The sequence below is a fragment of the Tenrec ecaudatus genome, chromosome 12 (genome assembly GCF_050624435.1).
Source record: "Tenrec ecaudatus isolate mTenEca1 chromosome 12, mTenEca1.hap1, whole genome shotgun sequence".
Lineage (NCBI taxonomy): Eukaryota > Metazoa > Chordata > Mammalia > Afrosoricida > Tenrecidae > Tenrec > Tenrec ecaudatus.
The window spans coordinates 36,483,461-36,771,818 of NC_134541.1; the positions used below are offsets into that span (position 1 = coordinate 36,483,461).

The following is a 288,358-nucleotide window of genomic DNA, read 5'->3' on the forward strand; positions in this document are numbered from 1 at the left end:
AAGTCAGTCACTTTCAGGAACTATATTCTGAAGCCTGAGCGGAAGCTAGGTTTTAGGGTAAATCAATAATTAGTTTAGCCATCTTCAAGACGATGCTGTATGAAGTTCTCCCCGGCCACACGCCGATCAGCCTGTTCTGACTCCCCCGTGGTATAAGAGTGCTCTGAGGCTCTCTCGCCATCAGAGCATTTTCGCTCTCTAGTTGAAAGGTCCTGATTTGGAATTCATCTTTTCAATAAAATCCAATCCATTTCTATGATTGGCTTAATGTGAATTTTGTTTTTAACACTTGACTCAAGACACGAGAGCTGGACCTTTCTACTCCTCTATTGCCCTTCGGGGTGATGACTCGGGAGCCTTAAACCTGGGGGGCAGCATCGTAATGTAACTATTGGTCTCTCCACGTCCGGAGGAAAGAAGCAGGAGGAAAGTCAAAGATACGTGCAACACTGAGTTCAGTCGACTCATGGACCACGTGAACATTCGTCTCCATGGCCCCGAGACCAGAAAAACTAGATGGTGCCTGGCTACGATCACCAACTGCTCTGAACCCTGAATCACTTAGAACAGTGGTTCTCAACCTTCCTGATGCCGCGACCCTTTCATACAGTTCCTCATGTTGTGGTGACCCTCCAACCATAGAATTATTTTAGTTGCTACTTCATAGCTATAATTTTACTACTGTTATGAATTGGGCAACCCCTGTGAAAGGGTCATTAGACCCCCCCCAAAGGGGGTCTCGACCCACGGGTTGAGAACAGATGATTTAGAAGGTCTCAGAGACAGTGGGAGAAAAATGTAAAGCGAAACTCAAAATCCTAAACAAGACCAGGCTTAGTGGTTAGTGGTGGAACCCCTGAGGCTATGACCTTGGTCAGCGACCACTTAGGCCTAGAAATGAATTCAAGCCTAAGGCTCAATTCTCAGTCTAACAATGGACAGGTCTATAAGGAGAAAAATAACACCAGAGAAGCATGCACACCTCAGAATAATGAATCACTTGAGATCAAAAGGGTCACATTTACAAAATCAAAAACAATCCCACTACCATCAAGTCAATTCTGATTCACGCAACCCTATAGGACAGAGTAGAATTGCCTTCTTGGTGTCAAATCTTTACAGGAGGATCAGGGAGTCTCATCTTTCTCCCATGGACCAGCTGGTGGGCTCGAGCTACTGACTTTGTAGCCCGATGGGTAACCCACGGCCACACCAGGGCTCCTGAGTAGTGGCCACCCAAGGACAGCATGCAGAAAGGCTAGGAAAGAAGGCGGCATGGAAACAGAAAACACAGGGCGGAAGTGGGGTAACATGTGAGGCCACATTGTGGGGATCGCAATCAATGACACGAAACAAAACATGAATGGGTTGTTGAATGGAAAACTGACCTGATCTAGAAACCTTCATCCAATTCACCATGCAAAGGAAAAAGCAGGATGTGGGTCTAAAGCAGAGTCACCGTCCCTTAAAGAGAAGCAGAGAGCCCGGCAGCCTGCAGCACTGGGTCTGTGACCCTGGGAAGGTGACTAGTAGTAGACTGAGTCACACTGTTCTGTCCTTGGCCAGCGCCCAGGCAGGGCTCAGAGTCGGTGCTAGAGAGGCAGAGCTGGAGCAGCGTCCGATGAGGTCTGCAGGCAGCAGTGGGCTGGAGACTGGCACCCCGGAGCCGTGCACAGCTGTCAGCTCGGCTCAGAGTGGGCGAGTCTAGGTGGGGAAGACGGGGACTGCAAAAGGACCCCCGCTGTTTCCCTAACCCTTGGCTGCCACCGTCAGTAGCACACTGTGTTCTGCTTCCAGGCTGGGGGTGGATGTTCCCTGTGTCATACCTGCAGCTTCCTTCGTGCAGGGGAGCTTCTGGCAGCTTCTCTCTTCAAGTGCCACTGGGCCTGCCCTTGCCAGATGGTCTCGGTATTGGGTCTCCAGCGGACCCGTGGAAGGCTCACCTTTGACTTAACTGTGTGCACCCATCTCCTGGGAGCACATTGCCACCTTCAGAGGACTGCCCTTGCGTTCAGGAGCCTCAGAGACTGTCTGGAGAACTGGTAAAGTCTGGGAATTTAAAGTTCCTTCTTTGGGGCCAGTAGCCAAAGACTGTGGGAGTACAGCAGCCGGTTCCTTTGTCTGCAGGTATAAATCACAGTCCAGAGCTGCCAGCCACCCATCGGGCTTCACCTAAAGATCCCAGGTACGGCGTCTTTCACTTCCAAAGGGACTTCAAAAAAGCGCATGGGAAAATCCCATCATCTTTTCTAGGGATTTTGCTGTCTTTCTGAAGCCCCATGGATATCACGTGTGCCTGAATCCCTGATCCCACATCCCCCAAAGCCCATCCAGTTGCTTACTTTATAATTAATGTGCATGGAATCCTGGGTGATTGGCAAATCAAAAAGAACCAAACCTAAACAAACAAACAAACAAACAAACAAACAAACAAACCTCACAGCCGTCGAAAAGAAGCTGACTCATAGTGACCCAACAGAACAGGATAGAACTGTCCCTGTGAGTTGCTGAGACCGCAACACTTTAGGACGGTAGACCCTCACCTCTTACCTGTGCAGTTGGCCGGTGGCTTCGGGCAGTTCACAGTCCCAAGTGTAACCACAACGCCCCCAAGGCTGCTGACTGACGGACAGCATCGCATGTAACACACATTGTTGTGGTTTGTTAGTAGCTGCCCAGTCAGCTCCGATTCTTGGCAACTCTGTATAACAGCAAATGTTCACTCAGCCCTGCGCTACCATCACCCTTGTGGGAAGGCTAGAGTCTCCCCATGCCTTCCAATGCTCCAGCACTATGGCAAACTATGTTTTCCTTGGCTCGTCTTCAGAAGATCAAAGAGATCGCCAAGCTTTTCCTCCTGCTCTTCGTCTAGAAGCTCCTCTGAAACCCACCCACCCTGAGTAGCCCTGCTGGTGTTTGAAACACCTGTGGCCGAGCTCCGGCAGCGCAGCAACTCAAAAGGCGCCCGGTGCAATGCACTGAGCAATGAGCCGTGGTATAAAACACACACACAGTTGCCATTGAGTTGGTTCCGACGTAGGGTGAAGCTTGTGTGGGCCAGAGTGTAACCTCGCTCCACAGGGTTTCCAACGTTGATTTTTCAGATTTGCCAAATCTCTCTTCCTGTGGGAAACAAAAATATTTCTCCCAAGTCGTCTCCCCCAAATATATATTAGACCTGGGACATTGCTTGCAGCTAATTGTAAATGATTGCCAAGCTGCCTCCCTGAAGGCAGTCAGTTTCCAGACAACTGTCTGGTCCCACCACAGGTAAGCTCTGCTAGCTGCTGTTCAGGACAGTGGGCTACTTCTCCCTAAAGGCTTGCGGCCATTAGTTTGATCCCTGTAGGTGGGGTTTACACCCTACTGATAATAGTTTCTATGGAGATCCAGAGAACAGATCAAACCTTCTCAGTGACATTCAAAGTTAAGCTGCCATCCTGATTCTAGGATCTGCCTTTCTTGTCACATGTATACCCCCAATCCCTCTTCTTCCTATTGCATATATATCCCTAGATTGTCCCCCTCCCATTGCCGTATAACCTAAAATGCAACCCCTTCCTGTGACGTATGTCTTTACCTGTAATTAGGAGGCTTGCACTCCCCCCAAAGTTATATAGGCCTGGGTTAGCAATAAAGAGCTCTCTCGGGCTCCCCTCTTGGCCTCTCATCGGTTCCCCGTCTCTTCTCCCGTCCTCACTCCCCTGTTTCCTTTCCACTTGACCTTCTTCCCCTACTCCTCTCTCCACTTAGACCACCAAGCGGGGCTGAGGTGAGCATGCTACCATGAAATGTGTCTAACTCCATTATTTCAATTTCTCTTTTATTTCTCATGCTCTCTAGGACTTTACTATAATCTTTATATATGTTAACCATACAATTGTGCCTATCCAACCCGTGATTAATTGTGGGGGCTGGCCTTCCCCCCACATCTTCCCAGGTACCTGTAGGCAACCTGGGAACTATAACCTTTGGGCTGGCACCACCCAGGGACGTATAAGATAGATTGTAATGGAACAATCACAAGATGCCCTCTTTCCTCCTCTACCTCTGTGTGATGGGCAGGGATTATGTCAACTAGACACTCCTGGGTAAGGGTAGGGATGGAGCTCAGCCTATCAACCAAATTGCAGCCTGATGACCTCTTCTTGGAGGTGTGGCCTTTTTTTTTATTTTAACAATTTATTGGGGCTCATACAATTCTTATCACAGTTCATACATATACATACATCAATTGTATAAAGCACATCCATACATTCCCTGCCCCAATCATTCTCAAGGCATTTGCTCTCCACTTAAACCCCTTGCATCAGGTCCTCTTTCCCCCCCCCCCCCCTCCCCTTTCCCCCCTCCCTCCTGTGCCCTTGGTAATTTATACATCGTTATTTTGTCATATCTTGCCCTATCCGGAGTCTCCCTTCCCCCCTTCTCTGCTGTCCCTCTCCCAGGGAAGAGGTCACATGTGGATCCTTGTAATCAGTTCCCCCTTTCCAACCCACTCACCCTCCACTCTCCCAGCATCGTCCCTCACACCCTTGGTCCTGAAGGTATCATCCACCCTGGATTCCCTGTACCTCCAGCCCTCATATGTATCAGTGTACAGCCTCTGCCCTATCCAGCCCTGCAAGGTAGAATTCGGATCATGGTAGTTGGGGGGAGGAAGCATCCAGGATCTGGGGGAAAGCTGTGTTCTTCATCGGTACTACCTCGCACCCTAATTAACCCATCTCCTCTCCTAAACCCCTCTATGAGGGGATCTCCATTGGCCGACACTTGGGCCTTGGGTCTCCACTCTGCACTTCCCCCTTCATTTAATATGGTATATATATACATATACATATACACATATATACACATACATACACACACTTATATCGTTGTTGTTTGTTTTTTTTTTTGCATGATGCCTTATACCTGGTCCCTTGGCACCTCGTGATCGCACTGGCCGGTGTGCTTCTTCCATGTGGGCTTTTTTGCTTCTGAGCTAGATGGCCGCTTGTTCACCTTCAAGCCTTTAAGACCCCAGACACTATCTCTTTTGATAGCCGGGCACCATCAGCTTTCTTCACCACATTTGCTTATGCACCCATTTGTCTTCAGCGATCCTATCATGGAGGTGTGCAGTCAATGATATGATTTTTTGTTCTTTGATGCCTGGTAACTGATCCCTTCGGGACCACTCGATCACACAGGCTGGTGTGTTCTTCCATGTGGCTTTGTTGCTTCTGAGCTAGATGGCCGCTTCTTTATGTTCAAGCCTTTAAGACCCCAGTCACTATCTCTTTTGATAGCCGGGCACCATCAGCTTTCTTCACCACATTTACTTGTTCACCCACTTTGGCTCCAGCCGTTGTGTTGGGAGAGTGAGCATCATAGAGTTCCAATTTAATAAAAGAAGGTATTCATGCATTGAGGGAGTGTTTGAGTAGAGGCCCAAGGTCCTTCCACCACCTTAATACTTGACCTATAAATATAGACACATAGATCTATTTCCCCATCCTCCTATATATATTTGCATGTACATGTCTTTGTCTAGACCTCCATGAATGCCCTTTGACTCCTAGCTCTTTCCTCCATCTCCCTTGACTTTCCTCCTGTCCTACTACCATGCTTCATCGCCACCTGGGCTAGTGTATACCTCTTCTCTAAGCAACCTTACCCTTGATCATTTCCCACCAGGCCTGCCACTCCCCCTTCTCTACCATTTGGGGTCCCATGTTTTTCCCTTGTCCCTGGGTTTGTTAACACCACTTCCTTACCCCCACTACCCCACCCCCACCCCAAGTCCCCCCGGAACTGTCGGTCCCATTGTTTTTCCTCCAGATAGTTCATCCAGCCTGTCCTATTGAGACAGACCTGTGGAGTCACTAACATGCACGAAAACAAGACAGAGGAAAACAAAGCAACAGTATACAACCAGACAACAAAACAACAAAAACAAACCACTGACAAAGAACAGAACAAAACAGTTCACAAGAGAAAAGCTTGTAGTTAGTTCAGGGATCGTTTGCTGGCCCTTAGGAGTGTTTTCCAGTCCAGTCTCTTGGGGCACCACGCCCTGGCCCCAAAGTCCACTTTGAGCATTCCCTGGGGACCTTGCCACTCCATTCCCTTGCTGTTCCGCTGCACTCCCCCAGTGATTTGCCTCGGTGTGGTGGGATCAGGTCAGGTGCAATTCCCACACTGTGTCTCCGGTGCTGTCCCCTGTATCGCCCTTAGTCACTGAGGGGCATCATTTCTCATAGTGGGACCAGCCATGTTGTTCTCTCTGTGGGCTGGCTGCTCTACTCAGGAACATCATCATCACGGCCTGGTGGGCCAGGCTGTGCTCCACTCTCTCCTCCTGCCCCTTCATCTTCTCCTGTGTGCTCTGATCAGATATGTTCATCTCCCGGAGCTGCAGAGTCAATGTCGTCCTTTGGAACAAATTCTTTTCGGGGGAGGGGGAGGTGTGGCCTTTTTATAAGAAAAAGACAGCAGAGTTGAATCCTCTTCTATCCTTGGCCTTCTGCTACAGCTGGCTCTTGTGTCTGATTCCTCAGTCTCCCGTGGTGACGGTTGCCAATTCCAGGAGCTGTCAGCAGACTACCAATAGTGGATTCCTTCAGCCAGTTTGGGATCCATTGATCTCTGCTTCCACCAGCCCCACTGCCACTTCTGCTTGCTTATTCTGCTTCCTCTTCATCAGCTTCCGTGAGTCAGGAGAAGCCTGACTTGAACCAGACTGGACTTACCTACTTCTACAACTGCATCAAGTTGCTTCTTGATATAAGTCTCTATCTATATACAAACACACACACACACACACAAATGCCACTGATTTTGCTTCTCTAGAGAACCCTGCATCACACACTCTGCAAGTAAGTTCCTTTGCTCAATTCACTGCTTTCTCAGTGTGAAGAGGCTCAACCCTGCCCAAGCTTCCCCTGCTGGTTTCCGACCACCAATGGACTTCATTTTCCCAGCTCTAGGGATTAGTTATGAAGCCCTGGAAATGCTGTGGATTAAGCCGTGAACTGCTAACCTCAAGGTCAGTAGTTCTAACCCACCAGCTGCTCCATAGGAGAAAGGTGAAGTTTTGTGCTCCCGTAAAGATGAATATACTCGGAAACCCTATGGAACAATTCTACTCTATCCCACTGGGTTGCTTTGAGTTGTAACTGACTTGATGACAATGGTTCTGGAGCTGTTCGTGATGAGTTGAAGTGCCTGTTGGCACAGTGGGTTAAGCATTGGGTTGCTAACTGCAAGGCTCTCAGTTCAAACCCACTAGCCCCTTGGTAGGAGAAAGATGAGGCTGTCTGCTTCCGTAAAGATGTACAGTCTCTGTGAGCTGGGATTGAGTCAATGGTTGGGTGTAATGATTCCCTTCATTCAGGGCAGAAAGCCAAACAGATCCAGCAAAACCCATTTGCTTGGGTTTCCAGGAAGGAAAAACCTGAATTGCCCTCTGCTCAAGGTGTCGCCCCCAGCCTGCCTGCATCCTGAGACAGGAAGCAAATAAGACAGGGCCAGTGCATAGCTCCAGCCCTGAGTCATACAACTGATTTCCTTTGAGTGGGATTTTTGTTTCCCAGCCTGAAGAATATGGAATGACCTGGTGTCCTTTCCGAAATGCTCTGTGTTGACCTTATTTAAGGAGTTCTTTAAACATCCTGACTGTTCCACTTACAAGGGTGAATCAGAAAGCTGCTTTCCCTACCCTGTCCAGACTCGGGACATCCTGTGATGTCTTATGCTCCTGTGAGAGCATATATTTCACAATCACTGCAGGGATTGCAAGAAATGGCCCATCCACTCACCCTTTCCCTTGGAAAGGCAGTATCCTGGGCTGTGCACTGTGGTCCTGCCCTGCAAACCCTCAGGGGATCACAGGCTGCAGTGACTTCAAAACCAGCTGCCAAACCCATGCCATCAAGACAATGGACTCTTAACTCCCCTAGAGGATGGAGTAGAACTCCCCGTTGGGTTTCGAAGGCTTTAATCTATGGGAGCAGGAAGTCTCCTGAGGAGCCACCGGATTCGACCTGCTGATCTTGTGCTCAACAGTGCACCGCGTAGCTCTGTTAAATACTGTTCAGTGGCTGGACCCCTCCTTCAACACTTAGATGTCTGTTACACTGAAAATGACCCCACTTGGGGTCTAGGGCATTAAACTCTAGGCCACTACACGCTCGATTAGGACATGGTGTAAATTGAAGAGGCAGAAGGGTAGAGAGATGGACACACTGTCTTCAGACGTGTAAAGACCTCAATGAAAATGATGTCGGGAAAGAGCTCCACGTTTTGATCTTTGTGTTTAATAAAAGTTTCTGTGACTTTGTAGCAAGAATTTTTGGCATGCCCTCTTAAAAAGCCATTTAACATCAAAAGCGGTAAGTACTCTCTCCTTTAATTAATTACTTGATTGTCTTGCCAGTTCGTTTGGTAGCTGTCGAGTCAGCGGCAACTGCGGTAGCCCGAGGCATGATGGAGCAAAAGGGTGCCCATCCTGAGCCATAGTCACTATCTTTGCTTAGCTGGAGTCCCTTCCCATCACCACTGGTATGACCAAGGAGTCTTGGCGGCATTGCACACCCAGCAGCTACTCCGAGGGACGAGGTTATCTGCTCCCCTAAAGATCTACATTCTTAACATAGGGACCCTATGCATAGGGTCTGTATAGTATCTCTCTGAGTCACAACCAATTCCATGGCGGTGGGTGGGTGTATTTGAAGTGCTTCCAACCTGGGGGCTCATCTTCTAGGACTCCAGTGGGCGATGTTCTTGTGTTGTCTATCGGGTTGTCACTGGCTGATTTTTAAAAGTAGATTGCCAGGCTTTTCGTCCTAGTCTGTGTCCATCTGGAAACTCCTCTGAAACCTGTCCACCATGGGCGACTCTGCTTGCGTTTGCAATTCCCGCGCAGTAGCTTCCAGCGTCATAGCAACATGCCGGACCACAAGCTGGCAGAGGGGTCGTGGTTTCTGAATATTATCACACTATTATTTTCTAGGGAGATTTGAGAATCACCTTGCAAAGTCCCCATGCTCCCTGGGAATTTGATTAGAATAGGATTTCGTTTGTAAATGGGTTTATATCTTTGTAACATCGAGTACTTAATAAAGTCTTTGTTAAGTGTCTCAATATGGTTTTGTAATGGTCTTCAAATTTACCCGGTCGCTTCCTAGTAATTTGATCCCCAGATAGCTCATTTAGGGTTCTGGTGAATGAGCCCTTTATTTCATTATGTTTTTAACATGGCATTCTAGTGCAGTAGAAGAGCCTTTGATTTTTATATTCTTTGTAACCATCCACTTTATCAGATCTTTTCATTAATGTTAATGGCTTTTCATTAAATCCCCTAGGTTTTTGTAAGTTGCAATCAATTTATTTACAAAATGTGAGTTGTTTATCCTTCTTTCTGTCTTTTAAGTGAATGTTACACTTCTCGTTCCTGCATCCAGAGTAGCACTTGGAGAGTTAACCAGATGCAGTTTTCATTTCCACCGGTTTCTGGGACCCCGTGTCCACTCCTCCCCTGTGCTACTGGCTTCGGGAAGATACAGTGGAATGGCGGACAAGGAAGTGACGTTCTTGGGATTTTCAGGGTAGAGAGGATAGATTGGGAACCGCAGATGAAGAAGCCACACGACTTCTCGTCTATACCCTTACTCCGAGTCCATGACCTGTTACTGTCTGGGATGTGCTAAGCCCAGAATCAGGAAGCAAGCATTTGGACACGGGAAAGCCATGTGAAGGAGTCTTGGTCGGGCAGTGGTTAAGTGATTGGCTGTTAACTGAAACGTCAGTGGGTTTGAACTCTCCAGGTGCTCCACGAAAGGAAGATGGGGCTGTCTGCAGCCACGAAGGTTTACGCCTAGCAAATCCTCAGGGACAATCCTACTCCATCCATGGGGGGCAGGGGGGGGGAGCACTAGGAGTTGAAGTTGACTCGAAGACCATGGCTTTAGGGTTGGCATGGCCATTTGTTGCCACAACAAGCCAAGTGCCTCGTCTGCAGACTCAGCTCATTGACTAAGTGTGTTGTTGTTCAGTGCAGGTCCGTGAGTCATGCTTGACTCGTCATACTCCTGCGTAGAGCAGGGCTGAACCACCTGGTCCTGCTCCGTCTTCACAATTAGCCTTCTGTTGGAGCCCACTGTTTTGGTCATTATGTCAATCCATCTCGTCAAGGATGGATTCCCTCCTCTTTTTTGCTGCCCCTCAACTTTTAGCAAACATGATGTCCTTCTCTCAGGACTGGTCTCTCCTGGTAACATGTCCAAAGTACTCGAGACAAGTCAAGCCATCCCTGCCTCTAGGGACCATTCTGCTGTACTTCTTCCAAGACAGAGTTGTTTGTTCCTTTGGCAGGTCCCTGGTACTGTCAGGATTCTTCACCGACACCATGATTCAAGTGCATCCATTCTTCTTTGGTCTTCCTTATTCAGTGTCCAACTTGTACACGCATATGAGATGATTGAAAATATCAGGATGCCCCAGTCACTGAGTAGCCAGGGAGGACTCAGCAGCCTCCCTCTCAAGCCCCCTCGCCTCGCGACGCTCCATGCCCCCTGCCCGCCTTCTCCAGCCACCGCCTTCCGTAGGCTGTTTCCACCAAGGACAAGGAATCGTATCGTATGTCCACTATCCAGACCTTTACTCTTTCGACCCCTTTGCTGATGCAAGTCAGGGTGATGACCGGCTGCCTGTGGGGACAGAGGATTATATCCTTGTAAGAATTCAACAGCACAATAGCAGGAAGACCCTGACCACTCTCCAAGGAATCACTGATGATGACGACAAAAAGAAACTAGTGACAGCATTTAAGAAGAAATTTGCCTGCAATGGTCCTGTGATGGAGCATCCAGAATATGGAGAAAGGATTCAGCTCAAGGGTGACCAGCGCAAGAACATATGTCAGTTCCTTGTAGAGATTGGACTGGCTAAGGACGACCAGCTGAAGGGCCATGGTTTTAAGTGCTTGTGGCTCACAGAAGCTTAGGTGAGGATTTCCTGGCAATGAGTAGAAAAATTCCCTCTGTCCCTTGTCACAAGTTCAAAACCTCACAGCTTGTATGATGGATCCACTTGGGGTCCACTTGTAACTTGGACTAGTGTAACTCCTTCATGCAATCAACTGAAAAGAGCCATTGGAAAAAAAGAAAATATCAGGGATTCCCCTCAGGACCAATAGTGAGACTAGAGATGCCAGGAGGGTGAGAGGAAAGTAGGGGGAGGAAGGGGGAATGGATCACAAGGATTGACATACAACTCCCTCCCAGGGGACAGACAACAGAAAAGTGGGTGAAGGGAGACATTGGTCAGAGTAAGACATGAAAAAAAAAATATATATATATATATATAAATTATCAGTGATTCAGGAGGAAGGGAGGGTGAGGGAGAGGAAAATGAGGAACTGATATCAAGGGCTCAAGTAGAAAGAAAATGCTTCAAAATGATGATGGCACCGATGTACAAAGGTGCTCGATGCAATGATGGATGGATGGATTGTGATAAGAGCTATATGAGCCCCCAATAAAATGATTTAAATAAATAAATAAATAAGAGAGGCACCTGAGAAGCTTAAGGCTTTAAAAAAAAAAGAAGACGACGAAGAAGAAGAAAGTGTCACGGGGAGGAGACGAGCCAGTCAGTGTGCAGTGCAGCAATGATGAAACATACAACTTTCCTCTAGTTCCTAAATGCTTCCTCCCCACCTCCACTATCATGACCCCAAGTCTACCTTACAAATCTGGCTGGACTGGGGGACGTACACTGGTACAGATAGGGGAACACAGGGATCCAGGACAGATGATCCCTTTAGGACCAGTGCTGAGAGTGATGATACTGGGAGAGTGGAGAGAAGGTGGGGAACAGAGAGGGAACCAATTACAAGGAACTACATATAACCTCCTCCCTGAAGGACGGACAACAGAAAAGTGGGTGAAGGGAGATGTCAGACAGTGTAAGACATGAAAAATAATCATTTATAAGTTATCAAGGGTTCATGAGGGATGGGAATGTGGGGAGGGGGTGGGAACGAGGAGCTGATACCAAGGGCTCGAGTAGAAAGCAAATGTTTTGAGAACGATGATGGCAACAAATGTACAAATGTGCCTGACATACAATGGATGGATGGATGGCTTGTGATTAGAATTGTACGGGTCCCCAATAAGATTATTTTTAAAATAAATTTTAAAAAGAGAAGAAGGATGAAAAAAAATATCAGGACTTGGGTCAGACGCATCTTACGCCTCAAAGTAACACCCTTGCTTTTCGGTACTTTAAAGAGGTCTCGTGCTCCCGATTTGCTCAATGCCATGAACAAGGCAGAGACCCAAACAATTAGTCCTTGATAACTGGAAACCAGACAAAACGGGTCCATCGCAAGGGGAGCTGCGGTGGATTGTGCTTTCACCGTGGGCTGTAGTTTGAAAGGTCTGAAGTTCACAACAGCCAGCAGCTCCTCCAAGGGAGAGAAAGATGGGCCTTTCCCCTCCCGTAAGAGTGACAGGCTCTGACACCCACAGGAGCAGTATTACCCCCGCCTGCAGGGACACTGTGGTCCAGAATAGACTCAGTGACAGTGGGGTTTGGGGGTGAGTCTTGTCCATCCGGATAGTTTGAACACGTCTGTGGGTTCAGGGAGAAGAGGAGAGTACACTGTGAGAAACTGTCCTGTGGTCCTGGCCCTCCTGCAGGAGCCCGAGCACTGCCCAGGGCCGGTGGAAGACGACAAAGAGAGTAAGAACAAGAAACATTTGGAATCTGAAGGGTCCTTTGTCCTCATTTAAAAAACAACAACTTTGTATTATGATTTGGGTCCAAAACTACAAAGTAAATTGGTTCTCTACAAGAGAATTCATACACACTGTTTCAGGTCATTGAATGCACTGCCCACATGGTAGCACCTTCTCCCCTCTTCCTCCCTGAGAGTCTCATTGCCATCTGTCCTTCTTACTGACCACCCGCCTTCTGAGCTTGGTCACTGGGCTCCTGCAGTCCTTTTGACCTTATTGGTTGATAGTTCTGTGGGGTACATACCTTCCTGAGATTGCTGTTCACCATCATGCCCTCCTTCCCGGGAGAGCCTGGCAAGTGGCAAGTCCCTGTCATTTGTTCGTGAAGGGAAAAGGCTGTGGGCAGAGCTGAGCAGCTGGGTCTGAGACAGCCCTCATGGCTCCCACGCATGGCACCACGGGGCTGGGAGCCACAGTAGAATTTGGCAGGTGCCCAGCAAGAGCCTGAGTGCAGAGCAGCAACTTAGATTCGCCCACCAGTGGGCACACACGTCTCCGTATGCTCCCACCAGCCCAGAGAGCTGCAGTCACTAAGTGAAAGACTGGAGGGACCTCAGAGCTGAGGTTTAGGGATGACGCAGAGCCACCGGGGTGGACCAACAGCCAGGGGTCAGGCTGAACAAAGGACATCTCAGAGAATACTGGTGTGGGCCCAGGACACCAGGAGAACCCGTCATTTCTCACACCGGAGATTGCAAACGTGGCAGAGATGCCATGTCTAACACTTGGCGAAGGATAACTCGGGATGGAAATAAGGAAATCTTATTTCTTGCAGATCTCGGCCTTTTGCTTGGTTCAACAGAAGGACGTTTCTGGTTTTAGTTGGAACGCCCCTGGCATGTGACTGCTGTGAATGGCATCTGCGATTGGTATTTCGAAGTCTTTACCAGGTTTTCATCACCATTATGATGTTTTTGGAAAGGAATAGCCAGGCCTTTCTTCTGAGGTGCCTTTGGGTAGATTCAAACTTCCAACCTTCCAACCTTTCAGTTAGCTGTGGAGCATGCTTAATGAGTTAGGAGTTAGGACTCTACCACATATGTTGGGGGAGATACAATTTAACCCAGAATGTATATTAAGAACTCTGTTGTGTATTTCAATAGCTTCATAAATGTAAGGCAAACAACCATGCAGTACAGCCCTCTTGGTAGAGGTCAAGAAGGCATTAGAACAAAAATCAACACCTTTCCTTGATTTAATAACAAGACAAACATTGCAAATAAGCATCAGCCTTTTGATTCTCCATGACACTAAAAGTCTTCCCTGCTCCCACTAAGAAGTGGCCCCAGGAATTAAGATAAAATATTGTGATTAAATCAAGAATAGATGCTGCTTTTTTGCCTAATGCTTTCTTGACATCTATCAAGAGGGTTATATGGTTCTTCTCCATAAATTTATTAAGCTATTGAAGTTCACATCAGAGTTCTTAATATCTGCCAAGGATTAAATTGTATCTCCCACAAAATACATATTAGAGTCCTAACCCCTGTTCCCGTGGGTGTAATTCTGTTTGGAAAGAGAGTTTTCTTCCTTATGTTAATTAGATCATATGTGAGTAGGATGCATTTTAAATCAAATCACCTCTGAGTTATAAAAAGAATAGAACACATACACACACACACACACACACACACGACAGATGTCCTGTGAAGATGGTCTACAAGCAAAGACCATCCAAGGCTCACTGGGAGACCTCCAACCCCAGGAGAGAGGCTCAGAGAAGAACCGGATTCTGATTCAGACTCTCAGCCAGAATTGTGAGGAAAAATAAAATGCTGTCATCGACAGCGACCCGTTTGCGATATGTGCGCCATGGCGGCGCTGGGAATTAAGGCTTTGCCTCTTTCTTTGAGTCCAGGGCTGCATTTCACAATCATATAATCCACTGACCATTTTTGATAAAATAATTTTGGCGTGAACTTTTAAAACAATTCATTTGGACCAGCTTTGGAGTGGGAAGTATACTAGACGTGTAAGATGAACGGTGATCCTTCTGAACGTCTATGCTCTAGATTCCAGAATGTTAACAACTACTGTCTTTCTTGGAAGTTTGAGTTTTCAAGTGAAAGTGTCCATTACGGTCTGAAAGTTTGAGGGAATAGGCCTCTGGTGACCTCCCTTTTACCCCCCTCTGGCACGGTGGCTCCCAGACTGGGCAACCTTGCCCCCAAGTAGAGAGGAGCTATCAAGGGGCTGAGGGGATCGGCCTGAAATGCTGAGTAATTTTTTTTTTCCTGAAAAGGGGCTGTTGGCCAAATAAATATAGGAACCTATGCTCTAGAATTAATTGTCCTATTTAGGCTTTCCATCTCTCCTCAATTCAGTTTTCATCATTTCTTATTTTAAAAATCCACTCAATTATCCTTTTCATACATGCACGTGAAATTGTACGCGATATTCTCTTATGCGACTGTCCACCCTCCATTCTCAAGTGCCATCCAGTGTCCTCCCTAACTTCTCCACAAATCTCTCCTTTTCATTTCTTTCCTTGGGACAAGTTCCCATTACCGGCAGCAATTCTCTCCCAGTGCTCCGGCTCCATTCTCTTTTGTGCGCTGAGGTCTTTTCAGGAGCCACGTTGCTGTTCTCCTCATTACCCACGGGAGCCTAGCGCTGTTCAGGCTCTGGCGCTGGGAGGGGCTCAGTCACAGACAGGTTTCCCGTCCTAGCCTTCCAGCCCCCACACAGAGGAAAAGCCGTACTTGCCCTGGGCTTATTGCCTAGGTTAGAGGACAAACTGAAAGTCAGAGAAGGGTTGAATGAAGTTCCAGGGGAGGTAGGGGGCAGCAGGACCTTCCCCATGGCGGATAGACCTCAGCTGCCTGCACCCTCTCCCAAGGCCCCTCCTCTGGCAGCCAGACAGAAATCAGGTGGTGTTCAGGCCATGTGCCCTGTGTTGCCTCTCACCCCGCTGCCTGCAGTGTTGTGTTTTCTGACTGGGATGTGCTTACGTTTTGACTTTTCACTCTGATTGTCATAATTATTTTAGCTGTACATTTTGACTTTTGTGAACTGCTATCAAAAATCATGGAAACCTTTATTCCATGGAAATATCAAAGTGTGAAGCGATTGTTTCTCCCTGTGAGCTCCATCTGGGTCTGTCTGCCTCTGAAGGCAAGGTTCTCATCTCTCTACTCTTTCTCCAAAGAATTCTGCACTCTGCTGCAGCCACATCAAAGTGGTGGCCGTAGGGGCAGCCTCGGGGGATTCACATTGCGTTCCTTATCAATGTCCTTCGAACTGTGTGAGCAAAAACAGGTCTGAAGGGGCAAGAGCGGGGCTCCCAGGTGGATGGAGTAAGGCTTCCCAGTGAACTGCCCCTCAGCAGCCCTGGCTACCCACTAACGATGAGCAGGTGCAGGTGCAAATTCCTCGTGGCAAATTTCCTGGACTTTTCCCCACCAAGGAGATTTTCGGTGTTGGGAAAACGTCCTCCTAATAAGCCCCCGTGGTCCTCCAGTATCCTTGGAGAAAATATATCAAGATTATTTGCCTGTTTAGGCCCCCAGACCAGTGTCCACAACTGTCTGAACTGACTGAGCTGCCTTGACTGTCACTGGTCCAGAAGATCCCCGCAGAAGCCAGGGTTCTGATTGGACCTTGTTTTTGTTTTGTTTTTTTTTTGGTTTTGTGTGTGTGTGTGTGTGTGTGTGTGGTGAAGGCACCCAATGGCACTAAGCCAAGGGTGTTACTGAGAGAACTTGTCTGCTGTCATGCCCTGCTCTGAGAGGCATTTCCTTTGGGATAAATCCATGGCTACATGAACAGGAACTCTGGTCGCACCCTGCTATGCGAGGGGGCTCCAAAAGCTTATGGGAAAACTCCATTGAAAAAGATCCATCTTTTAACTTCATTTCCCCACCAACTTTGAAGTCCCCTCACATATAAATAAGTCAGACTATTCAGAACATATATATGTATGTATATATTCTGGAAATCCCCATTGAGTTAGTTTATTGTGCTAACCTGGTCGGTAAACACACGTGGAGTTAATTGAAGGACCGAGGGATAAATGGCTCAGTGAGCCTCGTCTTTCGAGTTCTCGGGTCTCTTGCTTTGTGATGGTCGGACCAGGGTGCAGCTGCCTTAGCCAGTTCCCTGCTTCAGCTGGCAAGGCTCACTTCCTGCGAGACATCCCCAAGGAAAAGTCACATGGACCTACCCCAATGCAGTCCTGGGTGCTGGAGCAGCTGCGTGGAGACCCCTGCCAGCACTGAGATGCTTACATGCTCACTGACTCGGTTTTCCTTCTGCAGTTGGCATCATAGTGTGTGTTTTGTGAGATGAAAAAGGACTTTGCGGATTGGTGTCGGACATATGGGTTAATGTTGGACTTGTGGTCTTGGGCAGCATTGGGTTGGGATGTTTTCTTGATGCGCACTTAACTGTTATATAAAACTCTCTCTTATACATGAGTTTCTGTGGATCCGTTTCTCTAAAATACCCAGACTAACACACCCATCATCTGCATTATTTCTGGAGAAGGATAGAGGGAGAAGAGAACACAGTCCCCTGATTTTGAGGGGCAGCTAACCAGGAAGCAGTGGTAACAACAACTCCAGGCCCCTGAGTCTCCTCTGTACCAGAAAGGAATGCTGTCTGCAGAACACAATGGCAAACCCTTAGTGGGAGGCCGTTAAGCTTTTACTTAATACAGTTCTATATTTAAATGTTATTTTTGAAAGTCTGGGTAATGGTACAGGCTTCAGGAAAGCCTGGGGCTGACCCCAGATGACCAGAGGCACCCCCACAGCCTTGAGTGTGTCCAGAGAGGTTGATACCCAGAGCCGTCTCCTTCCTGGGTAACAGACACCCACGCCATTGAGCTGCTGCCTTCTCCCCTCCCTCCAGACTTTCCATTGCACTTCAGGAGCTCGTCTTTAGCAGGCTGGCTTTGCACATGCCAGGGCTTTCTAAGGACCTCAGGGAGGGCTAGGAACATCTTGCAAAAAATGCTCCAAGCACAATGATTTCTAAAGTAATTTCCCTGAAAGCAAGAGAGTGGCCGGTATGTACAGTTGTTAAAAGAAGGAAGCTGCTCCTGGTTGAAAGGACCATAAACATTTAGGGAGCCACTGTGGTGCACAGGGCACTGGGAGAAGCAGCGCCGTCCCTAGCAGGGCTAGCAGCAAGGTGCGCTAAGGACCAACTAGCACCGCCCAAGTGGGTACCAGTGATCTGAGGCCTGCGCAGAATAAAGCTGTCTCATCTGGACGGGGTGGGTGGGTGGAGCCAGCGGGACTCCAGGTCCTGGGAGGATTTGTGGGGAGAAGGGAGCTTGAGTGGCATTCCAGAGAGGATGGCGGCTCTCCTACAGGAAAGGGGTTGGGGGGGGCAAGAAACTGAGACGGAAAGACAAGAACTGGCAAGTGAGGAATAAGACCAGGGCTCAGATACGGAATGACAGCTTGCTTTTCCTCCCCTTCCTGACAGAGAAACCAGTGACACTGACAGGTGGGATCCTTTAGTTCAGGGGCATTCAATACATCGATTGCGATCTACTAGTCGATCACAAATATAGTGTGGGTAGATTGCATGGCATTAAAAAAATAGACGTAAGCCTATCATCAGTCCTGTCACTTACCTGATACACAGCACAGCCAATCAGATGCAATCTTAGGTGTCAAACGCATGTGCAAACCACTGCGCTAAGTGCAGCAAAACTGACAAGCTAAGTTATCGCCAATTTTTAGACCTTGTTGTTTTTTTCTCTTAAACGTAAGAAAGGATATTAAGATGAGTGGGGGAGCTGGACCAAGTAAGAAGACAAAAACGTATCGCTTTCATACTGAATGGAAGATTTTGACCCTACAAGCCGACATTCAGCTGAAGTCCAGAGCGCAGGAACAGTTCTGGAACGTACTCGCAGAGGGAAAGTACCCAAACACGAGACAATGCGCTACCTCCTGGACTGCGCTATTCGGCTCTACTTGTTCATGTGAGTCAGCCTTTTCCCACATAAAGCTCATGAAGTCCCAGCACCGTTCCACCATGCCGGATGAGCATTTGGAAGTGTGCTTGAGGCTGGCTGTCAGCAGCTACTGTCCGACTGTGCATCCCTGACTCATTCCATTCAGTGCAAGTCATCAGTCAACTCAGGTCATGACACAAAATGTACATAATTCATTGTGTTTTATTGTGCCATATGGACTCATGCAGTCATGCAAGGTACATAAATATACATTGTACATATAAACAATTCTCAATGCATTTATGAATAAATGCAATAAATTAAAAAATATTTTGCATCTTTGTAGTTGGTAGATCATTTTGACTTGATCATTTTATAAGTAGTTCCCATGCTGAAAAAGTGTGAGCACCCCTGCTTTAGTCCCGGCCAGAACTGCTCTTCCAGGGGACCTTGAACAGTCCTTGGAGAAAGTGAACCTGCTGGGAAGGGCCTCCCACTCTGACCGGACTCCCCAGCTCCTGGAGTGGCATGAATTCTAGGGCAGCGAGGAAGAGAGCAGAGAAGCCAAACAATTTTATAAAAGAGAAAGTCCTCAACTTCAGGAAGGGGGCCGGGAGCCATCTCTAAAAGGGGGTTGTGGGGATGGGTAAAGCTGAGCCTATATGCTGGCAGACTGACAAAAAGGCTACTTAAGACTTAGACCTTCTGTATTTGCTTTATGAAAATGCAAACTTTGGATTTGTGCTCCCCCCTGTATGTATAATATTCTTAAATAAACAATAAAGAGAAAAAAGAGAGCAATTAGACCCTTCCTTCCCCCAACTCGCAGCTCAGCAGCGCAGGGATCTCCTTCCCTGACCTAGGCAGAAGTCTAGGAGCTTCGCCAGACCCCACCTTTCATTGAGTCACTGGAGAGAGTGAAACGGAAGGGTTCATTTATAATCTTTATTATTTGAGAGTTAATATATCTGTCATATCATTCCCTAGGTCAATCACATCAAGCAGAATTGTCCAATTGCTACCACAATCAGTTTCCAAACACACGTTTTCTTCCTGGACTCCTTGACATCGTCTGCCTTTTACCCCACCCCTGGGCCTCCCCCACCCTGAAACCCTTGTGCTCCATGCTGTCCCTATAGATTCATCAATCCTGGGTTTCATGTAGCAAAACATAGAAAAACACTTAACATAATTTCATGAGAGTGACCACCAATGATGTAATATCTCTGAGATACACTCTCATATGAACACACAAAACAAAAATACAGAAAATGTGGAAAACCAGATCAGGTCCAGGGTGCCTCAGACGGGGGATCAACCGACAAAGTTTGAACTGTTCAAGTCAGGTTATCCTTTTGATCTGCTATACTCATCTCTCCAAAGCTCTCTCTTCAGTGACCACTTTCCTCCCGGCCCTCAGCTGTGGACGGAGGGAGTGCACTGGAGGCTTATTTCCCACAAATGAATCTCGGGCTCCCGCTGTCATCCACAGCCTTCTGCAAACCGGATTGTCACCATTTAGGCCCTGCCACTCACCCCTCCTTCAACTTCGGATGCTGCGATTCACAAGCCTTCGATAATGCTATGTGCTTCTTCCCTGTGGACTTAGTTGACATCTCACTTAGATGGGAGACTGGGAGGTTTTGAGCTAAGTAAATGTCTGAGAATAATGGGCCATTGCTTCCTGATGCCTGGCCAAATGCTGTGTCCGCAGTAGGGACCCAAGAATTATTTCTGAAATAAAGGTAGAATTCAAGGTGAATTGGGGCGAATAGAAATCACAGGTCTGTAGATAAGACCAAGGTTAGATTACAGCTGTGCTCATATAATGAAGAGCAGGACCTAACTGGGTCAAGATAGAGCTATTTGCAAAGGTCTGTGGTCTACACTTTGTTAATGTTTAAATTGAGTTGTTTTAATAGAGATAAGTTTGCCCCCCCCCAAACACTTTCAAGTTTCATTGACTCAGATCTTGGGAAGGAGGGCCCACCTTGCCAACATTCTTCATGACTTGATAAGCTGTGCCTGCCCCTTTTGAGTTCCTAGATCGCAAAACCCTAATCTCTACCGTGGTTCTTTTTTGAGGTTCAGACGCCCTTTAGTTCACAAGGTGACATCTTTGCTTTTTAAGACCTTAAAGAGACCTTTTGCAGCAGATTTGCCCACTGTAATATGTAACTGCTGCTTCCACGCGCATTGATCGTGGGTCCAAGTAATTGGAAGTCCTGGACAACATCAGTCTTTTCTGGCTACTGGTCCATCGTCAGGATTTCTGTTTCCTTTGTGTTAAGGTACACTCCTCACTGAAAGCCTTCATCTCGGCTCGGCGCGCAGGCCCACCTGACCTCCTGGGACTGCACAAAACAGGAAGAGGACTCACCAGGCCAAGGCTGATGTCCATGAGGCCGGGCTCAGGCCCGCTGCTGCTTCTCCAACCCTTTCTCACGTCTTCTGACACCCACTCTCCCTCCCACATTATTTCTCTGCTGCGTTCCGGTATCCATAGAAATGGCCAAGGAGAACTCACAGCTACCACTCACGATTGTGGGGGTGATTAGGGAAGCTAACAGGTCACAAATCAGGATCAGAAATGTTACAGAGTTCGTTTTGTCTGCAGCCTCTTCTCCGCCATGTTGTCGCTATTGTTAAGTGCCACCGAGTCATTTCGAACCCATAGTGACCTTCTGTACAAGGAAACCCAACACGGCCCGTCCTGCCCCATCCCCACAGTGGAGCCTATGCCGAGGCCATGGCACAGCCACTGTACCTGTCCGTCTTCTCGAGGGCCTTCCTCTACTTTAAGTACTTGCAAGTGTGTCTCTCTCTCGGGTCCTCAGCCTCCGCCACATGACCCCTCTGCCTCTGCCTCCTCGGACAAGTGTTACAAAGCTCCTTTCACCCCGATGAGTGTCCAAAGCTCCCTGCTCCCTTTCCGCTCCCCACCCACAAGCCAGCCTCTTGTCTGAAAGGCACTTGGATTTTCTCATTCTGTGGCCTGTGAAGCCCACCACGCTGTCTGGTGGTCTTAATGCTGTTCCTTTGCTGCCACCGTCAGTATTTGGGGACACAAAGGGCCTCTAGTGTTTGTGGCTCATCTCTCTTGATGGTCAGGGGATGCTTGGTTCCTACTTCTGAGGTGATTCACTTTATACCCAACAGAATGGCAAAATGGCCTGATCCCTTTATTACAGAAAACACTCTACTGCAGTGGTTCTCAACCTGTGGGTCACGACCCCTTGGGGGGTTGAATGACCCTTTCACAGTGGTCACCTAAGACCATCGGAAAACACATATTTCCCATGGTCTTAGGAACCCAGACACCGCTCCTCTATCCACCTCCTGGCGGGTCTGGCCACATGCAGACACGCCCACATGGGAGTACCAGGTGTGAAGACTGTGACCCAGGCTACACTATGCTTCAAGACAAAATGTCATTGATTTGTCATTAGAAATAAATATTTCACAATATCTAATTACATATTGTTTTTGTGATGAATCACTATGCTTTAATTATGTTCAATTTGAAACAATGAAAATACATCCTGCATATCAGATATTCACATTATGATTCAGAGCAGTCTCAAAATGTCAGTGATGAAGTAGCAACAAGATGATGTCATGGTGGGGGGGTCCCCGCACCATGAGGAGCTGTATGGAAGGCTGAGAGCCACTGCTCTGCCGGCATGCTTTAGCAGTCCTGGTGGCATCGTGACCATGCAAGGCCTGCGATTAGAAACCTCCAGCTGCTCCTTGAGAGGAAGATGAGCCTTTCTACTCCATGAAGATGTCCAATCTCAAAAACTCACATTTACCTCCTCAGTCTGTTCTGTGCCATCAGTTGCTATGACTTGGTGTAGACTTGATGGCAGCGACTTCGCCCAGTCACTTGGTGGGCTTTACAAGACTCTAATAGAAGAGCCATATCCAGTAATTCGACTATATTGTAGCTCTTCATTAGTAACTGCCTCCGTATTTCTTCACTTTTAGCAGGCAAGGTTATGTTATTCACATATGAAGCAGGAGGACCAAAGAACTGATGTGCTTGAATTATAGTGTTGACAATGCTCGGGAGATGGGGCAGCTTGCTTCCATACAAGCTGGGCGAGAACTCCTGGGCAGGTCTACAGTGTCCTCTGGGGCCATTATGAGTTAGACTCCACTCAATGGCCATGGACTGACACCAAAACGAACGTGTGTCTGGGAAGTACAGCATGCTGCTTAGAAGTGAGAATGCTAAGACTTCTTCTCAGATACACCGGGTATCTTATCCAGAGGGCCAGTTCCTGGAGAAGGACATCGTGCTTGGTGGGGGGTCAGTGAAAAGGAGGAAGACCCTTGCTGAGGTGGAGCGGGGGCGGCTGCAATGAGCTCGAATACGGATGGCAGATGAGGGAGTCACAAGGGCCAGGCTGTTTCATTCTGTTGTGCTTTGGGCAGCTGGGTCGGGACAGGCTTGAAAGCACCTAACCCTGATCTCTGCCGATTGAGACGTTCACTTCTCACATCACTAACCTGGTGGGACGGGAAGAAATGGTTCCTCAGCCGGAGCAAAGCACAGAGTGGGAGAGCGTCTTCAGGCCGTGCTCAGAATGCGCAGGTGTTCTTGATCTCGGATCGGCATTATCCCATGGATCTTTCGGTCAATGCTGCCGTTTCACTCCCCACTAAAGGTGGCAAGTATCTGGCATTTTAAAATATCTCATTGGTTTCTGTTAGCAGCTGTCCTCAACGCCCTGACGCAACAGAACAAAAGGCCCCCTGGTCCTGGGCCGTACTCATGACCAGCTGGATGGATGGATGGGATTTTCACGGGATGATTTGCAGTAGCAGCTCGCCAGTCTTCTCCTCCTAGTCTAGTCCGGAAGCTTCACTGAAATCTGGTCAGCATCACAGCAACATGCAAGCCTCCACCGATGGATGGGTGGAGCCGGAGCTGTGCCGGAGCTTCACGGACCAGGTCTCCTGCATGCAGTGAGAATTCTATCTCTGTCCCTGCCGACAGCCCTTGGAAGGGGCAAGGCCCTGGGAGTTAGCATCGAAGTCTGACCATTTTCAGGGCACAGGCACAGATGGCCTGAGTCCCCTCTCCTAATCCAGGTCATCTCCATGCCCCTGCCTCCCAGGCCACAACCTCATGCTAGGCTGTCAGTGGGCTGCTGCTGTTTTAGTTGGGGCTCATCTGTGGTGGGAAATTGCCCTATGGGTAGGTGGCGGGCTCAGGGCAACCTTGGGTATTAATGATCCTAGAAAAACTCTCCCGAAGGATTGGCATCTTGGATAAAAACTACCTGACACTAGAATTTTCCATTTGACTCAAGTTAGAGAACAATGAAGCAGGGTGGTATCAGAGGCCCTTCTCTCGCTGGGCCGCAGCGCCTGTCTCTCTCGCCAAAGACTCCCGCTTTCTCGTTGCTCACAATGTGGACCTTTGGAGACGTGCTGCTGCCACCCGAGTGACTGTTTGCCCAGAGAATCCCGATGCACCAAGGAGGGGCCCATCTCCTAGTGGTTCCCTAGTTATACGTCTTGATGTTATCCTGTCTCTGCCTAGGACATCCTGTGAGGTGCACCCCAAACTACGGCTTTTCCCACATTAAAGTGTACCACCCACGCAGGGTGGCCTTTGAAATGTATGTTCGCATTGAGGTGGGCCCAAGAGTCTACAGTTCTGACAAGGTTCTAGTCCATGCTGCTCCTCCAGACTACCCTTTGCGTGGCCTGGCCGGGGTGCACATAGGGAGATGGGAATGCGGGGACTTTGGGAAAAGACAAAGATCAAGCTTGAGTGACGCCGATGCTCCAGCTGCAACCCCTTCAGGGACGTCTGGGGTAGAGCCTCTCTGCTAGACCCTCCCCCAACTATCTTCTTTCCATTGTCTGGAGAACCGGGGCACAGGCTTCTCCAGTAGCGGGGTCGAGCCCCACCCACAGAGCAGGAGGTTAACAGATGGCTTCTTTCTTCTCCTCCCACTTCACCCAGGAACTGCTCCCTGAAGCCCAGCGGGGGACCTTCGCGTTCTCACAGTCACCTCCATTCCCTGGGTGCTCTGTGCCAAAGCCCCTATGAAGCAGAAGCGGGTTAATGTCCACTTTACATATAAGGCCAGGCTTCCAAAGCCCTGCTTCCACCGAGTTCATTTGAACTCCTGAGAACTGGTCTTTCCACGCCAGCAATTGTGGTACAAAAGTATACATTTTTAGCAAGATTCCCAAGTGATCTGTCAGAATCCCACCTAAGGGGACCTTGTTAAAATGAAGGTTTGGATCTAGTATCTGCTGAGTGGAGACAAACTGGTTGGAAACCAGGAAATAATCTGCCTGGTTATCTTGGAGCCAATCAACCCATGCCCTTCTCTTTCTCCTCAGGCCCTAAACCTTGACTGTGAGGGTGACCTTGGCAGCCAGCAATAGGATGGAATCTTGGAGGGAAGGTAAGTCAGGTGGGTGGATTTGGCATATGCCCCTTCAGCAAAAGTCAGCAGTCAAGGCTGAGTTCTGGTCCCACCCTAGGTTCCCTCACCACTTAGTGGTACCAGGTGGCCCTTGTGCCAGCTGGCAGGGATAATGTATGAACCTCAAGGAGAGGCGTGCTCACTGCCTGGAACCGAGAGGATGCTAGGCAGGAGCCTGACTCACCAATCAGCACCTGCCTGGCAAGCCACCTAGTGTCCTGCATCAGAAAGCTACTCTAGCCTGGGGTTCAGGCAACCAAAATCAAGTGCCCCAAGCAGTGTGTGGCTTTGTGGCACTTTACTTTGACAGAAAATAGCAAGTTGGGTGTGAAAGCCAGGCAGCAGTGCCTGTGGCCAGCTGGAGACTCATGCTCAGCTAAAGTAGCTGCCAGCCATGCTGCGGTTGGTTGCAGCTTCTCAGCCACAAACCATTAGAAAATAAGACTGAAGATCATGTGACCCTTTCCACTGTTTACAAACCAAACCCAGGCCAACACCTGGTGACGTTTGTAATTTCTGCTCCTTACCAACCAAGCCATTTCTTTTCTGGTGTAACCATTGGACCTCCTGTGGGTCCTGCCGGAAGGTAAGAGGCTGGTGTACTTCTGGTATATCGCACAGGTGAAGAGACTGCCTATCTCCATCGCAGGAACAGCTGAAGCACCAGGGGAGCATCTTGAGCTTTGGAAACTTCCAAAGGGAGACATGGAATCTCAAGTAAAATGGTTCTTACAAACCTGTGGTGCATGGTTTGGCCAGCATGTTAAAAGAAAGAAGGGGGTGGGGCACCACTTTTAGTTTAAAATATTTGCTTCAAAATTTCCCATACTGTCCCACTCTACTTTTCAAGACCCTAAAGGCATTCACACCTGGTGAAATTCAAAGATTTGCCTAAATTTGAATCCCAAATATGAGGTTGCTTCAAAAAGTTCATGGGAAAACTTCAGTTATCTTTTAATCCCATTTCTCCAGAAACTTTTTGAAGCACTCCCATCCCCAATTCTAATTCTGAGATAAGAAGCTTACCTAATCAGGATCGTCCCAAGGAGCCCCAAGAACTAGGTAGTGAAACCCCTTGGAGCACTGTCTTGGCAAAGACCTCCAAACCACTCACCAGTATGAAGAGTGGGGGTGGGGTCTTTATACATAGCACCACCTAAAGCCAAATCCAACCCACTGCCATCCATCAATTCTGACTTGTGGCAACTCAGAACTGCTTCCCAAGACAATCAGGGTCCTCCATTCACAAAGGAGTCCAGTTTGGGCTCAATGAAAGATGTTCTCAGGATCCCAAGTAGAATGAGATCTGATCACTGAATGTTCCAACAGGTAGTAAGCTAGCTGGAATCGGATTTCTGGGTACTGCTCTCGTCTCTTAAGACCCCAAGGTTGCGTGCATAGCTGGACAACTAAAACTATGTATGAACAAAGTAGAATGAATGGCAAAGACATGCTATCTATGTTAATGTGCTCAGCACATTTCTGGAAGCCTACGTAAAAAATCTAACTGGACAACGTCGAGGAATGGACTGGGGAAGCGCACCTTCTCACATTACTGCCTTCTGTTTTCCCTTTTTCTTACATCTTTACAATTGGGCTTGGCCCAAACCTTTCAGTGAGAGTTATGCTGTGCAGACAATGCCCTCGTTTGTACTTCCTCACATGTTAAGAGACTGGACCCCCATTACCAAATGTGCCCAGCCCTGCGGCCACCCTTCCCTAGTGTCTCCTCATCTGAGTCTGCAATGTCTGCCCAAGGCTTTTAAGTACTCTCTAAAACCAACTCCCAAATGCCCATCTCCAGCCCAGCATCCTTCCTGAACTCCTACTGCACACATCAGAACTGCTTACTCGACAGAGAGCATCAAATACACTTCTCATTGAATGCACCTAAGACTTGATCCATGTCCCCTCTACACCGTACCCCCGGCCTGCGACATCTCAGCTGCTGTCACTGCCAATCTTGTAGCCGTCCAGGCCCCAAACATCAGAGCCAATGAACGACAGCGCACAGGAATCCCACGGATTGGATCATAGATACTACACCATCCTTGTATCTGAAATATGTTGACACTGAACTCATTTTAAGTTTGAGACGTGGATTCTGGCATTTTAATTTTTTTTCATTTATGTCATTTTTGCAAGTTGGGAAGCAATCAAACAGCCGTCTACTTGTCTCGCTCCAGGTTGTCTTCTGGCCTTCAGCAGTATGATGTCATACAAGATGCTAAGTGTAAGGGCTCTAAATAACCTCTAGCATTTTCATTAGGAAGCAGCCTAAACTCCAGTCCTTGAGGGCATGCTGTAAGAAGCATCTGCTCTACAAAGGGCAGAGAGCCCCAGTTACATGCTGGCTGGCATTTTGGTGACACAGATCAGGACTGAGTACGGGCTGGTCAGCAAAGACAATATTTTCAAGGTGGCTTCAAAAAGCTTGTGGGAAAATCACACCTTTCAAAGATAATGGAATTTTTCAATGAACTTTTTGAAGCCCCCTCTGAAAATCTGAGGTTTAAAACTCCCTGGATACTGTCACTAAGCAAGTAAAAATGTTGATCATATTGATAACTTGCTTTTTACCAGTCTAGTGTCCCACTAGATTATTCGTGTCCCACAGAACACACAATCAGAGAGCAGGGTCGGGCTGAGACCTGGAGGGCTATTTCAAAATAAATGACTCCGGTTTGTTTTTAACAGACAGACTGCATCTTTCCATTTGCCACAGGAGCAAACTGACAGACTACTTAAAGAGGGGCGTTCAGCTCTAGGGGGGGCGGCACAGATCGCTTCCACTGCAGCGGGAGCCCCTGCTTCTCCACACAATGACCATCACTCTTCTTTCATGACGGTCATGTGGAAAACCGGGCGGAAGCCTGGGCCAGGGAAACAAAGCATGTGCTACAACCTTACTTTCCTGTCGCTCCGTTAGCATCTCTGAGACAGACCCATAGAACCCAGCCACAGGTGGGAGCCATCTGCAGACTCCTGAATTCCTGAGCCCTCGGCTCCAGTTCCAGCCCAGTGTCGCAAACTGGGCTCAGTCCCCTCTGGCCCTCCTCGGGCACGGGGTGGGTGCTAGTCATCAAAGTCGGGGATGTCATCATAGGAGTAGCCCCGGTAGCCTTTGGATGCATAGTAGGCGATGCGCAGGTGGTAGAATCCTGGCAGGAACACCAGGATACCGATGATAAGGACAGGAACGGCCCGGTCTGCCCCCTGGTGGCAAAAGGAAGCAAACACATTAGTTCCACACAAAATAAAGGGGCCAGCAAAGTACACTGATTGCTTCACGGTGTCAGCCTAGAACTGTTCCAGTGTTTTTAATGGCTGATTTTTAACAAACAGATCACCAAGCCTTCTTCCAATGTACCTCTGAGCCAATTTAAATCTCCAACCGTTCAGTTGGGGGCCTCACCCAGGGACACTGCACATATTTTACATTTTAAAACAAAGCCATTGGTCCTCAAAGCTTTTCAGAACACTTTCTTTGGGTAGTACGTACATTACCAAGAGAAAAGGTCTTCATTCCCCCCCTCACTATAATTGTAGAAACCCAACTAAGTACTAAAAGCGTTAAGGAATAAAAATCATCTATGCATATTCTTGTCCACTTATTTCTGCTTATTTCCTTTGCTCCTTTTTCTTCAATTGTTTTCAGTTGTGAACACCAACTCTGTAGCCTTTCGTCTCTTATTAAAACAAGCAATTGCTAATGCTATTAATATTTAAAGTGGTTCAGTTGCAAGCAGGCAAAGCAATGTAATCAAAACAGATCCAAATTTGTCAACCTTGGATATTAGCAGCTGACAAGGGGACAATAACCAGAACATTAAGAATGACAGGCCAGAGCCGGGGCGGCTGGGAAGTGTAGAGCCCTCTCAGCAGTCTGATGTAGACCGATGGCTGCCACGCCCGACACACACTGGAGAAAAACAGCCAAGCAGTTGGCCATGAACTTTGAACCAGGTCATCACATCTGGTTGCTATGTCCATTTTCTAGGGCAGAGATTATGTTTCTTACAGGGTGTTGGCTGTGGGGGGGGGGGGCGCAGGGGGAGGGGGCGCATTTTATTGTGCTTTAGGTGAAAATTTGCATAAACATAAACAATGTAATGTGCCAGTACTTTCTTCCTCCCTGGGGTTCCTGTCCATTGGTCCTGTTTGCCTGGCCCTTCCTGTCTCCTACCTGTGGTCTTGGGAAAATGTTGCCTTTTGACTGTTCTTAGAAGTACATTGGTCATGAGTGTGATTTTATAAGCCCAGCCATCATGTGGTGGAAAAGTGGCCTCTTGGAGTGTCTTCCGTTTCAAATTGAGAAGGTTCAGCCTCAGGATGCCTCCGGTCTCTGTTAGTCCAGTGTGCCTGGACATTTATTTTAAATTTGAATTTTGTTCTGCATTTTTTTTAACCTAACAGAGACCTTCTGTTGTGCTCCAGGTAGGAAGATACAAATAGTGGCTTCTTAGGCAGCCATGAACAAGCTTTTAAGATGCCAAAGGCTAATCCCGACTAGGACGTTGTGTACGATCTTTATGAACTGTGTTTGCTAATGGACTGTAATGTTCTCAAAGACTAAGGCCCTTAGCCTTTAAGATCAGTGGTTCAGTCCAGCTGTCGAAGTAGTTTCTATTACTGTGGCCAGGAGTCCTACACATATGTGAATACATATAGCAGTTACCAATTTGTATGGAGAAACATACGTAACAATCATTACCTGTATCTGTATGCAGCTATACTCCCACATAACTTCTCTCACCTGTCTAGTAGACACCATTACCTATGTATCTATTTAATAAATTATGACTTGTTGAATGCTTGCCTATGTTTAGTACTTCTCCTATAGGGCCAGTGTTGAGTCAGAATTGGTTTGGTTTTGGGTTATCTCCATGTCTTCTACGTACCTTGGTCACATCTGTGGACGTTCCCTCTAGTTTGTAGTGTTCCCCTACTCTAGAATGCACACTTGTATCCTACCCAGTGATTTCCTCTTCCTCCTCCATCCATAACCATCAAACAATCTGCGTGTAAACTTTGAATTCCAGTCTCCCCAAAGCCTCCTTTTTCTTGCTATTTCATTTAGTTTTTGATTTGCAGCTCTAATAACTAATGACTGCAAACACCTGTTCAGGTGCGTCAGCTGTCTGAATGTCTTCTTTGTTCAAGTGTCTGTTCATGTTCTTTGTCTACTTTTTAATTGGATTGCCTTTTTGTTGTTGAAGTCTTTTAAGTTTTCTATAAATTTTAGATTTAGGCCCTTGTCAGATGTCATTACCAAAGGTGCTTTCCCAGTTTGTAAGTTTTTTGTTTTTAAAAATCATTTTATTGGGGGCTCGTACAACTCATCACAACCCATACATACATCCATTGTGTCAAGCACATTTGTACGTTTGTTGCCATCATTCTCAAAACATTTGCTTTTTACTTGAGCCCTTGATATCCGCTCATTTTTCCCCTTCCCTCACCTTCCCCCTTCCTCATGAACCCTTGATAATTTATAATTATTTAGTGTCTTAACACTGTCCGACGTCTCCTTTCACCCACTTTTCTGTTGTCCATCCCAGTTTGTAAGTTCTTACCTACTCTTTCAGTGAATCTTGTTTTGAGCTTAAGTATTGAGTTTTTATGAGATTCATTTGTCTAGTTTATCTTCTGTTGTTCATGCATTTTCAGTTATGTTTGACAGCATATGTCAAAGTCAGGGTACTTTTTTTTTTAAACCTATGGTTTTAGGTTGCATATTTAGGTATTTGATCTGTTTTAAGTTTTTGTGTATGGTGTGAACTCTTCATTTTTCTGTAAATGGATATCCAGTATTGCCAGAACCATGTTAGTATTCTTCCCCATTGAATGGATTTTGACCAGTGGATCAGCTCTCTAGGTAGATGGCTTTACTTCTGGATTCTCCATAACTGAACTATGTCCATGTCACTGTTTTTGTTTTTCTGACTATGGCTATACAACAGGCTCTAAGATCAGAGATGTGAGGCTTCCAATACTTTTTCATCAATAATGCTCTGGCTATCAGTTTTTCCAAAAGAATGCTACATTTTATCTCTAGAAGACCACATGGAGTAGTACTAACATTTTCAGTGTTAAGTCTTCCTATCCAGGAGCACAGTGTTTTCTCATTTATGTAGGTTTCTTGGTTTCTTGCAGTTGTGTTTCATAGTTTTCTACATAAGTCTTTCATGTACCTAGTTAAGCATTCTGATGGTTTTTCTTGTTTGGCTGTAATTCTAATACACTCACATTATACAAATTCAAGTCCATTTTGATTGTGCTTTGTCATCTATGATGAAACCAGTAAGATCAGATTCAAGGCCCTGATTTTAACACTTTTATTAATAGTTTGAAATTTTTTTAGTCATAGGGGCTTTGTTTTATTTCTATAGTCCCTGTTGAGCCCATCGTGAGGGGATGTCAAACAATTTGTGGGGGATAAAATGAAATATCCTTTTCTTTCTTTTTTTATAAATTGCTTTATTAGGGGCTCATACAACTCTTATCACAATCCACACATACATCAATTGTGAAAAGCACATTTGTACATTCATTGCCCTCATTGTTCTCAAAACATTTGCCTTCTAATTGAGCCCTTGACATCAGCTCCTATTCTTTCTTTTTTTAAAGAGATCAATAGCTGTTTATTTTTTCAGATGACTATTTTTTTAAAAACATTTTATCAGGGGCTCATACAACTCTATCACAATCCATACATACATACATCAAATGTGTTAAGCACATTTGTACATTTGTTGTCATCATCATTCTCAAAACATTTTGTTTTATGTATGTTTTAATCATTTTATTGGGCGTTCATACAACTCTTATCACAATCCATCCATCTATCCATTGTGTCAAGCTTATTTGTAGTCATCATCATTCTCACCTTTTCTTTTTATAGATCAAGTCTCTTATTCAATTTTAACAAAGATGCATATATTTTATTTTCTACTGCAACTCTTCATGTATTCACTTAAAAATAACAATTAAAGTGCTGTTCTGGAATTTTATAAACTATTACTAACATCCATCCAAATGTCAGCAGTTAAAGAAATTTAAGATAAAATTTGATGCAAGATGAAGCTTCTTTAATCGGGATTTCTTGATATCTTATTTTCCCTCCTCTGTCCGTCAATTAATTCAGTACCCTAGAAACATTTAACTTCAGTTAGAAGTTTGCCCAGTAGCACCCTCTACACCCACTCCAGCAAAGAATGCTACTTGTGCCAGTCAGAATCTGATACCAACTGTATAGTGACAATCTGCCAATAAACAAGAACATACTCTTCCATGGCAAGAAAGGGAGACTGTCATAACCAACAGGTCTCAAAGATACATGAACTAAAGTGCCATTTAATTCCATCCACTATCCCCACCTTTTTGAAACCCCCTTGTAATAACAGAGGCTCAATAAATATATGCTAAATGGATTTACCTTTATAAAATTACTTTATCTTTGCATTTTAGGTGCTGTAATAAATGTGAACACAGCTAAGTTTATTTCTTTTTATTTTTAATGTATTTTTAAATTGATTTTCTATTATGATTTTCTTTTCTCCACTGTTTTAAAAGTAAGGAATATTTACCTCCTCTAAAGAGCTAGACCTAATATAAAATTTACCCTCTAGCAGGAATATTTAAATAACACATAATAATTAGGTTATCAATATAGTTTTGAAAAATCTCATCCACAAATAGAAATAACAGTATTTGCTTGACTTGGTTACTGTGAAAAGTGAGGTAAAACGTGTAAAGCAAGGGGTCCCACTGGGCACAAAACAACTCAGTCAATGTACCATTCTTAGTACCACTGAAAATTAGGGCAAACATTTGTGTCTCTAAATATGATGGGAGACTCTGGGTGAGAACAGTTAATGTGCTCTGCTAAATCAAGACTAGAGTTCAAGACTAGCCAGCGGTGCTGAGTTAGGGTCGATTAACATGGCCCTTCTAGGCACAGTTGCTGATAAAATACGGTTCTGAACGTTACATCTTGGCTATGGTCTCATTTTGGAGGGCATTCTCTATATGCTGATGCACAGGAGTGGGGTGGGACTCAGACCTGGATGTGGGCCAAGCCGCACCCTTTGTTGCTAACCGCAACGTCCAAAGTTCAAAACCACCAGGCACTCTGAGGAAGAGAGATGGAGCTTTCTACTCCCGTGAAGAGTTAGTCTTAGAAATTCAAAGGGGCAGTTCTACCCTGTCCTAAACATTCACTATATGAGTTGGTATGGACTTATGGCAGTGAGTTAGCAGAGGGTAGGACCGAAGCCGCACCCTTTGTTTCTTTTGGGGCACTTTTAAAACTACTTTAGTAGAGGGCATGTCTTAAAAGACAGCATCCTTTAGTTTCCTTGATCTAAAAGACTCCTTCATCAAGCCCATTCCTCAGTGCAGATTCCTCCGCCATTTGGGACACAGGGACAGTCAAGACCATTCAGAAGAGGGCACCGCGATCTGTCTGAAGGAGTGGAGGCCAAGGCCCAGTGCACCAGATTATGGCACGGAGACTCAAGAACAGCGTCGAGACTAGGGCTTACCTTACCTTCTCCTCGCCTGGCCTGAGGCTATGGAACTGTGGGGCAGAGTGCCAGGCAGACTGGCTTCCCGGTGCATGAAGGCAAAGGCCAAGGGACCACATGGCTGAGAGACTGAGGGCTAGAGAGACACTTGGCTTCAGGCTGAGGACCAATGACTATATCCATACTGCTTGCTGACCCTACCTAACTGAATTAAATTCCATAATATACCCTTTGAATTATGAGCATTATCTGTCAGTTCTGGGTGGCCATGATGATGAATTATCGAACCCAGCCCAGAAGCAGAGTGGTGTGGGAGGGCTGGCTGGAGTCAGAGTGGTAAAGAAGGAGTGAGCATGGGGGCTTGGCTTACTCCCACCTCATGGGAATAGAAGCCAGACGAGGGTAGATATGTCTATCTCCATGCTGTTTACTGCACGTGCCTTGGAGGAAAGGCCTGGCAACCTAGTTTGAAGCGATCAACCACTGAAACCCCCATGGAGCACGGCTCAGCTCTAGCGCACATAGGGTCTCCATGGGTCAACCCACTTGCAGGCAACTGCTTCAATGTGCTGGGAAACAATGGTTCTTAGAATGTGAAGCTTGGAGCAAGAGTATCATCCAGGAGCTTGGTAGAAAAAATGCACATGCTCTAGCCCCCATTCTAGACCTATGGAATTGGAATCTCTGGGGCTGAGGTCGAGGCAACTTCAGTTTTAACCAGTTCCCTGGGTAATTCTGATTAGCACTGACACGCTGTATGAACTAGAGCTGACCCTTGAACAATATGTACTAAAAAGTGGAACCACTAATATTTAATTTTTTTAAATGCTAGGTGACACTGTAGTCCATCATATTTGCTCTACTTCTTATGTATTTAAAATTTCTGTGAAAAGATCTTTAATAGCAATTGTATTAACTTCCTAAGTATCTTTTTTTGTTGTGTGTAAAGTACCTAGCCACTGTCCTAGAGACCATATGCAGGGCTCCCCGACTTCAAATTCTTGGCAAGAGCGTTTGGCCTCATCCTTCTGACGAAGCTACTGGTATTAGCAGTATGCGGCACCACCACACACGGTGAGGTGGCATTTGTTTCATTTGGATCTCACCTCCTCTTTCAATTTTGACAGTATCATTAGTAGACGCCTTACTATACTCTCCTGGGGTTAATGTACTGTATGCTGCAAGCAAAAGCGAACGGACAACACAGTTCTGAGGTTATGTGTTCAAATTCTGAATGTACCAAGGAAGATGCTGTTAGCCACACCATCATTTAAATTATCTAAGAACCTAAAACCAATAGATACTGAACTGGAGTCAACTCTTTCCCGTTCCAATGCTATTACCCAGTTTCAGCTCTTAGCTGTATATGTATACCACTTGACTGTGTAATGTGGAGACAGCACAGAGAAAGAACTACGGAGCACCTTTATCTCTAAGGTATCACACGGACGTTGAACGGGAACTCAACTGAACTCAATGGAAGGAAGAGCTGATTGAACTCGGGAAAGGTATGTGGATTCTAAAAGGAAGAAACGAGGTGATGAGAGAAATCCTCTATTTTTGCTGGAATCTGCCATACCATTTATGTTAAAAAACAAACAAACAAAAACACTGTACCCTGGCTCACGTTTTAAAAATTTCACGGCCCATGGCCACACACTTACCCCTTTGCTGAGGTAGCCGGCTAGCAGGAGGGAGCCTATGATGATGAGCAAGGTGCCGATCAAGAACAGCACGGTGGCAAGGGCAATGGCCTTATAAGGGATCTTAGGAGGGCTTTTCTTAAACTGGAAAGAAAATGGAAGAAGCAAAGGGATTATAAAAAATACCAGGATCCAGACATTGAAAGTAGGCAGGTTAATAAGATGCAAACTAGATGCTTCCCGTGTCTTGAAGCATATCCTACCACACAGGTGCAGCTCCAGAGAGAAAGGGCAGGCAGGTGAGCTGACGCTCCATCACCACTCTGACAGTCCCTCAACGCAGGCCCCGTGGAATGCCTCCTTTCCAGTTCTAGTCTCATCTCACATACCACCCACCAGGCCATATGCTACGGCTGTCTTCAAACACAGAAACCACTTTATGGTCATTCATTCACTGTTACTGCTGTGGAATCAATTAATTGTTTTATTTATCATTTTATTGGGAGCTCTTACAGATTTCATAATATTCCATAGTTCAATCACATCAGTGTTGTATTATTGCTAAGTTTCAAAACATTTTCTTTCTTCTTGAACTCCTTGATATCAGCTCTCCTTTATGCCCTCCCTTTTCCCCCAATAGGTTTTTTTGCCATCCTACACAACCCAGTACACCCATTCACATACAATTGTTGTGCGGTCCCATCAAGCAAGCGCGGCTTACAGTCATCACTGCAATCAGCTCCCCGTTTCCTTTCCCCTCCACCCGTACTCTCAGAGAACAATGGCCTCGTTTACTGTTTCTGAAGGGTTATCTAGCTTGGCTTTCATGTACCAAATGATCTTAAATATACAAATGAATCTACTTAAATCTAACATGATTAATGAGGTAAAACAAATAAAAGGCATAATAGTAAGGGGAGGAAATATTAATGAACTAGAGGATAGTTATATGGTTTATCAGTGCTATACCACACCCTGAATTTATCACCCCTTCCATGTGGCCCTTCTGAGAGGGACTGTCCAATTATCTTACAGGTGGGTTTGGGGTCTCCACTACATCCACCCCTTCACATAGATTTGATTGCTTGTTTTTGAACTTCTGATACCTCTTCCTATTGAAACTTCATGATCACACAGGCTGGTGTGCTTCTTCCACATGGGCTTTATTGCTTCCCTGCTAGATGGCCAATTGTTTAACTACAAGCCTTTAGAACCCCAGATGCTATATCTTTTAATAACTGGACACCATCAACTTTCTTCACATTTGCTTATGCACCGATTTTGTCTTTAGCGATTGTGTCAGGGAGGTGAGTATCATACCATGCCACATTAGAACAAACCATTCTTGTATTGAGGTAAGATTTAAGTATAGAGGCCCAACGTCCATCTGCTTGTGGAATCAATTTTTGACTCACAGTGACCCGTGTGACAGAGCACACTACCTGGAGGATTTTCTAGGTTCCAATCTTTATGGGAACATATAGTCAGTTAATCTATTCAGCTAATCTATGGCATCACGAGAGCATTCACCTTGCTATGGAGTGGGATGGTGGCATGGAAAGGTAGGGAGAAGGGTTTCAGAGAAATATTTTATGTAAAGTATTTGTGGTCTGCCCCACAGGACAAGAATTCTAGTTTGTGAACAAGTTCCACTTGCAGTTAACATCTAGAGATAAATGTTAAGGTGCCAGCTCCTGCTCCTATCTGATCTAATGAGCCTGCAGTCTCCCAGATCTACATTAAAAACACTCTCTCCTTCAAGTGCTGGTAGAAAAAACACAAAGAAAAGCATTTGTTAATATTTAAAAGATGAGCTCCAATTATTTCCTACTTGGCCGTATGTCCACTTGACTTACTCTATTCTAGGGGAAGTGGGCAAAAGGGCACGTTACAGTATAAAAACGATCAAAGTAGGGCATAAACTTAATAAATATTCTCTGCTTTACTTACTATTTCCATACAAAAAAAATACCTGTAATAAATTGGATCTCATGACATCAGGAAAGAAGGAAGTTCCTCACAATCTGCTGGCTTCAGTAGCTAGTTTCTCCCTTTAAAAACGAACTGGCTTTGACTAAAGTGGACACAAATCAATAACACAAACTATACAATTCTATTTCACAAATATAATCTGATCATTTTTCCAAAAATATTACCCCCCCAAAAAAACCCCCCCAAAATTTGCAATTAATGACAAGTGAGACTAATTCTGTGAGAGACAGCTGGAAATTGTTTGACATGAAGAGTGTTTATAGGAAAATGTTTGAGAATGATGGCAACAAATGTGGATATGTTCTTGACACAATGTATGTATGTATGGATTGTGATAAGAATTGTATGAGCCCCCAATAAAACGATTTTTTTTAAAAAGCGTTGATACTGGTTGGAAACTGTTCTGTGGCCTTACCTTCTTTCCTTCCGCAGGCTACACCTGAAAGGGTCCCTGCTGAGTTTCCTTCCTGTCCTTTCCCATCCCCAGGAACAGTTAGCAAAACCTCCATTTGGAAGGCTGTCCTGCCAACTCAGTGGGAACACAGCCAGTCAGCCCGCCAACCAGCCAGCCACGCAGGCTCCCTTCCGCATTACCTGAAGGTCAATGTAGCCATCATCTGTACTGGCAAGTCTGGAGTACTTCACTTTACTGCTGGGGAGCCCCGCTGCCAGGTTGGTACGAGAAGGCATCATAACACGCTGACACTGCTACAGTCTGAAAACAAAGAAAATCATCTCTTGTCTCAGAGACACCTTGAGAATGCTGTGATACTGCACGCAGGAGTTCTGGGCTGCAAGGTCATACTTGCAACCAGCAAGTTAAGGTCCAAGACTCTGAAAACCTGAGGTTCCTTTGGCAAAGTGAAAAGAATCTCACGGTGCATCCACTTCAGTTTGTCTTGCTGAAATAACACCCGGCACTTGTCGAGACCCAGGCATGACTCGCTACAATGCTCCCTGGCACCCAAGGTTTGCAAAATCACAGTGAGAATAGGCGGAGGCTTGGTGGCGCTACGGCAGGCTCAAGGACTGCAAAGTCCACGCTTTCAAGCCCAGCCTTAAAGGTAAAGAAGAAAGGCAGCCTATGCTCATTGGCATTTATTTGCCTGAAAAGACGAGCAGGAATGAGCAATGATTTGACTATTTTCCCTAATGGATGGCTGTTTATATCGTAGTGAAGGATCTGAAAAACTGCAAGTGGTAAATCTGGAAAAGCTACTATACCATGCAGTATCAACCCTATGCCACTCCTTTCTGATATGCTTGCCCAGCGAACCCTTCTCAAGCACTAGACAAGTGACTTCATTTTCTGGATTACTTCATCTATAGCTACATAAGAAATCAGAATAAAAGTATGATTTGTTGTTCAAAATCATCAAAGCAGACACTTCTGTAACAAACCCTGGCAACTGGGTCAATAGTTTAGGATCTAGAATATTAAGCATATATAAAACAGTGACATTTAAATCAAATAAACATGTAATGTGCTTATTTTTCCTCCTCTATAAACAAAATTATGCTAACAAAACTAGAAAATCTATATTGACTGCAAAGCCACCTGAATTCTAACCGTGAGCCAGACCTTTGAAAAGAGGAAATCAGTGCACATTGTTAGAGCTTGGAGTTGAGGCCACTGCCTGGCCGATGAACTCGCAAGTGTAGGTAGTGTGCTACATGATGGGCAAGGTTTTTGCTAACACCACAAGGGTCTCTGGCCCAATGAGTGGAGTTTGATAGTAATCCTTGCTACAAGTATAAAAAAAGAAAAAGAGGAAATCAAGTATGTGGAGGTCTCTGGCTCCAGGGCCCTGGTGGGGCAGTGGGATACACGCTGGGCTAGTAAAGACAAGGTCAGCGGTTTGAAACCACATAGAAGCGAGGCTTTCCACTCGCATCAAGATTTAGTCTTGGCGCTGTCCTGTAAGGTCCCTGATTGGGGAGGGCTCGATGGCAGCCAGAGTCTCCAACTCAAATTACTAGCGTCTAGTTAGGACCCGTGGCACTTCCTGTTTTTCGTATATCATACAAAGTTGCTGCACATGTTATGGTTGAGGCCATAACATCTAGACTTAGAAAACAAACAGATTGGAAAAAAAAATTTTTTATAAACAGATTGGATTCAAAAGAATACTGCAAATAAAACAATAATAAAGCTATAAAAACGGGAGCCGAGGTCAACTCATGATCAGGCCGGAATCCCAACGTCTGTCAGTGACTACTTGCATTTCAATAAGCGCAACTCTGCCACGACATCAGTTGCAACTCTGAGGGGCGCTGTAGGTAACTGAAATCTTTAGGGGTACAGACAGCCTCATCTTCCTTCCCTGACGTGTCTTTGAACCCGTTCACCTCGCAGTTCAACATTTACTAGCAGCGCCGTCAGGGTTCCTTGGATGTAATAAAAGGTGACATGAAGAACCTTGAAACTATACTCAGCCTGGCTTTTTTGGGTAATCACCGCCCTAATGGCAGTGAATACCTATCTAGCATTTTGCTAGGTGCCCAACGATGCTCTGAGTACTACAAGAACAACACTAAATCTACCCGCTGCCATCAATTCCAACTCACAGATGCCCTGGAAGATAACGAACAGCTCCCTAGGGAAATCTTTATGGCAGTTGACAGGCCTATCTTTCAGGCATTGCCAGCAGTTATCTGCCCAAAGCTTAACTGGCTGCGTCTCTGCCATCAGGGATCCTAACTGCATTGAATACGCCTATGAGGCACATGAAGGTGTTTTCAGTAAGCTAACACTACGAGGGAAGCCAAGCTAAACTTTCACGCCCCTTTGTGAGATCCTTGCGGCCTGATTCAGTATTGAAAGAACGACAGGAATGCTAATCCTGTTCCTGCCTTTCTGGAAAGGTTGTTCAAACTGCGTCAAACAGCGCGTTGCCTCCCCGATTACACGATACTGATACTGGGTACTACAAAACTTGAAAAAGTCCTACAAAACTTTTTAGAGTTCCAACTCCAGGCACTGTGGTGTTGTAGAGGGCATTTAACCACATCTGATGAATCCATTTTCAAAATGTCGCAGTCCAATTAATTATGCATATTCTACACCTGCAGCAAACCCAAATCGGAGGCGGGGCGGGGGAGGCGAATGCCGGCGAGTGAAAGTCGTGAGGAGAAAACAACGTAAACCAAGACAGCACTGTAAAAGTTCCGGGCCGAGTGCCCCAAGGCTTTTGACCAGCTTCGTCGCAACGCCCCAAGTTTCTCAGCACCCAAACGATGCAAGGCGGGTAAAGAAGGGTGCTGCCCTTCGCAGAGCCCGGCCGGCACGACACACCGGCACACCCGAGGTTGCTGCCTGGCGGGGCAGGAGGATGAACCAGCCTGCAGCCGGGGGCCGGCAAACAAACCCGCTTCCCGCGCCGGCCCGGCCGCGCCCCCGGCGAGACCGCCGCCCCCGGAAGCCTCGGCGTGAGTGCGGGAGCGCCCCCGCGCCTTACCGGAGCGCCGCGCCGCCCGCGCCCGCTGCTCGCCCACCGTCGGCAGCTTTGGGGTCGCAGGCTGCAGGGCACGCCCCCTCCAACGGCCGCCCGCCCGCCCCTCGCCGGCTCCCCCACCAACGCGGCGCCGGAAATGGCGTGCCAACGGCGGCGCACAGGAAGCGACGTCACCGGAAGCGACTCCTAGTCACCCAGCTGCCGGATGGGATGAGCCAAGGCAGCGCTGTCGATCTGCCCCGCGGCGCCATGCGGCCGGCGCAGCGGAGAACTGCTGGGGCCGGCGCTTACTTAGGGCCCCCGCCCGCCTGGGTCAGTCAAAGCGAGACCAGCTAGCTACGCAGCCCCTCCCAGCCGTCGGAGCCCGGGCAGGGGAAACAGACACGCCCCCGGCCACTGAACAGTGCCTCCCTCTCCTAGGCATAGCCTTGCCCAGGCATGCCGCCCATACGCGGAATTCACCGTGCCAGGAATGAAAGTGGAGCTTAAAAATCTCACTCTTTTAAGTCAGGTTTATTAAGGTGTAACTTACATACAATTACATACAGTTGGCTGTTTTAACAAATGCATCGTCCAGGACCCTCACTGGATGTTTCCATGTCTTTACAACTCAGTCCAGGCACAAGAAAGGAACAGTCACTTAAGCTACTTAACACAAAACTCACTGGGGAAAAAAGGAGAGGCGCTAGAATACACAGCATGCTGTGCTTATGACTGCAGCATCGCATTTTAAAAATTTTACTAATCCTTTACAACTGTTTCCACATTCTTGGTTGGATCAAACCACAGAATTTAAGTCATCATCGTTATCCCTCAGTGAATGAGTCCCAAAGCTGACAAAAATAAATTAAGTCCTATCACAGATTTCCCCCAAAATTATAAAACTCAAGCTTTGCCAAGTTGAAGACATTGCCTTGTGGACAATTGTAAAACCCACACAACTTAAGAGTACAAATAAGCTTCTAAAGTGTTTTCTCAACTAAAATAAAATATACATTTGTTCTCCCTTCTATTCATTCTTACTCATTAGAATGTAAAATTAAGTTTGGTGTATAAATCCGATGTACTATAGGTTTAAACTATTAGTTTTTTATTGCTATCTCCATCATTTTTATTAAGCTGCTCTAGACAAAAACATTTACAGCAAAGAATTGTAGCTTCAGCTAAAACAGTCTCTAGGGTACTTATGTAACAGTGGTGTGGTCCAAATGAAGGCACTGTTTTATGCTATTTGAAATTCAGATAACTTTATTTGAACTGAAAAAAACATTCTTGGACCGTGTTATAAAAAAGTATAACAGTACTTTTAGGTAGGATAGAAAGTATTATTTCTAGGTTAATAGATGACTTTGGAAATTTCCAACAAACTTTAGAAGAGTGGTGAAAAAATAGAGTATTTACAGAAAACACTATCTACACATGCACTCAGTGGTACAGATTTGGTGACAGACTTCAGTGCATGCTGGCATCTCAGAAGTTCTCAAAGAGCTTCATTTTCTTGGATTTTGGATTTTAAGTGGGTCTAAGATCCTTCTTCATCCTCAATCTTGGGAGCCAAATAGTACTTTAAGTGTCCCATATCAGCAATTTTGTATTCTACAACTGAAGGAAAACAGGAATATAGTTAATTGAGGAGCATCACAAACATGATCAAAAACCAGGACAGGACAAATTTATTATCTTACCAAGGGGTACATCTGCAGACATACTCAGTGTTACTGTAGACGAGAGAGGAGTGGCTTTGGTGAAGAAGTTCAGGTATCTAAGTGCAAAAGTTAGCTGAACTGGCTCGTTCATCTCTATGGTAACCTAAGGAAGGAAAAAAACAACAACCATAAATCAGAAATGTTGAAATTCACTAGTTTATAATATACCTTTTGAACCTTTGAAGGGCGATATGTAACTAACAGTGGATCCAGATAGACAATCATGGTTATCACAAAAAGACACAGGGCATCATGGCCTCCTGGAGGCACACATCCTCCTCTCCCCCAATTCTCAACTAGATCTGTTAACCACCAGTTTATAAGAAATCTGGATAGGCAAATTTCACCAAAGTTCAGAGGTTAGGAAATGAAAGACTGACATAAGAAAAGTGTGCTAAGTGATGTTACACTGAAGATTGTAATGAATGAGATGAAACAAATGTGTGAGTCATTGAATGTAAAACTGACAGACTCTAAATCTTCACCCAATGCACAAAAACGTGAAATAATAGAGGTAGACAAACTTTTAATGAACACAGGACAGGGATGCAATAGACCAAGGCCATCTCTGAAGTTTACATCCCAGAAAGACGTTTAACACCAGGCAGGATTCAGCTTCAATTAGAGGAAAGAACTAGAGACCAATGGAATGAAAGAAATTCAAGGGGTTCAACCATCTGCAATGTATAATCTAATAAAACCCTGATTCAAACTGCTTTTAATCAACCAGAGAATTTGAACAGTGAAAAATGTCTTAATGTCAAGTAACTTAGCTATTACACCTGGTAGGCCACAACAGATTTAATACTAAATGTTTTGGTATTTATTTATGGATGAGTAGGGGTGGTAAATAAACAAAGTTGACATGAAGTCTCAATTTTATTAACCATGCTTATAAAAATGTGGTTTCAAAGTTATAGTAAACACGCACACACCATTAACACCTGCTTTTTCTTATTAATGGAGCCTCGGTAGTGTAGTGGGTTACAAGTTGGGTGGCCAATGTCAAAGGTAACAGTGCAAATCCATCAGCAGCTCTATTAGAATAAGATATGTTCAAGTCTAGAAAGCCCAGAGGGGCAGTTCTAATCATAAAGTATGACTATGGGACCTGATGATGGTGGATTTGGGGCTGTTTTGAGGTATTATTAGTGAAACAAATTTTAAACGGTCATTTAAACTAAAATCATCCATTTAAAAGGCTGACTACTTACTTAAAAGTAGTACACTAATCCTCCAACCTCTACAAGTTTAGGACCTTAATTGTTCTCAACCAACAAGCATTACCTGAAGTTCCAAGGAAAGCAGGTGGTTTACTTGAAGGGTCGTTAGCCTTGCCAGGAGCCCTGGTGGCATCGTGGTTCCCCCACAGGGCTCTGACCACACAACCACCAGACCCTCCGCAGGACAAAGACTCAGCTTTCTACTTTCATCAAGTGTCAGGAACCTACAGGGGCAGAGTTCTACCCCGTCATTAGTGTTGGTATAAATCAAAATCAACTCCATGGTTTGGCTTAGACTCTTTTAAATTCAAAGACAGGCAGACAGAGATATTTAACACCTGGTAAAAGTCATTGCACGCCCCAGTCCCCACCTCCATCTAAGTTTTTGACTTCTAAATTGGTTAGGCCAGTTACTTAACCTTGCTCAATGTGCTTCCCCAAGTTTAAAATGGGTAACTGGACCTACCATGTAAGACTATACAGAGCCCAATAGTTAGGTTACTGATAAGATGATAAAGTTTTACCCATAGCCACAACCTTCTTTTAAGGTGCTATCCCATTGCTCATTATTTGGCAAAAGGCAAAACCAAAAAACTCAGAAAGCTAAAGGTCAGATACCTAGCTTCCAAGTCCCACAAGTGCAACAGGCTTGATTTAAAAACCCACCGTTCCGTGATTCAGAGCACTCAATTTGTATGCCCCTCCTCAGAAATTTAACTATAATCAATTGAGTGACATTGACAAATCATCCACAGCTTTCCATAATACCTCTCAAGGCTCACAAATTACTTGGAAATGCAATGCTGTAGTTTCCTTTAACTTCAGCCCCTACCTAATGTAAAGTAGTACTATGAATTTTCTTTCAATTTTTGGTATTTACTTATTAACTACTTACTGCCTCCTCCTCTTTATCAACGTTACTTGTTTGTGACAGCTTAATATTCCCATTTCCGAGTTCTCCACTTGCAGAAAATTTCACTCCATCTTTCGCACAAGAAATGACAACAGCATCTCCAATATGACTGAGGTCTCGGCAGATACGTGCGAATTCACCAGAAGGCATCTTTACTACACAGCTATACTCCTGCTCCTAAAAACAAACAATTCTATAGGTGAATTGCTAGGAATGAAAAAGTTGACATTTTCACTTCCTTAAGAGGCAAACATTGACACAAATTCTATTTCCTTCAATAAGATAGCTATTACTTTGTAATTCCTTCATAGAATCCAACCACTAAGAAATAAATGAAGATGTAAAACAAGTATGCAGAGACATAAAGCACTAAAGCTGAAATCTAACAATACCCAATACTTTTCCCACTCGTATATCAGAGATAAATCAAGAGGATATTGTATGCTACAGAAGCCTGGGCTAATTGCCTTCTAAAAAAAAATATAGAAGAAAAAAATATGGCTTATAAGGATTTTAAACTTATTCTCTCCCTTGTTGAAAAATCCTGCAATTTGTTAACATTGCTTTAAAATCTACTCAGACTATTATGGCTTAAGTGAGAAACGTCATTCCAAATACTAAGCCCACGTTGGAACAAACAGAACTAACTAAATAGGCTTGAATTGTCCAAGTTTAAAACGAATGTTGGCTACACTAGCATCAATACCACTAGGATCTATACAATATTCAAGTCAGAAACTTTGATACTTACTGGAATTCCAAGTTGTTCAACATCTAAATCCATCAACTTCATTTCATAGTCTGAAACTTTTTCTTGGTCTACCAAAAAAAAAAACAAAACCCAACATTGTTCAAGAAAAACATGCAAGTTGATGAGACCTATCATTTACAACTGTCCACACTTTGAGAACTATGGGTACCTTTTCATTTTCGCCAGCACAAGCCAGTAAAGGGTATGACTTACTTGGTGCTTCAAATACTAGTGCCAATGTGTCTGCGTTGTCTTCTGCCCTTAGCGTGATGATGTCTTCATTGCCAGCACACTTTAGTATTTTGGACATGCTAGAACACAAGACACAGGGTCTAAAATCAACACCATCTTTCACACGCATGGGTATGATTTCTAATGTCATTACAATAATGAATTATGGATTGCTCCCATGAATCTGGAGGAGGAAATACATTCATCTGGAGAATGTGGAAACTGGTTGAGCCATCTTGGGATGCAACCTGGCAGTGTCTCCATGTAGCTAAACTAAAACCACCCCATACCCTATGTCCAACAATTTCACTTCTGCATATTAATTTTTTTTACAAGTGTTACTTTCTAATTATAAATTCCTCTAGAGCAAGTATATAAATACATTACTGGGTCGTAAGGCTCATGACCTAATAAACTTTTAGAACTACACTTCGCTTCTAGTATGCCTAAATATTTACCACAAGCTTTTCTTTTATTTGTGGGTGTATTTAATACTAGATGCCCACTATTGTCCAGTCAAAGTCGACTCACAGGGAGTTCAAAGGACAAGAGGAGAAGTGCCCCATGGGATTTCCGAAGCTGTAAACCCTAACGGGAGCAGACACCTTCATCTTTCCACCCCTCTGAAGAGTTAGTCTCGGAAACCCAGAGGCAGTTCCATTCCGCCCTACAGGATCTACGCAGCAAAACAAAATGTCTTCCGGTGGGTAACGTTCAATAGAGCTGAAAGTCCTTGCCTTGGAGAAATTTTGACCCAAGCCAGACCCTTAGGGTGCTGCTTGGTCCCTTACTAAGCAATAAAATATTTGGAACAATCTGTCTTAACAGTGATACGTTTTCTTCATTGGGGGCACACAAAATGAACCTCGACCCATTTCCCCTATACAAAGATTTTATAACGCCGACATTTAATAACCAAGGAACTGAGGAAAAGCCTTTCCGTGGCAAGGCGGAGTAGCGGGTCATTTTCCCGCCACCCCCAGCGCTTTGTGACTTTGGCGCGGAAAGAGCCGGCCTCCCGCGGCCGCCAGCGCGGGCTTTCTCCAAACGAGCACCCGTTGGGTCCCGCCCCCAGGCCCTGTAAGCCAATGAGAAGGCGAGGATGGCCCATAACAGCCAATGAGGGCCAGGCTTAGAGTCTCCCGCCAAAGGACCGGGGGAGGTGGCGTGTCAGCTCCCGGTTCCGGGCCTCTCGGGGCTCACCTGGTGAGGTTCACGCCCATGGCCAGGTTGCGGTCGCAGCGGTAGGTATCGAAGCCCTCGGAGCGCAGAGTGAGCTGCACCAGGGAGACGTGGGACGAATCCATGCTCTGCAGGTTCACGCCACTCGAGCTGATGTCCCAGCAGGCCTCGTTGATGAGATCCTTGAGAGCCTCCAGCACTTTCTTCAGGATGGAACCCTGGACCAGGCGCGCCTCGAACATGGTGGCGAAGTCGCAGCGACGCGGCTACAGAGGGTGGAAAGTGTGATGCGCTAGCTAGCAGAGGCCCCTCAAGGATCAGAGAGCCAGAAGTGAGAGACGACCAAGGAGCACTACCAGCCTCCAGCGCCTGCAGCCGTTAAATGCCGCCGCGTCTGCGAGCGCGCACTCCGCTCTAGCGCCAAGTGCCGAGACGTCACCACGCTGCCCCGCCCTCCGGGGGCGGAGACACCTTAGGGCCAATCGTGTCCCTGCTCGCTGAAACGTCTTCCTACCTGGATACCCATTGGCGGACGTTGGTCGGGGGTGGGGCGAACGTGCCGCGTCTTGGTTGGCGGGCTGGCCTGTGTTCCCTCCCCTCAGATCTCCCGCCTCTTTTTACCAGTGTTTCTGACCCTATAGACCTTCATAGGCATCTAGGCTCGAGTGGCATCGGAGGTGTTGGAGGGTCCCCGTGTTCCTCAGCTTCCTGCTTCGGAAATAGAAAGTTCCTAGCTCTGAAAGTGAAGCGCAAGTCATGCCTACAAAGGCTGGAAAAGCTTTCCCGTAGCCTGGAAAGTATGGCTTCTTTATGCGTTTTATTAGAAGTTATGTACTCCGGAGAGTCAAGTAGTAGAAGTGTACGCACTTAGGTGGGAAGAACAAATTATTTCAGTTCTCCAGCTCGTAACTTGCCTTCTCTACATTCTGACTCCGCAACCCTATAGTAAAGTCAAATAACTTCTCAGCCCTCTACAGCAGCGTTCTGGGCTTTTCAAATACAAACATACCTCCCTTTCCTGGTTTGTTGCTTTGTTTATGGCCTTTCTCTTGAGTTGCTTTTAAGAATTTATCTCAGCCGCTAGCGTTCATTTTCCATCCCTGGGTGTAAGTGTGGGATATGTTTTATCTCATTAAGGGTATTTGGAAAAATAAAGGGTATTTGGTCCTTCTGAAGTGGAAGATTAACCGTTATCAAGTCTAAAATATTCTTATCCATAATGGCTTCAAACATTGCCACTCTGTTCTCCTCGGACATTTCTACTAGACATTCTTGTTTTATTACATTAAATACAATATTGACCTGTCACGAGTATACTTGTATTCTCCCTGCCCGAATGTTGCTGACTGGTCAAGAGTTTGCACTTAGATTCGCTTATGCAGTTTTAAGCCTGCAAACAATATAGATCTTTATATGAGCCTGCTGCCCAGCATGGATTTGGTTTGAAATAGCTGATCAGCAAAGTGTTATCCTCCATTGGTTAGATGCACCATTGTTTTATGCCGCACAAGAGGAGGAGGAAATGCTGTCAAACTATCATAGAATGCTTTAACCCTGAAAAGTTCATTCTACTTATTGAAAGAGCTTTTAAATTTTCAAAAAACATACCAGGTTTGTGCATAGATAGCAAATTACAAGCAAAATAAATTGGTTAAAGTATTTCTAACATTCTTCCGACACCCAAGTTTTCCATTTCATTGCTGATATTGGTGTTTTGCCACAGAGTTCGCTCTGTTTTCAAGGGTGTTGAAGAAAAAGCTTTTTTGGAAGAGGGCGCCTCCTAGGGAAGACTTTGCCTAGTGTTTAAAGCATAAGACTGTCAAATTCCAGATGAAAGAAACGGGAATGGGGTGGAGGGTGATGGTGGTGGTGGTGGACAGGGAATTAGGAGCTGTATTTGTAGAATGGGAAGCAAAGTCTAGTATGACAAGATTGGAGAGCCTCTATGGTGCTCAGTGAATAATTACTCAGCTTACGCCATGTGTTCAAGAGTACTTGTCTTATATGCATTCACTCTGAGGTAAAGAATATCTTTACACAATGCCTTGCAGCTGCACAGCAGAAGCTCTGCCCCATCAAGTATCAAGGGACATCTACTACAGATGTTCTGAAACCCTGGACCTCTTCCTACTAATGAAAAGTTGGTTTGTAAAACAGGGAAAGCTACCATATTTCCCAACAGGTGCTGCTAATTCCAATCTGTTCTTGAGGTTGGCTCTACCACGAGAGATCCTTATTAAACCTTTGCTTAACGAGATTATTTGTACATAGATGCAACTTCTTTCTGGAAAGTTATTTCATTAGAAGAAATCCCATGTTCTTTGCAAGGAAGTGAGTTTCATTAAATAAAACTATTAAAATCATTTATTTTGAAAGCATGCCCTTCAACAGGCACCAACGTTCATTGTAGCCTATTTACAATAGTAGCCTGAGTGTCCATTGACAGATGAATGGATAACAAATCATCGTATACAATGGAATATTATGTAACTCAAGAATAATGTGGAGACCAGGAAACATTACACGATGAATCTGGAGAACATTAGGAGTGAATTAAGTCAACTTCACAAAAGGACAAATGTTAAATAACCCCCACATCGCCAAGGGTCAAAAAAAGATCTTTAAAAAGAAAAGATGAATGCACAGAAAGTAATGTTCTCTGATGGTTACAGGGATGGGAGGGGAGAGAGGATCACTCTCTAGAGCATTGTTTTGCAACCTTCCTAATGCTGCGACCCTTTAATACATTTCCTCATGTTGTGACCCCCCCAAAACAAAATTATTGTCATTTCTACTTCACAACTGTAATTTTGATACTGTTATGAATCGGGCAACCCCTGTGAAAGGGTCATTCAACCCCCAAACGGGTCATGATCCACAGGTTGAGAATCGCTGCTCTAGATAGAAATAACACTTGCTGTTTTGGGTGATGGAAAGGCAATACGAACACTAAGAAAAAAGGGCAATTTCAGTCAATGCTATGTAGCATATATAATTTTGCAACAATGGTAATAACCAAAAGTATGTGTTTGGTTGCATAAGTAGACACTTGTACATCAAGGCATCTGTGTGTACTGTGAGTGCATGTATAGGCGTATGTAGGCAAAAGCATGTTTGTGTGTGCTGCACGTATATCCATACATATAATAAAGCACATAGAGGCATAGTTAGGAAGACTGGCTAGATATACCCAAACAACTCAGAGGATTGGTTTCTAGAGATTCAGCAGTAGGACCATTGCATTTTGAAACAACTTAGTCAATTGGCATAACAGAGTTCACAATATGCCACACCTGACTTTGGTGAGTAGCATCTGGGTTTGGAAAAGCTTTATGGGGCCACCTAGGCTAGAACTCTTAGTCTTCACTTCTGGAACAAAAGAGAATGGGGGAAGCCAACAACAAACAAATTAGCACATGGGACCCATAGCCCAGACAAACCGCAGCTCATCCAACCCGAGACTGGAAGAATTCGATGATGTCCAGCTACTGTTAGCCCATCACTGGCCAGGGCACAATGGAAGTTCTCAGATGGAATGGGAGAAAACGTAGAGGCAAATTCAAGTTCCTAAAATGATCTGAAGTACTACACCAATAGAAACCAAAAACCCCTGGGGACTTAGAGCCCTTTGTACTTGACATTGAAGCTAATCCAAGAAGTTGTAGATTGACTTCTACAATAAAAAGTACCACCTGTGAGTAGTTTGCTCCTTTAAACAATCAATTATATGAGACCAAGCTATCAACAATTGCCTGAAAAGGAAGATGAGAAGGTGCGGAGAAGGAAAGGAGATGGATGGAAACAGAACTGGCAGAAGGGAAGCAATGAGAATGTTGGGCAGGACTTTGAACTGGTTCGTTTCCATTGGAGCCAGTCTGAGAATTTGCATTTTCATTCCAGATACACTGGAAATAGAATCAACATTTTAACACGATCCCAGTGTGCGCCTTTGGCATACAGTTGACCCTTGAACAACTTGGATTAAACAGCAAGGGCCTGCTGATGGGAAGAATTGTTCCCCCTGTTGCAATGAGTCCGAACTGCCTCCTTGGCAGTGAGTTTGGGTTTTGAGTTTTGCTTTTGCAGTTGGTCTCTCCAGTGATGGGGGGTGGTGAGAAGATTGGAGGGGTGAGGGGAAGCAGTTACAAGCAAGGAACTTCCCCAGTGGGGATGATTAGCATCAGCAGATACTGGTAACACTTGAGCTGACTGCAATAGCAGCAGCAGGAGAAAAAAATCCTCCCTAAAAATACTTCAACCTGTGTTGTTCAAGGGCCAGCTGTGTCCATAGGAATCACCTGGGGATGTAGTTAACGTGTAGATTTTCATGTAATATATTGGGTGGAAATGCAAATTCTTAGTAGAGGGTGGAAAAGCACTGATGCTGACATATTTCCAAAGTTTTACCACTGTCAAGGAACAATTTGCATGAAAATTATTAAGTAAGAGGTGAATTTGCTGTGCATTTTCACCTGGGAGAGAGAGAGAAGAGTGTCCCTCTATTATCTGGGACCTCCCTTAGTGGGTACAGTTAACTCACTCACTTGCAAATCCATGGGTGGGAGGATTGAATTCACCCAGAGAAGTCTCTGAAGACGGGCCTGGTGATGTGCTGAGAACCAGTCGTTGAAAACCCTGGGAGCCTGGTTGTACTCTGACATGGGTAGAGTCACCATCAACTGGAGGGCAACTGGACTTTCTTCCAAATCTCTGCTAATCTCTGTTTTAAGGTAGGCACTTTTTTGCTTGATGTTGAGAAACTATCGTTTGTTTTTTCAACATAAACTTCAATATCAATATGCAGCACCTCTTCATCTACTTGTGAGTATTTTCCTTTCTCTGGTCCCTTAAAATCTCAGCTGTTGCTTTGCTAAATGTGGAATGCATTCCTTTGTCCAATGAGGAACACTTGCTTCACAAATAACAATTATAGGCTCTGCCATTCTGTGTTAATGATTTCTGCTTACGTAACTGCATTTCAACACTCAATTACAGTGTAAATACCAACTAAGGGAGGCTCATAGGCCACGAATGACAAAGCCCCGTGGTCAGAGGAGGCTTCTCCAAAGAGCTTTTAACCCCAAGAGGCTGTTTGGAGAGTGGAAGGAAGAACATTCTAGGTGGCAGGGGTAGTAGCATGTTTTAAAAGAATAGCACGCTAGTGCTCAAGACCGGAAGGCATTTGTCGTGGAGCTCTCCCATCCAAGGACTAACCAGGCCTGATCCCACTTAGCTTCTGAGATCAGAAGAGATGGGGTGCATTCAGAGCTGTATGGCTGCAGACTGTGTGAAAGTCAAAGACTCGTGTATCCGGAGTACACTGAACAATGAAGAATTGTGCAAGGTGAGGTTTCCAGGAGAGGCAGGGACAAGATCATATAGAACTTGATAGGACTCCAATAAGGACAGGCCAGCACGCATCTTTCAGTTTGACTTACTGTGTACAGGCAGTATACTGATTAACATAGTGTAGTTTCTCATTTTGTTGTACTTTGGAATGCGACTGGTCTTTTAGATACCAGTAGGGGTACCCATGGTGGACATGTGTGAGCAGAACTCAGCACTAAGATAGACAAGGAAGAAAGTGTTGATGACCTATGTGTTAGCCTGGGTTGACAAGAGAAACAAACTCCTAGACACTCATATGTGTGTAAGAGAGAACTTTATATCAAAGAGCAATTGTACATTAAGAAAACATCCTATTCCAGTCCAGTCCAGGTTAAGTCCATAAATCTGATACTAGCCCATATGTTCATTAACAGTCTATAAATTCTTCAGTCTCACACAGCACATACAATGATGCAGAATGCAAGAAGAAAGATTACAGGCCAGTGGGTGGAAAGTCTTGTGGATCCAGTGGTGGTGGAAGCATCTCAGTGCTGGCAGGGGTCCTCACATGGCTCCTCCAGCTCCATGGCTCTGGCTCTGTCAGCCATGTATCTTGTCAGGAGAAAGAATAAACAGAGAATCTGTGTGTATCTGACCTCCAGTGAGCTATGTATCTCTGCGGCGCCTCCAGATGAGGTCATCAAGCTGAGATCTGATTGACAGACTACACTTCACCTCTCTGCAAGTTGACACCAGATTATGTAACTATTATAACCTACTTCTAAAAGGTAGCCAATGAAATTAGCCAATGAAGATGCTAGACAAGTTGTATGAGCCCCTAATAAAATGATTTTTTTAATGCTAGAGAAACACAACAGAAAATTGTCTGATACACAACCCCTTACAGAAGGGTCACAAGGAAGAGACAACCCAGTCAGGGTTCAGTATAGCACTGTTGAAACATGACTTTCCTCTAGTTCTCTAATGATTCCTCCTCCCCACTATCATGACTCCAGTTCAACCTTACAAATCTAGCTAGACCAGAGCATGTACATGGGAACAGATAGAGATTGGAAACACAGGGAATCCAGGACAGCTAAACCTCTCAGGACCAATAATGAGAGTAGCGATACTAGGAGGGGAAGGGATGGTAAGGGGAGAAGGGGAACTGATCACAAAGATGTATGTATAATCCCTTCCCAGGGGACAGGCAACAAAGTGAGTGAGGGGAGACATCAGCCAGTGTAAGACATGAAATATAATAATTTATAAAATATCAAGGGTTCATGAGGAAGGGAGGGTGAGGGAAAAAATGAGGCGCTGATACCAAGGGCTCAAGTAGAAAGCAAATGTTTTGAAAATGATGATGGCAACAAATGTACAAATGTGCTTGACACAATGGGTGAATGTATGGATTGTGATAAGAACTGTATGAGCCCCCAATAAAATGAGTAAAAAGAAATAAAATTGGCTGACACAGACAGACCTGGAAGATGAACTGCCTAGCTTAGAAGACACCCAAAGACACAGTGGCAATAAGGATTGGTTCCAGCGTAACGAGGCCTGTGGAGAAGAGGCAGGGCCCGGCAACTGGAGCAATGTAGTGGTGTACGGTTCATGGGATCATTGTGCGTCAAAGCTGACATGATGGCCACTACAGACAACAGATTCGCTGTAAGTGCAAAGGTCTTTGACATCCGTTTACATTTTAACATGCTAATTGAACTGGCTGATTTTCATTGGCTGATTTAAGATCTCATAGAGGCACTGTAAAACAGTACAGTAGAGGCAGGCACTAAGCATGGCTCCAGTGGCAAACCTGTGAAATGTGTAAAGCCCCTGGTGGCCTTCAAGCCCCCTCCCCCACCACCACCCACATTCTGCTTCTATAACTCTCTCGTCATCTGCTGGCCAGCTCTCTCCTTCCACAGCCCTGTGTAACTGCTTAATTCTGTATATAAAGTTCTTCCTTTCATCATAACCTGCTTGGTGTGGGCAACCCCTTCAGGGAAACTCTGGTAATACAACCACAGTGGAGAGTGGTGTGTTTCTCCCTGAAACAGCTGGGACTAGCAGTACACATCACCTGGTACATACCCTACAGAAATAAAGAGCACAGCACAAACAGATACATGCATAACCATGTTCACTTCAGTACTAGTCACAATAGTAAAATGGAATCAAATTACATGCCATCAGTGGGAGAATGTAGACACAAACTTTGCTATATACCCAGAATGGAAGCCTGCACATTGTTAAAGGACAATAATGGAACTGTGAAGCACCTCATGCACCCAGAAGCATGTAGGGACATTGTGCTGAATGAAGGAAGTCAAGCATAAAAGGACAAGCATTGTATGAGACCACTCACGTGTGTGTGTGTGTGTGTGTGTGTGTGTGTACTGGAAAAGAGTTTCATACCACAAGAAACAGACTTGGATGTTACCAGGGATGGGAAGGGAAGGAGTTGCCCTGAAGGGGAATGACTGAAAGCAATAGGCTAGAGCAGCAATTCTCAACCTGTGGGTCGAGACCCCTTTGGGAGTCAAACGACACTCTCACAGGGGTTGCCTAAGACCATCGGAAAACACATAAATATTTCACAATATATAGTTACCTATTGTTTTGTGAATAATCACTATGCTTTCATTATGTTTAAATATGTTCATTTTGTAACAATGAAAATCTATCCTGCATATCAGATATTTACATTATGATTCATAACAGTAGCAAAATTACAGTGATGAAGTAGCAATGAAAATAACGTTATGGTTGGGGGTCACCACCACATGAGGAACTGTATGAAAGGGTCGCGGCAGTAAGAAGGTGGAGAAGCCCTGGGCTAGAGGGTAGACAGGTGTTAAGGTGGCAGAAAGGGAAGATAAGCTTCTACGAGAAGGAGATGGAACAAAGGGAGGGTGCAGGTAGCAAGGCAAGCCACCGGGGAGGTTGGAAAAGTTACATTGTATGTAATATATATATATATGGCTTGTAAATCTCCACCTAATTCACAATGAAAAATTTGAAAACAACAATGTTTAATTAAAAAAAGATCTAATAAAGGTGTCTTGGAGGAAAGAATACATTGAGCAAATTACATATTAGGGCTAAAATACTAGGCTTGCAGATTCAACAACAAAATTTTTAAAAATCCCTTCAAACTCACTGCCATGAAGTCTACTATGACCCTTAGTAATATCGGACAGAGTAAACTGGCCCTGAGGGTGACTGAGATTGTAAATCTTCACAGGAGTAGAAAACCTCATCTTTCTCCCACCGAGCGGCTGCTAGGTTTCAGCTACTGACTTTGTGGTTAGCCACCCAAAGTGTAACTCACTTCGATCGATGCCAGCCCTCCTAGGTTTGAAGAAGGGTACAGTCCATAGTCTAATTCAAACCCATTGCCATCACATCAATCCCAAATCAGAGAAACTTTCTAGAACAAGGTCGAACTGCCCCCGTGGGTTTCCAAGACTGTAAGTCTTCATGGGAGTAGAAAGCCTAGTCTTTGACCTGTGGACCTTGCAGTTAGCAGCCCAACAAGTAACCACTACACCACCAGAGCTCCCACCCAGGTTACAGTGAGGCCCTAAGTCCATTTTGAGTGTATGCAAGACAACTTCCATTGGGTTCTTTCTGACCATTGACCAGCAATGTTAAAAGATCTGCCCTTGGGCAGAATGCGTTTTTTTCTGAGAGTCCTTGGGAACTTACATGGGCATGTATGCCCTTGACAGAAATTAGGACACTGGAGCCCCATGGTTATGAATCATGCCCCAACCGAAATTATCATAAGGCCTCAGTACCAACCCTGTACACTTTTCTAATCTGCAATAGTGAATGTGTCCTAGTCACAGTCCCTTTTACCAGATTCTGTAATCCCTTCTGTGACTGATGAATTGATCTGCCACCAATCATGATTTTGTGTCATTTTCCTTTGTTTACATGATCTGTTTAAGTGGCAATGTGGCTGTGGATTCTTTGGACACCATTATGTCCTGAGGAAGTTCATGATCTATCATCAGGATGGCGTGTTTTTGTATTTATCTTGTTCAAGGCTTAACAAAGGGTTGCCTGCAAATTGTATTTGCACTAGGGGCCTTTTCTTCCCCTATAACCACTATGATCCACAGTTATTTAAAAGTTGAAAGACATGTGAAGTTACAGACTCTTATTAATAACTGTTCACCCAGATAAATTCTAGTTTAAAGAATGGTAAAAAGTCAAAAATCAGTAAGCCTAGTAAGAAATGGAAAACTGAGCAAATATTTATAAGATCTTGCTGTAGGTAAGACAAAGCAAGCAAACAAAGGGGGAAAACTACTAGAGATAATAAGTTACTACACAAATTGAAACATTTTAAAGTGTTGCCAGGGAACAAGGTTGGTCTAGGAATGGCTGTCACTGTTTCAGTCAAAGAGAGAGACCAGGTCAACTTGAGAAATTCTAAACTTATTGTGCAAGTATAAGACAGAAGGAAACAGTGTGGGGGGGGGTGCTACCTGCAAACTACCTCAAAAGGCCAGTGAAAATTAAGTAAGTTATGTACCCTAACCTATGCGACGAAAGGGAGCCACGGCTGTAGAGCGGTGATGAGTTAGACTGTTAAACGCAAGTTTAGCAGCTCAAAACTGCCAGTCTCTCAGAGGGGGAAAGGCGAGGCTTTCTGCTCCCAGAAAGACTTATTAGTCTTGGAAACTGACAAGGGTAATTCTACCCTGACCTTTATGATCACTATGAGTTGGAATCAACTGAATGGCAAGTGAGTTTGTTTGCTTTTGGTATATGACCAAATTGGGTGGGGTGGGGTGGGAATCAGGTTTGGCAATGTGTTGGAGCCTGCCGACGAGTCGAACAGTCCTGAAAGGAGGAGTGAGGATTAAGGAAAAAAAGAGAGACAGAAAGTATTGGGAGGGCAACAGTGAATACTGAAGCCCCGAGTTTAATCCACATTCTCCTTTCATCCATGCAGAAACAACCCGGGGTTAATTATCTCATTGTTAAGCAAGCACATTTGATACACATAGCAACTCTATCTTCTGCCAAGCCAGGCATCCTTGCGAAAATTAAACAACCTATTTTCCCAGACTTTGCATACATCCTTGTTCTTGTTCTTAATAGCCTGTTCAAAACGTTAAGTCGCAGAAGAAATCAGCAAACACTGACACATAGCTCATAAGACTTCTCAGCGGTTTCAAGGCTGCGTCTTCATGGCCTTCAACATCTCCCCCTGTTTTATTTACTAATGACGTCTTTACTCAAAATGTCGGCAGATGATTGTGGCTGTCTTAGGTTGTCAAATCCTGAAATCTCCCTTACCCATCAACAGTCACAGTCCTCCAGGCAACTATGACCTGTCTTAGGTTGGGAGACTTAGACTCGATCTTACCTGTCTCTGACTAACCAGCCTCTGCCTTTTGGGGAGGGGGCAAAGTACACAGGTGTACTTCGTGTAACTTTGTTCTTAAGGCCATAAATTCAACCATTACCTCGCGCAGTATTATAGGGAGTATGCATAAAATCAACAATACACACACTCCCGCTGTGGCTAGAGACATCAGCATGTGAGGTGGGCCTCCGAGACTTCCTAACGAATCTAGAAAATGCTGGGACCAATCCTCAGCAAGCTTAGCGGCATCAACATCAAGAGACTTAGCATCTTGTATGGCTAATATTTCTTGATGGAGTTGTAATAAATCTAAAGACTCATTAGCACTGTGCCAAATACCTTGAAGGTGATTCTTCACTTTAATCCAGCCAGGCTGACTGCTGTTGTACTGCTTGGGTGTGACAGAAATCCATGAACATTCCGCACGGCACTGTAGATGAGATCTGGCCTTAAGCCCCTGCACCTCCTCTCCTAAATACATGACCATGTCATAAAGAGCATCTACTTTTTGTTCTAACTTCCTGTCTATATCTTCTTGAGTACCCAACACATTAGTCACAGTTTTGAATAATTCATTAACAAAGTGGGCAGTTTGTATGATTTATGAAAGTGCAATTGCTGCAGTAGAAGCAGTAGCAACTAAACTTAATATAGCTAAAATACTTGCTATAAGCAAACCTACAAAGTGCTTACATCTGGCTAATTGCCTTATCAATCTCTTCTAATACCTGTAACCCTCTTTCTGAATACCAAGGTCCAGTAATGCTCACTAGCAGCATAACAAAAGAAGGCTAATACAAAATGGCGATGACAATACTTTCAGGGGTCCAAGTAAAACAAGTTTCCTTGCGGTCTGGAGGAAGGACCCATAAGCTTCATGTCCCCCAAAGCAGTGCCTATTTTCCACCATTGAGTTTGTGGAAAACCCGAGTCTGACCAACAAAGTCCTTCAGACAGCCCCTTTTCCCATTTGGCAGTATTTTTTAAAGTATTGTCCTGGTTGCTGGATCAATCGATTATATATCTCTCTTTTGTGATGTTATACCAGATGGGCTTGTCCATGAGACACGATCTCCACAATATGGTTTTATTATTCTTTCGAGTTTCTAGTTGACAAGGGGAAAAAGACTGAGGACTGGGTGAGATTACATTTCCTTCATTTTGTACAGGGAAGATGTGAGTCATTAACCCCCACCACCCACACCGTGATTTCCAGACTTTTTCAGACAGCAGGATCTAAGAGTGGTGGATCAGGAACGTACACCCAGTATTGCTCAGTGCGCAATGTCCCCAGAAGCACTCTGAGGCAAACTGCACCAACCATTCAGGCAGCCATCGCGCTCCATCAGCATCCTGCAGAAAAACACAAACATGCCCTCGCCCCCATATTAATATAGGGTCAGGGCCATTCCTTGAGGTAAAACAAGCCTATGATACCTCTTTATAGGTTCTTTAAAGTTGGTGGAGGGAACACTAAAGGCAAATTTTTTGCAATCATTTGGATCCAACGTGATAGTGTAAAAACAATCTTTTAATTCTAAGACGATTTTATATGTATTGGCTGGAATAGCAGAGGGAGAAGGAAGCCCAGGCTGTAGGGCTCCCATAAGCTCCATAGTATCATTAACCCTTCTGAAGTCCTGTAATAACCTCCATTTTCCTAACAGGTCTCAGCACAACTTGGCAGGCAGTGTTTGCATTTTAAAAGCCAGTTGTTTAATTAATAACTTGCTAGCATCATTATCTCCAAGGAGTCTTCCCGCTGTCTGGAGCAATCTAGCTACAAAATCCTGGTACAACTCATCAGGTGCCTGTCTAGTCTTAGAAATGTCCTGTGTTTGCTTGCCTGTGGTGGACAATATTTTCCAAGCCCGCTGCACTGATGCACTAGTTTGGGCATGAACAGCTGGATTATAGTTTAACTGCTGTGCTAGGTCCTTAAATGGTCCTCCCCCCTGCTATCATGTTAAAAGTGATGGGAATCTGCTGAGCTTGGTTAATATCTGCTGTATTTTGACAACTCTCATGAAATTCCGATTTCCACAATAAGTAATCTCCACCTGACGTGCAAGTTCTGGCCAACTGCTTCCAATCTGCCGGGGCAAGCACCACGACAGAAAGTGTATCTAATAAAAATTGAGTAAAAGGGGCAGTCGGGCCATATTGGACACAGACAACCTTGAGTTCCTTTGGCTGTTTAAAAGGAATAGGAGTATGATCTCTAATGAGATTACCCTGAGTATCCTGTCGCTCAATCACAGGGAACAGTGTACTGAACTCCCCTGTATCCCCTCCTCATTCTGCTGCAGCATGTACGGCAGCACTAAGCATGGATCCTTTCCTTTCAGCCCTAGTCGCAACTGGTGCTACAACTGGCAAGTCTTCTAGAAAAGGATTCTTTTCACTGAGTGCACCTTGTGGCTTCTGAAATACCCGGGCCCCAGTAAGTTTTGGCACCCAATTCCTGGGAATCTATTGGAGAGTGCTTTTCTATTAAATTGAGTTGCATCTCCCTCACGTTTGCTGCTAAGGATGCATAAGCTTTCTCCCAGCCTATAACCTTTTTTCATCCGGGCAGGACTCCTGTGTCTTTTGCACTGGGTGTGACTCTCAGGTTGAAGCGCCTCGGAGGCAGCAAAAATTCCTAAGTCCTCATCGTAATGTGCCTCCTCATCCTCTAACTGCTTCGCATCTCCAGGACCAAGGAGTTCCTCGTCCTTGCTTTCAAAGCCCTCAAGTTTACTTTTCAACGGTGTCAGCTGAAAGGAGGAAGAGGAGGAGGCGCAGAAGGAACTTTACTTTCACTTTTGTTTGAACATGCAAATGGGTTGTGCCTAGGGTCCAGGCTATCCATAACTAAATTCCACAAGCTAAACATGTCTATGGGAACTTTACCAGGTCCATTAGCAGTACAGTGATCTTTTTGTTTATTAAAAAAAGTTTTATTAGGGGCTCATACAACTCTTATCACAATCCATACATACATCAATTGTGAAAAGCACATCTGTACATTCATTGCCCGTGATCTTTTATTCGTTGCCCTACTTTTTGCCAAGTTTCAATATTTACAGTCCCATCCTCAGGGAACCAAGGACATACCTTAACCACAAAATCTAAAAACTTCTCTACTCTTTGGTAGCTTACTTTTGTTCCTCTAGATTTTAACATCTTTTGAAGCATATTTACAAATATCTGTCTGCTATTTCCTTGCCCCATTTTTCTCCCAATAGCTACTCACCGCAATCTCTTCATGTACACCTTTGTAATCCGTGGCGTCCTTCATTTTTCTACCGTTTCCAGGTCCCTGTTTGGGCGCCACCTTGTTGGAACCTGCTGAGGAGTTGAACAGTCCTGAAAGGGGGTGGTGAGGATTAAAGAAAAAAGAGAAACAGAAAGTATTGGGAGGGCAACAGTGAATACTGAAGCCCCGAGTTTATTCCACATTCTCCTTTTATTCATGCAGAAACAACCCGGGGTTTATTATCTCATTGTTAAGCAAGCACATTTGATACACATAGCAACTCTATCTTCTGCCAAGCCAGGCATCCTTGAGAAAATTAAACAACCTATTTTCCCAGACCTTGCATACGTCCTTGTTCTTGTCCTTAAGTCTGTTTAAAATGTTAAGTCGCAGAAGAAATCAGCAAACACTGACACATAGGTCATGAGACTTCTCAGCTATTTCAAGGCTGAGTCTTAATGGCCTTCAACAGCAATGATCACAGGAAATAATGATCTATACCTACATTTCTCCAGGGGTTATCAGAGACACCATGCACTGAAGCCTTATACCCCATTATTTATCTAAATGGGGGATGTTTTATGCCTGGCTCCTTATCTTAACGACCTGGCTTATCTGATTGCTTCCTTTAGTTAAAATATCTGTACAAATTACGCTTAAAAGGAATCTTGTTGTTACATCTTGGATGTCCAACAACTAAACCTTAAATTATGTTATATTTCTAATATTTTTTATTTATTATCAGCAGGCTAACTCTTTCACTCCCTCCATCAATGGTGCCATAAATGATTTATATTTTGATTACATTTTTTGCATTCCCCACACTTTCCTCAATAAGTATGTTTTGTTGATCAGAAAAGGTTAACAAATGTTGGGATAAAATAGCTATAAATTATTTTATACAGATTCTAGCAAAAGCAAGTTGTTACAATAATAATCCAATAATAATATATCAGAGCGATCCTCAAACTTCATCTGGCTGCGCAGATATGCTCACTTAGTTGGCCTGGGAGATATTTGAAAAGTTTCCCAGATACTTCTAGTATATGCAGTATAGGCACTTGGTTACATGCAGTGGTGGATTCAGCTGGTTTGTACCGGTTCAGCAGAACCAATAACTAATTTTTTTTGTTGAGTTCTGGGAAACAGTTTTTAAAATGGCCCTTGAAATCAGGGTTCCCTATAAGGTAGGCGGCTGGGCCCAATGTGAAAATCACAAGTTTACATTCCTTACTCTTTTAAATGTTCACATAGCATATTTTAGGTGTATATAGTAACCCTATACATAGGGTTTCAGAGTCTAAATCTTTACAGGAGCCAACAGCCTCATCTGTCTCCCTAGGAGCAGTCAGTGAGTTTGAACTTTAAAGTTAGCACTTCAATGCATAATCTACAGCATCACCAAGAGCTCCTTTATTATATGAATACTAGCAGCAGCATTGTAAAATCTTTCTAACTTTAATTACAACATGAGCAGCTACATTACTAGTAACTGAGAAACCTTTTTTCCCTCTCTTCCTTCTCAAAAAAGTTACCTATCTAGATTATCAAATATTAACAATATTGCAAATAAAACACCAGAAAACCAGACAAAATCAAAAGCTATATAAGAAGCACCAATGATAATGAACATATAACACATGCTTACAGTGCAGTGTGTGTGTTTGTGTGACATAAGCAACTTTGCAATTGGGTTATCACAATTCTGACCAGAGTGTATTAGGTCTAAACATTAATGTAGCATACAGTTTTAGCCTTGTAGGGATATTGATACATGTATACTGGCTTATGATAAACATTTTTTGTTATTGTAACTAACTACAGGGATATTTCTATATAAAACAGTAAATTTCGCGCGGAATCCGCCTGCGAGTCGCCTCCGTCGCCGCCGCCCTCTGCCCCGGCCCCCCCGGGTTCCCTCAGCCCCACCCGGTCCAGCCCGGTTCCCGGGAGGATGAAGTTCGTGTATAAAGAGGAGCACCCGTTCGAGAAGCGCCGCTCTGAGGGCGAGAAGATCCGAAAAAAATACCCGGACCGGGTCCCGGTGATAGTAGAAAAGGTGCCCAAAGCTCGGATAGGTGATCTGGACAAAAAGAAATACCTGGTACCGTCTGATCTCACACTTGGTCAATTCTACTTCTTGATCCGGAAGCGAATTCATCTCCGAGCTGAAGATGCCTTGTTTTTCTTTGTCAACAATGTCATTCCGCCCACCAGTGCCACAATGGGTCAGCTATACCAGGAGCACAACGAAGAAGACTTCTTTCTATACATTGCCTACAGTGACGAAAGTGTCTACGGTCTGTGAAGCTGCTGCCCTGGAGCTGGGGTGTTCCATTCTGCAAAGAGAAAGGTGGCCCCCCTTTCTTGACCCGTCCCTCCTTCAGGCTCAAATACCACCTCCCTTCTTCAGGACCTGCACTACTTAATGTCTGCGGCTTTCTCCCCAGCCTTTCCTAGCAGGAGCAGTAATGGTGGAAATGGCCCCTAGTAGCTCTCTTTTTCTTTCTTCCTCTGCGCCTTTCTCTGCCATCTCTCCCACTCCACTTCAGACTTCTTGGTTGTCAGTCTTACATCCAGTGATTGTTTTCGGTTTCTGTACCCTTTCTAACTACCCAAGGGGCCCAGAACCCCAACATTGCCTTTCATTGCCTTCTCTTTGGGGGATAGATGGAAGGGACTAAAATTGTATGGGGGAGATAGGCACATCAATAAAGAGGAAACCACCCAGCTGAACTGAAAAAAAAAAACAAAACAGTAAATTTCAGCTGAAACTTTGCAGAGCCATTTAATATACAATTGCTTTGGTGCCCCCCCCCAACAATGTCACCATGTGGATCTGCATCTTTCTACCCCTTAAAGATGTGATTCTCATGAACAAGCAGACTTGAGAAACTGTTACAACTGTGTTTGGGAAATAGGGGAATCTTTGTACTAAAGCCGCCTGTTTCCCCATAGAGAAAATTGATTTGAAAAGCCAAAGCTTTTGTTTGATAGGAGACTAATTTAAAGTTACATGGAAAGTCTAGTTTTGTGACTGATAGGATTGCAGTGAGTGTGTGTGTGTGTGTGCGTGCGTGCGTGTATTTGCTTTGGTTGTTTTTTAATCTTTAAAAAGTTTAACAGTTCTGCATAGCCTCTTCTCAAATCTAGTTTTGTATGTTATGTCATTAAACGAATAATGAGATTTAGCCGAAGACCCTTGTCAAACTAAGAACCAGTAAAGCAATATGAAAGACAAGGAACACATGAAACCTGTTTAGTTTATTGGCAGGATCCCTGGAGGGGCAATGGTTAGATTAGCAGAAGGTGGGCAGTTCGAACACACAGTCACTCAGCAGCAGGAAAATGTGTCAGTCTGCTTCCACAGATCACAGCCTTGGAAACCCCATGGTGGGGTACGGCTTGGGCTGCTAGCAGCAGTCAGCAGTTTGAAACCACCAGCCTCTCCGTGGGAGAAAGTTGAAGCTTTCTACTCCTGCCAAGAGTTTTTGTCTCTGAAACCCTGTCCTACATGGTCACTGCCAGTCGGCATGACTCAATGACAGCGAGTTGGTTTTAATTATAGAGTGGCCAAGGAGCCCTTGTGGCTCTGTGAGGTAAGCGTAGGACAGATGACCACAGTCAGCGGTTGTCAGTTACTCCAGGGGAGGAAGATGAGACTGCTCCCATCACAAATCCTAAATACACGGCTCCATTAAGAAGCCAAAAGCTTGAGTTCTCCCTGGCGGTGCTTTTCCAGCACTGCCTGGAGGCCGACATCGCGCGCAGGATCCTCTTCCCAGTGGCGGAGCGCCTTGTTGGGGTGGACCGCAAGGAGATCACGGTGAACTGCAGCGACCTGACTGTTCGCCCGACTGCTGATGCCTCCAGCATGCTGCAGATTGCCATCGCCACCACGGTCAGCCAGCTCTACCAACTTGTACCGGCCATGCAGAACTACTGGTACAGTGGTCTCAGGAACCTGTGGTCTAGCAAGGAAGGCTGAGCTTCGGTGTGCTGTCTCCCGCGGTTGTCCCTCTGAGGCTGGAGGGAGGAATGGTGGGGTCGTCACCATTTGTCAAGAACAAAATAAACTTGAGGGTCTTCTAAAAAAAAAAAAAGAAATCCTAAATATAGAGTGTCTAGGAATAGAAATCCACCAAGGTAAAGCACCGACCTGTTCAGTGATGGGATATTTAACATTAAACACACAAACCAGTGCCTTCAAGTTCATTTCGACTCATGTTGACACCACGGACTCAAGATATGCAATAGCTGTGGACCATCAGAGTATGGAGACACAAAAAAAGTAAGAGTTACAGTGGGATCTGCTCATTTGATAAGAAGCAAGCCCAGGGCAACAAGCACCCTCAAGGGTGGAGCCTCCGCGAGGTTTACTCTCCCACAGAAACCCGTTAAGGCCTGGACGCCGGACGCCGGGCGCCAGTCCCCGCCTAACCAGCCAGGCCCAAACTCCCATTGGTTAGCTGTCCTCGGAGGCACCGCTCTGCCCCGCCCCCTCACTCTGCTGTCCAATGCGCGCTTCTCTGCTCCGCCCCCGCCCCCCGCCGCCCCGCCTCCCGCTCAGATTCGCGCCATTGGTGGATCTCCGGGACCGGGATGGCGACGGTGCGCTTGCGCGCTCGCTCCAGGGTGCTGCTCCGGGGAGGCGGAGCGAGCGAACGGACGGGCGCTGGGGAGACCGCACGCGCCCTGCCGGGTGAAAGGGCGGTGACAGCGGCGGCGCTGGGCGTGGCCGGGCTCCGGACTGGCGGCCGGGCGACCGTGGCCTGCAGCCGCTGGGGAGTCGCACGCCGCTGGGACTGGGCTGGGCGGAGCCGGCCGAGCGGAGTCCGCGCGATCTGCCGCGCCGAGCTGCCTGCACTCAGCCGTGCGTAGCTGAGCTGCGGGCTCCGGCGGCTGCGCGGCTCGCCCGGGGCGACGTCGGCCGGGGTCTCCAGCATGACCGAGCTGAGACAGAGGGCGGCCCGCGAGCCGGACGCTCCGCCCGAGGACAAGGTAGGGACGGCGTCGGGGTGGGCGCGGCTCGGAGCCGGGGCGCGCGCAGCGGGATCGTCTCACCCGCTGACCCTTTGTCGTGACCGGTGGCGGCACGGGGCCTGGGCAGCGCGGAGGGTCCTCCGGTGGGCCCCCTCCGAGCGCGCGTCAGGGCCAGCAGATCGCGGCACCAGGACCCCCGGATCTGGCCTCTGGGGTTCGGCTGCGGAGTGGTATTGGCCGGGCGCAAGGAGGGAGCGCTGGGGATTGCGCATGGCCAGTGGTGGAAGTCCCCTGACTCCCCACTTCTCCGAAGCCTTCTTTGGGCGTGAAGATGCCGCGACCCCGCCAAGCCTTCCGTAGGAGGCGGGTCTTTTGCGCGCGACTGGGTCGCTCCACTCCCCTTTAAAACGTGTTACTGTGTTTTGGGAAGAGGGACAAAAACAAGGCCATAGCTCCCAGAAGATTTAAATCCCGTCTTGAAAGAGACCCGTTAGCTTTGGGTAACCAGATCTGATCAAACGGAAGACCAGCTCTTTAGCCAGCAGGTGTTGGAAAGGTCCATTCCAAAAGGATGGGCTACTTGCCTGCTCCAGTGTGGGCATTGGTGGGGGAGAAGGAGAGGGCAATCAGGAGGCCATCTTGGCAAGGGGACGAGGGGGGACAGTAAACTTCATTGGTTGAAATGAAAGGTTTAATGTGGGGGAGCTGAAGAAGGTGGAGCATGTTTGTCTATTGAGGGGTGCGGTGGGGGAGACACTGAATGTCGCGTTGGAACTTCGTGGAAGGACGTGGGGCCGTCGAAACGTTCATAGAAAAATGGGAGGAAAGGATCATGGAATTCTTCCATGGACTTTCTGATAGGCCTCATGTTTGTGCTTTTCCAGTGATTGGTGGTCCGGAGCCGGAGTCCTTGGATAGTGAATGTAGACTGGCAGTGATGTGTAGACTGCTTCGGAGGAAATCTAGATCAGAATGGAGATATAGTTGAACTCGAGGGTTGCCAAAAAGAGACTTGCGGATGATTAATTTAGCCTGCTCATTGCTTTAAACATTAGATCTCTCTTACTGATCTGAATTACTTGGGTAATTGGAAAATCGGCCTCACAGCCCCCCCTTTGGCACCCACTCTTGGAGCATGAGGCTTTTGGTTTTGAGGCACTTGAGATACCCAAAGGAAGGAAGGAAGGAAGGAAGTACAGGATTTGGCAACAGGATGTGAGAGAGCAGTTAGAGCCTTGTTGACAAGGGTAAGGAAATGCTTGTGAGAGTAAACCTAGTTGGACTTGTTTGGGGTGAAATACGATGGGGTTGTAACGTTTAGTGGTGGGAATTGACCGTTGGCTATCCAAGGAGGGCCGCATACATCGTTAACCTTTTCAGATGGTAGAAATTTAGAATTTAGACAATCTTAGATGAGGGAGGGAGATTTAGGAGTTACCTGCAGGGACAAGTTGGGCCCTGTAGTTCATCTTCCGGTGCTGGGAGAGATTGTGCTTGATGGCGATGGAATTTTACGGCCAAGAAGGTGTCCCACCAGAGCCCCAAACTTCACGCTGTGTTGTGCGGAGTCAATTCCAAGTCGTGTGTTTCGGAGTGGAACCGCTCCTCCGTAGGGTTTCTTGGCTTTTGTCTTCACGGAAGCCGATGTAGCTGAGGGTACACTGTTTGCACCTCTCAAGGATGTCATAACTGCATATGACTTCGCTGCCATCAAGTCCATTCTGACTGATAGCAACCTCAGAAGACAGAGTAGAGCTGTTCCTTGAAGTTTCCGAGACTGTAGTCCTTGCAGGAGCAGATAGCTCATCTCTCGCCCTGCACCTGCTGGTGGGTGTGAACAGCAGTTGCCATCCCAACGCTTAACCCAGCGCATGACCAGAATGCCTTCCTAACTGCAAACAGTGGTTGAAAGGAAAACCAGGAGCCCCTCATTGGCTCCCTCTGCAGCGATAATTGCCAGTTGATTGTTACGTACGTCCTCACCCCATGTTTTAGGTACAGACGATGGGAGGAGTTCCCCTGGTACCTTAGCTGTTCCAACTGCACAAGGGTAGGGAACCTTTATTCTGCCCACGCTCATTTGGATATTTGTAATATCATTTGAGGGTCATACTGGTTGGACATTTAATTAACTGGCCCCTAATGTGATGACTGGAACCGCTTCTCCTTGGTGAAGTGTGTACTCTTAGCTGGTCTTAATGATTTTGCTGGCTTTCTGCTGCTTACAGGGAGCCGTGGTACTATAGTGGATGTGTCTTGGCTTGCAATCTGCAAGATCCACAGTTCAAAACCACCATGCTTCCTCGGGAGAAACTAGCATGTTTCCTTGGGAGAAAGATGGGGCTTCTTACTCCCATTAAGGAATTGCCGTCTGAAACACACAGGGGCGTCCTACCCTGCCTTATAGGGGTGCTGTGAGTCAGAATTGACTGTGAGTTTGGTTTGGTTTTTGGATGCTGCCCATGGCCGTATTGTCCTCAGCCCTGACCTCCACTATAGAATGCCTGGGGGGGTGGGGGCCACAAGTTGAATGCTGTTTCCTTGAAACCCCAAAGCACTGTATTTTGTTGGATACCCGATATAGTCCACTAGCCTGGAGCTCTGTAGTCTGCCGCCTCCCTGTCACTCCGCGTTTCTAAATGATCAGGATTCATTTTTCATGAGAACACAGTTTGAGAGCTTCGAGGTGCAGTATTCATCAGTTTCCTTTGATACATGTATTTAATAGCATTAAAATAAAAATCCGGATGCATTATTCTGCTGCGTGGTTTGGAAAACATCTGCCTGATACTTCTGGTGTTACCAGCGTTTTGTGCTAGAAGGCGCCCTGGTGGGACGATGCTGAAAGCCCTTGGCTGCTCACTGAAAGGTAGGCTGTCCATGGAGCCCACCAGCTGCCCCACACCAGAATGACGGGGCCGTCTACTTCGGGAAGATTTCGGGCACCGGAGAGACACACGCTAACGTTGGTGAAGGGAAAGACCGTCCACAGAAAGGGGGAAATCAAGTCAGACAAGACAAAAGAAGACATTGAGAGGTGTGCCAATAAAGTCCGTGGCAACAGTGGTAAATGCAGTTACGTACACAACCTGCAACAACATAATCATCTGAGTGGATACATCTGTATGTGAGCCCAACAAGTGTGGCACGGAGTATAGAAATACAGCCACACACATGGAGGTCGGTCAGTGGCAGGTTTCTACATCTACCTTTGAAGGTGCTGTAGCTATATCCCTGTATCTAACCGAGCGCACAGGAGCAAAGTCAGGAAAACTTTTTTAGCCACAGCCAAACAAGCTTGTGGACTGAGTTACTGGGTGGAAGAGACTATATATAGTCTCGGGATTTATAGGTCAGTTGGTAGGACAGTCCATAAAGATAATGTTCTCTGTTCCACTTTGGAGAGCAGCAACGAGAGTCTTTAAAACTTTTGAGCGGCCATCTAAGAGGCAGCTACTGGTCTGCCCCATCTAGAGCAAAGAAACGTGAAGAATGCCCAAGAATCAAGGCAACGGCCCAAAGCACCAATGGACCACATGACCCAAGGTTTCATCTGGGCCACCTGCCCCTGCTGACCGCTCTGGTCAGGTTCACAATCGAAGGTCCCAGACAGAATGAGAGAAAAATATCGACCAAAATTCAAATTCATAAAAAAGGCCACACATTCTGGTCCAGTAGAGACTGGTTGTACACACATCCTGCCCCCACTCCCAATCCGAGACTGTGGCCATTAGACTCTTTTGAAACCTACTCCCCAAAGACCACTATACAGCCAAACAATAGGTAGGCGTAGAAAGGGAACATTAATACCTCTGAGGTACATGCATGACAGAACACTCAACTATATGGGACTGAAGGGCAGCATTTGTCCAAAAGCAAAGTTTAGCAGGCAGGAAAAGGCATTGAAGCTGCCGAATGAAAACTCAGGGCCCAGCGTAGAAGTAGGAAGAGTGCTGTTATAGTGAGAACATTGTAACTAATGTCAGGAAATAAAATGTGTATAAATTGTGAATGGGAAACTGGTTTGCTTTGTAAACTTCTACCTAACCCTGTGTGTGTGTGTGTGTGTGTGTGTCTACCTAGCACATTATGCAAGTTAAAAATGACATTCTTGCTTGTCACATTGGTGGAGTGTATGGATTGTGATAAGAGATGTAAGAGCCCCAAGTAAAAGTATTAAAAAAAAAAATCTCATTCTTGAAAAACCCTATAAGGCAGTTCTACTCTGTCCTACAGGGTTGTTATCAGTGGGACCTCTCCAGCAGTGGGTATTTTTGTTTTAGAGTTTTTGTAGACAAGGAAGTTAGAAATAATAAAATAAGGCTATCTTTCTGGAGAAATGAGTTGTGGGATAGGAACTTTCTAATCTCATAGCAGAAAAATTCAGAACAATCTTTTCAGGTCAATTCTGTAAAAGAACTGGAAAAAATATGACAGATTCATTAAAATGTTACAGTTACTTAAATGCTATGGCAAGCTTGCGTGGTAAATAAGCAAACAATCGTTGGTTTCAAAATCATCTGGAGAATGTGTTTATTATAAAAGTCAGAAATTGTTATATTTAGCATCTGAGAATGGAATTCTCCAATCCAGTTGCTAATAAAGGAAATGTTTTCCTTTGAGAACAGTGCTTATAATTTTAGAGTCCTAAAGCAGTCTAGTTGCCAGACTGAGAAATTTGGAATTTCACCCTTGGGAATGAGCCTGTCCAATCATGTTTTTCTGATGGAGATTAGGAGAGAAAAGAATGAGCCTGTATGACTGAGTTCCTATTTCAGGAGACTTTGCTTTGGAGGTTAGAGGGAAGGCTGTAGATGTTTCTGCTTTGCTTAAATACTGAAATGCTTAACACTCGCCCCCCCCACCCCCAAGAAAAGGTAGTTATGAATTAGGTGAAGTACAGAACAGTACAGTACAGAACAGAGCATCACGTTTACTGTCCACAGTGTATATACAGTTTATATTGTTTCAGTGTACCATCGCAATCCCTCAGTGTACCATCAGGTATCCATCCCACTTCTTGCCTGTGTTTCCTGTCTCCACTCCTCCTTTCCTAACTTTTGGAACTTTGTCCTTGGGTAAATGCTGCCCTTTTGGTCTTCAATGGTTGCTTTTTCTAACCTGGAGGGGAATTCAGTTCCTCACCTGAAGGGTCACTGAAGGCCATAATTTTGGGGGTTCTGTAGCCTTGATCTGACCAGTAAACCTAGTCTCTCTTATGGTTTTGAGTTTTCTTCCACATTTCCCCCACACTATTCAAGACCTTGCAATGTGACCCCTTTTCAGAGCAGTTGGTGGTGGTAGCCGGGCACCATCTAGTTCTTCTCGTCCCTGGGTTGTGGAGACTGATGTTTGCATGCTCCATTACCCCACTGGCCTAAGTATTTCCACATGTCTTTCAGCTTTCATCACTCCTCTTTCCTCCATATGGAGAGAGGCCAATAATTGGCCTAGTGATGACTGCTCATGCGCCTTTAAGACCTAGATGCTCGTCTCCAAAGTAAGCTGTAGAAGCTCGTCTTTATGAACTCTTCTGTGAAATTGATCTTGGTGTACCGCAACTGAAGTGCTCTTTAAATTGGTGCCTTGCAAGTTTCACACTTCCTTTCTAGACAGATGAAACAGCACCGAGGAAATAGTGCCAGCCTTTAGAAAGGCTAGCTTACGTTTTAGCTGACAGGTGACAGAGCAGGACTTTCAGAGCTGCTTAACCAACTGTTTAACTTTGAGCATATCCCTTGCATAAGCCTCAGTTTGCCCATCTCTAAAATGGAGGTGGTAAAAGGGTAACCGTACCTGCTTTGTAGCACATTTTTGTAGATTCAATGAGTGTACATGAATATGCTTCACACACTGCAGTGACTCAAATGTACAATTTTGTTCAGCTTAACATGTTTTTTGTAGGAAAAAACTTTAATGTTCACCTTCCACTCTTGGAAGGTGATTAAATCTTCAAATTATAGGTGTTTGGACAGCTCTAATGATATTCTTCATGTTTTAATGAAAGTTTTATAGAAAAGCTTTGGCCTTCTATCATCTGTCTTCCCAGGTTGTTTCTCTTGCTGGAGTTTTCAATACCCAGAACCACAGTCAAGCTTTAACTGTGGAGGGAGCGTTGCAGTTGTTTATGTAATTATTTCCCTTTTATAACAGCAAAAACAGAAAAAAAAGAAAAACAAACAAACAAACGCCTTGCTGTCAAGTAGAGTCTAACTTATAATGACCCTATAAAGCAGAGTAGAACTGCCCCTGTGGGTTGCTAGTCCATAAGTCCAACACGAGTCCATAAGCCCCTTCTCACATCACAGCCACATGCAATGGTACAGAATGCAGGAAGAACACAGGTGGGTACGTGCAAAGCTGTGTGGATCCAATGGCATTGGCCACATCACAGGGCTAGCAGATCTCAGAGTGGCTTGCCAGTAAGAAGGTAAAAGCAGAGAGAGAGAGAGCGAGAGCGAGAGCGAGAGAGAGAGAGAGAGAGAGAGAGAAAGGAGAGGGGAGAGGAGGGAAGAGAGATCACAGGCTCCTCCTTATGAGAAGGCCATGCCCACAACGAGGTACCATTAGGTTGTGACCTGATTGACACAGGCTCAGAAATCTTATTTTCATCTGGTTGGGTTCTGGTCAATTCAGTGTGGGCCACCTTGCTTAGCCTCACCAGGGTGCCCATTGGCCACCTCACCTTTTGACCATGGTTCCCGTCAAAAATTCTCAACAACTGTAGCCCCTTTGGGCTAGTTCATGAACTTCAGACCAGTCAACCTGAGGCCCGACTCAACCCTTCTCTCTATTGCTGTGTTTCGCCCATGTCCATTCCACAAGTGGATCCAGGTGGACATGGTAGCAGCATAGCAATAGAGAGCTAGCCAGCCTTTCGGGCTGCCCACAGGCTCTCTTTAACGTTCAGTCCTAGAGAGGAGACAGTTCCTTCAGGGCTCCAGATTCTTCCAGCTTCAGGAGCAAACCACTAGTCCAAAATTCCAAAGGGTCAATGGCTCCTTTTCCCGGCCACAGTCTGCCAGCAGCTCTTTCAGCAAGTCTTTCTGAATACAAATGTACTGAACACTGTCATCAGGTTGTGACCTGACTGACAGGCTAGACTGCAACCCTACACTTCTATCAATCAAGTTGACATGAAATCAAGTAACCACCACAGTTTCCAAGGCTGTAATCTGTACATCTTTTTCCTGTGGAGCAGCTAGTGAATTTGAACTACTGACCTTTCAGTTAGCACCTGAGTGATTTCCCACTGAATCACCAGGGCACCCTTATTATGTAACATCTGGTCATAATACATTCCAAGACAGAAGTGAACAATTAAAAATGATTTCTGATGGACACTGAGAGTGAACTGCTGAAATACGATAGTTAAGAGCTACACCTTCTTGAGCGGTAGGGAATACTGCCTTCTCCTCTCCCTCCCCACCAAATAATCCTTTACATTGAGCAGTCATTTGAGAAATGTAAAACACACCAACTGATGTATTTGTGCAAACGGCCATATTGTTTTGTATACAAGCCTCTGCGTGTGTTACTGTCACAGGTGCACTATGCCTATGCTTTTCCTTTGCTGTTGCCTTCAGTTTCCATTTCTTTTCCTTGTCCAAAGGTTGCTGTTAAGGCTGCCTTGGTGCCTGTTGACTTGGAGTTAAAGGGTGTTTGAGACTCGCACAGGGTGGGCATGAGAACTGAGGGTCTTGAGCCACTTGCTTGGGTGACATGGTTCACCTGACTGCCTGGGGATCCCACGGGACTGGAGCAAGGGTGTGCCTGCCCCCACACTGGTCTTCCACTGTGTGGTCTCTCTGGGCTCAGATCAGCTATAAGGAACTCCACCGCTCTCAGGGTTGGCCACAAACTACCCCAGACGGAACACAGTCTCAATGGTTATTTCCCATGACTGGGATACTACAAGTCTTCATTAAGACGTATCCCTTTAGTGCGAATAGGATCAAATGTAACATTTTCAGACTATTGGAATGGAGGTGAAGGAGGTCAGAATTCTTTTTGGAAGTGTCATGGCGTATGCATCGGCACAGAATGCCAGAACCTTTTGAACACATTTGTTCTCTTCCAGGCTTTACCTATACACAGGCATCGTATCTGTGGGGTACTGCCTCACGACTATAGCAAACATTACCTCTTCCCAAGTGGGATTAGCACCCAGAGCAGAGAGTTTAGGATATGTAGTACATAATTTTGGGGGGACACAATTCAATCCACAGCAAGTACCTGTTTTCCTTACATGGCTATAAAGTCCTCTGAAGAGCTAAATGAGTGTTTTGAAATAACAAATATTAACAAGATTGAATTCTCAGAGAGTTGGTGTGAGATGCTATGAAAGGGGGTAGCAGCAGGCAGAAATGATATTTTAAGCAAAAGTTGATCAGGTCCGGCTTTCCTGCTTGTTGGGCAGCATGATTTATATCCCGTGAAGCCCATCCCAGGAGTGGCCACCGGGCATCCCTGAAAGGAGCACCCCGTGTGGTACAGGGCAACCAGATGGCACCTCACTCCAAGCGGCACCTGAGGCTGCCCTGAATAAAAGCTTTCTGGTGGGCAATTCGAGTATTGGGACCGTTTGTCCTGGTGACAGTCCGTTATTCGGTATCCCTGCTCCCTACCCAGTTCAGGCCCTGCCGTGGAGCCTCCACCCCCACCTCATTGCAGATGTCTGCCGTTGTCTGTGCACAAGGGGAAAACATTTAGGATTTGAAGATAATGACATTTCACATGAAATAATCCGCTTTTTCTCCGCCAATTTGGAGACATGGATTTTTTAGTGCATCTAGGAAACGCTCTGAATGCCTGCTGCAACTGACTTTGCAGTGCAACTAATCACCGAATGTAAACGGCTTGAAAAAATTGGACCGCCGGTGTACCTGAGTTTTTGTAGTTTTGTCTCTGTGCTCCACAGCAGTGGAGGATGTTAAATGTGCCAGCAGTCCAGTAGGCTTGGCAGATACCCTGTAACTCCCACATGCCTCTTGTCCACCTCCTCCCCCGTGCTAGTGCCGCCTCCCAGGCCCAGCACTGGCTTCCAGCCACCTTGGGGGAGAGAATTCAAGGGCAGCCATTGGCACCGCATGCTGCTCTGGTTCTGAAAAGAGCGGGCACGCACGCGGCTGTTCCTTTTTGCCTGGGTGTCATGGAAAGAAAAATAAGATGTTCCCCGCATTGGGCAGAGTCCTTTGCCTTCCGGGGCTTTGTCACATGGTGGTCACTTGGTTGAGGCAGAATCGCAAGTGTCCCTCTCCCCACCCCCACACCTCTGTGGAGACAGACCTGGTTGCCCACAGCCAGCCCTCCCAGTCAGCCACTGATCTTTGTTCACATGTTCTTTGCCCCAGCAGGAAGAATGGCACAGGGCCCACTGAGTTGAACAGCCTTTTGGAGAGAGTCACACTTTATTGTGTTATTTGACTAGACAATAAGATACAATGGCTCGGGAATCCAGGACAGATGAACCCCTCAGGACCAGTGGTGAGAGTGGCGATCTTGGGAGGGTGAAGGGAAGATGGGGTAGAAAAGAGGAAGCGAACACAAGGAACTCCATATAACCTCCTCCCTGGGGGATGGACAGCAGAAAAGTGGGTGAAAGGAGACATCGGACAGTGTAAGACATAACAACATAATAATAATTTATAAATGATCTAGGGTTCATGAGGGAGGGGAAAAATGATACCAAGGGCTCAAATAGAAAGCAAATGTTTTAAGAATGATGATGGCAGCAAATGTACAAATGTGCTTGACCCAATGGATGGATGGATTGTGATAAGAGTTGTACGAGCCCCCAATAAAATTATTTAAAACCAAACAGTGGCTCAAAATGTGAAAGGAGCAAAGGGACCCCTCAGTCCCCTTCTGTTCAGTTCTCCTCTCAGAGACAGCCCCCCCCGGGCCAGGTTGTGGGACACATGCAAGCCCTTGTCCAGCAGAGGAACTTGGGTATCCTTTGACTTGCTGTCCACTTGTAGCAGGTTGTAGGCATTAAACTCATTGTAGGGGCAGCCTGGGGCTTCCCTTCGAAGATGCTGCAGTTTTTGAAAGAGACCTCCCCATCAGGGAATTCCTGGTCCGTGCTTTCTGCTCTGATGGTGAGAAGGTGCCACTTGTCAACAGGCGCCCTCCACCACGTGATGTCAGTCAGAGCCACATCCCCATTGGACAGTCCCCTCTGTTGGCCAAACGTTCTCAAGACTGACTTCCCTTGCCCTCCACGCGCATCTTCCTGGGCCTGTTCTCACACACACCTGTTCCCCTAACTTGAAATCCAGTGACCTTTGTGTCTCCTCCTGTCCCCTCACCCTGCCCAGGTGTCAGGTCGTAATCAGGTGTTGCCTTGACTCCTCACCTGTTTGTTGTTCTTGTGTGTCTCAAGCTCTCCCCTGTCCAGGATTACATGTCTTAGTTGTCATCACGCCCGCTTCGGCTTCTGGGGACCCCATGCACATGGCATAACATGCTGCGCATCCCTCACCATCCCCACGGCCCTCGAGAGAGCAGCCCTCTGTGGTGTTCATTTTGTATTTGGAGGGCTGGTTGGGTCCCTGGGGTTTTCATTGGTGTAAGAGAGAGCTTTATATCAAGACGTTATTATGCATCAATACAACATCCCAGCCCAGTCCAGATCAAGTCCTTAAGTCTGACACTAGTCCATAGATCTCTCTCCAGACTCACAGCCACATGCAATGATGCAGAAGCAGGGAGCTCACAGGCCGGTGGGGCCGAGTTTGCGGATCCAATGGTGGTATCTCTGGCAGCTCTCCGAGTGACGTGAGAGCATGAAGGTGAAGCGGAGAGAGAGGGGAGGTTCCCAGGCTCTCCTTATGAAGAGGTCACTCCCACAAGGAGGCACCATCTGGCTGTGGCCTGATTGACAGACTAGACTCCACCCCTGCACTTCAAGTTGGCACAAAATTAGGTAGCTGCCACAATAGGTAGTTTCCAACCACGTAGTGAGCATCCAGGTGTTTTTAGTGGCCTTTTTATGGAGGGCTCTTGTGGGGATATCTTTCCGTCTGGAGAAGGTGTACTTGACCTTTAAGGCTTTTCTCTATGTTGGAATTGTGGAGATCTTTCTCTAAGTGATAAGCCTGGGGTTACAGTGCAGAGATTAGGCCACATACACTCCCCTTCGGGCCTTCCGTTGCCCACAGCATTCTTTCTCTCAAGTTTTTGCTATTCACAACAACGCCATAGGAAACACCCTGGTAAAAACATGTCTGCGTATGGATGGCATCCTTTTTAGTAAATGCTCACAGATTATTTTATTTCAGTTCCAAACTTGGGCCCCAGCGCCAATGATCAGTGGCCGTCCAGTTAACTAAGTTATGATTCAGAAGTCTCTTGCTGTCGATCCTGCACGTGGAGCAATGGGGATGCCCCACATGTGCAGGTCACACACGAGCCCTTTTGCATGATGCGCTTAAATGAGTTGCTAGTTGAGAATAGCTGTTTAGGTTTTGGATACAAATGCTGTGTTTCCTTGCATCGTAAGGTTGTGGCCACCATGCCCCTGGGAGGGTGTTTGTTCTGGAGCCTGCTCCTCCCCTCAGAGCAGTACGGAGTGTTCCCGGGGCTTGTTCTTTGGGGAGCTCTCCTAAGGTGGTTGCAAGTACAGACTCTTGCCTCATTTTTTCATGTGAAACAATGGACTTGGTACCAGGGGCTCCCTCATAGGCCTGTTCTGGTGCATTATCACGCCTTTCCTAAAGGAACCACCGTATAGACTTGGGTATAAGCCGAGTTTTCCAGCATGTTTCTTATGCACTTTTTGTGGTAAAACTAGGTGCTTTGGCTGATAATTTGGGTTGGCTTAGACTTGGGCATATGTGGTATATCTTGCAGGGGTCCTCAAACTTTTTAAACAGGGGACCAGTTCACTGTCCTGCAGACCGTTGGAGGGCCAGACTATAGTTAAAAAAAACAAAACTTTGAACAAATTCCTTTGGGCCCGGGACCAGTCAGCTGCTAAGCAGGACAGGCAGCAGTAGCAAAAACACCCGGCAGGCCGGATAAATGTCCTTAGCGGGCCGCCGTGTGAGGACCCCTGTCTTAGAGTAACCCAATGGTTGGGGGAAGGTTCTCTTTATAGAAATAAACAGAGAAGGAGTGATAGAATATGGATAGTTTATAACCCCCAATGGCTTAATAGAACAAATCAGTAATCACCTGCCAACATTACAGAGACAAGCAGGTATTGTCTGTCTCTGATGGAAATGTGCACCACCTCCTATGAAGGCGTGGTCTTGTAAAAACAAATAAGCCCACAGTCCCCAAAACCACAGCCGTATTTGACCAAATCTTCAGTTTTCGTGCTAGTGTACAGGAAGGTCAGAGGACAGAGGAACTCACTGAACAAGATCACAGGGCACATGACCCCAGTACTTTAAATGGCATGAAGACGCCTCCCTCCTTCCCCCAGAGAGAGGAGAGGGAGAAACAGGAGAGAAGGGAGAGGGGAGGGAAGGTGGTGGTGGTGCAGTGAAAAGAGGAGAGGAAATACCTATTGATTAAAAGTCGTAAGCATATGAATGCTTCCTGGGCCTTATTTAGGAATCTTAGTGGGGTAGTGGTTATGCTCTGGGCTGCAAGCTGCAAGGTCAGCAGTTTGAAACCACTAGCCGCTCCAAGAGAGAAAGATGAGGTTTTCTACTCCTGTAAAGAGGTATCATCTCAGAAACTCACAGAGTGCAGCTCTACCCTGTCCTTCAGGTTCACTGTAAGTCCGCATATACTTGATGGCAGTGAGCTTTTGAATCCCAATTCAATGACAGTGCTACAAAGAAAAACAAAAGGGATGTGTGTGTGTGAAATTTGAACAAACCCACTGCCGTGGAGTGGACACCTCACAGGATGGAATAGAGTGTCCTCCCAGAGCTCCGCAGCTTGTAAGTCCCTTACAGCACCAGCCGGTGGGTTCTAGCCCGGACCTTTGAAATAGCAGCTGCACACTTAACCACGGCACTGCCAGGCCTCTCTGCCGATGGTCTCCCAAGCCAACCCCTGCCCCGAGCGGATTCTGACTCCTAGTGACCACACATTCTTTTGGAGGACGCACATCTTTATGGGAGCAGGCAACCTCATCTTTCTCCCGGAGAGCTGTTGGTCAGCTTGAACTGCTGGCCTTGAGTTGAGCAGTCCAACGTTTCTCCAACAGTGCCACTGGGCCTTCTTGGAAAATGGTATACTCATGTTTAAAAGTTGCTGTGAAAAACCACCAGCCCTGCTGTAGGAGAAAGATAGGACAATCTGCTTCCCTGAAGATCACAGCCTTGAAAACCCCACAGGGCAGTTCTCCTCCTCTTCGGCCCGGATGAGTGGGAATCAACTGGCCTGCCACTGTTTGTTTGTGTATACAAAAAGCAAAGGGAAAGGTGTTGAGTGATGCGAATATTGCAAACTACTGTTCATTGAACTATCTAGAGAGTGGAAAGGAAAGACACAGGCAGCAAGCAGATATCTTTTTATAAAGAAGCCAGAGTACATAGCGTACGATTCCATTTACAGTGACGTTTGTGACAAATTAGGACAATGTTTACCTTGGAATGGAGTGGGAATTGCAGGGCTTCTGGGCTGCGGGTGATGTTCTTTACCTGGGAACTGGTTATTCTGCTGTATTTTTTAAAATGCTGAATGCTGTACATGTTAATAGATACACTCCCTTAGTGTGTCCATTTTACCTCAATAAAAAGTTTATTAAAACAAAGGGTCCATATCTATCAGAGAGGCCTTTGAAGGGGCAAATATTGTATGAGATCATTGCTCTGAAGAAGAAAAATCAAGAAAAGTTTGTCATCTCACAAGAAACAGACTTTGGTGGGGTGGGAGAGCAAGGGAGGGGAGAGAAGGAAGAGGCTAGAGGAGGGGTCCTCAAACTACCGCCCGCGGGCCACATGCGGCCCGCCAGGTGTTTTTGCTGCCGCTGCCTGTCCCGCTTAGCAGCCGACTCGTCCTGGGCCCATAGGAATTTGTTCATAGTTGTTTTTTTTTAAAACTATAGTCCGGCCCTCCCACAGTCTATAGGACAGTGAACTGGCCCCTGTTTAAAAAGTGTGAGGACCCCTGGTGGTAGACAGGTATTAACTTGGGTGAAGGGGAAGAACCTAGCAGAAGGAAATGGGCAATAAAAGGGCAGGGATGAAAGGGAGTCGAGCAAGAAACAGGGCAAGCCATTGGGAGACTTGATACGTTTTAAGCTGTTGAATGCAAAAATGATCCGATATGTAAATCCCCACCTAATTCACAATAAAGAGTTCTAAAAAAAGATGTATTCTGAAATGTTTATAGATGAAGTTGTATGTTGCCTGGGATTTGCTTCCATTAACTGGGATGATGGGAGTTGAGGGGGCTGTAAGGGAAGCGTGGTTGACTGAGTTTTTATTGACTGAGTCGACTTCATTGTTGTGGACAATATAGAGAGCAACACATATACCAGTTCAACTGTTTCTACTTGTACCATTTGGCGACACTGATGGTAGTGGTCAGCCGTTCTCAGCTCCCTTTTGTTGTTCTTCTGCCTCCCCTGCCCCTTCAGGCTTCTAGCTAATTAAAAAAAAATTCTTTTAATCTGCTCTTTGGGGTTGCTCTTGTCAGTTTGATCCCATGTAGACAGACCTTAAAAACTTCTATCAAGAAAAAAAAAGCTCAATGCTCAAGGCAGACTTTTTTTTAACCAGTTAAGCTAAACTATTGTTTGGTTTTAAGATGATTTAAGGAGGGATTTATTTTTTTAACAGGGAATACAGTTTATTAGTTGTCATCAGGGGCAGGAATGTGAGGGAGCGAAGCCAATGGCAATGGAAAATGTCACTGATCAAGGCCAGGGCTGCACAGCCACCCATTGCAATTGATGTCAATAAGTTGTACATCTACAAAAAGCATACGACACACAAAAGTGATATGACACGCACGCTCACAAAATAACCATAAAAGAACAAAGTAGCTGCCAAGATTCATGGGTAATCAAAACTTCATAGGACTTGGTGTCTTAACCTGGAGGCTCAGGATCATGATCTCATGGGCCACACCAGGCAACTGGTCCAACAATATGTGTAGTGCTTCTCTTCCATCTCTTAGTCCATGTGCAGAATCTGTGGTCCTAAAAGCCAGCCAGGGGCTATGCAAGGCATGACAGTCTCTGTTGGCTTCAAGAGGGGACACTGGTCTACTTGCATCGAAGCTTTTTTCGGCATCGGGATGCTCACCATAGATACTGAGGTAACTTAAATATCACCTGAGGTCACCATCACCTGTAACCTTTTGGTTAGCTTTCATTATTTTTTTCTCTACATGAATGAGATTGAATCATCAATGAAAACATTCAGTGATGGGATTGTTATGTGGGTACCGTCTTCACTTCCTGGAGGCAATAAGTTACATATTCCACCAATTCCATTTGACCGTGAATTCATCATCATTGGAGTCAGGTACCGGGGTGCTTAGGTGTTAATTACACCATTTCTACTTTTGCATATTTGTGAAATTTTGTACAAAGCTAAAACAAGCCCTCCTCCCCTAGAAGTCTAATTTGCCCATTCACTTTCTGCCCAGGAGAGACAGCCTAAGTCCCATTCAGTCAGTACTGTAACTACTCACAGCCCAGCACAGAATGGTGGGGTCCAGATGGCTCCTCACTCACTGGTTTGGTGACTGTGAACCCTTTTCCTTTCTGAGATGGAGGCAAGATAATCCAAATAAGCTTTCCCATTTAGACAAAGAAAGGCTGGAAGAGACAGTGAGATCTTAATGCATCTCCTAGGCGGAAATTTGACTTCGATGGGACTTGCGTCCTGATAAGACTTCATTTCAAGCTGAGCGGGGTGCACAGCGAGGAGATTTCCATTCTAGGGTCCAATAGGCACACTGGAAACTCAGTTAACCCAGCTTGTCTAGTTGGTTTATTTAAAGATAGATGTATTGGGGTATACCCTGCGCTGTGGTTAGACTCTGTGTTGATGGGTCCAGGAGTGGAGTGTAGACCTTCAGTTTCTATTACAGTTCCTGGGTCTGCTTGGACGCACCATCTCATATATCTGAACTCAGCCCATAACTTCTCTGGGTTTCAGAGATCAGAGGGTCTCCACGTCACTTAAAGAATTCCAGAGCAAAAAAGTTGAGGATATTTCCTTTGTTTGGTTTCTTTTTACAATTTTTCTATCATTCATTTTAGCTCTTTAATCCTTCTTGTCCTCCAGGACTTTACAGAAATCTCAGGTGCACTGATGATCTGGTTGGTTGCCTTGGTTGGGTTCCGTATTGTACTTGTACATGTGGGCTTCTCTTGTCCTCTTAAACAGGAAGTTTTGAGAGAGAGAGAGAGAGAGAGAGAGAGAGAGAGAGAGAGAGAGAGAGAGAGAGAGAGAGAGAGAGAGATTGATTGATTGATTTGGGTGGAAGGTTCCGGAGCAAATTGGTTTTTCCATTCAGAAATTCTTACTCTTGTTTTCTGATGTGGCATTGGCAGCAGTCCTCACACTGTAACAGTATTATTCTTACTTCCTTCTGGTGTTTGCAGTATCATTTGTCCGCCTTGCCTTCCTATTGATCTATCCCTTCCTGCTTTCAGAGCCTTATCCTGGAGCAAATTCTGCTGCCCTTTTGACCTCACAGGGTAGATTGTTCTAAGGAGCACACACCATCCTGGGGTGGTTTACCTCACAGGGTAGATTGTTCTAAGGAGCACACACCATCCTGGGGTGGTTTACCTCATAGGGTAGATTGTTCCAAGGAGTGCACACCACCCTGGGATGGTTTACCTCACAGGCCTGGCCTTTGACTGAACATTGAGCCAGGAGAAGCGAATTAATCTCCTGGTCTAGAAGGTGTCTAAGGGCCATAGTCTTGGTGCTTCTACCATTCTGTACCTGCTTAGGAAGCCTGGTCTTTTTTTCACAATTTTGAGTTTTGCTTTACCTTCAACAATTTATACACATTTAGTTTGTTCTCATTCATTGCAGTCCCTTCAGCGAACCATCACTTAACACATTTCCTTATTGCATTTCCTGTTTCCGTTCCTCTTTCTTTCCTGACCAGTTGAGCTTTGTCCCAGATAAGTGCTGTCATTTTGACCTTAAATGGTTGATTATTTTAACCTGGGTCTGAGTTTAGTTCTAGACCCCCAGGGTGGACTAAGAGCCATAGGCTTGGGGGTTCCATCAGCCTCCATCTGACCAGTAAACATGGCTTCTTTTGTGGTTTGGAGTTCTCCCACTCTTATCTGCAACCTGGTCTCAGAGCTTTTGAGAGTGATGTTTGTGTGGTCCATTAGTGAGTCCATTTGGACTGATGACTTCCATGTGGGTTTTGATTTTTTTCACCATCATTCTTTCTTCTAATGGCACCTCAGATGGGTCTCAGGATCTTTTAAGACTGGCACCCGTAAACTAATCTTGTCCCATTGATGTTGCAAGGGCACAGTTCCCAAATGCGATTCTAACCACAGGCATACAGGGTAGGATTTACAACAGGTTTTCTGGAACATGATTCAGTCCCTAGCATTCAGTCCTGGCTTGGGTTCCCTGTTCCCCTTAGCCTGCATAGCCCTGCCCTTGGGCAGGTCCCCCACTGCCAGCCAGCCTTCCCTGCAGCTGGCGTAGCAGAGAAGGCAGCAACTGCTGAGTAGAACCGGGCTGACCGCTCACCTGAGGCACCCTCTGGCTGTGGGCAGCACAGCAGGCCCTGGAGTAATGTACCCTGTGGGCACACAGGTGTTCTTACAACATCTGGATCACAAAACGCCCGATTTCACAGAACCACAGGCCTAGACTTTAGGATTGACTATGTATCTGAAGAGGACACAATTCAACCCTTAGCAGCATGTTTGTGGTGAAGGGATAAAAATGGCTCCTGTGATTGGCTGATGACTCCAGTGGATTATGGCTTCTGCCCTTGGCATTCCAAAGGACAGGCGCTGACCGTGTGAGCCCGGCCTCGATTGGGGCTGGGTGACGGGAAGAGCTAGAGAGCAGGGAGGGGGTGGGGTGCAGCAGCAAAGTCTGTAAAGACAGACTTTGTCAAGGAAGAGCAGGTTGGTGGCAAATGCCAGGGAGGTGCCACCTAGAATAAGGAGTAGACATGCTGCTCACCCTCACAGCCCATCCTTTCCTTCTGTGGCCCAGAAATTACTTATGGGAGAGGGTGTGAACTCAGGAGGAGACTTGGCTTAAGTGTTTTATTTTTAAAAAAATTAAACAGTAGGCTTTTATATGCATATTTGCCATTTTACGGTCTCTTTAAAGTCGGTATCTTTTGAGCCGCTCGTGGGCTAGTGGTTACATGCTGGGCGTTAACCACAAGGCAGCAGGTTGAGGTCACCAGCCGCCCTATTCTGCAGGAGAAAGATGAGGCTTTCTTCCCCCTACAGAGTTGCTGTCTTGAAAACTCACAGGGGCACTTTCAGTTTCAGCAAGTGACTGAAAACCAAAATTAGTGGTGTCTACACAAGATGGCAGGCCACCTGCTCTTCACTTACTGTCTCATCATCCGACATTTTTATGTGTGACAATGGTGAAAACATCTGTCTGTCCATTATCTGCACATGAACAATGACGGGGCTAGCTGACGGGTTTCCTGGCTGGCGAGCCGTGTGTGTGTGTGTGTGTGTGTATGTGTGTACACACGCAAAGAATGTTTGTAGCGCAGTGTTCCACTGCAGGGCGGGGAGAGGAAGTATTCTGGGAGAAGCTCTGGCTTGCTGATGCTCATGGAGCAGGAGGGAGCCCAGCGGAGGAGCCCAGCAGGCAGTGTGCGTGTGGACAGGGAGCCCCCTGCTCCCAACAAAGCCACCAAGGATGCTTGGGGGCTATAGTGGGAATGGCCTAGGGTCACCCTTCCGGAGACTACAGTGGGGACAAGAGAGGAGGGAGGGGCTCCCGGGAATGGAGAGGTGGCTCCTCGAGCCTCCGCGTGTGGCTCTCCAACAGGAAGGTGAAGAGAGAGAGAGACTCTTTACAGGTCTTTGTAAGTCTCTGCGTGGCTTGTCAACAGGAAGATGAGGGCAGAGAGGGAGAGAGAGGAAGTTCCCAGAATCCTCATGAGAGGGACATGCCCGCAAGGAGGCATCATCAGGCAGTGACCTGATTGACAGGCTGGACTCCACCCCTTCACTCTTCACACCTTCAAGTTCATGCGATATTATTTAGCTACTACAGTCTCTCCTGATAATACGCCAGAAGTACCTGGGGTACTTGGGTCCCCCTGGCTCTCTAAGAGTGAGCGGCCTTCCCTTGCAGGCAGCAGTGGGGGCCGAGCTCTCCGAGGTGACATGGGAGAGGCGGGGGCCGCATGTCAGGTGATCTGTGCAGGGGCCAGGCTGAATGTTTTGTGGGGGGCAGGTGGGGTGGTCAGCTTCCATTTCGGCCCATCCCGGATTTTTAAAAATCATTTCCACAGTCAACATCCACGGAGGAGGCAGCAGTCATGACACATTTGCACTGTTCACATCTGCTGTAAAAGACCTCTTTCAAGTATTCACAAAGGTGACACTGTGAGAACAAGGGGTGCCTGCCCAGGACAAGCCATTTTCAACGGCCTCATGTGCACGTGAGGCTGGACAGTGAATAAGGAAGACGGATCAATGCCTTTGAATTATGGTGTTTGTGAATATTGCATATTTCATGGCCCGCAGAAGGATGAATAAGTCTATCTTGGAAGAAGTACGCCTAGTAGGTCCTTAGGAGGGAGAATAGTGAGACGACCTCTCACGTACTTTGGCTATCTCATCAGGAGAGACCAGTCCCTGAAGAAGGGCAACGTGCTCGGTCCAGCGGAGGGTCAGCAGGAGAGAGGGAAGCACACAGTTGCTGCGACCAATAGCTTCCAGCAGCACTTTGTGAGGGTGGTGCAGGGGAATCTCCTCTGACGCCTGACATCACCGACAGCAAGGGCTAGCAGGCCTGCACCGTGTAAGCGGTTACCATATTCAGGTACTAATCAAAAGGATGGAGGGATGAGTCCTCTTGGGAGGGATGAGTCCTCTTGGAGGTGCCACGCAAGATAGGTCTGGTTATCTGATTTTGAAAAAAAATCTGTCATTAAAACCTTAAGGAGTGGATGTCTGCCGTGACACATGGGGCTGCCAGGAGTCAGCGGCAAGTGGTGTGTGTGTGCGTGTGTGTGTGTGTGTGTGTGTGCGTGTGTAGGTAGGGGCTTGTGGGTGGTGGTGACATCTGAGCTGGAGGAACAGAAATGTGCCCAGTAGGGTGGACAGTGAGTCAGGGATCTCAGAATGGAGTGAGAAGGCCTTAAAGGGTGCGGTGAAGAGCTCAGTGAGAGGCCAGTGAAGGTGTGGGCACAGAAGGGTGACATGCCTAGTTATATCCATTTTTCATTTGAAGAAAATCTTTGACAGCCATACTTGTTTTGTAAGAAAATGGGCAAGTAGCAGGCAGATATGAAATTTAGAAATGATCTTTTATAAATATTTTAATAAAATGCTGTTAGCATTTTCATAGGAGATGTGTGTCCTAATATTTTTCTTCAGATTTTAAATGGGATGGTTGTTATTTCCATCTATCTTTATTAAATGTATCATGGCTGGACTTTCTGTTATTGAACATATAGGTTGATTCCAATTTTTTTAAAGATATAAATTATATATTTTTCTGGTTAGTCAGTTAAGTTAGTTTTTCGACATAGAATGATTAGATGGGAGGTGACTCATTTATAGGCTTTTTATATATTTCAGTACACCGTGGTAGTGCAGTGGTTACACACTGGGCTGCGAACCATAAGACTATCGGTTGGAAACCACCAGTTGGTCCTTGGGAGCAAGCTGAGACGTTCAACTCTCATGAAGAGCTACCGTCTGAGAAACTCATAGAGGCAGTCTGCCCCTTCCGACGGGGTCGCGATGAGTTGGGATCAACTGCATGGCAGCGAGTTTGGCTTTTACTTCAAAGGAGCCATGGCAACACAATGGATAAAGGTTCAGCTGTTGACCAAAGGTTGATGGTGTCCACCTACCACCTATAGAGAAAAAACTTGTGATCTGTTCCACAAATATTTCAGTCTAGGAAACCTTGTGGGACAACTCTACCTTGTGGGGTCATAATGAATAAGAATTGCCTTGATGACATAGTATATAGTCTCAAATTGACTTTCGTTATCTCAAAGCAAATCCACCACTAGCCAGTTGATTTTGACTAAGAATAACTGCCTAACGGCTAAGAATCCACTATTATCAAGTTTATTTCCAAGACTAAATCTTCATAGGAGCAGACAGTCTCAGATTTCCCCCAGGGCAGTGGGTTTGAACTGCCAACTATTAGGTTAGCAGCCCTACTCTAACCCACAGCACCATCAGGCCTCCTTGAATCTTGTAGCTGCCATAGAGTGGATTGCAATTTACAGTGACCTTGTAGTTCAGAGTAGAACTGCCCCAGTGGGTCCCCAAGGCAATGTTTTGAGGGTTCCAGTGGTCTCTAACAGACTATTAAGTCTGCTCTTTCTTATGAATTTTGTTCTTTTTCTTTCACTCTGATACCTTCTGATGTGATCCTGGTCGGAGAGGTTGGTCAGAGCCAGGCACCCTATTCCATTACCCAGGTTGTGGTTTAGCAAGTTGTTTTTCAGGTTCCATATGTCTGATTTCCCCCTCCACCTGGTTCTGGCTGTTACTAATATTTTGTTTTATAGTGCTGTGATCTGAGAAGATTTTTTGTGGTACTGTTTTGATGCTTTTAAGTTTATTGAAACTTGGTTTGTGGCTTAACATACTCTGAGAAACCATCCTTGTGGGTCGGAGAGGAATGCATACTGTGCTACTTTTGGATGGAATGTTGTGTGTGTTTTTGATTGTATTAGTTAGGTCGTCTGTTTGTTTGTTGAGTTTCTTTCTAGTTTTTCTGTCTGTTGTTGAAAGTGGTGTGTTGAAGTCTCCTATTCTGTTTTCAGTTTTGTTAGGGTTTATTTTATATGTTTGGGGGCATGTAAATTCTTATTATGGATATGAGTCCTTGGCCCATTGGCTCCCTAGTCATGATATCGTGCCCTTCCTGTGCCTGATGGTGGAATTTGATATAGAAGCTATTTTTCAGAGACATTACTGCTCTTGTTCGCTTTGGTTACTGTGAGCTTAATAGAGTTTTTCATTCTTTAATTTTTAACCATTTATATCTTTGTATCTAAGGTAGCATAATGATGGCTCGTTGTTTGTTTTTTTTTAAGCCTAGTCTGCCACTCTCTTTATTGGTGCATTTTAAATAATTTGCATTCAGCATGATGATAGTTAGAAATTTACCATTTTTATTTTGTTTTACTTGTGTGTGTGTGTGCGCGCGCGTGCTGTTGACAGTTTCTTTGTTCTACTTCGATCTCTGTGTTGTGTTCTTTTTGTTAATGGATTGTCCTTTCATTTTTATTTACTTTTTTGTTTATGTAAACTTTACAATTTTCCTCTTCTTTTTCACAAGTGTTTATTAATTCTCCTTTATCTTCCCAAGTGTCAAGCAGTCCGTTACTCTATGATATCACCTTGACTTTCTCTTCTTATGGAAACTGAGTCACTGCACCCGCTGGTCCCTTTTTCTTCTTGACGCTGCTCTGGGCACATATTGACACTTCTATTTCCCTCTTGTCATTTCTGTAGTTCTATTTGACTTTTAAAAATGTATTATCTAGCCTAGTTGTGTCTTTCATTTATTTATTTGGCCCTTAAAAAAACAAAGCACACACAACAGTTTTATTAGGACAGAATCAGGCATCATACCACTCAGTAGTCCAGTGTATCGAGTGTGTTGTACAATCGCTACCACAATCAGTTTCACAACCCTTTCTTCCTTCTTGCACTCCTTCTTACGAGCTCCCCATTACCTCCCCACCTCCCCCGCCAAAACCCAGGAACCTTTATTCTAGTTATTGTCTCTGTAAAGATTGTGAATATCCTGAAAAACAGAAAAATACCTAAAGAGAGTCAAGAAGCCTACCAACAATAACAGAATACAACAGAGATAAAATCCAGTTAAAAAAAAAAAACCTAAACAAAATATAAAAAACCAGAAAGCAAATGTTTTGAGAATGATGATGGCAATAAATGTACAAATGTGCTTGACACAATGTATGTATGTATGGATTGTAATAAGAGTTGTATGAACCCCCAATAAAATGATTAAAAAAAAACAACATCCCCCAAACTAGAGCAAACTCAAGGTGACAAAAGGGAGATCAAGTAAGGTCTTAACCATTGAAGTCAGATTTTTCATTTTAATCTATAAACATCTCTATAATTCTCTCTGGAAACCAGGCTATCCCCAGCCCTTGATTATGGACAGAGGGACGTTACTGGAGGCTTATTCTATGTGTAGATCCTGCACATGTACTTTGGGTTTCCACTGTCATTCATAGCCTTCTGCAGACCAGAATTTTACAATTTAAGCTTTGATACCATTTCTTTCTTCACATTTGGATTATGCAATTTACAATCTTTGGATCCCTCATTTTGGTGTGCTTCTTTCATGTAGGCTTAGTTGGTGTCTCACCCAGATGGCCAGCCGCTTGTTTGAATTAGATGTGTATTTTAATCCGAGGTTATTGTCTGGTGGTGCTGGCTTTCCGTTCAAAAGGCTTCCTGTAATGTTTTTGTAGCCGTGTTCTGGTTTTTAGAAATGCTCATTTTTGTTGATCTGCGATTGTCCTAATTTAATCATTGCACTTGAGAGACAATTTTGCATATGATTCTCATCTTTTTTTGTTTTATAGATGTGCTTCCATTGCCTCCTTGCCTGCATGATTTCTGCTGAGAAGTCAGAACTTAACCTGATTGGTGTCCCTTCGTAGGTGACAATTTTGTTTTCACAGGGCTGCCCTTAGAGTTCTTCTTTGTGTTTGTGTTTAGAAAGTTTTATTATAATACGTTGTGGTGATTTTCTTTTTGGGATCAATCCTGTATCGGGTTTGTTGAGTTTCTTGGATGAAAATGCTTTTTCATGACATTAGGGTGTTTTTGTATTTTGAAAATCCAATCAGGCATAGGTTATTCTTTATGACTCACTTTCTTCATTTTTAATTTCTGATTATTCTTTAGTGAAATTAAGAGCAAGGAATTTGTCTTCTATTTTAATGATTCTTCCTTCCATTGGTTCATGTATACTTCTACAATCTGTTGAGTTATCTTATGCTGATGTTTTGGTAATTTAATTTCTAGTTGTTGATATAGGCTTTCTAATAGTCTATTTTTGACATTTTGTTTATGTATTGTTTTTCTGAATTATTCTGGAATTTTTCTTTTTTCCTTAGTTTTGTCTGTTTCTTTCCCTTTCTTTTCTTGATTTCACAGAGAATCTTGCATAGGTAGTCTCTTGAATTCTTTTTTGTTTGTTTGTTTTGAATTCTTTACTGAGTAGTTCTATCACCATATCTTTCTCAGGGAGGCTTTCTGGCCCGTTAGTCACCCAGTTGAGTCATCTTATTTTGCTTCTTTATATGATTTAATATGGTCTGTTGTCTCTGAGGCATTTTGTGTTATTTTTATTTATTTTAATAGTTTTATTGGAAAATAACACATATCTTACAATTCAGTAGTTCAATCATATTAAAGAGTTGTGCAGTCATTACCACAGTCAATTTTAGAACATTTTCTCCTTTCTTGTACTCATATTCTGAGTTCCCTACTCCCCCCCAGCCTCCCCCTGATGCCTCAGTAAGGCATTAATTCTGTTGCTCTTTATAGACTTACCTGTCCTAGATTTCACACAAATAAAAACATACCAAAAACCAACACACACACACACACACCCAACACAGTAACAAAGTAAAACAAAAAAAACTTCAATAAAAAAGAAAGCAGAAAATATTAAAAATTAGAGCAATTTTCCGGGGTCATAGGGAGCTCAAATGATAGGTATTAAAATTTAGCCTAACTGGATCTGCCGTTGTCCACTTTCTAATGCACTCTGCATAATAGCAAGGCTGTTCACATCCCTGGTCTGTGGTCAGAGGAAATTTATCAGAGGCGTGATCCACATATATTTCCCTTTCCTTTTATTTTTTAACCCAAACAACTTTAAAATGGGTCAAAAGGGAGGTAAACGATAAGATATTACATGTTAACCTAAATACATCTGCTACAGTTGAGTTTACAATGCTCTCTCTGATAGCAAGGCAATATATTATTCACATTCCTTAACTATGGTCAGAGGGAATTCTCCGGAGGCTTAATCCATGTGGGCAAGGTGTTTTGATTGATTGATTGATCATGTATTTGCTTGCTTCATGATCTGTTGTTTTGATGTATCTGGGTGGGTCTGCTGTGCTGGTACATGGCCTGGTAGCACTGGAACTCTGGCACGCTGGTTGGTAGTGAGCACATGGTCGTGCTGGTGGCCTGGCGAAGTGTTCACAGGGGTGATGTCACTTGTCCAGTGGGCGGAGCAGGACAAGTGGCAGGTGTGCTGGGCGAGTGGTGCAGGAATACATTCTCCTTTGATTGCTTATTGGGTGGGTGGACCGTGCAGGGGACCAGAGATTGCTCACTGTTTGTTGGGTGGTCATGGGGAGGGGTCGGGGGCGTGCTGGAACAGCTTCATGCAGCTCAGAGGGGCAGGCTGTCCGATTGGGGTGGTGTTACCACAGAGCTCGCCTACTGCTTAGGGTAGTGGTTTACCAGGTAGTGCTCAGGGTCAGGTAGGGTCACTGAAGTGTCCTGCATTGCTTGGAGAGGAGGATTCCTATAACGGGGTGGGGTGGGGGGAACACCAGAGGTGAGAGGGGGAGGTGTCCCTGGAGTGGTGGGTAGCCCACTGTTCAGAGTGGTTTGTCAGCAGGGATGAGGTAGGGTTACTGGAGTGGACTTGTTGCCTGGAGGAGTGGGTTGCTGGGATGACAAAGACCCCTCAGCTGCTACTGTTCAGTGTGTGGCAAGAGGGGATGGTGGATGGGACGAGGTGGAGACGAGAAAGGGGGAACTCAACTTGTAGTAAGGATCCTGCCATTGGGGGGCTAGGCAGTTGTGCCTCCAGTCACTAGCAGTGTGGGGGGTCAAGGGAGCGTGCCCCCGACATCACTGGGTTGTGGTGTTGGCTGCTATCCTTAAACGTGGCCTGGCCTTGATTAAGGTCAAGAAGGGACGAGGGAGGGAATCTGACTGGGGACTCTCTTGCTTCATACATGCCACCCACTCCAATGGTCAGGGTTCACTGCTCCTGAGTAAACCAGCCTGTGGATCCTTGTTCCTTCCGTATTGTGTGGATGCCAGGATCCCTGGAACTCATGCTCTCCTTCCTGGGCTGTTTCTCCATTGATCTGGCTCTTGTTTTGCGCGCTTTGTTTTCCTCCAGGTGTGTCTACTCGGTTTCTTACTGGGGCTGCTGGGGAGTTGCTCGCCCGTGCCCCTCCTCCGGCATCGCTGCTAGCTGTGTCTCAGAAGGCCGTGCTGAGTCAGACTGGCTCTGTGTCCCTCACCCGCTGCGTGCATTCAATTGCTTCTTCCCTTCGAGGCTTGAGTGAATTCCTCAGCCTTCATTTTGACCTTCCGGGTTCCAGGATGGTGAGCCACGTCAGGTTCACTTGGTTTTGTGGGTCTTTGCTATAGATGGGAGGTGTGGTGTGTCGGATGGAGCTGCCATCTTGCCTCTTCTTTTTCAATCTCCTACGGTCACTGCCTTAGGTGACATGATTACAGAGAACTCAGTCTGCTTTGAAGACCTCCTTCCATGACTTATTTTCTTACGCTATTTTAATAGTTTGGTGAAGTCTTTAGTCCATCTGAATATAGGTTGGTGAATGGCGTGTAGGCAACAGCGTGAATGAAATATTGTTCTCAGTGGATTAGTTTACCGATCATCTATTTTTTACAGTCAATATGATAGCCGAGGAAGGAGTGGGAGGCAGGGTATGGGTATGGCTTTGTGTTGGTGGGGAGCTTGACAGGGCTGGATGTTGCTATGGGTCCTAAACTTCTAGAATTGGGATGATTGTATTAGAAGAATTGGCTGCTACTTTACAATGATTAGGAAGTAGGCCTTAGGTCTCGTAACTTGATGGAGTTAGAATTTGAACCCAGGTGGGCCCATGAATCTTAGTCTTAGTTCTATGCAGTTTTTCCTTAATCAGTTTGTCCCTCTGGCCTCCTAGTCTCCCCATCTTTAATCCTCCACGGTTTGTTCAGAAAGTCTCCAAAGTTAGAGCAACTGTGTTCTCAGGGCCAGCCAGTAGTAAGTACTCAGGAGAGCAGGCAAGTCCCGGTTTTTCTCTGCATTCAAGTCTTGGAGCAAAGACCAGTGACAGTGGCCCCTGAGTAACCTTGGGGCCTCATGACCAGAGTGAGTAAGGGCATTCTTGCAAGGCTTTCTCAGCCCCAGCCTTTTCTGTGGGACCCTGCCAACTCTTTCACCCCATTTCTTCATCTCATCTGTTTCCCTGGCTTTTGAGGTATTCAGTAGTCTTAAGTCCTCATTAGAAACTTGTCTCCTCTTGTTTTCATTAGATGAAGTCTCCTTCGTATCTTGGATTTCTGTAGCTCCCATGACTCAGTAAAAGCATGCTGATTCACTGTGGGGGTTCCCGGGTTAAAGGCAAAACTGACTGTCCAAAGGCTCAGCTGTCCTGGTTGTTAATCAAGCTTGACTGCTAGCACTGTGAGGTTGTCCGGGGGTTTTGGTGGCGCTGAATGAGCCGTAGGATTAGCGGCTGGGCAGGAAGTGACAGGCGAGCCTCTGGTTTCTGCAGGAGTTTGGTTGCACTTGGATGTGGAACAAAAAGGAAACCTTGACATGCTGGTGTTTGTTTCAGTGCGTAAATACCACGTTCACACTTACAATGCCGAGGGTCAACCCACTGTCTTCTGAAGGATCTGGGATGTCGGCAGGGAACTCGACAGTGGAACGGAACGACTCAAGCGCACAACGTTTGGACACAGTCTGAAGTACCGAGTAGACGCCTACATTCATGACGATCGAAATGCCACTGTTGCTATTTTACCAGTAGGTAAAATAAACCAGATTTAGGCTATTGTTAGAGTAAGATTATTTATGTATAAAACTGAAACACCATTATTATTTATGAAAAATTAACAATATTTACCAAATTTAAGATTAAACTTGGCCTAAATCTACAATGTAAGGATCTTTTTCAAGAACTTGTGAAAGCTTATGCAACAAAACATTCTCCAACTCAGCCGCTTCTGCACGTACGATTCAACGACACCGATTACACATTTGCAGTCAAAATACACATCACGGACGACGTTGATTTGAGCATATTTTTGTGCAAAGTTTTCCAGGTGCTGAACAATCACCTCTGACTAAGGGAATGAGAAGACCCTTTAACTTCTTTTTTTTCTTCTTAATTTTTTACCTCCATTTAATCCCACCTGTTTTTCAAGTAACTGAAGAGGGGTGGGATATGTATATTTTAAAGGTTTGTTTTGGGTGAAACAATCCATCCATCCATCCATTGTGTCAAGCACATTTGCACATTTGTTGCCATCACCATTCTCAAAACATTTTCTTTCTATTTGAGCTCTTGGTGTCAGCTCCTCATTTTTTTCCCTCCCTCCCCGACCCCCTTCCTCATGAACCCTTGATAAGTTATAGATTATTGTGTTCATATCTTACATCATACTCTGTTGCCCTTCACCCACTTTTCTGTTGTTCGTTCCCCTGGGAGGGGGAGGGGGTTATATGTTGATCCTTGTGATTGATTCCCCCTTTCTCCCCCCACCTTCCCCGTATCCTCCTGCTATCTCTATTGTCATTGTTGGCCTTGAGGGGTTTATCTATCCTGGATTCCCTGTGTTGCTGACTCTTATTTGTAGCAGTGTGTGCATGTTCTGGTCTAATCTGATTTGTAAGGTAGAATTCAGGTCATGATAGTGGGGGGAAGGAAGAATTAAATAACTAGAGGAAAGTTGTGTGTTTCATCAGTGGTTCATGATTGGTTCATTGCTTTCTTGTGACCCTTCTGTGAGGGGATGTCCAATTGTCTACATAGGGGCTTTGTCTCCACTCCATCCACCCCGTTCTGCCCACTGACTATGACTTTGTTCTGGGTCTTAGATGCCTGGGTCTTAGATACCTGATCCCATCGACACCTCATAATCACCAGGCTGGTGTGCTTCTTCCATGTGTTGATTCTCAGCTAGATGGCTGCTTGTTTATCTTCAAGCCTTTAAGACCCCAGACGCTATATCTTTTGATATCCAGGCACCATCAGCTTTCTTTTATTTTTTTTTGGGGGGGATGGGTATTTATTTATTTTTTTAACATTTTATTAGGGGTTCATACAACTCTTATCACAATCCACACATATACATACATCAATTATATAAAGTATATCTGTACATTCCCTACCCTAATCATTTTCAAAGCATTTTCTCTCCACTTAAGCCCTTTGCATCAGGTCCTCTTCCCCCCCACCCCCACCCTGCTCCCCCCTCCCTCATGAGCCCTTGATAATTTATAAATTATTATTTTCTCATATCTTGCCCTATCTGGCGTCTCCCTTCACTCCCTTTTCTGTTGTCCGTCCCCCAGGGAGGAGGTCACATGTAGATCCTTGTAATCGGTTCCCCCTTTCCAACCCACTCACCCTCTACTCTCCCAATTATCAGCTTTCTTGACCACATTTGCTTATGCACCCATTTGTCTTCAGCGAGTATCTTACTTTTACTAGAACTTTAAAATTGAATTATAGCATACACACAGACATGTGCACACATGATACATATACAGTGGGATGACTTCTCTCCCAGTGAGCCCTCTCCTCTAACCAGCACCCAGGTGACCAGTGCCCAGACAGGCACCCTGGTGCTCTCTACCAGCTACTGCCTCCCCATGGGTGGTTAGTGTGACCCATTGCTCCAGACCCAAGAGATCACAAACTATGGTTTGGAAAACATGGCTGCCTTTTAAGTTTTCTCTGCAGTAAAGCCTTGCGATAGGAATTCTCCCTCTTTTACAGATGGGAAAACTGAGACCCAGATGGTGCCTTGGCCTTCTCTCGGGCATCTGAGGTACATGTCTCACCGAGCTAAGGAATGCCCTGCTTTGAAAGGCCAGCTGTAGCATTTTTGTTTTTTAGATCTACTTTATCACTCCCCCTTTTGTTTACAGGATGGATATTCATTATTAATTAGCTCCCGGGAATTCCTGCAAATGCCATTCTTAAGTACTGAGCATTTCCTTCTTTTTACTCGCGTGCTTTTGTGAGTGTGTGCATCTGCTCCACGGCATGTACTTGGTGGCTAACCAGGGGCTGGCAGTTGAAACCCACCCAGCCACTGTCCAGGTGACAGGCCTGGTGATCCGCTTCTGTAAAGATTGTCACCAGGGCCCCGCTTCCACTGCAGGTCCAGATGATGGGGTGAGGGTGGCAGGGCACTTCGGACCTCAGAGCCCTGTGTTGTTGGGGAGGAACCTGGGGCAGGATGTGCTCCGCCCTGGGCTTTGAACTAGGAACTCGAGCAGCGATGAGGAATTGGCCATCGGGAAATCAAGGATCTTGCCTCAGGTCACATTACTAGAGACAGGGTCTGTCTGGAAGCTTCTGCGTTGTGATCAAAGGCCGCCGTTACACTGTGAGCCGCCTTTCCACACAGTAAGCATGTTAATGTCACCAGCACCCAGATGAAAAACTGAAGTCCCAGTGCCCAGACAGACACCCTCATCCTCTCTTCCAGCCACTGCCCCTTCTAAGGCTAGCCTGACCTCGGCCCTCAGCTTTGAAATCCAGTTTTTGTCAGCTGGAAAAGCAACATGCAAAGATGGCCACCACTGGGTGAACAGTACCACCAGGGAGGGATGCTCCTGCCACAGAACAGTCAGCTCTGAAATCCAAAGGGCAGCACTTGTCCTGGGGTCAAACTCAGAAAGGATGGAGGAAGAGGAACGAAGGGGGAGTGGAAATGGTCTGTCTCCACAGGAAGGTCTACACAGCAAGTGTGCTGCTCCATTGTGGAAACTGCTCTCAGTATCTTGGAACTAAGGGTGCATGGATATTCAAAAGGAAGCCATAGTAAAAAGTAGAAAACAAGCAAAGCCCCCAAAACAAAATAAAACACCCCACCAGAAAAGGAAACATGATCTCTACCAGCCAAACCAGTTTGTCACCCCCGTTGCTTTCAGCCTGTTGGTTGTCAGGAGTCTTGTGCCTGACATCTGTGGGCACTTTTAGTGACTGGTTTGTCTTGGCATCTGTTACTGCTGGTCACCGGCAATTTATCATGCTTAATGAGATAGAACAAGAAGGCGGAGCAAAGAATTTTGTTATTGATGCCTATGACATAGATATAAAGTTTGTAGTGAATCCACTTTATGAGCCCAGCTAAGTGGTGTTTCAAAAACAGTGTGGGCCACTTCTGAAATGAGCAGTGCCTTCACGATGCGGCGCGCTCAGGAATGCCTGTGCTCTAAGGAGCTTGATGAACTCACCTGGAAAACTTTCAGGTGTTGAAACCTCACACGTTGATTGACACCATGGTCACCACTCTCTTGAACCTCGGGAAGACTGTAGAGAAAGTGCAGGTCTGGACAGGGCTTCGTTCTGCTGTGTGTAGCATGGCTGAGAGCTGGAACCGACTCAGGAGTACCCAACACTGCAGATCAGGGGACTTCAACAAGTTCATGGCAAAATGCAATTGAGAGATGATGGATATTTTCCATGAGCTTTTTGAAGCTCCTTCCCATCTACTCATTGCTTTGGAGTCCTTGGGGTGTGAAGGTTTGGTGGCGTCCCCCTCATAGAACGAGTGGAAACTGCAGGAACAGAGATGTCATGGAGGTGCGATGATCGGCTTGGATGGTGTGCGCGCAACTCCCGCCTCCACTGTGCAGATGGCGGAAGGGTTAGAGTTCGTTCTGCTCATCAGGTTGAGACCGAGTTGGATAGCGCCGACAGTTGACCTGTTACATGGTAGTCCGGGGTGCATTTATTATGAAGGTGGTGGATTGATGTACCTGCTGGGGTTATTCGTGTCTCTGCCTGGCATACCAGCCCACTTGGCAGACTGCTCAGCTGTGGAAGCCCAGTCTCCACAAGGCAAGGTGTTCCTTTTAGCAAGAAAGCTGGAGGAAAGCAGTCAGTAGGCGTGGGGGATTTCCTTCTCAACCCTCTGCCCAGCCCTGCTCGCCTGGAAGCTTGATGTCACATCCGTAGGATATTTTTAAGAGTCCCACCTCCCGAACACTTGTGAATCACAGTCTCTGCAGACATAGCCAGAGCTGGGGGCCTTTTGAATAAAATGCCCGGCTGTGGTGTTGCGTGGTGAAGGTGACCCCGTGTGTAAAAGAATTACATGTACAGCTGCCATTCTGACTTACAGGCTCACACGTGGAGAAGACTCCACAGCTACTCCATGGCCTGACTTCTTCCATCCTCCCTCCCTTCTCCCTTTGTTTAGAAACAACGATTGAAGACCTTCTGTGTGCCCAGCAGTGTTGTAGGCCACGGAGAGATAGCTACGAATAAACAAATCCCTTCCACCATGACCCTGTGCTTCAATGGGGGGAGGTGGCAAATGGTAGTTGTCATATCGGACAATGCAGGCATGCAATCGTTTCATTACAGAACGTTCACTGACAGAGCCTGTGTGTGGAATGTGCCCCTGGTGGCTGACCTAGTTCCAGAAGGGTCAGCGAGGGTCCAGTCTACGAGGCAGTAAATAGTTATCGAACACATGTCAGCCGTGTCAGCGCTTTACATGTAGCTCAAACTTAGTACAGACCGCTTAGCAACCAGCCCTTTTTCCTGTAGCTACACGGTATTTAATATCTTATTTGTAGCTGAACAGTAAGGAGTCTTACCATAATTACCTAAAGCTTTTCCCTGGTCAGGGACAGAAAGCATGATTCCCCTCTTTGCCATCATGGTGAAGCATGTTCTTTCCCCAAATGGCGCAGGCTCAGCCTCGTAGGTTTCCGCGTCAGTTTCTATGACGGTTGTAGTCTGTCCGCGTTCCCTGCAGACATGTGTGATCTCTCGGCAAGGTCTGCTCAGTGCTGTTCCTCTGGTAACACGGCTTACGAGAACACTTGCCGCCTTTTACTGAACCGTGGACTCTTGTTTCTTTTCCTGACGTCTTTATGTGAATGTTCCTAAGCTTATCCGCCTTAGTTTGTGTTGCTGACCTGGTGGTTAAAATCGTATGTTAAGTGCTGTCTGATGTCATGCTTGCTAAATCAGCCCACCTTTCTTGCACACTGACATTTTGGTCTTTTTTTCTTTTTGTATTGTGTACTAGTGGGCTTCAAAACATTTGTGGACAAATTCCATTATCTTCCAATTCCATTTTTCCGTGTACTTTTTGAAGCCCCTTTTATTGTTTCCTGAGCCTTGTGTTGCCTGTATATCATTGCTTTATCTAGGTCATTGCTGAGAAAGCAAAGTAGGGGTTGAGTGTCAAGTGCAGTTACAAGCAGGTGTTGTTCTACACCCTCACCAAAAAAAGAAAAACACCCCAAACTAAACAAAACACCAGGCATACCGAATAAAAGATTAGAATGCAATAGACAGACTTTTGATTATTTTGGGTAATGAGATTTGGAAAATTTTACACTTGCATAACCCAGGTGTCTTTCAAGAATAGGCATTACTGACTTGGAGCCTGGCGATTTCCCTGGTGCCCTCCCTCAAGGCTGCTAATACATTTTAAGTAACGGCAAGTGCTATAAAGACAAGAAAGCATTTTCAGGGGATAGAGTATGATGGGAGTGGCATTGGGCCATTATCTTAGAGTGGTCAGAAATGCCCCGAGAAGGGACCATTTGACCTGAGACTTGAGTGATGTGAATGATTGAGCCAAGAGGAGATTCTGGAGTGGATGTAGAGGCCACGCTGGGAGTGAGCTCACTGTGTTGAAGGGCAGCAAGAAGGCCATTGTGGCTGCAGTTCTGCCATCTCTAGAGATGACCAACACGTAGGGAAGAGGTGGAAAAAGTAGGCTGCGATGTGCTAAGTCATCCTACATCAATGAGAGACCATTAAAAGGTTCTAAGTGGAGGACATATGTGTCCTGATAGATATTTCACAAAGATCAGTGACGATTTGTGCATATGATTCCATTGCAAATACCATGGCTTGGGTCATAACACTTTAAAGAGGTCTTTTGCAGTAGATTTGCCCAGTGAAATCTGTCTTTTGATTTCTTGATGGTTCCTTCCTTGGACAAGCGAAACGCAACCTTTGATGACTGTGTTAGTCCGGGTTGGCTAGAGAAACAAATTCATAGACACTTGTATGTGTGTAATAGAGAAATTGGTATCAAAGAATTGTATACTAAGAAAACATCCAGCCCCATCTAGATCAAGTCCATTATTCAGATATTAGCTCAGATGTCTGATACCAGTCTATAATTTCCTCTTCAGGCTCCCGCAACACATGCAATAGAAGATCACAGGCCAGTGGGTGCAAAGTCTTGTGGATGCAGCGGCGGTAGAAGCATCTCAGCCCTAGCGTGGGTCTATATGTGGCTACTCCAGCTCCAGGCCTCTTGTTCCATCAGGGGTCCTCCATGTGGCTTGTCAGTAGGAAGACAAGCAGAATGTGAGAGTCTGGCCTCCAGTGAGCTATCGATATCCTTCCCGCCTCCAAATGAGGTCATCAAGCTGTGACCTGATTGACAGGCCAGACTCCACCCCTTCGCAAGTTGACAGGAGATTATGTAACTGCCACAATTACTTCAGTCTTTGTTGTGGGGATTTTTGCTTTCATGATGTTGAGCTATAATCCATACTGAAGGCTGTACTCTTTGATCTTCAACAAACACTTTAGACCCTCCTCCCTTCAACAAGCAAGGTGGTGTCATCTGTATGTTGCAGGTTGTTAATTCGATTTCCTCGGTCCCTGATGATGTCCAGCTTCTCTGATCATTTTCTCAATATGCAGATTGAATAAACATGGTGAAAGGATACAACCCTGACTCACACATGCCCTCATAGTAAACGATGCTGTGTCCCCTTGTTTTGTGTGAGTGACTGCCTCTTGCTCAGTGTTAGAAGTCTGTGTGCCTCAGTATAATTTCCATTCTTTAGAATCTTACAAATCTTAATTTGTTTTATGATCCACAGAGTTTAATGCATTTGCCTAGTCCATAAAACACAAAGAGACTCTTTTTGATTGTGTCTGCTTTTAGCCAAGATCCATTTGGCATCAGCAATGCTATCCTTTGTCTAAAACGCAGCCTCTTTTCAGATGCTAGTGTGCATTTCTGCCCATTCCATGTCTGTGTACCGATGCAGTCGTTTAAAAATTATCTTCAGCAAAATTTCACTTGTGTATGACATTAATGATAATTGTTTACTAATAATTCCCACGTTCTGTTGGATTCTCTCTGGAAAGAGGCCACAAATACAGAACTCTTCCAGTTGATTGGCCAGGTAGCTGCCTTCCAAATAATTTCTTGGTGAAAGTGAGTGAGTGAGTAGCTCCACCATTGTGTCTCTGTGTTGAAACCTTTCCATTGGTATTCTGTCAATTCCTAGAGCCCCCTCCCCCCTGCCCCCCAATTCCTTTCAGTATACCTTGCACTTCTTCCTTCAGTACCATCAGTTCTCGATCATATGCTACCTGGTTGAACATCCACCAGTTCTGTTTGGTACAGTGATGGTACTTTTTCCATCTTCTTTTGATTCTTCTTGCTTTGTTCAGTGTCTTGCCTATAGATTTCTTCAATATTTCAACTCGAGGCTTGACCTTTTCCCTCTGTTCTTTCAGCTTGAGAAATGCTGAAATGTGTTCTTCCCTTTTGGTTTTCTACCTTTAGGTCTTTGCACATTTCATTGTAATACTTTGCCTTCTCGAGTTGCCCTTTGAGTCTTCTCTGCAGCCCTTTCACCTCTTCATTTCTTTCATTCGCCAGCTGTTCTATTTCTAAGAACACGCATCTTTTGACATCGATTTTGGTCTTTTCTTTCTTTCCTGTCTTTTTGCTTTTTTCATTAGGAGCCCTGGCGGCGTGATGGTTATGAGTTGGGCTGTAATCTTCAAGGTTGGCAGTTTGAAACCACCAGCTGCTCTGAAGGGGAAAGATGGACTTTCTAATCCCCTTAACAATCACAATCTTGAAAACTCACAGGGGCAGTCCTACCCTGTCCTGTAGAGTTGCTATGAGTCAGCATCGACTAGATGGCAGTGAGTTTGGTTTTGGAGTTTGCTTACTTCACGTAGAGCAACCTTGATCTCATCCCACATCCAGATCATATTTTGGCTCATGTAAGCAAGTTTTCATTTGCCTTAGTTTCACCTTGAACTTTCATCTGGACATGTTCCGGCTGATGATACTGAACTTCTCCATTGTTTGTTTTCACAGATGTAGTGGATTTGATTCTTGTGTGGCAACATGGACGGAACACAAACAGCCTGGACAGGCTGTTATAGAGAGCCCTTGCTGGCGCTGTTGGGTAATTGTTGGATTGCTAACAGCAAGGTCATGGTTCAAACCCACTAACCGCTTCCAGGGAAAAAGACGAGTCTGTCTACTCCCATACAGATTTACAGCCTACCCATTATAGGGTTACTATGAGCTGGAACGGACTTGATGGTAGTGAGTTTTTTGGTTTTCGGTAAATAGGCTCTTTAACACACCGTGCAAGAGGAGTGGAATGGATTTTGGAAGGGAGTTAACTGCAGAATGCAGTACATAGAGGAAGATAGAGAGACTTGTAGGTTTTTGTGCAATGCATCATGCACACAAAACCGAGTGTGGTGCTGTCAACTGGCCAGCTAGGTAAGACATGAAGACCAGTAGTTTATGGAACAATGTCAGGAGTTCTCTTTAGATACATTCCAGTTGAAGAAGTGGTGGAGATGTTACTAATAGCTCCAGCGATGGAACTGGCACTTAGGTAGAGGCGGAGGTTGACGGTAGAAATGCTGGATAGCTGGCATGCAATTCGTATCCAAAGCCAAAGGACAGACCAGGTGATGATGGTATGTACGGAGAGAGAGTATTTTGGTCTGGAGTTGAGCCCAAAGTTAGTCCAACATTTATTTATTTTTAATCATTTTATTGGGGGCTCACACAACTCTTATCACAATCCATCCATACATCAATTGTATAAAGCACATGTTGTACATTCATTGTCCTCATCATCCTCAAAACATTTGCTCTCCACTTAAGCCCCTGGCATCAGGTCCTCATTTTTCTCCCTCCTTCCCTGCTCCCCCCTCCCTCATGGCCTCTTGAGAATTTATAAATTATTATTATTTTGTCATATCTTGCCCTGTCTGACGTCTCCCTTCACCCACTTTTCTGTTGTCCATCCCCCAGGGAGGAGGTTATATGTAAATCCTTGTAATCAGTTACCCCTTTCCACCCCACCCTCCCTCCACTCTCCCGGCATCGCCGCTCTCAGCACTGGTCCTGTCTATACCAGTGTGCATCCACAGATCTTGCCAGATTTATAAGGTAGAATTGGGATCATAATAGTGGGGAGGGGGGAAGCATTTAGGAATTAGAGGAATGTTGTATATTTCATCGTTGCTACACTGCACCCTGACTGGCTCATCTTCTCCCCGAGACCCTTCCCTAAGCCTAAGGGGATGTCCAGTTGCCTACAGATGGGCTTTGGGTCCCCATTCCACACACCCTCTCATTCACAATGATATGATTTTTTGTTCTTTGATGCCTGATACCTGATTCCTTCGACACCTCGTGATCACACAGGTTGTTGTGCTTCTTCCATGTGGGCTCTGTTGCTTTTGAACTAGATGGAGTCCAACATTTAAAGGTTCCAGTAGCTCACTGCCATTGAGTCTTGAGTCCAATTTGAAGTGGTAGAACAGAGTGGAAGTGCTCCATAAGGTTTCTGAGGATGGACATCTTTGTGGAAGCTGAGCACCTTATCGTTCTCCTTTGGAGCTGCTGAGTTCAAACCACTGACCTCTGGGTCAGTAGCCAAACAACCTGCTGTACCACCAGGGCTCCGTTTAAAGGTGAAGTAGAAGGATAATAGAGAGCACAGGAGTCTGAGAACGAGCAGGCAGGTGGAATGAGAATGTAGAAGGTGTGGTATCATGGAAACTGAGAGAAGACGCTTTTAAGGTGGACGTAGTTAATGAAGTCTAATATTGCCCAGAGATAGAGTAAGGTGAAGAACCGCCCAATATTCAATACACTCTCATCCTTGGAATAGTTTTATTCTAATGAGGGGGAAAAGAAAGGAGAAAATGACATCTGCCCTTGGTAAGGCTGAACATCCGTTTCCACCTCAATACCAAATAGAGATGCCTCGCTAGGGAACTGACGAGCAGAGGACCTGCTGACTCCGAGGCTCCGAATTTCCCGTGACTTTGCTGGAACCCTGGTAAACAAGTGATGTCATCAGCACAGAGCCCGGCTCCAGCCTCCCAGGGGCCTGAGGTGGTTTCTCCCCCTCGGTAGCCTCTGCTCTGAATTAAATAAGGGCCTTTGATGTTGGTAGATGCTCCTGTTGCTGGTTCAGATTGCACTCATGAGCTTGCTCCACGGCGATGCATTTGGCAACAAGTGCATTCACTTCACAGGGAGGCCTGCATGGGGCCCGTGGGAGAGGGTGTGGGAGGACAGATTCCTGCCCTTGTCCTTTCTGAGCTGTGTGATCTTTACGAGAGATTACAGCTCGAAATTGTGAGGCCTTGTTGACTTCTTGGCCTAATGCGTGCGCTTGGCAGTGTGTGTGGCTTGTCCAGTGGTGCCTGGCAGAGTTAGAAATCCAGCCTGGCAGCTCTTAAGTTCAGGCAGCCCTCCTCTTCCGTGTCTGGATATACCTCTGCAGCAAATCCTGTCTTTTTGTGACTCCTCTGTATTAGGACACATTTGGCCTCAAGGTGCAGAAAACCTGGCATAGCCGTGGCTTATTAAGATAGAAGCTTTTTTTTTCCTATCATGTAATCAGCAGCCCAAGGATCCATACTCCTGTTTGGTGTCTGCAGATAGTTTCCATCTCTTGGACAGTCTTTTATCGTGTTGCTTGCTCCTTCTTGATAGGTGGCTTTCAGCTTGTGGAGAAGCCCTGGTGGTGCAGTGCTCGCCTGCTCCCAAAGGTCGGAGGTTCAAACCTACCAGCTGCTCTGCAGGAGAAAAATGTGGCAGGCTGCCTTCATTAGGAGGACAGCTCAGCAAACTCCTTGCCGTACTTCCGCCTTCCCTATAGGATCCTTGGGAGTTGCATCTGACTCAGTGGCAAGGGGAGCAAACCTGGTTGCTGGAGCTCCAGCTGGCCTGTCCACATTTCAGAAGCATCAAGGAACATTGGCAGAACTGCTTGCGCCACTTCTGCTAGCGTTTCATAGACTTGAATTAGAATATGACTTTTATTCTAAGCCCAGCTAAAAAGCAGAGTTTCTCTTATAACCCTCCCTGCCCTCACCAACCCATAGCCATCAGATCAGTGTGAATACGAGCTTCTGTTACAATGCCCAAGTAAGGAATGTGGACATTGGGAAAACTGGCCACCACCTTACCCCGTAATGCCTCATGCAGCGTTACTAAAAGTGAAAATATGTTTGTTGGGTGGCTGAATGAAGCTGTATATAGGTAGCTCTGGTTGGATCCGCCCACCTGGGAAAGCCTGGCTGCTCTGATTGGTTGGCTCATGCAGCTGTGGGGAGGCCTCCTTGGTGCCTTCTGCGATCCAGGTGTGTGCCTGCCAGGGGTTGGGGTCATGGTAGTGACGAGGACAGCCTGGCTGCAGCCCTCACTGGGATTATGGGCTTGAGGAGAGGGGAGACAGTGTGAGGACCACACTCGGGAAGGGCGGGGACCACTACAGGGTTTCCCACTTAGAGGGTAATGGTGAAAACTCCTTGTACAGAAAAATGCTGGAACCCTTTCTGGGAAGAGCCAAGCCTTGACCACCAGGCACTGCCCGCCCCCTTGCTGCGTTCTCAGGCTTTCTTAGCTGCCCACTGGCCTCTGTTGAAGGGAGGGCTGTGTGCTATCCTGAGCCCAGGGCGGTGCCAGGAGGGCAGGGAAGGCTTCTGGGCTCTTGGGAGTCGTGGGTAGGCTTAATTTTCTCAAAAACCCCGCCCCCCCCCCGCCCACCTCCATGGCTTTTCTCGAGACCCTGGCACACAGGACACTCCCAGTACCATCCCTGTAAGTGCTTCTGCCCCTCTCTAGCCCATCTCCGGGAACCAGATGGAAGTTGGCGGTCTAGAAGAGAGCCTTTTCTTTTTCTCCTCTCTCCCTGAGAGCAGCCCTCTTGCTTCCTGTTTACCAGCGTCCCGGGCCCCCACGGGAATTGGCTGTGGGATGATGAGAAGGTGGGGGGTGCTTCTGCTCAGCTTCTGCCCTGGGAGGAAGCGGGTTAATGGAACTGGGGTGGGGGTTGAGGATGCCCCACTGTTATTGAGTCACTTCACAGGCTTCCTGACTTCCACTGATGTTGCAGCCTTGACGCTGGCGGTTCTGTCCCACCTGAGGGCCTGTGCTGAGTGTCTGAGGCAGGACCAGGGCGCTGCCTTTTCTGACTGGCTGCAGAAATGCTCCTTGCCCCAGCCTGCCCTGCCGGCTCCCAGCGAGCTAAGCGGTAACCGTGCCCGGTGCCTCCTGCTCTGGGTCCAGTGTGTGTGTCTCCTGAGTAGAAACGTGCCCTCCCAGTCCCTGCACCTCGGATGAAGCTGCCATCAGCCCCCTCTTTCTTTCCCTATCCCACGAACTGTCACAACACTCTCCGGTTTTGTTTCCTCTGCTGCTGGGAGTAGGGACAGGAGACCAGAGCACTGACTGACCCCAGCCGCCCTCCCAGACCCTGCCCCAGCCTGGCTCACAGGGCTTTATCCTGGAGGCCTGGTTTTGGCCTTGGGAAAAGTGGTTGTTTATGTGGGATGTGTCCTGCCCAGAGCAGCCTCCTTCCAGACGCAGGGCTTGGAGGTGCTTCTTCATGGGCCTGATGTGAGGCCCAGGGACCTCTGTCAGGCTTTAGCCTTTGCCCCGGTTGTTGGTCATCCCAGCCCCTCTGTTGTGCAGCTAATAACAACAGGCATGCAACGGGACACCTCCCTGTAGAAGGCTCTCTAACAAGGGACAAAGAGAAGCCAGAGACGGCTCCACAGAGGCCCCCTGCCTGCCCCCTGCAGGAGCTCTGCCCAGCTCTGGCACCATGAAGCTGTCCCCCCACCTTCCTTGCCACCCCCACCCCCCAGCCCGGCGAGGCCGCAGCCTTTGAGAGTCTCCTTGACAACAGGATGGCTCAGTTAAAAATAACCTGTGTGCACGTGTGTGTGCACGCGCACCCTCTCCTTCTGTTCAAGCTGGGTCCCCGCGGCGTCTCCATCCTCCTGGAGAACATGGGCTGGTGGAGACCTCCTGGCGCCCAGAGGCTGGCTTCGAAGCCCCAAAGCATGCGGGGGAGATCCAGACAGTCATGCAGAGCATCCCCGAATCCTTTGAAAAACAACCCACCGACCCACCAGAAAAGAAACTTGTGTTTCGGGCGAAGGTTTCACGCAGCAGTGTAGGTTCCCGGACACGTTGGCATGGAGGGTGTCGCGGTGCTTCTTGCCGCCTGCGCCCTGCCTGGCTCCCTCCTTCCCTTTTGCTCCTCTGCCTGTGGAACTGGTGGTTGACTTTTGGCTGCCCCCTCGCTGGTTTTCTGGTGACAGAGCACAGTGCTTATGGGTAGCATTTGGGATTTTGTGAACCAGCCTGTTTGGAGCTAGAAGGAGACCTCCAGGGCATGTCCTCCCCGGGTTCAAAGACAGCACAGCAGCCTGGGGGAGTCGTCTGGTCTCAGCCTCCTTTTCTCCTCTCCCTGGTAGCTGCGATGGGCATGGTTGTGGAGTTAACACAGAGAATACAAACCAATTTTCAGTGCCAAAGCCTTGTAGGGTGTAAGCCTGGGGGCACCCTCACCATGGGCAGAGTCAGCGGTGAGGGCCTGGTGGCACCCAAGCCCAGACCCTGTTTGCTGTCTTGAGTTACAAAGAGCATGTAATTTCTCCTCAGGACCCACCTCCCCCACATCCCACGTGTGGCTGCTCCCTCTGCACACACACACACACACACACACACACACACACACACACGGACCTGCCCCCAGGGGGCGTGAGCCATCTGGCACATGTCACGGCAGTGTCGGGATCGCTGTTAGTCCCCTCTGTCCTGGTTACCTGACGGTGCCAGGGCCCTCAAGCCCCGTGGTCCTTCCCCTCAGGTTCCCATGACAGGTGTACACGTCTCCGTATGTTACCAGACTCGCCTGACCTTCCCTCGCCTATGTTTCCACCTTCCAGGAGTCAGAGTCTGAAGCAAAGGTTGATGGAGAGACTGCGTCAGACAGTGAGAGTCGAGCAGATCCCGCGCCCCTGCCGACCTCTGCAGACGACACGCCGGAGGTCCTCAACAGGGCCCTGTCCAACTTGTCCTCAAGGTAATCTGACTGACCTAAGGATGCAGGTGCCCTTGGGGGCTTCGGGTCATGTCCTAGCACCATGGAAGACCCACTGCTCTCACAGAGCCTCTTCCGTTGATGTGCGGTGGGGAGCTGGTCCACTTCCTTCAGCCTCAGTCTGCCCTGCCTCTGCCTAGGACTTGCTTTCTGCAGAAGAGTAGGGCCGAGTTGAGTGTGACCCAGTGCTCAGTATGAGACAGGCCTGCGGGTAGCCGGGAGAAGGACCAGCCAGGTTCTAGCCCTGGATTGATTCAGACCTGGGCTGATGAGTGCACTCTAGAAAGAAGGGACGTTCCGGACAAGGCTGGGGTGCCCGGCAGTGGTAGATACAGACTATGCCAAGAGAAAATATATTGGAGTTCGTAATTGATGGGCTTCTTTTCACAGAGGGACCCACAATGCTGGTTAATAATGGCTATACATACCCATCTGTCCATTGTGAACATTTCCTTAAAAATTCCCCAGGAAGACATTTGTGTTAGTCTGGGTGGATTGGGAAACAAATTCAGACACACTCATAGGTGTATAAGAAAGAACTTTATAAACAAGAGCAAGTGAATATTGAGAAAACATCCCAACCCTGTCCAGATCAAGTCCATAGTCTGATATTAGCCCTTGTGTTCGATACTAATTTATAAATTCCTCTTCAGACTCAAAAAACACATGCAATGATGCCGAATGCAGGAAGTTTACAGGCCAGTGGGTGGGAAGTCTTGTGGATCCAGTAGCAGTGTAAGCACCCCAGCACTGGCAGGGGTCCCCACTTGGCTCCTTCAGTTCCAGGGCTCTAGCAGAGAGTGTGTGTCAGCCCTCCTGTGAGCTATTTATCTCCTTCAAGCCTCCAAAGGAGCTCATCAAGCTGCAGTCTGTTCTGATTGACAGGCTAGACCCCACCCCTTCGCCATTTGACAGGAGATTGTCATGACCACAACCTTGAACAGGATCTCACCTTGAGTGAATCTAGGGTGAACGCTTTTGGCCCGCGCGAACCTCGTTCTTCAAACATCAGTTATGTGGGTAGATTCAAAACCCTAATGATAAGGAGCTCCTCCCCCAAACAAAACAAAACAAAATAAAACTACTACCTGGAAGTGTTCGGATGTGCGCTGGCTGGTCATCCCTTGTGCAGGGGTTAAAGGCATGGATTCCGGAGCTAAGCCCCCCGGGATACAAATCCTGTTTCGCCTTTTGCCAGCCGTCTGACCTGCCTGCCTCAATTTCCTCGTCTCTGAAAACTAGTTTTTCTCAAGTTGGGTGAGTTGACATATGTGACGTCCTTCTAGAAGTGCTGGGCACACATTTGCGCTGTTTTTATCATTGTTTATGGTCATTGCCCAGCAGTGCAGGAGAATTGCAATTTAAGATCCTGCTGTGGGGAAAATGCGCAGTTTTCCCTCCGTTAGAGGTAGTCACAGAGTCACTTAAACAGATACAGAAGCAGGGGCACGCACTTTGCTTGCGTGTGTTACCCATTAAGATGTAAACTGGGCGCATTCTTCTTCAGGCCTTGGGGCACCTGCTGAGTTTGGTTGTAGGTGAGGCCATGGAACTCGTGCAGGAGGTGACTAGTCCCTCCAGCAAGGCAAAGAGCACGTTGCTGGAGGGACTTGATCCCAGGAAGTGGCACCCCCCGCCCCAGGTTTGTGCTCTGGTTCTTTCTGGGGTCCTAACTGGTGTGTTCTCTCGTTCTAACCTAGATGGAAGAACTGGTGGGTGAGAGGCATCCTGACTTTGGCCATGATTGCGTTTTTCTTCATCATCATTTACCTGGGACCAATGGTTTTAATGATGATCGTAAGTACAGCCTACTTTAGTTTTGCGTTCACTTTTTTTTATTTTCCTGTGGGCCAGGCTTCTTAGAGACTCAGTGTTGGGGAGTCTAGGCTTCCTGGAACATTTCTGCCTCCGAACACGTGAGGCTTCTCACCTCCCAGCAGCCCATGGGGGGACGTGGAGACAGACCCAGTAGTCGTCACTGAAGATGTCTCCCGCTTGTGCTTGAATTATCCCAGATGATTAAGCGGTGACCCTCGCGTCACGAATGGCACTGTGTCCTCTCAAGTTAGATTGCGTATTTCCTCACTTCTGTGCCTGTGGCTGTCATGTGAACGTCGAAGCAGGAAGGCCAGAGAAGAACTGATGCCTCTGAATTATGTTCCTCATAATTACTCATAATTCTTCCGTATGAAGAATATTACACATACCATGTACTGCCAGAAGAACAAACACATCTGTCTTGGAAGACGTATAGCAAGAATGCGCATTAGTGGCCAGGCTGATGACACCTCTTCTTACGGATGTACTTTGGGCGTGTCATGAGGAGAGACCAGTCCCTGGAGGACATCGTACTGGATACAGTAGAGGGGCAGCTATGAGGAGGGACCAGTCCCTGGAGAAGGACATACTGGATATAGTAGAGGGGCAGCAAAGGAAAGGAAGGCCCCCAACAAGTGGCTGCGACAAGGGGCTCAGCATGAGGATAGTTGTGTGCATGGTGCCGGACCGGGGTGCTTTGTTCTGTTGTACACAGGGGCCCTAGCAACCAGAACATGCCTGTGGCTGTAATCCCATTCTGGGGGGGATTGGGCTGTTTAAGCTAAATTAATGAGGGCAGATTAGTGTATAAACGAGATTAAATCCCTTGAAATACAAGCGAGATTAAACAAGCTAGCAGAGCTGACACGGAGCAGAGAGATGCCAGGCCACATGGAGGCTGCCCAGGAAGGACCTTCTGCCCCAGCCTTCTCCTAGAGCCGGTGCTTTGGGCCTCCTAAACTGAATGAGAATAAAATTTCATCTGTTAAAACCCCTCCTTTTGAGTAGCACTAGATAACGAAGACACCCGGCATTTCTTTAAACGACTCTTGGTTTTGCTCTTTTCCTCAGCCTGACTCGTGGGCTGGGGGTTTCGTTAAGAAATGCGGGTCTGTAGTGCTTCTCCCTCTGTCGCCCCACCTTCTCGGACAGGGGCAGGTGATTAACAGCTGAGTGCCCAGCAAAGCAACCGAGGTTTCCCCCAGAAATTCATATTCACAGAAGGGGAAAGGGACTGGTTGAATTCTAGACTAAAAAGTTCATTTGAATCACAGGGCATGTATTTATTGTGAGAAACGGGCTGCAGGAACATGAAGGGCTGCATTGCCTTGTGGGATGGTGTGAGACAGGGAGGAGGGAGGAGGGAGGAGGGAAGGGAGCAGAATCATAGGACCGACGGTTTTCCTTGTGGTTTTTGTTGAAGCGCACCGTCCTATCAAATACCACACCTGGGGGTGGGGGGAGGGCTCTCAAGAACAGTGTTTTTCTCATCGTTCTTGAGGGTATGTGCACACAGCAGGACTTTGGCCGTGTTGATTTCTTCGGAGCAGTTTGAGAGAGAAATGGTTCTATGCCTCTCCTCGTTTGGATAACCGAGAGCAATCCTTGGTGCTCCTTTGAGTCTGCCTGTGCTGTCACAGGGCCTCTGTTTCCCTGCCCTCTCCAGGCGAATCCCTTCATGTCTGTCCTGTTTCTCCTTTTAAGACGCCACCCAGAAGGGACGAGGACTCACCCTGCTCCAGTAGACTTAACTGATGATATCATCAAAGAAAGGCCTGGCATTCCCCACCAAGGTCATATTTGCCGATCCTTGGGCTTGACCGATACAATCTGTTTTGGTGACATAATTGAAAACATAACCTGTTGGTTTTATATCCAAGGGCATAAGGATTGGGGAATCAGCCCGTGACCTGGTTTTTCTGTGTCCTGCAGGTGATGTGTGTGCAAATTAAGTGTTTCCAGGAGATAATCACTATTGGCTACAATGTCTACCACTCCTACGACCTGCCCTGGTTCAGGACCCTCAGCTGGTAAGCTCCCTCTCCCCCTAGGGACCCACAGCAGGTTGGCGGAAGTGCCTTGGGGCGATGTTGACAGTGGTGGGAGGAAGGAGGCGGGGTGATGGCCGCTTACTTGCGCGGCACCTTTGAGCCTGGAGTACTTCGTAGGTCAGACTGTGTACTGCGGCTGGGTGGTCGCTCAGCAGGCGTCTGGAATCTTCCTCAGAGGAAACTAGACCAGCTGTATCCGTGGCCACATTCACCCTGGTCTGTGGACTCCTCAGATGTGGCATGATGACTCCCCTTTTCTGGGTCAATCCACGTCCCGGCAGTAGCGTCCAGCGTCTTTCACGAGGGTTGCCTGTGAGCGGGGTGCCCTGGTGCTGGTGCTGCCGTCCCTGGCACATGCTTTCCTCGTCCCCCAAGCAGGGGCCAGAGAGTTTGTAGTTTTCAGTGGTGCTTTTGCAGCTCCAGTTCTGGGTGGCGCCCTGGGAACCAGAGCGGGCAGGAGCAAGTCTGACTCCTTAGGATCTGGCCTTTTCCAGGGAAGCTTTGCCTCCTTCCCCAGGAAAGGGCTCTGTGGACCTGAGATTCTCGACCACCACACTCTGCCCAGGTTTCAGATGAGCAGCCCCGGCTGTACGGTGGCTAAGGTTCATGGTTTGAATCTACCCAGCTGCTCTTGCAGGAGAGGAGAGGAGGAGACCTGGCAGTCTTCCTCCTGTATGGAGCCCCACGGGCGGTTCTGCTTTGCCATACAGGAATCTGCTGGACCGCACTCGGCCACAGATAGGTGATGTCTGACCAGAGCTTCACACTGTGTTGCAAAGACAGGTGCAAATGCAGGCCCTCCCCACTCCATCATGTGAGCACAGGCTTTGATGTTGACAACTAAAGCTGGGCTGGAGAGTCGTATTTTGGTCCCAGAAGGTTGGTCCTGGCCAAGGGACCTGGATGAGTTCAGACTAGGCTGGGCATACCCCTCCCAGAGATGCTTTCCCACTCTGCAGCAGTGCAGGCTGCCTCCCGGTGACCCGGTGAAGATGGTAGCCCACTCTGTGGCTGGAAAGGAGTGTGTTGAATTTTCAGAATATCTTAGGAGGTCTGACTTCTGAACTGTGGTCATTTAACTGAAGGAAGTTTTTTTTTTTTTTGCTTTTGTGTATAAATGCGCCCCCCCCCCCAACCTGATGTAAGAGAAATTCTTCCCCAAAAGGGAGTCAAAGGGAATTCTACTCTCCTCCCTAGCTCAGGAACCTATCCAGAGTTCCTGGTGGTGTGCCATGAGGAGAGGGAGAAGCTGGGGCTTCTCCTTCCAAGGAGCTCCTGGTGAGGGGTTAGGCGATAGGTGAGGAGATAGGTGATGGACAGGTGAGGAGATAGGTGATGGACAGGTGAGGAGATAGGTGATGGACAGGTGAGGAGGTAGGTGATGGACAGGTGAGGAGATGGGATCTTGCAGGTGTACTGTCAGGGCCAGGTTTCAGAGAGGGAGCCGAAGGGAAGGGCCTTGATGCGTTGCCTAGGAAATAGCAGCTGCTGTTTATTTGGAAGTGAGGGCCGACAGGTGTGTTCAGCCATGTGAGATTTGACAAAACGGACGGAGCAGTGAGTGAAAGAGGAGTTTGGTAGGGAAGTTTCTCCAGGCAGGAAAACTGCAGGAGAAAGGCAGAGGCCACTATTTTGATTCGAGTGGAGGCTTCTTCCGCTGCGGAGAATGGAAATCGGTTGGGGAGGAAATACGGAGTGCCCTTCAGAGGGTCTTGGTGGCGCGGCGGGGTAAGCAGTGGCTGCTTACTGGGAGGTTGATGGCGTACACTCACCAGAGGCTCTGCGGGAGAAGACGAGGCAATCTACTCCGGTAAAGACCGACCGCTTTCAGAACCCTGGACAGGGTCGCTATGAGCCGAGGCCTGGTGTGCGTTTTCTTTGGTTTGTGGAAACTCTTCAAGGGGAGGGCAGTCGCAAGTTTGTGATCAAGGGAGCCAGTGCAAGCTTCTGCGAGAGTCTTCCCCCGGCACTGTGAGCAGGGACCGGGGCTGGGGGCGGGGGGCTTGTGTGTACTTCTTGTGACACCCCCGGACGTCAAGGCAATGCAGGACTGTACCTCTCCGGTGCCCCCTCCACGTGAGCTCGCTACCTGGGTTTGGGAGGCTGCCAGGGGTCCCCTGCGATGCGCTCACCTGTCTCTCTTTGCAGGTACTTCCTCCTGTGTGTGAACTATTTCTTCTATGGTGAGACCGTGACAGATTACTTCTTCACCCTGGTCCAGAGAGAGGAGCCTCTGCGGATTCTCAGCAGATACCACCGGTTCATTTCCTTTACTCTGTACCTGACAGGTATGCATGCAGTGGTTTGCCGGTTCACGCGCGTGCGCGTGTGTGTGTGTGTTGAGTGACAGTTTCTGGGGTAACGTAGCATTTTGATGACGTCATCTTGGACTACACCAGGGCTCAAACCGCATAGTCAGATGCTGTACAGTGGCAGGTCTTTTACTAACGAGAAACTGAGCGGCTGTCAGGTTTGAGGGGCAGCCTGTCGGTACCACATGGCCCGTGTTCCAACCTCCCGATCACCTACTTGAGAGCCGTGTTGTAGGAGACCACCTTAAGAGACCTGATCGCGTGGTGGGTTTTCACTGGATGCATTAAAAGGGCTCTGACCTGGGGACCCAGGAACTTCAGCCCTCAGAGCCCGAGACTGCTGTCATCATCTAGAGGTAAAACTCACAGTTACTGTGAGGTTTAAGTCAGGTGTGTTGAGACTTGACAGATATTACGTGCCTGTTAATAAAAGCTCAATTAAAACTGTACTAAACCAAACCATACTGACTGCCATTGAGTTGATGCTGACACATACCAACCCTATAGCACCAGCTAGAACTGCCCCTGTGGGTTCTGAGACTGCAACTCTTGATAGGAGTAGAAAGCTTCATTTTTATCCTGAGGTAGTTTCGAACTGCTGACCTTGCTGTCTGAAGCCCAGCACACAACCATTATGCCACCCGGGTTCCTGACACTTATGCTAATAATGCGAATTCTGATGAGAGTTTATGGAGGTAGTTTGACTCTGATCTGGTTTCTGGTTTGCACGACAGCAATGGGAGGCTCTGTGAAGGCCCCTGCGCTTTAACTTGTAGTGTGCACTGCCAGGAGGTCTGTGCTCCCCATCGCCCAGGATACTTGGAATAGCTGCCTTAGGCCCTGAAAGCATCCCAGGGCAGCACAGAGAGGCCAGGGGTTGCTGGGACACAGGGGAGGCTGCTGGCCAGAACTGTCTTTAAGGCCCACACTAGGGTGGGAACCCCATCTGGTTGCTGCAGAAGGGTGGGGTGCAGACATTTTTGCTCCCATCTGGGTCAGAGTGAGGAGGAGGCCTGGCTGGCCTAGACCTTGTATCAGGTGGGCCCCATCCCTCATTCTTAAAGGAATCCCCCGCCCCCAACCAAACCTATTGTATTATACCAGTTCTGACTCCTAGTGACCCTATAGGACCGAGTCCAGCTGCTGCACAGCGACTCCCAGACTAGTTTTTACAGAAGTGGACTGCTGCCTCTTTCTCCTACGGGAGTTACAGGAATGGCTGGTGGGTTTGAACTGTGACCTTTCCATTCGCACAGTGGTTCTCAACCTGTGGGTCACGACCCCATTGGGTGGGGGTGGAACGACCCTTTGACAGGGATCAGCCGATTCATAACAGTAGCAAAATGAGAGTGATGAGGTAGCAATGAAAATAGTGTTATGGTTGGGGGTCACCACAACATGAGGCACTGTATGAAAGGGTCGCAGCATCAGGAAGGTGGAGCACCCCTGGATTAGCCACATTAGCAGCACAGGGTAGCACTGAACTACTGAACCCTCCAGGCCTCCATTTTTGTTGAAATGTTTGAACCAATTTTTTTTAGTAATCATGTTATTGGGGGCCTCTTACAAATCTTATAACAATCCATCACTCAATTGTATTAAGCACACTTGTACGTAGGTTGCCATCAAACATTTACAAAACATTTTCTTTCTACTTGTGCTCTCGGTATGAGCTCCTCTTCCCCCCCTCCCTCTCCAACTCTCTCACTCTCAAGAACCCTTGATCAATTAGATACTATTATTGTTATTTTGTGTTTTATACTGCCCGTTGTCTCCCTTCACCTAGATTTCTGTTAATCATCTCCCTGGGGGGTGGGCTATATATCCAACCTTGTGATGGGTTCCCCTTTTCTCCACCCACCCCCGCCCCCACCATCCCCCTACCCTCATGATATTGCTACTCCCACTACTGTTCCTGAGGGTTTTTCTGTCCCTCAGGAACAGAATTCCATGGATAGCTCTTATTTGTCCCAATGTGTGTACTCTGGTCCAGTCGGATTTGTAAGGTAGAACTGAGTCATGGTAGTGGGGGGAGGAAGCATTCAGCAACTAGAGGAATGATTGTGTTTCATTGGTGCTCTACTGCACCCTGGTGGAATTGTCCTTTCCTTGTAATCCCTCGGGGGGTGGGGGGATGTCCAATTGTCTATAGATGGGATTTGGGTTTCCACCCCAATCCCCCTTCTTTCACATCAACATAATTGTTTGTTTTGGATCTTTTGATACCTGAGTCCATTGACACCTCATGATTACGCCGGGCTCCTTTTTAAAAAATCATTTTATTGGGGGCTCTTACAGCTCTTATCACCATCCATCCATCCATCCATCCATCCATCCATCCATCCATCCACCCATCCATCCATCCACCCATCAGCCATCTATCCATCCATCCACCCATCATCCATCTATCCATTCATCCACCCATCATGCATCCATTGTATCAAGCACCTTTGTAATTATGTTGCCATCATCATTTTCAAAACACAGGGCTCCTTTTTAAAGGACTTTTAATAAAAATGGCCCACCTAGTAAATATTTAGGCTTTGAGATCACACAGTCTCTGTTCAACTATTCTGACATAACCATTGTATTATGAAAGCAGCCATGGAACCTAAATAAACACAAAAATCTCACTGCCTTGAGTCAATTCTGAGCTCTACCCTGCGGTCAAAGTAGAACTGTCCCTTTGCGTTTCTCACACTAAATCTTTACAGGAGCGGCCGGGGTTCTTGAACTGATGACCTTGCAGTTAGCAGCTCAACACTTAGCCCGCTTTGCCACCAGAGCGCCATGCAATTGGCCGCAGACCCTGTGTAAATGAATTGCCATGGCCATGTGCCAGTAGACTTTATTTAGCAAACTACGCACCTGGCTGGCTATTATCGGCAGACCCCGCCTCTAGGAACGGAACATCTAATCCGCCTCCTACATTGAGTGCAGTCCAGAAGATGTTGACATTTTGCCTTCGACCGGTCTTGAGAGAGACCTTTTCTCCTCCCAGCTGCTTATCTGGACGACTAATTGTTCTTCTCCAGCCCGGGTGTAGGCGTTGTGCACTGGCTAATTGCTGCCACGAAATTAGCCAAAGGACCACTTAGCCTAGCTGGAGGAAATGATGAGGGCAGAGAGTTAAACTCGGGATGTGACTGATTTTGTCCCTTGTCCTCTTCTCTCCGTTAACCAGGGTTCTGCATGTTTGTGCTGAGTCTGGTCAAGAAGCACTACCGCTTGCAGTTCTACATGGTAAGGGCGATGTGTGTGCTTGTGCATGCGTGAGTGCATACCGGGGCCCATGTGCACAGGATTCCTGGCAGAGACTCTGGCTGGCTGCTTAGATCTCTGGTGCTCAGTGGGTCTGGATGCATCTGGAACCTGGGGGAGGGAGGGAGAGCACCCACTCAGTTTGTCTGCTGCTTGCTGTCCACTGACCCGGTCACTGTTCATTGGCTGATACCCTAAGCAACCTCTCTACTGGGGCCCAGACAGCGGGCTCCAGGTGAAGTGGCAGGTGCCCCCAAAGAGACCTCCCCTGATACTGATAGGTATCAGGGTTTTCCATAGAAGCAGAACCAATAAGGAGTTATATGTGTGTGTGCATGTGTGCGTCTGCACACGTGCGTGTATTGCTCATTTTTTAAGTTTCTCTTGGTTAAGTGGGGATATCTGGGGTGGGGAGTGCAGCTAGGGGACAAAGTTTTACCCCCTGATGCCTATTCCGCGCATCTTTTCAGTTCCCAAAAGACAGGCTCAGACGCAGGTATTCCCCCGGCCATTTTCTATTTGGTTGTGCTGGTTCTTTGGAGTTCCTGCCAGCCAAGGCAGCTCCCTCAGTAGAGCTCACTCCTCCTAACTCCCTCTCTTCTTCTGCAGTTTGGCTGGACCCACGTGACCTTGCTGATTGTGGTGACCCAGTCACACCTTGTAATCCATAACCTGTTTGAAGGGATGATCTGGTGAGTGAGGTTGGTCGCGTTCCTCTCGTTCTGGGGGTGCTTCTCCCTGGAGACGGGGCTGCTTGAACTACCAGCCAGCTGTTCTTGCTGAGTGGCCTCAGACTCCCCTGCAAGGCAGGTTACAACTCAGAGTGCAGCTGGTTCAGGAGGTCGGAGAAGGGCCCGAAACTCCGAATGCCGAACACGATTCCAGCGGAGGCTGTTACTGGCCACAGTTTGCTGATCGCTGCTGTAGACTGACGATGGTGGGGCCCTGGATGCTGTTTACGGGGATATTGAGCAAACCAAAGACTAATTGTTGGGTAACTGAAAACGGTGAGGGCGTTTTCATGACTTTGTAGAAAAATGTAAAATACTAAATTTCCATGGAGAGGGCAACTCGAAAGGAATCACAAACTATGGGAAATGGTTTGAAAATCCACACCTGGAAAAAGGAGTCAGGATCAGATGGGATAGCAGCTGAGTCTTATCTAGCCCTTAGTCCCCTAACTGACAAGCATAGGAAGGGAAAAGCCGGACTGGTGGACTCATTTCTCTTATGTGTGTATGGATAAGCCATTCTCAATAGAGTCTTAGCAAATTGAGTGAGCCTGTTCATCAAGAGAGCAGTGCATTTACTGCTGAGTAGCCTCTTCCAGGAATTCAAGGGCGAGTCCCCTGAGGAATCACTGACCTCAGTCAGCCTTTGAACTGCTTCAGTGAGATGTCCAGTGATCTGGAAGCATAATCAGAATAGGGAACAGTATTATTGGTGACCGTCTTGGAATAGCAGACTCAGGAGAGGCTTAGTGAGCCTCTGCGTCCAACTGTCCTTAAAATCCAACAGGCAAGAGACTTGGTTATGCAAGTCTTGGGCCTATATTCCTCTTCCCCTCTGGTTCCCTCAATGATAACTCAGTCTGTTCTGGGGCCTCTCCTGCTCTAGTAGCCCTATCTGTAACTAGGCTGTGTTGATCTGCTGCCAACCACGCTTAAGCCATAAACCCTTGGACCACCATCATCACCTCATGCTAATGGTCTTCCTCGTCTGCATAATATGCCTTTGTCACTACCTTGTCCCATTTAAGCTTAATAAATGTTTTCTTAAAAAAACAAAAGCACTAGGTCCTGTAAGTGTTAGCTTTGGCCTGGGGAGCTCGATGTACATGCACATCTTTCCCTTGTCCTTGGAGTTCTTATCAAGCCATTCTTAAGAATGGGGGCTGTTAGCCCCTCATGGTTCGGGCCAACCATACCACTTGAATCTCTGGTGGCGAATACTAACATCTCGAGTTATTGTGGACCGCATCCACTCCGAGAATTGGGCAGGCAGTGTCGGGGACAGTGAGGAACACTTTGGAAAAGAAGGGCAGGAAGGCTACGCAGCTGGAAGCGTGGGAGCAGCCTCACGGAACCATACAGGAAGCAGCTGTTTGGTTGGTGTAAGTTCTCTTGTGCACAGTCTCAACAGCAGCGCAGCAGCGAACGGAACACAATTCCAGTTGCTGCTTTTCAGAATCAACCTACAAGATTTAATCGTCGCCAAGAGCAGGGGCCAGAAGCCTCAGCAGAGTCCAATAATGTCGTGAGGGTGGGAGGTAAATGGGGCGAGGAGAGTGCTGATGGCACCTCCCGCCCCTTACACAGGAAGTCAGAAAATGCCGCCTGAAGCCGATGTGCCAGGAAACCGGTGGGCGGGCTTTGTTCAGCTGTTCTGTTGGGCTTTGTGGAGTTGGGATTGACTCAGAGGCGTCTTGCATCACAGATGTTGGTGACATCAAGACCCACTGCCTTCCAGTCACGCCCCACTCAGTCACCCTGTGAGCAGAACCCGGAGTAGCAGCAAAGTCCTGAGCCCACGCATCTTCAGGGATGCAGACAGCCTCATCTTTGTCCTGCTGAGCGGGTCTAACTGCCAGCTCTGTGGCGAGCAGCCCAATGGCCAACCGAAATCGCCACCAGGGCCCCTTTCAGGTGCAACCGAAGGCACCAAACCTACGTGGCACTGAGGACCTGCATGACTGACGCCTGTCGTCTGCATCCGCCACGCCATTAGATTTGGTTCTTTGGTGTGTTTTCTTTTTAACTTGTTCCTTGATGGATTAGCTCTACCTGCTGCCACCAATTAGATTCCTACTCTAGAACTGCCCCTTAGGGTTTTCCAGGCCGTGCACATGTCGTGTTCCCCAGAACAGCTGGTGGATTCAACCCACCTGCACTGGCTAGCACACCATGCCACCTTCTTCCTGCGTTCCAGGACTTGATGGGTTTATTTCTTTATTTTTGGTGGGGGGACCTATCTCTGCATGGCATCGTGTGGCCTTTGAAGGAGCGGTTACCTTGATAAAGTTGATCCTGACTTTGCTCGGTTCCCTAGGTTCATCGTCCCCATTTCCTGTGTCATCTGCAATGACATCATGGCCTACATGTTTGGCTTTTTCTTTGGTCGGACCCCGCTCATCAAGGTAAGTGGGTTACCCAAAGCCCAGGCATCTGGAGGGAGGGCAGGGTGGCTGGTTCAGCTCCAGAGGATTGATCAGCCTGGGGCACGGTGAGGAGATCTGGTTGCCGTGTGTCATGGCCTGTGTTTATGTTAACCCTGGGAAAGGCGGGCCCGCCAGGACTCATCATAAGTTAATTTTATGAGCAAAGCCTAGGAAAGACATTGGCACCCGCTCCGGGGAGGAAAGAGCCCAGGAAGACCGTTGTTTTCCTTCAGACTCTGTAGGCGCTCCTGCAGCTTCGCTCCGGATTTGGGTGTCATCGCTTTGTTAACATGTAGAATCATCTGAATGATCTATTGAAACGTGAAGGAGAGGGGGTGGGGTGTTCGAGGACAAGGAATCAAAGCCCCGGGAAGGTTTGGGCGGTGAGGTGGTTCACGGAATGGGGTTTTTATAAGGTTTGGGTGGTGTGGTGGTTCATGGAATGGGGTTTTTATAAGGTTTGGGCAGTGAAGTGGTTCATGGAATGGAGTTTTTATAAGGTTTAGGTGGTGAGGTGGTTCACGGAATGGGTTTTTTATAAGGTTGGGGGGTGAGGTGGTGAGCAGATTGGGGTTTTTATAAGGTTGGGGGGTGAGGTGGTGAGCAGATTGGGGTTTTTATAAGGTTGGGGGGTGAGGTGGTGAGCAGATTGGGGTTTTTATAAGGTTGGGGGGTGAGGTGGTGAGCAGATTGGGGTTTTATAAGGTTGGGGGGTGAGGTGGTTCATGGAATGGGGTTTTTATAAGGTTGGGGGGTGAGGTGGTGAGCAGATTGGGGTTTTTATCCTGGAGAAGGGCTTTAAGTCATTGTAGTGTCCAGCGCCGGAGCCATCCAACCCCTTTGCTAAGGACGAACGTGCTCTCTGTCCGCAGCTCTCCCCAAAGAAGACTTGGGAAGGCTTCATTGGGGGCTTCTTCGCCACCGTGGTGTTTGGCCTCCTGGTAGGTGGTGCGCGGCCCGGGGCGGGAGGAGGCAGGGGCCTTATGCCCACCATCTATGGCAGCTCAGAAAGTCTGCCCTGCTGGATTGGTGACCATGCATGTGCTGAAGGGGGGCCAGCGTAACCAGCTTCACATGGGAGGCTGGGCACCAGGGGCCATGTGGACCTCACACTCCCTCATGCCTTGGTGTAGGGCACAGAGCAAGGGGTGAAGTGTGGACCCTGCTATCCAACCTAGTCCCCCCTCCCTAGGCCCCGTGCACCCTTCCCCAAAGGGGTGACCCTGCAGGCCCACGGGGTGCACAGTTCAGGGCTCTCAGAACCCACCTCCTCACCTTTAGTGCTCCTCAGCCTCCTTCCTCCTAGCCCCCACTGGCACGCCCCCCTCTCTAGTCAACATTAGGCTAAGATGGGTTGGCCAATTTTTGAGACCAGAGAGCCAGTCCTGTCCCTCACAGCAATTTAAAAATTGTCCGAGAGCCATAAATACATATTTTTACAAACAAATGAAATCACCACTCTCTGAATAGTATCCTCTCAGTTTTCAGTTGTATGTCAGAGCCGCCCAACGAGCCTCACCTGGCTCTCGAACCACAGTCGGCCGCCCCCTGGCTAAGAGAACCTGCGGGGAATTGGGGAGAAGTGGACTGTGGCTCCACTCCCCACAAACGGGGGGACTCTGCTCGTGGTTCTTTGCCCAAACCCCTCAGGCCTTTTCCTGAGTTCTTTCAGGACCCAGCCAGGTAGGCAAGGATGTGTCTGTCTATTTACGTGGGGCCTCAGTGGGCCCGGAACATTAAAGATGTTTATAAAGCGAGACGAAATATGTGCACAGTGAATCCCGGGCCTCTGAACCGACATGTGGCTGGCAGGGTGGGGAGGAACACCCCAATCGCAGTGCCTGCGTAGCCGGGAGGCTCCAGCCTGCTCCCCTCTGCTCCCCCTCCCCAGCTTTCCTATGTGATGTCGGGGTACAGATGCTTCGTGTGTCCCGTGGAGTTCAGCAACGACACCAACAGCTTCACTGTGGACTGCGAGCCCTCGGACCTGTTCCGGCTGCAGGAGTACACCATTCCTGGGGTGGTGCAGTCGGTCATTGGCTGGGTATGTGCATGGGGAGGGGCAGCCCATCTCCTCTGTTGGGTGGTGACTCAAAGCAACGTCCTCCCAGAAAGAAGACAGAACAGCCGCACCTGGCTGCCTCTGTCCCCCAGGCAGTCAGACTGAGACCCAGGAGGCAGGACCACTGTTCAGGTCCTCCAGACAGAAGCCTTCAGACCGGTGGCTCTGTCTGCGCTGCGTCCTTGCTCAGCGCTGCAAAGGCTGAATTTCCACCCAACTCCTACGACGTTATTGGGCTTCTCATTGCTGGCATTTGCCGCGGTGGCCTGGCAGCTGTGGCGGGTTGCACTGTTGGTTCCTTAGGGAAAATCAAGACTGTGGCATCGATTGTGCTAGAAGCGGCTGGATTCCTCAGGCCTCGCACGCACACACACAAAGACCAAAACACAACAAAACTCTGTTTGGCTTAAGAATGCCTTTGATGAGAGAATAAAATCATCACTTGTGTCAGGTCTTGACCCGAGAGAGCACGTGTCTTTAGAATGCCGCCTCTCAGCGTGGCACGAACGCAGGCCGAGCAGCCAGTGGAGAGCCTGCTCTCCCCAAGCGCACGCCTGCCTGAGGAGGAGGCCCGGGGCGTTGGATTCCACTGTGAGGCGAGCCAGGTTTCTTTCCCCTACAAGAAGCCTTTTTACCTTGAAGAGATCTGGCACACCACAGGTACTCATTCAGCCTGCGTGTTTGGCAGACCTGTTCTATTAAACGAACAGAACCAGCCTGTCGCTTTGAAGGAAATCGCTGACAGTAGCGTTGTCAATCATGGATTTGGCTTCCAAGCGAAACTCTGAGTTTTGAAAACCACCCATCTGCTGCTGTGGCTGATGGCTTTCCCACGGGGCGGCGGGGCCTTCAAGAAGTTCGGGGAAGATGGGATGCAGAGGTGATGGAAATTTCCCACAAACTTTACAAAAGCCCCTTTGTACATTGACCAAGCAGCTCTGGTAGCATAGAGTTGGTCTGCTAACCTCAAAGTGGAGGGTTCAAACCTGCCAGCCGCCCCACAGGCGAGGGCCGAGGCTGCATGTTTCGACAGAACTCTACCGTCTCAGAAACCCAAGGGGGTGGTTCCCCTCTGCCCTAAAGGGTCACTCAGATTCGGAATGGTCTCGGTGGCAGTGGGTCTGGTTCGTTTTGTTCATACACTTCCCCCTTGAGGTCTATGGGGAGGTGATCGTTTTTGATGTTTCCATGTGTCTGTATTGAGGTCACGCTGTACTAGCGTGGTATTCCACAGCCACAGACGAGTACAAGATCCCTCCCAGTGCTGAATAACGCACGCCACGGCATTTCACGGCGCAGGTTGTGAAAGGCTCATCGACAGCGTTTCAGATTCAGATCGCACATGCCAAACGTTGAGGTTCATGTGTGTCCAAGAAGGAGGAGGAATCCACAGCTACCTGAAAAGACTATGGAGACGCTCATTTTGTTAACCCCCAACTACATCACCCGTGGAAGGCTGGCCTGTCGTTAGCCAAAGGAGCACATCACCAGGTTGAATGCAGGAGAGCTTCGGGTCTTCAGTTAATAAGCCACATCTTCAAGCTTCGAGATTTACCAAAATGGGGGGGGGGGGGAGGAGTCGTGCTTACTCAGTATTTGTATGTGAAAATGAAGTTACGTTCACAAGTTATTTATGGAGCCAATATCTCATACACTCGAGTATAGGCTGACCCAAATATCAGCCAAGGCACCTAATTTTACCACTAAAACTACATTGAAAATGTGCTGAAAAAACTCAGCTTGTACACAAGTATATATGGTAATCAGGCTGGGCTGTGGATCTCTAACTTTTACTCAATTGTCTTCTCTCAGAAAACGGTCCAGATGTATCCCTTCCAGATTCACAGCATTGCCCTGTCCACCTTCGCCTCGCTCATCGGCCCCTTTGGTGGATTCTTCGCAAGTGGATTCAAACGAGCCTTTAAGATCAAAGTAGGACATTCTTCCCCTCTGTTTCTCTCAGTGTCCCCTGCAATCTTCACCCATCTCCTGCCCTTCCCCCCAGGGTTACCCCATCTACCACAGCTTCCATATACTGAATTTAGATGGCTTAAGTCAAATCACATTGTTCCCCAGAAATTGCTGTAACTGGATTCTCAGGTATCCGTCGGGCTAGCCTTCTTTAAAAGAAGGGTTTGCGTTTGAACAAGATCGATTGTGCCTGCCCTATTGGATAGCTTCAGCAGTCAGCCAGTGTTAGTTCTCACTCTCCGTTGACCTCAGCCGCTCAGTTCAGGAACTGGACACTGGGGTGGGCCTGGCCGGCTGGGTGTGGTCATTGGTTACCCAGTCCAGGCTCATCCCTCTGCCCTTCCCCCGCCTCCCACAGGATTTTGCCAACACCATCCCAGGCCACGGGGGCATCATGGATCGCTTTGACTGCCAGTACCTGATGGCCACCTTTGTCAACGTCTACATCGCCAGTTTCATCAGGTGTGGTGCCCCTCCCTCTGAACCTTGGGGGTGGAGTTTTAAGTATGGTGGAATCTGGGAATTTTAACGGCACCTAAGTTCAAGTGAGAACCACCTCAAATAGGAAGGCAGGTGTCACTGGCGTCTTGCGTGGCTTCTTTGCAGCCCCACTGGCCTGCCACTGCTTCAGACCATCCCGTGGGTGGAGCGGCCAGGGGGCCTTGGGCTTAGAGGGAGCCGTGCTCCGTCTCAGTGCCCTTCCTGTCTCTTCTGTTGCAGGGGCCCTAACCCGAGCAAGCTGATCCAGCAGTTCCTGACCCTGCGGCCGGACCAGCAGCTGCACATCTTTAACACCCTCAAGTCTCACCTGACCGACAAGGGGATGCTGACAGCCTACTCGGAGGACGAGTAGCAGCCTCTGGGCAGCCAGCCGGCCGGGAGAGCCAGATCAGGACTGAGCGAGGGGCAGACCTCGGGCAGGCCCAGCTGGTGTGTGGCTCGGACAATGACAAAGCTTGAACTCACTATTTTTACTTCTATTTTTTGGTAGTGTTTTTTTTTTCATTGTGGGCTTTGAAAACCAGAAATCTGTATATAGAGTCTTATGTGTTTATGATTTGAATGGTGAGTAAACAATAGCTTTGAGTTGGAAAGAAGTCACAGGTGTAAAGCCACTGGGTTTTTTTGTTTTTATTTTTAAACACAAGTGTTGCCCGGCTGGAGGGCTTCTGTGTGGTGTGCCCAGCCCCCGTCCCTGGTAGGGCTCTTGGTGGGCAGGGGTCAGAGAGCAATGGACAGTGTCTGACAGACCCCAGGGGCTCCCAGCTCAGAATCTCTCAGCTGGCCCACCGGCCTACTTTGTGGGCGCGGGTCCCGGGGTGCATCTCTAGTCATCCTGCCTCGGGCAGCCTTCCGCTCTGTGAGGGGACACAGGCTTTGGAGTCATGGAAGAGTTTCCCCCACAGCAGAGTCCCACCGAGTGTGAGCTCTGCTTTCTACATGATTTCACGTTTCTTCCTCCCAGGTTGCAAGAAGGCCTCCGTGTTTAATTTTTTAAGAATGCACGAAACTTAGACTAGTTGGGGGCGGGGAGGCACCGCGCTGTCCTATGTCACCTGCCTGCAGTAGAATGGATTGTAACTGAGCCCGTTCCCCCAGGGCCTGGCCTCCCTGTCCTTCTAGAGCAGCCCAGCTGGCCGCCTGTCAGGAAGTGGCTGCTGTGGGCTAGGGTTGCGGGCGCCTCTGCCTTCCTCAGTAGCAGGGGGAGAGGGAATTGGCTCTAGTGCTGCAGGCTCCCGTCTGGGTCCTCCGCCCCCGGAGCTGCTGTCTTGTGTCGAGGCTGTCCAGGTGAGTGTGTTTCTGGGTGTGCAGAGTCACCGGTCTCTACAGTGAGGTCAGTCGTTCTGTGGCTGGACTGAAAGCCCAGGCGCCGGCCGAAGACCTGGCCCGAGGAGAGGCGTGCCCACGATCAGACACAGGCTGTTATTATCCTGTGACCGGTGTGAGTTTAGCGTGACTCTTTGGGGCCCTCTTTTCTTCGCTTCTCCTACAACTGTGAGCTTGGGTTGTCCTCCCCCAACTGTCAGAGCACAGCTGACTTTGGGAAGACGGGGACCCTGCTATGTACAGCGCCTTGGCTGTTGTCCTGGCCTGGCGAGAGCGTGCGCTTTGCCGCAGCACCTTGTCCGCAGGCTGCCTTTTTGTTGGCTTTATTCATTTTACTTTGTATTCAGCCGTCCAGTGGGGCACCGTGGTGATGCTGAACACAGGTCCCCGTGTGAACGCCCACGTGCCTGCGGGGGCTAGAGCCACGGCTTCCGCCCCACTTTTACTTTCACTTGAGTGGTGTGGCTTGGCTTTCTTTTCTCTTCGGATGGTTCCAGGTCTTCTTACAAACAAACCCTGCCATCACAGGGGGTTTCGGTCCTGGCTGAGTGGCCCTGGGCCCGTGGTCCCTGGGCCCGTGGTCCCTGGGCCGCCCTCTGATTCCTCTCTCTGGGCATGCCAGCGGAGCAGGCTCCCGTTACTGGAGGCGGCTTTGAGAATTGAGCCCTGTCCTGGGCACTTAGGGAAACACAAACAAGCCCAGAAGGAGTGCGTCCAGGACCTTTCGCAGTGCCTGTCTGTACGTGGAGTCAGTATTGCAGCCTAAACAGCGAGGGCGACTGGCGGCCTGGAGGAGCGGTCAGTCTGGGGAAAGAAGCGGCCCCCTGGCTGCACTACAAAGGCGGCCTCTCTGCCCGGGTTGCCCACGTGGACATTGGTGGGGAGATTCGGAGACCCACTCTTGAGTCCAGCACCCTTTGGGATCAAGGAGTTAGGGTGGGTGGCTGCTTTCCTGAGAAACTGCAGCTGGAGAGTGTCAATGAGTATCTGAAACCAGGGGGTTGGCTGGGGTCGGGTCTATTTTCTGCTGGTTTCCCAGGGGTCCGGCATCCCGGAGAACACTGCCTTCTCGTGTCTGGGTAGCATGTGGCCCGGGGCTCCTAGTCTCTGTTGTTCTCCTTTAAAATGTCACCCTCAGACACAATGGAGAGACTGATGTAACTCACGCCCTGCCAGCCCCAGGCGGGTGCATGCTTTGGTCCAGAGTCCTGTCCTCTCCCTCCCCTGGGGATAAATGGAGATCCTTGAAGTGCTGTTCTGTGTGCGTCCTCCCTTGAGGTGAAGCCGCTGCCTGCCACTTCCTGGCATGGGTCACTTGTCACTTGTTCACACGTTGGTAGATACTATGTTGTCCTGTGTGAGAGGCTTTCTGCCTGTTCTGTCCAATTTCCGCCCTACACATTTTCATGACAGCCTTCTGAGGACCTCAGGCGTGTGTCATGAGCCCCTTGCCACGTGGAAGTGCGGGGAGCCCCGGGGGCCGGCTCCCCAGCTCATGTGGTTGCCTGGCAGGGCTGGCACAAAGCTGTTTGAGAATTGGGGTGAGTGAGCCTGTGTTGGCAGCATCCCCTCCTGCCCGACCTCTCTCTAGTGAGAGCCAAGGGTGAGTGAGCGGGGTTGCCCTCCCAGCGAGTTCAGTTGGGACAGCCGGGGGCTCCGGGTCCTCCCCACCAGTAGCCCCTGTGCACCCACAGGTGCACCCCTCTACTTTGCTCCTGGAATGGAGACCCCGAGGCAGCATAGGATTTCCTTAGGCCTCGTGCTCTTTGTCTGTATCCTGGGCATTCTAGAACAGCTGCAGTGGACCCCCATGTCAGCCTGCACTGCCGGTTCATGTGTACAGTTCTCTAGAGTGTGTTTCAAACTAGCCTCCCTCTTGAGAAGGGGTGACATGTAGTTTCACCATACACAGGGGGACTTTGGGACCCTCTTTATAGTATTGATATTTTTTTCTCACTGAGCTCCACACCCCCTACTTTCTTCCCTGATCCTGTATCCTGGATCTTGACTTAATTTAGGTCAGGAAATCTCAAGGTGTTTTCTAAGGAGACCAAATAGACCCTGTGTTCTGAATCTAACCAACTTGCCTCATGTTTTCTAATGGATCCTTGAGTACAGATCTTCAGGATGGTGGTGAGGTCCCAGCAGGCTCGGGACCCTCCCCGCTGCTGAGAGGTGTGTGTGTGTGTGTGTGTGTGTGTGTGTGTGTGTGTGAGAGAGAGAAAGAGAGACAGAGCGAGCGAGTGCTGAGGCTCTGTTGTATGTGCAGCAGTGGTACATTCATACCAAGCCAGCCCACAGTGGGTTCCTGAGAGAGCAGATTTTCATCACTCTGCAAATCTGCTGATCCATCGTTGCCTGGCCCTCTTCCTGGTTCAGTGGCAGTGAAACTGCATCTCCTGGGTTCTAGCTCCAGGGAGGAGGTGAGGTAGTGGTGAGGAAGCATGTCTAGGTGACTGTCAAGGGCACACCCGAGCAGACTCTCAGTGGGTTGGACTCAGGGAGCACGGGCTACTGGGTAGCGGGTGTGCACACCGTCAGGCCTCTGAAGGAGCGAGGGGTTCACGGGAAGAGCCTCCCATCTTCTTGCTTGGTCAGAACAGTTGCCCAGCTTGCCATTCTTCAAGGGATCAAAAGCTTTCTTGACTCAGTTTCCCCTGTGGGGTGGGTGTTGCAATTTGGAACCTAGTGGTGATGAAGGATCCTTATTCAAGAGCTCTTTTAGGCCCACGTCCTCCTGGTCCTGACCCATCCTCGCCCACATCCTTCCAGAAGGGGCCCTTTCTCTGGGGTTTCTGGGGTGCATGCTGTTTCCATTTGAGCGTCCTCGCCATCTCCCCACCCCCATTAGGTTGACCTGCAAGAACTTCACTTACCAGGGTTCAGAGGCCATGTCTTCTCTGAAGACATCTTTCAGTGGGATGATAGCTTAGAAGTGCTGACCTGGCTGTGGCTTTAGTCGTAGGTCTTAATGAGGACCAGGCAGGTCACTGCTAGTCTTGAGACGGTTGCCATACTCTCCGATTAATAAGTGAAGCTGTGACTCTGGCTTGAACCTGGGAAGATGGGCTCAGAGATGATGCTGACTCCAAGCTTGAACTGTTACTGAGGTTTAATACCACCGTGGGAGAGGGTGCTGCGCTCAGCAAGCCCTTGTGTGGCCTCCTCATAAGCAACCCAGCCGCTCTGGTGGTCTGGGCACAGCTGCCCGCGTGCTCCCCCCTTCAGCCCCCTCTGAGAGTCACGTCCAAGCAAGCATTTCCTCCAATGTCAAGAATCCTCCTCTGAGACATTGGAGCCTTTTGAAGGTCAGGCAGCTGTGGGTGCATGCTCCTGCCACTGTCCCCGTGTGACCCTGCCCAGGCCCCTGTGTGATGGGCAAAGCCTCTCTCTCCCTGGTCAGCTTGCTGCACCCCTTGTCATAGATGGCAAGTGGAATTTCCTGGCGGGATGGTGTCGGCAGTCAATTTTCTCGCTGCCCTCGGATGTGAGTGACTTCTCCGGGGGTAGCTCCCGAGGGGGGTAGCTCTCGGGGGGCTGGGGGGAAAGGTGGAGCCCAGGGGGTGGCTCTTGAGGTTTCCTGAGAGAGGTGTGTCCTTACGTCCTCCTGCTGACTTGCCCAGCCCACCGCCCGCTCACCTGTCCTTTCTGCCATGGTTCACCTCTCTCTCTGTGCCCTGTCGTTCAGTGTTAAACAGGCCGTGCAGCTCCTTCGTAAATGCCATGTCGGAACGTGATCTATACTGTACATTAGAAGATATTTACCTTATTTATATACCTAAATGTTGCTATCCTACACAAATAAACATATATTAGCTTCTAGCTTGTGTGTGTGTGGTCTCTGATTTGGGTGAGTGCCTTTTGAAGGCTGAAGTGCAGAAGGGGCATGCCACGTTGGCAGCATTGCCTCAGCTTTGGCTTCACAACCCCCTCCCCCGCCCCCCTTGCTTTGCTCCCAGGGGTGGGCTCTGCCCTGGACCTTCACAACCTGCTCCTCTACCTTGTCTCAGGCTCCTCTCTGGGCGTCTCTCGTACTGTCCTTTGGATGGTGGGATTCCATCCGAGGCTCCCCACCCCTGTTTGGTCCCCTGGGTCTCTCAACCGTTCCCAGTGCTTGGGTGATCATCACTCAGGGGATTCTCAGGTATGTGTGTCCAGCGGAGATGGGCTGCCGGCCCTGTCTCTTCCAACTTTGCACGATGAAAACCCAAACCCGTGCCTGTGACCTAGCCTAGATCCAAACCCAAACCACACTCACTGCTGTGCAGTAGATTCTTACTCATAGTGTGTTTGGGTAGGCCAGAGAGACAAATTCATAGAGACTCATGTGTATAAGAAAGAGATTTATATAAAGAGTAATTGTATATTGCGAAAACATCCCAGCCCAGTCCCAGATCAAGTCTGTAAGTCCAATGTTAGCCGTATGTCTGATACCAGTCTATAAATTCCTCTTCAGACTCCTGTAACACATGAAGATCATGGGCCAGTGGGTGGAAAGTCTTGTGGATTCAGTGGTGGCATAAGCATCTCAGTGCTGGCATGGGTCCCCACGTAGCTCCTCTACTCCAGGGCTCTGGCTGAATCAGGGTAGCTCCATATATCTTGTCAGTAGGGAGACGAAGCAGAGTCTGTGTATCTGGCCTTCGGTGAGCTATTTATCTCCTTGGCACCTCCACATGAGGTCATCAAACTGCGACCTGTTTGACAGGCTAGATTCCACCCCTTCGCAAGTTGACACCAGATTATGGAACTGCGACCCATAGTGAACCCTATACATGGTTTCCAAGGCCGTCAGTCTTTACAGTTGGAGCAGACGGCCTCGTCTTTGCCCCTTGGAGTAGCTAGGGGATTGAAGTGCTGACCTTGTAGTTGGTAGTCCAGTATCTACCCAACAGGTAACCTGGTGCTGTTTAAGGGACTTCTTTCTCTGCAGTGTCGTCCCGAGTGTGGCTTAGGGTTCCCGCTTCTGACAGGTAACGTTTACCCGAGCCACACTTGGGGTTAGCGCCAGGGAGGTTAAACTCTTGATCTGTCTGCCACACGAGTTAGCACCTGGGAATGATCTCATTGTTCCCCCGCCTGCCACCTGCCTACCTTCTAACTGCCCTTCACATACATCCTCAGTGCCAGGCCCTGGCCCAGACCTCCCTTAGCTGCCCTGCGATCCTGGCTGCCTCTTCCAATACGTTGGAACAAGATTAACGAGGTAAAACCATGACCATAATAGCGAGGGGAGGAAATATTGAAGAACTAGAAGGTGGTTATGTGTTTCATCAGTGCTACACTGCACCTGGACAGATCATCCCTTCCGTGAGGGACTGTCCAATTATCTTACAGGTGGGCTTCGGGTCTCCACTTTGTCCACATTCCTTCACGTTAATTTGCTGGCTTGTTTTCGAACTTCTGATGCCTATTCCCATAGACAGATCATGATCACACAGGCTGGTGTGCTTCTTCCATGTGGGCTTTGTTGCCTCCCTGCTAGATGGCCGCTTGTTTAACTTCAAGCCTTTAAGACCCCACACACTGTATCTTTTAATAGATGGACACCATCTGCTTCACCACATTGACACCCATTTTGTCTTCAGCGATCATGTCAGGAAGGTGAGTATCATGTATTTCCACATTATTAGAACAAACCATTCTTGTACTGAGGTAAGACTTATGTAGAGGCCCAGAGTCTATCTGCTTCCTTGTATTTACATATATGTATATCTACATAGGCAAATACATGTATCTTTATATATTTACATATATGCATACCTATGTTTATACCTTTATATGTAATTTTCTCCTTGTTCTTTCCTCTTCTGCCCCGCTATCATGTTTACCCATCGTTCACCTCTCAGTAATTCCTCTCGGATACATTTCAATTGCTCAGTGACCAGGAATGCTACAGCCTCCTCACCTCACCTTGCTATTCTCCTTTCCCTGTCAATGTTGACTCACCGCTCCCTTCCCCTGCCTCCTTTGCCATAACCCTCCCACTCCCCTAAACTGTCGGTCCCATTGCTGTCTCCTGGAGATGATTAGCCTGCCTATCTTGTAGGTAGGCACCAAGAGAGCGAGAGAGCCATCAAATAGTTCCAAGTCTGAGTAGATGAGTATCTCTCTGTTAAATAGCGAGCAGGCCCTGATGTAACCCATCAGTCCCACCCCCTTTCTTTCAGGGTCCCACATCCCAGGACCCACTTGCCTGACAGCACGTATACTTGTTTTGTTCTCAGCATTCATGTCCGAGGGGCGTGCCTTCTGCAAGGCCCCATTGTGCTCTTCTTGCAGTCAGGGATGGAATGGTCTAGTCCCCTGTCCCCCGCCCCTGTTACACCTTTAGGCGATCAATGTGGTCCCCTTGTGAGTAATCCTCAGCCTGTTCAGATGGGCTTCCAGGTGCTGCCCTGAGTCAGAAGTCTGGAATCAGGATTCCCCAGGGACTCAGTGACTTCACTCTCATCATTGACCTGTGGCACTGCCTTCTTGACTTGCCCCCAAGTGGGCGGGACAGACTGGACACTCCCCCTGAACTGTCTCTTCAGTGCTGTCCGCTGCAGCACTGTCATCTAGGGAGCGGACGTCATGTCAAGTCTTGAGCTGAGGCAGGTCTGAGCAGGAGCATCGCCCTCAAGGCATGGAGCGCTAGAATGAGGTCTACGCTTGCCCTTTCCTGTGGAGACAGACAATACCCACCCCTTGGGGGCTTAGTGCCCTGTTCCCCCTTTTTTCTTCCCTGTCTGGGCCTTAATGGCATATGAGAGGGGGGTAGGGGAGATGGAGAAGCGGAATCTTTACTGGAGCAAGCAGCCTTTCTCCTTTGGAATCCCTAATGGATTTAAGCCCCTAACCTTGTCGTTCGTAACCCAAAGCCTATGGCATGGTGCCAAAGAGCCAGATGTGTGTGCATCCTAAATCAGTGATTCTCAAGCATGACTGAGTGTTGGAATCACCTGACTCAAAACCCAAACCCCAAACCTCCCTGCCAGCAAGCCAATTCTGATGCATAGTGCCCTGATAGGACAGGGGAGTAGACCTGCCCCGGTGGGTTTCTGAGACTGTCAATCTTTATGGGAATAGAAATCCTCACCTTTCTCTCTCGAGTGGCTGGTGGATTCACACTGCTAGCCTTGTGGTTTGTAGACCACTGAGTAACCTACTATGCCTTCCCTGAGGAACTTAAACATTTCCCTCTGACCCAGCCGTGCCCCAGACCCATGTGAATCCTACCTCGGAATGAGACTTCAGTATTTTCAAGGAATTTCGCAGGTGTTTGAGTCCAGTGCTCGCAGCTCACCTGATGCTTTCTCCCCTCTCCGGTATGCCTCCTCTCCCTCTCGCTCTGCTGGGTCATCGTCAGCAGTGGCTTGCTGACCCTCTGGTGTGTCATTGACAAGTCATGACTTGTACCCCCCATCACTTTGACCTGGTCCTCATTGTGCCTCGGTGTCTCCCAGACTGAGCGTGGTTCCTGCTTTGTCTGAGTGGGGTGGTTCTCAGGTACCTGGTCCCTCACCTCACCACACAGCCTTCACTTCCCAGGTGCCCTTCTCAGTCTTTTGCACAAGAAATGGCTTCCAGCCTCGTTCACTCTGCTGCCCAGTGTCTGGCCACACATTAGCTGTTCCTCTCTGGGAGTCCCTGTTAGGTTTCTGGGGTGGTTTACCCGGTTCCTGCTTCACGACACTGAAAGAACTCACGCGTCAGAAGCACTTTCCTAAATCCAAGTAACTTCTATGAGGGAAGGGAAAGCTTCCGGTATTACAGTCTCAAAAGTACGTGCTATTCTGCCCGGGGATCGTGTGGGAGCTCAGGACTGAAGATGGCCACTCCAGGAGAGCACAAAAACCACGTAAAGATCCCGGAGCAGGAGCGCGAAACCACGCGTGGAGAACAAGAGCAGCAACCCCCCAGAGGCCCAGAACCTGTGGCCGAGAGGGCCTGCAGGTGCTTATACACGACGCACTGGGGGAGATTCCCACCTGAAAGAGAGACAACCGCTGGGCCTGCTTTTATTCCCGCCTTCCCCACCTGGTGGGAGGCATGGTTGAAGGTATTGGCTGCTCTTACTGGCTGCGTTTAGACACACCTGTGTGATGTCATCGCTGGTGCCTAGTCTGTGTGCCCAGGTGGGCCGAGGGCACTCGGGGTTGAGTATGCTCAGGTCTGTCTTTTCCCACAGGTGTCTAATTAGTGTGCCTGATTTCTTTCCAACTCCTTTATTGTGGCATGGACAGCTAATTTTTGTTGGGAGTAGGAATTTGGTGGAGACACCCCCCTTTATCCCTGGTCTAGTGACCTTTCATCCTCACCATGGTTGGGAAGTGTGTGCACATTGGAAGGGTGCTCATGAGTCTTGTGGGAAGAGCAAAGCTCTGATAACCATCTTAGCCTCACCAGCCATTGTTCGAGAGCTAGCATCTTCCCCTGGGCAATGTCAAGGCACCCTCTACTCCCTCCCTGCCGGACTGCTGTCTCGAAGAGGCGAGCAGGGAGGGATCCTGTGCATGGTGAAGCCGCATCTCCTGTGGGCTTTGGGGCGATTTGTGCTTTTCATTGGAAATGCTTTCAGAAGGTGCATACAAGTAGTGTAATTTCCCACATGCTCACCCTGATTCCTCCAATGTGAGCATGTCATCACATTTCCCTGTGCCTCTCTCTGTGTCCCAGTTTTGTTCTTGTTCACACAATCACATGCCCATGTGCACACTGTCTCATTCACCCTCCTTCTGAATCAGATGGACGTTGTAGGTCTGATCACCTTTTACCTTTAAATAGCATTGATATCATACAGCTACTAGATATTAAAAAATCTCACCAACTATTCCACTGTGTTAGGCTGGGTTGACGAGAGAAACAAATTCAATGACACTCATGTATATAAGAAATAACTTTTATATCAAGAAATAATTGTATATAAGAAAAACATCCTAGCCCAGTCCAACTCAAGTGCATAAGTCTGATACTAGTCCATAAGACCAATTCTAGTCCACAGACTCACTAAACCACATGCAATGATGCAGGAAGATCACAGGCTGGTGGGTACAAAGCCTTGTGGATCCAATGGCGGTGGATGCATCTCCAGGGCTCACAGTTCTCCACGTGGTGTCCACAGAAAGAGAGGGGAAGGTTCCCAGGACCCTCATGAGGAGGTCATGCCCACAAGGGAGCACCATCAGTCTGTGACCTGATTGACAGGCTAGACTCCATCCCTACACTTAAAGTTGACACGAAATTGTATATATAACAACCACATCCATTAATGTGCTTTATAGAAATAAACGTTACTTTTAGGTGCCATCAAGTCACTCCGACTTCAAGCAATCCTACGTACAGCAGAGTGATGCACACACACACACACACACACACACACACACACACACACATAGAGGTAGGTAAAAATGGAGTGCTATTAGTGTTTCCGTTCTTACATGCATGGGTTTATTTCCCTGCACCCCCAACAACAACAAAAAAAACGTGTTTAGCCATGTCTCTGCAAGCAGTGGATGACGTAGACAAGTTCTCTCAGCAGTACATACCAGAGGCCTTCAAATAGTTGATGGCAAAATAGAATGAAAGAAAATGATTTTGGTTTTTCCCCCCATGAACTTTTGGAAATGCTTTCGTACACATGCCTTAGTTATTTTAGGGGTGCCTTTGTGGTACTTACATAATCTGGTGTCAATTTGAGCATTAAGAGTGTAGGGGTGAAGTCTAGCCTGTCAATCAGGATTTAGCTAATGAGGTCTCTGTGTGGGAATAGGCTTCTCCGGAGGATTCTGGGAACTCCTGTATTTTCCTTCTAGGAGGCTGGAGACACACTCTCTTTCTTTGCTCACTCCCTGTGGAGAAGACACATGGAGAGAAGCTGATGGAGCCTGAGAAGCCACATGGAGACCCCTGCCATGCTGAGGTGCTTACACTGCCACTGGATCCACAAGACTTCCCACCCTCTGGCCTGTGATCTTCCTGCATTTGGCGTCATTACATGTATTTTGTGAGTCTGAAGAGGACTTTATGGATTGGTATCAGACATATGGGCTAATACTAGACTTACGGGCTTGTCTGGACTGGGCTGGGATGTTTTCTCAATATCTAATTCCTCTTGTATATAAAACTCTTTCTGATACACATATGAGCCTCCCTGGACTTGTTTCTCTAGTCTACCTAACACAGCCTTCAAGAAAAGCCCCATCCAAACAGTGGCTTCTGAGGGCTCTGCGGGGCCAGTTCAATTCACACAGAGAGCTCAGCTCACAAGGGCATGGCCATTGTGCTTTGGGATTCCAAAGGGGCCTCCGTGAACAATATTCTTAAGTAAACAGTATGCTCATGGGGCTATTGTCAAGAACTTTTAAGAAAATCGAAAACCGCATCGATGGGGGAAAAGGTTAGGAAAGTTGTACCAAGGAATTCCACCCTCCCGCCCATCATGACAACACTTGCCCATTCTTAGAGGCTGATAAAAGCTGTTATACAAGAGCTTCAATGGGAACCCTTACCCCAGCCACCCTGCAGCCCTGATCTTGTCCTGTCAGACATCTTTTTGTTCTCTAGACCCAAACAAATGGACAGGGACTCCCTTGAGGATGCTAAAAGTTTGGTTGGATGAGGTGCAAATCAAAGAGTGCAGATATCAAACCCAAACACTCCCATCGAGCCGATTCTGACCCACAGAAACCCCGTGAGACAGAGTACAGCATCCCTGTGGGTTCCGAGGTGCTAGTAGAAGGGCTTATCTTCTTTTATTTTTTAAATCATTGTATTGGGGGCTCGTACAGCTCTTATCAAAATCCATATACCCATCCATTGTGTCAAGCACATTTGTACATTTGTTGCCATCATCATTCTCAAAACATTTTCTTTCTACTTGAGCCCTTGGCATCAGCTCCTCATCCCCCCTCCCTCCCCTCCCCTTCCTCTCTCATGAACCTTTGAGAAGTTATAAATTGACCGATGTCTCCCTTCACCCACTTTTCTGTTGTCCATCCCCGTGGGAGGGGTTTATATGTAGATCATTGTGATTGTTTCCCCTCTTCTCCCCCCACCTTCCCCTTACCCTCCTGGTATTGCTACTCTCAATATTGGTCCTGAGGGTTTACCTGTCCTGGGCTCCCTGTGTTTCCAGCTCTTATCTGTACCCGTGTACATGCTCTGGTCTAGTCAGATTTGTAAGGTCGCATTGGAGTCAGGATAGTGGGGAGAGCCTCATCTTACCTCCGCAGAGCCACTCATGGTTTCAAATTCCTGATCTTGTGGTTAGTGGCCCACACAACCCACTGCAGCACCAGGGTTTCTATCAGGAAGGGATGGTAACCTTGCCTTCAGAAGCGTATTGATGGAGAACAGGTCAAGAAATAATAGCTTCATATTTAGATTTTTTAAAATATAGGTTTCTATGATGTTGTAGCAATGCCTTTGTATCCTTATAAGGACACAAATATCCTTATAAAATAAAGGTTTTTATGACTTTGTATCCTTTTAAGAGGGGGCTTCGAAAAACTCGTGGACTTAAAAGAGAAGGGAGTTTTCCCATGAACTTTTGAAGGTTCCTCATATGAGTATATGGACGTATAAATACACACACAGAAACACACAGGACCAGTGCGACTTGAGGGGGCTCTGCGATGGCTTTGTGAAGGGAGAAATACTCTTACTGCCTCCCCGCCCTTATCTGATGGAGATGCTCTGCATAGCAGCTACTCCAGACCCCTAGGCCCCTCTCTGCCATAGAATCAGTGCCTGCTTACAGTGAGTGACCCTATAGGACAGGGTAGAACTTCCCTGGTGGGTTTCCAAGGCTGTTTACAGGAACGGAAGCCTTATCTTTCTCCTGGGGAGCGGGGGTGGGGGTGGGGGGTGGGGTGGGGGGGGAAAGGTAGTTCCTGACTGCTGACCTTGTTTGTCAGCAGCTCCACCTGTAACAAAGCAAAGCTGTGCTGCCGTGGGCCCAGCAGAGGGCAGGAGTGAGACATGAGTGAGGCAGAGGGCTTTCGCTGGGTGAGACATTTTAGTGTTGGAATTCCCAGCCAGCAATTCCAGTTTTGAAAAAAACACTGAACAGCTCTAAGTCATCGTCTATGAACTGAGGACATTTAAGAAAATATGCGGAGCACTTCCAAAGCAAAACCAAACTCACTGCCATCCAGTCGATTTCAACTCCTAGTGACCCTTGAGGACAGGGTAGAACTGCCCCCCGTGGGTTTCCAAGATGGTAACTCCTTATGGGAGTAGAAAGCCTCATCTTTCTTCCGTAGAGCATCTGGTGGCTTTGATCTGCTGGCCTTGTGGTTAGCAGCCCAATGCATAACCCACAGCCCCACCTGGGCTCATTCTCGCCAGCATGTGGTGTGTAGAAATCATTCAGTAGGATGATTTACCGTGTTACAGTGCAAAGGGAATTTCTGAGGGACACGGGAAGCCAGCGGCAATGGTCCAGGGAAGGCAGGAACAGGGCTGGAAGTGGAGGGGCACGGAGAAGGGAGGGGGACCTTTTAGAATGGGGATGGGGCCTGAAGTTACCATTGTGACCGAGTTCACTTATGGGTCACCTAGGGGTCTCTTGAACTAAATCCACAGTGAACCATTGGCCTGGCATTTCCTAGCACACTCCCATCTACTGTTTAAAGCAACCCCCTCCACAGTCACCTCTTAACCAAACCACAGAGGAGTGAGCGGATTGTCTTAATCCTCTTCCATTTTTTGCTGGATGAGTGCCTGAGTTTGAATTCTGGCTCTCCTGTGTACTGGCTGTGTGTGCTCCTGGACTCGAGCAAGCGCTTTCACGTCTCCGTGCTTCATTTCTGTCCGTTTCAAGATGGCTGTGAAGGCGACACCCAGCCCATGGAGTGGTCATGCAGATTAAATGAGTTCACACTTGTCCAGTGCTTAGATTGGCTTCTGGCATGTAGTGTTGTTGGCTCCCGTCTCCCTGGGACACCCGACGGACAGTGGCAGGAAACCCTGCCTGCTCCCGCACCACCTCCACAATTGGTTTCCGTTCAGACAGTGGAGATGCACAGGATTTCCACTGGCTAATTGGGGGAAAATGACAAAACATTGTCGAAATGAAGAAGAGCTAGATAAATGGGAAGATAGCTCAGGTCCTTGGTTCAAAAGACTTACCATTATTAAGGTGACAACACTCCCCAAATCTACCTGAGATTCAATATAATTGCTATCTAAATCCCCATTCACATGGGGGTAGGGTTGCAAAATAGCCCCACACATCTGGACTTCATAATTTACTACAACACTATAATAGTTAAGAGAGCATGGAACTAGCATACAGATAGATATATAGATCAATGGAACAGAACAGAAACTCACTGGCATCAGATACATTCTGACTCATAGTGACTCTACAGGACAGGGTAGAACTTCCCCTGTGGGTTTCTGAGACTGTAATTCTTTACAGAAGCAGAACAGCTGATCTTGCTCCCTTGGAGTGGCTGGTGGTTTTGAACTGTTGACCTTGCTGTTAGCAGCCCAACACAGAACCACTTCCCCACCATCGCGTCTCAGAAACAGAACAGCGTTCTAACAGAATTAGACCCTCACATATGCGTTGAACTGAGTTTTTGAATTTTTGACAGTGGTGTCAAATCTACATGCTGCATGTCATTTTTATGCGACATCCTCAAGGGGCACATGTATGGAGACAGAAAGCGGAATCACAGACAGACCAAGCCATAGAGACAGGAAGTGCATCGGGGCAGGGCAGGTGAGGATGGGGCAACAGGGAGCTAACAACACTGAGCATGAGAAGAAAATGCTCTGAAGTTGATTAGTGATGACTGCACACATCCTCTTACTCTGATCACATGACTAGCCTGTATGACGTGTGAAGTCTATGCCAATAAAGTGTTAATAAGAAGACGGACTAATGGCTGCTGAAGCCCGGGGCCTTTGGAGGAAGTGGGAGACTGGCTGGGCATGGGTTCCTTCTGGAGTGCTGAAAGGGTTCTGGCGTGAAATAGGCGTGATGGTGGCACACACCGTAGAAATGGTGATATGGGCAAACTTTAAACGGGCGACTTTGATGGTACGCGAGTTATAGCTCCAAAAAGAAAAGCTATTTAAGAAGACTGCATTTCCATGGTAAACAAATGAACTGATTCCTGGTAGGGACTTCTCAGAGGTGATATAAAGGAGCATTGGCTTAAATTTTTTTTTAATTGTGAAGTAGATGGGTGTTTCCATTTCAGATCATCGTTTTTTTGTGTCCAACCATTAAACAACTCAACAAACTTCCCAATAACATGCACCCCTCAGTTTGCTCCCCCTCACCTCCTGTGGGATATTCTTTTTCACCTCAGCTAACATCTGTCCACTCTCTCCGCTTCCGCCCCATTCTTGGTTAAAAACCAGACCAAACTAAACAAGAACCCCTTTTTATTGAGTGTTTCTTTCTTTTTTAAAAAATTAAATCATTTTATTGGGGGCTTGTACAACTCTTATCACAATCCACACATACATCCATTGTGTCAAATACTTTTGTACATTTGTTTCCCTCATCATTCTCAAAACATTTGCTTTCTACTTGAGCCCCTGGTATTTGCTCCTCATTTTTTCCCTCCCTCCCTACTCCCCCCTCCCCCATGAACCCTTGATAATTTATAAATTATTATTATTTTGTCATATCTTACACTGTCTGATGTCTCCCTTTACCCACTTCTCCGCTGTGTGTCTCCCAGGGAGGAGGTTATATGTAGATCCTTGTAATCTGTTCCCCCTTTCTCTTATAACAATGGTCTCATACAATGTCTGTCCTTTTGTGATTGACTAACTCACTTGTCTAAATCAATTTCACAGTTTCAGCATTACTCTTCAAAGATGCATGGTAGTCCATTGTGTGTAAAGGCCGCATTGTCTTATGGAACTTTCTGGGATGATGGAAATGTTCTACTTCTGTGCATCTTGATATGATAGCCAGGAGCAAAGCATTTGAGAATTTGGCCTGTAAGGAGAACACGGCATCAGGATTGGATGGAGGAAGGCTCATTAACAACTTGCAATATCCAGATGACACAATCCTGCTTGCTGAAAGCAAAGAGGACTTGAAGCACTGCTGAGGAAGATCAACAGGGTGAAATCCAAACCTGAAGAGGGAATGGTAGCAGAGTTTAAATTGTGAACACCTGGCTTGAATCTCCATCTGCAGGGTCCTCACCTAGATCAATCCTCCACGGAATCCCTTCCTCTGATAGTCTTGTGGTCAGACAGAACATTGTGGGGCCAACTGTGGCAGGCATCATTAGGTTGGAATGTTTTATCATTTGATCTCCCCTTTGACCCATTTTAAAGTTTCAGTAAGAAAAAAAAGTAAGGGGAAATACATATGGATATCCTTTCTGACCACAGACCAGGGGTGCAAATAGCCTCACAATCATGGGAGTAGGTGCAGTTGGAATGAAATTTGATTCCCTCTTTGGTTCACTTTAAATTTGTTCTGGTTCTTAACATTTTCTTCTTTTTTTAGTTTGAGGTTTTTTATCTGATTTATTTTGTTATTGTTGTTAGTTTTAGCTTCTTTAAAAATGTTTTTCCCAATATGAAATCCAGCATAGGTGAATCTATCAAGACAGTAACTGGATGAACGGTTGCTTGGGGGCATGACAGGGGAGGTTGTGGGGCAATGGGGAGCTAATAATGATGAGTACAAGAGCTATGGAAGTGTCCTAAAACTGATTATGGTGATGATTGTACAACTCTTCTTGAAGTGACTGAAATTTTAAATTGTCTGAGAGATTTATATGCCAATACAACTGGTGAAAACAATTATAGGCTTTAGTATGAATTATACCTGAATAAAATTTCAAAATTCAAATCCTTACAACTGGACCAACATGCCACATCAGGAAAAACAGAGAAAAGATAGAAGTTATCATAGATTTTATTTTACTTGGATCCTGTGGTAGGTACATAATCTGGTGTCAATTTGAGGATTTAGAGTGAAGGAGTGGAGTTGCGTCTAGCTTGTCAATCAGATCATAGCCAATGAGATCTCTGTGTGGGTTTGGCCTTCTCCTGAGGATTCTGGGAATTCCTGTTTCCTCCTTGGAGGCAGGAGACATTCTCTCTCTTGGCTCACTTCCTGGGAGACATCCCTGTGGAGAAGACACATGAAGAGAGGCTGATGGAGCCAGACCTCTGGAGCCAGAGAAACCATGTGCTTACAATGCCACTGGATCACAAGACTTCCCACTAACTGGCCTGTGATCTTCCTGCATTCAGCATCATTGCATGTGTTTCCTGAGTCTGAAGAGCACTTTATAGGTTGATATTGGACACATGGGCTAACACTGGACTTTTGGACTTGATCTGGACTGGGTTGGGATGTTTTCTCAATATCCAACTGCTCTTGTATATAAAGCTCTTTTGTATACACACATGAGTGTGTCTGAAATGGTTTCTCTAGTCTACCTGGAGCAACACAGATCCATAATCTGCATTCATGAAAGTAGCAGTCAAGAATTCAAATAATATCTTGCATTGGACAAATCTGCTGCAAAACATAAGATTCCTTTAATGTGTCCAAAGCAATATGTTACTTTGAGGACTAAGGTGTTCCTGACTCAAACCATGGTATTTTCAATGATCTCGTCATTTGCTCTCAAAAGCTGGACAGTGAATTAGGAAAGCCAGAGACAGACTTACGCCTTTGACTTATGGTGGTGGGGAAGAACACTGAGAGCACCAGGGACCTCCAGGAGAAGGAACAGATCTCTCTTGGAAGAAGTGACAATCAGAATGCTCCTTAGAAGTGAGGATGGCAAGACTTCTCGTGTGTTTGGACATGGAATCAGGAGGAATCAGTCTCTGGGGAAGGACAACATATTTGGTCAAACAGAGGTCAGTGAAAGAGGAAAGGCCTTCAGGGAGGTGGACTGACATACTGGCTGCCACGATGGGTGTAAACAGGAATGACTGTGATGCTAGGGGAGGGCTGGACAGCGCTTCCTCCTGTTTCACCTGGGGCCAGAACTTCCTCAATGACACGTGACAACAGCACACGGCACTGTTAAATTGCTTCTGATTTGTTAAATTGAATTTGGATGAGTTAAAATTCAATAGTCCTGTTTCTCCAACAGGCAAGAAAGTGGGCTACTTACTAACTCTGGTTCATGATTGGTTGAGGGTGTGGTATTCACCTAATCTGGTGTCAATTTAAGGATTAAGATGTAGGGGTGGAGGCTAGGCTGTCAATCTGGAGATAGCCAATGAGACTTCTGTGTGGGCATGGCCTTCTCCTGAGAATTCTGGGAAATCTGATACTTCCTCCTCGGAGGTAGAAGAAACCTCTCTCTCTCTCTCTGCTACTCCCTGGGAGACATTGCAGAAGACAAGCCACATGGACACAACCAGACCTTGGAAGCTGGAGAAGCCACAGAGAGACCCTGCCAATGCTGAGATGCTAACAATGCCACTGGACCCAAAGACTTTCTACCCACTGGCTTGTGATGGTCCTGTATTTGGCTTCATTGCATGTGTTTTGTGAGTCTGAAGAGGACTTTGTAGATTGCTATTGGATATAAGGGCTGGTAGCGGACTTATGAACTTGATCTGGACTGGGCTGGGATGTTTTCTCAATGTTCAATTTCTCTTGTATATAAACCTCTCCCTTATATACATGTGTGTGTTTATGAATTTGTTTCTCTAGTCTACCCAGACTAACACAGAGGGCCACTTGTTGGGCTGTTGATGTCTTAGTGTTTCTGCCCTGCTGTGTGCAGGGCAGGGAAAGGTAGGAAGAAGCTGCTGGTGACCAGTCTGGACTCCACGGGTGTGCAGCTAGACAGTTCACGGGCTCACAGAGAGAGGTGAGGGTGGCAGTCTTTCCAGAGGGGCCTTGGGAAAAACGTCTGGTGATGTAACTCTGCAAAAATCCACCTTTGAAACCCTGCGGTGTCCAGCTCCACACACAAGGCCACCTGGGGTCCCAGTTGACTCCAGGCGACCACAACTCTTCCTGATGTGGGCGGGGTGCTAGCAGCATCTGCCTCTCTTTCCTAATCTGGGGCCCACCGGTCATCTGTGGCTTACTGAGCCTTTGGCATTGGATTGCCACAATGAACGCGGGCAATAGAGAGTGCCCTCAACTGAGACGAGCTGTGAGCGTTAAATGCCTAAAAGATTTTGAAGGCTTCCTTAATGACCCAAGTCAAACCAAACTCACTGCCATCGAGTTCATGCCGACTTATAGTGACCCTCTAGGACACTGTAAGGACCATCCCCATGGGTTGCTGAGACAGTGACTCTTTTTTAAAAAATCATTTCATTGGGGGTCATACAACTCTTACCACTATCCAAACATCCATCCATTGTGTAAAGCACAATTGTACATTCATTACACTCATCATTCTCACAACATTTGCTCTCCAGGTAAGCCCCTGGCATCAGCTCCTCATCTCCTCCCCCACTGCTGTGCTCCCCCCTCCCTCAAGAACCCTTAATCATGTATAAATTATTATTTTGTCATACCCTGACACTGTCCGACGTCGCCCTTTACCCACTTTTCTGTTGTCTACCCCCCCCCAGGGAGGAGGTTATATGTAGATCCTTATAATCAGTTCTACCTGTTTACCCCACCCTCCTGGTATCCCCACTCTCACCACTGGTCCTGAAGGGATCATCCATCCTGGATTCCCTGTGTCTCTAGTTCCTATCTGTAGCAGTGTATATCCACTGGTCTAGCCAGATCTGTAAGGTAGAATTGGGAGCATGATAGTGGGGGCGTGGAAGCATTTAGGAACTAGAGGAAAGTTATGTGTTTCATTATTGCTACACTGCACCCTGACTGGCTCATCTCCTCCCTGTGACCCTTCTATAAGGGGATGTCCAGTAGCCTACAGATGGACTTTGGATCCCCACTCTGAACTCCCCCTCATTTACAATGATTTGATTTTTTGTTCTTTGATGCCTGCTACCTCATCCCTTTGACACCTCATGATCACACAGGCTGATGTGCTTCTTCCATATGGGCGTTGTTGCTTCTGAGTTAGATGGCCGCTTGTTTATTTTCAAGCCTTTTAAGACCCCAGATGCTATATCTTTTGATAGCTGGACACCATCAGCTCTCTTCACCACATTTGCTTATGAGACAGTGACTCCTTATGGGAGTATTAAACCCACCCTTCCCCATGTAGTGAATAAAGTTGTGATTAAATATTTTGATTGTGGTTAATGTGAGATGCCTTCTACCCCAGTTAGCTCCATCTCATAGCGATCCTGTGTACCACAGAGCGGAACACTGCCTGGTCCCATGCTATCCTTACGATGGGCTGTGTTCGAGCCCATTGTTGCAGTCACAGTGTCAATTCATGTCATCGAGGGTCTTCCTTTTATGCGATGACCCTCCTCCACTTTACCACGCGTGATGTCCATCTCCAAAGGCTGGTCACTTCTGATAACATGTCCTAAGTATGTGAGATGCCATCTTCTTGCTTCGAAGGAGTGAGACTCAACCAAGACAGATGTATGCCTTCTTCTGGCACATCCTGGTATATCATTTGGATATAACATGCCAAAAAGAGGTTGTTATTAAAATGAATTGCATGTGTTTCTCATTACCTTTTTAATGTGGTTACTAGAACATTTGGAATTACATCCGGAGCTTTCATTGGGGCTTGCAGTATGTTTCTGTTGGTCAGTCTGCCCTTATGTTAGCATTAGAAAGTTAAGCCTTCATCAGTTTAAAATTTCAGCGTCTCCAAGCAGTTGAGAAATGGGATCAGGATTTGAGCTGAGGCATGTCTGAGTCTGGAGCCCATGTCCTGCTGTGTGTACAAGAAACCACAGGAGCTCTTGTGGAGACAAGAGACATGGAGGACTTCTTGGGATTGTGCCCCTGTTCACTGTAGACTCTCCTCACCCCCAGGGCCTCCAGGCTCTGGAACTCCAAGGCACTAGCACTGTTTGTGTGGCCTTGGAGGGTGGCGGGAAAGGGGAGAGGCGGGGTAGTCACTGGGCGGGATCTCAGACTGGCTAGTTGTGTGGATGCTGGTGCACGGTGCTGCTGAGGCCCGAAGCCTTTGGGTGTGCTGGTCTGTCTGTCTGTAGGGCAGGCTACTCTACATGGATCTGAAAAGGTTCCTGGGAAGGTGGAAGGTTCCTGGGAAGCTGGCCATTGTGAGAGTCATTCATTGGTCAACAACCAGCATGGCCAAGTTTATGGAGGTCCCTTGTCAGAGCCTTTGTCCAGCCCAAAGAATCCTGAAACGTGTTTGTTTTCTGCTCATCAACAGAGATTTTCTAAACGTGTGCCAGGCCTCTGACAAGGTGCTGGCTCCACCCCTTCACTCATAATCCTCTCAAATTCACAACCGATTATGTACCCACCACGTGGAGTGTAGAGTATTTTCTAATGTGCTTGATCATGGGCTCACCTCCTTTTCTGGGAGATGGGCTTCGACAAAGAGAGAACCTCTCACAATTAGTGTTCCATGAAATCCACTTTGAGAATTGCCCTTTTAATTAAGAAGAATGAGGTCTAGTTTGTATTGTAGCTGGTGGAAGACAGACTTAAAAGCACAGTTTCTCATGTCCCTCTTAAATGCTATCTTCTTTTTCTGAAGACATCAGAGTACCAAAAAGTTCCTTTGGAGTGTGGTCTGGAAATTAATCCTGGTGGGAGTGAAACGGGGTAGAAAAATAATAGCAGAAAGATTAAAGAAGAATTATAAATCCCGACAAAAGTGAGTTCTGATGAAATTCTACTGATACCGATTCTGCCCCCCCCCTTTGAAATCATCAAGATTCTGGCATTTCTGGGACATGATGGAGAAGTCATGCTGGTTTATCTCAGCAGGGAATTAATGTGCTTACCATGCCATGAAAAGGGAATCAAAGCATCGTGTAAATTGCTCATTACTCTGGCCCTGAGTGGATTATATTACAAAGAACTAGGGAGTTTGTGCTGTCACATGGTGCAGTTTCCTCAAAATGCTTGATGTGATTTAATCATTAGCTTTCTTTCAACCGAGGCAAGTGATTGCTGCTAGATTCTACTTCATAAAATTAGCCTTAAAAGCATCTTCTCTTGTTTTTACAGTTTTGATGCTCCTGATAATCTTGTTGATTGATTGAAAGGACATACAGCTCTTGCTTGGTGGGTTGGTGGCAGAGGCAGAAGATGCTGTTTGGTTCACATCTGTAAAAGTGATTTTCAACCGGGAGGTTCCACAGTCTGCTGGGAGAAAAGGCTAGAATCTTGTAATGAAATATGGAGCCCCGGTGGGAGGTGAATGAGCCCTGGTGGCAGTGTTGCGTGGGTGCTGACTGTTGGGAACAATCTGTTCCATAAGATTTATAGCCTCAGAAACCCTATATAGATAAGGTCACTATGTGTAGGAATAGACTCAATGGCAGAGGAAAGGTAGGTAGAGATATGAGGTACATGTTGGGCTGCCAACCACAAGATGAGCTGTTCAAGTCCACTAGCCGCTCCATGGGAGAACGATGAGCCGTTCTTCTCCGGAAAGACTTCCAGTCTTGTAAACCCCAAGGAACAGTTCTTCCCTGGTCTACAGAGTCACCACGAGCTGCAATGAACTCCAGAGCAGTGCATTTGTGTTTGTTTTGTCGTACTGATTTAGGCAGTGAAGAGGGGAAATGGTCTATTTGGTAATTGAGACATTCATGGCTCTCAAATTATTTTTGAACTTGATGGCGTATCTGTGAGCATCATAAACTGTAGTCATGTAATACTAGTTAAAATTCTGGTCCCTGCTAGACTTGACTTCCAAAGTGAAATATTTCATATATTTTATCAGGATTATATCTAGGTAGTGGTAAGAGAAAAAGAATAAGAACAGTGACTTGCCTAAGATAGAATTTTATTTCTACCTTAGGTAACACAAAAAGAGTTCCAAGATTGAGTTGGTGTGATAATGCCATGCATGTTTCAGGAGCAGGGGTGGTGGGGGAAGGGAAGTGGTATTAACCAACCCAGGGACATAAGAACAACGAATGATTCAAAAACCAGTGGCAAGGAGGGGATGGGAGGATTGGTAGGGAGTGACCAAAGGCAATGGAACCTAGAGGAATTACTGAAACCCAAATGAAGGCTGAGCATGATAGTGGGACAAGAGGAAAGCAAAAGAAAATAAAGGAAAGAAGTAGGAGGCAAAGGGCATACATTGAGGCCTAAATACAGGCATGTACATTTGTTAATATATTTATATAGGTAGGTGAGGAAATAGATCTATGTGCATATATTTATAGGCTTAGTAGTAAGGTAGCAGATGATATTGGGTCTCCACTCAAGTATTTCCTCAGTACAAGAACACTTTGCTGAACTAAACAGACATTCCATGATGCCCACCTTCCCGATACGATTGCTGAAGACGAATGGGTATTATCAAACATAACTGGCATGTGTGTGTGTGTGTGTGTGTGTGTGTGTGTGTGGGCATACATGAGTTTGCTGGAAAAGAAGAAACCATGAAAAGGCATCTCTTCAATGGTTCCAAGAGGGTTAGGCTGAAGGTGGACTGGACCCACGCCTTCCCTGAACACTCTGCTGGGACTCTGGTCTTCTGAGCTTTCTGCTGACACCTCTTCTGTTAGCGGTGGAGTGGAATGACATGGGGTTCCTCGAAGCATAATACTGGGGACAGAGAAATGAGTAGGATTACGTTTTCTGGGATGGGGCAGGGACCCCAAAAGCTGGGTAGGAATTCAGCAGAGATTAGGCGGCACACTGACAGAGAGGTCGGGGGATCAAGGGTGGGAACCAGAAATAGGTAAGAAGACCTCTGGAAAGCATTTTGGTTCTTGGAGGTATTTTTCCAGTGCATGTGTGAAAATGGACAGAATCCCTCGTGGTGAAGTGGTTGTGGGTTGGGTTGCTAACCACAGGTCAGTAGTTTGACACCTTTAGGCACCACACAAGATGGGTGATATCCTACTCCTGTAAAGAGTTACAGTTATGAAACTCACAGGGGCAGTTCTATCCTGTCCTACAGGGTTGCTATGATTTGGCATCTAGTCAATGAGAATGAGTTTTTGTTGTTGTTTTTGGTGGGAAAGGGATTGACACATACCTTTAATCTCCACTGGTGTAGTGGTTACACAATGGGCTGTGAGCGGCATGATCAGCAGCAGTTTGAAACCACCAGCAGCTCTGTGGGAGGAAGACTGGGTTTTCTACCCCCATTAACAGTTACAGTCTCAGATACCCGCCGGGCATCACCATAAGTCAGCATTGTCTTGATGACAGCAAGGTTGGTTTGCTTGTCTGTTTGTGTTGGCTTCATTGTTGGCCTCTGTGGAGTTGGCACTAGCTCACACTGGACCTATGGACAGCTGAATAAAATGTCCAGTCTTGCCTCCTTCTCATAATTGCCAGCATGTTGTTTAAAAATCATTTTTAAAAGCTTTATTGACATACAATTCACACATCATGCTATTCAATAATTTAAACATATTAAAAAAAGTTGTGCAATCATTACCACCATCAATTTTAGAACATTTTCTCCTTTTGTGAACAAGTTATGATTAGCTCCCACCACTGCCCTAAGAAGCTATTAATCCAGTTACTGTCTAATAGATTTACCTATCCTGGATTTCATACAAAAGAAAAGAATCCCAGCAACAATGACAACAGAAAACATAGAAACCTCAATTGAAAAGATGACAGAAAATAATAAAAACTAGAACAAATTTAAAATGGCTCAAAAGGGAGGACAAGTTATAAGGTGCTACATTTTAACCTAAGGACACCTGCATTAATCCACTTTCCAATGTACTCTGTCTGGTAGCAAAGTTATTTACATCCCTCGTCAGTGGACAGAGGGGCCTCACTGGATCACAGCATGTTTGAATCTATTGTTTGAGACAAATAAGCCCAAGACGAATGCAGGGGCACCAATCATCCTATCTACCTTCTAGCACAAAGGAGAAAAGGTATGCTTAGGGAGGCGTCCCTTAAACTTTACCAACCCTCTACTCGATCAACATGATGTTCTCTGCTCGTGATTGATCCCTTCTGAGGATGAGTCCAAAGTAAGCAAGTTGAACAATGCTCTGCTGTTACCCATAAGGCTTTCGTTGCCTAATATTTTAGAAGTAGACTTCTATGTCTCCCCTTCCCCCCACCCCTGCTAGCCACTGAAACCTGTCTACTATGGATGAACCTGCTGATATCTGAATGCCAGTGGCACAGCTTCATGCATCGCAACAACACACAAGCCACCACACTATGATAAACTGACAGATGTGTAGTGGCCTCTCTCTCATAGGGATTGTACACATGTTCTCTACCGTTTACTCAGGCAATCCTTACAATTCCCCTTTAGATATTACAGTGTTTGCAGCAAGGCATTGGCCCGAGGTAACAAACTCATCTAGCTGGTAGAAGCAATAAGGGATTTATATGTGTCTAAGGGATTGTGTGCTTGTAAGCTATCTGGGCAGTTGAGAGGAGCAAATGCTAGGTTGAGCTCAGGGAATGAGTTACAGCACAACACTACAGAACTGGTCAAAAAGAGAGCTGTCACTGGGAACACACGCTCCAGCTGAGCAGATGAGGGATGGTTATCCTGTCTCTCAGCCTTCATGAACTTAGGGTCTGGGCAATGGTGACTCAGTTTCTACTGCTGGGTGTACCTCAAGCCCTCCACAACCACATGTAGCTTGAAGTGAACACTAGACCACACAGCACAGACTGGGGAGGGTAGTTTTAAAACGAAATATGTGAAGCCGAGGATGGAAGCAGATGTGATCAGACTGCTGAAGCAACAGAAGCAGAGGCTACTGTTGTCAGCCAGGTAGGGTGCCAATGATGGCGTGTACTGGGTGGGAGTACTCAAAGGGAGGGACGCAGAATTCTTTGGGATATATAAGGGGGCTTAAAAAGCTCATGTAAATGAATCCTTATAAAAACTATGCATGGCTTAAAAATATTTCTGTGTGCCCAAATGAACTCACACTAACCAGTGAGTCTGAACAGAATCTAGTTTGAGGCAGTAAGAAGGATAAGACATCAGTTTGAAAAGAGGCCCCATCAGAGCAACTTGAATTCTGTTCAAATTGGTGTAAAATCAAGCATCAAATATATGGTACAACACAGGTGGAGGAATGGTGGAATCATTGATGTGCTAGGGAAAGTTTATAGAGACAATGCGCCCAAAGAAATCAGCAATTTACAAATGGAAACTTCATTTTAAGAAACGTTGAGATGAGAGTTCGGCAAGATGACGACTGAGTAACACACACCAGAGGTACTCTGCAGAAATCAGCACAGGAGAGCCACTGAGAGGGAAACCCCACTCTTACAGGCCACAGGAGGAGCATCATAAAGATAAATAGACACAGATCCCCTAGGTTTTGAAGAGTTGTGGGTTTTTGGCTTTCCACTGCGGAGCCTGGCTGGGGGGTGGGGGGGCGTAGCCAAAAGAACACCAACTAGACTGAATCCCAAGAACTCACCAAGGCATATAATAGTTAAACTAATGAACTTTGAGGAAAATGAGAAACTCATAAGAGCAGCTAGGGACAGACAAGCAGTCATCTATAAAGGCACACAAATAAGAATATGCTCAGACTTATCAGCAGACACTATAAAGAAGCAGAGAGAGTGGAGTTACATATTCCCAATGTTGAAGAAAAATAACACAAACCAAAGAATACTTTATCCAGCAAAATTATCTATCAAGATAGATGGAGAAGTAAGTGTCTTTCCAGACATGGAAAAACTCAAAGAATATGTTAAAAGAAGCCCAGCCCTACTAAAGATCTTTGCCAACCCAGTTTAGGTAGAAGAACAACACTCACTGAGCACAAATAAGAGACTGCCACATTGAAAAATTCCACCCAGAGGGCAACAAAGTGAAAACAGCCCCCAAGATAGCAATGGTTTAATGGTGGAAAGAAGGCAAGAATTAAACACACACACACACACACACACACACACACACACACACACACTCACACGTGCGCACACCACACTGATAAGAAAGGGAGGTAGGAAAATGCCCAATACAAAAGGTATAAGATAACATCACAGAGTCCACAGATGGATGTAATAAACCTGAATATCAATGGACTGAATGCAGGCATTAAAAGGTAGGGGGTAGCAGACTGGCTTAGAAAACACAATCCATCGATCTGCTGCCTAAAGGAGACACAACTCAACATTACAGACAAAAAATAGGGTGAGAATCAAAGGCTGGAGAAAAATATACCAAGCAAATGGCAATTCAAAAAAAGCAGGGGTTGCAATCCTAATCTCAGACAAAATTGATCTCGAAGTGAAAGCCACAGTAAGAGATAAGGAGCAGCACTATATAATGCTCAAGGCAACAGTAGACGAAGAACCAGTGAGCATAATAAATATATACTTGCCTAGTGAGAAACCCAAGAATTTTGTCAATGAAACACTCCAAAAGATGAAAAAAGAAATCACAGGCTCAAAAATTATAGTAGGTGACTTTAATGCACCAGTGTCCAAGAAAGGTAAATCACAGGGAAAGAAGCTTAACAAGTAAGCTATAGATCTAAACATTACAATTAGATGACTTGACGTGATAAGTATTTTCAGAGCTCTCTATCCAAATGTAAAATATTTCAATTTCTTTTCAAGCCCATATGGGACATAAACGAAGATAGACCACATGCTGGGATACAAGTCAAATGTGTGTAAATTCAATCATATAGATATCATACAGACTTCTCTCAGACCATTATGCCATAAGGCTGGAAATCAACAAAATGATGATTAAGAAAACAAAATGAATAATTTTCTATTGCAAAAGGAGTGAGTACTGGCCCAGAGCAGAGATGAAGTTAGAAAGTTTCTAGAAACCAACGAGAATGAGAATATGACATACCCAAACTTACGGGACACAGCAAAGGCAGTTATCAGAGGAAGTTTGATAGCAATACATGCAAAACATGAAAAAAGAAGAGAGATTTATGATTGATATTCTGACACAAAACTTACAGCAATTAGAGCAGTCAACAGGACAACCCTACTAATAGCAAAAGAAAAGAACTAATAAAAATCAGGATTCTGATTCATGAGGGGGAAAATTAAAAAAACTATGGAACAAAATTAATGCAGCTAAAAGTTGGTTCTTTGAAAGGATTAACAGAATTGACAGGCCGCTGGCAAACCTAACCAAAGAAAGGAAGGAACAAATTTCAATAGCAAGGATGAAAGATCAAACAGGGACATTACAATGGACCCTAATGAAACCAAAAGGATAATTACACAGTACTACAAAGGCCTGTACTCCAAAAATTCAACAACTTGGAAGACATGGGCAAATTCTTGGAAAAACAATCCTTCCCTACACTATACCAGAAGGATGTCAAGAATTCTATCCCATAGCAATAGTAGAAATAGACAAGGTTACCAAGAGATTATTAACAACAAAAATCCCCCGGGTCAAATGGCCTCACAGGAGAATTCTACCAAGCATTCAGGGAAGAGCTGACACCAATCCTACACAAACTCCTCCAGAACATAGAAAAAGATGGCAATCTTCTGAACTCCTTCTATGAAGCTAGTATAACTCTGATACTGAAACCTGGCAAGGATCCCACAAGAATTGATAACTACAGACTGATACCTCTAATGAACATCTATGCAAAACTCCTTAACAAAATACTGGCCAATGGAATACCAAAGTATATAAAACAAATGATTCATAATGACCAAATGAGATTCATACTAGGGATGCAGGGATAGTTCAACATATGAAAGACCATTAGTCTTATTCACCACATTGACATGGACAAGTATAAGAACCATATGATAATATTGATAGATGCGGAGAAAGCATTTGACAACATCTAACACCAATTCCTGTTTAAGACACTCAAGAAGATAGGAATGGAAGGAGAATTCCTCAATACAATGCAGCTATATATGAAGAACCAACAGCCAATGTGGTAGTCAATGGAGAAAAGACTAAAACAATTCCACTGAAAAAGAGGACCAGACAAGGATGTCCCTTGTCCCTACTCTTATTTAACATTGTACTGGAGGTCCTAGCTAAAATCATAAGGCAGATAAAAGACATCAAAGTTACACCTGGGGAATGAAGAGGTGAAACTATCCTTATTCACAGATGATGTAATTTTATATATGGAAAATCCCAAAAGCTCCACAAGAGGAGTACTGGAAGCAATAGAGGAATATGGCAGAGTGCCAGGATACAAGATCAACAAACAGAAATCTATTAGATTTGAAAATGATGACAACATATGTACAAATGTCAAGCGACACAGTGGATGTATGTATGTATGTATGTATGTATGTATGGATTGTGATACTAGTTGTATGAGCCCCCAGTACAATGATTTAAATTAAAAAAGAGGAGTCGAGATGATGCTGAAGATGAAGCTCATAGCAGTAGATCAGCCACCTCTCACGTTGTGAGAAAACAATTTTATTCATGATCTAATTCAAGAAGACCAATCACGAGTGACTGAAACAATAACCAACACTAAAGACATCTCAATTGTATAATCTCAGTTGGTTCCGTTTACACAATTCTAATGAAAAGTTAAAGTGGAGCAAACTTTCCCCTGGATGTGTTTTCAAAGAATTGCACTTGGACCAGCTGCAGGCAAGAGCAGAGCCTCCCATGGACATTTTGAACAGGTGAGAGCAGCATCGGGAAGCACTTCTTGGGAGAATGGTAACAGGAGATGAAGCTAGGCTTTCCCAGTGTAATCCTGAAGATAAATGCACAGTCAAAGCCTGGCTGCCAATATATAGAAGTGGTCCAGCCAAAGCAAAAGCAAAGGCTGGGATAACGGCTTTCTGGAACTCTCAAGGCATTTTGCTCTGTTCTTGTAAAGAGTTAGTCTCAGAAACCCACAGGGGCAATTCGACCCTGTCTGTGGGGTCACTATGAGTCAGAATTGATTTGATAGCAATGAGTTATTTTTTGAAGGCCAAAGAATGATATCATCAGTTTATTATGGGAACTATTTGAGAAAGCCAAAGCTTTGGCCAACAACCACACACCAAATCTTCACCAGAGAGTCTTTGTCCACCATGAAAATGCTGCTGTCAATCACTCTCATCAAGCAAAGGCAACTCTGGGAGAGTTTTGGTGAGGAATCAGTCACCTTACAGTTTTAATTTTGGCTCCCTCGTTGTGTTCTCTCATCTTAAGTTCTGTTTGTTTTCTAACCTTAAGAACTATCTTAACAGGATACCTGTTTTTCTGCACTTACTCATGTGAAGGAGACTGCATTGACAGGGCTCAACGTCTCCCACCCTCTGTTCTTTAGAGGCGGAGCACATGACTGGTACTATTACGAAAGTGCCTTCAACTTGAGGGAGCTTATGTTGAGAAATAAAGTTGATATTTTTACATTTTTATCTTTTCATTGCACTGTCTTCCATGTTTCTGAAAGACTCCTCTCCCATTTAAGAGGCGGAGCTTACGTGAAGGGTGGTGAGGGAAAGCGGCATCAGGAGCCCATCTTGGTTTTATCCTTCTCCAACAGGTGGATGGCGCATCATCCTTTCCTGATTATTGTCTCACTACTTAGTGTAGAAAGAGATGGTTGGTGGGACAGAAAGGAAGCCCAGGAAGTGGGGACATTGCTAGGTGAAGGTGATGGAGGAGCATTGGATACCAGGGATCCCCACTTTGGAAATGAGGGCTCCCCATAGCAGAGTATTATTTGCTGGTTTGGGGTTGATAGGCTGGCCAGGGCTGATTGCTTTGGTGCGTTTGTTTCTGTTAACTTTGTTTTGACAGCCCTGCGTTTGCTGGCATCTGGTGGGCGTGAGCATAATTAGGTTTGCGGCAAGAACAGTAGTTCTTACCCTGTTCACTGAGTGGGACTCGAATGTCATTTGCATCGTTTCAGTTATTCTGTGAAAATTGCTTCCTGTCTACACTGGAGTTTATAAAGAACGAGACTGGAAGATGGAAGAAGAATCAATTTCACAAGTCCATTAAGCAGCTGCTGTAGTTTGGGCTTCTCCAAGAGCTGACCCAAGACAGGAACCTGCGTACCAGTGAGAGAGAACAGGCACCCTGACAGCGGAGTGGAGTGGGGAGATAGTGAGGAGAAGGAAGCTGAAAAGTGTATTAAGGAGCAGGTGGCTGCTGTGGGCAGCTGGGGCTTAACCCCTTGAGGTAGCTTGAGATTAGGGAGACAGGGCCTCAGATTTGTCACCACCACTTGAAGGAGTGAGGAAGTTTCTTTATTTTCTTTAAAAAAATGAATCATTTATTGGGGACTCTTACAAATCTTATGACAATCTATCATTCAATTGTATTAAGCACACTTGTACATATGGTGCCATCAACATTTCCAAAACATTGTCTTTTTACTTGAGTCCTTAGTATCAAGTTCCTCTTTTTTTCCCTCTCTCCCCCCTCCCTCCCATCCTCGTGAATCCTTAATATCAATTATATATTATTGTTGTTATTTCATGTCTTACACTGTCCGTTGTCTCCCTTCATCCACATTTCATTTATTTGTCCCCCAGGGGAGTGGGCTATATATCCAACCTTCTGATGGGTTCCCCCTTTCAACCCCTTCTCACCCCTATCCCCCTACCCTCATGATATTGCTTCTCCCACCACTATTCCTAAGGGGTTTATCCATCCTGAATTACATGTGTTTAGAGCTCTTATCTGTACCAATGTGTGTACTCCAGTGTAGCTGGATTTATAAGTAGAACTGGGCCATGGTAGTGGCAGGGCCGGGTGGGGGTAGGGGGGCGGGGCAGGGAGAAAGCATTCAGGAACTAGAGGAATGATGTGTTTTGCTGGTGCTATACTGCACCCAGGTGGAATTGTCCCTTCCTTGTAACCCTTCTGTGTGTGTGGGCGTGGGGGTGGGTGGGGGTGGTGCCCAAGTGTCTACAGATGAGCTTTAGGTCTCTACTCCAGCCCTTCTCATTCACACCAATTTAATTGTTTGTTTTGGATCTTTTGATACCTGATACCAAATCCTGTCCATGATCACCCAGGCTGGTGTGCCTCTTCCATGTGGGCTTATTTGCTTCCCTGCTAGATGCCTGCTTGTTTAACTTCAAGCCTTTCAGCTCCCCAGATGCTATATCTTTTGATAGCCAGGCACCATCCACTTTCTCACCACATTTGTTTATGTACCCATTTTATTAGGAAGTTTCTCTAACCTGTAGCCTTGGCTGAGGAGAGCTTCTGGGGACATCCGATCCCTAGGACATCCTACCCTGGCTCTGGTGATCCAAGACGCTTCTGTAGCCAGATGTTGTCCTCAGGCTGAGAGCCACAGAGGCTGTGGTCAGAAAGCATCACACAGGGGAATGGTGAGTGGCAAAGGTGCGGGTCAAGTACTGACACAATGCACACAGCTACCAGGGAGACACGGGGTCCCAGCGCTGGAGGCAATGGCTGCGAGAGGTGCCCAGACAGCCCTTTCAAGCCTGCCACAGGGGGGCACAGCTGCCTATGCGTTTTAGTAGTCTGAGATTACCACAACAGCTTATCCACAATCGAGAAAGAGTTTCCCAAATAGCCCACCACTATGCGGTTTAGTAGTCTGAGATTACCACAACAGCTTATTCACAATCGAGAAAGAGTTTCCCAAATAACCCACCAATTCCTGACATGTCATTGAAATATTCTGCCATTTAAAACCAGCTGCCAGCTTCCACCTATTCCATGTGTCTTAGGGGTTGCAAGAGAAACATAACTCATGGCGTATATTTGACTCATACAAATGCACACATATCAAGACAACACTTAAAAGGCTCAGGGAAATGGAATAAAAAGATAATAGTAAATTTCCAGGAATGTTTGTAGCACTCTTGTATATAAGGGTGTCCCCGGGTGGTAGAAAGGGTTAGATGGTAAACTACAAGCTGAAAGGCTGGAGGTTTAGACCCGTTCAGAGGCACCTCAGGAGCCAGGACTGAGAGTCTGCTTCCAAAAGGTCTTAAAAACTCTGTGAAGTAGTTCTTCTCTGCACCCATGAGGTCTTCATGAGGTAACCCGTGACTCAAGGCAAATAGCAAAAGCAATATATGTACACACTGTATTTCTGCAAGCAGTACTCATCTTCTACCTTTGTTTGTGCATGATCCCTCAGCCCAGGAGGTATTTTTATAAATGTGGTATGCTAATTAAAAATAGAAACTGTAAAAATATTGACATAATTGCACTGAATAAAATGCCTGGGTTGTGGGGAAGGAAGTACTTGGCAAACAAAGGTAGAAGGGACATATTTGTGTAAAAATATTTTATATATTATATCCACAAAGAAGGATATCATGCATGGTAAAGTAGAAGGGCAGTGAAAAAAGAGGAAGACGTCAACAAGATGGAATGACAGCGTGGCTGCATTGATGGGCTCAAGCACAAGAACAATTGTGAGGATGACACAGGACTGGGCAGTGTTTTCCTCTGTTGTACCCGGAGTTATTATGAGTCAGAACTGACACAATGGCACCTAACAACAACAACAACAACAATGATAACATAGTGTATAGTTCACATACACACACAATTGACTCTTGAATAATGTTCAGCTTAGAGGCTGGACCCCTGTGCAGTTTTTGAATAAAAAAAAACACCTTGAATTTCCAAAAACGTAACTACTAATGGCTTATTGTTGACTGGAAGCTTTACCAGTAATGTAAGCAACCGGTTAACACATATTTCGTATGTTATATCCAAGAGGGTACCAAAAAAAGTGGATTTTTTTCAAAGCTACCTAACTGCACATTGTCCTATATTTCTGCTAGTGCTTTATCAAGCATGGTGTCCATGTCCAGGGATGGGTCCCTCCTGATAACATGCCCAAGGTTCATGAGACAAAGTCTCATCATCCTTACTTCTAATGAGCATTCTGGCTGTACATCTTCTAAGACAGCTACATTTGTTCTTCTGACAGTTCATGGTATATGAAATATTCATTTGCATCATGACTATTCAAATGCACCAACTCTTTCTCAGTTATACTTATTCATGGTCAGCTTTTGCATGCATACTAGGTGACTGAAAACACTAGGGTTTGGGCCAGGGGCACCTTACCCCTCAAAGTGACATCTTTCCTTTTTAAAAAAAAAAAAACTTTAAAGAAGCGTCTTTTGCAGACGAGTTCTCCTGCAGATCTTATTTTAACTAGTTGGATATTTTTTTCCTAGTTGGATTTCTTGACTGCTATTTCCACAGGCGTTGCCTGACTATGAACTTGGCTGACTGCAAATGCACGAGGAAGCCCAACTCAAAGGGCCAATCCCTAGAACCATGAAAAAATAGGTGTTTGCTTTTCTGTGCTTCTCGGTGGTTTGTTATGCAGAAAGGCTAACTCGTAGGCCTATGGTAAAGCCTGACTTCTCCTATCATTGATGCCTTCTCTTGCCCTCTTTCCAGCCAGACTAGAATTCCTTTGACTGTCAGAGTGAGGGGAACCCCAGCACTCAAACATGTCCTCAGGAGCAACTTTGTAATTGTGGAAAATATTAAAGACAGACAGACAGTGGGGCACAGGGGCTCCTCATCCTATGTGAGGACAGAGAGAGTGAATGTATTTTCCAATGGTGAGATACAATGGGCCTTACAGATCTTTTACAGGCATGCGCATCATATAGCTAACATACATAGTCAGTGGGAATATCATAAGTGGGTGACATATTAAACAAGCAATGAGGTGAGCCATCGTCTAGACATAGTGCTCATTGACCTCACACTCCCCTGAGCCCTCGCTGGGGGGAGTAATCTCTGATCAGAATCAGCAAGAGATGTCAAAACAGAGTTTGCTACATTGTGCAGTGGGTTGGCTATAGAACCTGATTCCTCTTATCTACAGATAACCTTTAAGCATTGTGAAGTAGCCAGACACAGAAATGATTCATAAGGTAGCTCCTCTATGACAGTTCTTATATGGGGGTGGGGGGGTTGTTGGAGGGGACTGTCTAAATCATGAGAATGTATATTACAATTTATTTACATCTCATATCTAAGAGGGTCTTTCCCCACCAGAGCTGGCCTTCCAGACCTGTAATTATGAGCAAGATGATTTAGCTGTATTACATTCTTATCCCATCCCTCAGGTTACCAAACTTTGAGCAGTGCCCTCTCATCCATTTTGCTAACAATTTACTCCTGTTGTTTCTCCTGCTTGAAACATTCTCCTGTTCTGATACTCTAGTACTGGGTACCAAACATGGAAATCTGGTGGCTTTAAACAATGGCAATCATTTGTTCCACACTTGAACCTACCATATGGGCAGGCTTGATGGGGACAGCCTGTCTACTCTACAGGATGTCTAAAATCATAGTGACAGCGGGGAGGGGAGCTGGAACAGCTGGCATTGGCTGGGCCTCCCTCTGGCTTGATGCACTCTCAAGCATCCTCCAGGGAATTCCTCCTGGTGGTCTTTCAGCATAGAGACCTCAGCAGATCCAGATGACTTAGGCGCAGCTGGCTTTTCTCCAGAGTGAGCATTTCTGGAAATCTTGGCAAACAGTGCAAGGTTTTTGTTTTTTTTTTAACTTGGTCTCAGAAAGTTTAGAGCATAATTTATGCTACATTCTATTGGTTAAACAAGTCATTAAATTCAACCCCAATTCCGGGGGAGAGGAATTAAAGTCCACCTCGCAATGAAGGAGATGGGGAGAGTTTGTGGCCATTTATCATCAATCACACCTTCCTTCTCATCATATTTCTAAATAATACAGTCAGAAGCAACAAAGTCCACATGGAAGAAGCACACCAACCCGTGTGATCACAAGGTGTCAGTGGGATCAGGCATCAGAACATCCAAAACCCCCCAACCATTTTGATGTGAGTGAGGGGGGTCGGAATGGATTTCCAAAGCCCATCTCTAGACAATTGGACATCCTCTCAAAGAAGGGTCACAAGAAAGGGACAAGCCAGCTAGGGTGCAGTATAGCACTGATGAAACATACAACATTCCTCTAGTTTTTTAATGCTTCTCCCCACCCCCTCTATCATAATCCCGGTTCTATCTTAAAAATCTGGCTAGACCAGAGCATGTACACTGTCACAGATAAAAGCTCTCAACACACAGAATCCAGGACAGATAAGCCCCTCAGGACCAATATTGAGAGTAGTGATACCATGAGGGTAGGGGGAAGGCATGGGGAGAAGGGGGGAAAAGGGGGGGATGGATCACAATGATAGATGCACAATGACCCCTTCCACATCCAGGGGACAAACAGCAGAAATGAGGGTGAAGGGAGGGTTTAAAATATGAAAATAAAAAGAATTTATAAATTATCAAGGGTTCACAAGGGAGGCTGGGGGAGGGAGGGGGAAAAAGAGGAGCTGATACCAAGGGCTCAAGTAGAAAAAAAATGTTTTGGCATGATGATGGCATCATATGTATAAATGTGCTTGATACAATTGATGTATGGATTGTTTTAAGAGCTGTAAGAGCCCCCCAAAAATGATTGATTAAAAAATAAACAACAAAATACGATTAAAATAAATAATATGCATATCTTTTTATGTGTGTGAGAGGGGAATAAATAAATAATAAAGCCTGGGACCACCCAATTTCTTCTATTACACACAACATTTTTTGATATCTACAAATAAAAGCGCTCTCTGACATATTGCATTTGTTAGTAACCAACCTGCAGTTTAAAACGTTATCCTTCTTGTTCCCTGTGTGTTTGAAAGCAAACGGCCCCGTTCCAGGTATGGACAGGTGCTTGGCGAGTGTTTATGGAACAAATGAAGGGTGGATGGTGTGGGTGACGGCAGGATCAACATTTGGAGCAGAGGGTTTCTGTTGGGGCAGGGATTCTGAACTTCAACCGTACTGACTTTTGGCTTCAGGTCATTCTTTCGTTGTGGGGACTGTCTGGTGCGTGTAGGTTGTTCAGGTATACACTACTCCCCGCTGAGAACCCCCGAGTCAGATGGAGGTTTGGAGTAGCTGCAGAGATTATAGCTGGGTAAGGATGAACAGCTGGACAGATAGAGGGTCTCATCCAAAGACCAATGACAAGGACTAAGAGGACAGGCAGGGTCTTTGGCCAACACTTCCTGAACTAGGATGCCAGTAAAATCAAGCCACTGACCCCAATTAAACTTTGCAGCTTGGGTTTAGGGTAAACTGCTAATGGGATGATTAATTTGTGATAGGCATTTCTTGCTTCTCTTCGGTCTGTTTTGGAGGCAGGAATCTTATCTCTTCTTTGGTATCACCATCAGTCAGGAGCAGAAGAAAGAAAAAACGAAGAAATGCTAGGGAGCCTGCCCTGTTACTACTTTCTATGCTCTGGGGAAAGGGAAGGGAGGATTGGAGATCGTCCTTTGTGGTCATTTCAGATTCTCAGCCCTTGGTCCTCTGTAAGGGAAAGATCATTGAGGATTAGCTTTATTTCCATAAATAGCCACAGCTTCTCAGACCTACCTCGGCTCTCCTCCCAAACAAAGCCATTGCCCATTGTTTAGAAGAGGACAGTAAAATCATAGCCATCTATCTTTTTCCCACAGAAGGTAACAGCTGTTTGGGTACATCTCCATTATAATCCAATTGTCGATTCGTTTGTGGGAACAGTGGTGTTGTTACAAAGCCTTTGCATATCAGCAAGGCTTTCACATCCCCTGACATCATGATAGAGTGAAAATCTATAAGCAGAAGACAATGAGCACGCCTGGTCTAATAGCTTTTCTCTCCCACTGTTATTCAAACCACCACGAATGCAGGAGCGCTCCAATTTATAATTCTTAGCCAAACAAAGTCTACTTCCCAGCTGTATCTACCACCCCCAGATGAGTGTGGGAAACACGAACGAGCTGCCTGAACGTTAGCCATGAGCTCCACATATGCAGACTGCTAGACTAATTTCTTTTCATTGGTGGTCCTGCACACTAAGTGCCAGAGCCAGTGTTTGATAGCAAGGTTCTTTATCTTTTGGGGTGCTGTGGAGTCAGCTCCCACTTACAGTGCCCCTACACATGTTCGAGTCAGACTGTGCTCCGTAGAGATCCCAATGGCTGATGTTTCAGAAGTTGATTGTCAGGCCCTCGGAGATGTCTGTGGGAGGACTTGAACTTCCAATTTTTTGGTTAGCAGCTGACCACACAAACCATTTATTACCACCCAGGGCTCCCTCTAGCAGAGTTGTTGGGTGCCATTGAGTTGATTCTGATTCAACAGTGGCTCTGCAGCGATTGTATGTACCACAGACCGCAAATGCTGCCTGAGCCTGCACCATCCTCACACCCGTTCCTGTGGGGGAGCCCACTGTCGCAACTATTGCGTCAGCCCATCTTGTCAAGAGTCTTCTTTTTGACTGACCCGCAAGATTTCCAGACTAACTAAATATCCTGGTTGTGGGTGAGCTCAACTGTGTAGGGGGTCCTTTCTTTTCCAAGCATGTATGACTAATGACAGAGGATCCCACAAATGTGTGACCATGATCTCCTCTATCACCCAGGGGATCCATCTCTCAGCCGCTGTGAATGTTGGCAACTAGTGGCTCAACAGAAATAACAAACCCAAACTCACTGCCATTGAGTCAGTGCTGACTCATAGCGATCCTACAGGTCAGGGTAGAACTGCCTGTGAGTTTCTGAGATTGTAACTGTTAAAGGGAGTAGAAAGTGCTCTCTTCTGTGCAGTGGCTGGTGATTTGAACTGCGGGCCTTGTGATCACAGCCCAGTGTGTAACCACAATCACCAGGGCTCCTGTCTCATCATCATTCCCTTCTCTGTAGAAGGGATGGGGTGGGGTGGGGAGGAGCATTAAAGATAAGCCCCTACTATGTGTCCATCCTTGCCTATTATCTACCTAGAAACTACTTTCAGGCAAAAACATGTGTTGGCCCCATGGCCAGTGGTTCTCAACCTTCCTAATGCCGCGACCCTGTCATACAGTTCCTCATGTTGTGGTGACCCACCCCCCGCCACCAATCATAAAATTATTTTCCATGTCTGAGCTTCCTTGCTCGGGAAGTTAGGAACTTTATCCCTGAGAGCCGTGGTTAATGACTAAATGATATCGGGTATAACTATCAGCCCCTGGCCTTAACATGCGACCAGTTCCATGGTGTGGTTCATGCTTTGGAGCTTGTGGGGGAGTCAGGCTGCGGCCAGTCTCCCGTGGCTCCGCATCCTGCCTCAGATCCTTCTCTGCCCTGCACCTCTCTCTCACTCCCCTTTTCTCGAGTCCACCTGAGAGAAATCACATGCACGTAATTCTCTTTCAGGGGGTGCAACATTATTGTTATTGTTGGGTGTCACTGAGTTGATTCCGACTCATTTAGACCCTATGTGACTGAGTGCAATTGTCCCATAGGTTTTCCATGGCTGTAATCTTATGGAAGCAGATTGTTAGGTCTGTGCTCATGGAGCGGTTTGAATGGGACTCGCAAGGGCTTCATGGGGTGGGAGAAGAAAAGACTGTGACAGGAGCCTCCAACTGACAGACTACCAAGGAGGCCGGTGCGGGGGGTGTGTGTGTGTGAGAAGTCTGTCCTTGGTTTATTTTGCTTATCTCCGGGTATCTTTAAAGCTCCTCCCCACCCCCCATCATGAGGTGTTGATGGGAGATGATTGATGTTTTTGTAAGAGGAGGAGGAGGGACACATAGGGGCAAATACATATGATGCGACAGTCAGGTGAAGATGCAGCTATGTTGCCACAAGCAAAGGAACATCTAGGGCCACACAGCTAGAAAAGACAAGGACAGAGGCTCTCCCCCGAGAGCCTTCAGAGAGAGCACACGACCATGAGCGAGGACTTCTGACCTTCCGGACTCTGTGGGTAGAGAACCCATTTCTGTTGTTTCAACTAGATGTCGATAAGTTGGTACTGGTTCACAGTGACCTTGTGTGTGTGTCAGAGTAGAGCTGTGTGCCACAGAGTTTTCAATAGCTGATTTTTCTATGTAGGTTGCCAGGCCTTTCTTCTGAGGCATGTCTGAGTAAACTGGAACCTCCAGTCTTTTGGTTCGCAGCCAACCATGGTAAGTGTTTGCCCCACCAAGATCTCTGTGTTAAGTCACCTACTGTGTTATAGCAGGGAGTTATGGTGGTGCTGTGATTAAATTGCTTGGCAGCTAACAAAAAGTTGGTGGTTCAAACCCCTCAGGAGAAAGGTATGGCAGGCTACCTCTGTCCAGGTTATAGCCTTGGAAGCGCTATGGGACATTTCTACTCTGTTCTATATGATCTCTGTGAGTCACAATTGACTCACTGGCAGTGGCCTTGGTTTTTCTCTCTTTGCTTGTTTGTTACAGAAGCTCTAGGAAACCAAAATAAGCCCCTACTATGTGCCCTTCCTTGCATATTATCTACCCACAAACTACTTTAAGGCAAAAACATGTGTTCGCCCCATTTTTATTGCTACTTCATCACTGTAATTTGCTACTGTTATGAACCTGGCAACCCCTGTGAAAGGGTTGTTCGACCCGCAAGGGGTCGCGACCCACAGGTTGAGAATAGTTGGTCTAGGGAGAGCGCACTCTCAGGTGAAGCCTGAAGCCTGTGTGCACTGTGCCCACCAGCGCCTCTGCCTCTCACCTCGTTTACAATGATGATGAGGACAGGCTGCCCAATCTACAGCCGTGGTCAATACTGCAGACAGTGCTAAATGTCTCAAAGCCGGGTTGGGCCAGCTGTGCTCTCGGTTGCCGACAGGCAGACTCACTTTCTCTGGACCGGCGTTGCTCACACTCATCTTTGTTCACTTCCTCCGCTTCTTCCCTGAGCCAGGGGAGTTCCTCAGTGTTTATTGTTAAAGTTATTTACACTAATAACGTTTAATGAGTGCACTTCAAACATTTCTGTAGGAATTAATCTAAAAGAAATCACAGATTTGCAACCATTGTGGAAAGCAATGTGGTGCTACCTAAAACAACGGGGAATAGAAATACCACATGACCGAGCAATACCTCTGCTGAACATATGCCCCAAGGAAATAAGGGACAGAATATGAACAGACGGATGCTCTCCCATGTTCATTGCAGCACAGCTCACAATAGCAAGAAGTTGGAAACAGCCCACATGCCCATTCATAGAAGAATGGATAAAGAAATTCTGGTACATACGAGGGGGTACTCCCTGCCCCCACAACCAACAACAGCAACAACAACAAGAAACAGATCTTTTTTTTTTTTTTTCAAAGCTACCTTATTGTGGGAAGCCGCAGCTCTCGCCGCCATTACAAGATGGCGCCGGGCAGTCAGGGCGGTGGCCCAGTTAAGTGGTAAACAACCAGTTAGAGGATGCGCACTGCTTAGATGACGTAGTCATAACTCCACCCTGGAGTATGCTAATAAGGGTTCTGGCGAACGCACCAATCAATGCACAGCACGTCCCCATAGAGCGCATATAAGCAGCAGTAGTTTGGGGCTTCGGGGTCTTTTTCCGCATCTGCAAATCGAACCCGCATTAAACGCCTGTGGAAGAATCCTGTTGTGGCGCGTCCTTCTTGCTGGCGAGACTGAGCGCGCGACACCTTATCCCCTTCAAAGCACTCTCCATTACACTCAATGCATTTGTCAAATCTGCAATTCCACCCTGGGAAGCATTTCTTCAGGTGAGTTTTCAGATGGCGGACAGCACCTCATTTATTCCCCCCCCGCCCCCCCCCCCGTGTCTCTGCTAGTCATCAAATTGCTGTCCTTTCATGTCCCTCTTCATTCAAGGAAACAAAAAAAAAAAGTCGCACAGAAAGAGGTCAGGTGAGTAAGATGCATGGGGCAAGAGAGGCATGCTGGTTTTTGCCAAAAACTGGCTCACTGAGACCACACCACAGAGACTCTGATCTGTTAAGCCCGATGGGACACGAGCAAAGCATGACTACAATGTCTGTGTCATGCTCTTAGTTTATAAAGCGCAGTCTACTCTGTGGTCAGACCATCAACACTGATATGGAAAGGTAAAATCCAACCCCGTGGAACCTCTAAGGTCGAGCCTCTGTGGTTGAATTAAGAATATAGACTGTGGGTGAAGGCAGACTAGGGAAGAGCCGAGAGAGGGTGACTTCAGTTTGGGAAGTGATGATAATGAGCAGCCATGAATGAGTCGGTGACTGTACCTTCTCAACCTCAAGAGAGCAGCCCAGGCACTGGGCAGTCGGAGTACAATGTTAGGAGGTCTATTTTATTTAAAGCTATTCTAGTATTGTTTGTATCCCTCAATACTGACATTCTTGCTGGAGGAGGAACTCAAGGAAGGAGGCTATTTCCCAACATAGAAGGGTTGCCTGGGCTTTGGTTTATGTGCGCCAAGTTGATTTCTGGGTTATACTCTTCAAATAGACGGAGTAAAAGGATTTCTGCAGAACCCACAGATTGAAGACAGTACAAATGAGGCAAGTTAAGCAGGCCAGGCGAAAACGAGGGCGCGGACGCTTCCCATACTTACTCTGAATAAACAATAAGGTCAAGGCAATGACAGTCTAATCAGACATGATCAGGGTGTGGTTGAAAATAAAACAAAATTATTAAGAAAGCTTTTGGAGAGATGGATTCATATCCACTGGTGTATCTTTGAAGCTTGCTTTGTGTGTATAAAATGAGCCCTAGTAGCTTAAACCTACTAGCTGCATGGAGGGAGAAAGAGGCTGTCAGTTCCCATAAAGATTTACACACCATGTAAATGGCATGCAGGGTCACTCTGAGTCAGAATCAACTCAGTGGCAATGAGTTTGGTTTTGCCTATTTGGGTGTATATATTTTGAATTACTAAGTTATGATTGTATTAGGCGGAATCCTGAAATTTCCAATGTCAAACTATCTTTTGACCTAAACTTAGCGATTTCATATGGTTTGGTCATACTATTATTAACAAGCCTTTGAAAAAGAAAGCATCCACAAAATGACAAAGTTCTATACTTTTTTGTTGTTTCCCTTTTGATTTCCTGGGAAACCTGATTCAGCAAGACACAGTTTCATCAAAGGTAAATATCAAATTCTTAAAAAGCCTCTTGTGATGTTTTTAATTGAAGGGTAAATGATGGAAAGTGTACAAAAGATGGATTGTGTAGAAAGTTATCTCACCTTTCTGGAACAAAACCACAGGGATTAAGCCTGCCTTGAGTTCCCTCAGACTGGGGACTTTGCCCTCAGACAGAGGACAATTCGTTCGGAAGTGTTTCAGATAGAAACACTCCAGACTCCGCCTTGGAGTTGACGCTGCCTCATAGCAACCTAGAGGCCCTGTCCCTGGAATTTTCTGAGACTCTTGCGGTGCAGCTGGTGGTTTTGAACTGCTGACCTTTCGGTTAGCAACCCAATGAGGAGCCATTCTCCCACCAGGGCTCTCTAATGCAGACACAGTTAGGTTAAATGGTAACATCTTACCATTTTTCTCTTTGACCCATTTACATTTTTCCTAGTGTTTATTATTTTCTGCTTTTGATTGAGATTTTTCTGTATTTGATTTTGTTTTGTTTGTTTGTTGGGGGGGTATGATTTCCTTTGTATGAAATCCATGATAGATCCATTTAAAGAGACAGTAACTAGATTAAGAGTTTCTCAAGGTGATGGGGGAAAAGGAACAGCTAAAAGCAATGGATACAAGACTGAAGAAAATGTTCTTGAATCGGCTGTGAAGACTTCACAACTCTTTAATATATTCAAATCATTGAATTTTATGTCAATAAAACTTGTTAAAACAATAACAAAAAAAACAAAGAAAACAAACAAACAAGGAAACTTGAAAATAATATGGCGGCAAATGAAAATGCAGTCCCCTGGTTAGCAAATGTGTGGAAGATACGCAGAAAACAATATTGGAGGTTTAGAATTTATGGAAATTATGAGTGGGAAAATTTCACTATAGTTTGATAAAAATACAGGTGTTTCTTTTCAAAATTTAATAAATCATTTTATTGGGGGCGCTCACCACTCTTATAACAATCCATACATCATTGTAACAAGCACACTTGTACATGTTGCCATCATTATTTTCTTTCCTTTTAAAAAACTATCATTTTATTGGGTCTCTTACAGCTCTTATAACAAACTATCCATCCATTGTGTCAAGGATGTTGCCATCATCATTTCCAAAACATTTTCTTTCGACTTGAGCCCTTTGTATGGGCTCCTCTTTTTCCCCTCCCTCCCTGATCCTCCCACTCTCATGAACCCTTCATAAACTATAAATTATTATTTTCATGTTACACTGACTGCTCTCTCCCTTCACCCACATTTCTGTTGTATTTCCCCCGGTGGGGGGAGGGGGTGTCCCTCGATCATTTGGATAGGTTCCAGTACAGGTGTTCCTAATGCATTGATTCTCCATCAGTGACAAAATGCATGCAAGCATTTTTTTAGGGGGGTGGTGGTGATCCAGTAAAGGAAAGATGAATTAGATAGGATGTAGTAGTCTCAACAGTCATGCTTTTTGAACAAAACCAGTATTTGCTTGGGAGGAGGGCAAGAGGAAGGCAAGTGTTACTATGAAGAATTAAATACTTTGATTTGGAAAAAGCACAGCAGGATTTCTGCCTCTTGAGCATGGGACTCCCATCCCCCGCTGTGGCCTGTGGTCCCATCCTTTCAGTACACCTGAGTGGTAGGCTCACTTTGGAGCTGAATGGATGAAGATCTGGCTCTGATACCTTCGAGGCTGTGACTCTCCCCTTTGACACTGAGTACTGCTGCTGCTGGGCCTCCTAGAGGTTCTGCTGATCCTCAAGTGGTGCCAGGCCCGTCCGTTGCTTTTCCTGGAAGTCAACAAACATCGTTCCTTTGGCCTGTTGACTGCCTCTTTATAGAGTTCGAAGAGGCAGGCGGTGCTCTCTCATTCTTTCTCGGTCCCCTTCTGGCCAACCTGGTGGGCTTTGTGCTGTGGTAGTTATGCAGATTCATAACTAAATTCAGTCATGAACAAAAAATCTTTAATAAAAGATTGTGTGGCCATATCCATTATAGAAAAAACATGAGGTAGAATTGACTCGATGGAAGTGAAGGCGTTGGTTTTTTTTTTTGGCTTCATTTGTACAAGGGAATTTCCCATATCTTTACATTTTGTTTCACTTTGCATGGTTCATTTAAAATTAAATGTCACTCCTCTTCCATTGTCCTCTGATGACCAAGGAGAAGTCATGTGGCCCCTTTAAATCTCCTACTTAGAAATCTCCTCAGGCAAATATGAGGGAGCTTCAAAAGGATTATTAAAATTTCCATGAACTTTTTGAAATCCCTTCATATCTAAGCTCATCACTTACAAGTTCTACTTGTAAGTTGGTTTTTTTAATTCAGAACAGGATTGTTAAGCTGTTATTTAATATGTTTAACACTTGGTTAAACATATTAAATGCAGTCCCATCTGAGTAGTTTGCAAGAACATCAGAGAACATGGTGACTTACTCACCAAGTAACAAAAATCTTTGCATAACTGGTGGCAGAAGAGATAGAAAAACAACTATCACAATTCTGGACAGCACATCCAATAACGTCCTTATAAAATGTACTTAAAAAAAAGCCACCAGAGTAACAAAAACCAAGTGTTGCCAGTAACAGGCCTTCAATTCATTGTATCCCATAGTCTTATGTCAATCTTTGTTGTAATAAAGCCTACAGGATTACACGGAATTAAAATAATATTAATAAATACACTCAAATACTATCTTATTGAGAACTCTTCATTATAATAAACTATCCAATGATTCCTAGTAGATTTCTTAAACATTTATTACATGTTTATTTCTATTTAATCCATCCTTTAAAAAATGTCTTTTTTGGGTAGAGTTGGTAATGCTCATGTATATAATGTACAGATACTAGGGGGCGGTTCAAGATTGTTTCGCTGTTATGTAACACATTCCAGATCACTGCTGTAGAGTTTATGCTTTTCTTCATATCCAGAGACTCAGGAGAGTCCTGCCCAAGCTCTCCCCGGAATTCTGAGACAATTATAAAAAGTAGCAGCAGCAAGGGAGGGAGGTAGAAGAATGAGAATGAGGGAAAATCCAGGAAGAAAAGAAAAAAGACTTTAACAGTATTTTCAAATGATTTCAGCTCTTAAGAACAACACTGTACAACAGAGTTTTCTATATCTGCACGGTCTGATAAAGTAGTCACTGACCACATGCGGTTATTGAGTACTTGAAATGTGACTAGTGTGGGTGACGGCTTTGTTTAAAATTTAATGTCGCTTAAACTGGTTATAATAATTTAAATTTAAATAGCGACATGTGGCCAATGGAACTGAGTAGTGTGGCTCTAGAAAGAAACCCCAGACAAATGTGTGGACAATGTCTAGAGACAGTAGGAAAAATATGACATGTGAGAGTGAACCTAGCCGTGGAGAACTAACTGCACACGTGTCACATGGAAGACATAAATCGGTCCAGGTGACTTAAAGATGACATCATGCAAACAACATACATGGCCACTACCAAGAGACTTGAATTTTTTTCTACATGGATGCAGTATTTACAGTTTCTATTTTGTTACAGTGTGGAAATATGACATGCTTAACAATTTACCTTCCTACAAAAGACGCACATGCTACATTCTTTCACTTGTAATCTACATTTACCAGGAGCACAAGCAGGAGACTTCATTCTCTTTCTCTACTTGATAATCACTCTGCTCTTCCATTTTGTTAATGCCTCTTCTTTGAAAAGTATCTCCTTTATGACAGCAAAGGCCCCCAGTCCATTTACAGAGCCCCCATGTGGATTAAGCCTCCCTTGAATTCCCTCGGTTCATTGACCACGGATGTGAATTGTCTTGTCCTCAGGCAGAGTGCAGTGGAAAGTAGATTACTGCATAAATAGCTAGGTTAAATTTTAATCTTACCATATGTTTTCCCTTCTGACCCATTTTAAACTTGTTCTACTCTCTCTTATTTTCTGCTTTCTTTTGAATTTAGGATTTTCTGTCTTAATTAATTAATTGATTATTTTGTGTGTGTGTGTGTGTATGCATGCGTGTTTGTGATTTTCTCTATATGATATCCGGGCTATGTAAATCTATAGAGAGAGTAACTAGATTAATAGTGCCTTAGGGTTATGTCAGGAAGGCTGGGGGAAATGGGGAGCTAATAATAATGGATACAGGAATGAAGAAAATGTTCTAAAATTGATTGTGGTGAAGCTTGCACCATTCTTCTAAATATATTCAAATCATTGATTGTATGGTACATGAATTATATGTCAATAAAACTGTTAAAATATCTTATTAAATAGCAGTCAATGTCTTATTAGAGATTAAAAGGCATATGACAGAAATACTAGGTGATGTAGTACAAGAGATTCATGCAGTATTAAAAATCAATCAATCAGTAAATTAAGGAAACGCTCAGCTCATTTGGGACAGGCTGATCGAGAGCCTTTGGTTCCACAAAGAAAGGATGCTGATTTTTAAATGTTTTGAAAAGCCTTTTGCGGAGCTAGATTGTTGTTAGTGCCTGACAAGTTGTCCCTGACTCGTGGAGACCCTAGGTGTAACAGAGCCAACACTTCCCTGTCTGACACCATCCTCACCATCTTTCTTATGTGTGAACTTTTTTGGGTTGCATCCCCTGTGCCAATCCCTCTCAGGGAGGGTCTTCCTCTTTTTCACAGACCCTCTCCTTCACCCAGCATGATGACCTTCTCCAGGGGCTGGTCCCTTCTGGTAACATAGGAAGATGCAGGAAAAGCTAATGTTCAGGCATCGCCACTTTGCCTTGGGAATGGCAAATTGAGACCAAAGGTTTGAGTGTTGGATGCTCTGTGGTGTGGAGTACAGGATGACTTGGGGGGGGGATTTGTCTGCTTAGAGGCATTAACAGAATTCAGGAGATCTGAATTAACTACCAGGTACTTCCCACCTACTTGCTGGTCACTTCTGGTATGGTGCTAGGCATGTGGAAACAGTGTCTATTGAACAAATAAGAGAATGTAACTTTTGGAAACCCATTTAAAGTCATTTAAAGGCAGTGGGCATTTCCCCGCCCTGGAGCAAGCAGATGACAAAATTAACACATTTTCCTCTCAACCTTTGTTCTCATTAATGAGAATTTGCCCCAGAAGAGTTCTTCTTGAAGTCCTACAGCGGTAATCACTTGCTAATGGAAACTAGTGGCAGTGTTAATTTATAGGCACATGTTGAATATTAAGATAAGGAACCTCTTCATGTGTGTCTGGAAGGCTTATTCTGAGAAGAGAAAGATAAAAATTAATTGAATGGGATTAACAAAGCAAGCAAATAGAAATACTATGTTTATGATGTTTATGATTGAAGGACTTAATGACCCCCCATGTGTCAATTTTCACAAAATTGAGCTATGAATTTAATGCAGAACCATTAAAAATCCAATAAGGTTATTCTGGTATCTGAAATCTGATTAGAAAGTTTATATGGAAGAATAAAGAGTTCCGAATCACCAAGACACTGTGAGGTATGTGTGGGGATGGAAATCTCTTTACTAGATTTCAAGATCTATTAAAAGGTTGCAGTGTTTAAGACAATGTGGTATTGACACAAGGACAGACAATTCGATGCATGGAACACAAGCGATTACCTGGAAACAGAAACACAAGGCTGTGGAAACATCATATGTGACAGAGGGGTCACCATGGAGACAAAGAAGGGTAGAACAGTCATCATGATGTCAACTCTCAGTCATATTGTGATGTGACCTCATAAATGAACCTCTTGGTGCAATGGCTGATGCACTGGGCTGCAAACAGCAGCAGGTCAGCAGTTCAAACCACCAGCGTAGATGGACGAGGCTCTCTACTCCCACCAAGAGTTAGTCCCCCCAAATTCCCAGGGGTGGTTCTACTCTGGTCTGTAGGGTCAACAGGAGTCACAATCAACTCGATGGCGGGAACGTTGAGGTGTTGAGTGGCCTCATCGTAGACGTGTGTCCTAGGCGTTCGCTCCCGCCCACCTGTCACGCCAGACGATCATGGCCTTCCCCTCTTGGGCCTCTCTCACCAACGTGCCAGCACAGAGTGGTCTGTTCTTCACCTTGGCGTCTCCTGACGGAATGTGCAGCACGTAAGGGAGCCAACCCAAGATTCAGTTCTATCTTCTATGAAAATTTAATATCTGCTCCCTAGAGTTACTGTGAGAACAAAAAGAAGTACTTTTAGTAAATTGACTAGGTCTGTGGTCATCATACCCCCAGGGTAATAGCTATTGTTGACTGAGGACCTCATATGCACCAGGTATTGTACTAAACTTTCTCTAAGAATGAGCCAGTGTGATCCTCCAAACAAACCATGATGCACTGAAAGGTGGTGTTTTGTTTGTTCAAGGCCATATACTAGAAGGTGGAAATGGAAGTTTTGATCCTAAACAGTCTCTTACCATAACTGGTACATCATATGATGTTTCAGTGTAATGCCTTAGTTTCGTATAAATGATTACAACACTACAACAAACAAATATTTGTCATGTAGATGAGCCCATGAGTGATCCCAAGTCCATAATAAAATATCGAGATGCAAGGAAATAGATAACACATATATGAGATTTCCATTGATATGGTCTTAAAGGTGCTGCTAGCTGGAAGTATAACAAGGGCCACTTCACTTGCAAATATTCAGGATAAATAAAGATTTAATGAATGAACATTGCTCCCATTGGAATCCCAACTTTGCAAGCATCTACCATCTGTCAGGAGAAACAAGACTGGTGCTTGCATTTCCCGGCCACTGTGCTGTATGGTGGCTGAGTGGCTACAGGTTGGGCTGCTAAGAGCAAGATTAGCAGTTTAAAACCACCAGCTTTCCCATGGGAGACAGATGAGGCTTTCTACTCCCATAAAAGAGCGATGGTCTGTCTTGGAAACCCACAGCGGCAGTTCGACCCTGACCAGTAGAGTGGCCATGAATTGAAATTGACTCAATTGCAATGAGTTTGGTGTTTGGTTTTCAGTGCTTCAGAGAACAGTGTGTCCTCAGGGTGGGCTTAGTGCCCCAAGCAAGTGTTGGGCTGAACAGGGAGGGTGAGTGGGACTGTATGAATTCATTGCCGTTTGAGATTGCCCCAACCAAATTGTGCTGCAGCCCAGGTCAGGAAAATCTACTCACACAGGAATTCCAGAATCATTAATTTCCTGCTGGATCAAGAGAGCTGGATCAAGGGAATTCCCTAACAGTCATTCATTTCCTGCAGCTTCTACCATCTTCGTTTTAAGCTGCTTTCGAGTGTCTACCCCAAGAGGAATCCAGCCCCTACTGCCCGCCCCTCCAGTAGTAGTTCTTGAGACCCTCCCCTTCTTTCTTTCTTTTTAATCATTTTATTGGGGCTCATAGAACTCTTATCAAAGTCCATACATACATCAGTTGTGTAAAGCACATTTGTTCATTCGTTGCCCTCATCATTCTCAAAACATTTGCTCTCCACTTAAGCCCCTGGCATCAGCTCCTCAATTTTCCTCCCTCCCTCTCTGCTCCCCACCTCATGAAGCCTTGATAATTTATAAATTATTATTTTGTCATATCTTACACTGTCTGACACAGAGACAAATTTTAAAGAAAATTGTTAGGATAGTCTGACAGAGTCATCACAAAACAGTTACAACGAGTAATTATAAGCACACCTGGGGGAGGGAATGGAAAAAATATAGTCATTGCAAAGAAAAAGATGGCATAAAGAAGAACCAAAAGGAAATTTTAGAATTTAAAAATACAAAACAATTCAATGGATGAGCTCAGCAGCAGTGTGAGGGGTGGGGAGGGGAACAGGAACCTGGAAGATAGAAAAACAGAAATTACCCAACTTGAAGAATGAAAGTAATAGACTAAAAAAAAAAAAACAGAGACTCGGGGACCTGTAGGATTATAACAAAACAAGTATGTTAGGGTTCTCTAGAGAAACAAAGCCAGTATACCAATAATTATATATATATTTATATAGATAGATAACATAAGAAATAAACAATTAATCTATGAAGCAGTGCAAATGGCTCAGTACAACTCATTTCCGTGAGACAGTTAATACACTGGCAGTCCTTTAAGTCTTGAGGGCCTGGTAGTCTTATGTAGAGCAATTCAGGCTATCCGGTCACAGGCAACAAACAGCAAATCAGGTCACCAACAGTTAGCCAGATGACAGGGTCCGACAGTCCTCAGCTCAAGAGAGGTATAGTCAAGTGCGTGGCAAAGCAGGTCTTGAAGGAACCCTACATTACAGTGACACAGTCCATGGGTTAGGTGTCCCACAGGTAGTGTAGCTTTCAAATTGAGACACAGAACAAGCAAGGCAGCTGCACACTGGTCTGATCATCAAAGAGCAAGAGATAAGAGCCATTTATCTCTCTGCCCTTCAATTAATCCCACATATGTTCATTTGCCATGTTGGCACAATAAACCTGCCTATCACAACAAATGACATTCATGTCATTAAAATCCCAAAAAGAAAGAAAAGAGAGCTGGACTGAAAAAGTCCTCAGAGGAATAATAACATAAAACTTCCCAAAATTGACAAAGACATAAATCTAAAAATTTCAGACTTCATTTGGATTTCAGTATTTCCTCTCGGTTACATTATCCTTGCTCAAGTCCTACCAGGCCTCTTACATCCTCCTTGCCACTGATTTTGGATCACTTATTGTACCCTGTCCCTGAGTTTGTTAACACCACTTCCAAGAGGAAAGTAAAAGGAAATAGAGGAAAGAACTAGGAGATAAAGGACATTTGTGGAGGTCTAGATGCAGGTATGTACATATTATGCAGGTCTAGATGCAGGTATGTACATATTATGATGGGGAAATATATTATGTGCATATATTTATAGGTTTAGTGTTAATGGACATTGGGCCTCCACTCAAGTACTCCCTCAATGCAAGAACACTTTGTTTTATTAAACTGGCATTCCATGATGCTCACCTTCCCAACAAGATCGCTGAAGACAAATGGGTGCATAAGCAAATGTGGTGAAGAAAGCTGATGGTGTCTGGCTATCAAAAGATATAGCATCTGGAGTCTTCAAGGTTTGAAGGTAAACAAATGGTCATCTAGCTCAGAAGCAACAAAGCCCACATGGAAGAAGCACACCAACCTGTGTGATCATGAGGTGTCGAAGGGATCAGGGATCAGGCATCAAGGAACAAAAAAATCATATCATTGTGAATGAGGGGGAGTTCAGATTGGGGACCCAAAGCCCACCTGTGAGCAACTGGACATCCCCTTACAGAAGGGTTGTGGGGAGGAGACAAGTCAGTCAGGGTGCAGTGAAGCAATGATGAAACATACAACTTTCCTCTAGTTCTTAAATGCTTCCCCCTCCCACCACTTTCATGATCCCAATTCTACCTTACAAATCTGGCTAGACCAGAGGATGCACACTGATACAGATAGGAACTGGAAATACAGGGAATTCAGGACAGATGATCCCTTCAGGACCAGTGGGGAGAGTGACAATACCGGGAAGGTGGAGGGAGGGTGGGGTGGAAAGGGGAAACCAATTATAAGGATTTACATATAACCTCCTCTCTGGGGGACGGACAAGAGACAAGTGGGTGAAAGGAGAAGTCGGACAGTGTAAAGTATGCCAAAATAATAATAATTTATAAATTATCAAGGTTTCATGAGGGATAGAGAGTGGGGAAGGAGGGGAAAATGAGGAGAAAGCAAATGTTTTGAGAATGATGATGGCAACAAATGTACACATGTGCTTGACACAATGGATGGATGTATGGATTGTGATAAGAGTTGTATGAGCCCCCAATAAAATGAGTAAAAATAAATAAAAATTTAAGAAGCTGGGTGAACCCCCAACAAGACAAGTGCAGAGGAATTCACAGCCGGACACACAGTAAGCAAACTTCTGAATGTAAATGATAATAAGTTTAAAAGCATTAAAGCAAAGGGAGAGAGATGGTAACTTCCACAGAGGGAAAATAGCTTGCTAGGATGTTTTCATCAGGAAACATGAAGATTGGGAGGCAGTGGTCCAGCGTGTTTCAAGAGTTCAAAGGACAGAACTGTCATGCTTGAGTCCTCTCCACTGAGAACACCTCCTAGAAATGACAGGGAAATCAAAGCCTATTCTCAGATAAAGGGAACCTGAAGAATTTGTTCCCTGACCACCCTCCAAAAATGGCTGAAGAAAGTTCTCTAAGCAGGATGAAAGGATTAAAAACAACAACAACAACAAAACCCAAACATAAGTGTAACAGCTCTTTTAGAATTTGTCTAGCAGGTTTTCTGTTTTTTTCTGGAAAACCCCTAAAATACAACAGCAACAACAAAACACTCCCCCTCCCTCAACACACAGCAAACTTGAAATACCAGGAAAACAAGAACCCAGCAGACAAAAACATGGAAAAATAATAGACTTTCCTTCCTTTGAGTTTCCAAATTATTTTTGACATTTGAGGCAAAAGCTATAGTCTAATGTGGCAACAAATATATGTAGAAGAACCATTTAAGGTCATTACACAAATGGTCTACAAAAAGTTCATGGATAGCTCCATTATCATTTGATTTCACTTTTCCTTGAACGTTACGAAGTCTCTTCGTAGCATCAGTAGAGAGTCCTAGGTACCACACACAGTTAAGTGCTAGACTACTGACGGAAAGACTAGCATTTGAAACCCAGAAGCACCTCAAAAGACAGGTTCGGTGTTCTGTTCCTGAAAGGTAATCTTGAGTCAGAATTGACTCAATGACAACTAACAACAACAATAACATATCAATTGGCAGGGAGTGTGTAAAAGTACAAAAAGAGTTTATCAGCTCTCTACAGTTCCCTAGAACCAATAAAACGATGACACAGATGAAAATTACATATTATGTAATACTTAGAGCAACACCAAAAGTCTATTCAAAAGAGACAGCTCAAAGAGGTTCAGGTCAATCAAAATGGAGTTCTAAAAAATGTGTGAGTAACCCACTGACAGGCATGAAAAACAAAAGCAAACACCAGCAAACAAACAGAAACAAAAAATAGAATGGTAGGTGTAGGTTTAAATGCAAATTATCTAAAAATATATTAATTAAAAGACACTGGAAGAGTGGATTAAAAAGCATAATCTGAATTGTGCTTTCAATGGAATATTCATGGAACTCACTTCCAACACAGCAATATAGGTAATTTGAAAGTTAATGTGTGGAACATTAAAAAGAGAAGAAAGTAAAGGGATAGAAGCACTCACCTGAGAAAAGCAGGAGTGGTTACATTAGGATCAGAGAGAATAGCCTAGCAAGCAAAGAAACTGACTAGAGATAGAAAAGAACATTACAGAATGATAAAAGGGTTAATTCACATGGACCATATAGTGATCCCAAATAGCTGCACTAAACCAAGCTGGAAAATATGGAAAGATACACTGATAGTACAAAAAGAAGACTTAAACAAATCCACAATTACAGATTGAGACTACAAGACCCCTCTTTCAACAATTGATAGAACGGCTAGAGAGAAAATTAGAAAAAATATAGAACAACTTAACATTATCAACCAACCAGAGCTAACAGACATTCATAGAACGCTCTAAACAAGAGCGCTTGTATATAGAATACTGACCACAAGTTCAGTGGCTTGAAACTATCAACCCAAATCAAGTAGAGGAAAGAAATAATAAAGATAAGAGTATACATTGATAAAATTGAAAACAGAAAAACAATAGAGAAAGATAAATGAAACAAAGAGTTCTTTGAAAAGTTCAACAAAATTGATAAAATCCTACAATTAAAGGGTGGGAGAGGAGGCCACAATTATCAATATCTCTAATGAAAGAAGGGCTATCACTACAGACCCTGAAGACATCAAAAGGATAATCCGGAACGCTGAAACAACCTAAATATGCACCAAAAGATGAATACACAATATGTGGTCCATGCATACAATGGAATCCCACTCAGCCATAAAGAGCATTGAAGTCATGATACAACATGAATAAACCTTGAAAACATTCCATTAGATGAAATAAGCTAGTCACAAAAGGATACATATTATCTGATTCTACTTATCTAAAAGAGGCAATTTATGAGAAACAGCGTTTATGAATTATAGTGCTGGTGAAGAATATTCTAAGTACCACAGGCAGCCAAAAGAACAAACAAATCTGTTTTGGAAGAAATACAACCAGAACGCTCCTTCGAAGCAAGGCTAGAGAGACAGTCTCACACTCTTTGGACTAGTTTTCGGAGAGCCCCGTCCCTGGAACAGACATCATGCTTGGTAAAGTAGAGGGGCAGTGAAAAGGAGGAAGACCCTCGGTGAGGTGGATTGACAAGGTGGACACAACAGTGGGCTCAAATTTAAGAACAATTTGAACATGTTGCTCTGTTGTACATAGGGTCACTATGAGCTGCTACTGACTCGATGGCACCTAACAACAACGACTTTTATGAACGGTTATAAAGAGTGTTGGGGGAAGGGTGACACAGAGCTGGAGACATTTGGAGCTAGACAAAGGTGATCGTTGAACAACATAGTGAACATAGTTAACGCAGTCAACTGTACATGCGAAGGTGGTAGAAAGGGCAAATGTTTTATTACAAGTGTATTTATTACACACACAGAGTAATAACTAAATTCTATGAATTCCTCTGCACACATACATTTGACAATTTAAATGAGCTGAATCAATACCTTGGAAAACAAAAACTACCACAATTCATCCAGTATGAAACAGGTAATCTGAACAACCCTATAACTATCAATAAAAGTTGAATTTATAATTAAGAAATTGCCAAGAGAGAAATCTCCCGGCCCAGATAATTTAACTGGAGAACTCTACCAAATTAAAAAATAGAATTATTATCGATCAATGCTATAAATCTCTTCCAGAAATAGATAGAAGAGGATGAAATATTTCCCAATTCATTTTTCCGAGTTCTCCTCTTCTGTGCTTTCAGCTCAGGTCCATCTGACATTAGTAACGGTATTCCTCGTTCCACAACCTCTTCTGAGCCCGACTTGAGAGTTTATGACAGTTCTCTGTCAACATACTGGTTCATCAGTTTTTGAATGATCTTCTGCACAAATTTACTTGTGTGTGGGAGTAATGGTATGAATATAGGTGAATGCCAAAATCTGTAGCAACTTATTTGCAAATAGAGTTCATCTGTAGACTTAAATTATACATGATGATTGCCTGAAACCCAAACCTATTGTTGTTGAGTCAATTCTGACTTATAGTGGCCCTACAGGACAGAACAGGACAGAACTTCAATGACATTTATAAGGCTGTAGATAAGGATGGAAGCAATTTGCCACATCTTTCTCCCAGAGAGATGCTGGTGGGTTTGAACCACCAACCTTTCAGTTAGCAACTGAGAGTTTTAACCAGTACACCACCAGGGTTCCTTTAGAAAAAATTATTCCCTGATTACAAGCCTGGTTCAATACTGGAAAATCATCCATTCACTCTACCATATCAACAGGCTAACGAAACCTCTGCTTTGCACAGCTCGTCTTTAGATACCTTAAAAATGACCCATAGAAAAGGTTAGTGAATAAATGATTGACTTGGAAAAGTAGCATTACTGTGGATGATAGAGTTAATATATTTAATGTTCATAAAGAACTTATAAATCCACAAGGAAAAGACCAACCAGCTGGCAGGGTAAGGGTAGGAGTATGAGCAAAGAGATGAAGAGCCAACTTGCAGAAGAGCAAATTCAAATGTGAAAAGAGACTCAAACTTACCAGCAGGGAAACACAAATTCTAGGAACAGTAGGTGCCACTTTATATGCATCAAATTGCCTCCCCTCCCCAGTATATAAATGTATCGTTGGCAGGCCTGTGAGGACAAAGGATGCGCTCATTCACTGCAGTGGAAATGTGAATTATAAACAAGGTGATTGCAAAGCAACCTGGCAGCATCTATTACAATTTAAAAATATATACATCACCTCTTTAAAAATTCATTGAGCTGTGCACTTAAAAATTATGTGCTTTGCTGGGGTTACTTATGCCAGAATAAAACATAAACAAAACTTAAAAAAATATACCTACCCTTGCCATTTAGTAACCACTTGCAAATCTACTCCTTGAAACAAACTCACCAGCCCACAGATAATGACTTTGGTCACCAGTAGTCATCCACTCAGTTTGAATTTATGGTGATTCCAGGTGTGCTTCATACAATTTTACATGCTAAATATTTATCTATCTATCATCTATCTAGATCTAGATCTATATCAGCAGACCTTTTTCCTGAGGCACCTCAACCTTTTCTTTGTACCACATAGAGACTCCTAAAGGTGTGGATATATTGATTGCAACATTGCTTGCAGTGCCTAAAGATATTGGGAATAAAGGAAATTCTCACAAATGGAGGGATGCTTGAATATAGTATAACTGCATCCTGGAACATTAGGCAGCTATTAAAAAGACTATATTAGAGTTAGATGATTGAGCCATTTTCCCCAGGAATCACTGAATAAAAAGGTATATATTGAATAGCAGGTACAAGTCAATAACATTATAAAATAACTAACAGATATCTATCTGTGTAAGGAGGTGCTCACCAAAACCAGAAAAAAGCTCCACTGGGTGGAGCTTTGGTATTACACATTTTTTCTGCTAAGTGAGCATCAAGCAACTCATTCTGAGTTAGTGTACCCAGAGATGTCACCTGGGAAGGTTCTTTATGGTCCCAGTGAATTTTTGTGTGAAAGCAGTTTAGCTCAAACCCCATATTTTGTGATAGTCATTCAGCTGTGAAATTTTGTTTCCTGCTTGGGAAAAATGCCTCATAAACTGTTGTGATGTTGAGCATAGCCTACAAGGACAGTGCTATGGGAAAACCACAAGTGTTTTTCTCGTTTCAAAAAAGGTGAAATGTTGATTGATGACAAACCTGGTTCTGGACGTCCATCAACTTCCCAAATGAACAAAAATGTCGACTTGTAGTACATTTGGAGATCATTCCACCTGGTCAGACTGTTCTGAAAAAATAGTGTAACAGCATGCAACAAAAAATGCCTCATTTATGGTAAATGGGGGGCTGGCGTTGCCACCACGACAATACACCTGTTCATGCAGCCGTCTCGGTGGCCCAGTTTTTGACAAAAAGCCAGCATGCCTATCTTGCCCCACACACCTTATTCACCTGACCTCACTCTGTGTGACTTCTTTTTGCTTCCAAGAATGAAGAGACATGAAAGGGCAGCGATTTGATGATGTAGAAGAGGTGAAGAAAAAAATGAGGGAGGTGTTGTCAGTCATCCAAACAGATGATTGTGACAAATGTTTCCAAGAATGGAATCGCAGATTTGACAAATGTATAAGTGTAATGGAGAGTACTTTGAAAGTGATAAGATTTTGTTTTTTAAAAATGTAAATACATAGCTTTGAAAAAAATTCCATTTTGGGGGGGTGGGCACCTTCATATATATATATATTTGCATTTGCATGTCTGAATCTATGTATTCTTCAATCACAGACTCATTAAAGTTGGGAGGATTGCTAAATTCAACACTCTCATCCTAGAACTGAAGCATTCTCTGGACTCGATTCCCTTTTGCATCATGTACATAAACACACCCACTGCCTTCAAGTGGAGGGGGTGGTGAGCCCCCCCCCCCCCCATCCATTTTGGTTGGTCACCAAACCCGCCAGGATGTCAGGATCTGTAACTTAGTGAAATTTCTTAGTGAATATGTGTGTTCGCCTTGCCCACTTCTTTGTGTGGCTAAAATGAGGCAGTGTCTGTGACTGAAAGCCATTCATACACTAAAACAAGACTCTGGAATCCAATCATGTTGCTTTGTTGTCTACCTGGCTCTCTCTGCCCCGACATCTTCTTTTTTTGTTGTTGTCCCTTTGAAGAGCTATTCCTCGCCCCATCCATACCTGAAACATATTAAGTATCCACTTAAAGTTGTTTTCAAATGTTTTGGCGTCTTCTGGGGTAATAATAGAATACTTCCATCTAATGCCTGTTGACTCTGACACATGGTGAGCATTCTATAAACATTAGTCTCTGAATGGCATTCGGAGGACACGAAGATAGGAGGAAGTAGGGAAATGGGGCCAGAAGATGGTTCTAGTTGCTGTGAAAAGAGGGGATGCTCTTCTGCCCCCCTTACACACCCCACAAGCTACAGGTATTGTTGGCTACCTTGTATTTTTTTTTACATTGTATTCTTATAGGGAGGCTTGAGAACAGAGGCCAACTTTCTCCTCACTTGAGTGTCAGAAGACATATAAAATATGTTTAAGTATTTAAATTTTATTATAAAAATACACATTTAGTAAACTGTACAAATCTTAAGTGTACAATGCAATAACACTTTGAATATATGTACATCTATATACCTCCAACTACAGAGACAAGTGATTCAGGCGCTATTGAGTTGGCTTAGATTTATGGTAACCTTGTGTGTGACAGAACCAAGCATTGACCGGTCTTGCTCCATTGTCACAATTGCTGTTGTTAAACCCCAGAAAGTTCCTTTATGTTCTTTACCAGTTAATATTATCCCCATCTGTGTTAGACAGGGTTCTCTAGAGAGACTAAACCAGATTGCTAATAATTATATAGATAGATAAATATATATATATATTTATAAAGATAGGTAGAAATAAAACACAAGAAATGAACTGTTAAATTATATACAGATAGATAGATAAAGAAGAAATGAACAGTTAAATTATAAAGCAGTACAAATGGCTCAGTGCAACTCACTCCCATGAGAGAGTTGTGAGACACTGGCAGTCCTTCAAGTCTTGAGGGCCACCAGGTAGTCCTCTGTAGAGAAAATCCAGGCTACCCAGGCATAGACAGCAAACAGCAAGGCAGATCACCAACTGTCAGCCAGGTCACCAACAGTCAGTGTCCAGCTCAAGAGATGTAAGTTCTAATTATGTAGCCAAGGAAGTCTTAAAGGGACCTCAAATTACAGCGACACTGTTCACAGGTATTGTAGCTTGCAAATTGAGGCACAGAACAAGCAAGGCAGCTGCACACTGGTCCGATGATCAAAGAGCGAGAGACAAGAAAGGCATGGCTTGCCGAGTCATTTATCTCTTCGCCCTTCAATTAATCCCACATGTGTTTATTGGCCAGGCTGGCACAATAAACTAACTACCTCACCATCTTTCAGACATCACCACTTTGTGCTCTCTGTCACCTGAGACTAGTTTGCCGGTTCTGAAAATTCCTACAAATGGAAGCACAGGGTGCACATTCTGTTGTTAGATTAGCTAGGTGCTGGTGAGTCCATTCCAAAGAGTCACTTCCGACTCCTAGCGACTCCATGCACAACAGAAGGAGACACTGCCCAGTCCTGGGCCAGCCTCACCATTCAATCATGCCAAGCCCATTGTTGTAGCCACGATACAAGTCCATCTCTCAGAGGGTCTTCTTCCTTCTTGTTGCCCCTCTACCAAGCATGATGTCCTGTTTTGGGGTGATTGGTAACATGATGAACGTACACTAAGACAAAGTCTGACCATTCTTGCCTCCAAGGAGCATTCTGGTTGTATCTTTTTCCAACACAGGTTTGTTTGTTGTTTTGGTAGTCCATGGTACTGTCAATATTCTTTGATTGTTACCACCCTCCGATGCATTGCTTCCTCTCTGGTCTTCCTTATTCAGAGTCAAACATACCATAGCTTAAGTTGGGCACACCTCAATTCTCAAAGTAATCTCCTCACTTTTCAATACTTTAAAGCGGTCTTGTGTAGCACATCTACCTAAGGCAATGTGTTGTCTATCCCTTGGCTGAGGTTTCCATGAGTATTGATAGTGGATTCAAGCAAGATGAAGTCCTGGACAACTTGAATGCTTTCTCCATTTATCATGATGTTGCCTACTGGTCCAGTGGTGAGGATTTTGGTTTTCTTTACATAAGTTGTAATACATATTAAAGGTTGAAATCCTTGATCTTCATCAGCAAGTGCTTCAAGTCCTTCCCACTTTCAGCAAGTCAGGTTGTATCAACTGCATAGGTTCCTTTAGGTACAGGTTTTTGGGGGAAACAGCTGAGCTCAATATCAACGAGCTTGAATTTATCAGTAATTTACTCTGATTTAATGGTGTATAGTTACAGATTGAATTTTGTCCTCCCCAAATATGTTTTGTGAAGCTTAACCTCTATGCCTGTGATTATAATCCCATTTGGGAATGGGTGGTCTTTGGTATGTTAATGAGGCAGGAAGTAATACAGAGTGTATTTTGAGTCATTTTTTATGAAATATAAAAGGAGCAGATTAAGAAAGCAGAGATGGAGCTCTCCAAGGACTCAAGAAATAGAAGCTGAAGAGCCAAGAATTTTGCCCCAGATCCAATGCAGAGAGAAAATCTTCCCCAAGTGCTATGCCCTAAAGTTGGACTACAAGCCTTCTATGCTGTGGGAAAATAAATTTCTTTTGTTAAAGCACTGCTTGATAACTAAAACATTAGTACTTCATTATATGAATATTTCCTCATTTACTTCCACACTCATCTATTAATGGACATTTGGGTTGTTTCCATTTATAGTGAGTTTAAAGGTTATATATATATATATATATATATATATATATATATATACATATATACATATATATATATAATCTCTTTTGGCTCATTTCTCTTGAGTAAATACTGAGCAGTGAAATTGCAGGACCACAGGGTAGAATAAATATGTGTAGTTTGGAGAGATTTTGTTAGTCTTCCAAAGAGGTGGTGCCAGCTTTAACTCCCACCCATGAGGGTTGTGGCTGGTTGGCAGTCTCACAATTCCATGTTCTTTAATTTTAGCCTCCCGGGTGGGAATGCAGAGGTATCTCACTCTGGCTTCCATTGGCTTCCCCTGAAGACTAGTGATGTTGAACATATCAGGTCCCATCTTAAGACAGACTGTCTTCGAATGGCTAGATCTCAGCATTTGCTTTGGTGTCTTCTGCCCAGATAATTGGTTTGACATCCCTCTTTGAGCCAGTCTCCAGGACTGTGTCTCTGCAATGCAGAACCCAGGAAGATGTGCAAATTTAATATGTGCAGAGTTGTGAATGCATCAAGAAGATATTGATGTGTGGATAATGCAAGTGATAACATGACCGCAGTCCCCGGGGTGTGGGGACTCTCAGCACGTAGGACAGACGTGATGACTGTAACCTGGCACTCCTGATAATGTGTCTTCCACTCCCATTAGTCTCTAACCTTAGAGCTGTGAATGATGAGTTAAGGAAGACGAAACAACTGTTAGGAGGGAAGTTGAGAATCTATGGAATGAGGGTGTACAAACTTGGTGAGCAAGAACAGTCCATCTGTAGCTGAAGTTTAGACACATTGAGCACCTAAAGAGGAAAATGCGAGACATTGTCTCACCTAACTACACCAGAGACAAAATTTCCCCCCTTGGATTTGAAGAATATCTCTTCTTTAAAAAAATAATTTTATTAAGGGAATATGCAACTCTTATCACAATCCATACATACCTCAATTGTATAAAGCACATTTGTACATTCATTGCCCTCATCATTCTCAAAACATTTGCTCTCCACTTAAGCCCCTGGCATCAGCTCCTCAATTTTCCTCCATCCTTCCCTGCTCCCCGCCTCATGAATCTTTGATAATTTATAAATTATTACTTTGTCATATCTTACACTGTCTGACACAGAGACAAGTTTTAAAGAAAAATTTCTTTTAAAAAATAGAAAGAAAAAGAACTCCAAATTTAGTTTTTCCAAAGGAGTTGGAAATGTGTCAAGAGAGTACAAAACAATAATATACTGGTGTTTCCAAACCCATAATGTGCACATGAATCACCTGGGCCTCTTGTTCATCTTCTGATGCTCCAGGGATGGGTGGGACTGGAGACTACAGGTCTAACAAGCACTCAGGTGATGCCAGTGCTTCCAATCTGGGGACTACCCTTTGAGTAGCAGGGGTTGAAAATGGAGACTTTCAATCATTCACACATGGATTCAAATATATTTTCCTCTTAAGAAGGGACTGCCTGGGGGACTTCTCAGAAGAATGCTTTCTCATTCCACCGTCATCCATTTTCATACTATATTTTGCCTGCTGAAGCCCTTATTCTACCACGACCCACTGCCCTCAAGGTGATTCTGATTCATAGCAACCCTGTACAGGGTTTCTGAGGCTGTAAATTTTTAGGGGAGCCAATAGCCTCTCTTTCTCCCGAGGAGTGGATGGTGGGTTTGAAATATGGATCTTTCCATTAGCAGCCCAAACTTCCCTGCCAGACCAAATGCACTCCTTCAGAGCCCTGTCATGTTGAAGAATGGTTGGTTGTTCAAGGCTGGTTTCCTCAACACACTATGAGTTCATTGTTTACAAGTCCTGTGTTATATTAAATTGTATATCTCCAATTCCCAACTTGGAAGATATCAGGTGGGTCTTGGCTCAAAGCAGAGAATACCAGAAATATATTTACTTGTGTTTTATTTGATATGCGAAAGTGTATGGCTGTGGGGAATAGAACAAACTATGGACATCATTGAGGAGGATGGAAATTCCACAGCACTTTAGTGAGCTCATGGGGAATCGTTACCTGAGAAAAGAGGCAACCGTTCAAACAGGACAAGGGAATGCTGTATACTTTCAAATCAGGGTTGTATCCATTCAGCGCATTTGTTCAATCTCTGTGCTCACCAGAGAAGCTGCATTATATGAAGAAGAATTAGGTACCAGGATTGGAGGAAGGCTTATTAGTAACTTTCCAAATGCAGATGACACACTCTTGCTTGCTGAAAGAGAGGAGTACTTGAAGCACTAGCTATGAAACCCAAGGACTGCAGTATTCAATATGGATCACAACTTAATGTAGAGAAAACCAAAATCTTCAAAACTGCACCAATAGGTAACATCAGAATGAATGGAGAAAAGATGGAATTTCTCAAGGCTTACACCTTGCTTAGGTTCATAATCAATGCTCATGGAAGCAGCTGTCAAGAAATCAAATGATGTGTTATCCATGAGATCTCTTTAAGGGGTGGATGAGCAAGGATGTCCCTTTGAGGACTAAAGTGTACCTGATCCAAGCCATGATCTGTTCAATCAATACCTGTGGGAATTGGACATTGAATGAGGAAAGCTAAAGAAAATCGATGCATTTGAATTATGATGCTGATGAAGAATATTGCAAGTGCCATGGACTGCCAAATCATAAAGGTGTTGGAAGATTCAAAGGAGCCAGAGTGCTCCTTAGAACTGAAGAAGGGGAGACTCCATCTTTGGACATGCTCTCAGCAGAGACCAGCCCCTGGAACATTACATCATGCTTGCTAAAGTAGAAGGGCAGCAAACAAGAGGAAGGCCCTCAAGAAGATGGATCAATACAGTGGCTGAAATAAGGAGTTCAAACATAATACCAATTGGGAGGATGGTGCAGGACCGGCCAATGATTCCTTCTGATATGACTCAGAACCAACTTGACACGTAGCAACACCCTCTCACTGCCCCCCACTCCCCCAGCTTGTGGTAGATGTTTGATGGAGACCTGGGCTATGAAGTGACCAATTAAACAAATGATGGTAGATTAATGCACAAGAACATCATGTTGTTAGGTGCCATTGAGTTGGTTCCAACCCATAATGATCCTATGCACAGCTATGCAGATGCTATGGACCATGAAACACTGTCTGGTCCTACTCCACCCTTACGACTGACTTCCTAGGCTGTCACTGTGTTGCTAATGTGCGGCCAGTTGTCGCTGCTGAGTTGTCAATCCAGCTCAGCCGGGGGGTTTGCTTCTCCTTTCTCCCCGTCTACTTTACCAAGTATGCTGTCCTTTTCCTCTCTGTCAACTTGTCCAAAGTATGTAAGATGAAGTCTCGCCATTTTTGCCTCTAAGGAGCACTCTGGCCACACCTCTTCCAAGACAGATTTGTCCATGGTACTTTCAATATTTTTTGCCAGGACCACAGTTCAAATGGATCAATTGTTCTTTGGTCTTCTTTTTTCAAGGTCCAACTTTCACATGCTTCTGAGGAAATAGAAAATATCATACGTGCACTTAGTCCTCAAAGTAACATCCTTACTATTCAATACTCTAAAGAGGACTTATGCAGCAGATGCACCCAATGCAGCACATCTTTTGATTTCTTGACTGTTGCCTCCATGAGCATTGATTGTGGATCCAAGCAAGACAAAATCCTTCGCAACTTCAACCTTTTCTCCATTTATCATGGCGCTACCTATTGGCCCAATTGTGAGGATTTTGGTCTTCCTTACATTGAGCTGTAATCTATACTGAAGGCTGCAGTCCTTGATCTTTATCAGCAAGAGCCTCAAATCCTCCTTACTTTCAGCAATCAAAGTTGTGTCATCTACATATCGAAGGTTGTTAATAAGCCTCCCTCCCTTCCAGATGCCACATCTTCTTCATATAATCCAGCTTCTCTGATGATTTTCTTAGCATCCAGATTGCATAAGTATGGTGTGGGGATACAACCCTGAGATGCCCCTTTCCTAATTATCCTGAGGCACACCTGTCCTGATTTGAAACCACCCCGTACTGCCTTGTTCTCTTTGCACAACTGCCTCTTGATCTATGGACAAATTCTGCATGGGCACAATGACATATTCTGGAATTTCCATTCTTCTCAAGACTATCGTCCTGAAGTCAAAACAAAACAAAACAATCCACAAGACAGGAGTTTCCACATCACTGCTAGATGATCTCCTTGCCCAGTTTGGGGTGGGCTGGATAGTAGGATGAACTTTAGGAAGCTAAGTTTGAAAAGGTGAGTAGCCAAGGAACTAAGAGGGACTAAGTTTAAGAGGTGGACACGGGGTTATGTCTCAGTAGTTCAAACCCTCTCTCTGCTCCTTGGGAGAAAGATGAGGCTTTCTGCTCCTGCAGATACTTAGAGTCTCCGAATCCTAAAGGAGCCCTTCTACTTTGTTCTCTGGGACTGCTCTGATCTCAGCTTGACTCAGAGGGAGGGAACTGAGTGAGGGTGGGAAGACAGCAGGAGCAAAGTGCACACTGTCAGCTGTGTGGTAAAGACGGGCATCACGCACAGGAAACAGCAGAGTGGCCTTTATAAGGTGACAGAGCAGTGGGCACAAGACACCAGAGCAGCTAAAGTCGGAATGGGGAGACTGGGTGTGAGGAGTCACGTGAGTCATGCTGGGAAAGCCCTCTGTGCCCACATCCCCCCAGAATCCCCACACCACGGTGCACTCAACGCTGAGCTACATGCACCTTTCCATCGACGGGTCCTCTCTAGATAGCGGTCTTGAAATTCCCACGAGGCTTTGAAAGAAGACGCTTCTTCCACCTCGACTTCCTTGTTTACGTTTGTATTGGACACCAGCTCTCCAGGCTAAACTCAGGAGTACAAAATGCTATTTCCTTCTCCACGCCCCGAAAAATGAATTTCATTGTCTTGCGTCTGTAGCACGTGGTGCTGATGCCCATACGCAGCTGTTCAGTTCTTATTGCTCCAGCAGGAGTTAACCCTGTGACTTTCTATAGCATCCTATACGTTTTTTCTGTCCACTCCTCCTGGGTGGGCACACTGGAAGGACCAAGGAGTTTGCCCATGAGTAAGCTTAACCAGTGTCTCCCCCAACTTCCTGGCCTGTCCTAATGCTGAGTGGTAAGTCCAACGTGTCCCCTGCTCCAACAGTTTGAGCTCTGGTTGTCTCCAGCAGTAAGGGGCTCATTAACACAACTTAGATTGGCCGCCTTCCCTTCCCTGTTTTATAGCCCCATCCCATTACACGGTTTCTTAGGAGTATCTCGCAACAAATCACTGGTCCTCAAATCCTTGCCTTGGGATCTGTGTCTGGGGGTAACTCAAACCAAGACTAGTCTTTCCAACTTAAAAACCCAAACCAAGACAACTGGTCTTTCCGATGGAAGAAATAAGAACAATAATAAATAGAAAACCAACACCTTAATCCAGTCACTTGCAGGCAAATATTACTCCAGATTTTAAAAAAGTAATTTAATTTAATTACCTGGAAGCTCCGTTAATTTAGGATTTTCTTTTCCCCCGTGGTTCTCTCAACAGGCAAATCTAAATTCCTGGGGTTGGCTGAGAGCGGGGGTGGCAGGAAAGGACATAGATGGCGTCACAGACCTGTCCAAAGCTGTGGAGGAGGAATGCCCATCTGTGAGGTGGCACAGGCCAAGATAGCATGTGGCAAAGAGGGGGAGACTTTATTTCTATCTTGAAATAATAATTGTCCTACCATATACTTACATTAGGAACACAGGTAACTCAGGTTCATGCTTGGGTGAGAGTCAGAGGATCTTGTCCTTGATCATAGTTTGTCATCAACAGGTTCTATGACTTGGCATGTGACAGTTTACCTCCTTGTGCCTGATATTCCCATTTAGAAAGCGAGAGGGCTGGGGAATCTATAAACCATTCAAACACCACACATGTTTTTTGTTTGAGCATGTGAGCAGTACGTGAGCATTTGTTCATTTGTCCACTCTTGACTCACCCAGGGCTCTTTATGTGTGTGTGTATACACATGTATAGGAGTATGTATGTGCACATGTGTATGCACATGTGTTTATATGTATGCACACGTGTGTCTCTGTGTGTGTAGGATGGATGTGCAATCCCAAATTGCTAGAGAGAATTCTAGAGAAATGGTCTGCTAAGAGCTAAGGGCACGGCTTCCTCTATTTTATAAAGTGGGAAGGGCTCTTTCCCTAACAGTGACAGCAGGTGGATGATGAGGTGGCAGTTAGGGACCCCATTCTATTTCTGTCTAGTTTACCTCCCTAGATGACCTCGGCCCCACATCACTTCTTGGAGAAAACAAATGTTCTTTCTTCAGTCCCTGGAGTACAACAGACTAACAGATGTAACAAAGAGCGGGCAGCTGACCGCTGAGCGGCATTTAAAAGACCCAGCCATGGGGAGTCTGGCTCCAGACAGCCTGGCTATTCACTCATTCAGTTACCTTTTCTGAGACATCAGATGAGGGGCAGGGGCAATTCTATACAGAATCAGAGGGGCAGACAAAAAATGACGACACCATAAGAGAGAAAGGTATTCTTCAAATACACTATTGTGCCTCACACTAGGGTCATGGGCATTTGGGCTGGGCAGAGAGACTCACTTGAGGGGGCTGGAAGACAAACCAGGGCAGCCTCTGAACTGCCTAGAGGGCCAGCGAGGTCAGGATGGGCCTCATTTTACAGTAGAATAGCTGGGATTTGGTTGTAGAGGACCGGTTGTTGTGTGTCAAGTGCGCATCCACCATGCCCGAGCCCCTTGGCTAGCGTCTTACCAGCATCCAGTCAGTGGTCATTCTCTAGCTTCTGGGTGCTTTCTGCTGGTGCTGGCCCTTCTGCCCTCTGTGGATTGTCCTGGGCAGGGGAGTGCGCTTGCCTGAAGGGGAGAGTGAGGTGGCTGAAGTGAAAGGTGCCCAGATGGCATCGTGATTATGAGCCGGGCGGCTCACTGCAGTCAGTAGTTGGAAACCACTTGGGAGAAAGAGGAGTCTTCTAGTCCTGGGAAGAGTTACAGTCTCCAACAAACAAGCAAACAGAACACTGCCACCACCACCAATAACAACAACAGCAACAGAGTTACAGTCTTGGGAACCCACAGGGGCATTTCTACCCTATTTTGTCTTCTGGGGTCACTGTGAGATGGAATCCACGTGATGGTAGTGTGTTTTGTGCAGAATGGCACAGGACTGGGCCTGTGTCTCATTTTGTTGTAGAGAGGGTCACTTTGAGCTGGAACTGGCTCGATAGCCCCTAACAACAACCTGCCCCAGTCTCCCTCTTAGCCAGGGGCTGGCACGGCAGCTTGGAAGCACCGCTCTCCAACACGAGGCAAACTCAGAGGTGTACTGTGTTCCAGAGGCCTCTGCGACAGCAGGCCAAGGCTGGGAGTTCCCTGATATCACGTCCCTTCTACCCCTTGATGGCATCTTCCTCTTCTCTGTGCTTCTCCCCCTCCTGCCTTACTGTTGCCCGTTGTCATCCAGTGGAGTCCAACTTGTGGCAATCCCAAGGTGCTGTGGAGTAGAAGTCCCCTCTATGGGATTTTCAAGGCCACTGGCCTTATGGAAGCAGCGCACCAAGCTTTTATTCTGAGATGCCTCTGGATGGGAAAAGCCTAAGAACTTCCTGACCAACAGTTGACCGTGTAACTGTGTCACTCAGGCACTTCTGAGCCCCTTACTGGCTTGTCCTTGTGAACTAATAAATATCTAACTCATTAAGGATTTTATTTTTCTTGATAGACTCTGCTTTTAAATACCTGTATGGGGTATTTACATAGACTTCTAGCACCGTCTACAGTGATCCTGTGCCTACTAGTGCTTGGACGCCAGGGCACAGTGTGGTTAATACTACAGACTCTCGGAGAAGCATTGGCTTCAACCAGTCCTGACCCAGGAGCAGTGGTCCCGCAGCTTGAGGAGGGGTGGGTGCTGGGAGCTGGGCCTCTGAGAGGTCGCCATCTAACCCTTGGTGCCAGTGTCCTGAGTTGGGAAGTGGGAAAGTGATTTCTGGAAAGTAAATCTTTAGTTACTGGTTGGGAACATGTGCTTTGACCTGCGAAGTGGGTTCATAGTGCACCTTGATTCCTGATTGCCAGCATGACCTGGAAAAAGTTAGGAGCCCTAGTTTCCTCTTCTGTAAAATACAACTCATGTTCACACCCCAGAGGGTAATGGAAAGGGTTCTATTTTCTGGTCCCTAAGGCTCATCAAATATAAGCCCACACCCTCTGTTTTACCAGAGTGTGTTTCCAAGGTGGGGCCCACCAACTGTGAAATAATGCAGCCAGCTGGGATGGTTGCAAGGGTTGTTATGGAAACTGTATTTTTAAAAGTCACTAAATTGGCAAAGAACCTGAAGTTGAGACTTTGTGACAACAAAACGAGATGGGGGTGACATAAATAAACCTACAAAGAAAGAAGAGGAAGGAAAATGGAGAGCAGGTAAACCTACCATCTTCCATTCCAACGGGCAGAGATTCTATCAGGTAGAGTTGAATGGCTCCGTGGGGTTTCTAAGGCTATACATCTTTAAACAAAACCTTATTAACCACTTCATTGACTTATAATTCAGATACCATACAATTCCATTGTTTAGATATAGAAAAAAGGGGTGCGAAATCATTATCACAATACATTTGAGAACATCTTAGTTATTTTTGTACCCATTATTATTAGCGTCACATCTCCCCCAACCTCCATTGCCAGAACCCTAAGAAATTATTGATCTAGTTATTTTCTATAGATTTACTTATCTTGGATTTCATATAAAGAAAATAACGTAAAACAAAAAATTTTAAAACTCTCCATGACAATAGCAAAATAAAACACAGAAGAAGCTCAGTTGAAAAGAAAGCAGAAAATAATAAAAACTGGCACATATTTCAGAAGGCCTAGTGGCATCGTGGTTAAGCATTGGGTTGCAAAATACAAGGTCAGCAGTTCGAAACCACCAGCCTCTCCACAGGAGAAAGATGAGGCTTCCTATTCTGTAAAGAGTTACAGTAAATGTATTGTGGTAATGATTGCAGTGACTTGATAGCAATGAGTTTGGTTGGTTTGATTGAACACACTTAAAAATGAGTCAAGAGGGAGAACAAATGACCAGATGTTGACTTTTCACCTAACTACATCGGTATTAATCCATTTTGCAAGTATTGTATCTGATGATGGCGTTGTTAGGTGCCATCAAGTTGGCTCCAACCCGTAGTGACCCTATGCCCAACAGAACGAAACACTGCACGATCCTGTGCCATCCTCACAATTGTTCCTATGCGTGAGTCCAATGAGGCAGCCGCTGTGTCAATACAGCTCATCAAGGGACTCCTATTTGTCACCTCCCCTCCTCTTTGCTAAACATGATGCCCTTCTCCAGGGACTTGTCTCTCCTGACAATATGTCCTAAGTATGTAAGATGAAGTCTTGCCGTCCTTGCCTGTAAGGAGAACTTTGGCCTTACTTCTTCCAGTAAAGATCAGTTTGTCTTTTTAGTGGTCCATGGTACTTTCAATAATCTTCTTTAGCACTACAATTCAAATGCATCAATTCTTCTATGATTTTCCTTATTCAATGTCCAACTCTCACATGTATAGGATATAATGGAGAACACCATTGGCTTGGGTCAGGTGCATTTTAATCTTCATAGTAACATTGTTTGACATGGTTCTCTAGATAAACAAAACCCGGGCACTTATGATTATATATAGATATAAACAGCACAAAAGAATATAACAGCTAATTAGTCCACCCAGCAGTACACAGGGGTCAGTTCAACTCACTCCTGTGGAACAGTTAATATACTGGAAGTCCTTCAAAACACAAGAGCTGCTGGATCCACGGTCAAGGAAGCAGACAGCTGACTCTTCCATAGGACAAGGCAAGTAGTCCAGGAACAGGCAGTAAACAGCAGAGTGGGTCACCAACAGTCAGCAGCTCAGAAGCTTAGTGAAACAAGCCTAGATGGGATATCAATCTTAAGCAAAGCAAGACAATAGGTTCTACCACCTTCAAGCTCAACTATGTATCCACCTGCAGCGTGGTGAAGCAGGTCTTGAAGGAACCTCAAGCTCCAGCGACATGATCCACAAGTTGGCTGTCCCACAGGTAGTGTAACTCACAAGTTGAGGAAGAGAACTAGTTAAAGCAGCCACATGCTGGTCCGATCACCAGAGAGCAAGAGGGAGAGGGGTGGGGTTTGCCGAGCCATTTATCTCTTTGCCCTCCAAACTGCAAACTCCAATTAAACTGCAAATTAACCTCACCATGTTCCTATTGGCAAGATTGGCACAATAAACCTACCCTTCACAAACATCCTTGTTCTTTAATACTCTAAAGAGTCTTGTGCAGTGGATTTTCCTAATTCAATATGTCTTTTGATCTCTTTACTGCTGCTTCCATGAGCATTGATTGTGAATTCAAGCAAGACAAAATCCTTCAGAGCTTTGAACTTTTCTCCATTTATCATGATGTTACCTATTTTCCATTTGGGAGGATTTTGCTCTTGCTTACATTGAGTTGTAATCCATACTGAAGGCTACAATCCTTGATCTTCATTTGTAAGTGATCCCATTTCTCTCCACTTTCAGCAAGCAAGGTTGTGTCATCTGCATATTAAGTTGTGAATAAACCTTCCTGGAGTCCTGATGCCACGCGCTTCTTCATATACTTCAGCTTCTCTGATGATGTACTCAGCATACAGAATGTACAAGTACAACCCTGAAGTGGCCCTCTCCTGATTTTAAAGCAGGCATCATTCCCTTGTTCTGTCCATCTGACTACCTCTTGATCCATGTGCAAGTTCTGCATGAGCACAGTGAAGAGTTCGTTAATTCCTAATCTTCTCAAGGTCATCCAGTTTGTTATAATCCACACAGTCCAATGCCTTCGCACAGTCGATAAAACACAAGTAAACATCTTTCTGATATTCTCTGTTGTCAGCCAAGAGGCATCTCACCTCAGCAATGATATGTCTCTTGTTCAAGGTCTTCTTCTGAATCTGGCGTGCACATCTTGCAGCTCCCAGTACTCAATGTACTGCTGCAACCATGGTTTCCCATAACTTAAGAACAATGTTATTATATATAATATCAATGGTATTATTCAATAATGTGAGCATTCTGTTGTGCCACCTTTCTTCATAATGGGTGTAAATATAAGAATGGATATAAATATAGATCCCTTTTAGTCTGTCGGTCAAGAATCTGTCTTCCAGATTTGCTGGCATGGAGGAGTAAGTATTTCTGGGGCTTCATCATTTTGTTGAAACATTTCGATGGTGTTTTATCAATTCCCGAAGTCTTGTTTTTGGTGCAGCTTGAACGCCTTTTTTCAGGACCATTGCTTCATGCTCATCTGCTATTTCTAGAAATGGTGGAATGTTGACAAGTTCTTTTTGGTATGGCGACTGTGTATTCTTTCTAGTTTATTTTGATGTTAACTGCGTCATTCAATATTTTCCCCATAGAATCTTTCAAGATTGCAACTTGAGGCTTCAATTTTTTCTTGAGTTCTTTCAGCTTAAAATACGCTGAGCAGTTCCTCCCTTCAGGTTTTGTAACTCGAGGTCTCTGCACATTTCAGGATAACCTTTGGCTTTCTCAGATTACCTTGACATTTTCTATTCCGTTCTTGGCATCATTTCTTCCAAGTGCTTTAGCTACTTCTATGATTAAGCGCAAATTCCAGAGTCTCTTCTGACATCCACTTTGATCTTCCCTTTCTTTCCTGTCTTTTTAGTGATCATTTACTTTCTTCGTGAGTGATAGTCTTGATGTTCTCCCACAGCTCGTCAAGTCTTCTGTCATTAGTGTCCAATGTGTCAAACCTATTCTTGAGGTGTTCTTGATGCGATAGAATCAATGTCACATTTTGTCTCTCGTGCCCTTGTTTTAATTTTCTTCAGCTTTAATCTGAACTTACCTCCGAGCAAATGATGACCTGTTCTACAATCAACCCATGGCGTAGTTTTAACTGCTGATCTTGAGCTTTTCTATCATCTCTTCCCACATAGGTAGTCAATTTGATTTCTGTGTATTCCATCTGGAGAAGTCCATGTGTGCAGTTGCCTTTTGTATTCAAAAAAGGTATTTGCTATGAGCAAGTCCTTGGTCTTGCACAATTCTATCATGTGATCTCCAGTTTCTTTTCTATCACCAAGTCCATATTTTCCAACCTACTGCTCCTTCCTCATTATTCCCAACTTTTGCATTCCAATCATCATGAATTATCCCTGCATCTTGAGTGAATGATTGATCAATTTCTAACTGAAGATATTGGTAGAATTCCTCGATTTCTTCATCACTAGATTTTGTGGTTGGTGCATACATTTGAATAATAGTTGTATTGATTAGATTTCCTTGAAGGCAGATAGATATAGTACTATCACAAAGAGCATGTCTTTTTTGACAGTGAATGCAACACCATTCCTGTTGATTGTAGTCAGTCCTGGCATAGTAAGTCATAGGATTTCCTGATTCCAAATGGCCGATACCAGTTCACTTCCGCTCACTTATGCCTCAGATAGTGATCTGTATGTGTTCTCTTTCATTTTCTGCCATTTCTGATTTTCCTAGATTCATACTTCACACACTCCAAGTGTCTCTCATCGGATTTTTCAGCCATTTCTCCTTAACTTGAGGCTTGTCCCTCCAGCAAATGAAGATTCCAGAGGGCTCCACTCCTAGAGGCCACGGTCCATTCACGCCACCATGGTGGACTCCACTACAAGAAAGTAGCTTCCCTCAGTCACACACCGATTGCCCTCTGATCCGAGATGCCAATAGTTTGGCACTGTCTTGGACCATGTTTTGCTTCCATTTATTAGGTATTCTGTCTCTTACAATGTTTGAAGCTATACATCAGGTTTTCAGCTGCTACTTGTTTGGAAGTGGGCAACTGAGCTCTTGTTTGTAGTCTGTTCTTAGACCGGAAGATCCAGTGAAACCATTCACTTTGGGTGAGCCTACCGGCACTTGAAATATGAATGACATAGCTCCCAGCATCACAGCAAAACACAGCCAGCACAGTATGACAAACTGATAAACAAGTGGAGGTTCTTAGACCAGGGATTATCCATACATACAACTATGGTTTACATATGTGCTTAGTTCACTTTAGAAATATCATTATCATTTTATTGTGGAATATCATAAATAATTCCCATGACACATATGGTTTATTATTTATGATATTATTAATTTATCCAATTGTTTAGAATTTAAAATACTGCAGAGAAAAGTATACATGCATAGGACAGCATTTTAGATTAAGATACATGGATTGTTAACTTGCTGATATAAAAAACTTAAGTGACTAGACACTCCGTACACAAACATTGAGGTTGGAGATAGGGAAAACCTTTCAATGACACTTACTCACTAAGGCAGAACTATGCTAATAAGCAGACTGTTTATGGAAGCGGACTGTTAAATATTTCTTTCTAAAGTAATTTTATTGGGGGCTGCACAACTCTTATCACAATCCATACGACATATTTCTTTTGGTAGGTTTGAACTGCCCACCTTTTGGTTTTCAGCCTACTCCTTACATGCTGGACCACTATAGCTCCTAAGAGAAATAGGTAGGGGAGTATATTAGATCAGAGCAGGATAATTACATGTGTCCAAGTATGCTGGACAATCCTGGAAAGATGAAGGGTATGAGGTGGGAGGGAATTTGTCACATGGCCTCAGCTGTCGTCCTCCCGACCAGCACGGCCTGTGGGTGAAGAAGAGGGACCATCTCCTTTAATTGTCCTCAATAATTGAACCAAAGTGTCCTGGCTTGGGATTTTTACTCCTGAGGTCTTTATTCCTTTTGTTTCTGTCCTACCACTTGGGGTCTCCCCGGGAGCTTCCTAGGGGCAGGCATGCCCTCCTTGCCCTTGCCCTTCCTCAGTAACTTCTGGTATCACAAAAGCACCAGGGATCCCCTCTGAGAGCAGATGGAAGTCAAGGCCACGATTTTACCTGTAGCTAAGTAGGTGGAACAGAGCTTTGCTTCATGGGCATCATGAAACCAATGTTACTTCCTGGTGTCCATCTCCTGAGGGACTTAAGACAAACTGGCCCATAAGGAGGCTGGGAGAGCCAGAGTCTGGGAGCGATGGAGCTGAAGCTAAATCATTGTAGGAGACATGAAGGGCTTGACCTGAGCGGAGTCGGCTGCTGGTTCTGGATCCCACATTTATTCTCCCTTCTGTGGCCTGCTCTGGACCCCTAAGAGGCTGACCATGTGGACTATGCAGTTAACTGGATTCTAGTTAGGTTTAGACTGTGGGAGACCTACTGGAGAACTGGAGGGCAGAAGGAGAGCGGTCAGGGTTGTCCACCCTCGGGCCCCGGCTTTGACATTGGCCCCATCTCACCACGAGTAGCTTTCCTCCATGGCTGTGGCTCTCGCTGGACTCCTTTATCGCCATTTCCTTCCGCGGTTTCTCCAGTCCTAAGGAGAAGGCAAACATTTTAGAACCCAAACACTACTGTCCTCTGCAAATAGGCCCCTCCTTAAAGTGCTCTCACGGGAACTAGCTGACCTGACTGTGTTTCCTAGGAATTCCTACTCTGGCCCACAGAGAAAGAGTGAAAGTTGGAGAGAGAAGGCAGGTAAGCTGCATGGAGAGCGATGGAGACAGGACTGAGAGCCCAAACTCAGCAGGTGAGCTGTGTGGAGCACCAGTGCCTTGTGGTCCAGCGCCAAAGGTAGACATGGTCAGTTTCCTCTCAGTTGATTCCAACTCATGGTGACCTCAGGTGTGCAGCATCGAACAGCTCTGCAGAGTCACCAAGGCTTGTGTGACTATGGAAGCAGGTTTCCTGGGCTTACTTCCAAGGTGCCAAGATGCAAAAGGCAGGCCTTTTAGGTAGTAGCCCGGTGCCTAACCATTTGTGCTGCACTGGGTTGAAATTACAGGTCACAATGAATGCTCTGACTGGTGCCGATGCGGAAACTAGAAGGCTTGCTTTTGGTGAGCAAGGAGGGAGGGGTCTGAGCTGTGGAGCGTCTCACGCAGGGCCCAGCTGCATCTTCACTTAGCAGGGCTTGCAGATTTGCTGCTCTTGTGAATACTACCTTTCCTTCTATCCCTCTTTTTAATGACCTTTCCTAAGTTCCTTGTTGCTGGTATCTAGGAATACTGTTAAACATTGTATCTGAATCTTATAGCCAAGCCCCTTGCTCAATGCTCCCTTTGAGTCCATTTATTTTAATGGAAATAATGGCTATTTCAGACTTGCTGTGTCGCTAATCACAGTACCTGCGAGTCGTGCTAATGAAGGTGTTTTTGTTTTTCAGTTTTTAGAGAGCAGGTTTTGCCCTGTTTCGTGGTCTGGCTAGGACTTCCAGTACAGGCTGAATGGAAGGGATGGTGTTCTTGCCGTAAAAAGAATCACCAGCTTCGCTTTAACGACCACCCTGAGACCCAGACCCAAGGGATTTGCCTCACCCAAGAGCCACCCTTCCCTTACTAGCAGTTCATTTCCTGAGGCTTCTAAGTGGTTTCCGAGAGTGCCCTGGGAGCCCCAGAGGGCGGTGGAGGTGGCCTTTGGCACTCCAGGCCCCACAGAGTAGCCTGGGATGAGTGCTTCCTTCCAGGCGCCCTCCTCCCCCACCTATTTTTGAAGATCCTGACAAGACATAAACGGCTAATGTGTTCAAGTACTAAGCAAAAGCTGGAGGTTGGGCTCCATGCAAAGGAAGAAAGGCCTGGTGATCTACTTCGGACCAGCCAGTCTCTGCCAACCAGCTGGAGCACAGTTTGGTTCAGACACACGGGGCTCACCCTGAGTTGGAGTCAATCAAGTGGCCACTGTTTCCCCTATTTTGCATCCTGTTCCTTCACACCTCTCAGGGAGGAGTCATTGTGTCCAGGGAAAGGCAGATGCTGGGGTGAACCTTTGCTTTCCCTCTCTCACTCCCTCTCCTTTTCTCCTCTCTCTCTCTCCAAGGGCAAAGGGCAGTGCTCAGACACAGTTGAAACCCACAGGGGGGGCCGACTAACATTTTCCATCACACCCCATCATTTCCACGATCACATCTCCTCGGTGGCATTAAGCTTCATATTACGGAGCTGATGGCCTTCATCCGGACCTTTCCGGACCTTCATCTCCTTTCAAGTGTGCCCTGGGGTAAGAGACAGCATGCTGCTTAATAACTCTTCCTTTAACTCCGGGAAGACCGACAGCAGCTTTGAAAAGGCCAGGAAAGGGCTCAATTAAAGTGGTGGCTTAAGGCCATTCACCTTTCCCACCTGGGATGGAGAGAGTGTGCAGTTTTAGTCTTTCTGTTCCATGACAATATTAGAAAAAGGAGGAGCCATAGCTTTCTAGGTCAGTGTTTTTAATGGAAAATAAGGATCTGTTCTCTTGGGCAGGTGGTCCCCAGAATGTGTGTGTGTGTGTGTGTGTGTGGGGGGGATGCTCCATAGGAGTGTTTCCACAGCAGACCCTTCTTTGCATTTGCTTCAGGGGATGTGCAGAGGAGAGTCGCAGGAGGAATCACCGGGATGCTCTGAGAGGTGGTGGTCTGGCCAATTCCATCTTTGGACTCTCTGGCACCATTCGCCTGTCATCCAAATGATGTCTTGTGATAACATGATCTGAGTCAAGGAAATTATATAGCAAACAATGTACCCATACAAAGCATCCATATCACTAAAATGCTCTGTAAACTCATTTGACCAGCCGCTGGATGAGGTTGGGTGCCAGATGCAATGTTCCAGAGAGTCATTCCCACGGGAGCCTCATCAGCAAGCAACACTGATCTCCAAGGCCTTATGGGTAAAGACGAAGCAGATTTAACTCTAACTGCACATTCCAGGGTGTCTTTGTCCAGGTCCCTCTTGGCTCAGCTATCAGAGAAGACACTGGAATGAGAGTTGGATTTGGGCTGCTTTTTGCAAGAGTCCAAGCCACCTTAGGAGATGACACGTTCCTGGCTGGTCCACTTCATGGAAAAGGCTGGTGTGAACAGAGGCCTTTGGTCCTAGAAGGGATGTAGAATGGCCACTGCTTTTTATTTTTTTTGCTGCATCTACTGAAGAACGCTCTCAGCAACCAGACTGTCGACTTTGCAGCGATTGTCTTCTATCACATTGTGTTAGTCTGGGTAGACTAGAGAAACAACTCCACAGAAAGTAATATGTGTATAAGAGAGAGTTTTATATACAGGGTAAGTGTACATTAAGAAAGCAACCCAGTCCTGTCCAAGCCCATATGTCCGACACCGATCTCAGACTCACAAAACACAGGCATTGACACCGACTGCAGGAGGAACGCCGAATCAGTGAGCATGTAAGCATCTCAGTGCTGACAGGGGTCTCCATGCGGCTGCTCCAGCACCCAGGGCTGCATCAGGGTAGGTCCATGTGGCTTCTCCTCAGGAATGTCTTGAAGGAAGTGAGCATTGCCAACTGAGGCAGAGAACGAGCTAAGATTCCCGCACACTGATCCAACCATCAGAAAGCAAGAGACCAGAGAACCAGAGACCAGAAAGGCTCGCCAAGCCATTTATCTCTCGGCCCTTCAATTAATCCCACATGTGTTCATTAGCCAGGTTGGCACAATAAACCTTAACTATCACACACATCAACATAAAACTTAGTCTCCTTGGAAAGAACAAGAAGAGGTTCTGAGTTGACAAACGGTGGAGGAATGGAAAGGAACTGGCTGCAGTCCACACTATCTGTCGGCATGTACAGAACATGATTAAGGAGTGTCACACTGGGCTTTGGATACAAGATGAGGTCTGTGTATGCCTACTTCCCCATCAGTGTGGTTATCCAAAGAATGGATGTCTTGTTGAAATCCGTGACTTGTTGGGGGCAAACACATCTGGAGGGTTTGTATGAGGACAGGTGTCTCTTGTTCAGTTCCTCAAGCCTAGAAAGATGGGTTAATTGTTGAAGTGGCCATGTATCAAATTCACCTGCTTATTTGTAGAAGAATGTGGCTTATTAACAACCCAAGGTATGCAGATGATACCACCTTGCTTGCTGTAAGTGAGGAGGACTTGAGGCCCTTGCTGATGAAGATCAAGAATCGCAGCCCTCAGTATAGATTACAATGCAATGTAAGGAAGACCAACATCCTCACAATGGGACCAATAGGGAACATCATGATAAATGGAGAAATGTTTGAAGTTGTGAAGGACTTTATCTTGCTTGGATCCACAATCAATGCTCACGGAAGCAGCAGTCAAGAGATCAAAAGGTGAGTTGCAGTGGGTAAATCTGCTGCACAAGCCCACGCTAGTGTACTGAGAATGTACCTTCACGGACTAAGGTGTGCCTGACCCAAGCTGTGATCTCTTCAATGGCCTCATATGCATGTGACAACTGGACACTGAAAAGGAAGACCAAATAAGAATGGATGCATTTGGATTGTGGTGCTGGCAAGGAACATTGAAAGTACCATGGGCTGCTAAAAGGACAAACCAATCTGTCGTGGAGGAGGTGTGGCAAGAGGGCTTGGGTTAGAGGCAAGCATGTTGAAGCTTTGTCTTACATGAGACTTTGTCTTTGGACATATTGTGAGGAGAAACTTATCCTTGGAGAGGGACATGGTGTTTGGTAAAGTAGCGGGGAGAAGGGGAGGGATGGGCCTCAAGGAGACAGATGGACATGATGGCTGCAACAATAGGCTCAAGAAAAGGGGGGAACACTGAGGACAGTGCAGGACCAGACAGTGTTCCATACTGTTGTGCGCAGGTCACTATGGGTCAAAATTGACCAGATAGCCCCTGACAACAACAACATTTAAGAAGTTACTGAATATGCTGGTGAAGGTGTGAAACTATTTGAGGCATTTAACAAAAGATCCCAAAACATGAAAAAGTAAATGAATGGAGTTGAACATCTTAGCAACACTGTTCAACAGGGAGCCACTCATTGATGTGGCTGAAAACCTACAACATAATATGGTCTAGCTGCAAAGCACGGACGATGTACAATCACCTTCCACTTCTTGGTTTGTGTAAAGGTTACAGAAGCCAGGATGCATATTTCCCATGTTGGGGAGACATGCATGGAATTGCGCCTCTGTGTTCGAAACAATGCTGCGAAGAGTTCTTTTTAAAATACTTTTAATAGATCATTTTTAGGGGCCTCTTACAGCTCTTATAACAACCCATACATCAATTGTATCATATATATATATATATAATCATTTTATTGGGGACTCTTACAACTCTTATCACAATCCATACATACATCAATTGTATAAAGTACATTTGTATATTCATTACCCTCATCATTCTTAAAACATTTGCTCTCCATGTAAGCCCCTGGCATCAGCTCCTCATTTTCACCCTCTCTCCCCACTCCCCCTCTCTCATTAACCTTTGATAATTTATAAATTATTATTTTGTCATATCTTACACTGACTGACATCTCCCTTCACCCACTTTTCTCTTGTCCGTCCCCCAGGGAGGAGGTTATATGTAGATCCCTATAATTGGTTTCCCCTTTCTACCCCACCCTCCATGTATCAAGCATATTTGTACATATGTTGCCATCATCATTTACAAAACATTTTCTTTCTATTCGAGCCCTTTTTTCCTTCCTTCATTTTCCCACCCTTATGAATCTTTTATAGATTATTATTATTTTCATAACACTGCTGTGTCCCTTCACCCATATTTATGTTGTTCGTACCCAGGGGGTGGCAGGGAGGGTTATATGTTGATCATTGCGATCGGTTCTTCCTTTTTCCCCTCTTCTGCCTCCACCTTGCCCTTACTCTTATGGTATCGCTACTCCCATTACTGTTCCTGTGGGATTTATCTGTCCTGGATTCCGTGTGTTGAGAGCTCTTATCTGTACCAGGGTACATGCTCCGGTCTAGCCAGATTTGTAAGGTAGAACTGGGGTCATGATGGGGGGGGGGGAGGAATCACTAAAGAACTAGAGGAATGTCGTGTGTTCCATTGGTGCTATACTGCACCCTGGCTGATTGGTGCCTTCCTTGCGACCCTTCTGTGAGGGGATGTCGATTGTGTACAGATGGGCTTTGGGTCTCCACTTCACCCCCCTCATTTGCATCAATATGATTGTTGGTTTGGGGTGAGAACAGTTCTTACCAAGACTTACCATCCCAGAGAGTCCCCTGTGCTCAAATGACCGAAGCAAACTTAGAAAGAGTTAGTTGTGAGCGGCAACATTATCAATACCAGCTGACATCAGATGCCTCACCAGAGAAGCAGTTCCACCATTACATGAGGGGTGAGTTAACGAAATGTTTGACCAACTATAGCAGGCGGATTTTCAGGTTGATAATTTTGTATGGTCCTCAAATGATGCTATAAATGTCCAAATGGTCATCAGGGAAAAAAAAAAAAAAGGTTTCCCATCCCTGCACTAGAAGACATCTATTGTCATTCCCTCTGGCTTCCTGAATCCTGGAATCTGGGCTATGAAGTCTTCTGGATGGAATGGGCTCTCGGTTTGTTGGGGAGATGGAAGGTATCTTGGGATAGGTTAAGATTCTCTAAGGAGGCCCCAAACCAGCTCACATGGCCTTGAAAGCATTCAATGCAAGGACCTATTTCTTCAGACTCGTGAGAGCCTCAGTCACCAAGTGCCATCCGCTGCTAGAGCCAGACCCGAGGGCCGTCTTCTGCCCCCGCCAGTGCTGGCGCTGTGTCCTTAGACCAATCGCTAATCTGGGAAAGGAAGGAGCTGGAGAATTAAAAGGCATTTCCTGCTGCGATGATGTGTGGGTGTGCACGTGTGCTCACGTCCGGGCACCCTCTACGCCCAAAGAGAAGCGTGACTGATGTGGGGGATGTGCACCTCCACCCTGAAATAGCCTCACTTTTAGTTTTCTAATGAAATCACTTTTTTTCTCTCAAGTCTGTGAGCATAGAATTGGTTTTCCTGCTTGAGTGCCTGCCTCAAGGCATTGTTGAATTTCCTTGAGAAACTTTCATTAAATGTTAAATGCTGAAAGAAGAATCTCTGTCAGCTTCATCACAAAGTTTTTCTCTTACCCCGAAGGAGGAAATGTATTCATTTTGCCCAACGGGGTAATTTTTCAATATGATTAATATGCATGAATGTATCTATCTATCTATCTATCTATCTATCTATCTATCTATCTATCTATCTATCTATCTTTCTTCTATCTGTCTTAGCATACTTAAAGTCTCTTAAACTTACCATTGGTTTTGAGAAGAAAAGGGCAAATACAGGCGCAATTAGTGTAATACCTTACCACCTGTTGACGGGATGAACAATGTCCCTGCCTACAGCGGTTTTCACTTAAGCAGGTGGTTTAGAAATGATGGGCTAGCGGCAGTGCAGGCTGGTGCTTCCCTGCTTGTCTGGATCCACGAATAAACACTTGGTACAAGGCTGGTTTTTGGTATGAGTTGTATCTGTTCTAAAACTCCCGTTATCAAGTTCCCTCCCTGCTTCAGGGTTGGCTTATTTAGATACGACTCCCTCGTTTGTAAGGGGACAACCTAACACAATATCAAAGAGTAGGGGGAAACACAGAAACACGGTGGTAAAGAGTCTCTTTATTAATGACTTCCTTTATAACAATGCACACTTTTATTCACTGGAAAATCACAAATGCACACTGCTATGTACAAAAGCCATGTCAGTTAAGTTTGAACAAGAGGGTGGTACACTTTAGGGTAAAAGGGAAAGGAGGATGGATTCTGTTGACAGACGCAATTGATACACAGTCTACTCTGAAAGAATCTTCTCACTGTAAGAACCATGACAGGAATAATATGTAACAATATAATAATTATTATATATATTTTAAATGCAGGGAATCCAAAAGTATTCATGTGACTTTGGAATTCACTATTTACTTTGTGGAATCAGAATTTACAAGCATTTTACTTAAGCTAACATTTTATTAAATTTTTATTTTGAAAAAAAATGAGAAGAAACAGCTGCAAATATCTATTAATAATTGGAGTGTGGGATGTAGAAAGTGTGCAATCAGGAAAATTGCAAGTCATCAAAACCCAAATGAAACATAAAGAAAGATCTATCCTAGGCACGCATGAGCTGACATGGATTGTTAATGGGCATTTATCTCATCATATGTCTACTAGGCTGGGGATGACAAATTGAAGGGGAATGGTGTCATATTCATCATCAAACAGAACATTACAAGATCAATGCTAAAGTACAATACTGTCCGTGATAATATCCATATGCCTACAAGGAAGATCCAGTAGTACTACTATTTACACACGAGCATTAATGTCAAAGATGAGGAAAAAGAGGAACCCTATCAACTTCTTCAGTCTGAGATTGACCGAACATACAATTCAGATGGGTGAAGATGAATGGTGAGTGGAATGTAAAAGTTGAAAACAAAGAAGGATTGGCAGTTGAGAACGATAGCCACAGTGACAGACACGACTCTAGAGATCACAATGGGGTTTTACAAGGCCAACAACTTATCCACTGCAAATACTTCTTCTCAACATTCACGGTGACTAAGTATGTGGACTTTGCTGGAAGGAATACATAGAAACCAAATCATCTGCATCTGTAGAAACAGACTTTGGAGAAGGCCAATGGTGGAAGGGGCCATCAATTGCTTATATGCAAATTTATGTTGAAGTTGACGAAAATGAAAATAAGTCCATGATTGTCAAAGTACAACCTTGAGTAAACTCCACCTCAATTTAGAGACCATCGGAAGAACCTATTTGATGCACTGAAAACTCGTGGCCAGAGCAGGTGTAGGTAGCTACCAAGGGCTAGACAGAAATGAAAGGTCAAATGGATGTCAGAGGGACTATGAAAGTTGCTCCTGGATGCGGAGAAACTAAAGTGAATGGGAAGTGATGACATTAAAATTGAACAGAAGATTTCAAAAAAAAAATGAAGTGCAGTATAATCCTGGAGAAATACACCAAGACCTGGAATTAGAACGTCGAAGGCATTTCTCAAACTGAAAGCACTGAGGGGGGAAAAATCAAGGCTTGAGTTGCTGTGTGGAGGGATTCTTTGGGGAAAATACTGAACTCTGCAGGAAGCTTAAAAGCAGATGGAAGGAACCCATGGACTCATTAAAAAGAATGCAGAAGCGACCAAACAGTATCATTAATATCACAGGCAAATGAAGTTTTGCTGAAGAGAATCCAGACATGGTAATGGCAGCAGTAAATCAACAGGGAACTATCAGAAATTCAAGCTGGATTCAGAAGAGGCTTTAGAACGAAGACTATCATCAACAATGTCAGCTAGACCTTGGCTAAAAGTACAGGATGGGAGAGAGATGTTTATTCGCGTCTTCTTGACTTTTCAAAGGCATGCAACTTTGTGTATCCTCACACATTACGGGGTTGGTTGCAACGGATGGGAATTTCAGAACATTTGTGTTCGTGCAGGACTCCTGCAGCAGTGTTTTCCAAAGTCGACGACGCCACTCCGGCTTGGGTGGTGGTGGTCGTGGAATGAGTCAGGGGTGCTGCAAGAGCAGACACTTATGTTCTATCCCAGATTACGGGCTACAACACAAGTTTTTAATTTCTAGGGGGTGGGGCACTGATGAATGTTCTTTCTGAAAAGGGGGTGGTAGGCCAAACAAGTTTGGGATCCTATGCTGAACACAGACTAAGAAGCAGTGGTGCTAATAGCACAAGGGAAAGGTCTTGGTTTCCGGTCAGGACAGGTGCGTGTCGGGGTTTGATCCGTTCACTATCCTCGTTCATCTGTATGCTGTGCCAATAACCCGAGAGGCTGGATGACGTGGAGAATACGGCAGCCTGCAGATGGCACGGTCTTGCTGCTTGAAGTCGAAGACGTGTAGCACTCTCTAATAAAGAGCAAAGACGACAGTCTGCAGCGTGGATTATTCCTCAACATAAAGAAAACAAATTCTCACAAACGGACCACTAAGCAGCCTCGTGATAAGCAGAGCAATCCCGAAGTGTGTCCACGAGTTCATTTTACTTGGATCCACAGCAATGCTCATGCAAGCAGCAGTGACAAAATCAAACGACACACCGCGTTGGGCGAATCTGCTGCAAAAGGCCTCTTTAAAGTGTTGAAAGGTAAAAGTGTCATTTGAGGATTAAGGGGCACCTGATCCAAGCCATGTTATTCTTAGTCATATCATGGGCACCAGAAAGCTAGAAAATGAATAAAAAAGGTTGGAGAAGAGTTGATGTCTTTCAGTTATGATTGCTAAAGAAGAACACTGAACATCCCATGGCCTGTCCGAGCAATGAAAACATCTCTCTTGGAAGAAGTCCAGCCAGAATGCTCCTTAGAAGTGAGTAGGCAAAGACTTTGCCCATGCACTTTGGATATGTTATCAGAAGGGACCAATCCTTGGAGAAGGACATCATGCTTAGCAAAGCAGGGTCAGTGACGAAGAGGAAGACGCTCAAGGAGATGGGCTGACACAGTGGCTGCAACAGTGGACTCAAGCATAGTAAGGGTTGGGCAGGTCCAGACAGTGTTTCAGTCTATTACCCACGGGTGGCTATGCATTGTAACCAACTGATGCCACCACCCCCACCGCCTCCAATAAGAACAACAATCAATATTCCAGTTGCATTTCCCGAGAATATGGGCTGAAAGTGAGTTTGTTGATGGTGACAGAATATTGGCTAAAATGTCACAACTAACACATAATTAAGAGAAACAACCGAGTACCTATAATTAAGAATAAACAACCAAGTAACCGTATTCTCTACAGAAAATTAGAAGGTACCCAAATGTGTAGGGGTCAATCACAAATCAGGTACTGTTTCATGTTTCAAAAAGAATCACCACATAGAATGATCACAGGTTTGTATTCAATGATACAAATAGATTCAGAAATGATATTTAGATACTTCTGGGATATGCTGTTTAGTAGCATGCAGGGATAGATTGCCACTATGTCTAAGACCATTGGAATTGTGAGTTTCTGGGGGCTCACTGAAACTTTAAGGTTGAATCTTCCTCATTATAAACCAGGATAAGAATTACTTTTCACCCCAGAAGTACTGGAGTTGGAGAATCTTTGGGAAGATGAAAGTAAAGAGGTTTTTCAATGAGCTCGGAGGATGAGTTTTCTCTTGTCTAAAATAGCCGGTGCAGTATCTATCATTTAACCATTTGGTCATGGGTACAGTTGGAAAGTATTTTCACAAACATCACTTATAATGGATTTTCCCCATCGTCCTACAGGATAGGTAGAGAAGGCATTTTCATCATTCCCATGCCAACTTCTCTGAAGAGGCCAGTGCCCGGAGAGGGACATCAGCCATTCGAGTGACGCAAAACTGGGAGCTGAAGCCTGGTCTTTGGAGTCCCAAATAAGAGCCCATTTCATAAAAGAGTGTTCAAGAAAACTGGCCCAGGTCTTGGCGAAATGGCCATCAAGACTATGTTCCTCACCGGTGGCAGCCTCAGCCCCTAGTGTGCTTCCTGTCTTCCCATCTGAAGCCCGAGCCTCTGAAATCCTGTCCATGAAGGGTCAGGAGCTGCGGCTGTTGCTCGTCTCAGGATTGCTCCCCTTCATGAAAAGGAAACAACAGTGACGGCCTTTCAAGCATCCGTGGGAAAGGGATTTTGGGCTCTTTGAAAGGACAGCGTTGTAGATGGCCATACTGGCTGGCCCGGTTAAGAGACAGGTTCATCTCTGGCGTCCAGAATCCGTGGGAGGAGCTGGGCAGGAAAGCCCCGTGCGATGGCAGGCACCCCTTCCCAGGAGGCTGTAAAACCCTTAAGCTTCCTGTCAGGTCCAAGTGCGCTCTTTCCAGAGGCCCGTGATCTTCGGCACCGATGAGATATAAGTGAGGGAAGCTAGAGGCTGGGTACTGATAACCATTTGTGGCTCTTGCCTGCATCTCTAGGTCCTGCATGGAGCTGGCCGACTCCAGCAGCTTCTGCTGAGATTTCACTCTTATGTTTTTGCACGTGATGGATGTCAGCTACACTTGGCCTCACCTACATGCGCCGTTGGTGGGGGGGGGTGCACACAGGAGATGCCGAGCAGACCTCAGATGAAGGCTGGTGCGGTGTGCTCTGCCCTTCAAGGCCCAGCCCTGGAGGACGGTGGAGCGTGAACCACGGTGGAGTTGTTCTTCACCATGCAATCCAGGAGTGTGGCTGATGGTGCGTGATGGATGCTTCTGGGCTTTCAATTGGTAAACACCTGCAGATCACTTCAGCCTGATACAGTCCACCTCTTCAGTGGCGGGCATGACGCTAGTCTTCAGGTCAAGGTCAGCACTGGACTTGCTCCCGTGGTGGGTGGGGCGCCAGTGGAGCAGCATCATCTTCTTGAAGTACTTCATGGTGTTATTCTTGACGGTGACGAAGCACACCGTGTTGATCATGCTGTTGCTCATGGCGATGCACTCGACGACATAGAAGGCCGTGAGGTAGTGCTTCTCCTTCACAAACACGGTGGGGAAGAAGTCGCGCACGATGGTGAAGCCGTAGAAGGGCGCCCAGCACAGCACGTAGGCCATGAGGATGCACATGAGCACCAGCACCGTCTTCCGACGGCAGCGCAGCCGCTTCCGGATCTGTTCTGTTTGGAAGCCAGGGACTGTCTTGAACCAGAGCTCCCGGGAGATCCTGGCATAGCACAGGGTCATGGTGACCACGGGGCCCACAAACTCGATACCAAAGATGAAGAGGAAATAGGACTTATAGTACAGCTGCTGGTCCACGGGCCAGATCTGGCCACAGAAGATCTTCTCCTGTTTTTTGACGATGAAGAGGACAGTTTCGGTGGCAAAGTAGGCCGATGGGATGGCGATGAGAATGGACACCATCCAGACTAGTGTAATCAGGAAGGAGGCCGTTTGATAATTCATGCGTGGCTTCAAGGGGTGAACGATAGCAAGGTACCTGGTGGGAGAGGAAAGCTGAGAATAAGAATGCACATGCGTTTCATTCACCTCAAGGCCACGTGAGACAAGCTGGCATGCTGATGGCCTTAAGTCTATTACCCAGCTTCAACAAGCTTTAAATTAGTTTAGCGATGTGGTTTGGCATTTGGCGTAGCAGAGTGGTTTAGGGCAAACAGCACAGGCTGGGGTCAAGCAGGATAAGTAATTCCAGGCTCATCACCTGAATGGCTCGTGCTCTGGGCTGAATTACCCAATGTCTGTGAATTTTATTTTCTCAAATGCAGCAATGGATAGAACAACACGTAGCTTCCAGGGTAGGAGCCCTGATGGCACAGCGGTTCTTTATTGGGCTGCTAACCACAAGGTCCTCAGTTCGAAACCACCAGCCGCTCTGTGGGACAGGAAGCTTTCTACTCCCATAAAGAGTTACAGTCTCAGAAACCCGCAGCAGCTGTCCTGCTCTGTCCTATAGGGTCACTATCAGTCATCAGGGAGTGAGTTTGATTTGGAGCTTCCAGGGATACTGTGAATATTAAACAAAGTAATTAATATATCAATAAAAATGCTAGTAGGTGCCCAATACTTACTGTTGCTCTTATCATTATCATTATATTGGGAGTCTTCTTTCCACCACCTTTGCGTTCAAGCTCTCCATTCTGCCCAAGAACACAGGGCTTTCAAAGCCCTCCATTTCAAACACTGCATCCAGAGTTGAGAGGTGAGAGAAGGGTGTGGTCATCACTGAGAGGTGGGGTATTGTCCCCGGGCACTGGACAGGGACCCTCTTCCCAACCCTCAGTGCCACCCTGCGTTAGAGGCAGGAAGGCAGAGGTGGGAATGTGGGGGAAGGGAAGGCCAGCGAGAAGTAAATGGCTTTCCATCTTCCCTTCGTAAAGACCAGTATCCAGGCTCCTTTTACAAAACATCGGCATCGGGCCCACCCAGGTCATCCAGTATAATCTAGTTGATGGTTAGCTGATTGACAACTTCATTTTCATCTCCTCTCTTTATTACGCTCTGCCATGTAACCTAACATATTCACAGGCTCTTGGGATTACAATGAGAACGTCTTTTGGGAGAGGGAGGAATGCTTCTAGCACACTAAATCCTAAACACTTCATAATGCACTCAGTTGAAAATTTACTCTCTCAACCTGGGTCTATCATTAAAGAAACAAAACAAACAAACAACCCACCCTCACCGCCCCCCAAATTCACTGCCCTTGATTCAATTCCAACTCATGGTGACCCTGTAAGACAGAGTAGAACTGCCCCTTTGGGTTTCTAGGACTTTTAATCTTCAGGGGAGCAGAGAACCTCAGTTTTCCTCCTTAGAGCAACTGGTGGGTTTGAACAGATGATCTTAGGGCTAGCAGCTCAGTGTGTACCTTTCATCACAAAAAAGGATCACAATAACCAAGACCGATGGGCATTTCCACATTCCTGCTTATTCTGTGGCAGACACTTAATTTCTAATTAGTTTCATCCAAAAGCATCTTCCTCATTCTGTAGGGTGTTTCAAAATTCAGAGCTGTCCCCAGTACATCACGAGGGAAAGAATGCCGACCCTGGGTTATTCCTAGGGACTGCATGCCAGCGGTGCATACTTAGTGAAATCAGTTAAGTTCCTGAGGCACAGTTTTATCTGGGGACAGGAATAACTGCACTGATTAGCACTCGGGCTTTTGTGTCAGTATCCTAGAAAGTAAGTTTCAGAAAGCATCCTGGGAGCTGTCCACTGGCCAGAGGGCGACCTGCAAGGTCTTTCTTGCTGCTGACCTGCTTAGATGTGTGTCCTGGACAAGCCGCCCCTTCTATGATCTCTATGACTAGAAATTGGACCACTTCGTGGTCTGCTCTGCATGATCCTAGGTTCTTACTGCGGGGGCAGTAAGACACTCTGCTGGGTGGCTCTTCTGATATTTCTGGGCAGTGACCCAAGTAAGCATATTTTCCCTAGGGACAAAGTTCAGTATACAGGGAGACCTGTGTTTATGTTTCAGGGGACACAGGCCCATCTAGTTCCAGGTTTGGGTATGAGTCAGTCCCCACACTCATTCAAAGAAGCCCATTTTCAATATCAGCATCATCAGGACAAGGCGAGCGTTTGGCCATCCATTCTTCTAATCACTGTTTCGTTGCCTTTCTATGGATTTAGAACCTGAGCAGGGAGAGAGGGTGCTAGTTACTCTGCACCTTTGAACCACCCCATCCTCCTTCACGAAGCCTTCCCACATGGCACTAATGACACAATAGCACATCTTCCTCTCGATTTATCCCCTGATGGTTCTTATGCTTCACAAATACTAGCTTTGTCTGGAAGAAAAGTTCCTTGAGATCAAGGATTATAGCTTCTATTATTTTATGTTTCTGTGTGTGTAGGCTGGACACACAGGAAAAGCAAAAAATTAGCTCTGGCTCTACCAGGACATGGCAGATGCTGGTGGTGTCTCGCTCACCCTTCTTTGCTCTTGTCACTTCAATGTGCACCTGTCAACTCTCACATCCCAGCACCTACATTTCTGTGTCTGAAGATTTCCTCTGACCTCCAAAGTCCTCTAGTATTTCTAGAGTGACTCTCACCAATGGATTTTGAGCATTGGTGTATGGCTAAAGTTTGACCGCAACTTGGCTAGACCATAATTCTCAGTGGTTTGACAGATAGTACATAAGCACCCACTGTCTTGGAATCTGATGGGAGCCATCAGTTAAAAGGGGAGTTCCCCTGGGGGCGTTGTCTGCATCCAGCACATATGATGTTCTGGTAAAGCTTGCCCTCTCTTCATCCCTCATGTGACTTGTCATCTCTGACTCCTGGTTTGGGGGATGTGAGCCAGAAATCTGCCATCTGGTCTACTGATTTGGCATTTGCCAGCCTGTACCACCATGTGTGTCAGGAGAGACCACCAGTATGATGTCTGACCTGTGGATTTGGAACTTGCAGTCTCCCTAACTGTGTGAGCAATATCCTTGAAATCTATTTCTCTCTCTCTATGTATAATATGTATGTATGTACACACACACACACACACACACACACACTTTACTGGCTTTGCTCCTCTAGAGAACCCAGCCTTACACATTTGGTGCTAGAGGAGTAAAATGACCAGGATGAGTTTTCTGAATTGGTTCTCAAGTATGGCTTGTGTTAAAGGTACTGATGACTACATGCCCAGTAGTAAAACGTTTGGTAAATTCCATTATCTTTTCATTTCCCCTTTCAATGAACTTTTTGATGCCCCCCCTTTATGCAAACTATCACCACCGATGGATCAAATATTTGTGAAAAATGATGCCGAGTGGTTACATATTTGATACTTCCCTACAATTTCACCAGAATGATAAGTACCAGGAAGCCAGCTGGTTGGTCCTACTTTCACCAGACAAGGGATGAGTTCAAAGCTCGAGTTACGGCTCAAGAGCCATACACCAAACCTGAAAGTTGCTACTTGTGATGTGAAAGTATTTTTTTTTCATAGTAAAAACTAAAAACCGCACCTTGAAGCCTTGAATCTTATCACAAGAGCGGTTGCATCACAACACCCACTGAATTCCCAAAAATGAGATCCTGAAACTGGGGATCGAGCTATCTAGACCTATAATTCGGAACCCAGGGACATCGAACCCCTAAATTCCGTGGAGTCATTCATGCCAACTGAACCCGTCCTCTTACTCCCATCTGAAGACATTGCATTTCTGTCTGCTAAGTCACCCTGTGAAACCACTGTCCTCTCCCCATTTGACGAGGTCACCTGAGCCACCATCACCTGAGGTGCAGCCAGGCAAAGACTTGAGGAGACATTGCTGAATGCTCCCAGGACCTACCCCATCACCCATTTTTGTCTCTAGACTTACAATTCGATTGAAGTTCTAGTGAACCTCAAGCAGGGAAGAGCAAAGTGTGACTCACGAAGAGATATACTGTGCCCCTAAAGAACTGCCTGCGTTTTCTAAGAGACACCAGGAGAAATCTGTGGGGGAATGATATTAAGGGTGTGGGATAATGGTATGAAGAGCAATCTAAGTTTATGGATACGGGCCTACTAAGAACAGATTATTTATTCAATATTTCAGCTCAAGAAGTTATAAAAAGGAAGTTGTTGTTTGCTGTGGTTAGGTCAGTCACGATGGTTCTGACTCAAAGCGACCCCATTACAACCGAATAAACCACTGCCCGGCCTTGTGCCATCGTCAAACTTGTTATGTTTGTGTCCATTGTTGGGACCAATGATCATTTATTTGATTGGTTCACTGACGCTTGAATTAAGTGGTGGCCTAATCTAACTTAAGCCGAAAGGCCAGACCTGCATTAGTATATTCTAGAAGAAGATAGCAAAGGCCGAGTAAAACTGGCGTATTAGAGTGCGTGTCTCTGACTGGACTCACAGATCATCATGGAGTGCCCAGAGGACATACTTTTTACCACAATCATGAGGATGTAAATTGTGAAGGGAACCCCAGGACCCTTGAAGACTGCTATAATTTCTATTTTATGTCAGCTAGATTTGACAGTGGGGACTGCCCAAACCATAACGAGACACCAGACTACAAGAGGGCTAAGTGGATTCTGTGATGGTAGGGGCCAAGTGGAGGCACTTAATTGACAAAGACCAGGTGGGGCTGGTGGACATGATGGACCGCATAGTCACAGCAGTCCTCAGAACAATCTGATTAGGATGGACTGATGGCATTGGCTACTTAGACATGGGGCCCCTAAGAATGCAATGGATGGGAGATCTACTTGATCCGTATAACTGGAAGAATTCTAGTTCAAGTGAATGGGAGTTAACTACACTCTGCCACGAGGACTCCATATTAGAATGTGGGAAACTAATCTGACAAGATTCACATCTTCTATCTCAGAATGGATTACATCTCATCAACAAGAAAACAAAAGCTTTCCAACTGGACCAATAAACAACATCATGATAAATGGGGGGAAGCTTGACGTCTCCAATAATGTCACTTTACATCGAGCCTCTGCTCGAGTATTCCCTGAACGCAAGAACATTTTGTTCTACTAACATTGAATTTTGTGATGTTCACCTTCCTGACAAGATCACTGAAGACAAAATGGGTGCCTAAGCAACTGTGGTGAAGAAAGCTGATGGTGCCCGGCTTTCAAAACATATAGCATCTGGGGTCTTAAATGCTTGAAGATAAACAAGTGGGCATCTAGCTCAGAAGCAACAAAGTTCATGTGGAAGAAATATACCAGCCTGTGTGATCATGAGGTGTTGATGGGACCAGGTATCAGGCATCAAAGACCTAGAACAAAAAATCATATCAATGTGAATGAGGGGGAGCATGGACTGGACACACAAAGCCCATCTGTAGGCAACTAGACATCCCCTTACAGAAGGGTCACAAGGAAGAGACAAGCCAGTCAGGGTGCAATATAGCACCAATGAACCAGACAACGTTCCTCTAGTTCTTTAATGCTGCCTCCCCATCCCCACTATCATGACCCCAATTTTACTTGCAAATCTGGCTAGACCAGAGCATGTACACGGGTACAGATAAGAGCTGGAAACACAGGGAATCCAGGACAGATAAACCCGTCAGAAACAATAATGAAAGTAGTGATGTCAGGAGGGTAAGAGGAAGTTGGGGGGGAGGGGCAGGGGAATAGGGAACTGATCACAATTATCTACCTATAACTCCCTCCCAGGGGGATGGACAACAGAAAAGTGGGTGAAAGAAGACAGGGAATCCAGGACAGATAACCCCCTTAGGACAAATTAAAGGAGCAGCGATATTAGGAGGGTAAGGAGTGGGGTGAATAAGGGGGAACTGATCACAATGATCGACATATGGCCCCCATCCAAGGGGGATGAAAAGCAGTAATGTGGGTGAAATGAGACAGCAGTCTTGGTGTAAAAACTTTTAAAAAAAGAGAATAATTTATAAATTATCAAGGGGACATGGGGGAAGGAGTGGAGAAGGGACGGGGAGAAACGATGAGCTGATGCCAGGGGCTCAAGTAGAAAGACATATGTTTTGAAAAAGATGATGACAACATATGTGAAGATGTGTTTGACAAAATGGATGCATGTATGGATTGTGATAAGAGCCGTAACAGCCCCAATTAAAAAAAAAAACGACTCTGAATGCTAGACGCAGCACTTGGCATGCCGTCTGTGGGCAGCAGAGCTTTGGGAGTTTTCTAAGCTTGAAGTGCCTTGCAAAGGTTTGCTCCCTGATGGTGAGAGGTGGATGCTGAATGTGCATCAGGAGACTTTGATGGACAGCCTTGAGTCCTTGGTGGACGGAGAGACAGGTTTAGGAGAATCTTGTGATGGTCTAGAAAGGACTTACAAGAGGGTTGCCAGGACTTGGTAGAGGGCTGGACACAAGGGGTGTGGCTGAGCAGTCTGAGAAATTCCCAGGATACCACCCCCCACATTGAAAGACAAAAGCTTCGGAGGGATAAAGCAGATGGGAGCAGTGATAAATGACATTCATCCGGAGGAGATGGATCAAAAAACAGCCCAAGAGATTCCTGTTCAGTAGGGCATGGGCTGGGGCCTATCAGTTCCCGTGGTGAATTCTGTTCGGCTGGACTGATAGGCACTCCTGTTTGAGGCTGGTGAGCTTCAGAGTTGGAAGCATCGTTTTTCCTGCAGGAACTTCATGTTATAAAAAGCAAGTTACTTCTTATGCCGGCATGTGCATTTTATCACCAAATAATTAGCTGGCTGACTAAAATCGACAACAGACCTGATTAGCACTGAGAAGTAGGGGAAAAACAGGTGAAGGGAGACAAAAGAGCTGGAAGATTACAAAGCACGTCAACAGGAGTTTCAGCCCAGGTCACCACGGCAGACAGACAGTAACCCCAATGTGACAGGAACTGAACAGGTGGCCTCACTGGTTCACATGAATGCAACATATGTAAGATTTGTCATAGGCCGCTAGTCCCTGCTTTCCTTTACCAATTGGTAACAGAGCAAGGATTTAGGAAACATTACATGCAAATGTATGCAAATGAGGACCCCAGATGTATGTAAAATAGCAAAGACAGGCACATCTTTCCCTCTTTTCTGCAAACAACCCTGCTACCTTGTTTAATAACCAGCTCTGTAAGGAAGTCCCTAGGAAATGTATCCTGTATGATTCCATCTAGACCAGCGGCTCTCAACCCCCCAAAGGGGTCCCGACCGACCCTTTCACGGGGGTCGCCCAATTCATAACAGTAGCAAAATTACAGTGATGAAGTAGCAATGAAAATAATCTTATGGTTGGGGGTCACCACAACACGATGTATGAAAGGGTCTCGGCATTAGGAATGCTGAGAACCATGGATCTAGACCTACTCCTCACTTACCAACAACAATCTTGTTTTCTCATCTTTTGCATTGACAACAACAGTTAAAAGACAGTCTACTCTCTGACTATGTTGTGCATCCAAGGGGAACCCAGCAGCAAGGGGGAGGAGAAGAGCCAGGTTGCTGAGAGGGCGTGAGGCCACTCAGGCAGCTGGTGGTTCTTTTTTATTCAAGTTCAAATTCTGCCTTTATTTACAAAATGGTGTGATAAAAACTCCCCTCCCCACCAGCTGGTGGTTCTTACGAGCAGAGTAGGGTGGAGGAGCTGGTACAGGGCCATGAGGAGTCCTGGGCAGGCAGATAGATGATGCATAGGAGGGGCAGATAGCGAGGCCCAGAACAGGTGGCAGGAACCACAGGGGTTGGTTGGGAAACTAGGAAGTCTCTTGTCCTTAAGAGGCTCCTCTGTCACCGCTACAGCTTCTGCTGCATCCAGGTGGCTGGGCATCATCACCTGCTTGTGGGTCTGGGACCCACCCATACCGAGGACCATCTCTGGGGCAGGCAGAATGGGAAGGTGAAGATGTGAGGCACAGAGACCTGGAGCACCAGGTAATTGAAGGCCCATGCTGCTCTGTAGGTAGCAGGCACACCCTGATCACCACTACCACCATTGACCCAATCCCCCAGCTCCATGGCTGTGGGGAAGTCATGCTGGCGAAGAGGGTCTCACCATGTCATGCACATCCCTAGGACACACTGTAGGTGTCCAAGGGGTTCCAAGCAAGGAGGTGGGGCACCAGCACCAAAGACACCCTGATTTTCACAGAACAACCGGGACTCTGGAATTTAACCATGTTGCTAGGGGAGGAGGGGGTGTAAATGAAACTGAAGAACAAGCTGCCACAGCAGTTACCTACACTTTATTCAGAATTATGGGGCTATCCTACCAAAAGAAAATTAATTGCCAAGAAGGTGCTGAGTAATTTTTTTCCCCTTCCCACCCAAAAGGGTGGTAGGTCACCTCACTTGGGATTAGATTGTCTGGAAACTCTCCAGCAGGTATCCCTCCCTTTCCTACTCCCTGGAGGCAGGGCTGCTTGGCTGATCAGTCACCCCGGCTTCCGGCTTCCGGATGCTTTCTGGGCTACAGTACTCACAGTTGTTAAGCCCGGTGGTAGAAATATAAACTAATGGTTGCTCAGGGTGGGGGAAATCGACTGGCAAGCGGCCTAAGGAAATCTTCCAAGGGATGGAAATATCTTGATCTGGGGAGCCTTTCCTGGAATAAATTGGTGTGTGTTATTTTGAGTGGGAGCTACCCTCTTGACTGCTGTGTTGGTTCGGGATAGAAATCGCCTGAAGTTGATGATTTAGCTTTTGTGTTTGATGTCACTCACTGTCACAGGCATGCATGCACCGGAATTAGAGGCAGTGTCTGGGGGCAGAGTCAAGAGCTGGGGCCAAGGGCGGGGCTCAAAGCTGTTAGGTAGCCAGATAGAGGGCTGTTCCCCTCCACGCCTAGGGGGCCCCCTATAGGAAGTTGGAAGCGAATAAAGCTGCTTATATTCAGACCCTGGAGCCAGGAAGGCAGTACACCAGGGTGGGCCCAATCTAGGCAAGGTGGGCTTAATTAAGCCAATGGGGTCAACCAGCACCGTGGACCCCGCCTCCCAGAGGAAGGCCCTAAAAAAGCCTGAACCGGGAGACCACCTTCTTCTCTTTGAGCGGCAACACCACGGTTCATGGCCAGGGGTCCCCCACAGCTGTGCCTCAGTCTCTCTTTCTCTCATTTTTCCCCTCTGGCCTCAGAGGCGCCATGTGTGGGTGTGCTAAGCCCTGAGGGCGCCCGTGGTCGGGACTGTAAAACCTGAAACTTCTTCCATCCTTTATAAAAAAAAAAAACCCACTTGGATCATAAACCAGGCTTCAGCATGAATTCTTTCTTGTGCAAAGCCAAGGACCGAGGCATTTCTCAGCCAGGAAATCAAACAAAGCCTTACCCTTGCCCATGCTTTTTGGGAACAAGGACAACTGAAGAAGTAAGGTTTCTCTTGCCCCTGTACAGATCAGTGAGTGTTCAAATGTGGGCCAGTGCCAGCCTGTCTGGTCTTAAGTGAAGAAAGAGGCAGCCTGGCCTTCCCCTCGGTGTTACTCTGGCCCAACCGGCTCACCTGTCGATGGCGATGGCCAGCAAGGCATTGGTGGAGACGTAGAGTGAGACAGTGCGCAGGTAATTGACAGAGGCACAAAGCACGTGGCCATGCTCCCAGGAGAGCTGTCGCACCACATAGTAGTCCATCTCGAAGGGGCAGCAGACGATGGCCACCAGGAAGTCGGAGATGGCCAGGTTAGCAATGAGCAGGTTGGTGAGGTTGCGCAGCTTCTTATAGCGGGCGAGGGCAGCTATGAAGACAAAATTGCCAATGCCGCAGACCAGCATGATGCCTGCCAGGGCGACACCAATGACGATCTTGGCGGCAAAGAAGGTCCTGGTCTTGGTCATATCTTCGTCTTCATCCAGAGGGAGGTCATAGTCACCGTAACTGAAGTTGTAGGGAAGGGAGGAGGCATGGTCTTGGAGTGGGTTGAAGTTGGGTGCAAAACTAGTGTTTCTGTTCCGGGCTGCCATGGTGTCGCCCACGGAAGTGGTGCTGAGGGAGGGGGGTGGTGTGTGTGTGTGTGTGTGTGTGTGTGTGTGTGTGTGCGTGCGTGTGTGTGTCTGTTGTTCCTACGTGCTCCAAGATGGGTGTCCGTACCTTCTGTTCTTACAGGGTCAGTAAGTGTAGCATCCCGGGCCACATCTTTGGAGAGTCAACATGCCATCTGACTGGATCCTGGAAGGAGACACAACGAGTGGGCAACATGCAGGAGAATACCTGTAAGCATTTTCCCAGAGTTCCCCCCAGGTGAAGGCCAACCAGACCCCTGTCTACTGGCAGTCAGAACCACCTAGGATTGGGTCCAGGGAACCAGAGAACTGATGGCCGGGAGGTCCCCCATGGGCACAGGATGAACTAGAGTCCCAGTGTTTGTCAGAGTGGACAAGACCCCCTTCTAGAGGGTGCTGGAACCACCCAGTAGGACTGCAGAAGCAACCATTTTAGGGGATGGATTATGGGTTTAAAGTACTAAAAAATTTAATTTCCAAGAAGATGCTGAATAACCCCCTTCCCCTCCTGTCCCCTGAAAAAAGGGGCAGTAGGCTACATGTGAAAAAATTATGGACTAGACTTCAGAAAGAAACACTCAAGAATGTATCTCTGTCCTGTTTGCAGGGGGCTGGGATACTTTGGGTGCTCAGTGGCCTCAGCACCACCCTCAGTGCGATCTCCCCCTTGGAGCTTCTGGTAGCTCTCAGAGCCACGGCATTCACTGTATTTCACCACCCGCTGACCAGGCCCCAGGGTCTTTCCTGGAAAGCAGGGCACCATGCCTGAGAACCTCTTGTAGGGATGGAAACATCCTGTATCTTTCTCTGCCGGGCAGGGAGCTGAGTGACTCGGTGCACACTCTGCGGAACAGAAGCTGTGCTGTTACTTCTAGGCAGCTGCCTGGACTCACTTCACTGCTACCTCGCTGGTCCTGGCCAAACCACCGCCCAATCCATTTTCATGTGGGCAGGATGAGTCATCTTGGGCTAGTGATTTCTGCTCCCCAACCTTCCTGTAAAAGAAATCCCTGCTGCCCAGCCTATGGCCCGGCACAGAGCCAGGGGCTGGAAAAATCATGTGGTGAACGCACTAATGAGGAGCTGGACCAGGATGCTGCGCAGGGGAGGGGACGTGGGTGGGAGGGAATTTTTTGGCTGCTACCTTGGTCTTGGGGAACCAAAGGCAGAAAGAAATTCTTTGTTTACCTCTTTTCTACCACCACCCCCGCATACCCCATCCTACCCCACCCCAATTTAATAGGATCTACACTCTATCACCTCTCATCTGGCCCCCTTGCTGCCCACCCAGAATTTCCTTGTCTGGAAGGCATCAACTGGCTTCATCTAGAACTATGTCCTCTGGGAGCCGTGGGGTCTTCAATGCAAGACAAAAGAAAACAGATCCCAGTTGGGGATCTGGGGAGTGGGATCTCAGAAGTGTTCAGGAGACCCTGTCCTCAAAGGGTCAGAATAAATCCTTTGAATTCTTGGTGCCAACATGCCCGCAGGGAGGGAAGAGTTTGAGGTGCTGAGCCCTGGGTAATTGGTATTCTAGGGTCCAGGGCACCGCTGAGGACTGGAGAAACCACCCACGGGATGGGCGACCGCACCATCCAGCTCTGAAGACCCCTCCCAATTCACAGCACCCTTGAAATGCTATCAAGTCTGGGGCGTTGGTAGCATGAAGCAGGTCAAAATGGACAGCGCATTTGGCTCAAGGTTCTGAGGGGAAGGAAGAACGAGGCGGCCAGGACCCACTCTCTGGGAAGGGGCAGCTCTGGAAGTGGGTGTTAGGGACTCTCCAACCGACGAAGCGCCTGCCTGCTCTGTGCTCCAGGGTGGAAGAGAGATCTAAGACGTGGGCCCACACCACACCTGGGGTGTCCTCCTTCTGGGCCCCCTCTTGGTCCAAATGCAAGGCCCCAATCTCCGGAGGAGGAGAAGCCACAGTGCGGCGGTACCTGACAACCCTAGTCCGCTTCCCAAGCCTAGCGCACTGGGCACGCACCTCGCAGGGCAGGTCCGGCTCCTCTAGGTGGGTTGTACTCCCGGCTCTGTACTAGCAGGCTCCGGGTCCCTTCCCTAGGCTTCTTCAATAATCCCCCCCACCCCCGAACCGTCCCCGGGGTGCCACCCCAGCCCCACTCCTAAGGCATTTTGGCGCCCCCCCCCGACCCCCTCCCGCCCTGGCTGCAGCCCCAGCGGATTGGACGGGCCTCCGGGGGGTCTCCTGGAATCAACTCCCTACCCACGGCTAGTCCCGGGCGCCCCGGGAATGGCGAGGGGCAACGCAGCCTGACTCTGCCTAAGAAGCGGGCGTCCCAGCCTGCGGTCCTGGCGACGCCCAGGAGCCCCGGGACAGCGCCCAGCGTGGCACGTACCTGTCTGGACAGCTCAGCTGCCCTGCGACCCTGAGAGCCGAGGCCGGTGGGAGCGCGCGGCGCCGCTCGGGGATCGGGACCTACTCTCGCCGAGGCTCGCGGGCCCGCAGCTCAGCTTTCTCTCTAGCCCAGAGCTCGGCCCCCGCAGCCTCCCTGGCTCTCCTCCAGCCGGACGTGGTGCCCCGCCTCCCCGCTCGCCCCGGGCCCCCAGTCCGCGCTGCCCCGCCCCGCCCCAGGGTCCCCTGCTCACCCGCTCTTGAAGGCTGATGGTAGGCGCCTGGATCTCTCCCCGGTCCCGCGCTCTTACCGGTGCGCCCTGGGCGCGCGAGGCGCACGAACTCCGGGTGCGTGGGCAGATCCCCAGTCCATGGGGTGGACCCCCTCACCGTGCTTGCTGCGCCCTCGCACCCCAGTCTGAATGGCACCTGTGGCCGCGTTCTGATGGTGTGATTCCGAAGAACTGACCCCAAAGGGGTCGCTAGTGCCTGGGAAATGTGTCCTCTTAGCTCCCTCCCACCCGCCACCGACCACTCGCCAGCCACTCGCTGGCCCCTTCTAGGTGCCTACGTAAGAGGAGCCGAGGTTCCTGGGGGTACCGCAGCCTCGTGGTGCCTGTTCGCTGGTTCCTGCGGAGTCTTCGGTGCCTTGGACAGGGCAATGTGGGCCTTTGGAAGGTGGTCGTGGAGCAAACCTCTCCGGGATGAGGCAGGAGAGGGGACAGCTTGATCAGTTATCACTGCCAGTCCCTTGGCCATTCAAAGACATCCGGCGGGATCCGTCGGTGGTGGGTGGAGCTCTGTGGACAATGTTCGCAGCTCGCTCCCGCCCCCCCCACCCTACCCCCCACTTTCCTTCCAACAGCCTCTGATTTAGATATCACTCATAATCTCTGCGGTCTTTGGTTTCCTTATACGCCTAGTGAGGGAGTGAGGGGATTCAATCAAGCCTACAGGTAGCCAGAGGAAGCCCTTGAATTTGACTGAGAGCTGAGCCAGGAAATCAACAGGGACATCCTATCAGTTTATTGCCTGGTCTGAATGTAGACTCTGTTGTGTCAGATTTTTCCTGCTCAGACCCCCCCCCCCAAGAGAAGTTAGAATTTCAGGATTTTACAAATAATCTGTTGGATTAAATAAAGCAAAGCGAAAGGGCTGGTCAAACAGAAGAGGTCTCAAACTGAATACAGCCTGCTGGGCTGTCAGGGGCGTGGCTGGAATAGATTCCCATGCAGGACTCCTAGTGCTGGTATGTAGCACAGACCCAACCCTGGCTGGCCCTGCACCATCCTTGCAATGCTGGAGCCCTGGGATGCAGTCACTGTGTCCCTCAATCTCCTTGAAACGGTTTCTCTCTCTCTCTCTCTCTCTCTCTCTCTCTCTCTCTCTCTCTCTCTCTCTCTCTCTCTCTCTCTCTCTCTCTCTCTCTCTCTCTCTCTCTCTCTCTTTCTCTTTTTCTTTACCGGACCCTCTACCAAGTATCACAGTCCTCCTGGTTTACCAATCTAGAATGCCTGGGCAGGTGATATCAGAATGTCATTACACAGTGACTGGTTCTGTAGGGCTGCCTTCCTCGTTTTAGGTGGAACTAGCTCCATCCCTCTTCTCTGTCTTTGGCCTCTCCACAAACATGGGCAAAGCAAGGAGATCCAAGCTGGCTCCTCTCCGCACAGGAGGGGGCATGCTTGCAGCTGGTGCTTTGAACAGAGGAACTTCCAGTTACATAGGCAAACGGAGGCGCAGCTGTTTGAGGAGGGGTGGGGCAGTGGCGGGCAGCCACCTCCATGCCTGGGCACACTCTTTAAAACGCCTTTCAAAGATCTAATGCATCCGTGCCAATGTCAACGAGAGGTTTCCCTACTCTGATGAGGAGACCAGCAGACGTGTGGGACCCTCTGGCATTTGCCCCTTTGCAGAGTCCTCAGGAACAGAGGCATGGCAATGCCACTTCCACTGGAATCTGGAAACCCGTCAGTGCCGTTGGCATAACTCAAAGTCCTGACCATTCTCAGCAGGGCGGGCCCGTGCTTAGGGATGAACACGTAGGCCCCATGGGGACATTGATTCCTTTGGGAAACAGGTGACAAATCCCAGAGGAAGTCATCTTTGTATGGGTTTCCCCCAGAGCAGAGTTGGTTGCAGAGAGTTTATTTGGGAGATGATTCCAGGAAACACAAAGGAGAGCAAGGGGAGGGAGTTGATGCCAGTTCAAGGTGCATTAATTAATAAGCAGGGCAGCCGAGCATCTGAGAAGCCCTGTGGAACATGCCCCTGCAGGAAAGGGAGGCTGGGACACGCATCCACAGGTGCATACCCTCCCCCATGAAATCCATCACGTTCCAAAGACTGCACATTTTCTTCACTTCGGAGTTGTCCCCTGTGTGGCTGGAGAAAGCCGGAAACTTCAGGCCTTTGGATGGCAAGCTTTCAGGGTGCTGGGGATGGCACCTGAAGCGGGGCAACGGAGACATGGGCCGAGCAATCCATCTCACGTTAGTTATAAGAGGCAAGCCAAGGGAAGGATAACACGAGGCCTTAGGGATTCACCAGAGAAACCTGGGGTGAGGTGGGATTTTGAGAGGAGCTGGATATTTTGTGTTACAGATAGAGGCAGGAGTCCTTGAGTGGTGCCAGTGGTCAATAAACAAAGCAGCTCACCTAAAAGTTGCAGGTTCAAGTCCACTCAGAGGTGCAACAGAAGAACTAGGTAATCTACTTCCAAAACAACAACAATAAGTCAGCCATGGAAAGCCCTAGAGAACACAGTTCTTCTCTGACACACATGGGGGTGACCAAGAGTCAGAATTGGCTTGACAGCAACCGGTTACTGGTTTTATATCATCTTCCACTGTTTCCTTTTGCAAATAACAAGAGAGTTTCAAAAAGTTTGTGGAGAAATGGAAAGAAAAGATAAGCCTCCCCGCCCCCACCCCCACCCTCTCATGCACAGTTGCTGAGTAGTGTGTGTGTTTGTAAATGTCCTAATGATGGGCCACATTGGCTTACTATTTTCAAACGGTGCCTGGAGTGGATGACTTTTCATTTTGAGCTGTTATAACATCAATATTTCTCACTAAAATGAGTGATAAAATAGTGATTAGACTGTACTCCGTCAAAGGTGGAAATTTTGAGAGACCCAGAGAAACAAGACAGTGTCAAGTTCTGGCTCTCCAGGTTCATAATTTCTTCTTATTATTAAAAATTATTTTTTATCAATCATTTATTGGGATCTCTTACAGAGAGCACAACATTCCATAGTTCAATCACATCAAGCGGTATTGTTCAGTTGCTACCACCATAAGTTTCAAAAACAGTTTCTTTCTTCTTGAACTCCTTGATATCAGCTCCCCTTTATCCCTCCCCTCCCTCCCCTCCAGGAACCCTTATTATTGTTGTTGTTGTATATCTTACATCAACCAATATATCCATTCACATACCATTCTGTTGCTTGGTCCCCTCCAGTCCAGGTTCATAATTTTGACAGCTATTGCCACGCTTAGCGTCATAGGTTTTGCGTGTTGCCAGTCAACTGCTATCGAGTCTGTGCCAACTCACAGTGACCCTACAGGACAGGGTAGAACTGCCCTGGTGAGTTTCGGAGACTGTAACTCTTTACAGTCAGAGAAAACCCTGTCTTTCTCTCTTGGAATGGCTGGCAATTTCTAACCAACAACCTAGCAGACTACAGCCCAACGCATAACCAGGACCCCCAAATGGCTCTTCATTTAAGCCTTCTGTTGAGGCTGAAGAAGGCATGCTATCTCAGAAACACCACTGAGGTGCAATGCTTCACTTTCATATGGCTTTTCTAACCATGGACTTGTACCTCCCACCCATTGATAGACTGGGCCATACTCTTGCAAGGGCTTGGTCCTTCTGCTATGGAAATCAATGGAAGCTTGAAAACCCACCCAAAGGAATTGTTTCCCTTGGGATCTAGTTAGGCGATTGGTCGGTTTTGCTTTCCTGCTAGGCTTATCTAAGGGTCAACCCTGTAAAGCTTTGGAGTGGAGTGGGTCATTTGGACCCAAGATCCCTCTGCTGAGAACCACTTAGACCCAGAAGAGAGACCCAGAAGAGAGAGCATCAAAGATAGTGACTATGGGCTTCCTGACCTGGGAGCGAGAGCTTCGTGTCTCCCTGGAGAAGTTCATCAGAGCTTTATCTGTTGCTAAAGGCCTGTGAAATGTACCCTGTGCGATGTGCACCCCTCTGGGCAGCTTGGTGGGAGCTGGTGGTAGAGACTTAGAAAGGCTCATAAGAACAAATCCGAGTAATTTGAGAATCTGTTATTATTGTTTATTGTTTTCTTTCTTTAAACAATAATAATGGCTTTCCTTTGCCTGCACTGTGTAAAGTATCTTGTGTGGCCGGCTCTATCACAGATGAACAGAGCACCAATGCCATGGTTGATGCCAGGATGTGTCTCATTCCCAGCAGCCTCGTGGCTGCCCGAAGTTGGAGCCACAGGCTCCCTTCCATGTGCAATGAAGGTAGACACAGAGGCAGGCCCTGGCAGCCCCTCTCTCCCATCTGCCACCACTCTTCACACTGTGTTCCTCTCAGTCAGTCAGACTGAATGTCTCTGCTCCAGAGACTATTACCTCGAGTTATTTTTCTGTGTGTCTGTGGAGTAATTGTAAACAAATTAGAAATGTACTCTGCTATTGGCAATGGACACCTTGTTAGGCAAACTCTTTGATTATGCTGAAAGTCAATGTAACTAAATTGGAAATGGTGGAGGTTCATTAATGGCTCAGGGTGCGTTGGCTCTGACTACCACCTTCCATTCGCCCAGCTTTTTCAGGGCTCCGCTGTGAGTAAGTCAGCAAGATGAGCGGCTAACCAACCCGACCCGAGTCAAGGTCTTTTTCTCTCTTTAGTTTCTTCCTTCCTGCAGAGCATTCGATGTGAGTCAGTGGTTGAATTCTTCACTTCCAGGTGGGAGACCCTGGTTTGATTCCCAGCACCCCCCAAGGCTTCTTATGATGCTTGAGAAGCTTTTAGTGGCGCTTTCCATGTAAGACAGACAGAAGAAAGGCCGGGAGATCCACTCCCCCAAATCAGCCAATGACAACTATGGGTCACAGCCATCTGACCAGTCAACAGTGTTCCATGGTGCATGGGTCGCCATGAGTTAGGCGCCTAACCCACCAGGGCACCTAACAAAGAAGAGGAAAAATAGAAAGAAGAGGAGGAGGCAGGAGGAGAAAGCATGCTAAATCAAGATGAGGCCTTGGGGTAGCTAGAACTAGTTCACTGGGGAGCACTGGGGCATGGAAGCAGAGGGGTGCAGGAGCCTCCTGTTCAGGACTGTTCTCAAGGAGTGCTAATTCCCCTTTCCCTCCTGCCCATGGGAAGAGCAGAATTTTGGGGTCAGAGAAAGCCCGCTGGAAAAGAAATGCCTAGACTCGGTTGGAAGACAACACCCTGAAATAAAGAAGGTGAGAGTCTCTCTCTCTCTCTCTCTCTCTCTCTCTCTCTCTCTCTGTGTGTGTGTGTGAGGGAGGATGCCATAGGGTATTGCTTACATGGCTAGGATTCCTTGGCTGGACCAGGTCTCCACATTTCTCATCCTCCAGCAGCTTCCTCTGAGCATGTCCTTCTGCTGATGGCAGAGATACAAGAACAAATGAGCCACAATGTACGATCCCAGTTGCATCCTCTGCCTGCATCATGTTGGCTGAAACTGGTTCCATAGCTGAACTCAGAGTCCTCGGGTGGGCAGTTCACTCACCACTTTGGAAGAGCCTTCCAAGTTGCCAGGCAAAGACCATGCTTGCTTGGAGGAGTGAGGACTTGGGACCAAAGGGTACAATCCTTTCAACGGAGCCCCCGAGCCTTGGATTCAGGACAGTCAGCCAGGCTTCTGCAGCTGCTGCTCCCACTTCGTGAGCCTCCACGTGGTGTTGTGGCCTCTAATTTCCTGAGAGTTTTGACTGTATTGCTTGTCATCATGAAAATACCTGACAGGTCCAGGCATTTTCACACAGGAGAAAACAGACGGGTTGCTGAGATTCTAAAGGGCACACTGTCTGGTAGAGCTGGCACTCAAATCAGGTTCTAAAATCCAGGCTCCTTCCGCTATACCAGAGGATTGTGGTTTCCTTCAAGTAAGAGGCACACGGACTGGGGCCAGGATTCATCCCACCTTCTCTTGATTGTGAATGGCATTCAATGACCCCAAAAGATACTTTGAAGTCTGTGTTAGGCTGCTTTTTCTAGAGAAGTAAAACCAACAGTGCTGCATGTCCACATCTAGAAAGAGATTTATCTCAAGAAATGGCCCACACTGTGGTCAAGGTGAGCATGTCCAGTCCAGTCCAATCCAGTCCAGTCCAGTCTTTGGGTTAGATGTGAGCTGAAGGTTTCTCCTGACTCCTCTAGCTGCAGGGGCTGATGAACAGGAAATAGGAAGAAGAAGCAGGAAGACCACAGGCTGGTGGATGCCAAGGTGAATGGATCCGATGTTGAGAGATTTAATCCGAGGTTGACAGTCAGATGATGGCAAACCAGTTGCAGGATCCAAACCCAACAGCAGGGTTGAGTGAGCTTCCACACAATTACTTTATACTATGAATAGGCCACACCCTGAATGAAACCTCCTTCAATTGTATCAAAGCTGTGGTCAGACTTAAGGAGGTCTATATTCCCCACAGCTTCTTGGCTGCTTCCCATAAGATCCCATCACGGAGTTGACAACACTCTATTAGTTCATATCATGGGAAAATCCTGGCCCATCCAAGTTGACACAAAACCTAAAGATCACTAAGTCTTTGCTTATGACATCTGTGAACATGACCTTGTTAAGAACAAAGGCCTTTGAAGATGATATCAGTTAAGTTAACATGTAGTCATAATGGGGATAGTGTGGGTCTTAATTCAAAAGACACAGAAGGAGACTATTCATGTGAAGATGAAGGCAGACATAGAGTTACACTGCAGCAGCAAGCCAGGGAATGCCTGGAGCTGCCAGGACTGGGAATGGAGGAGGCAAGCCTTTTTGGAGGGAAACGTGGTCCTGCCTGAATTCAGGCTGCTAGCAGTTTGAACTCCCCAGCTGCTCTCTGGGAGAAAGATGAAGCTGTCTACTTCCATAATGATTGAAAGACTCAGAAACCCAAAGAGGCAATTCTACTCTGTCCTATAAGATTACTATGGGTCATAATTCACTCCATGGCAGTGACTTTGATTTTTGGTTAGCCTCCAGAATGGGGAGACAACACATTCTTTTTTTTTTTTTTTAAGCCGCCTACTTTGTTGTACTTGAATTTACTCTCTCTCCTGGCTGATTTTTGTTGTTGCTTTTTCCTGGCGGAGAATGTGGTATTGAAGGAAGAACTGAGCATAAAGAAGAATAACGAACAAGTTTCCCAAGACCTCTGTTGCCCTGGGGACTCAGCATGCTAGCCCAGATGGTACAGTATTGAATGGACTAGGATGAGAGCTTTCAAATTGGACGGGGCATCCAAGTGATCCTCCTCAAAGTACACCTGCTCGAGTCTTACGCTAGTGGATCCTTATCTCATATATCAATGCGATTGTTATGGCTTCTTCAATGATTTGTTCTTCACTGTGGTACCCATTTACAAATAACATGAAAAAACCAAAAAGCTTCTGCTAGAAATCAATGACTGTGAGCAAAGGACCATCGTAAACACTGCTTCCAGACTGCAGAGCTTCTTCCCCATGGAATGGCATTTTATTTTCTCGCTTGAAATTTTTGTGTCATCAGAATTGAAAACCTTTACTAAAAATTTCCCTTCTCTTTTTTGGCTTTTCCTCATACTCAATTCAGTTATTTTTAAAGATAAAAATTAAAAATGTTAACTTTATTTCTTAACATAAGCTCCATCAATATTGAGATACTTTTGCAAGTAATGACAGCAGCCATTTGTTCTGTCCCTAAAGAACAGAGCAGAAAAGGCCCAGGACCTTGACCATGTCAATGTAGACTTTTTTTGTGTTATTAATAGAAGGGGAAAAAGGGCGCCTTTATAGATTTTTATAAAACTATCAGAATAAGATCCTTTCCCCACTAACAGTTTTATTAGCACATCATTTACATACACTTCAATAGTTCAATTATTCAATCATATCAAGAAGAATTGTACAATCATTACCGCATCCATTTTTTAACATCCCCCCTCCCATGGTTAAAATGCCCTCAATTCAGTTTGAATACTTTTCAAACCTAAACTAGTTGAAAGCCATCATAAATAACACCCACAAGCCAGTAAGACAAAGTAAAAAAAATGAGTGACAAATTCCACTCGTTTCATTTTTTAGCAGCAGCCCCATGTAATGCATTTTCTTTGGTCAATGTAAGGCTTTGAAAAGCACCGGCTGAAGTCGAGCTGGTCGAGGCCAAAGATAAAGAAGACGAAAGCCTGTCTAAATGCATGGCTTGTTTAAGGAATTGGAGGCAGATTTGAAGAAACTATATAGGCAATAAATAGCTTGAATGATGAACATATCCTTCCCTCCCTTTAAACAGCTTTATTAAAATGGAATCAATATGTCATAAAAGCCACCCACTTTAAGTCAATGGCCTTTAGTGTCCCCACAGAGGTGTACAACCATCATCAGAGTCAACGTTAGACTATTTTTTATCACTTAAAAAAGAAATCTAATAGCCTCTAGCTCTCGGCCCCCAGCCCCCTCACTGCAACCTCAGTCCTAAACAACCACAAATCTACTCCCCCCCTTTCAACAACTTCTACAGCTACAAGTCAGTGCCATTGTTATACTCTTCATGTAGCACAACCATTATTGATATCCTTTTGCTAATTATTCCACCACCATTAACATAAACTCAAAGCCCTCTAAGCAAAAACTCTTCCTCCTTTACCCATGGTAATGATTGGTCAAGTTTGGTTCCTCCATAGTTACCATAAATCACTTTTAACCTCCCTGGCGGTAATCGTGAGTGTGACTCGGGGTACACGTTACCTGTCAGAAGCGGTAACCCCGAGCCGCACTCGGGATCACACTGCAGAGGAGTCCCTTAACTGCTACCCGATCCAGCAGTGTCCTCTGTTGTGATCGCAGAGCGATCTGACTTCCTTTTTCCAATCCATTCTGTTTTCTGCATGCAGTGTCGCCTGCAAAGGGGTGGAACTGGGTGGGAAATTCAAGACTGCAAGTCTAAAAGACACACACACACACACACACACACACACACACACACACACACACACACACACACAGTGATACAGTGTAACCTGTGAGAATTACATTGTATCAAAGCAAATCACCTCAGATTTGTCCCTACATCAGTCTCTAGTGCCCTGCCTGCCCTTTTACTGTCATTTGGAAAATTTTTGCCTGGGATTTTTTTGTCCATGGCATCAAAAAAGTGTCACTTTAGCACAAAAGGAGTTTTAGACCAGATAAATGACAGCAACAGTGACTTAGAATTACTCGCAGAATTGAGCGATAGTGGTTCATGGGGAAATTCATCATCCGACACTGACACTGATCAGATAAGTGACGACAGTGACAATCCCGCACCTGAGCTCAGCGATGTGTGAACTTGGTGCTCTATTGTCTGCGGTACAGATAAGGCAGCTCCCCCAAGATTCCCGTTTACTGGAGCACCTGGTAGGAGAGTAGACGTTGACCACAACAACCCTTTGGCATACCTACCATTATTTCTGACCAATGAGGTCATTTAAAATTTTGTTACGGAGACAAACTGGTACAAAAAGCAATAATCTGCTACTCTGCTTCATAGGTTTGCAAGAAGCAGAAAGTGGGAACCAGTGACCAAAGATGACATTTGGAAATTTCTGGGCCTAATAATACTTCAGGGAGTGGTGGGGAAACCCCTGTGGAAATGATACTGTACCACCAATAAATTACTTGCAACTCCATTTTTTTGGCACCGTCATGTCCGAATACAGATTTTTCCCTGATTATGAAATGTTTTCACATCACAAACAATGAAGAATTTCATGAAACTACTCATTCTGCACCAAAACCAAAGAAAATTTGGGAAGTATCTCAAGCGAATGTAAAGAATTTCCAGCAGACCTATGTGCCAGAAAGAGACATCCGCAGAGATGAAAGTCTAATGGCCTGTAAGGGGCGGCTCAGCTGGATACAATACATTGCATCAAAGAGAGCACAATTTGGCAAAAAATCCTATATGCTCTGTGAATCATCAACTGGCTACATGTGGAATTTGGTCATATCCACTGGAAAAGGCACAAAATTCAATTCAAAGTACAGCGACTATGGAATGGCAACATCTTCTGTTCTAACACTCATTGAGCCATTGCTAAATCAGGGCTATTGTGTTACAACTGATGACTTGTATACATCCCCTGATCTTTATGAGTATCTTATAAAAAACAAAACCGATGCCTATGGAACAGTCAGGGCTAACTGGTGAGACATGCCAGCAGTGTTTGGCAAGAAGAAGCTAAACACTGGAGAAATGGTTGCCTGGCAGAAAGGCAAGATGATGGCACCGTGATGGCGTGACAGGAAAGATGTGTGCCTAATGAGTACAGTTCATAATCCCTCAACTGTTACAGTGCGCACGGAGGGTGGGGCAGAAGTCACGAAGCCACAAGGAGTGACCTACTACAATCAAACCATGGGAGGTGTCGACAGAGCTGACCAAGCATGTACATTCTACCCAGCAATGCGGACACAGCAAAAGAAATACTATAAGAAAACCTTCAGGTATCTTCCCGAGCGATGCTTGTGCAATGCCTACATTTTGCACAGAGCAAAGCGTGACAAGCCTTTGGTTCATTCTGACTTCATTTGGAAAGTTGATGAACGGATCTTTGTGAACCACCAAACAACATCAATGGCTGTCAATAGACCTGGACGTTGCGCTGTTGACGTTGTCAACCCAGAACACCTGACAGTCGTCACTCCATGGACTATATCCCACCAACCGAAAAACAGTCAGCACCTACAAGGATGTGTGTGGTTTTTTGCTCAAAGCAAGATGACAATGGAAAGAGAATACGAAAGGAAACCAGGTTCCATTGTCCTGATTGTGACATCGGACTTTGTGCAGTCCCATGTTTCAAAATGTTTCACACCCAGGATTTTTATTGAATGCACCCTTGATGTTGCACCCTTTTTGAAAACTTGCAGTGTTTATTTGATTACATTACTGAAGAAATTATATTATTTTTATATTTATTATATTATAATGTATGATTTTGTGTATTAAAGTTTATCATATCTGGAATGTCTACTAGAGATATTAAAATGAGTAATTTCTTAAGAATTATAGGCCTACAATATAAAACAACAAATTTTATGCAAAACAATGTACCACTTTGGATACAAAATTACTGACATAATTAGACTGCCAGAGAGGTTAAAAAGAGTTGTATATACATCATCACAATCAGTTCTAATTGTCCCTCCCACATTCATTGTTTGCTCTCCAGTTTCCCTCAACACCCCCGTGTCCTACCAGTCACCCCCCCAACCCCTATCCTTGATAAACCATTGCATCTGTTATCTCTCTGCATCCATTCCTCCTGTACTTCATAAACTGGGAAACCTATCAGAAACACAACAACAACAACAATAAAAGAAGCAGAAAGAAGAAAATAATACTATAAAGATAAAAATAAGGAGTAAGAAAGAAAAACCACCAACAATATTTTAAAAACTAAAAAGGAAATTTCTGTCATGAAACAAGCAAGAAATATTTTAGCCTAGGGCAAATTCAGTTTGGGTCAAAAGAAGGGCAGCATCTAGCTGAAAAGCAACAAAGCCCACATGGAAGAAGCACACCAGCCTGTGCACGAGGTGTTGATGGAGTCAGGTATCAGGCATCAAAGACCCAGAACAAAAAATCATATCATTGTGAACGTGGGACAGCACAGAGTGGAGACCCAAAGCCCATCTGTAGACAATTGGGCATCCCCTTACAGAAGGATCACAAGGCAGAGACGAGCCAGTCGGGATGCAGTATAGCACCAATGAAACATACAACTTTCCTTTGGTTCTTTAATGCTCCCCCCTCCCCCACTATCATGGTCCCAATTCTACCTTGCAAATTCGGCTCTACCAGAGCATGTACACTGGTACAGGTAAGACCTGGAAACACAGGGAATCCAGGACAGGTAAACCCCTCAGGACCAATATTGAGAGTAGCCATACTAGGAGGGGAAGGGAAAGGTGGGGGGATAAATGGGGAACCGATCACAATGATCTTCATATAACCCCCTCCTTGGGGGATGGACAACAGAAAAGTGGGCAAAAGGAGACATCTATCAGTGTAAGACATGAAAAAAAATTATCAAGGGCTCATAAGGGAGGAAGGGTGGGAGAGGTAGGGAAAAAATGAGGAGCTGATACTAAGGGTTCAAGTAGAAAAAATGTCTTGAAAATGAAGATGGCAACAAATGTACAAATGTGCTTGACACAATGGATGGATGTATGGATTGTGAAAAGAGTTTTATGAGCCCCCAATAAAATGATTTTTTAAAAAAGGACAACAGACCAACTATCATATTATACCATGGTTTGATCCACTATAATCAACTTTACAATAATCTCTGTCTGAGAGTAAAGCCGTTTGAGTCCCTTGCTTATTCTATGATGGATTTGGGGGTACCACTGTCCTCCATAGCCTTCTACAAAATTTAAGCTATGATATTTTTCCATTCATCATATTTTGATTTTCTTATCATCATCTTTGGATCACACAGGTTGGTGTACTTCTTCCGTGTGGACTTAGTTGACACCTCACTTAGATGGCTGCTTGTTTGAATACCAGCCTTTAAAGCCTCAGACACTATCCCAAATGATAGCTGGCACCATCTGCTTTCTTCACCACACTTTACTGTAGCACCCTTATCTCCCGTGACCTTTTAATGAAGGAGGAGGGGCATGTTATAAGAACTAACCATTCTTGGATTGAAGCTAGAATTTCATGGGGATCCAGAATCCATCTGCTTGTCCACGGGTTGTGAATAACTCTGGTTGACTTGGGTGGACATATTATGACAAGAACAAAACCGAAAACCAATAACCCCCTTCAAAATCAAAAACAAAAACCCAACATTGTCAATCATCTCCCTGGAGTAGAAATTGATTGCACCGATAGTGTACAATTTATGGTACTATTGAAATGAGGGGTTTATGTGAGTACAGTTCAACTGGGAGTTGCAATCCATGAGGTGTTGTTTTGTACAGACTGATTTCTTGATTGAGCTGTTTACATTGAACATTGGGGTTGGTGCTAGGGGAAAATTTCCTGTACCATTTCTTACAAGAGCAGATCCTTGCCTCTCAGATTAATGTCTGTCATATTCATGCAAGGGGTAGCAGTGAGGTACTCATTATATGGTGATTCTGAGTCTCCTTTCATTGGACAGTTTCAGTCCTGAGTCCAAGGGTGCAGGTAGTTTCCAGGCAGGGTCTAGTTTGTTCAGTTGGACTTCCATGTTGAATCCTTCTGGTGTGGCCCCTGGGGGATGCCATGTTCCCTGGAAGGTCAGTGGAGAAGGTCATCATAGTGCTTAGTCCATGTTGTGGTTCACTGAGGGTTAGATAGACATATATTCAAGGTGTCTACCCAGGAACACTACCCAGGGCTTAGTCTTCCCTTAGGGTCCCCACACTTATTGTTCAGCCATCCTGATGTGAAGTTGCTCCTCCCCCTTTACCTACTAGACCCACCAAGAGAAATATCTGTGTTCTGCTGAAATGTAGATGCGCCCGCCTCCCTCCCCCCGCCCAGGGCTTAACTTGCTTTTCTAGTAAGGTTCTCCTCTCATTTCTGTGGAGGACAAATCTACGTCCAGTCCCTACAGCTTACCCTCTTCCAGACGTTTCATAAAAATGGACTCATACACAGTAAAACCCAGGAAGCTGGAATCTGTGGGTCAGTAGACCTGTGCGAGGAACGGAAAGGCAGCAAGACGGCTGCCGCTCAGTGCTGCGGAGACAGTCCGCGTCACATCACCCCATGCACAGCAGAGCAAACCTCTCCAGGTTCTGCACTATCCCACAATTGTTAGGTTAGGCCACGTTGTTGCAGCCACTGTCAAAGATGGGAAACATGCACAACCTGGAAAAACAAGGCACGTCTGGCTCTCATGGGTGTCACTATAATTCGTGGTGTAAACGTGAAGAGGACTTGAAACAATTGTTGATGAAGCTCAAAGACTATAGTCTTCAATATGGATTACACTTCAATGTAAAGAAAACACAAATCTTGGTAGACCAATAAGCAACACCACAATAAATAAATAAAAGATGGGCATTGTCCAGAGCTTAATTTTATTGGGATCCACAACCAATGCCCGTAGAAGCAACTATCAAGAAAACAGAGGGTGACTTGCATTCGACAGATCTGCTGCAAAAGAACTCTTTAACATTTTAAAAAGCGAAGACATCACCTTGTGGACTAAGGCGCATCTGATCCATGCAGGGGTATTTTTAATTGCCTCATATGCATTCACAAACTGGAGTTTTCTTTGGGATACCAGAGAAAAATTTATGCTTCTTAAAATGTTTTTTAATGTATGCTTCTGAATTACGGTGTTGGTGAGGAATATTGAATAAACCACACTGCCATAAGAATGAACCAATCTGTCTTGGAAGAAGTACAGCCAGAATGTTCCTGAGATACCAAAGTGGTAAGCTCTCGCCTCATGTATCTTCAAAATGTTATGAGGAGAAGGATATCGTGCTTGGCTAAATGGAGGGTAGGGGGAAGCAGGAAACCCCCAATGAGATTCATGGACATGATGACGGCAAAACAGGCTCCAACAGAGCAAAGGTGGAGGGGCCGACATGAGGCCAGTGTTTCAGTCTGTTGTATATGGGCTTGTTACGCGTTGGAACCAAGTGGGTGCACTTAACAACACCACCAACACGTGGCATTTAGTGACTGGCTTCTTTTACTTGTTATCATGTTTTTAAGGTTCATCCATATTGTAGCAAGCACCAGTGCTATATTTGTTTTTATGGCTGAATAATGTTCTATGCTATTGATGGATCACATTTTGTTTACCCATTCATCTGCTAATGGACATTTGGATTGCTTCCACCTTTTGACTATTATGAATAATGCCACTAGAAACGTTTGTGTACAAGTTTCTGGGTGGATATATATCTCTTTTTCAACACAGGGCAGCTCCATTTAGTCCAGAATTGCTTTCATAGGGATGAGAGCCAGGAGGCACTGGCATGGCCCTGAGACTCTGGAGACCACACGGTCCAGCTGGTGGTGTATTTGCTTCGTTTTTTAATATCGCTTTGGGGCAGATGTTGGCGGAAGGAAACCTGGGGCTCACAAATTTCCTGTTCCCATCACACACCTCCCCAGTTGAAGAGGTAAAATGTACCGTGAAATATAAGAACCATGGGGCACAGAGTATTGGCAGTGATGGTGTAGTTGAGGGGAACAGTAGATAAGAGATGGGACTAGGGGTTGCGCTAGTCAGAATTCACAACTATGTCACTTGGTCTTATGACACCTGGACTCTAGTCACCACACAATACTGTCCCTGCCCCACTAGGGACTCTTTATTAGGGTTGAAACAGATTAGAAAGTAGGAAAGATGGGCAGAAACTACTGGGCTTCCATATGGCAAAACTGCAAGAGTCAGGGGTTAAAGGAGGCTGTATGCAAATATGTAGACTTAATTTACTGTGGTCCATTTACATCTGGGTTCTCTAAAGAAACAGAATTGGATATAGATAGATAGATATAGTCATTTCTAAAACATTTTCTTTCTGCATCTATGGATGACTAGCTCAGTAATCTCTATCATTCTATCTAGAGATGGAGAGACAGAGAGGGAAAGAAGGCAGAGGAAGAGACAGAGACGGAAAAAGAAATTAATTTGAAGGAATTGACTCACGTGTTTGGGAGGCGGCATAGCCCGCAAGTCCAAAATCATTAGGGAATGGTGACGGGGAAGGCAATTCCACCACAATGTCTATCTGCTGTAGTCTGGAGGCAGAGTCCTCATGAGAGGAAACTCCCTTTTTGCTCTGAGAGCTTTCAACTGATTAGGGGTAATCTGCTGTACTTAAGGCTTGCTCATTTAATCCCATGCCATAGCACCATCCATGCATTCGAGTCATGTTGGCCTAAACAACCGAGCATCTTAGCCTGGTCATGTTGACCCATACACTCAGCCATTCCAGTCTAGAGACCCCAACCCCAACTAATTCTCAGGTGCTTGTTGTTAGGTACCCTCGTGCTGGTTCCCACTCAGCGACCCTGTAAACCACAGAATGAAACACGACCTGGTCATGTACCATCCTCACAAGCATTCTCTTGTTATTATTAAGAACTCATTATATTAGGGGCTCTTACAGCTCTTGTAACAATTCATACATCAATTGTATCAAACGCATCTGTACATCATCATTTCCAAAACATTTTCTTTCTGCTTAAGTCCTTGGTATCAGCTCCTCTTTTGTCCCTCTCCCCCACCCTCCCACCCTTATGGACCCCTGATAAATTTTAAATTATTATTATTATTTTCATATCTTATACCCTCTGCTGTTTCCCTTCACCCACGTTTCTGTTGTTTGTCCTCCTGGGGTGGGAGTGGGAGGGAATTTGTTAATCATTGTACTCAGGTCCCCATTTCTCCCCCTTCTCCCTCCACCTTCCCCCTACCCTTATGGTATCACTACTCCCATTACTGTTCTGGAGGGGTTTCTCTGTCCTGGATTCGGCGTGTTGAGAGCTCTTATCTGTACCAGGGTACATGCTCAGGTCTAGCCTGATTGCAAGGTGGAACTGGGGTCATGATAGTGGGGGGTGGGATGCAGTGGTGGGGAAGCATTAAAGAACTCAAGGAATGTTGTTTGTTTCATTGGTGCTATGCTGTGCCCTGGCAGACTCGTTCCTTCCCTGTGACCCTTCTGTGAGGGGATGTCCAATCTTCCAATCATTCATATATTGGAGCCGGTTGGTGTAGCCACAGGTCAATCCATCTCATTGGGGGTCTTTATCTTTTTCACTCTCTGTCTACTTGACCAAGCCTGATGGCCTTCTTCAGGGGCTGATTTCTTCCACTGACTTGTCCAAAGGTGAGGCAGAGCTGTGCCATTCTCACGCCTCAGGAGTACGGCCCGTTACTTCTTCCCAGACCGAGGTGGCTGAAGTGCAATGAAGAGAAGAGAATCCGGCAGGAGATGGCTGAGATGTAGGATGATAAATATTCATGTTAGGAGACCTCAGAAGGTAGGAAGTGAACATATCTGAATGTTTGGCACGAGGCTGGCTCTTCTTTCTGGCCTCCCTTCCACTTTTTCCTTTTTTTTAAAACAGGCAAAGCCCCTCCTTGAGATGCATTGCTTTTCCCATGGCGTGTCCATTCCCAAAGAAGACTCTCTGTTTTGTACCCTGCAAAGCTCAAGTTCTGGCTGCAACCGGCGTGTTATTCAAGGTCAGCTCATTCAATCTGTGTCTTGGGATATTGAATTGTGAAGTCCACACCTGTTCATTTACTTCCAGGCACCTTCCAAAGCCGCTTAAATCACACGTGACCTTCCTGAGACCCATCTGGTGGGCTTGAATTTCCTAAGGGAGAGACTGGCCTCTGTTTATGTCTCTACATAGTGATTATTTAATATCTAAACATCTCTATCTCTATACCTGTCTCCATACAAGAATGTTTTTGATAGGACAACTATTATTTCCCCCATTTTTATTTGCAAGAAGCACTGTACGTAACTCCTGAGGAAGATCATTTTGCAGTCGATTTGTTCGGATAAAAGTCTGGTAACATCCAGAACTAACTGATAGTCTTCCATACTTGATTTTGTGCTGAGTGCTAATGCAGGAGCTTCTTTGGGATGGCCCGGGCAGTTTAACCTCAGTTGTGATTTTTCCCCCTTCAATTCCTGGCCAATGACTTCAAGCAGAGCTGTCATCTGTCATTAGTGGAATTTTGTGAGTTGTTGTGTGGAAGATATTTTCAACAGAGGTTTCAGAGTAAGACAGACTAGGAAGAAAGACCTGGCATTTTACGTCTTAACATTTTACTGCCATCAAGAAAGAGGAGCCAGGAGTGGATACTGTCATGTGGATCCTGAGATCCTTGTCACTGGACTGCCTTGATCCAGGAGAAGAGATGTGTGGCACCAGAGAACGACAGCAACAGAGGCAACACCTCCACGAGTGCAAGGCAGAGTGGTGGCTTCCCTGCCCACAAGAGAAAGAAGTTTAATGCCTGTGGCAGTTACACAATCTCCTGTCAACTTGAGGGAAAGGGTGGAATCTAGCCTGTCAATCAGGTCATAGCCAGTGGGGCCTTGGTGTGGGCATGGCCTTCTCCTGAGGATTCTGGGAACTCCTGTCTTCCTCCCTGGAGGTGGGACACACACTCTTCCTGTGAGACATTCCTGTTGACAAGTCACTGGAGATCAGATCCACACTCTCTGCTTTAACATTCCTGATCACAAGGCACATGGAACTTCACTGATGGAGCCAGAGTACTGGAACTGGAGGAGCCACGTGGAGACTCATGCCAGAGCTGAGATGCTTCCACTGCCACTGGATCCACACGACTTTCCACCCACTGGCCTGTGATCTTCCTGCATTCGGCATCATTGCATGTGCTGTGTGATTCTCAAGAGGAATTTATAGACTGGTATTGGACCTAATATTGGACTTGGTCTGGACTGGGCTAGGGTGTTTTCTTAATACACAATTACTCTTTGATATAAAGTGCTCTCTTAACCATGTATGAGTGTCAATGAATTTGTTTCTCTAGTCTACCCAGACTAAGACAGTGCCTTTGGGCAGAGGCTTGCTTGCAGAGTAGGCAGGAGAATGGGATGCCTCTCAGGCATTTGTCTGGGAAGCTAAGTCTGTTGATCTGTGGAACTAGAGCTGAGGACCTTCGAGCTGGAATAGATTGATTACCCAGTAATGGCTTTGTCACATTGCAGGGCATGAGCCAGTGGGTCCTTTGACTGAGAGACCAAGGAGTAGAAGGAGACTTGCAGTCATGGCTGAGAAGAGACAATCCTGACTGAAGAACTGCATCCTGAGCATTTCTGATCCTCAGTTGTAACCCGCTACTTCCTTAATAAACTTCAAAATTGTGAGTATTGTGTGTGAGCTCTGTGTGGTCATTTCAACAAATTACTGAACCCAGCAGAGAACTAGCGAGTACAATGAGAGAGACAGTGGGTATCAGAATTGGTCATGATGATCACAGGGTGCAACCAGGTCTGACCTCCGCCTCCTAGGAATTGTTCTTGGGCTGCTGTTGAGTTTGGTTCTTCTCCCTTTTTTTGTATGAAATGGGAGAAGGTCAGATATCACTCCCATGCCATCTTTGGAATCATTCAATCAGAGTTTGTGAATATATTACTAAAGAAAAGGCAGTGGAAGTCTAGGCTCTATTTAGACCATCAAATGGAGCAAAACATATATTCAGATTTACCACTGAAATGAGTTACTAAGGGAAGGAGTAGAAGTGCTCTTTGGGGGAATTTTCATTGCTGGAATGCAGAAACCCACGGGACTGTACAGTACAGTGTCTGCCAGGAAAGGGGGCACAGGTGAGGTAGGCTCCGGATGGCTTTTCTTGGCCCCTCCTCACTTGGTGAAAACCATTAGAATTTTTTTCTTGACCAAAGTTCACACCCACTCCCTCTAAATATGCTTCTAGTTTTCTGAAATCTGTTTTTAATTGTCAGCTTTGTTTTGATGTTAGACATAAAAATCCATTGGTTTTGCTGTGATTGTTTTTTTCTTCTTCCTGCTCACCCCTGTGTTTGACAAGGCTCCCTCAGTATCCATCTCCCCCTGTAGTGCAGGCTTCCCTGGTGGGTCATCGTTCACATAGGCTTTACCTCTCTGCCCTTCTGGTGACAAGGAATCTCCAATTTTCTTTGACCCTAACTGCCACTGACTGCCTTCTGTCCAGCTGCTCACAGATATCTTTAGACCAAGATGCTCGGGCACATATTTCCAAATGTCATTCTTTAGCCTTTGTGAAATGACAAGGCATTTTTACCCCCTTTGTGGTCAGAGGGCAATTCATTTCCTGTTTACCTTAGACTTTAATCTCAACTTGATTTAATTCAAGACATTTATTCATGTGCTGGGCCGAATGAGACCATAATAGCAGGAGACACTGGGCACATTTGTAACTTGTATCTAATAGGTTACCCCTGACAGAGGGTGTGTGATGTCTCTGGGTCTCTTCTGCCATTATCACCTTGGGGCATTATGTTCTTGTTCAGTGAGTATTGGGCTGTGCATGATGTCTTCAGCTGGCAACATGACATGACACCAAAAGCTAACTGTGCAGGGATGCCTTGGCAGGTTTAAAAAATCTTTGGGAAAAACCAAGTTGATTCCTTTTTGAATCTTTGCCTAAAAGAGCTGCAGAGGGTTTGCAGGTGCCAGGCCATAAAAGGCAGACACAGTCCCCGTGCCATAAAGGGCTCTGAGGGAAAAGTCACAACGTTGATGCAACGACTTTACACACACATGCTTTAGAAATCTTTTGGTTGAGCCCTAAAATTGTTACACTGTATGGCCCAAGGCATTCAGAACAACGAGCCAAGTTTAGCTTTCATGATGAAATTTAAACACATTTCGGCCAGCGGGAATAAGACAGAATAGGGAATACCCTAAGTGGAGAAGGCTATTGAGAAAATCATGACCTTATTTAATCCTCTAATTAAACAGTTGGAAACCTTCTGGACTGTTTTGGTACATGTCCAGAGTTTGGAGACACCGAGGAAGATAAAAAAACAATATATAAAGAACACATTTGATTCCACATTATTGGATCACGGTGGAGTTTAGCCATCAAACATTCCTACTCTGATGCTTCATATTACATGACACTCACTAGAATATGAAATTGCTGTTCATCGAGATTGGAAAAAAATGAAAACATCTCGTAAGGAGTTGTTGAACATGGACTTGTGGGTGAAGAATACTTGTTATGTTCTTCCTTCTTTCATTTACCCAGACCTCAAGGTGATTTACATCTGCTGATAGACTTACAGGAAAACAATCAGAGGGCCCGGTTCTCAGGTGTGGCTGTACATTGTAATAACTCAAGTTATTACATATATATAAATATATACCTGATACCTGGACGCTAATCCCAGTGACTCCTTTTGAATTTGGCTGGTGTGTGGCCTCAGTAATGGGATTAAAAAAAAAACAACACTCCACCAGATAATTCTACCCTGCAGCAAAGTCTGAGTACTTACTATTTTAAGTCTTTTGCAATGAATTTACTTTTTGAGGTCGAATTGATTGGCTTTCACAGGGGCTTGGTGCTTCTACTGAGCAGTGTGTCTATGTTAACAACTCAACCCACCAAAGAACATTTAGAAAAACAATGGAAAGAATTAACAAAATTAGAGCTCTTATCTGTACCAGTGTACATGCTCTGGTAGAGCCAAATTTGTAAGGTAGAATTAGGGTTATGATTGTGGGGGTGGGAAGGAAGCATTAAAGAACTTGAGGAAAGTTGTATTTTTCATCGGTGCTATATTGCACCCTGACTGGCTTGTCTCTTCCTTGTGACCTTTCTCTAAGGGGATTTCCACTTGTCTACAGATGGGCTTTGGGGCTTAACTCTGCACACCCCCTCATTCATATTGATACTATTGTTTATTCTGGGTCTTTGATGCCTGATACCTGATCTCATCTACACCTCATGATCACACAGGCTGGTGTGCTTCTTTCAGGTGGGCTTGGTTGCTTCTCAGCTAGATGGCCAGTTGTTTATCTTCAAGCCTTTAAGACTGCAGATACTGTATCTTTTGATAGCTGGGCTTCATAAGCTTTCTTCACCATATCATCTTATTGTATCCATTTTGTCTTCAGCGATCGTGTTGGGAAGGTGAATATCACAGTATACCAGATTATTGGAACAAAGTGTTCTTGCATTGAGGGAGTACTTGAGTGGAGGCCCAATATCCGTCTGCTACCTTAATACTTAATATATAAATATATGTACATAGATATATTTCCCTATCATACATAAATATATTTACAATATGTACATGACTATATTTAGACCTCTATAAATGTCCTTTGCCTCCTAGTTCTTTCCTCTATTTCCTTTTACTTTCCTCTTGTCACACTATCATGTTTGGTCTTCATTCGGGTTTCCCTTAATTCCTCTCAGCTTACATTGCCCTTTATCAAGCCCCATGAGGGGTCCTATACCCTCCTCGCCATAGATTTTAGATCACTTGTTGTTTGATTCTTCTTATTTAAAATTTCTATCAAAACTGTTGCTCTTCTGTAGCTGATTTTTGTATAAGTTTTGGCATTCCCTGAACAGAACATTTTTCAGTCAGAACTGTCTATGCTGAGCCAGTTGAGATGTCAATGGTGTTGGCTGTTGTTTCTGCTGTTGATCCCCAGTCCTGTGCTGACAAGATTGTCTCCTTGACAATCGATGTGGAGGCTCTGCCAATGCAGGCGTCCTTTTCAGCCTTATCTTCCCTTCTTAAGACGGGTTCTCTATTTGTAAGCTGCTGGTTTCTTTGGTCCGTGGCCCATAACTTTTTACAAAGCATCAATGATTTCACCATTCCTCCACCCACACTTCACCATACATCTGATGCTTGTTCTTGTTTAATTTTTTCAACTTTTATTATTATTACTTTTCGTCATTTTCTTGGGAGCTCTTACGGATACCATAACACTCCATAGTTCAATCACACCAAGCATTACTGCACAACTGCTACCACCCTCCGTTTCAAAGCATTTTCTTTCTTTTTGAGCTCCATGATATCAGTCCCCCTTTGTCCCCTCCTGCCCCTACCCTACCCCCTAGGAATGCTTATTTTATTTTCCATGTCTTACACCACCCTAAATAATTGATAAGATAATTGGACAGTCTCTCTCAGAAGGGCCCCACGGTAGGGATGATAAATCCAGGGTGTGGTATGGCACTGATGAGCCAGATAACGGCTATCTAGTTCTTTAATATTTCCTCCCCTTACTATTAGGGCTCTTATTTGTTTTACCTCATTAATCATGCTGGACTTGCTTAAGTTCATTTGTATGATTAAGATCTCTTAATACCTGAGAGCTAAGAGAGATAACCCTTCAGAAACAGTAATAGGAGTAATGGTTCCTTGAGGGTATGGGAAGAGAGGTGGGGGCTGGGGGCTGGTAGTATGGATGACTGTATAACTTCACTTGAGGAGAGTGGACAGAATTGTATGTGAATGAATATATTGGATGGTGTAATATAGGCTTCAAACTCATCATTCACTCTGAGGGACAAAGATAAGGCTATCTGCTCCCATAAAGATCTACTGCCCCCCAAATCCTATATAGTGTCCAAAATTCCACAATAGTGGTAGGGATCAGTAAAAACCAAATCAGTGTAGGAAACTAATACCTGACAATGAGTCTAGGTAAATGGTAAATGGGTGAGTTCCTTCTACTATTCTTCAAAGTTTGAATAGATTTGAACACTTTGAATAGATTTGAACACTTGAGACAAAGCTTTGGATATTTGCATTAAAACGAAAATGTCAGTATTTCTACGTTCATATCATGGCCTGAATTTCCTGAAGTTTTTCAAGTAGAAGAGCACATAACCCTTGGTGAGGAGAGGGAGCACCATGTGCCAGAACGTCTCTGAGCAGAAGCCTCAGGACACTTACCAGTTCCCTCCAGCAGCTTCTTTGGGCTTTAAATCAGGGCTTCTCTGTGATGGGCAGTCGGGGTCTGATGATAGTTCACCTTGGGTTTTGAAATTGGCTTTACAGCCAAAGCTTCCCTGCTCTTTCTGGGAATGTAGTGGTGTCCACCCATGAGGTGGGGCTTTGTGCCTTTCCTCTTGAAGCTACAGGGAACATGGGAACTGTCATGATCACTTGTTAATTCCTTTGCTTCACAAACCACCCATCCTACATTCGGTTGGGAAACAGGAAGCAGATTCTGTTCTGGAAAACTGTGTCTGATTTTAGTTTGGATCAATGCCAGGCTCATGTATCCATCTCAGCTTTGTATGCATTATCTTTTAAAATTGTTCTTAGGCAAGTCCTAAAATTTAGAATTCAAAAATCTCCTCTTTCTTGTGGTTCTACCTGGGACCAGTCCATGTTGGGCCTCAGATGTATTTATTCCTTTGTCCAGTAAGCATTGGAATGCTAATTGTAAGCAAGGCCGGTGGTTCAAACCCAACAACCTCTCATGGGAAAAAGTTGAGCTATTTGCTCCCATAAATATTTACAGCCTCCTAAAGTCTGCCTAGGTTCCTATGAGTCAGAATTGACTCAGTTGCCGGGGATTTGTTTATCTTTCTTGACGGCTATACACATTCTAGGCCCTCATGGTATTTTTCCGCAGTTGAGTTCCTGTCACGAAGCTCAGCAGCGTCCCATACAACTGCTGTGCTCATTGTCCAGTCCCACCCAGACACTTTATGTTGCTTCTGGTTTTGTTGCCTCCCACCTTGGGGAAGTTCTCACCCTTACTTTCTGAGACAGGAGCAAATAAAACCAGATGGCCTCTCCAGTTCTCCACGTTCAATTCAAGCAGCGGATGAAGGAGCACCTAATTGGCTTGCTTGTGTGGTGACTTCCTCGCTACACATTTCCAAGGAGGACACATCCTGGGGGAGAGCTGGCGGTGCCCTGTACCAAGGGGTGATGGCCCAAATAGCTGTCATCAAATCCTTTCGATGTCCTCTTTTATAGCTTATTGGGGGTGGGGGGGCGGGGGGTGACGACAATGAGAAGCTTTTAGAAATGAAGCTCAGAGGCACGTGACATTTCAGTGAATTTGAGCAAATAGAATTTCCCAGTTCAGGCATTCTAGCTTAGTATGTGGGCTTTGGATAAGGAATTATCAGGCAACCGATGGAGAGGCAAGAAAGTGCTGCCAGCCATGGAGAAGGCCATCCTGATTTATATGAAGAAGCCCCCAAAACAACTCTGGCCACCCAAATTTTGCAAGTCAGCGAGAGCTAAGAAAAGGAGGTGACTTTTAACTGAACTGAATGATGCGCTGATGGAAGTAAAGAGACCGGAAGACATGTCAAGCTGGTGGCCCTTGGTATAGAGGTGTGGAGCATCATGGAATATTCTGGGAACCAGAGGTCACTTGGGGAGATTGGAGAGTAGGTGAGAGGTGAGAGGCATGGTGATAGACAGCCCTGACGAGGTGAAGAAGGGACAGGTAATAGATAGTCTCACTTCCTGGGAGTTTATTCTCTGCAGCCAGTTGTTTTCAACCTTTATTATTTTTGAATCATTTCTTGTATGCTGTCATCCCAGAGAATCACTAAATAGATCAGTATCTGTTGCACTTGAGTTGACTTCAATTCCTGGTGGCCTTCAGAGTGCCACAGTAGGACTGTGTGTCTTAAAGTTCCCACGGGTGATTTTTGAGATGCATATCACCAGCCCTTTCTTCCAAGACACTTTTGGGTGGATTTGAGCCACCAACCTTTTAGTTCCAACTGCACCAAGCTCATAGCCATCATGTTGATTCTGACCCACCTGTGGGCTTCCGAGACTGTAACACTTTAAGGGAGTAGAAAGCCTCATCTTTCTCCCTTGGAGAGGTTGGTGGTTTTGAACTACCATCCCAAACTATTGACTCTTCCCACTACCCAGGGACACGAATTACAGGTAACTGAAAGAAGAGAAATTCAGCACAATATTTAAAATAAACAGGGGCATAATTTTTAAAAGAAATAAGCAATCTTATTTCATATCAGTGAGATGTATATTCTGTGCTTGCACAGATAGAGAACTTGAGCCTTCATATCTTATTAATTTCTTTTCTTAGTCTTTCTAAAATTAGACACCTGTGACTCACAGGATGCAATTGGAATGGCAGCCAATATTTGGTTACTCTTCCAGATGGATCTGCATATTCACACTGAACAGAACAGAAAGTACTGAGGATTCTCCCTGAAGATCACAGCACTTGGTTAGATGCAAAATCAACAAGAACACCACACTCAAGAGCTGGAGAGTCAAGCGTTTCAACCTGGGGGCATGCAATGAATGGATTCACCTCCACTTGGGCTGAATTCAACTCCAGCATATTCTTCATATCTTATTGAAATATTTGAATGTGGTGTTAAAATATGAGTAATAGTGTTATTGATTTCTTTCTCTGACAAGAAAGGAAAATCATCATGAATCGACCAAGAACCAAGTGCTCAAGAATGGAATCATTTTTACTACATTTTCAGTTTAGTTCAAACGTATTTGTCTTTACCATGTTGAAGATACTAGTTTGGTGTCTTCTTGCAGCCAATATGTGATTCTTAGTTATTTGTAGCAAATATGCTTTTCACTCTGGTTACTTTTAGATTTTTTTATTTCTCCTTTTGTTTTGAAGTTTTGCCATGTCTACATCTACATCATGTTGTATATCTATATACTATCACATATCTATATCGTCTCTATTTATATAAAACAAACCAGCACTAGACTCATTTTATTGAGCACCTGGCATTTTATTTTAATCTGTGGACTTTTGTTTTTGTTCAATGCTGAGAAATTGTCAGTCATACCCTTTTTAGATAGCATTTTGAAATTGTTGTAATTTTCTCTGTTTTGTTTTTTTATCTTTCCTCGAGAGCACGTCTGCTTCCACAATCCAAGCCTTTGTTCATGCTGCTCTCTCTGTCGGGAATGCCCTTGTCATGAGACTCGGACATCCCACTCCTACCCGCTCTCCTTCAAGGTTTAACTCAAATGACTCCTTTTCCACGAAGCCGCTTTTGACCTCCCATCTGGATGGACCCATGTGCTCCCCTCAAATGAGATGATAAACTCCCCCAAACGAGGATGGTTTTCTGTGTTTCTTTGCATACTAAAGTGTTGGAAGTTCACCACAGTGTGGGTAGAAGGAAAATAGACCTCTGGTTCATGGGGAAAAGACAGAAAATAGGAACACTTCTTGGATAAGACGCCCAACACATACAGACATAAATTTTGCAAACATATGCCAATTGCCATCTCAGAAATAAGGATAACTATTAGTGGCTAATAGTTGTTGAGTCTAGGCATCCCTGGGTGGGACAAATGGTTAACACGCCAAGTTGCAAACCTCAGAGCTGGAGGTTTGAGTTCACCCAGAGATAACTTGGAAGAAAAGTCTAGAAATCTATTTCTGAACAATTACCCAACTATTCTACTCTGGCACACATGGGGTGACTGGGAGTGGAAATCAGTTGGATGGCACCAGTTGGGTTGCGATAGTTGCTGTATTCACCACTTGAATCCACTGTTTATTAGTTCCTGCGCCAAAAAAACAAAAGAGCTATAAAAGAGGGCATATTATCATTAATTTCTAGCTGAGGACACTGAAGCTCATAGCTGGTGACCAATTAAGCTGGGGCTGGAGTCAGGTCTGGCTAGCTGAAGGGTGTGTTCCGACTACTGCCGTGCTACAAGACCTCCTGAAAGGCAACGGTGCCCCATATGGTACCAGGTCACACAGTATTGACTCATGGTGACCCTACGTCATAACAGAATGAAGGGTTCCTTGGACCTGCACCATCTTAAAAAAAAAAGTAGGTATGTTTAAGCCCACTGTTGCAGCCATTGTGTCACTCCATCTCCTTGAGGATCTTCCTCATTTTCATTGATTTTCTACTTTACCAAGTGTGGTAGTTACATAATCTGTTGTCAATTTGAGACTTATGCATGAAGGGGTGGAGTTTACCTGTCAATCAGATCACAGTTTGATGATTTTATTTGGAGGCACTAAGGAGATAAATAGCTCACTGGGCGCAGGACTCTGGATCACTCTCTGTGAGACATTTCTGATGAGAAGCCACACAAAGCCAAAGCCCTGGGAGCTGGAGGAGCCATGTAGAGAGCCCTGCCAGTCCTGAGATGCTTACAACACCACTGGATCCACAAGACTTCCCACCCACTGGGCTGTGATCTTCCTGCATTCAGTGTCATTGCATACATTTCATGAGTCTGAATGGGACTTTATAGATTGGTATCAACATATGGGCTAATATCAGACTATGGACTTGATCTGGATTGGCCTGGGATGTTTTCTCAATATTGAATTGCTCTTGTATATAAAGCTCTTTCCTATACAATACGAGTGAGTGTCTATAAATTTGTTTCTCTAGTCAATCCAGACTAGTACACCAAGTATGATGTCATTCTTCAAGGATTGATCTCTGTAGATAACACGTTCCATGTCAATGAGAGAAAGTCTCACATCTCCATTCTCATGAGCTTTTTCGATGTATGGGTAAGTTTGTTCATTCTTCTGGCAGAGTTATTCATTTTTCTTTTCTTCTGGCAATACATAGTCTGTTCAATATTCTCGACCAACTCCATAATTCAAATGTATTCATTCTTCTTTTGTCTTTTTAAAAATTGTCTGCTTCCACATGCACTTGAATCATCAAAGTGACATCTTTGCTTTTTAAGATTTTGAAGATCTTTTGCAGCAGATTTCCTAAATACAATATATTGTGTGATGTCTTGACTGCTGCTCCCACGGGGATTGATGGTTGATACAAGTAAAATCAAATCCTTAACAAATTCAATATCATCTCCGTTTATCAGGACTCGTCTCCATTTATCAGTAGAACATCAGTGACATTCTACTTTGGTTAGTATTGAGAAGGGTCTTAGAAGCTTGTGAACCGCCATCTAAGGTACTCTCTATTGGTCTCTCAGTCAAAAGGAAAAAGAGGGATGAAAATCAAAAGTCATGGAAACAATCAGGATGTGTGTCGATTCAGTGGGGAGAATTGTTGTTCTCTGTGTAGTGCTTCAAGTCCTCTTGACTTTCAGCAACCAATGCAGTGATCATGAAATATCTTTAGTGTGTCGTTTGGCCAGTCCCACAGCTAAAACTTGCTTTGTCCTGTAGATTCTTGTTTCCATGGCAACTTAGTATTTTTATATCCCAGTCAATCCCAAACCCAAATCACTGTTGGGTTTTTGGAAGCGATTTTGGGCCACTACTTATGTAACCAATGACTTTAAATGTGAGAGAGTAATTGCATGTAAGTTTTGGAATATTATTTACAAGATCCTCAAGAATTCTGTACATTCTTTTTTTACTTCTCAGATAATTTTTAAGTGTCCTTAATGACAGTAAGCCAGAAATGTCAGTGACATAAAGAACCACATTTACATCTTTCTATTATGGGCAATGCTATAATCCCCACAAAACTATAAAACCCTATCATTTTCAAAACAAGCACAATAATCCTACCAAATTTCTCTGCTCATAAGATTTTGGTTTTTGGCTTGGTATACCTTGTCTGGTGTTAGACGAGCCGTGATATTTGTCCAAAATTGATATTAATTGCATGATAGCAAAACATTCCTTCTTCTGCACGTTTATAAATAGCTTGGAGAATGAGTTAGGGTGGTGGTGGGATAACCACCTTCCAACTGTGGATGGCAACAGCACAGGCTTTGTTTTGAGTGTTGAGGTTACGGTAGGAAGAACGAGTGGCTTTCTGAATGCTGAGAGGGAAAACCCAGACCATTCATTTTCAAAGGGGTTTTACTTTGGGGTGAGTGAAGGGAGACGATGAGAAGTCCAGGTCATGTGGGGTGACAGTCACTTATGCTGCCCCTCCGAACACTCTTGGTGCACCTACCTCAGCCATAACCTGCTGCGAAAGGCTCTTATGTAAAGGTTATGACTCTTAACCCTGGCTTTTCTTCAGAAACACCCGAGGAACTCGTGGGCCATACTAATACATGGTCCCACATAGACCAAAGACAAGTTTCCTTGGTTTCCATGTTTGGGTGGGGATTTTAAAAAAGTTCCCCTCCCAACAGACACCCAAGATCATTATGAATCACATAGTTCACAAAGACTGTGTTCTACATTCTACTTTGTTTAGTATTGATGAGGGTCTTAGAAGCTTGTGAGCAGCCCCCTAAGGTACAACTATTGTCCTTGTGCCTCAAGGAGATGCATTCATACAGTGGCTGCAATAATGGGTTCAAGCATAGGAAGAATTGTGAAGATGGCTCAGGACCTGGCAGCATTTTATTCTGTTGGCATGAGGTTGCTATGGGTCAGAACCAACACAATGGCACCTAGGAACAACAAAGAGATCTTGTGCAGCAGATTTACCTAATTCAACTCATCTTTTGATTTCTTGGCTGTTGCTTCCATAAGCATTGATTGTGGAACCAAGCGCCTTGCATTGTTACTTACCGTAGATCCCATCCCGGGGAATTACTAGGCCTCAGCTACTAGATCCCGGAGAATCTTGAGCTAATCAAGTTGACACAAAGCCTAACTATCGTAATGCATAACGAATCAGAGCAGATATTCAGATGACACAGACATAGACTGTAGGTACCGAGCAAGCAGAAGTCATGAGAAAGTGGCAGGCAAGGGGCAGAAAGCTCGGTTGGGGTGGGCACAGGGAGGAGCTACAGAGGGAGGCAGATGTGGAGGTGTTGAATTTGAGCTTGGAAGATTTCTTGGGTGGTGGTAGGACCCTGTGAGATCCCGTTAGAGAATGTGGCTGCTGCAGTATCTGAAATGACGATGAGGGCTGCTTTTCTGCAAGCCTTTTATTTCATGTTCCGGCCCGCATCCTGGCAGCATCAGCCTCAGCGGGGAGCGTTTCAGAAACGTAGACTATTGGACCTGCCTTGGATGTCCTGACTCACCATCTGCATTTGTACAAGATCATGAGAGAATACATTTGCTTTCCTAATTAAGTGGTTCGACAAACTCAGCTAGGTAAGGGCCGCCCGAGCAGCTGCTGGGAGCACTTCCTGGGGTCCTTTTCTCCTTATAAAAACCCAGATCACAGGAGGAGCACCCGAGAGGGTCACTGTTTCTTGCCAGCTGAAAGGCCTCCTTCCCCTAGAGAAGGCAGAGATTGCTCGTGTTGCATCTGAGGGGTTAAAGTTGGAGAGACTTTGGAATTGAGTTTGAGCATCAATGATTGCTGGAGGGTCCTTGCAACTTGCACCATTTATCAGGCACTTTCACTAATAGTTGGTCTGAAACATGAAGCTCTAATACATGCTAAAAATGGATTAGCCTCAAAAACATGGAAAGTAATACAAGTAAGCCACAAAAGGGTAAGTGCTATATGATCCCATTTATATGAAATAGCTAGAATAGGAAAATGCATGGAGACCGATGTAGATCAGTGGTTGCCAGGAGCTGGGAGAACAGGTGGAAACTATGGAGGCGATGTTTAATGGGTATTGAGCTTCTGTTTGTGAAACTCAGTGTCAGTTGAAAAAGCTGTGAAAATAGAGAACGGTGCCAGGTGCACACATGAGGGAAAGTAATCAATGTCCCTGCATTGTATGTTTTCAAAGGAAAAGCTTATGTTACATATTTTACCCCATTTCCCAAAGAAACAACTTTCCAAATTTGTGTAGTTCAGTGGGTCTCACAGTGGAGTGGCTGGGCAAGCATCTTCAGCATCACTGGGAAGCCTGTTAAAGATGCAAACTCCTGACCCCACCTCAGATTCCCAGACTCAGGAACCCAAGGCCAACACTCTGTGCTTTAACAAGCCAACTAGAGGACTTTGAGTACACGTACAATGCTCCTGAGATGTAGGGATGATGAGACTTATTTGGGAGATCTTTGGGAACATTGTCAGGAGACACCAGTGCCTGGAGAAGGACATCATGCTTGGTAAAGGGGAGGGTCAATGAAAAAGGGGAAGATTCTTCATGAGAAGAATTGACAAAGTGGCAGAAACAATGGGCTGAAGCACAGCAACAATTGTAAGGACGGCACAGAAGCGGGCAGAGTTTCATTCTATGTCCATCGTGTCACCAGGAGTCAGAGCCGATTCGATGGCAGCTAAGAGTGGTGGAGAACCATGGCTCTCATTTGTTGTCTATCATTCATTCTGTCATCTTCAGACCCTATGGTATCCTTGGATACAATAAAATGACGGATGCTCGAGTTGTAAGAATCCTCAACGGAAGATGACCCCAAATGTCCAGAGATTGGATAAAACACGCTGCGGTACATTCACATACTGGAATATAGTCTTGAGACTGAATGATTTACAGTTACAGACAAAATGATGAATGAAAGCAGCCAGGCAGAAAAGATCACACAGAACATGATTCCATTTAGACAAGAACAAAAAACAGTAACGACTGCTGTTAGAAGTCAGACTGCACCTGATGTCCCCATCCCAGCCTGTTCTCCGCTCTTCTCTGTCTGCACTGGCTCACCTTGCCATTCTGGGTTTAGATGGAGCTTTCTCTTCTCTGTTTTCCACGTTCAGGCATCACTTTGGGTAGGGGTAGTGTCTGGAAGAAGGCTTTGAAGTGCTTGATAATGTCATGGTTCTTGATCTGGGACAGATTCTGGGTGCTCTTGGCATGGTGTGTTCATCTTTAAAAAAATTCATTTGTATACTTGCTGTTTGTGCACTTTTTTGTATCTATGTTATTATACTTCAATAAAATTAAAAATAATTATGGGTGTTATAAAATTGAGTCATGCTGTGATTGTCCTAGAGCATATTTTGAGTCTATAATCTGGGGCTTGGGTCCAGTCCCTTATTTTCAATGTGTGGAATCAGAAACATCAGTGGCCCATGAGGCTGCGAGACTTCCTTTCCAAAACCTCACTTCGAAGGGAGTGCTGTCATTTGAAAAGTATGAGATGTTTATGAAATGTTTTAAAATGCACCCTGAGAGTCTACCAGAGTCAAGCCTTGGCCATGCAATTTGTATTTTGACTTGGGGGCGGTCGGTTGCGTTTTTTATCAGGGTGCCCTCGTACCTATTTTTGGAATTCTGTGGGAGAACGGAAAACATCAGCGGTGACTTGTTAGTCCACCAGGTAAACGGGGGAGCTGCGCTTTGGGAGGAAGTTATTGTACGGCATAAAATGAACAGCCAAGAGGTGCTGTGAGCTCATGAGGAAATGATTTGCAGATAATGATAGGTTCTTTCTCATAAGCACAAGCATGTATTATATGTGCACGGCCTGCATTTTAGATAATAATCAGAACAGAGAGAGAACCTGAGAAAATACCAACACAATCGACATTTATTCCAGCTCAGATTTCACCTCGTGCAGACACCGCTGCTCTTATAATTCACGAGGCAATTGAAGAAAGAATCCTGTTCCTTTTTGAGAACTGCGAGGCTTGGTTTTATTTCCATTGCCCAGATTGAGGTTGGATGAAAAGTTCTTCCATAGCTCTATCCAAATTGGACTCTTGGGATTTGAAGGCAAAAAGAACATTTAAGGCTCTTTGTGCACTCTGCTCGACAGGTAAGTAAAATGTAGCTTCGAGGGCTGAGTAGCCTTGCACCTGGGTAGTGAAAGAGCTTGGGTGGGGCTCTGTCTGTGAACTTGAGCCAATGCTCTTTTCCCCTGGGCAAGATGAAAGTTGAGCAGAATGATGGGTCTTAATGACAAGGGAGGGAAAGCTGTGGGGCCTGTGTGTTTAAGCAGAAGCAAGATGGGCTCAGACTGGAACTCTGGGGGGCTTTCCAGTCTAGTCCCTGACATTTTCCTGGAGCCTATTCAACCTGGATCCCTTTGATTTTGCTGTATTTCCCTTCTCCACCCGCCTTTCTCACCTAATTTAATTCTGTGCAGTCAGGCTTGAGGACCTACTGTGCACCAGGCTTATTGAAGTGTGGGGACTTGGCAGTGACCAACATGGTCTCTAACTTCATGGTGTGGAGTAAGGACAGCCACTCAAAGACCGCTTACAGGTGTAACCTCACGGATCCAAATAGTTTCAAGTGCTCAGTACCCAGTGGTTACCATTCTGGATAGTGCTGTTCTGGAACCTTAGTGTGTTGCCATGCAAAGAGTTCTAGGACTAGAAGACGCTCCTACAGCCCGTCTCTTTCACAGATGGGTCGCGAGCGGTCTAGAGAGGAGTGGCCGACTTCCCAAAGCATTCCAGTTGTTATCGCGGCTTTGGGGTCATCACACATTTCATCCTCTTTCAAACATTGAGATTGCACACTGGGCTTGGTAAATAGAATAAATGAGCCTTCTCCCCCAAAAGTCCATTTCTTCATCCCCAGAACCCATGAGCACATTACCTTACATGGCAAAAGGAACTTGGGGTGAGAAAATTCTTCTGGATTAGCAGAAACAAGAGTTTTCATAAGAGGAAGGTAAACAGAATAAAGGCAGAAGCAGATGTTGGTATGGTGCACTTTGAAGATGGAGAGAGGGTCCCATAGCCCAGGAGTACAGGTGATCTCTAGGCAATTGGAAAGACAAGGAAATTGATTCTTCCCTGAAGCCTCTAGAGCTGTGGTTCTCAACTTTCCTAATGCCTCGATCCTTTAATACAGTTCCTCATGTTGTGGTGACTCCCCAACCATAACATCATTTTCATTGCTACTTCACAACTGTAATTTTGCTACTGTTATGAATCTTGTGACCCCTGTGAAAGTGTCATTAGAGCCCCAAAGGGGTCGCGACCCACAGGTTGAGAACTGCTGCTCTAGAAGGAACACAACCCAGTTGGCACCATGAGTTTATACTTCTGACTTTTAGGATGATGAATTTGTGTTGTTTACTACAAGCATCAACCTGTATTCGGACACTAATAACAGGTATAAAACCGGTAGGCATCAGAAAGAGTTTAGGTTCTGTCCCACACCACCCCAACAATGTGAATTATAATAAGGTAAGTCACACGAATGCTTCTTCTTCTAGTGTGCATGCAATTTATGCTCAGACATCGGTGGTGCAGTGGTTACACATTGAGCTGTGACCTGCTTGGTCGGTAGTTTGAAACCACCAGCAGCTTTCCAGGAAGAAGACTGGCTTTCTATTCTCATAAACCATTTCAGCTTCAGCAACCTTCAGTGGGGAGGGGGTGGGAGTCGCTATGAGTCAGTATTGACTCGGTGGCAGTGAGTTATTTTTGAGTAGTCTATTAAGTGTGCAATAAATCCAAACCAAACCCACTGCCATCGAGTCAATTCTGACTCATAGTGACCCCACTATGGCTTTCCAGACTGTAACTGCTTATGGGAGGAAAAAGCCTCGTCTTTCTCCTGCGGAGGTACTCGAGGTTTCGAACTGTCGACCCAGTAGCTTGCAGCCCAAAGCATAACCACTGCAGCATGGGCTCTCCTTGTACAATAGCCTCATGAGAAAGTTGGAAATGTGTGAGAATTACCAAATGTGACACGGACACGAAGAATGATTCCAGGTTGGAAACTTGTTTGATGCAGTGTGGCCACAAACCTTCCTTTTCTTTATTTTTGAGAGCCCTGTCTGTGAAGCTCAATGAAGCAAAGGGAAATACAATGAAGTTGTTTTCCCTGTAAATAGAAAGGCTCTGCTGAGCTGTGATTTAGATGGAAATAAAAAGTCTTCTATAATAAGACCATTCATCATCCATTTGGGGGGAAAAAAAGACCATTTATCATCTGTCTGGAAAATTTAGCAAAACCCATGTGGAACCTTTCACTACAGATTAGTAAGTAAGCACAAATACCCCTATGCTTACCTTGCTTATTGAGTAATCTCTCCTGAATATGTGTGTCCACCCCGGGAGTGGGGAGCCATATCCTTTCCTTTTGGTGACTGCCAAAGCTCAGCTAGGGAAGTTTAAAGTGACATTTTCATCACCCAATTTATTTATTTGGGCAATGTAGTTTAACAAAGACAGCTGCATTCACTCAAAGAGCATGGGGCAGAGAATTTGAGGATTTTAGGCAAAGTCAGGAATGAGCTCTGCGACTCTTAGTCTGGTTCTTCATCATCAAAGAGAAAAGCTGGACTTGAAGTTCTTTGGTGGTTCTCCAAGGTTATGATTTTAATTATATATTGGGAATTTCTGGCTAGCTTGAGGAAGAGTAATCATCAGAATCCATACTTGTGTAACCAAAAGCCCAGTTTCCCCTTTAGCAACACTTCTCATTGTGTTTGGCTTCAGTGTGATTTTGAGTCTTATAGAATCACGCCACATAGACGGGACCACTGAGGATTTCCCACCCATTTCCTCATTTCACAGGTAAGAAAACCAAAGGTCCACAGAAGTCAAGTGAACCAGAATGAGGATAACGGAGTCTCCTGCTTCGGAAGCCATAACTCTTCTCATCCTGTCTTCCCTTGCTTTGTCCTGCTGACCAGTCGATGGTTTTTTCTAAGAACAGACGCGAGGAGAGCTCTCTAGACTGTCCCAGTGTCCATTCTGTGGTGAGTGCGGAAGGAGTGAGAAGGGAGCGATGTTAGGTGGTAGGGGCTCCTGTGAGACTTTGGTAGTCAGAACAGACCTAACTGAGGGTAGAGGTTCATATAGATCCTTGGGGGAGGGGGGATGGTGCATTTTGTGCTCAATTCTTGCCTATAATAGAGCATACAGGGACCAGGCTGAGACAACTTCCTAACCATAACCAAATCCCTTGAGGGAATGCGTCTCAGGGAACATCAAGGTCAACTGGCATAGCACAATCCACAAAGACAATAGTCTATATCCAACTTGGGTGAATAGTGACTGGTGCTTAAAAGTTGGGGCGAGGGTGGGGGGAGATTAGTATTGTCACACAGGGCTCTCCTGTTTCTGCTTTTATCTCTGTGCAGCACTCCGTTTCTTGATACAGCTGGTGAATAAAGAAAAGAAGATCCATTTCAAACAAGCATCTTTCCTCTGAGGAACTGGCTAATAAAAATGAAACCATAAACGCCTTTTATGATTCGTTCTAGTGCTGAAGGACTCAATGTCCGGCAAATGCCGCACGGCAAGGGAAGAAGAGCATCCGATGTCCATCCACGCCTGTTGCTGAGCTCAGGTGGTGCAAAGCAAGTACCTTTCATCTCCCCTATTTTACACCACACATGGGAATCAATTCCAGGTAAACTGTCGATCTAAATTTGAAAGGGAAAGCAAAGCAGTGGTTCAAGAAAACAGAGGAAGAGCTCTTGATGACCTTGGGGTTGGTAAAGCTTTCTTAAAGGGACCAATGAAACAAGGGAGCTGCCTTGCCATTCAGAGAGGTCAGAGAGGGAGGAAAGACCTCGGTAATCATTATGCTTGTCAGCGGGGCTTTCTCCAGAACACACAAAAAAACTGGATCAGAAAAGACTGGACACACCAGACAGAGAAATCGGCAGAGGGTAGCAGGCACCTGGACAACAGAGAGTATTCATTTACCTTGTTAAGGGTTCCATCTATGTCCAACCCCAGCTGCTGCTGAGGTCATTCCAACTCATGGGGTCCTCATGAGTGTCAGAGTAGAACCGTCAGAAGGTGGCCCTGAGACCCTTCAAGCCTGGCACTGAACTCACCTCCAGGGCTCAACTCCCATCCAAACAGCCGGCCAGTCCCTGTGGTGACCAATAACATCATGCCAGTCTGCACCTTGTGGAACAACGAGCCCTCTGAGATGAAAGGGGCAGCGTTTGTCTAAGGATCCGGCTCTGAAGGCAGGAAGGGGTGAGAAAGAATGATGAGTAGAAACAGTAAAGGCGAGGCTGATTTCCGGGTGGGGGTGGGAATATGATTCCTGTATTTGGTCTATTAACACCAAGATCTGCAGTAAACAACCTTAAAGCACAGGATAAGAAAACTCACGCATTAACATTCTTCACTTATGTGAGCTCTGCCCTTTGGAGAATACACAAACTTCAAACTGCTGAGAAAAGAGTGTTTGGGGCAGAAAAGAGTTTCTGTTCCAATACAATAAAGCTAGGAATTCTCTTTCTTTTTAAATCATTTTATTGGGGACTTGTACAACTCTTATCAGAATCTATACATTCATCCACGTGTCAAGCATGTTTGTATATTTCTTGCCATCATCATTCTCAAAACATTTTCTTTCCACTTGAGCCCTTGGTATCAGCTTCTCATTTCCCTTCCCTCCCCCACTCTCCCTCTCTCATAAGCCCTTGATAATTTATAAATTATTATTATTTTTTCATGTCTTACACTAGGCAATGTCTCCCTTCACTCACTTTTCTGTTGTCCATCCCCCTGGGAGGGGGTTATAAGTAGATAATTGTGATTGGCTCCCCCTTTCTCCCTTCACCTTCCCCTTCCCCTTCCCCTCCTGGTATCACTACTCTCAATATTGGTTCTGAGGGGTTTATCTGTCCTGGATTTCCTGTGTTTCCAGCTCTTATCTGTACCAGTCTAGATGCTCTAGTCTAGCTGGATTTGTAAGGTAGAAATGGGGTCGTGATAGTGGGGGTGGGGGAGGAAGCATTAAAGAGCTAGAGAAAAGTTGTATATTTCATCGGTGCTCTGCTGCACCCTGACTGGCCCGTCTCCTCCCTGTGACCTTTCTGTAAGGGGATGTCCAATTGTCTAGAGATGGGGTTTGGGTCTCCACTCCACCTTCCCCGTCATTCACAATGATATGATTTTTTTGTTCTTTAATGCCTGTTACCTTATCCTATTGACATCTCATGATCACATATGCTGGTGTGCTTCTTCCATGTGGGCTTTGTTGCTTCTGAGCTATATGACCGCTTGTTTACCTTTAAACCTTTAAGATCCCAGTTTTTGATAGCTGGGCACCATCAGCGTTCTTCACCACATTTACTTATGCACCCACCTTCTTTGTCTTCAGCGATTATGTCAGGAAGGTGAGCATCATGGAATGCCAGTTTAATAGAACAAAGTTTTCTTTCATTGAGGGAGTACTTGAGTAGAGGCCCAATGTCCATCTGTTACCTTAATACTAAACCTATAAATATATGTACCTAGATCTACTTCCAAATCATCATATTATAAATATATTTACATATATACATGCCTTTATTTTGACCTCTATAGATGCCCTTTGCCTCCTGTTCTCTCCTCTATTTTCTTTTAGTTTCCTCTTGTCCCACTATCATGTTCAGCCTTCATTTGGGTTTCAGTAATTCATCTCGGTTACATTGCCCTTAATCAAGTCCTACCAGGCCTCCTATACCCTCCTCGCTATTGATTTTAGATCACTTGCTTTTCCCTTGTCCCTGGGTTTGTTAACACCCACTTGCTTTCCCCTGAATCCCCCTCTCCCATGTCTCTCCAGAACCATTTTCTCCTCCAGATTGCTTATCCTGCCTAGCTTATCTAGGTAGACATGCAGAGACAATAATATGTACAAAAACAAGACAGAGTAAAACAAAGCAACAAAACAACAACAAAAATCATCGAAGGGAAAAAAAAAAGCCTATACATAGTTCAAGGTCTGTTTGTTGACCTTTAGGAGTGTTTTCTGGTCGGATCTGATGGGGAGCTATGCCCTGGACCCACCATCTATTTTTGGCGCTCCCCAGGACTTCCTTGCTCTGCTCCCCTTTGCTGTTCTGTTGCATGCCCTTAGTGTTTGGGCTGGGCAATTTTCTAATCCTCCACAGACCTGGGGCAGGTGGAGCATGGAGGGTTGCTATTTGCTACCCAGAGGAATGCCAGCTCTTGCTCTTGCTCTCCCCCAGCTACCCACCTGGGGCTGGGCAGGGCGAGCTGCTGCTGAAAACCATCTGCCTTCAGGGTGAGCATGAGATGAAGATGCCACTCAGAAGAATCACTGAGCTGGTCAAATGTTAGGGTCCTTTAGAGTTGCTTTGGCCAGGACCTCCACCAAGATGGAGCCATGGAGATGGGGCTGAGGACAGCTCTCTCTCTCTTCTGGTCTTCCCTTCTGAGTGTGCAGCGGAGGAGCGGGAAGACAATCTGGGCCATCCCATCCCTTCAGGCACAGCCATCCAACTCTAGGACAAGCACAGGGGCCTCGTGCACAGCCCTCTGGAATCACACCTATGAGGGAGGGACTCAAGACCTTGGGGAGAATTTTTTCACCTGGTGCGGGAGGTGACAGGGACACAGGTATGAGTTGTGAGCTGCCCAGTTGCTAGCAGAGAAGGGAGGGCCCTTCACATTAGCAGGGACTTTGACATAATTAATAAAATTACTCAAAGGCTGACAACAAAGGGCTCCTCTAACCCCCTCGCCCTTCCCACTCCCATCTCAGGGGACAAGGAGCAGCTTACAGTGAAGTCATCGGTCTTCAAAATACAGTGGTGAGGGTGGGGCCCACAGACCACCAGGGAGCTCTGGAAAAGCATGGACTTGTCTGAGGGTGGGGGTCTACCTCTTGGCTCCGTTGGCAGTGGCGGCCTCTGGATTCTTCTGAGAAGGTGGCCTGGGGCTGGTCGGAGGGGAAAGGAGACCCTAGGCTTGAAGGGCACTTATGAAAGATGAAGCCCATGCTGGGGAAGAGGGGCTTCATCAGGTTGACAGGGAAGAAGGCAGAGCCAGTCAGGACGAAGTGGACTTTGTTCCTGTCAGGACAGGAAGTCACGAAGGTCAGGTCCAGATCTGGGAATGAGGCCTCTTCAAACACCTGCACTCTCTCAGTCTCTGAGGGCTCTCTCGTGCAAAGGCATAACTGTGTCTGGGCCTAGGAGAGGTGTCAAAGGCAAGTACTGACGGCAAGTGTCCTGGAGAGGAGGCCCTGTCCTTGAGCATGAATGCCAGCTCCTTGGTGGCGTGCTGGTGCCCCTCATGGCTGACCCAGCCAGCCTGCTTGCAGGAATGCCAGGGGCTCCAAGGAAAAGTGAGCCAGGCTCATGGGCTGATTGTTAGGGATTAGCTTGCCAAGTCTTTCTTTTGAGATGAATCTGGGTGGACTTGAACCTCCAGCCTTTTGGGTAATAGTCAAGTGTGTTAGACATTTGTACCATCCAAGGACTAATGTCAATAAAAACGCATGATTGATGAATTAGTAGGCTTTTTAATGAACGTGAGTCATTAGTTATGTATCAGAAATGCAAAGTTTGACTTTAGATTAAAAAAAGGATAATACATGAAACATTTAAAAATAATTTACCAAGGGTTCATGAGAGAGAGAGAGAGAGAGAGAGAGAGAGAGAGAGAGAGAGATAAAATGAGGAGCTCATTTACAAGAGCTCAAGTAGAAAGAAAATGTTTTGAAAATGATGATCGCCACATATGTACAAATGTGCTTGACATACTGGATGGATGGATGGATTGTAGTAAGAGCTGTAAGAGCCCCCAATAAAATGATTTTTATAAAACGGATAAACAAATATTTATTTATTTATTCATGTGCTTAGTTATTTCCTGTGCGCTAACTGGTCGAAATCTCACATAATAAAGAGGGTAAGGGCAGGTTAATGGAGGTCAGGACCAGGCCCTGGGCCTGCAGAAACTGGGTACCAAGGAAGGAGGTGGATTCCATCTACCAGCAATAGCTGCCATGGGGTGTTAGCGATTGCATTGTGTTCCCCAGAAAAATATGTGGAAATCCTAATCTGGGACACCTATGAATTTGACATTTGTTGGCAATAGGGTCTTTGAAGAGGTGATCAGTTTAAGGAACATGAGGTCTGTGTTAGTCCGGGTAGACTAGAGAACCAAATCCAGGAAGACTCAGATGTGTATAAGAAAAAGCAATTTAAAAAACGTTTTAAAAAAAAAGAAAAGAAAAAGCAATTGTGTATTAAGAAAATGTCCCGGCCTAGTCCAGATCAAGTCCATAAATCCCATATTAGCCCCTATGTCTGATACCAATCTATACATTTCTCTTCAGACTCACACAACATATGCAATGGAACCGAATGCAGAAAGATCACAGGCCAGTGGGTGGAAAGTCTTGTGAATCCAGTGTCCGTGGAAGCATCTCAGCGCTGACAGGAGTCTCCACGTGGCTCCTCCAGCTCCAGGGCTCTGTTCCATCAGTGTGTAGCTCCATGTGGCTTGTCAACAGGAATGTCTCACAGGGGGACAAGCAGAGAGAGTCTGTGTGTCCCTCCACCAGCGAGCTATTTATCTCTGTCGCACCTCCAAGTGAGGTCATCAAGCAGCAACCTGATTGGCTAACCTCCGCCCCTTCACTCGTAATAATCTCAGGTTGGCTCCAGATTATGTAACTACCACAAGGTCATCCTGGAGTAGGTTAGGAGACACATAGAGACTACAGAGGGAAGGGAACCATATGAAAATTGAGGCAGAGGTAAAGTTACGCCGCAGCTGGAGCCCAAGAAATGCCAGGGACCACCAGCACCTGGGAGAGCCAAGAAAAGATTTCTTCAGAGAGAGGATAGTAAACTTTTGTTGATATAAGCACACAGTCCAATACAGGAGGACACATTCCCACATAGCCTTGTGGTGAAGTGAAATGTCTGGGTATGGTTCTTCTGTCCATGTCTTTGTAACTCCCACCAAATGATTGGACTGTTGTTGTTGTTAGGCACCATTAAGCCTGTTCAGACCAATAGTAATTATCAATGCATCTTGATTGCACAGTTGATCGACTTCAGACTGAAGTCATTGAGAGAATTCTTCAATTTCCTCACCGCTAGCTTCTGTGGTTAGTGCATAAATTTGGATAATAGTTCTATTGATTGGATTTCCTTGAAAGTGGATAAAGATGATCCTATCACAGACAGCATTACCCCTCAACATTTGTTTTGTGATGTCCTTTCCAGCAATGAAGGCCATGCCATTCCTCTTGATGGGTCATCCCGGCATAGTAAATCATAGGATTCCAGTTTTCCTAGATGTAGACTTCACACATTCCACGTTCCAATTATTAGCAGAGTTTCGCAGCTGTCTCTCCTCACTTTAAGTCATGCCCCATCAGCAAATGAAGACCCCAAGGCTCTCCTCCCTGAAGGGACACAGCTTCTTGGTCACTCTTCAGTTGTCCTCTGACCTGAGGTGCCCATCCTCCTGCACTCGTTCCACCAATGTTCTGCTTCCAATACCAGGCCTTCAGTATATGAGGATGCTTTAAAGCTCTGCATAAAGTTTTCAGAGACTCCTTTCTCAGAAACGGGGAGCCATGTCCTTCTTCATTGTCTATTCTTATTCTGGAAGCTCTGCTGAAACATGTTCACTTTGGGTGACCCTGCTGGCATTTGACATACCAATGACATGGCTTCTAGCCTCACAGCAACACACAAGACACAACAGTTTGACAAACTGACAGACATGCGGGGGAACAATTGGGTGCTACCCTGCAAATAGTGTGAAACACCAATAGAGGTGATTGGTCAGCTTTGCCATTCCACTGGTTATGAGTGAATTTCTCAGAAGCAAGGTGCGGAGAGAATCCTGTGACCATCAAGAAGAGAGAGTGACCAGAGGAGCAAGTGAGGCAGCCTCTGGCATCTCTGCTGCCTCTGCCCCTTCACTTCTCTACCCAGTGGATCATGGGACAGAGCAGGGGAGAAGGACCGAGACTGTGAGGCAGAGCTTTGGGCTTCCTGCCTCGAAGAACAAGGCAGAGGAGGGGTGGGGGGTGGGAGAGATTGTATTCTTATCATTTTGTAACCCATTTGCTTTCCTGATAAATCTTATAAATGCTAAGTATTGTCTTTGAGTTCTGTCTGACTATTGCAACAGATTGTTGAACCCAGGAGAAAGCACATCATGGGAGGGATGGCTGTGCCCTGGCTTGTGATCATTGGACTTGGGCTGCTGGCGTGGAATTGGATTCTGTTTCTTCTTTGTGTAGCTGTGTAATCAACCAGCTAACCAGCAACATGAAAACCAATGGTCCTTCTGAGCTTACTCTCCATTCTGAGACAGTAACTAGCTTTTTTTAATAAAGGAAATCATTGTCAATATTTTGACTCTAAGAGTACATTTTGATGTGAGATTTGTCAGTAACCATTTATCTGTAGTGTTCTCACAATTTGCCTGTGCACTTAAGACCTTATCCAGGTTAATTATATAAGCAAATTAGTTTACCCCTCTCCTGCCCACCCCCCACCCCCAGGCACACTCTAATTTGGCTTTCTGGTGAATGAGAACTCAGAGCTTGTCCGTGTGGTCAAATAGAATAACATTTCCTTTGCTGACATTTTCTTCAAAATGACTTTGTATTTCCTTATTCTGCTTTAATTGTGAAATACATAGTCTCACTCTGATTGGGAGAGATGAACTGGTGTTAACTTACATCAATTTTATTGTAACTCCCAGTGTTTATCAAATTGCTCGATGACTCACTACTGTCTCAATTTCTGACTCTTCGCTTGTTAGAGGTTTATAAGTCCACTTTATTTATTTAATAGGAAGAATCACAGCTGAAAGGTCACGTGTCAAGCATTACAGAGTACAACAGGCAACAAAAAGCACAGCAACTTTAGCATTTAAAATTGTCCTCCAAGAAAGAAGACAGAGGAAAGGGGCTGGGCACGGAAGAGCCATTTCCTTTTTCCTGCTTATTAACACAATTCTCATTCCCCTTTAAATGGAAAATTCCCCATTAACAAGGCTAGTAGAGAATGATGCATTTAGATCGATTAAACTACTGTCATACCTTTACGTTTCAAAGCACATCCAAGCACAGTTGATATTGTCACATGATTATTTTTCTCTGGCAAACGAGAAGACACTTCAGGATTCTGCGTGCCTCTGGATCTCTCTTATGAATGGTAATTATCATTGTCTTATAGATGTGTGAGAGTACTGGGTAATAAAGTGTTCATCCGGATAAACAGAGGGGCAGAACACTCGTTTTTATTGCACTCAGGATGGAGACTGGAAGAGGCTGGCAGATGTAACAAAAGGCATATAATCCATTATATGAAGTAATTACACCGGAATCAAGGAGAATTTTTACAAGGTTTTGAATTTTAATGAATAAAATGGGCTTCCCTCTGGTTGTTGCATTTATACTTTTAATGTTCTCAAGTAGTTCTCTTCTTAATAAGGAGCTTTGCACAGTTATAGGAAACTAAGAAATAGTACATAAATAAACTGGCTTAATTTCTTATAATCAAAGAATTAGGACATTTTAAAGCTGGAAGAAGTTTTAAAATTCCTGAATGCATTATAACGGATTAAATTATGTCCTTGTTGTGCAGTGCCGTTCTTGGATGTGACACTTCTAGTCATGCTCGTAATAACTCCCATTACATGATGGCTCAATTCAACAACTCAGCGCTTTGCTATATTGTGTTCATGCCCGCTCATAGTGGCCCTGTGAAGCAGAGTAAAACTGCCCCTGTGGGTTTCCAAGGCTCTAAATTTTTACAGGACCAGAACCTCATCTTTCTCCTGCAGAGCAGCTGGTGGTTTCAAACTGCTGACTTTGTGACTAGCAGCCTGAGGTAGTTAAGGTCTATTGTGCCAACCTGGCCAATAAACACATGTGGTATTAATTGAAGGGCGGAGAGATAAATGGCTCGGTGAGCCTCACATTTCTAGTTCTCGGGTCTCTTGCTTTGTGTTGGTCTGACCAGGGTGCATCTGCCTTAGCCAGTTCCCTGCTTCAACTGGCTAGGCTCACTTCCTGGGAGACATTCCTGAGGAGAAGCCACATGGACCTACCTGAATGCAGCCCTGGGTGCTGGAGCAACCCCATGGAAACCCCTGCCAGCGTTGAGATGCTTACATGCTGACTGATTTGGCTTTTCTCCTGCAGTCAGTGTCATTGTGTGTTTTGTGAGATGGAGGAGGACTTTGTAGATCAGGTGTTGGACATATAGGCTAATGTTGGACTTAGGGGCTTGGACAGCACTGGGTTTGGATGCTTCATGAATGTACACTTGCCCTTTATATAAAACTCTCTCTTATATACATATATGGTTCTGTGGATTTGTTTCCCTAGTTTTGTGAGATGGAGGAGGACTCCATGGATTGGTGTTGGACATATGGGTTAATGGACTTGTGGGCTTGGGAAGCACTGGGTTGGGATGTTTTCTTGATGTGCACTTAACCTTTATATAAAACTCTCCCTTATACATGAGTTTCTGTGGATTTGTTTCTCTAAAGTACCCAGACTAACACAAGAAGCAAATATTGTAATTGTACAATTTCAAGAAGCTACATCTCATTAGCATGCATACACACTTGTTTATGCTAACTCTCCACTCAGGGGCATGCTTTTTATTATAATAAGACAGACTTTAGAAGAAGTGCTGCCTTCGGATTCTGGTGCTGGTGAAGAATATTGAAAGTACTATGAACTATGAAAAGAAGAAACAAACTTGTCTTGGAAAAAGTACTGTCAGAATGCTCCTTAGAAGCAAGGATGGCAAAATCTGGCCTCACTTCCTTTGGATATATTATCAGGATAGATCTATTTCTGGGGGGAAATCAGAAAATTAAAGGTTGGTAAAATAAAGGTCAGCAAAAAAGAGGAACAGATGAGCTGAGTCGACACAATGGCTACAAGCATGGACTCAACCATGACAACAAGTGTGAGGACCGGGCACTGTTTTGTTCTGTTATATGCACAGGGTGCTATGAGTTGGAACCAACTTGATGGCACCTAACGACAACAACTTTATCATTAAGGAACCCTTGCAGTGCAGTGGTTAAGAATTTGGGGCGGAGATGAGCCAGTCAGGGTGTGATGTAGTAACGATGAAAAATACAACTTTCCTCTAGTTCCTACATTCTTCCCCCCACCCCCACCCCCACTGACATGATCCGAATCCTACCTTGCAAGTCTGGCTAGACCAGAGGATGTACACTGGTACAGATAGGAACTGGAAACACAGGGAATCTAGGGTGGATGATCCCCTCAGGACCAGTGGTGTGAGTGGCGATACTGGGAGGGCTTAGGGAGGGTGGGTTGGAAAAGGGGAACCGATTTCAAGGATCTACATGTGACCTCCTCCCTGGGGGACAGACAATAGAAAAGTGGGTGAAGGGAGACGTGGGACAGGGCAAGATATGACAAAATAATAATTCATAAATTATCATGAGGGAGGGGGGAGTGTGAAGGGCGGGGAAAAAATGAGGACCTGATACCAGGGGCTTAAGTGGAGAGCAAATGCTTTGAGAATGATGAGGGCAATGAACGTACAAATGTGCCTAACACAATTGATGTATGTATGGATTGTGATAAGAGTTGTATGAGCCCCTAATAAAATGATTTTAAAAAAAGAATTTGGATGCTGATGGAAAGGATGTCGCTCTAACCCCATCAGCAGCTGTGTGGGAAAAAAGCTGTGACGAGGCTTCGGAAAAGATTACAGCCTTGGAGACCCTATGGGGAAGTTCTGCCCTGTCTTTTAGCGTACTTGTGAATGATAATCAAGTTGATGATCATGGTTTGGGTTGATTGGTTGAATATTGTCATTATCCCACAGGCATTGTGGGCTCGGTGGATTTTATTGAAACAATCTTACTGGCCAACAGTCACGACCTCACACAGGACTGGCAACAGTTAGAGACACACAGCACTCAGGGTGACTTCCTCTCTCTGATCCAATGCATTGTGAGCCTCACATGATGCCCACAGTCCCTTTGCCTTTGGTCCCCCTCTTCTCTTTTCCACTCCCCTGCCTGTCTCCCAGGTCCTGACTCCCCCTCGCAGCACCCAGGGATCCCAGAGATAGAGAAGGTCAAGTGGTTTCTGGTTCCAGCCCGGTAGATCTGAGGTCCTCCACAAGAGAATGCGTATGAATTTTGGTGCTTTGTTATGCCAAAGGCATCATGCTATTTGGTGGGGTTAGTCTGAAGGGAAAGAATTAACCACTGCAGGCTCTTTAGGTTTTATTTGCCATCGACTATTGACTGTCTAGTCGGGAGCCTTGGGGGTGTAGTGGTTGGGGACTAACCTTGAGGTTAGCAGTTCAAAATCACCAGTCCATCAGTTGTTCCATGAGAGAAAGGTGTAAATGCAGTTTTGTACCTGGAATGCACCACAAGCTGGGGGCTATCTGTAATAATATTTTCCCTTCAATGACGAGCCCATGTAGCATGCTTGCTTTTTCAAATGTCCGATCTGCTGCTTTTGTGGTTCCTGGTTTGGGAGGGGGTGAGAGGAGAGTTGAGTTCCTGATGTCGTCTGCAGTGGCTTGACTGGTCAGGCCTCAGTTACTTTGACCTGGACCCTGTTCTGAGGTTACTGACCTGTTTTTCAGACCTTGGTCAAGGGGCCTGTGAGGTCCAAACTCTTGACCAGCTCAGAAGCACAGGAGAAATGAAACATCCAAGGCAAAAGTATCATTCAGGATTTACACTCCTATAGACTAATTACACTAGAGCCAATTATCAATTATGTTAAATTCTTCCATTGTCTTGTCTCTCACTGGAAGGATTCAGGAGAATAGAAAGATTTCTTGTTAAAGGTAACAAACATTAGGCTGCGAATTTTACATGACAAAGAATTAAGATGGAGAAAAAATATTGTTAGAAATTTATTTTCAGAATTCTGACATAACTAATGTAATTGAGGGATTAAGTAAATGCTTTACCAGTATTGGGATCCCTGGTGGTGCAGTGTGTTAAGCTAACCCCAAGATCAGTGCTTCAAACACACCAGTCACAACTCAGGAGAAAGATCAGGCTCTCGGGTTTGGTAAAGACTTACAGTCTAGGGAGCCCTGGGCAGCAGTTCTTTTTCCCATAGGGTCCCTCTGAGTCAGAATAAACTCAACAGCAGTGAGGAGTGGGGAAGTTTGGGTTTAACTCTATCACCTACCTGCATCTATGTGTCTGCATTTTACCGCCATCAAGAATCACAGCTCATGCTGGAAGAGACCGTCTTAATTCCCATTTGGCAGATGAGAAAGTTGAGCACAAAGTGTGTGGCTAAATACCGGTAAATACATGAGTTTCTGTGGATTTGTTTCTCTAAAGTACCCAGACTAACACAGGCTGTCAGCTGTAACTACAGGGATATCCACTGCAGTGGAAAGACACACACACACACACACACACACGAAGAGAAATGAGTGTTATAAACCTACGTGGATATGCATCTTTTCTGAGGAAAAAGGTACACACCCACAAATTAGCAACAGTGTGTGCCCAGGGAAGGGTTATTTTAATTTTCTTCTTTTCATTTAGAGGCATCCTCTAAATGCTCAATCCCAAACTGACATCATTTCTTGTATTACATCTTAACTTGCTTTTATGATTACGAGTGTCGGGTTGCCTCTGATGACGTGCTCAGTTCATAGCAGCCTTCCTTCTACCCGGAGCACAGGGTGGGTGGTGGTTAAATGTTCGGACGCTGACTAAAGGTCCGTGGCTTGGAAATGCAGCCGCGTTTCAGAGGAAAGAGGTGGTAATTTGTTTTTGAGAAATTCAATCCGTGACCATTGCAGTGTGTTGTGCTCACCGTATTGCGGTCTGCGTATTGGTCCGGTTGTGAGGAATTTTGTTCTCTTTCGGAGGAGGTGCATCCACTCTGAAGGGTATGGTTTTTCATCTTCGTCAGCAGTCTTTGATCTTCAGGTCCTCTTAATTTTCCTCAAGCACAGTTGTGACTTCCGCATATCGCAGGTTGTTAATGAGCCTTCCTCTCATCCTGGTGCCACATTCTTCTTCCTGTGACCCAGCTTTTTGGATTGTTTGCTCAGCACACAGAGTGAATAAGTAGGATAAAAGTAGCAAACCCTGACACGCACCTTCTGATTTTAAACCACACAGTGTTCACCTTCGTTCTGTTCAAATGACTTCACACATGTCCAGGTTCCACATGAGCACAAGAAAGTCTTTGGAATTCCCATTCTTCACGACATTATCCACAGTTTGTTATGATGCACATGGCTGGGTGCCTTCGCATAGTCAATGAGACACAGGGGACATCTTTCTGGTACTCTCTGCCTTCAGTCAAGATCCATCAGGCGTCAGTAAGATTATGCCTCGTGCTACATCCTCTTCTGAATCCGGCTTGAATTTCTGAAAGTTCTGTTGATGGACTGTTGCAATCATTAAAAAAGCCGACTTCAGCACGATTTTACTTGCGTGTTACTCTAGTGTTTCAGGGTACGAAAGAGACCCCCAAGGACTACTTAAGGAGACTATTGATTATCTTAAAGGGACACAGACACGGCATCCGGAGGAAGGAGACATCAAAATGGTGCCTGAGGATTCACAATCAGGAAGTGAGGTCAATGGAGCACAGAACAAAGGGAAACACAAATCCATGATTGGTGGCAGATCAACGCATCACAGTTCCAGGCAGGATTCCAGAAGCAGGAACAGGACCACGAGTGGGACACGTACATGGTTAGATAGAAGGGCTTGCAAGGTGGGTCCGGGCCTTCCAATCAAGGCAGTCAGGGTGACACTGATATGGCCTGACTCATGACTATGTAACCTTCTGTTCTGTCCCCACGAAGCAAGTCCCTAAGAGAGAGACTCTCCCTTCTTGGTCTGGCTAGAGAGGGGTGGAGATAATTTTCTTTATTTTTAAATCATTTTATTACAGCACATTTGTATCTATGTTGCCATCATCCTTTTCACAACATTTTCCTTGTATTGAGCCCTTGGTATCAGCTCCTCATTCTTTTCCTCCCTCTCCCACCCTCCCTCATGAGCCCTTGAAAATGTATAAATTATTATTATTTTCATATCTCATACGACCACCGACTCCCTTCACCCGCATTTCTGTTGTTTATCCTCCAGCGGTGAGAAGGTGTCATACAGTGATCGGTTCCCCCTTTACTTTTCAAGGCACGATGTCTGAGGGTGAGATTATTTACATCCTTGGTTAATGACCAGAAAAAACTATAGTGGGTGCTTAATCTATTTGGGGGCCCTGCAGATGGACTTTTGATGGTCACTGCCATCCAGTGCCGTTTACAACCTTCGTTCTCAGGATGCAGTAAGCTCCAATACCCTGGTGATCTTGTTTGATCACTTCTGGGTTTGCCGAGTAGCCTTCCTACGGAATGAGGACAAACATGGGTCGCATCCAATCAGTTGACCAGGTTCTCTGGATGTCTTGGATGATGGAGTGAGGGCTCCCAGCATGGCATCTGTTTGTTGAGCATTTCCATGGATCGTCCATTAGTCCTGGAGCCTTGTACCAACATGCCTTCAGAGCAGCTTGGATGTCTGCTTTCAGTACCTTGGTTCTCATTGCCTCCTATAATTGTTGACCATCGATCACTCTTTTTTGGTACAGTGACTCTGTATTTCTTCCATGAAGAACCACCCGGAAAGCTAATTAAAACCGATTCTTGGGCCTGCACACCTTAGCTCCCTGAGATTCCCTGTTAGTAGGTCTAGGCTAGGACAAAGGAGCCTGGGTGGCTTGCCTAAAGGTTCCTGTTTGAATCTACCCAGGAGCTCCACAGAGGAAAGGCCTGTTGGTCTATTTCTGAAAAGAAACCCCTATGACTGGTTCTGCCCTGTCCAGCAGAATCCCACCGGGCTGGTAGGCACCCGATGGCAGGGAGTTTTCTGTTTGGGGGTTGGAAAACCAAAAGCTGCTCTCTTCATAAGCTCCCCCCCCCCCGGTGATGAGGTTGCACCGACCCTCAGATTTCACAATGGTAAGGAAGGTATTGTGCCAGAGGAAAAGCATTCACTGCTTTCCCACATGGAAATAGCCCCTTCTGCCTCATCCCCAGAAATACAATAAACTGAGATTGACAGTACTCAGGCTCACTGTGTCTCAAAAGTCATAAATTGATGCTTTTCATGGTTTGTGCTAATTCAGAAAGGCCTTCCTGGGTCAGATCCAGTGGTATGGATCGAATGGCTCCCCCTCCCCCCATAACTACAGGTAATAAATTCCACCCCCCTAATCCTATTTAGGAATGGGGCTTCTATGTCATGTCAAAGAGGCAGCAGGGTGGGTGTTTGAGTCAGTCACTAGCGGGGTATGAAATGAGCAGGTTAGCAAGGAAGCAGCTGGTGGGGCTGGGTGGGGGTGGGGTGGGGGTGGGGGGTGGGAAACAGTCGCCCTCCATGCACAGAGGCCGCCCCTGAGCGAAAGCCTCCTCCTCAGATGGCTAGGATTGGACTTTAGTGAGAAAACAAATTTCTTTTTTGTTAAAGCTACCCACTTCTGGTATCTGTTACAGCAGCGTGAGATGCCACCATCTTCTCTCTGCCTTTGGTGTTCTTTGAATAGCCGCCCGCCCCCCAGCCCCAGCTCCCCACCCTTGGTATCCGCTTCTCTAGTGCCCTCTCTGCTCCACCCACGAAAGCCTGAAGGAAGACATTCTCAGTGCTCTCCCAGCTCAAGCCCACTCAGCTCTGGATCCTCTTCCACCTGCAGAGGCCAAGCCTCCCTCTGAGAATCCTTCAGGTCTCGGTGACCCAGCAGAGTTTCTCTCTCTACTCTGGGCCTCCCCAGCACGTTGGGGGAGAGGGCTTTTCTGTTCCTCCTTTCAGAGGCTTCTTTTGGAATAGGAACTGAGGTGTCCAGCAGACCCCCTAGACTGCTGCATGATGGTCGTGCCACATTTTCCACGCTCGGCTAGTGTGTGTAACAGGCAAGGCAGAAATGGGCGTCAAATCATGGTAAACAGAAGAAAAAAAATCAAGGAAATGCAGAAGGAACGATGCCCGCTCTGGAAGGGTGTGGCGTAGCTATCCCGGGTTGGTGCCTCAGAAGCAGACTCTGTGCTGGGGATTTGAGGCACGTGATTTATGAAGGAGGTCTCCTAGGAGAAACCTAGAATAAAGTGGAGGGACCGAGGTAGGGAAGGGTGCGAAGTCAGCAGGAGTGTAATGTAAGCAAAGCGCTCTGGGCATTGGGCGTTCATATCTTCTGCTCCCGGCGGTCTCTGGCCAAGGTCACCCAGGCACTTGCTGTTCTCTGAGCCGGAGGTAGAGTGACTGCGGACGTGAAGGGCAGCTGCCAAAGTGACACAACAGTTGGGACCCAGAGCCCGATGGAGTCAGGAGAGGGGCCGTCACACTTAAAGAATGCAACAGGAACCGGCAGATGCACACCTGTGTTTAGTGCGGCAATTTCCATTAACAGCAAACACGGGCAAACACCCCGGAACTCCGACGGCGGAGAAATGGATAAGCAAACTCTGCTACATTCATGCAGTGAAATATCATGCATCAATAAAAAACCCCAGGACACCTCCCTTGAACTCCACCTGACGTAGACAAAGCTAGAGACCATTAGGCTTTGCCAAGTTAGTCAATCTTATGAAGATACATTCTTAGTGACACTATTATCCGAAAGAAAAGCAAAGGAAAAGGTAAGTGGTCTTCATACCCAAAGATTAAACGTTGAAGACTCTGAGGAGGCCCGGGGTAGCGGGAGGGGGAGGGGCAGGAACTCACAGTGGGAGGGAGGCGCTGTGGGAGGGGGACAGCAGAGAACCATGCCTATGGGGGGTCGTGGCACGTTACTGATCTCTCTTGTTGGGAAGGGCTGTCCAAATACATAGAATATGCATCTTTCGCACACTTCTTCAATACAATAGCACCTTGCCCAGCTAAACGGTCATTCCATGATACCCACCTTCCCGACATGATCACTGAAGACAGACGTGTGTGTAAGCAAACATGGTGAAGAAAGCTGATGGTGCCCAGCTATCAAAAAGATATAGCATCTGGGGTCTTAAAGGCTTGAAGGCAAACAAGCGGCCATCTAGCTCGGAAGTAACAAAGCCCACAGAGAAGAAGCACACAGCCTAAGCGAATCCAAGGTGTTGAATGGACCAGGTAGCAGACACCAAGGAACAAAAACCATCATTGTGTGATCACCTTCCTCACATAAACACTGAAGATGAATGTGTGCATAAGCAAGTGTGGTGAAGAAGGCCGATGGTGCCTGGCTATTGAGAGATATGGTGTCTGGGGACTTAAAGGCTTGAAAGCAAACAAGCGGCCATCTAGCCCAGAAGCAACAAACCCCACATGGAAGCAGCACACCAACATGTGTAATCATGAAGGGCAGAGAAGACCAGGTCTCAAACAACAAAGGCAGGGGGTTGGGGGGGGGGAATCACATCACCGTGAATGAGGGGAGTGCATGATGGGGACCCAATGCCCATCTGTAGACAGCTGGACATCCCTTGCACAGGGGTAGTGGGGAGGAGATGAGTCACTCAGGGTTCAGTGTAGCAACAATGAAACTCAAAACCTTCCTCTAGTTCTTGAACCCTTCCTCCCCTCCCAATTATCATGACCCCAATTCTACCTTGAGGACCTGGTTAGACTAGACGATGCACGGCGGTGCAGTAGGGATCTGGAAACACAGGGAATCTAGGACGAATGAACCCCTCAGGACCAGCGGCGGGAATGGCGACACCAGGAGGGAAGGGGGTGTAGAAAGGGAGAACCGATCTTGGGGATCTATGTGTAACCTCCTCTCTGGGAGATGGACAATGGGAAGGTGGGTGAGGGGAGATGCCGGGCAGTGTAAGATAAAATAAAATAATTATTTATAAACTATTAAGGGTGGAGGGGGAAGGGGGGAGTGGGGAGGGAGGGGGAGGGAAAAAAGGAAACCGAGATGGTTCCAGGAACCCAAGTGGAAGGCAAATTTCGAGAATGATGAGGGCAACGAATGTATAAGGGTGCTTAGCTCAATTGGTGTATGTATGGATTGTGATAAGAGTTGTATGAGCCCCAATAAAAATATTTATTAATTAAAAAAAGAATATGCATCTTTAAAACCCAAAGTCAAATAAATGGATAATAAACAAATGAATGAATGACTAAGGTAAAGGCTCACAAGCCTTTAAAAAACCCTCCAGATTCTTTACCCCTCAGATCTAAATATTGGTCCGAGTCATTTTTAAAAAAAAAAAAAAAAGGAAAATAAAGCGGAAGTGGACTTGGAGTCTTTAGTGACACACGAATCCATTTCAAACATATGAAAAGAAAGAACTCGTGCCAGCGGTCGGGGGAGCTCTTGGTGGCTCACCAACGGGGCCCCAAGCAGGCACGCTGAGGAGGTTGAATGTGATCCTGTTTTAACCTTGCAAGTCTTGAATCGTGCTGCAATGACTGGAGCTGGATGGGGAGCACCCATTTGGAGGCTGTATCCCAGCGTTCCCACGCTGGTCCCAGCCTGGCGCGCTAATCTGCCTGCTGCAGATTCCAGTCTGAGGTCTCTTCGTGGGAACCAGGACCCACATCTCACAGTTGGTAAGTGCTCAACACCCACACCTATCCCAGTGTGGGGCTCTCTCTTCCCACACGTGTAGCCAAGGGAGTTTCCCTTGTCCTCAGACGCTCTGGCCCTGGCCTGTTCTGCCCTAAACTGGTATCTGATTTGGCCTTTTCCTTTAGTTTCTAGAAAATCTTCCATTTGCTTATGGACTCTTCTGAGCAAAGCTAGTTTCTGAGACAGAAAGCCACAGGCATGCTCATCCACAATGTCCAGCTGTGAGACGTATGTGCACACTTGGCAGGTACCAAATGGACAGGGTCCCAAGGGGGGAGAAAAGGATGACAAGTGTATCCACCTGCGATTGTGGGAGTCTTTTGCCTCTTCCCTCCTCTCTCACCCAGCCAGCCTGTCCTCCTGGAAGCCCACTTTCTTCCGGAGCCGGATGGACCCCTGGGCAGGCCTGAGTTGCACTTGCTTCCACATGGACCGAGCAGTCAGGTGGCTGATGCCAGCCTCATTATCATAGGGCAGCAGTTGATTGACTCCCAATGATACCTTCATCACAGAATGTCTTCTGGTCTTTTGTTATTTGGCTAAAGCTTGCAGGGGAGAAATCGAGAGTGGAGCTGTGGACACACTGAGGATGTGCTGTCGCCGCTGCTGTGTCGATCTGGGGTCTGTCCTCTGGGAGGGGCTGTCACTTAGGTCTGGCTTCAGATTCTGGCAGATTCTGTTGGCTACTTGCTTCTTCCCTGAGAATACAAGACCCTCCTTGGTGAATGCAAACGAAAACCAAGTTGCCACATGCTGCCTCAAACAACTGTGAATAGAAATTCCACAGGATCCAGCAATCCTTTTGCTGGGCATCTGTGTTAGTCTGGGTTGACTAGAGAAACAAATCCAGAGACACTCATATGTGTGTAAGAAAGAGCTTTACATAAAAGAGCAATCGTGTATTGAGAAAACATCCCAGCCCAGTTCAGATCAAGTCCATAAGTTCAATATTAGCACATATGTCTGATACCAATCTATACAGTCCTTTTCAGACTCATGCTACACATGCAATGATGCTGAATGCAGGAAGATCACAGGCCTGTGGGTTTAAAGTCTTGTGGATCCAGTGGCACTGATGTGTGTCTCCACGTGGCTCCTCCTGCGCCAGTGCTCTTGCTCCATCAACAGAGCTCCATGTGGCTTGTCAGCAGGAAGACGAAGCAGAGCGGGAAAGTGTCTGGACTCCAGTTAGCTATTTATCTTCACTGAGCCTCCAAATGAGGTCATCAAGCTGCGACCTGATTGACAGGCTAGACTCCACCCCTTCGCTCACGTTGACTAAAGCTTATGTAACTGCCACAGTACCTATCCTAAAGAAGTGAGAGTCAGGGCACCAACAGACATGTGCACACCCAGGTTCATGGCAGTGCTGTTCACAATAGTAGAAGTGGGAGCAACCTGTGGGGAGTTGTGAAATGCCGTCAGTGGGAGAATGGATAAAGCAACCCTGGTACATGCACACAACACAAATGAAACCAGGAAGCACCTCATGACATGGATGGATCTCATGACATGTAGAACGTTATGCTGAGTAAAATCAGCCAAGTACTAAAGGACAAATATTATACAAGACCAATGCTGTCAGTGGGGGAAATCCAACAAGATAAATACTCTCATACCAAAGGGATCAGATGTTGGAGGTTGCCAAGAGGGAGAGGGAGGATGGAAGGGAAGTGGGACAATGGTCTGGATTGTGGACAGCTGTTGACTTAGGTGAAGTGGAAGACGGTGGTCCGCAGGAGTGAGAAAGGAAATCAAGGAGTGAGAGAGAGGGACACTGCTGGGGGGTTGGTTAGTAGTTTCCCCTGTGGAGTACAAAGTTAACAAACTGAAACATAAATCCTCCACCTGAGTTACAACCAAAGAAACAAACAGTGACTATGAAGTCGACTTTAAGTCGTGGCTACCCCATGTGTGTCAGAGTAGCACTGGCCTCCACAGGGTTTTCAAAGGCCGATGATCTTGGAAGTGGATGGCCAGTCTTCCTTCTGGGGGACTTGACCTGCCCACTTTTCAGTGAGCAGCCAAGTGCAAGAGGAAAGGCGGTGGAGAATGAATGGATGAATTATTAAAGGACCCGCTGTATCTGGGATTTGTCATCAAGTCTTTGAACAAACATTACAAGCATTTCAACAGATGGCACATCTTCCAAACAGAACCTGTCCGGCTCATATCCTCCGGGTGGTTGACCGACATAAGAGGTACCAGGGAAGGGAAGTGACTGGGGCTGGAGGAGGGCGTGAAGTGGAGGCAGACGCTAACTAACTCTCAGAGCCTCTGCCTGACAGGGTGGTGAACAGACCTTCCTGATGCCTGGAGTTTAGATGGCCAACAGGAACTTGGGGGCCTGGGTTGAGGATGTGAGAAAGAGGTCAGGGAGGCAGGCAACCCTGGGGGACCCCTCAGATGGTCTTGAAGGGAGAAAGCAGTCAGAAGAGGCTTCCAGACCCCAGACTCTGTGCCGCCTGCTCTCCTGGCAGCAAGCCTCCACTCAGGTGGCCCCTGCCCCCGAGGTGCACTGCTTCTGGGACACAGTGGTCTTCACAGGACAGTTCCCTGGGAAAAACAGGTCCAGCCAGACCGGGATTCTGAGAAGGCAGGAGGCAACATTGACTGGCATAACTCCCCAAAAGTTTAAGGAGCGAACCCTCGTTCGGAACTCATTACTTTGCTATTATTTGGTCATACGGGGTTAATATTTCTACAGACTCAACCCCAGATGAGAGCTCACTGGGTTAAACTCAGTAAAAGCCAGAAACGTCACAGATAATCATCCACCCCCCAATGCAGTCAATCTTGCCATTTTTGAAATCAGGGTGTGATTCACATACACTATGTGGGTATAGCACACCCACCCCCTCCCAATCAAGGTGTAAAGTGCACCCCCCTCCCCACCTCCCAGGATCGCCATGCTTCATGCTCCTGGGCAGTCAGGACCAGCTGCCTCATTTGCGGGTCCCAGTGCAAAATGAAGATGCAGGGCCCTTCACTCGCAGAGGAGGAAAGAGGTGCCCATGAAAGTCACTGAAATAGAAAACCCTATTGCTGTTGCAATCCCTAGATTTGCCATGCTGTCTTTGATTGACTACGTCGTGTGCTGAATAGAAATGCATTTTAAAATCAGTTGCCTACAATGGCCCCTCATCTGCCCATTATTAACGCTCCTGTGAGACGAGAGTCTCAGAGCATTTCCCTCATATGTGACAACCACTGGAGCCCCACGGTTTGAATCTGGGAGCTCATGCATTACCTAGGAGCGTCATTCTTCCCACGGCAACGAGAAGCAGCACACACCGAACTCAGTTGTTTTTCTTCCCCTCCTCGTTCTGCACACCTTCGCCCAGCACTCTGCGCCTCTGTAAGATGCGCCCTGGTGACAAACAGGTCTTCCTTCCAGAAGAGTCTTACGGAGAATGGGAAGTGACCGCGTCTCCTCCCACCAAGCACACCAGGAAGGGAGCCACTTAATTATTTCGGTGTCGCCCTGGGAATCCTACGCTGCATTCATGTGCCACGTTTACAGTCCACTCCTTTTCATCAAGGCTTCTTCGTTTACAGCCTCTTTCTGGTCTCTGAGTTTCGACAGTAGCGAGTTTGCTTCCTTTGACAAGCTGGATCGCACCGTGGCTGCAACAATGGCTCACCCATAAGAACCAGTGTGAGGGGGCGCAGGACCGGCCGTGCTTCCTTCTGTTGCCCAAGGAGTCACTGTGAATCAGCACCCCCTCGGCAGCACCTAATGAAAACATTTCGCTGTGATATGAAGCTGCAAACACAGCCACCTCCATAGCAACCCATGCTCATGTTGTGCTTGCTTTGAATTTTCCTTGAGCTTCTACACATTGGGGTCTAGATAGCTGCACCTTGAACTCCCTGTAAATGAAGCAGCCAGGGCGGTAGTAGATAATAAGCATACGACACATATCTTCTTGGCTCACAGGCGAGCTACCACTGGATTTTGCTTAGAAAATAGAAGTTCAATGATAAAATCATTAAAATTTCAAGATGGTAATAGCAGGGCATCACACTCAGGCTGGACCACTCTGAATGTAGAGCCCTTGGGCCACAGGAAGTTCACCCTGTGTGTAGTGAACAACTGTCTCTACCTCCAGTCCCCGGCCACGATTGACCTGTTTCCTCTCCCTGTAGTTCTGCCTTTTCCAGAATGTAACATAAATGGCACCACCAATGTTATGGGTTGAACTGTGTTTCCCCCAAATGTGTGTTAGGATTTGAACCCCCAGCCCTATAAATATGGAGAGAGGAGGTTTTATTTTGTTATATTAGTGAAGTCTGAGTAGTGTAGGTTGGGTCCTAACCATAATTACTTTCAAGTTATAAAATGATTGTAATATGGGGGTCCCATTTTGGGGATGGCTGCATCATCTGTCCCATAGAGAGATGCTGGTGGTCTGGAAAGTACGAAGGGCTAAAATCCCCCTCCCCTACCTATCTGTCACTTTGTCCGACTATAGTGACTTGAGTGTTGCTATGATGGTGAGATCTAGGACACTTTTATTTCAAGGGCTAGTAGGGTCATCCATGGTGGACACATTTCAGCACAGCTCCCAGGTAGGAGAGACTAGGAAGAAAGGCCTGACCATCTGTTTTGACCAGAGAGCCAGTGAAAACCCGATGGATGACAACAGAGTACTGGGCGACGAGCCGCTGCGCTGGAGGGTTTAACAATAGATCCAAACACGCCATCGGCCACGAAGATGGTGCAGGGCTGTTCCACTCTGCTCTACGGGGCCACCGAGAGTCAGAGGTGACTCAGCGACATCTGATGGGGAGAGAAGTCGGAGAGAGAAAACACATGGAAGAAGAAGAATGGACAGGGCATAAGATGGACTTGGTGGAGGGGAGGAAACGAGAGTGTCGGGGCGACAGAAACGTAAAAATAGGAGCGAATTACACACACACACACACACACACACGAAGATGGGTGCCATGTGAAGATTGTCTACTCTGACCAGGAAGGTGTCAAGACCCTGGTTTGGACCTTTAGCCTCTGGAACTGTGGGAAAAAAATTCTTGTTCCTCATAGCCTTCCACTGCGGTGTTTCCCTATGGTAACACTAAGTAACCACGGCACATGGTAGAGAGCTCGAGTCTGACTCCTTTCCTAAAGCACAAGACATTTGTGGGTCACCATGACGTTGCGAAGGTCCCTAGGTGGCTCCAATGGTTTTCACTTGACTGATAACCTAACAGTTGGCAGTTTGAACCTACTCAGGGGCACAGAGGGAGAGCAGACCGGGTAACCCAACTGCTCTTAAGGCTGCAGTTGAGAGACCCCTAAGGAACCTAAGAACCTCTACTCTGCCATACTTGGGGCCCCCAGCAGGTGAAGCAACTCAATGGCCGCTCACAACATGCTATTGCCTCTGTCAGTGCTCCCTTGGATGGAGGCCAGACTTTAATCCTCTCCGGCTGAAGAACAACACTTCATCTTAATACCTTAGTCCCAGGGCTTTTTCTCTGACTTTGCAGGTTAATCAGATTTTTTTGTTTGTTTTGGGTTTCTTGAGATAGGTCTTGGTCTTAGGCTAGAAGCACCCTCTCCCACTCTTGACAGCAATGGTATGGTGAGGAAGAAAGGAGCAGGCAAAAGCAGTAAACATTTCATTCCACCCTGAGCAAGGAAGAACTGGGAGGGGCATATAGGCAAAAATGTGTCTGGGAGGGGGAAGTGTGTGTGTGTGTGTGTGTGTGTGTGTGTGTGTGTGTGTACATGGTTCCCCTCTGTCCTGCCTGCTGGCTCTGCCTGGCTTCTTTTCAACGTTTCCCCATCGTGATAGGCTCAGAGTGTTGGCAACTTTACATCAGCCAAGCCCAGCATGTTCTGAGGACCTGGTTGAAACGTACTTCGGAGAAGGAGCTGTGAACGGTGAACAAGCGGAGGCCCGTGCAGGCCTGCTCCTGCTCAAGAGCTCTTCTGGGGCAGCAGTGTGCACAAGACAAGAGGACAGGTAGCTCTCCACTCTCTGTTCCCGACACCTTCCCCAGAGCGTCTCGCACAGCGGGGAGTGTGCAGCACTGAGGGAGGGTCTGTACCATTTCCAGTTCTGTGACCTCAGTGTTCCCATCTGTCGAGGCGGATCCAAATACCAGCAGTGGCCACACTGGAATTTTCATTTTAGCTCTTTTGAAGGATGACACACAGCCCTGTTCATGTCATGAGTGCATTGAAGCCGTGTGTTCACACACTGAACACGGAACACATCCAGATGAAGAGACGCACCATCTCCAGGCCCCTCGCTGGCCATGACCCCCACTCGGTGACCCCTGCACTAGAGCATTTTGAGAATAAACAAACTATACTAGGTGTCGAGTTCTTGGTGTGCAGCAACTGGCAAAGCATGATTACCGTATGTTATGACTGTTTGTTAAAAAAATGAATTGATGAAGAACACAGCTTTCCCCCAGATCCTGGATGCTTCCTCCCCCCAACTACCATGATCTGAATTCTACCTTGCAGGCCTGGATAGGACAGAGGCTGTACACTGGTACATATGAGGGCTGGAGGTACAGGGAATCCAGGGTGGATGATACCTTCAGGACCAAGGCTGTGAGGGGCGATGCTGGGAGAGTGGAGGGTGAGTGGGTTGGAAAGGGGGAACTGATTACAAGGATCCACATGTGACCTCCTCCCTGGGAGAGGGACAGCAGAGAAGGGGGGAAAGGAGACTCCGGATAGGGCAAGATATGACAAAATAACGATGTATAAATTACCAAGGGCACATGAGGGAGGGGGGAAAGGGGAGGGAGGGAAAAAAAAAGAGGACCTGATGCAAGGGGCGTAAGTGGAGAGCAAATGCCTTGTTAATGATTGGGGCAGGGAATGTTTGGATGTGCTTTATACAATTGATATATGTATATGTATGGATGGTGATAAGAGTTATATGAGTCCCTAATAAAATGTAAAAAAAGAAAAGAGGAGAAAAAATGATTAGGGCAAAGACTGTACAGATGTGCTTTATACAATTGATGTATGTATATGTATGAACTGTAATAAGAATTTTATGAGCCCCAATAAATTGTTAAAATAAAAAAATAAATAAAATTTTAAAAAATGAATTGAAAGGGAGCTTTTGGCTTCACGAAGCTGTGGCCATTTGTATCATTTTAATGAAAGCAAGAGTCTTAAGGTCAGTATGTCAACACACACACACACACACACACACACGTCTCTCTCCATGGAGTGCATTAGGCTGAATGAGTCAAGAGTCTTCCAAATAATCAGCTATTTCCTTATCAGAGAGGACCAGATGGTGCTTTATACGACAAACGGGCTCCCATGGAATGCCAAGGGTTTTGCTTAGATGAGAACAGAAATCTGCAATTCGGCGGCTGTTCCCACAGAACAAAGAGCCAGATGCTGCCATGTGTCACAGTGGGGACACCCACGAGGAACCAGCCAAGCCAGGGCACAGGTGAAGAGGCCCAGAGCCCCGGGGGCAGGTGGGGAAGGGGCCGGGGCATCCTGACCATGGCTTCCTGTACCACCTGCACATCCCATGAGACACGCAGAGGAACCTGGCTGGCGGGAAGCTCCTGGAGACCCGGCCCGAGTGAACTGAAAATGAGTACATTCCCAATTGGCTTCATACAGTGAACTGGCTTCAAACGTATGAACCAAAGAAGCGGGGGCTCGTGCTCTCTATTGTGTCTCATTGCATTTTCACTGAACCTCAGGATCTATCTACGCTTCTTGTCCTCGCCACAAAGGACAGACACACACACACACACGCACGCACGCACACACGCACACCCCAAAGGTGAGAACATCAAACAATCCATCTAATTAAACCAAAGAAATCA

At 45.9% G+C, this 288,358-nt stretch overlaps 4 protein-coding genes, 3 non-coding genes and 2 pseudogenes across 7 annotated transcripts; 4 read left to right on the forward strand and 5 right to left on the reverse strand.

Moving 5' to 3' along the window:
* Positions 1-27,239: 27,239 nt before the first annotated feature.
* Positions 27,240-40,902, reverse strand: TMEM230 (transmembrane protein 230). The gene is made up of 4 exons (XM_075563969.1): positions 40,770-40,902; positions 37,906-38,026; positions 35,341-35,463; positions 27,240-28,364 (listed from the first exon to the last, which is right to left on the reverse strand). Exons 2-4 carry the CDS (start codon positions 38,002-38,004, stop codon positions 28,224-28,226), a joined length of 363 nt encoding a protein of 120 aa, XP_075420084.1. The 5' UTR covers positions 38,005-38,026; positions 40,770-40,902; the 3' UTR covers positions 27,240-28,223.
* LOC142423633 (small nucleolar RNA SNORA24) lies at positions 32,364-32,493 on the reverse strand. The gene has a single exon (XR_012779241.1). It is a non-coding gene; the product is annotated as a small nucleolar RNA SNORA24 (small nucleolar RNA).
* On the forward strand, positions 38,912-39,065 carry LOC142423596 (small nucleolar RNA SNORA62/SNORA6 family). The gene has a single exon (XR_012779214.1). It is a non-coding gene; the product is annotated as a small nucleolar RNA SNORA62/SNORA6 family (small nucleolar RNA).
* A 358-nt stretch (positions 40,903-41,260) lies between the features above and the next one.
* PCNA (proliferating cell nuclear antigen) lies at positions 41,261-47,171 on the reverse strand. Its single transcript, XM_075563970.1, has 6 exons — positions 46,794-47,171; positions 45,573-45,670; positions 45,360-45,427; positions 44,591-44,785; positions 42,452-42,575; positions 41,261-42,368 (listed from the first exon to the last, which is right to left on the reverse strand). The coding sequence occupies exons 1-6, from the start codon at positions 47,012-47,014 to the stop codon at positions 42,289-42,291; spliced, it is 786 nt and encodes a 261-aa protein (XP_075420085.1). The 5' UTR covers positions 47,015-47,171; the 3' UTR covers positions 41,261-42,288.
* Positions 47,172-62,590: 15,419 nt separating this feature from the next.
* On the forward strand, positions 62,591-63,447 carry LOC142422440 (gamma-aminobutyric acid receptor-associated protein pseudogene; annotated as a pseudogene).
* A 2,003-nt stretch (positions 63,448-65,450) lies between these two features.
* On the forward strand, positions 65,451-125,765 carry CDS2 (CDP-diacylglycerol synthase 2). Its single transcript, XM_075563971.1, has 13 exons — positions 65,451-65,731; positions 107,864-108,000; positions 109,719-109,815; positions 111,769-111,866; positions 114,036-114,175; positions 117,384-117,442; positions 118,070-118,152; positions 120,509-120,596; positions 121,490-121,558; positions 122,509-122,661; positions 124,492-124,611; positions 125,009-125,112; positions 125,371-125,765. Exons 1-13 carry the CDS (start codon positions 65,675-65,677, stop codon positions 125,501-125,503), a joined length of 1,338 nt encoding a protein of 445 aa, XP_075420086.1. The 5' UTR covers positions 65,451-65,674; the 3' UTR covers positions 125,504-125,765.
* A 52,718-nt stretch (positions 125,766-178,483) lies between these two features.
* LOC142423584 (U7 small nuclear RNA) lies at positions 178,484-178,545 on the forward strand. Its single transcript, XR_012779206.1, has one exon. It is a non-coding gene; the product is annotated as a U7 small nuclear RNA (small nuclear RNA).
* A 34,288-nt stretch (positions 178,546-212,833) lies between these two features.
* PROKR2 (prokineticin receptor 2) lies at positions 212,834-223,431 on the reverse strand. Its single transcript, XM_075527843.1, has 2 exons — positions 222,974-223,431; positions 212,834-213,530 (listed from the first exon to the last, which is right to left on the reverse strand). The coding sequence occupies exons 1-2, from the start codon at positions 223,429-223,431 to the stop codon at positions 212,834-212,836; spliced, it is 1,155 nt and encodes a 384-aa protein (XP_075383958.1).
* Positions 223,432-265,503: 42,072 nt separating this feature from the next.
* Positions 265,504-280,963, reverse strand: LOC142422632 (protein FAM117A pseudogene; annotated as a pseudogene).
* Positions 280,964-288,358: the final 7,395 nt, after the last annotated feature.

Excerpts from the sequence above, each read along its gene's own strand:
- TMEM230 (XM_075563969.1), bottom strand. The coding sequence starts at position 38,004 with ATGATGCCTTCTCGTACCAACCTGGCAGCGGGGCTCCCCAGCAGTAAA. Across the intron at positions 35,464-37,905 it reads ATGGCTACATTGACCTTCAG|TTTAAGAAAAGCCCTCCTAA; the intron begins GTAATGCGGAAG and ends TTTTCTTTCCAG. Across the intron at positions 28,365-35,340 it reads CCGGCTACCTCAGCAAAGGG|GGGGCAGACCGGGCCGTTCC; the intron begins GTAAGTGTGTGG and ends TTTTGCCACCAG.
- PCNA (XM_075563970.1), bottom strand. The coding sequence starts at position 47,014 with ATGTTCGAGGCGCGCCTGGTCCAGGGTTCCATCCTGAAGAAAGTGCTG. Across the intron at positions 45,671-46,793 it reads ATGGGCGTGAACCTCACCAG|CATGTCCAAAATACTAAAGT; the intron begins GTGAGCCCCGAG and ends CTTGTGTTCTAG. Across the intron at positions 45,428-45,572 it reads ACTAGTATTTGAAGCACCAA|ACCAAGAAAAAGTTTCAGAC; the intron begins GTAAGTCATACC and ends TTTTTTTGGTAG.
- CDS2 (XM_075563971.1), top strand. The coding sequence starts at position 65,675 with ATGACCGAGCTGAGACAGAGGGCGGCCCGCGAGCCGGACGCTCCGCCC. Across the intron at positions 118,153-120,508 it reads CTGTTTGAAGGGATGATCTG|GTTCATCGTCCCCATTTCCT; the intron begins GTGAGTGAGGTT and ends TCGGTTCCCTAG. Across the intron at positions 122,662-124,491 it reads TGCAGTCGGTCATTGGCTGG|AAAACGGTCCAGATGTATCC; the intron begins GTATGTGCATGG and ends GTCTTCTCTCAG.
- PROKR2 (XM_075527843.1), bottom strand. The coding sequence starts at position 223,431 with ATGGCAGCCCGGAACAGAAACACTAGTTTTGCACCCAACTTCAACCCA. Across the intron at positions 213,531-222,973 it reads CTGGCCATCGCCATCGACAG|GTACCTTGCTATCGTTCACC; the intron begins GTGAGCCGGTTG and ends CTCTCCCACCAG.